The sequence below is a fragment of the Melospiza melodia genome, unplaced genomic scaffold (assembly GCF_035770615.1).
Source record: "Melospiza melodia melodia isolate bMelMel2 unplaced genomic scaffold, bMelMel2.pri scaffold_28, whole genome shotgun sequence".
Classification (NCBI taxonomy): domain Eukaryota; kingdom Metazoa; phylum Chordata; class Aves; order Passeriformes; family Passerellidae; genus Melospiza; species Melospiza melodia.
The window spans coordinates 8,725,391-8,976,370 of record NW_026948600.1 but is presented as its reverse complement, the minus strand read 5'-3'; the positions used below and the strand labels follow the sequence as shown (position 1 = coordinate 8,976,370).

Genomic DNA, 250,980 nt, shown 5'->3' with positions numbered 1-250,980 from the left:
AAGTGAGAAGCTTGACTAGGCCAATATTCAAGCAGCAATCAATTTATTATTTAATATGGTAAAGTATGAGCAATACAGCACTGGGTGCAGTGGGGTAAATTTTCCCTCCAAGTGCACACTGATAATTGAGGCTTACAGGTATTTATAGGGGTACTCATCAGCTTTATCGCAGTTTCTATTCCAATTTTTACTCATCAGCAGTTTCTATTCCCAATTTTTCTGTTGCAATTCTATACACTATTGTGATTTAGTTTTTCCCAGGATGTATCCCTAAAAGGAGTATCCCCAGATGGTGGTGGTCCAGTATCCGAAAGAAGAAAGACGGATCCCATCTGGTGGAGTCCAGCTCCCCAGATGTGGGTCCACCTTTTGATTACAGAGACTATAAATCTAACAGTGATGTCCAGCTTCCCTTGGTCGAAAATATAAATCCTCGAGTTGATGTTCATCTTCCTTTCTCAAGCTGCTTTTCTCTTTTTTAACGTGTGAGATAAGCATGTTTCCTTTATCTATATTGCAAAGCTATAGTTTCAAGGATACGAGCAATATTTTAAAATTACACTTCAAAAGGTTATTATTGCAGAGCTCTTTAAGCCTTAAGTACAAGCTAAGAGCAACATCCTTAATGCTTTAATTCAAATGCTCCTCAATCAACCAAGGTTAATTGCAAACAAAAGATAGGTTCAAAGGCCTTCTTCCATGCTTTACTTTCCTCAGTTATTATTAGAATTTGCAGCTGTCCCATTGTCGGTCTCCACACATACCGCAGTCACAAATACACACATTGCCTGTTTCTACCTGACACGAAACACAGCTTTGTATTTCATACGTGTCACAGCTGGCACTTGAAACACTGCATGTCCTCTGGGCAATACAGCATGAGTGATATTCCGTCTTCCAGAGGCTGCAAGATCAGCTTCGCAGGGCATGGAGGACTCGGCCTCATCTGTCAGGGCTCGGCTGGCTGTGCTGCTGGAGCTCTAAGGAGAACTGATCCTGGAGGCTCTGTCTGCTGGGGCCACCCGAACAAGTGGGAATTTTCCTTTTCTTTAAGATTTTTCTTTTCTTCTTTTCAATTCTTTATCTCTATTGTAAATAAATAAATTATAGTGTTTATGTAAGTCTACCTATTATTATATATTATAGATTACTGTAAATAAAAAAATTCTAGAATGTGTTATGGTACACAGACTGCCAGAAGCATTCCTTTGCTGCCCAGGGTCTGCAAGGCAAGAGGCAGGAAAGGGTGAAAAGGGAACTTGTGCATAGCAACAGAGCAAGCTGAAGGGTTCCAAGGCCCTGAAGGAGGAGAAGGGTGCCATGGCTCAGCAAGATACCCAGACATGCAGTGTTGCAGGGAAAATGGCCAGAAGTCCCTTGGCCTGTGGTGGTTCTGCTGAAGCCTTTGTGCTGCCCACAGAGTGGCTGGGCAGGGGCCAGAGCTGCGGGGATCCCTGCCAGAGCGGTGCCTGGAGATGGTCACAAGCCCTGTGCCAGGCGGGAAGGGCCATCGTGTCCTCCTGCCCGTGTGCTGCTGGCTGCCTTGCTGAGGGCTCCCCGGTGCCTCTGGATGGGGCTGCTCTGGAGCTGCTGTGGGGCTGCGGCGCTGCTGCCGGGCAGCTTGGCGGGGCTGGGGCAGCCCATGAGGGTCTGGGGCGCTGGCAAGCCCTGGGCAATGGGCTGTCAGAGGCCACAAGCAGCCCCCCGGCAGCCGCCTTGTTCCTGCCAGAGCTGACTTGCAAGAGGGATCCCGGGCACTGTGGAACTAACAGCATCAGTGGTGTTGGAAACCCAAATGCAGGGAAATCTCAGACCTTTGGTCTTGTCAGCAAAGCTTAGAATTAAACACAGGATTTGATCAGAGACCTTGGAAAGGGCTTCCAAACTTAGGTGCTAGAAGCGAGAATGTGCATTTCTAGTTTATTATAGCAGAGACATGGGGAGGAAGGTTGAAGTGGAGGAAAGTTTAGAATTTTAGGGCTGAAGATCTAGAAAAATTAAAAGTAGTTACAATGGTAAACAAGAAGTTTAGGATGCAGTGCTTTAGGTTTGTGTGTCATGCCATGATTGGCTAAGGAAGCTTACACTGTAGCATGAGTCCCTAAGACAAAATATTGAAGGATTGGCTGCAAAACATAAATATCCTTGTTGGCCATGTCTTCTTGGCCAAGAAATCCTTCAAAGCTCTTGTAACTACAAGTCTTGCAGGCCTTGTGAGCCATGCAGTGCAGATGTGAGCCAAACTCACCCTTCCTGTCTGTAGAAGAGAAGAAAAAGCAATGGCACCATGTAAAAAACTCAGGGGTCCACTCTCTAGCTCGTTCCAAACTCCCTCAAATTCCCCAAAGTCGGATTTAGCCACAAAGAGATGACAAGGACTCTTAGTGCTGGCTCTTTGACTCCAGAGCAGCTGCTTTAGAATCTTTCCCATAACCCTGTGTAGTTATGTGCCAGAAATGGATCATTTGAAGAAACTTTCCCAAGTGACTCACATGGAGGTTTGTTTGAAGGGTATTTGAGGAGAAAGGCTCCCAGGAGAGGTCTGGGCTTTGGCTGAGCTGTGTCCCCTGCTGATAGTGAAGTGTGCCATCAGCTGCAGGGCTTTCTGGGCTAAAAATACCATCAAGTCACTTGGACTTGCTCTTTTAGGCCTCTAAGAGCACAATTTCGGGGCACATTTGGAGACCTCGTCTATGGGTGGATGTTCCACCTAGGATTTTCCCAGTTGCTGGGAATGGTTCTCCAGGTCCCTCGTGTAAAACGGGGCTCCCCAGCAACTGCGCATCTGCAAGATGATAAACAATCATCTTGGATTGAAGAGAGGGGTGTTGGCTAATGAAGGCAGAAGGCTTCTCTGAAATGGAAAATGTAAATCCCCTCCCTTCAAATGATTCTAGTTTAGAAATTCAAATGCTCTCAGGGAAAGATATGGGGATAGGACTGAGCCCGCAGAGCCAGGCAGTGTTTGCTGGTGATCTGAGCCCTTCCTAAAAATCCTTTGCGGGCTGTCTTAGACACCTGGGGCCAGGGATTCCTTCCAAGCTGGGTCACTTTGGCTGGGCTGAGGGCGGCCCCAGGGCAGAAGGCAGTGTGTGCAAGGGCCCTGGGTGGCACGCTGCAGCACGGTCTCGGTGCCATGGAACGGAACCCGGTGTCCAAGGGCCCTTTGTGACACATGGGAAATAGAAGCTTGCCTGGCTGCTGGGAACACACAATGGGGCAGAACAGGACAGAGCAGTGCCGTGAGGAGCCCCCGCACAGCACACTCATTCCTGTCTGACCCGGAGCTTTTCCGAGGCGTTATTCCTGCAGCTGAGCTCGAGGCCAGATCACAGGACTTGGTGATCCGTGGCCTTCCCAAGGCTTCTCTTCTGCAGCTGCCCTCGAGGGCAGAGCGTGGGACTTGGTGACCCAGAGGCATCTTCCATCTCTGCCACCAGTGACCTCGAGGCTCAAACACAATCCTTGACAGGAGTCTCCTGTCCTTGTGGCAGGAGCCCTCGAGACCACAGTTCAGGACTTTCGGTCCTGCAGCCTTCCGGAGGCTTTTGTCTTGAAGGTGCCTTCCAGGCAGGACTGCAGGACTTTGTGGAGAGCTTTGTGGACAGTTGGCTAGCTGAGAAAGGTCACGTCAACATAATGCAGCTGGTTAAGCTTGAAGGGGACAAGTATAGGAGTCAGTAGTCAGTGTCCAATGACAGGCAAGGACATTGTGACTTTGGTGCAATTGCAGGATAGGGGATAACATCTTTGGCAGAAATATGAAGAATAGTTTCAATAAAATATCCACAAGAATGCAGAAGTAGGCGTAGTTGGCTGATAAGTTACTAACCAATAGTGAGCTCGCCTTTGCAATATGTATGAGCCTCATTAACACCAACATAAAGATGTGTGCCTATCAATAAAGTTTGAGATTTGCTGATCACTCATATTGCGTGCCGCATTTCTCCCACTGATCCCAACAACATGGTGACCCCAATGACGTGATATCGGTAACGGCGACCAGGGTGGATCTGTGAAGGAGTTCGGGTCCTGTCGCAGCAAGGACGGCGAACAAGCACCGCTGAAAATGGGGGAGGTGCCGCACCCTGGCTGACTCAAAGGAGAGCCTGGCCGATATGTGCTGCCGAGACCTTGTGGGGCTGCAACAGCAATGACGTTATTAAAATGGAAAGGCAAGCAGCATATGATTTATTTACTTGCTTTTTAAAAAAGCAACAGGTTAAGGGCATAGATTTGCAGAAAGAACTTCCTGGGTTATTAGCTTACAGGTATGCATAGGGATTCTTCCAAAATCCTCATACAGTTAATGAATTAAGTGAGTGGTGTAAGTTTGGGCATAAGCTGTGGGAGGCCGTTCTAGATGATGATAAAATTGCAAATAAGTTAGGCAAGTTATGGTGAGTGGTGCATAATGAGTTAGTACAATATCAGGTAGAAAAGAAGGCTGCGCAGCAAGCTAATGTGGCTCATGACAAGAATAAAAGTTATGGGGATTGGTCGGATTGCCCGTTACCTCCTGCCACATTGACAGTCATCTTGCCACCAACATCGGCTCCTGCTTCAAGCAGCAACTCACCCCCCATGTGTGCTGTAACAGCATCATCCGCACCTCCTGTGCCCTGGCCAGACCCTCCATCTCCCCCTCCTAGCAATGAGCCCATCCCTGGGGCAGAGTGACCTTGCAGGGGCCATTGCACAAGAGCGGAGGAAGGCATGGGCAGCGGTAGCAAAAGAGATCATGGATTCGGGGGATTGTGAGGCTATGGCAGCAGCTATGGAAGTGGCTTGCCCCGTGGTGTATACTCCTCTGGATGGGGGTGTATTACAGGCAGCAATTACTGCACTAGATTGGAAACTGTTGTCGCAGTTACGGTCCACAGTTAATCAGTTTGGGGTGACCGGTGAGCCCACAAAGCAAGACGTATGGGTAAAATACAGAGATCCCAAAACAGGACAATGGCAAGGTCCTGTTATATTGGGGCCGAGGATATCTTTGTGTTTCTACCCCTACAGGATCCTTATGGGTACCTGCTAAATGGACCCGAGCAGCTGTGTTAGATGGAACCACCAGAACTCCATCAACTGAGCACAGAAGACCGTCAGCGAGTAGAGACGAAGCTGTTGATCATCCTTCGACCAATACTTCTTAAGCTGAAAGGACAGTGTATTTTGGCTATCTACCGAGCGATTGATCGGTGCAAATCCTTAGATTATATACTAAGCCTGCTTCCAGCGCTTTCTACATTTCAATTTAGAGGGCCTAGGAACCTAGCTTGTATTGATTGTCAAAATAGACAGTGTGCTGCATGGGTATTGTTTTTCTGTGGGAGCTGTCAGCAAACTAAGTGGATACATCAGACTCAATTACCTGACTTGTGGTGCAGGAACTGTGAATTTTATTGGCAGTTGGGCTCCTGGCAAGCAGAACTTCAGGCCTTTACAGGATTGCCTGGCTACCAAGGGTTACAGTTGTATGAATCACCAGAAAAGAAAATTATTGCATGGTTTAGGTGGGAAACCCAGCATTTAGTTAAACATGCTTTGAGACAGTCCAAGTCGCATATTTTACAGACTAAGTGTGGTAGGGGTATTCCCCTTTCACAAACAAGTATAATAGGTCCAATTTCTGCAGATCAAGATCCCAACCAAGCGTGGGACAATTGTCTGAGAGACCTAAAGAGGTTAAATCTGGGCAGATCAAGGAGAAAGAAGGGGAAAGGAAAGAAGAGACATTCTTAACGACTTGTGAGAAACATTTTTATCTCCCAAATGTCTGGGTGGTTCAAAGCAGCGCCTGGGGAGACCAGGGTGATGTGGCACTTTTATGCTGTTACCTTGCTAATCCTCACCCTCTTAGCAGACAGTGCAGGTGCTGCCGGAAAAGTTAAAGCTCATCATGCATGGGCCCCACCTTAACCTAAGACTAATATTTGGGTCACCCTGGCAAACTTAACTAACCAGGAGGCTATTTGCCTGTCATTATCTTCTCCTGGTAATCCATTTACAACTTGCTTGATTGGGCTACCAGCAGATCCCTGGCCATGTCCCTCAGGTGTACCCACCTGCAAAACTGACAATCCCAGGACAAGTGTAGATAATTGGGACCAATGGGTTTCTCACTTCCCCATAGCACAACAGGAACCCCAAGAATTGGAGCTGTTAGGTTCAGCGATGGCAGACGCATGCATTAATTTTAACCATAGAAGCCAGCTTTCAGCCAAGAACCATTCCATTATTGTAACATGGCTGTGTATCGTAATGCAACAGCTTGGTGCAATTATACCACAGGGAAAGTGTCAATCTCATCAAATGACCCTATTCAAGTCATTTCAAGTGCCAGCAGGTTACTTCTTAATATGTGGGGACCATGCTTGGCCTGGTGTCCCATCAATGCTGTACGGGGGGACATGTACAATAGGATGGCTGTCTCTGCTTACACCCAATATGTCCATGATATTAAACATGAGCCGCCACCGTTATCGACATAAGAGAATGATGCATGCATTTACTGCTGACTGTAAGGAGATGTAAAATTTTGGTCCCCAGGGGCCATAATTGCAGCATCCTTTCTGACTCTAGGGGTGGCAGCTGCAGGTGCCCGTGGTGCCCTAAATAAGTTGGGATGCTGGCTTGCAAAGCAAACCAATGCCACCTCTTTGGCACTTTCTAGCCTTTTGCTTGATGTTGATTCTATTTGTCATGCAATGCTTCAAAATAGAGCTGCGATTGACTTTCTTTTACTTGCACAAGGCCATGGCTGTGAAGAATTTGAGGGCACGTGTTGCACGAATCTTTCTGACCATTCGCAGTCCATCCATGCCCAGCTCGCTGAATTGCGAAGGTTAACTGGAAACTTACAGGTAGAATCAGGTTTCGGTATTGATGGATGGCTCTCATCGTTAGGCCTGGGGTCATAGTTACGTTTTGTTGTAAAGTTAGCATTATAGTGGGCATTATAGCTCTGTTAGTAGTGTTAATTTTGCCGTGTTTTTGCATGTGCTTACAGAACATGGTGCAAAGGATGATATCTGCTGCATTTAATCAGACTATGCTTGTCCAACAGAAAAATGGGGGAAGTGTGGAGAGCTTTGTGGACAGTTGGTTAGCTGAAAAATGTCACATCGACATAATGCTGCTGGTTAAGCTAGAGGGGACAAGTATAGGAGTCAGCAGTCAGTGTCCAATAACAGGCAAGGACATTGTGCCCTTGGTGCAACAACAGGATAGGGAAGAAGATCTTAGGCAGAAATATGAAGAATAGTTTCAACAAAATATCCACCAGAATGCAGAAGTAGGCGTAGTTGGCTGATAAGTAACTAACCAATAGTGAGCTCGCCTTTGCAATATGTATGAGCCTCATTAACACCGACATAAAGATGTGTACCTATCAAGAAAGTTTGAGATTTGCTGATCACTCATATTGCGTGCTGCATTTCTCCCACCGATCCCAACAAGGAACTGCCAAGATCAGAAATGTTTTGAGGCAGAGCATGTTATGTTGGGTTTGGGTGTCTCTGCAATAAAGAAAGCAGGGAATAAACCCTTGGAACAATGAAGCAGAGCAAAAGTGGAACATTTGGATTATCAATTTGTTCCCTACAGCTATCAGCCATCTGAATTAGGGGGTCATCTTCTGGGTAATGCAAAGCTTCTTTTACTTCCACCGCCTGGTGCCATTGTTTGTGTCCCAGTACTTGGTTTGATGTGAAGAGAATTAAATAAAATCCCACACAACAAGCTGCAACTCAGAACTCAGTGGGAATTACAGAAATAAAGGCCTTGAAAAGTAGCTTTGGAAAGGGTCTCCTTCCTAGACAGTGTGAAACGCTCAGGCCTGGCCCAGCTGGGCTTAGGGCCAGCTGCCCTTGGGAAGGGAATGGAAGGGGATGGAGTTGGGCTGGGGTTTTGCAGCCATGGAAACGAGAGAACCATGGTGAGTGTGTCACAAAGGGGCAGCCCCACGCTGGGTTGGTGCAGGTTGTGCTGGACAGGGCCCCAGTGGCAGCAGACGTGTTTCGCTCTGCTTCTCTGTGCCGAGCGCCGGCGATTGAAGTAACCTGGCCTTGTTCAAAGGCTGGGACCGAGCTCCCGGCGCTGACTGCTCTGAGAGTGTTCCCAAACTCAAACCCAGACACTTCTGCCAGCAGAAGCACGGGTTCACACATGGATTTTACTGGAAAAGGAAAGACCCCTGAAGGAAAAGGTGAGGATAGGAAGGAGCTGAAAGGCTGGAGCCAAATGGAAAAAAAAATCCCCCCAGATTTCAGAGAAAACTGGTGCATGGTGGTCAGTGCTGGCTCTGTGTCAGAGTAGGTGGCTAACAGCTACAGGTGATCCTGCAAGGACACCCATGTCGTCACAACATTCTGTCATTAGTTTACTCAGTTTTCTCCATTTTGACAGTAGCCAAATCCCTCATACGGTCAGCCAAAACAGGGACTGTGGCCACAGCTGACCACAGATTGGACATGGTCATGAGATGGAAGTCCTCTTGCTTTCTTTGCCATCTTAGTGAGCATTGGGCCTCACTACAGATAAATTTCCCATTCTTCCTCTGTTCGCTGATCGAGTCCAACCCTGAAGGTGGGATTACGGTGCTATAGAAGCACCAATAAGGCCTGCCTGCTTGCTGAGAGGTCTTTGTGGTTTTCAGAAATAACAGTCACAGCTGTGTGGGTTTTTTTCTGTGGATTAACAGCCCAGCCTTAAGAAAGAATCTTTTTTCCCCTCTTATCATTGGAGCCTTCTATCTTTCCCTTCAGACTTGCTAACTCAATACTGCTCAGAGGAATTAAATGCAGGCTAATTCCATAAGAAATAAAACCAAATAAAATTTCTCAAGAATTAAAAATTATTCCCCTTGTGTGCCACACCCATTAGATGTGTTGATGATAAAGGTGGGAGTTCACTTAACTCACTTCTTCCCTTTAAGCATGGCTCAGCCTCGCATAGAGGTGAGATTGGATGTGAGCTATTCTCTGTTGGCAGGAAGGGTCTTGTGGCAGCCCAGAGAGGCTGTGCACATTGCCAGGGAACAGCTGTGCCCTGCACGTGCCCCTGCAATGAGCTGTGCTGCTGCCAGTGCCCCTGGAGCTGTGGGGCTGCTGAGCTGTGGGGCAGGCAGAGGAGCAGGAGGGTGCATGTGCAGCTGAGCCATTCCTGGAGAGCACAGGGCTCTGGGCTCCCTGATGTCCCAGGGCAGCCCAGAGGCCAGGCTGTGCCTGTGCCAGCTCTGGGCAAGTGGCTCAGGGTTGTGCCCTGGCCTGCCTCAAGTGCCTGCCAGCAGGAGCATGTTTAGCTGTGCAACTGTTTAGAAGTTTGCGGAAAATATGTCCCATGAAATATGGAGCTTCAGCTGCTTTAGGTTTGCATTGTGGCCTCTGTTAAACTTTATGTCTCAGTTTTGCAGATCTGACTGGTTACCGTCTTACCAAGAAGTTTTCTCCGGACACTTCCGATGTTCCCTCACCCACAAAGTCCTTGTCTTCCATCCAGAAGAGCTCTCTTTCCTCCAAGCTCAGGAAGAAGCTGCTGCCTGTATGGAGAGTGTTTGAAGAATAGGATTGACGTGTTAGGCTTGATAGTTACAGATGTACATATGTTCTGATCTTTAAATGTAGTTTTGAATTAATGTCTTTTGATTCTGTCTTTAAGTTTTGATGACATATTTTTAATTGTATATTTTTTATTTTGATGATGAAAAAAAAGTAAAAAATTAATAACATTTAAATAAACCAGGAGGAGAATGTGAGACCAGGACCTGCTAGCCTAGAGATTATGGGACTGCAGCTCACTCAATGTGCCAGTGTCTCACTACATCCTTTCCTCATTGGGCCTCTCCTCTTCCTCTTTGGCCATGTTTTCTTTGTGTCATTTGTGCTGCTCTTTGTTACTTAGCATTACAACAGAGTCACCTGTTGACCTGTTTGGGGGACAATGGATCCAAAAGATCCTGTCTAGTCAATAGTTTTCTACCTAGGTGTGTTCTGTGCTCACCAAAGGCCTGAGCAAAGAAACCAAGAGAAGTGTGCCCAAATCCCAAAGCTTTGCTCCTTTGCAATCTCCCACAGATCTGGCTCACAGGTGTCTTCAATCACAATTCCATAGGTAAGAAGAGGTTGTGTATTTCACTGGGAAATGATGCACTGCTTTGGCAAAGCCACCTGTATGTATATTTACCCAGGACAGCAGCCCAGCCGTGTTGTTTGCCCCTTGTTTGCAGAAGGATGAGTGCACTGGGAGGCCAATAACAAGTGACAAGGGTTCCTCCAATCTGCACTGCAGCCTGGGTGCCATTCAGCCCAGAGCTAGGGGATCATTTGTTCCCATGGACCAGTGCTTGCCAGTGGAATGAATTGCTGCACAGCTGGAAGAAGCAATTCTGGATTCAGCTCCAGCTCTTGGTGGGCTGCATGATCATTGACAATGCTGCCCTTCCAGAAATTATTCTGCAGTTTCCTTTCATAGTCATTTGAAGCTTTGAAACTTCACATTTCAATTTGCTTTGCCTTAGGGAAAAACTTCTGGGCCCAGAGCAAACTGTAACCTTCTGACAGCAAAGTCCTCATGGTTGCCAGCCTCTGATGTCACACAATGTCACCTGGCTGCATGTGTTTGTCCCTGCCTAGCTCTGGGTCTAGTCCTGGCCTAGTAAAGCCCAGGCAGGGTGGCACATTGCAGGGAAAACTGGTCCATGAGCTTATGGGGTTGGCATCAGCAGCAGCGTGAATGTGCCCTTTGGGGACTTCTCTGGAGACAAAATTAGGGACCTACTCCATGCCACAGTATTCTCTTACATCTTTCTGAAATATCCTAGAAAAGGCTGTGAAACTTCACATCTCCTTGCACTCCCACTGTTTGAAGAGGGGCATTTTTGTCCCTTCTCAAAGTCATTGCTTTTGTACACCAGAAACATGAACATCCACCAACAGGAATGATGCATGGTCCTGCTGCTGCTGCAGAGGACTGGGCAGTGCAGACCTGGGTGTTACCAATATGAGCACTTAATTAGCATTTCATGCTCCTTCAAGCTGTCCAGATCCCAGGGCTTTTTGTTTCAAAGCAGCCACTGCACCATCTCTAGGGAAGAACAGGAACTGGGAAACAGCGACTGCCAGCCTTGCAGGGGTGTGGGGGAAAACCTGAAGTGTCAGCATCAAAAGATGAATGGGAAGAGTGTAATTGCCAAAGCAAACACTTCATTAGGATAGCAGGAGCAGTTCTTTACTGCATACTTGCATGAAGATCATTTGGGATCTCCTTTTATTGTCTCATGCAGAAAAGGAGCTCTTAATAATACCACGCTACTTAAACCAGATTGGGATGTAGCTCTGTAGTGGTTCACAATGAAGCAGACGGCCTGCTTTGTCACTGCCAGCCCTGCTGAGCCTGCGAGGGACTGTAGTGTATCCCATGCCTGTTTTGCCTCCAAGCAGAGCTTGGTTTTCCTTATTAGTGTGGAGTAAATACAAGAGTAATAAAATGGAAAATTGAACTGGCCACTTTGGAGGATATGCTCATGCTTTCGCATGTCAGTCCTGTACCTCATGCTCCCAAGACTTGTTACTCATCATGAAATATTTTAACAAAAAAATCTCAGCTCTCATGTTACACCTGAATAAAATTGCACAAGATCATCAAGAATTCTGCTGTCAGGAACAAGACAAGAGCCTTCCGACACTCACTTGCAGCTGTCCTGGATTGTTGCAGCCCTTTGTGCAAAGCTGCTGCAGACAGAGTGTTTGGAGTTGGTTTGGGCCTGTATGAAAGGTCTGTGGAGCAGTGTGCAGGGCTCTCCTGGCAGGAAACTGTTTGTCCAAGCCCAGGGACATGGTGCCGGCAGGAGCGGAGCGGCCCCGCTCCCAGCCCGAGAGTCTGTGAGCTGAGCCACGCCGGGGAGATAAGGCAGCGAGGGGCTCCAGCCCTGCTGCTTCACTGCCCTGCCCGCTCCATGGAGCTCTGCCATGGGAGAAAGCCGACGCCGGACGAGCCCCCGAGCTTCCATCAGCTGCTGGAACTGCTCCATGACAGCTCCTGTTCTTCCGAGAGAGACCCCGGCGCCTTCTTGTAACGCGAGTCATGGGGGGATTCTGTTTGTTAATAAACTGTTGGGGGTTTTCCACTTTCATCTATTAGTAATAATTTCCTATTGCTGGAAAGGGATTGTTGGAACACTTTAGAGGAGACAATTTATTGCACAATATCCTGTTTGAAGTTGTCTGAAACTGTGTGAGACAGATGGCTTCACACAGGAGCATCCCCAAGGCTGCTGAGGGGAAGGCACAGAGGAAGACAAACCCAGTATTTCTGAGGGAACTCCTTGACACCAAACCAACCTGAGCTGTCAAACAGCATACCTGATGTTTCGAGACATGGGCCAAAGGGGAAACCTTTCACTGTGTTTGGTCCAGGCTGGGCTATGCTCGAGGCAATGGTGTGTCAGTGGGTTGGATAATACTCTTTTCTTGACCTAGAGATGGGGCAACTGAGAGGTGTTTTAAAAACTTTTATTCCATTTTCAGTCTCATGAGAAGGGTGAGAATACATATGTTATAATTCACGCCATCACAATTAGAAGCCAACTATTTCCTAATTACAGTATTTCTTGGTCTATCAGCTTTTTGCCATGCCATGTTGTAGATGCCTTAAAGCCAATTATTTAAAACTACCCCTTGTGGGTCCCAATGCATCTTTCATAGCTCTGTTTTTCTAAAATCTTATTTGCAAAGCCATCTTTTGAAACTTTTTTCCAGCTCCATTTCTCTCTCAACAATATCTGTCCTATTCCATGGCCCTTTTAAGTTAGCATTTCTTGTCTCAAGATTTATATACAGATTCATACTTTGTAGGCCTTCTATTATGCCCTAAAAGCTTTCTAGATATCCATTTCCACATCAGTGCACTTGGCTCCTTCTCTCCTCATTGTGCCTGGCAAGCACAGGAGCCCAGAGCTCCTGCAGAACCCATCACAGCACTCAGTGGGAGCAAACTTGTGTCCAGTCCTCGCCTGGAGCTGTGGTGCCCAGCATTCCACCACACTGGATGAGGAACTGTTCCTGCTCTTTCAGAAGGAGCTAAGGAGGTTTGGCCTTCAGATCAATTGTCTGCAGGCTCCTGCAGTGCCTGGTGCTGCTCCCTTGCCAGAGGCACCCCAGGCCAGGGGGGCACATCTGGGCTGCTGTGTCTGCCTCTGGGGCTCCCTGTTCTGGGCAGTGAGGAGGAGCTGCAGAGGCTCTGCAGGACTGACAGGATGGGCTTTGGGGCTGGCAGGAGAAGCTGAGGGACCTGGGCTGCTGGAGCTGCTGAAGAGGAGGCCCAGGGCTCCTCCTGCAACTGCTTCAAGGGTGGCTTCAGAGAATCCCAGAATCAGCAAGGGTGGAAGAGGCCATGGAGATCATCAAGTCCAACCTGTGCCCTGACATCACCTTGTCTCCCCTGAGCCTCCTCCAGGATAAACAACTGCAGGTCCCTCAGCCACTCCTCACAGGACTTGTGTTGTTCCAGACCCCTCACCAGCCTTGTTGCCCTTCTCTGGACACGCTCCAGCCCTTCCATGTGCTTCCTAAATAAGGGGGCCCAGAACTGGAAACAGCACTCAAGGTGCTGCCCAAGCAGTGCTGAGCACAGGGGAAGAATCCCTGCCCTGCTCCTGCTGGCCACACCATTCCTGATCCAGGCCAGGAGCCATTGGCCTTCTTAGCCACCTGGGCACACTGCTGGCTCATGTCCAGCCTGTTGTCCCTCAGTCCCTGCTGGTTCCTTTCTGCCTGGCCGCTGTCCAGCCCCTCTGGCACCTTGTTGAGGGAGGGATGCAGGGAGGGAACGTGTCCAGATCCAGTCCTTCCTGAAATGTGGTTTTTGCTGGCACTGCCAGTTCCCAGATCTTGATATTTCCTTATTCTGGCACAGCCCAAGTGCAGCAACTTGCTGGCAAAGAAAGCCAAAACCAAGAAAAGACCTGGTACCTACAGCAACCCGATCTCATGTTTGCTGACACCCCCAGTACCCAGATCTGGAGTTTTTAAGATGCCTGCACAGCATAATTCCAGCAATTTGCTGGCACAGAAAATAAGCATCTGGCAATTTCCCAATGCTGGCACATTCCACACCAAGATCTGGTGTGTGCTGGCACTGCCAGTGCCCACATCTGGCAATTTCCCTCTTCTGGCACCACCCATATCCAGAATTTGCAGGCAAAGAAAGCTAAAACTTGGCAAATTCCCCTTGCCAGCACCGCCTAATCTGGAATTTGTTGGCAGCAGGATCACACGAAAGATGGAAGGAAAGAAGGAAAGAAAAGAGGAAGGCATCCAGATCCAGTCCTTCCTGGAGCCTGGAGCCTGGAGTGGGCTGTTTGCTGGCACTGTCAGTGCCCAGATCTGGAAATTTCCCTAATTTGGCACAGCCCAAGTGCAGCAATTTGCTGGCACAGAAATCCAAAACCTGTGGCAGCTTCCTGCTACTGGGTCTGGCACCACCCACATCTTGTATTTCCTGCACCAGAACCCAGATATGGAAATTTCTCAGTGCCAGCAGAATCTGGCAGATTTCTGTCTCTGCCAATGACACCACCCAGATCTGGTGTTTGCTGGCAGCGCCAGCGCCCAGATCTGTAAACTTCCTGGTGCTGGCACAGCCCAAGTCCAGTGATTTGCTGGCACAGAAAGCCAAAATTTGGAAATCTGCAGGTTCTGGCTCCAGCACCATCCAGCTCTGGTGTTTGCTGGGACCGCCAGTGCCCAGATTTGGAAATTTCCTGATGCCTTCACAGCCCAGGTCTAGCAATTTGGTTTTAGCTAGCTTAGGAAAAGAAGTTCCTTGGACTGTGACTTTCCTTTTTCTTGGAACTGTTTAAACCTGCTCTGGACTGAAAACCCAGACAAACACCGGCAGCTCACACCTGTGGCCCACCGAGCTCTGGGACGCTGCATTCCAGCGCCAGAGGGACTTAGAAGAGACGGAGTGAGCCAACTACAACCCACAAAAAGGACTTTCTGAATTTTCCATCTCTTCAGCACTGTCAGAGGTTTTATTTAATATTATTCATTTTTCATGCTTGTGAATACTTTACTTGTTATATAAACTGTTTTTTTTTTTTTTCACTTTTCTTGAGGGAAGTCTTTTCCTGAACTAGTAGGGGTAGGGGACACTTGAACTTGCTCTCTAGATGGACCCCTTTTGGAGATTTCCTCCCAAAATTTGCCCTATACCAGCACAAACAGTCATCATGAAAATTTCACCAGTGGCATAATTTCCTGGTGGCAAATCTTGTGACAGAAGCTTGACCTTGTTCTCCATGAGAGATTCTTGGGAAGAGCAGACAGGAGAAGATTCCTGGAAATCTGAAACAGCTTTCCAGAAGTGAAATGAAAATGAAAGAAACAATCCAAGATGTTTTCCTCTATTTATTTCTATGTTCCCCTTTTCCATGTTGCACTACTTCTCCATCCCAGTAATTCCAGATGCACAGCACCTCTAAGATCGGTGACTTAGTGATTTTTAGACACTCTAAAATACCATGAGCCACACACAGTTTTCCTTCTCCTGTTTTTACAGGAAAGCAACACTGGAGATGTAAGTGCAGTGCTTGGGTCATGTAGGAATCCTACCCCAAGGGAAGGTGGCCAGACAGTGTTTGACCCTCAGCAAGGACAATGCACAGCAGCAAGCGAGGGGATTGCTGTTCACAATCCCCTCACACTGGTGCAGGAGTCAGGGCTCTGCATCCGGGCTCAAGGCTGCAAAGTTCCCGTGTTTGGACAGACGGAGGGGCTGTCCCCGGGGCGCGCGGGGCTCGAACGTGGGGCTCGTGGGGCGAGCGGGGAACGGACACGGGGACGAACGGCCCCGGTGCCTCAGTTGCAGCGGCGACAGCAGCAGCGGCGGCAGCAGCGGCGACAGCAGCAGCAAAAAGAGATATTCTACAGCACTCTTTCTCTTTCACTCTTTCTTTCTCTCTCTCTCCCTTTCCCACTGTCGGGCACCCTTCTCTCGGGGTCCCTTGCCCGGCACCCCTCTCCTCTCCCCGCCTCCCTCTCCCCTTGCCGGGCGGGGCCATGTCCCCGGCCCGCCCCCGGCCCCGGCCCCGGCTCCTCCCGGAGCCAGCGGAGGACACACGCGGCGCGGCCGCTCCCGCCGCCTCCGCTGCGGCTTCCCCGGCCCGAGCTCCGCCGCTCGGCAGCGCGGCCGCCGGCCCCGAGCCTCCCGTGCCGCGTTCCGAGGAGCGAACGCCGGGGCATGGCCGGCCCGGGGTGGGTGAGGGGCGCTCGGGGGCCGTTGCTGGCCCCGGGCCGAGCTCTGACAGCCGCGTCCCGCCCGCAGGGAAGGCGCAGGAGGCCCTGCAGGAGCGGCACCGGCTGGGATCGCTGCTGGGGCGCGCTCCAGGCACAGCCATGGAGCAGAGAGCCCCGAGAGCGCCCAAGCTGGTCTGCGTGGAGGACGAGGAGGAAGAAGGCCCTGGAGCTGCCCCAGCACAGGACACGGAAGAGGCGGTGCCATTCAGTCCACCACAGGAGGGTGAGTGGTAGAGCTGGGCTGCAGGGCTGGAGCCTGCAGCCAACTTGGCGCCATGCCATGCCATGCCATGCCATGCCATGCCATGCCATGCCATGCCATGCCATGCCATGCCATGCCATGCCATGCCATGCCATCCTCTGGGGAAATGCCCACGGACAGGACAGGGGCAGGGCAGACACCCCGCAGTGGCCGTGCTCCATCCCCCTGGAGCATCCCGGGGCTCTCCCTGCCTGGGGAGCGCAGGGCTGGGCTGTGTTCTCCGGCCTCTCCCGCAGCCCCTTAGCTCTGGCTGCGCTCGCTCTTTGCCAGATGCAGCCAAGGACCGGACTCAAGAGCAGGAATCCAGCCGTGGCCTCTTCCGCAGAGCAGTGCAGGTACCTGTGGCCATCCCCCCTGGGCTAGGCCTGTTGGCACTGCTCAGCCGAGTCCCATGCTTGGAGCAGGCCATGGAACGTCCCTCTCTTCCCACCCTTCCTTCTACTGCAGACACTGCGGAGGCTCCTGCGCCTTGGCCGCACAAAGACCAGCAGCGCCGGCACCAAGGGCACGGCCCAGCCCGACTCCAGGCCTGGCCAGTTGCAGGCAGAGCCTGCTGCCAGCTCAGCATCCTTGGAGCTCGCAGCAGCCTCTGAGCAGGACACGGCCCAGGGCAGGGCGGAGGCTGGCATGGCCCTGACTGAGGGCACGGCCACCACCCACACCCAGGCTCAGGGCATGCCAGACACTCAGGCCATACCCACACTGACCGGGACTCCAGCGCCCACTATGGAGGTTTTCCAGAAGGTTGCTGCTTCCCCAAAGCAGGTAAGCAGCCTGGGGCCGGGGCTGAAGGCCTCCCAGGATCATGTGACTCCTCAATCTAAGTCTGCTGGACCCCCTTAGCCTTTGAGGTCATCATAGTGGGGTGGGAAGGCAATCACTTCTTGGGGGAAGCTGGGCAAGTTGCTCCCTTGGACAGCACACCAAGTCTTCCCCATGCCGCCTCCTCCAGGTGCAAGCCACAGTCAGGGACATTCTCTGGAGACTGGCGTCCTGTGTCACCATGGACGGCGGGCTGCACATGGAGATTCTGAGCCTGACAGAGGAACACCCTGCTCAAGTGGTGATGAGCCTCCTGCGCTGTGCCCCAACGTGTGACAGGTACAGAGCACAACTGCCTCGAGAGCTCGGTGTTCACCAGCCCCTAGGGCCCCTCGCCCTATACAGCCTGTCCAGCGGGCTCTGCCAGACAGGCAGAGAGCTGCGGGAGCCTCAGGCCCCTCTGTTTCTTGAGGCTCTGCCATGGCCTCCCCCTGCCCCTCAGGGCACCGGGGCTCTGTCCCCCAGCCCCACACAGCTGCACGGGGCACGGTGCTTATTGGAAAAAAGAGGCTCCCAATATTACCAGTTAGATTGTGCCTGGGCCAGTCTGACCCTCGCTGCTGGGCCAAAGGCAGCAACTGCGGTGTATCACCGCAGAGATACCTTGGCTTGCTGGTGGTTGCAGCTGGGCACTGAACAAGTCCAGGCTTGTAAGGGACCCCGTTACCTCAGGAGGGATAGCTTCAGGCGATGGTGAAGAGAAAAAGGAGATGGATTCTGCTGGAGGGTTTAATGTCCAGAGGTTTATTCCATGGTTACAGAGGTCTGAACGTGAGGAACTGCTCCAACAGAACAATGACCGCATGGTCTGATCACCTTTTTAAGCTCAGGGACAGGGGGAGGGGAGGTACAGGTGAGCCACCAACCAGGTGAGAGGGGCAGGGTCTCAGGGGAAGATGACACCCAGACAGGCCAATGACCTCTAGGCATAGGGGCATCCTTTAAACTTGACCAACCACACGACGCCGTGCTGGAACGTTTAGCCTGATTGACAGGACTCACTCAGCATGGGGGCAAGGGGGAAGGGATAGACGTATAGGCACACCTGGGAAAGTGACCTGGAAGGCCAAAATGGGACATCACAGCACACCACAACATCTCCCCCTAGTTTTGTTTAAAAAGAAGAGGACTATGTTTGTGGTGCAGAATGATTGCCAAACCATGGTTGGTAAATCAGTTCTTCCTCTACAGGAGGGTCAGTGTTTTCTACTGAGGCTTCCAGGTCATCCATTGGAGCACTGAGGGCTTCCAAATGGTAGACTTCAGGAGGGGGAGATGAGCTTGAAATTAACTTGAGCACCATGCGTTTGATTAATCCAAAAACAATGCTATAAACTACAATAACTATAACTAAAATAAACAGAACTAAAAACACAGTTTTTAGAATAGATCCCAACCAGCCCGAGAGTCCCCAGCCTTTGAACAGTTCATTCAGCCAGTTGTCAGTTTCTCTGTTGATGTCTGAGAGCCGTTGTCAAGGTAGTCCATATGTGGTTTGGGCTGAGGAACTATGCAGGAGGTCACAGGTGGGATGATCACGAGTAGGACGAGAAGCAGGCTCGGTCTCGTGGCATCTCGAGGCTACACACGAACAGTGGGATCTAAACTGGTACAAAAACTTGAAACAAACATATATTATAAACTATTCCAGATAGGAGGCTTAAATGGAATTTCCTCCAGAGAACACGGGCGGCGTTTTCTTCTCCAGGCAGCATGAGCAACCTGGGATGCTTCTGTAGATTTCTCTGAGACCTTGGGAACATAGGGCTTTATCCATTTGGAAGGAACCCACCTTAAACCAGAGGGGGTGGATACACAGGCATATCCACGTCCCCAAGTAACCAATTTGTAGGGTCCCACCATTTTCCAAGTCTCAGGGTCCTTTACTAAAACTGGAGGTTTTTCTTTCATTAACCTATGATTGCTCCCCCCAAAGTGGCGTAGGATGGGTGGGTTCAGGCTGTCAAAAGAACAATTCAGAAAATTTATTGTGAATAGCGCCCTGGATAACCGGATGTGGGGAGGTTCTACCTTCAGAATCTGTTGTTGCTGGTCCAGGACCCTTTTAATATCACGGTGAGTTCTTTCTACAATGGCTTGACCTGTAGGGGAGTAGGGGATGCCAGTTTTGTGCTCTACTCCCCATTTCTGCAGGAAGCTCCCGAATTCCTTGGATTTGTAAGCAGGCCCATTATCAGTTTTCAGCTCCTTGGGGATGCCCATGAAAGAAAAAGCCTGTAAGAGGTGCTTAATAGCATCAATAGATGATTCTCCTGTGTGGGCAGAAGCATAGACCGCTCCAGAAAAGGTATCTACACTAACATGAACATATTTCTGTCGTCCAAAAGACTGTATGTGTGTTACATCTGTTTGCCACAGTTCACAACTGTTCAGTCCCCTTGGGTTTGCTCCCGTACTCACTGTAGGGAGTGCATGTTGTTGGCAATTTGGGCATGTGGCCACAATCGCTTTGGCCTGTTCTCGAGTGATGTTAAACTGACGAACCAGGCCAGGTGCATTTTGGTGGAAAAGCTGGTGGCTGATTTTTGCCTGTTCAAAAACATTTGGGAGAGTGGCCATCACTGCAGGTGCAGCAAGAGCATCTGCCCTTCTGTTGCCTTCAGCGATAAACCCTGGCAAGTCAGTGTGTGACCTGACATGCATCACATAAAATGGTTGCTCTCGGTGAGTGACTAACTTTACCAGTTTTGAGAGCAATTCGAAAAGAGCGATGTTAGACACATCTTGCAGTATTGCTTGATCTGCCCTGGATACTACTCCTGCCACATATGCAGAGTCTGTAATCAGATTAAATGGTTCTGAGAACCTTTCAAAGGCCCTAACAACTGCAGCCAATTCAGCAACCTGAGGTGAACCTTCCACCTCAGCAATGTCTGTCTCCCACTGCTGGGTTTGAGGATCCTTCCAAGTCATAACAGACTTGTGGGATCTCCCGGATGCATCTGTGAAGACAGTTAGAGCCCTTTTTAAAGGTCTCCTACTTAGAGCACTTCTCAGTTTTAAGGTAAATTGAACATCTTGTTCAAACAATTTGTGAGCGGGCCGCGCTACCGAAATTTGTCCTGAGTAGGAATCCAGAGCAAACTGCAACACTTCATTTTCTTGAAACAATTGTTCCAGTATTTTCATAGTATTTTGACCTGATTTTAACTCAACTGGAATGTGAATGCACTTAAAATCACATCCTGCTAACTCCCTGATCCGGGTCCTTGCTTTCCGGATCAGTTCTGCTACCAGCTCCTGAGGCTTTGTCAGTCTCTTGGACCTTTTGTGACTGAGGAAAACCCATTCTATGATCAAGAGAGGGTCCCTCTGGTCCCGGTCCTTTTTTGGTGTGTTCTTTGCCTTAAGTGTTTGTTTTTCCTCCCACTGGAAAATAATTCCATGGAGGTGTGGCAACTTACCTAGGATGATAAATTTGAATGGCAGGTCAGGCCGGCATCGGTTGGCCTGTCTTGTGGACATTGCAATCTGAACCTTTTCTAGAGCTTTCCGTGCCTCTGGGGTAACAGACCTAGGAGCACCTGGGTCCTCTCCCCCTTTCAATAAATTGAAAAGAGGGGCAAGGTCTTCATTAGTCAGACCGAGCCATGGTCTTACCCAGTTCAAAGACCCACACAACTTGTGGACATCCGCAAGGGTCTTGATCTTTGGATTGATTTCTAGTTTTTGAGGAACAGTGGTCCTATTTCCAATTTCTAAGCCCAAATACTTCCAAGGTGGCATCTTTTGAATTTTCTTCTCCTGGAGCTCGAACCCTGCAACAATCAATGCATCGATCGTTAGGTCAAGCGCATGCGTGAGTAAATCATCATTGGGGGCACACACAAGGATATCATCCATATAATGATAGATGATGGCCTTCTCTGTGGCTGCACGTACTGGGGAAAGCAGGGAAGACACATACCACTGGCAGATAGCTGGAGATACCTTTAATCCCTGAGGAAGAACGGTCCAATGGTACCTTTTCATAGGGGATTCCATATTAATAGAAGGAACTGAGAATGCAAAACGCGGTGCATCGTCAGGGTGCAAGGGGATTTGGAAAAAACAATCCTTAATATCAATAACAGCTAATTTCCAGTCTTGGGGAAGCATTGTTGGGGATGGCATACCAGGTTGAGGAGAACCCATATCTTCAATTACATTATTAATTTGTCGGAGATCACAGAGGAGCCGCCATCTCTTTTTGTCAGCTTTTTGGATGACAAACACTGGAGAGTTCCATGGGGACATGGTCTCCACAATGTGGCCCTTTTTTAATTGCTCTTCCACTAGTTCTTCAAGCACCTTTATTTTTTGTTTACTTAGCGGCCACTGTTTCACCTGAACTGGTTTGTCTGTTATCCACTTCAGTTTTTGGGTGGGGCGCTGTTGTTCAGTTACTGCTGTACAAATATGCTGTGGAGAGTCTGGAATATCAATTGTGACACCCCACTGGGCCATTAAATCTCTCCCTAACAAAGGTTCTGAATAATCCAACACAAATGGACGGATATTAGCCAATTGTCCGTTTGGTCCCTCAAATTGAATAATGCTTTTGGATTGTCTTGCCAATTGCAGACCTCCTACACCTTGAAGGTGACCGGCAACATTCTGCAAAGGCCAATGTGCTGGCCAGTCTTGTACTGGAATTACTGTGCAGTCTGCACCTGTGTCTACAAGCATCTCAATGCGTTTAGACTCCCCACCCCCACTGACATTACACCATAATTTGGGTTTGTCTTTTCCAATAACTTGGACCCGGGCGACTGTGGGCCCTTGTTTTTTGATATTTTCAGGTAAAGATGGCACAGGGATAGCTTGTGCAACAATTTGTCCCTTGGGAAGAAACAGAGGTGGGTGGAAACAGTGCAGGCCGAGAACGAATTGCTCAGGATCTGATGTTGTCATTCCCGGAGCAATTTCGATCTCTTGTGGTGTGTGTTTGGTGTCCCCAATGACGATGTACTTACAACGAATCCGGTTCCAAGTACCTTTCTGTTCAGGATTTACAGACACAAAATGCCAATCAGTGTCCTCCAGATGGAGTGACTCAGTCAGCTGCAACCTGTAAGGCTCATTGACAGAAGATGTGGTTAACACAGGATCACTTAAATCATACACAGTCTTTGAAGCACCTGCTTCACTTACACAATCATTAATATTATCGCGCGCTTGATTTGTTTTGCTACCCTTATTCCCTTGGCCTGCTCTTTTTGTGTATACGCGCCTGGCAGGCCGGCGCTGGCTCTTCAGTTTTTTTGTTGTTGTTGACCCCCAGGGAGGGCTTGGAATTCTCCTCCCCTGCCATTTCTAAATTCATGAAATTCCCTTTTCAGGGGGCACTGGTTACTCCAGTGCCCTAGGTTGTTACAAAGCAGGCATGGTTTTGTGGGCTCAGCCATTGCTGGTCTCCGCTGCTGCCCAGGGTACTGCTGTGCTGAGGGGAAAGGCGCAGGGCTGGCAACGGCGACACGCTGAGGTGGTCTTGGCAGCAGCCTTGGTCTGGTGTCTTCAGCCACACTCATCAGAGGCACTTTCCTGTTACACACTAGAAGCATGTCCTTTAACGTAGGGGTAGGTTCGAGAGGAAGGCTGAGGATTGCTGCTTGACACTGTTTATTTGCATTTGTAAATGCCATTTCTTCTAAAATTGCTTCCCTAGCATTCTCTTTTTTAACTTGTATTTCAATAGCTCTAGTTAACCTTTCTACAAATTTCAAAAAAGGCTCTGATGATAGCTGTTTAATTTTACTATAGGGCTCAAAAGGCCCCTCAGGTTGTAGGGAAAAGAATGCTTTTTCAGCTGCTTCCTTTGCTTTTTCGAGTGTTTCTACAGGAATTGCAGTAGCTTGGATTGGGGGAGAAGACCATTGGCCCTCACCACAGAGGTGCTCAATGGTGATAGGGTTACCACTGTTGTCTTTGGCTGTGTTTGGATCAGCATGCAAGCCTGGGAGAGCATCTTTTAGCATTTGTTTCCATGCTATTTCCCATAATTTAAATTCCGTGGAGGTCATTAGACAGGAAAAAAGCTGTTTTAAATCATGTGGAATCACTACAGTCCTACTCAATTCAGAATTTAAAAGGCCACGGAAATATGGACTGTGTGGACCATATTCTTTATGAGACTTACAGATCTCTTTAATCAATTGCCGTCCAAAAGAACTCCAATTAGCAGTTGGAGCTGCTCCCCCCTGAGCAGCAGGCTGAAAGGTAACAGGAGCCAGTGACAACATGGGACTATGCATTGGGTCTGCTGTTCCCTGCTCTGTATCCCTTGAAACAGAAGCATTGGGATCACAGATACAGGTTTGGGGGATGGCAGTGGGTGTGTCCCCACCGTGGGAACCCGGGGAGGGGACGGGGACGCAACGGGGACAGGGGGCGGGGGAACCGTGGGAACAAGGGGCGGGGTCAAGGGGCAGGCAGGGGGCGGGGACGCCTGGTGACATCACGTCAGCAGACGCCCCCTGGGAGGGGTAGAGGGGTGGAGCTGAGGGTATTGCAGGAAAGGGGGGGGGGAGGGGGGAAGGTGTCACGAGGAACAGGAGGAGAGGGGGATGGGGCTGGAGTTTTGGGATGCTTAAGGGGATTTTGGGAAGAAGAAGACCAGGTTTGGGAAGATGCCACGTGGCATCCACCATCTTGTGGACCCCCTAGGGGCTGGGGGCCATTTTGGGTATCACTGCTCTCAGGAAAGCTAACACGTGCTGTGGGTTTCAGAGGAGGGGACACAGGGGATTGGGAAAGGTTCCACGCAGCCTGGCCAGGGCCTTGTGGACAGGGCAACTCAGGCATTTCAACAGACTTTGGGCGTCGACTTCCCAATGAGTTTGATCTGTTTAAAATACTAAGTTTTGGGGAAAGAGGTTTAGGGGTTTGAGAATTAGGAGAGGGAGAAACAGGGAGAGCAGAGGTACATGGCTTTACATTTGGCTTTTTCTCCATTTCCTTTTGTTTGAGCAATGCTGTACGAATTTGTAAACTCCAAAACACAAATTTAGCTGAGGGGGTATTGCCAGATTGTCCTAAGGTTATCAATTCATTTCCAACTTTATCCCAGAATTGAATATTGTGGATTTCTTCAGGGGAGATTTGTGGGAAGTGGAGGAAAAGCCATCTTACAAACTGTTTCAATTTTCCTTTAGAGAACTTAACATTACCACTGTCCAAAATGCTTACAATATTATAAAACACTCCTTTTTGTACAATGCTGAGTTTCAAACCCATGTTAGATGTAAAAAGCAAAGTACTAAATCCTGCCTGACCAAAAACAAAGCCAAAATCAGCTACCGATTTCAAAAAAAACCACAGATGGAAAGGGATAACGAGCCGACAAAAGCTTCACAATGCAGCTGTATATACTGCTTTTAAAATTCCAGGGCAGCAGCAGCAGGGCACGCCCTGCCGAGCTGAGGCAGAAACAAAGCCTCCCCCGCCGTGGAATGCACCCCCCCTCAGAGCAGAGAGATCAGCCACGCCACGTGGCAAGCCGAAACCGGGGCCCCCCCGCGCCACGTGTGCAGAGAGCCCCCCTTCCTCCACAGAGAGAGAAAAAGAGAGTCCCCCGCGGCAAGAGAGACGAGAACCCCCCCTCCCCCGCACAGAGAGAGAGAGAGAGATCTCCCGACCACGTGGAGAGAGCCGAGCACGCTGCGCTGCAGAGCCGGGGGGAAGGGCAGAGAGCACCCGCGCGAATTCCAAAAGACAGCAAAACACGCGGTAGAAAGCTAATAGCTAGAAATCAATGAATTCCCGTCTGTGGGGCTGCGCAGCCAAAAATGCAAATGCAAAAAGGAACAGAACTCACGGCAGAGTCTGTTTTTGAGCTCCTGCCCTACCGAGAGCAGAGATACTCACCCAAAATGGAAGCTGTAGCTGGCTGGGTACAGGCAGGTCTCTTCACCGGAACAGGACCTCTCTTGGGCGAGAGAGGCTACCCTGTCCTCCGTCTGGAAAATCTGCTCATCAGAAAGGAGCTGGGCTTTCCAGAGGCGCCGAACAGTCCATGAAACTTCTTCTGGGAATATTCCCAAAGTCTGTAGCCGAGGGTCTTGCAACCAAAGCCCCTTTCAGCTGGATGCACAGCTGCCAGAAGCTTCTCCAAGGTGCTGCGGGTCCGTCTTGGGCTGCAGAGTCGCTTTGCCCACCCAGGGACGCCAAATATTGGAAAAAAGAGGCTCCCAATATTACCAGTTAGATTGTGCCTGGGCCAGTCTGACCCTCGCTGCTGGGCCAAAGGCAGCAACTGCGGTGTATCACCGCAGAGATACCTTGGCTTGCTGGTGGTTGCAGCTGGGCACTGAACAAGTCCAGGCTTGTAAGGGACCCCGTTACCTCAGGAGGGATAGCTTCAGGCGATGGTGAAGAGAAAAAGGAGATGGATTCTGCTGGAGGGTTTAATGTCCAGAGGTTTATTCCATGGTTACAGAGGTCTGAACGTGAGGAACTGCTCCAACAGAACAATGACCGCATGGTCTGATCACCTTTTTAAGCTCAGGGACAGGGGGAGGGGAGGTACAGGTGAGCCACCAACCAGGTGAGAGGGGCAGGGTCTCAGGGGAAGATGACACCCAGACAGGCCAATGACCTCTGGGCATAGGGGCATCCTTTAAACTTGACCAACCACACGACGCCTTGCTGGAACGTTTAGCCTGATTGACAGGACTCACTCAGCATGGGGGCAAGGGGGAAGGGATAGACGTATAGGCACACCTGGGAAAGTGACCTGGAAGGCCAAAATGGGACATCACAGCACACCACAACAGTGCTGATGCACAGCTCTGGTCCCACAGAGCCACCACGGTGATGTGGAGAGCCATGGGCACGTCCAGAGTGGCCGCCCAGGAGGTGCTTCCAGCGCTGCTCTCTGCCATGGAGGAGCAGCCGCCCTACGGCAGCTTCTCCTGCGGGGACAACAAGGCCGTCTTTGCCCTGGCTGTGAGTTTCTAGAGCTGGCGTTTGCTCGTCCTCTCGGTCACCTCTCCAGCAGCTCTCCCTGCTCTCCCCAGCCTGGGCTGAAAGCTGGCCTAGGGGCAGGCTTAGGGGCAGCAGGTCGCGTGATCCCCCTGCATCTCCCCTCGGGCCCTGCCTCATGGACACCCTGGCACTGAGCACTGCCTTGGGCTGCTTTGTCTCTTGCAGGCAACTCTGGTGCTGTGGAGGATTGCCCACATGTGCGAGTGGCACTGTGCCATTCTGCTTCACTCTCCCCAACTGTTTGTGGCTCTGTTCTTGCAAATTGTCACCGCCACAGAGCAGATGCCAGGGGATGTTGAGACCCGGAGCTTCTGGAGAGCATGCCGGGAGGAGCATGGCCTTCCCAGTGAGCCTTACAAGTGCAAGTCGCCCTGTCCTTCCCATGCCCTCATGGCCAGGGCCAGCGCTCCCAGAGTGACCTGGCGTTTGCTCGGCACACAGGTTTGCAGCGCAGACCATGAAGGCTCTGCTCTCTCGACTGGGCTTTGGCAAGAATCTGCTGGCTTCGGAGCACAAGCAGCTCTGGGACAGCCTGCTCTGTGCTGACACCCAGCACTATGCAGCGGGTCTGCTGGCCAGGTGAGATCCCCTACTCCTGCCACCACTCCCAGCATTTGTGCCCCCTGCCCAGAGTACCCCACACAGTCCCTGGGGCTGTAAGCGAGAGGGCCTTGTCACCGAGGGAGGGCCGAGCAGACTGGGAAAGGCTGGGAGAGGAGGATGCCCAGCAGCAGCCACCTCCCAAGGGGCCCATGTGCCCTTGCAGAGTGCTGGGGAAAGATCAGACCTCTGTGAGTCATTGCTGGGAGAGGTTTGCCCACCTGGGAGGCTCGGGGTCTTGGTGCCTTTTTCCCCTGGCAGGGAGATGTGCTGTGGCTTGAGCCCCTTGTGTCCCTTCATGGCCTCACACTTGCTCAGCTTTCTCGTCGGGAAGCAGCGCCGCTGGCATCTGCCTGCCCTGGCGTTCCTTGTGGAGGTGAGCCTGATGGCCAGCGCTGCCTGGCTGAGCTCCCTCCCAGCTCTCGGGCCTCTCGTAGCTGCAGCCGCCTGGGCCGCCGCCCACGCCCTGTGCTGCTGCCTGGGCCTGGCCCTGTGCGGCTCTGGGCTCCTGCCGGCCGGTGCCCCTGGCACTGCCCTCCTGTGCATTTCAGCTCCTGGAGTGCCTGGACCTGAGCAAACACGGTCCCAGTGCCCTGCTGGTGGTATCCTGGCACCTGCCGAGCCAGTGCAGGGACAGGCTGCGCCTGGCGCTCAGAGGCCTCGTGGTGCTCAGCCAGGAGCCCTCGCTGGTGAGAAGGGGGCAGTGGCTGAAGGCACGCTGGCAGCATGTGGCTGGGCAATGCAGACTTCTGGGCTTGGCTGGGCTTTGGCAGCAGAGGCAGCTGCTTCCAGCTCTCCTGCCTCCTGCTTCAGCTGCCCCAGTGCCCCAAGCAGCTGTTGGTGCTGCAGCCAGTCACATTTTCACAGCACAGCCTGGTCTTGCACACAGGCCGGAGGAATACGCGGCCTGTATCAACACCTGGTGGAGCAGCTGGCCGATCCAGACACCGAGGTGCTCCAGATGAGCCTCTGTGTGCTCACGCATATGCTCCAGGACAAAGACCTCCTGCTACCCTTCACCACCCTGAAGCTGGCTGAGCCCCTCCTGCCACACTTTGAGAACGTAAGGCTCTGTGCCCCCAGGCAAGGGAACTAAATGCTACCTGGAAACTTTGTGCTCTGTGCAGTTCTGGGTCTTTGCTCCAATGGGCCCAGAGTAGTTGGTGCTTAGGATTTTTTCTTTCCTTCCAGGACAACAGCCATGTGCAGCTGCTTTCCATTCAGCTCTTCTGCAAGGTGATGGAGCTGGTAGTGGAAGAGGGGGAAGAGCTTCTCATGACAATCGTGAACCAGAGCCTGCTCCCTCTATTCTTGCGCTGCCACGATGAGAACCTGCAGGTGGCCAAGGTGAGGTTTTATGGACGCTGCCCCATCCCTGGCAGGGGGCTCGGCCACTTCCTGCCCTGGCACCTCACGGGCTCCAGCCTCCCCTGGCCATGGCACAGGGACACAGGTCCCGTGCCCTGGGCTCTGGTGCCACCTGCGGCTCTCTGCTGCTCTCCAGGCCTCTTTCCAAGCCCTGCTTTGTGCAGCACGCTTCCTGAGGAGGAGGGACCTCGAGGAACTGCTGACGGAGAAGCGACGGATGAAGTTCGCTGAGAGCCTGGTAAGGACAGCCCGGGAGCCCGAGCCCTGCCCCTGGAGCTCGGTGTGGGGGCCTGGCAGCTGTGCCCCTGCCCAGCGCCGCAGCCAGGCCTGCCAGCCTGCACCCCCCCCCGCTGCTCCCTGCCCTGGCCCGTGCGGGCCGGCTCAGCCAGTGCTGCGTGCAGGGAGCGCCCGGCCGAGGGGCAGAGCCCGCGCCGAGCCTTGCCTGTTGGTGCTCCCCACAGCTGCTGCAGGACGAGAGCCGAGTGGCCGAGCACCTGCGCTGGGCCCTGCCGCACCTGCAGAGCCCACAGAGGCCCCTGCGAGAGGCGGCCGTCAGGTTCATCGGTGAGCCAGCAGCCCTGCACCCCTCCCTGCCCCCAGCCCGGCTGCTGCCCCGGCTACAGTGAGAGCCGCGCCCAGGCCGCTGCAGCCCCGCCCGCCCTGGGCGCTGCCACCACCCTCCCGGAGCCATGCCCTGGGGCGGCAGTGTGCGGCAGAGGCCCGGCAGGAGCCCTGCCTGCCAGGAGGGCGTGTGGCCGCAGGGCTGGCAGCGCCCGTGTCGGGCAGCTGTGCTGCCTGGTGCCGCCACAAGCTCTGTCTTGGCAGGGGTGGCCGGAATGCTCATGATGGGGCAGAAGGAGGAGCTCCAGGTCCTCACTGAGGGGGAGTCAGGGCGGCCGCGTGACAGCGAGCACCGCCGGGGGCAGCTGCACATCCCGGCCCCGCAGCTACAATCCATGCCCTGGCTGCAGAGGGCTCTGCTCCCTGTGCGGACCAGGGGCAGCCAGGGCACAGCCCGGAGAGCTGCCAGGGACATGTGGGCGATCCATGGCCAGCACCTTCCGGCCAAGGCCCTTGTCTCCCACTCCCTCCTGGCCATGGCAAGAGCCAGCTGGGATGGTCCTGGCAGGAGGCTTTCCTTGGATTCCCTCAATCTGGCCTCTGACCATGGCTCTGTTCCTCTCTGTTCCAGCTCTTCAAGCACTGAAGGAAGATGAGAGCCCATCATGCATGAGCAAAGTGCTTCAGATGACCTTTGAAAGAAGATGTGCAGGACTTTGTTCGTCTGCTGGATCAGATGTACCAGCATCCATCGGCAATTTCCAGTGCCCATTGAAGATGGGAGCACCTGCAGAGCAGGATGGACCAGCTGGAGCTCCAGGCACAGTTCTGGCTGCTCACAGCTGAGCCTGTGGGAAGCTCCAGCAGCTCCTGCCATCCCCCTGTTGGCAGCTCCCTCCCTGAAGCCCTCAGGTCCTGCCTATCCCCTTTTCTGCCTCCCAGCTCACCCCTTACCTTCGCTTTCCCTTTATAAACAGTTTGGGTTTTTCACTTGACCCGCATCTCCGTGGAGCTGGAGCGGCGCAAAACCTGAGCCCGGGGACATGCAGGGCCCTTCTGCCATTCCGGGCAGGGGCATAGAGGAACAAGGGCAGCTCAGGCTGCAGAGGTTCCTGTCCCGCTGCTCCAGGGGCCATTTCCAGCCAATCAGAGTGTTTGCTGCTGCTGACTCATCAGTTGCCAGGAGCGGAATTTGGGGCGGGAGGTGACCCCGGGGATGGGGATGGGGCGTGCGGGGGCAGCCGGGGCCGCACTGGTGGCACTGGCGGTGCTGGGAGCCCCCCCGGCCGCAGGGGGAGCGGGGGGCTGGGGGAGAAGGGTACAGGGCCCCAAATTAAACCAAAGGGGGGTTGGGACCCTCAAAGGGAGCAGGAGGGGCCTGGAACCCCCAAAACCAAGCACAGGGGAGGGGATTTGGGGGAACGATGGGAAAGGGACGAGAGAGCGGGGAAAAGAGGGGGATGGGACCCCCAAAAAGGATCAGGCCAACCTAATGTGGCCACCTTCAGACTTTGATGGCAGCCAAAGGTATCCAAAGCTTTTTCCCAGTCTGTGTGATCCCAGTCTGTGCAATCCTAGTCTGTGCAATCCCATTCCATATAATCTCAACCCAGTTTATCCCAGTCTGTATTGTCCTGATCTGTATGGTCCCATTCCATATGGTCCCAGTCCACATTTGATCCCAGTCCAGTTGATCCCAGTCTGTGTGGTCCTGATCCATATGGTCCCAGTCTCTGCAGCTCCAATGCAAAGGATCCCAATCCATATTTGATCCCAGTCCATATTTGATCCGTGACTGTGGACCTGCACACATGACCAAGGTCTGGAATTCCAGTTCCCAGCCAGGAAAAAATGTTCCTGCCCTTGAACTTCCTTCCTATCCTCTCAAAAAATGCAATAAAATTATAAACAAAATGCGACGAGGTGTCCGGCCTTAAGGGTCAGATGTCTGGCTAGCAGAGGGCGGCCAACACCCAGCTGCAATCCAATGCGAGCACCCCTTGGCGTCTGCTGGCCTCGGGCTGTGCTCGCCGCGGACTGGTGTCGCTGCCACCACGACAGGAATAAGGAGCTGGACACTTGATGGGGACGAAGTCAGGTTTATTGGAGAAACCCAAGATGTCAAGCAGGGAGCGACCAAGAATTGGGGGGTGAAACAAGGTTATAAAGGGAGGAGGTGTATAAGGGAGGGGTTTACAATGAACCAATAAGGGAGAACTAGGGAGTGAACACGACATAACGGGCATTAGGGAAAACCCAATCAATATAAAGTAAGGGAGGGGCCCCAGGACCACAGCCAATCATAACCCCCACAGAGGAGAAGATTCTGGTAACGTGGGAGGAGTGGGGGGTGATTGACTGGGCCCAGGGAAGAGAGCAAATATACATATAAGGGAATGAGGGGGAGGGGGGAATTACATAACTTAGGGGATTGACAAAACCAATGGTGGGAGTAACTATAGTAACAAAATGAGTGGCAGGGCTAAGGCGGGAAAGCTGGTGAGGGCAGAACCATTATATAAAATAGGGGGATAATACAGAAAATGGGGGAGCAATCAAACAAACTAACAAAATGCACTACAACATCAAAAAAATTAAAATTGAAATGAAATAAATTATAATAAAAATGCAATATAAAAATCTCAAGTCTTCTTTACAATATTCCAACAATGATTCAACCCAAACCAACAACTATTACTATAATATTACCAATAAATACAAATAAACAAATTATATACCAAGAAATACCTTTTGAAAGTTTTAACTCCATAACTAATATACTTTAGATAAAAAATATCTAAAACACTAACATATAATCTAACACACCTTAGTAAAAAAAATTCATATTAAAAATATACTAAACACAAAACCAAACAACACTATAATTTCTCACACATTTGAACCAAACAATTAAACTTTATTAACATCCTTAAGTACTCTAAAAAATTAAATTTTTATTTCAAAATTCTAATTTTGGATGCGTGGTTTTATTTGGATATTGGTTTTTGGATTGTTTTGGTTAGATTATTTAAAAAATAAGATTTTTATAGGAATTGAATCAGCTGAGAAGGCAGCACTCTGCAAACAGAACTGCCTGAAAATTAATGGAACAGAAATCAGTAACTATGAAAGTTTTATTTGCTGTCAAATACATCCCACCCAGCCACCTCACACAATCCCCATCCCACTGCTCCACATTGGGATCCCACTTCTACCAACCACCTCCCAACCCAAACTCACCCTGGTGGCTGTGGAAGGGAGCAAGTTTGGCATGGGACTGAGTTTTTGTGAGGCAGGAACAAGCAATTTGAGGTGGGATTGAGCCCTATTGGGTTAAAATTCAGTTATTTTCAGTGGGATTTGAGTGGTTTGGAGGTGACAGATTGATCCCTCTTGGATTTTGTAGTGCAAAGACATGGAGAAGAGAAAAAAAAATTTAAGCCAAACCAGAAGGAGAATGATCCAGGTGTGTTCCCAACATGGATCACAGGGAATGTGAGTGACCAGGGCTGTGCCCAAAGTGCCTTCTCCAGTGGGGAATGGAGCTGGAGCAGCGCATGAAGCTCTTCCCACACTCGGGGCACTTGCTGGCCTTCCCTTACCGGTGCCTCCGTTGGTGTTGAGTCAAGTTAGAGCTGCTGGAGAAGCTCTTCCCACACTGGGGACACTCGTAGGACCTCTCCCCTGTGTGGATGCACTGGTGGGTAACGAGGGCAGAGTTGTACTTGAATCCCTTCCCGCAGTTGGGACATTGGAAGGGCCTCTCCTCTCTGTGAATCCGATAGTGCTGGAGGAGATCTGACTTGATCCGAAACCCCTTCTCACACTTGGAACACTCGTAGGGCCTCTCCCCAGTGTGGAGCTTTTGGTGGTGGATCAGGTGAGAGCTCAGGCTGAAGCTCTTCCCACACTCCCCACACTCGTAGGGCCTCTCCCCAGTTTGGGTCCTTTGGTGCCTGATCAGGTTGGACCTCAGGCTGAAGCTCTTTCCACACTCCATGCACATGTGGGGCTTCTCCCCATCATGGAGCTGCTCATGGAGCACCAGCTCCGAGCTCTGGCTCCATCTCCAGCTGCCTTCCTGGCCCAGGCTGGCTCTTTCCCCCTCAGATCCCCACCAGCTGCGTTTGCAGCTCCTCCTCGTGCGGCATCTCCGGGCCTTTTCCTCGCCGTTGTCTTCCTGCGCTGTGGAGCCGCTCAAAACGGCCTCTTCCACCAGGTTCTGCCGTGGGCATTTGTCCTCCCTGCTCTCCATGCTCAGCTCCTGCTCTGGGGGAGGAAGGACAAGGACAAGATGGGATTTGCCTCCGTGCCACAGGTAAGGGCAAGGAGATCCCCCCAGGGCTGTGCTGCAGCCGGGGCATTGCTGGGCTGGGAGAGGGGAAAGGGGCACTGACTTCCTCCTCACATGCCTCAGTGTCCTGGGGCATCTTCCTCTTCCTCACAGCCTTCCTTACAATGGGAAATTGTGGATTGGGGAAAACAAGGGATGAGCACGTTTGTAGGAGTGTCGGGGGGTAGGACAGTCAGGACGGACAGAGATGAAAGATCTCTGAAGCCAGGTCGTGGAACTAGAACTTGAGGTTTATTGCAAAGGGCCTGGGTTCAGGGCTCTGCTTGGAGCTGCCAGCCACAGCTCAGAGCAGGACCAAGAGAAGAGAGGGGTAGAGAGGACGAGAGGGTAAGAGAGTAAGAGGGGAAGAGCGTAAGAGAGTGAGGTTCCTGTTGCAATACAATAAATCTTCTTCTGAGTTGAATATTCTATTTCTCACTAACCAATCTAGTACAAGATACAAATCCTAGAGCATTTACATACAGCCTATAAAAATCATGACATCACCATACTGTGTTACAATTTAAACCCTTAAAACTACTCTTTGGACACCTTCTGCTGAGCTACTAGGGTCTACTCTGACCCCTGGACCTGTCTGCAAGCAGAGGGAATTGTATCATCAAAAGGGGATTACCTTCAGTTAGGCCACACCATTGTTTTCCAGTTGTTTAGTAACTAAGGTATCTAAAAGCTTGCTTTCATCTCAATCTTGCTTATAGTTTCTATATTCTCAAAATCTTTTGCCAGACAATCATATTTATAAGGCTTTCCTGTTTCTTCTTCCCCAAGACACAATGAGTTTGAAGGTCCCTCTGCCCGAGTCCATCTCTACAAGTCACCGGAGAGGTGGGCTGCATAAAACCTCCCAAACACCAGGATTCTGCCCTGAAAAAGCCTCCCAGGAGTTCCCCGTCCCTGGTCCCTACCCTTTGGTGTTCAGAGGTACCCCCCTGTCTCAGCTGCTGGGGTCACACTGGGATTGGGGGTCCCCCTTCTCCTTGGTGCCCGCCCAGCCCAGGCTGCTGGCAGTCCCAGCAATCCCAAAAGCTCCCCCCTCTTGGCTCTCCCCATTTGGGGATGCTGGGGCTGTTTGGGCTCCCGGGCTCCCTTCTCCCCTCGTTCTCTGCTCTGGGCTGCAGCGGCTCCAAGGAGTCCCCCCTGCCCCTCTCCAGGCTCTTGAGGCTCCCGCCCATGGTGGCGCTCCCCCTCTCTGGGCTCCCCACTTTGGGCTCCTGGGGCACACAGGGCTCTGCTCCTCCAGGCTGCCTCTGCCAGCACCGCCACCGGCACCCCCCGATGTCCCCCCGAGGGGCCTTTTCCACTCAGCCTTGGACTGCTCCATTCTCCAAACATCCCCCCAAAAACCCAACCCAGGGACCCCCCGGGATATCTGGGCCGAGCTCCCCCCACCTGCGCGAATGGGGGGCGATGATCCCACAGGTGGGGGCTGTGAATTCAGGCCGGGTTCTGAGCGACCCCGTGGTTCCCTCAGCTCAGCCTTCACCCACCTTTGTCCCTCCTCTTCCTCCCGCTCCTCCTCTTCCATCCCCCCTCCCGCTCCTCTGTGTTTTCTCCACCTCCTTCTCCTCTTCCATCCCTCCCCTTCCATCCCTTCTCCTCCTCCTCCCTCCTAACCCCACCTCCTCCTCCTCCTTCATCCCTGCCCTTCCCTCCCTCCTCCTTCTCCCCCAGCAGCAGCCACACCCTCGGTGCCCGTTCCCGCAGCCCTCGCAGCCCACGGCAGGAGCGGGGATGGAGCCAGGACAGGTCGGGATGGGCAGCGCGGGGCTCTCAGCTGCTCCCAGCCACTGCAGGTGGGGAGAACCTGGCCCGGGCCAAAGGAGAGGCAAACTGGGCAAACTGGGGGCTGCACATCCCAACTGGGCCTTGCTGGGGACCCTGCCTGGCCGCTGCCAGCCCTTGGGGCTCCTCTCGGGAGATCCGGGAGGGGGAAATGCAGAGAGGGCTGGGGGATCCCAGGAGTGGCATCCCTGGGAGGGACTGGGCTGTACTGGGGTAACTGGAACCTTACTGGGACCACTGGGAGTGATTGGGAAGGGCTGAGGATTGGGACATGCTGAGGGCAAGTGGGATATACTGGGAATGCCTTTGACCTTACTGGGGTGACTGGAAACAACTGGGAGCATGCTGGAGGCTAATGGGAGTGAGTAGGAGTGACTGGGACGATACTGGAGGCAACTGGAATCACACTGGGTGGAAGAGGGATTACTGGAATCATGCTGGAGGCAACTGGAAATCACCGGGAAAGACTAGGACCATTCTGAGGGAACCAGAACCTTTCTGGGCACACTGGGACATACTGGGAGTGTCCGTGACCATACTGGGGGGACTGGGACCACACAGGCAGCAACTGGGAGTGAGTGGGACCATGCTGAGAGGGACTGGGGCTATTCTAGGGACAACTGGGATCATGCTGGCAGGAACTGGGAACAACTGGAACAATTCTGGCAGCAACTGGGATCATACTGGGATCACAGTGGGAGCAGCTGAGTCCATGCTGGCATTGACTGGGATCACACTGAGGGTGACTGGAATCATACTGGGATTCACTGGGAGTGGCTGTGAGCAACTGGAATCATGCTGAAAGCAACTGGGAGGAAGTGGGAGTGACTGGGAGCATGCTGGAGGTAACAGGAAGGGGCTGGGAGTCACAGGGATCATACTGGAGGCTACTGGGGTCCTGCTGGCATTGACAGGGAGCAACTGGGATCACACTGGGGGTCACTGGGATCATACTGGGAGTGACTGGGATCATACTGGGATTATAGTGAGTGTCAGTAGACCCTGACTGGGTGTTACTGGGAGCTACCAGGCCCGTGCTGGGAGACAACTGCGCACATACTGGGAGCAACTAGGAATGACAGGATGCATGCTAGTGACAACTGGGATGTCCTGGCAGTGACTGGCATAAAACTGGGGGCAGCTGAACCCCACTGAGGTAACTGGGAGTGCCTGGCAATGACTACGAGAATGTTCAGGGCAACTGAATGAGACAGAGTAGAGATCCATTCTGAATTAGGTGAAGTGTCTAGGAGAGGTGAAAAGTCTGTGAAGCCAAAGCTGAAGGAAAAGCCGCATTCCAGAGACAACAAGGAGACAGAGAAAGAAAAACAGAAATAACCACAAGGCCAATTTGCCCCCGACCTAAGAATTCCTTTGATAAAAAAGAACTAGCGATAAATGTCACACGGAATGAATATGTATGAACTTATTGTGAAACTGTATGCATATGCATTTGGAAGGGGGATAAAAGGAGACCTGAGGTCTTCAGGGGTACGCATGCCTTTTGGGGAGGCTTGCATCCGGCGCGCGTCGTAATAAAAGCATACCGGGCTTTACAACTTTTATAAAGTTGTGAGGTTTCTTCTTTTCTCCGCAAAACATTCTTGGTGAGCCAGCCAGGAGAGAGAGATACCTTCCGTCTCCCTCTCTGTCCCCGCAGGGGCAGGGGGGGAACCAACGGACTCCTAGGCGCGCCCCAGGATTTTCCTGGAGGAGGCTCCGCTCATCTCGACTTGCCTCCTGCTGGGACAGACAAGGACCTGCTGGCCTGTGGAGGAAGATACGGTATGTACTGAGGGGCCCCCGGGGTGGGGGAAAGGAGAGCAAGGGAGTAAAACACCCAGAGACATCTGGGTTCAGCTGATAGAGCAGCTGTATTAGAGACGGGGTTCATCATTCTGATAGAGCGGAACCGCTAGTGGCTCTGGGGGTGAGCTGGGTGAACCCGTGTATGCGTATATTTGGGTTCATTGTTCTGATAGGGCAGAGCTGAACCCGCGTGTGTTTTCTTTGTTTGTGTGTGTGAGCAGTTTCCGGACACTGTGTTGCTGTATGTTGCATTGTGTGATCAGCGTGCTCTATTTGTAATCGTGCAAGTGTATATAGTGTATGGTATATAAAAGCGAGTAGATCCATAGTGCTCTATTGTGCAGGGGGGGGAGTTCCTACCCGCCGCTGGAGAGGCTGAGTAAGCACCGGCCGGGGTAGGCTGTGGGGGCGGGGAGCGCCCAACAGATAAAATAAACAGTGGAAAAGCGTGGGTGAGGACGTTTATTGAGTAAAGGTGGTAAATTGTGGTGTAGGTTGTGCATGCTTTCACCGTGGCTAGACGAACCCGAGGGGTTCCTCTGCCTCAGTGGTTTGGACTCGACCCTTGGGAGTTTGTGAATCCGGTGGATTATTGGATAGATAGGGGAGACAAACGAGTTCATTTAGAGGGGCTCTACCAGACTTCAGCTGGCACTCTTGCAAGTCTGGACTGGGAACAGCTTGCCGTAGAGGATTTAGAGCTCCCTGTAATAAATGGAATAGCTTGTCTTTGCGGGAAATTTTGAGTAGCCTTTGGTGCATCAAGAGGCTGGCATGCTGCATGGGTATTATTACAGTGCACGGTTTGTGGGAAACGCTGGTATTGCTGTTCTAACAAGCGACAGGGCGCGTGCCCCAAGTGTAGATTAGAGGTTTCTGATCAAGCTGATTCAGAGTCTAAGATCTTAAAACTTGTGTGTGGGAAATCACATCTGATACCTGCCACTTGGAGTGTGTGGGAGGAGGACTGGGAAGCTACTGTGAAGTCCTGTGAAAAGAGGTTTGGGTGGAAGCGAGATAGGGCAAGAAGGAAATAATGGGAACTAACCAGAGCAAGGAAGTTCCACGGGCTAGCCCCTTAGGGTGCATCTTGGCCCACTGGAAGGAAGTCACTAGCCGGGGGGGCTCTGAGAATAAAAAGGATCTAATCCAGTATTGCACACGCTGGTGGCCCTTATACAGGTTAGAGGACGGAGCAAGGTGGCCACCCACTGGAACCTTAGACTATAATACTTTACTGCAGTTAATGTTGTTTTTAAGACGGGAAGGTAAATGGGATGAGCTCTTGTATGCTGATATGTTTTTTGTTTTAAGAAATCACCAAGAGTGGCAAAAGGACTGTGGGATTAAATCACCCTCAGACCCACTAGTCTTGGCCCTTGAAAAAGATAACAAGGCAAAGAGAGGGCAAATCAAATGCTGTTGTTCAGCATGCAGTATAGGACAACGGTGTATGAGATCAGATAAGGTCTATCGTTCTGAGGAGCAAGAACGGGACACATTTGAGTGGGTGAAAGCTCCTCCAGCTCCTCCCCGAGGGGGGAGGTTAGGGAGGTTGAGGCTGAAACTGAGGATGTGGAGGAAGGGAACTTCCCCAAAAAGGAGGAGGACTCAGGTGGGGAAGGCACATCTACTAGAACCCACTCCACCCGTGGGAGTCCAGTTGCATCTAGAACTAGGAGGCAAGTAGTGCTACAGGCCCCTCTGCGACAGGCAGTGGAACCAGAAGGGGCCAAATTAATGATTAAAGTGCCATTTACCACCCTTGATTTAGAAGCATGGGAAAGGATCGCGAAGAATTATCGTGTTGACCCGATACTCACTGCCAAACGCCTACAATATGTTATCAAACAACACAATCCAGACTGGGCTGACATCCAGCTACTACTAGATGCTTTCACTGAAACAGAGAAACAGCTGATCTTAAAGACAGCAGGGAATTTGGCAGAGGATTACTGTAAGACCACACAGCTGGATGTAAAAGAACATTTTCCCCTCCAAGACCCAGAATGGTATCCTAATGTGTTGGCAGAGGTAAAGAAATTAGCAGAGTATCAAGAGTGGATAGCAACAGGGGTAGAAAGAGCTATTCCAAAAACCATAAACTGGTCTGCCTTATATTCCCTTAAGCAGGGGCCTTCTGAGACTCCATCTGAATTTCTAGAGTGTTTAAGGGATACTATGTGTCATCATACATCATTAGATCTGGAGTCTGAGATAGGGACAAATCAACTAGTTAAATCATTTTTGGGGCAGTCTGCTGGAGATATCAGGCATAAACTTCAGAAAATTCGGGGACCAGATGGGAGAAATCTCGAAGCCTTGTTAGAGGAAGCCTGGAGAGTATTTAGTAACCGGGAGGAAGGATATAAACAAGGAATGAAAACGTTGGTGGCAGTGGTACAGGAGGAAAGGTAGAGGAAATACAACCAGGGACCGCCGAGACAAGGACCACCTCAGCTGGGCAGGAACCAATGTGCAATCTGCAAAAGAATTGGTCACTGGAAAGGCCAATGCCCAGAACAAAGAAGGAGTGACCAACAGATGGCTGCACACGTACAAAACAACTGAGGAGGACTGGGGGATTCTGCCCCAGCGGATCCACTGGTTATAACAATGAGGCTGGGGGAAGAAGGGAAAAGGGTGGAATTCTTGGTTGACACAGGAGCTACATATTCAGTCTTAAATAAAGCTTTAGTACCTGTGGAAAATGATTATGTAGTAGTGCAGGGGGCAACTGGCCAGTCTGAAAGGGCATATTTTTGTAAACCTTTGAGGTATAAATTGGGAAAACAATGGGGTATTCATAAATTCTTGTACATGCCTAATTCACCAAGGGCACTTCTAGGGAGAGATTTATTGGAACAATTACAAGCAACCATTACATTCAAAAATGGGGAAATTACTCTGGAGGTGAATGATCAAAAGTACATAGAGGTATTAAGTTTAACTCTGACAGCTATTGGCATTAAGGAAGAAATTGATGAAGAAATACTAGGTCAGGTATTTGCTGGGGTGTGGGCCTCTGGTGTGCCAGGGAGGGCGAAAAATGTCTCCCCCCATAGTAATCAAACTCAGGGAGGGAATGCAACCAGTAAGAATCAAGCAGTACCCCCTAAAGAAAGAGGATAGGGAAGGAATCAGCCCAATAATAGAAAATTTTCTGCGGTTAGGATTACTGAAAGAATGCCAATCTGATTTCAATACTCCCATTTTACCTGTTCAGAAATCTGATGGGTCATACTGGATAGTACAGGATTTGAGGGCTGTCAATAAAATAACAGAAGATCTGTATCCAGTGGTAGCCAATCCATACACTTTATTAACTTGCCTAACACCTGAGCTAACCTGGTTTACTGTTTTAGATTTAAAGGATGCCTTCTTTTGCCTCCCCATCCATGAAGCCAGCCAAAAAATCTTTGCATTCGAATGGGAAAGCCCTAAAAGTGGGCGCAAAACTCAGCTCACATGGGCCAGACTACCCCAAGGCTGGAAAAATTCCCCTACTTTGTTCAGGGAGCAACTTGCAAAGGATCTGGAGTCCTGGGAAGCTCCACAGGAAGGAGAGAGGCTTTTGCAGTATGTGGATGACCTTCTAGTGGCCACTCGGATGAGGGAAGCATGTGTTACCTGGACGGTAAGCATTTGAATTTCCTAGGAGTCCAAGGATACAGAGTATCAAAGAAAAAGGCACAGGTAGTGAAACAGAAAGTTATCTACCTGGGGTACGGGGTGAGTGCTGGGCAATGGACTTTAGGGCAGGCTCGCAAGGAAGCCATATGCCAAACCCCAAAACCCCAGACAATAAACGAGCTCCGAACCTTCTTAGGCATGGCAGGATGGTGCCGGCTGTGGGTTTATAATTATGGACTACTTGTCAGACACCTCTATGCTATTATTGCCGATGGAAGCAGAGATCTCCAGTGGACAAAAGAAGCAACACGGGCCTTTCCCCAGCTAAAGGATGCTCTCATGTCAACTCCAGCTTTGGGACTTCCAGATGTGAGTAAACCATTCTTCCTATTTTCCCATGAGAAACAGGGAATTGCCCTGGGAATACTGACTCGGGACTTGGGTCCATACTGGAGGGCAGTTGCTTACCTCTCTAAGCCGCTAGATGCAACAGCCAAAGGATGGCCAAGTTGCCTCAGAGCTGTAGCAGCAGTTGTGCTGAACATTCAAGAAGCACGCAAGTTTACCCTGGGACAAAAATTGACTGTGCTGGTGTCCCATACAGTATCTGCAGTACTGGAAGTAAAGGGTGGCCACTGGTTTTCACCACAGAGGTTTCTGAAATACCAGGACATCATAGTAGAGCAAGATGATGTAGAGATCGTGGTGACTAATATTGTCAACCCAGCTTCCTTTCTCAGTGGAAATCAAGGAGAAGCAGTACACCATGATTGCCTGTAGACCATTGAAGCTACCTACTCCAGCCGCCCAGAAAAAAAGGACACTCCTCTGGACGATGCAGAGATCTGGTTCACTGACGGGAGCAGCTATGTTGCCAATGAGAAGCGATATGCTGGGTATGCAGTGACCACCTGCAGAGAGGTAATAGAGTCTGGACCCTTACCAACAGGGACCTCCGCGCAGAAGGCTGAGATAATTGCCCTGACCCGTGCCCTGGAAAGGGCAAAAGGGAGGAGAATAAACATCTACACAGACTCGAGGTATGCATTTGGAGATGTACATGCACATGGGGCCATCTGAAAGGAGAGGGGACTGCTGACCTCACAGGGAAAGAACATCAAACATGCACAAGAGATAATCCAGCTGTTGGAAGCAGTACACCTGCCTGAAAAGGTAGCAATTATGCACATTAAGACGCACCAAAGAGTTGGCTCAGAATTGGAAGAAGGAAATGAGCTGGCGGATAGAGAGGCAAAAGAAGCAGCAAAAGGTGAGGTAGCTACTGAAGGAGTCCTTATTCCAGATGGACAAATTTCCCTTGAAGGTAAGCCAGAATATAACAAGAGAGATAGGAAATTAATTGAAGATCAAAAAGGGGCGTATAACCAAGAAGGGTGGGCTACCATTGAAAAGAAACTGGTAATCCCTTCCCATTTATTGTGGTCACTAGTAAGGGAAGAACACCAGAAAACGCACAGGGGAATAAATGCCCTATACACATACCTGATTGAAAGAATTGTTGCTAAGAATTTATATGCCACTATTACTCAGGTGACCCGACAGTGTGATCTTTGCCTCCAGACTAACCCCAAAAATACCCCCAGACCGAAACTCGGTCAGACTGGGAGAGGTCATGGGCCTGGACAACAGTGGCAAATTGACTTTTCAAAACTCCCAAGGAAAAGGGGGTATCGGTATTTGCTGGTATTGACAGATACACTTTCAGGGTGGCCAAAAGCATTCCCCACCAGAACTGTCAAAGCTAGAGAAGTGACCAGAGTATTATTACAAGAAATAATACCGCGCTTTGGAGTTTCAGCCACAATATCCTCAGATAGAGGATCACTTTTCATTTCCAAGATAGTGCAACAGATTAGTAGCCACCTGGGCATAGACTGGGAACTGCACACCCCATACTGCCCCCAATCAAGCGGCCAGGTGGAGAAAATGAATCATTTGATTAAACAGCAAATCATAAGACTGTGGCAAGAAGCTTATCTACCCTGGCCCGAAGCTCTTCCACTAGCGCTATTGCGAATTCGAACGAAACCTCGAGCTAAAGAAAAGTTGAGCCCTTTTGAAATACTCTATAGAAGACCATATGGAATACAAAAGGGAGTGTCCACCCACATTGGAGAGGTAACACTAGCCACCTACATGGTGGCCTTAAACAAACAGCTCAGAGAAATTGAGAAACATGTGGCTAGAACTCGGAGCCGGGAATTAGATGGGCCAGTACATAACATACAACCTGGAGATTATGTATATGTTAAGTCTCTCACAGAAAAGACCTTGGAACCACAGTGGGAGGGACCATTCCAAGTGCTTCTCACCACCTTCACTGCAATTAAAATCAAGGAGCAGAATGCCTAGATTCATCACTCTCGGGTGAAGAAGGCCCAGAAACCCCTTGAGGAGTGACACCAAGAAACAATGAACTAAGATTAAAACTTACTCGGGCAAAATGAATATATTGCGGTCAGGAGTAGTTCATACTTTAATTTGTAGAACGGTTTTGTGTGTAATCATAACTGAAGTTTTACAACTTGAAAGTACCTCTATTCAGAGCAATGCTGAATGGCCTTGGTCCCAGGCGTTTAATCAGTATACTGGATCCATGGGAAAACCTTCTGAGATAAAGGATTTAAACCTATCCACTGTAGGAATTCATGGAGATCAAGTATATGAAGAGCAGGAATGGCAAGAACAGAAACTGTGGACACTTCAAGGGATCAGCGGAGAAGAAATCAAGGTAGGGTGCCGGATGATAAATGGGACGGCTTATGAGAGACCAAATGAAATTAGTGTCTCAACCTCTCCTGGCGTATATGAACACCAAGAAATCTGTGATAGCCTAAATGAATCAGACTGCTGGTGTAATTTCACCTTAATACAGCCTGTAGAAATAACTTGCCTTTGGGCACAAGATGATATCAGGCTTTCATTTAAATTCGAAGTAGACACTACACCTTTTACCACAGCAGGACCCCTTACAGCCCACACCAAGACTCAAATGGTTCAGACTCAACCCAAACTTAAACCTGAGGTGTATGGAATAGGCCCCTACGTAGTAAGGAATGTGGGTGAGCAACAACTATTATTCAATCCAGAATGGTCTCTCAAACGTGTGGAATTGATAATGCAAATGAACATCTCAAAAATCCAACCAGCCTGCTCCTCCTTCCTAAAAACTTCCTTTGAGGGCTGGACAACATGGTTACAAAAACAGGCATACCTCAAGAGCAGAACAAGAAAAGATCTAACTGGCATATTAGGGAGAAGATTAGGAGTTTCAAATGGAATTGATTCAGAAATACTGATGAATAAACTGGCTGCTGCAGCAGGTAGCCTAACAAAATTGAAGCAACCCTTACAGTCATCTCTATTGGCATTAGGAACTAGCCAGTGGCAGATTTCAAAAGTACTTTCAAAGTGAGAAACAGCCGGAGACCAAGACCACAAGCTAATTGTAGAAGCACTTAGTACAGTTCAAGATATTGTGTCTTGAGCTTTCAGTTGTATACAAGCGCAGTTATAGGTGCAGACAACAGCAGCTCTGATCATACGAGAAGGGAGTGAAAGTAATTTTCCAGCTGAAATTCGGAAGAATGTGTGGGATAATGCAATTGATTTTGAAAGGAATTTTCAATCCTGGTGGACTATGGTGAATTTCACCTATGATCCTGTTTCTAATGTGGCAACTGCCTTTGTGCTTACCATACGTAATGCCACTGTTTATGTTATCCATCCCATCATTGCCCTAGGATGAAACCATGAAAAAACAATACTCTATCCTTCAGAACATAGAGTGTGGGCACGAAAGATGAATGGAAAGTGGCAGACAGTAAACTTAGAATCCTGCATTACTAGAGAACAGAAGGGATTCATTTGTGAAAGCAATACTATTAATGCTCAAGATGTGTGTTTGGACACTGAACAAAGTACTTGTCACTTTGAAATTCATCCAGTCACTTACCAGAAAACTGCGCTTGTATATACTGGAAAAGGGTGCGTGTGTCTGAAGACTGCCTGTGCTGCTGTAAAAATTGATAGAAATTATGTTATTCTGTCTAGTAGAAATCATTCTAATTTCTGTATTTGTAATTTTATTAAGATTATGGGGTGTGATTTTTCGTACTTAGCCCCAGTGACATCCCACCAGCTGATTTAAGCTAACTGCATGATGTATCACAGACTACCACCTACCCCTATTGAGATGAACCTTACATTAGTAAAACAATTAATTAAGCACCAAGACCTATTGGAGATCTTGAGGGAAATCCAAGAAAGTGGAAAGAAAACCTTAATTACTGTCCAACACGTTACAAAGGAGATAAACAGGGTTCTACAAAGAATAAAACAAAATATGGATCATCACTGGTGAGATGTGATCTTTGAGTGGTCACCAACTGCAAATGGAATCTTTAATAAGTTGTGCCACCCCATTGTAGTTTTACTAATATTAGTTGAGATAAGCTTAAGATTATCTATTATATTGTTAATTTGGAACTGTAGAATGCTACAATGAATAGCTGTACTAACCTCTTTGTCAAACGTACATGGTGAAGCATTAAAAGACACTTATTGTCGTGAAGGTTTTTATTAAGTAAAAGAATTTACTTATTTCATAGGAAAGGGGGGAATGAGACAGAGATCCATTCTGAATTAGGTGAAGTGTCTAAGAGAGGTGAAAAGTCTGTGAAGCCAAAGCTGAAGGAAAAGCCACATTCCAGAGACAACAAGGAGACAGAGAAAGAAAAACAGAAATAACCACAAGGCCAATTTGCCCCCGACCTAAGAATTCCTTTAATAAAGAATAACTGGTGTTAAATGTCACGCGGAATGAATATGTATGAACCTATTGTGAAACTGTATGCATATGCATTTGAAAGGGGGATAAAAGGAGACCTGAGGTCTTCAGGGGTACGCATGCTTTTTTGGGAAGGCTTGCGTCCGGCGCGCATCGTAATAAAAGCATACCGGGCTTTACAACTTTTATAAAGTTGTGAGGTTTCTTCTTTTCTCTGAAAGCACTGTTAAATAAGCAAACGAATGCTACCTCTCTCTCATTGAGGGAGGGCCTGCTCTGAGACATAAAGACCATCAGACATGCCACCTTGCAGAAATGCAATAGAGTTTTTACTCTGGGTACATGGGTATGGGTGTGTAGACTCTGAGGGCATGTGTTGCATGAACCTCTCCAGCCGCAGTGAGTAAATCCACAAGAGCACTCAGGTCCTGAGGGAAGAAAGCTTCAAGAAGCTTCACATGGAAAGCAAAGACTGGTTCAATAAACACTTCCAGTCCTAGAGACTAAAGGGTTGGATGATGTCTAGCTAAAACAGGACTATTAATTCTCTTTGTGATTGTTGTTGTATTGTTAATTGTCCCATGTTTGTTTCAATGATCCTAGAAAGTCTTACAAAATTCTTTCAGTTCTATCTTTTTTGTAAAATAGAAAGGGGGAAGATACCCAACACAGGATCCTCATGGACTCCTTGGAGGAGAGAACTGGAGGCCAGGATGGCACAAAAACCTCTCAGAGACTCAGTGTGGGAAGGAAACACATTAAAGGTACCTAAAAGTATTCTTAAATCCATAAAGTACCTTAAAAACCTTGATCATCTAAAGGCAATAATGAGCCCCACTGAGTGTCATACAAAGCTCTCCAGGGGCTCATTAAAGCAGATAATTGGGGCCATGATTGCACAAACCTCTCACAGAGTATGTATCAAAAGGGAAACCCCAAGTACCCTAAAATAACTGAAGTACCTTGAAGTAGCTATGAGCCCCACTGAGTGTTGTTACTGACAAAGCCTCTCCAGGGACTAATAACAGCAGATAATTTGAGGCCGTGATTGCACAAAGTGACTCCAAGGCAAAAGCAAAACCCAAAGTCCTTTGAAAAATCTGCAATCCCTGCAGGAAGCATTCAGGAGCCCCCAGGGCCATTCCTGACCAAGGCTCCCCAGGGACTCTTTCCGGCAGATCCTTGAGGTCACTGGAATGTGGGCTACGGGGTGATGCTTAGGGCAGGACAAGGGGCTGACAGTGCCCAGCCTGGCTAGGGCTGTGCCAGGAGGCCCCAGGGCCCCAGGACAAGGTGTCTCCTCCCAGCCCTTGGTGGCACAGACCCTGCTGCTGTGCCCCAGGGCACCAAGACTTGGCTTCTCTTTGTCCTCACCTGTCATCACTGCCTCCAGTTCTCTGCTCTGCCTGGGGCCTGGGGACACTCTCTCAGTGGTGTCCCTCAGTGGGACCCATTAAAAATCCAAGAAACTTTGGAGTTGGATTCTGACTTGAAGTTCTGGAGAGGTTTCTTCAGCTCCCTCTCAGGGACTGATGTTCAGGGCCTGAGCAGAAAGCCCCGAGAGGCTCATTAAAGTCCTGGTGCTGTGTCTGTGCTGCTGAGCTGGGCTGCGCTCCTGGCCCAGAGGCAGCTCCTGGTAACCAAGCAGAGCTTCAAAAGCACATTTCTCTTGATGAGCAGCTCTTCTGCCAGCCCAGCAGGGCTGGGGCACTGCCTGCAGCCACCCCGGGCACAGCAGAGAGGCACAGAGAGCTTCAATCAGTCAGGGCTGGGAAGGTGCTGAGAAGTGCCTGGGGAAGAATCACTGCCAGCCCTTGGCACAGGAACCTCTGGCTGCAGGACAATGCAGCTGCAGCTCCTGGAGCCATCTCCTAAAGCTGGAACATCCCAATGCCTACAGACCCTGTGAGTACATTCTGTGATTGTCTCTTGTGCAGAGCAGCAAGGGGAGCCCAGGGCTATCGTGCAGAGCAGGATTCTGCAGCTCAGGGCGCTGTGCTGGGGCAGGGAATCTGCTGCCTGCCAGGGATAGCTCTCAGCCAGCTCTGGCTGCTGCTCCCAGCACTGGGGGTTGAGATCTGGGTGAGAGGAGACAGCTGGTAAGGCTTGGAAGTGTTCTGCTTGTGTGGAGAGGATTCTGCATTGTTCAGGACTGCTCCCAGCATGGCATTTAACTGCAGAACATTTCCAAGTAGATTTTACAGGGAGCACAGGCAGGCAGGGGCTGCACAGAAGGGAAAATCCTGCTTTTTAATCTACTCTTCTGGGTTGCCTGGATGGAAAATTGCATGTAGATTTTCATCTCTCAGTTAAGGTCAAGAAAAATTTAAAAATTTTCTCTCTGATCTGAACAAACAGGGCAGTGATAGAAATCAGCACAGGGCCCCTTAGAGGCAGTATCAGTGTCGCTTTTCCAGCCTCCTCAGCGTTTCTCTTGTTTTCCATCAGAGCCTACAGAAGCAGACCTGAAAGGTGTCTGCAAGGCAGAGCTGAGCCCCCAGGGCTGGGCTGGGCTCTGGAAGCACTGGCAGGGCCCAGCCCTGGGCACAGGGAAGCAGCTGCTGGCAGGGACAGCTCCAGGCAGCAGAGCCCTGGGGAGGCAGTGGGGGGAAAGTGCCCCCAGGCTGTGCTGGGATATTAAAAGTCCTCTTCAAACCCAACTATTCCATTATTACTTTCTTACAGTTCTCCATGTGCAGCCCCAGCAAATGTCCAACAGCAGCTCCATCAGCCACTTCCTCCTGCTGGCATTGGCAGACACGCGGCAGCTGCAGATGCTGCACTTCTGCCTCTTGCTGGGCATCACCCTGGCTGCACTCCTGGGCAACGGCCTCATCATCAGCGCCGTAACCTGTGGCCACCACCTGCACACACCCATGTTCTTCTTCCTGCTCAACCTGGCCCTCACTGACCTGGGGACCATCTTCACCACTGTCCCCAAAGCCATGCACAATTCCCTCTGGGACACCAGGAGCATCTCCTACACTGGATGTGCTGCACAGTTATTTATTCTCATCTTCTTCCTTGCATCAGAGTTTTATCTGCTGACCATCATGTGCTATGACCGCTACGTGTCCATCTGTAAACCCCTGCACTACGGGACCCTCCTGGGCAGCAGAGCTTGTGCCCACATGGCAGCAGCTGCCTGGGCCAGTGGCTTTCTCACTGCTCTCATGCACACAGCCAATACATTTTCTCTGCCCCTCTGCCATGGCAATGCCCTGGGCCACTTCTTCTGTGAAATCCCACAGATCCTCAAGCTCTCCTGCTCAAATTCTAACCTCAGGGAATTTGGGCTTCTTGTAGTTACTGGTAGTTTAGGTTTTGGTTGTTTTGTGTTCATGGTTTTCTCCTATGTGCAGATCATCAGGGCTGTGCTGAGGATGCCCTCTGAGCAGGGACAGCACAAAGCCTTTTCCACCTGCCTCCCTCACCTGGCCGTGCTCTCCCTGTTCATCAGCACTGCAGTATGTGCTTACCTGAAGCCTCCCTCCATGTCCTCCCCATCCCTGGATCTGGCCCTGTCAGTTCTGTACTCAGTGGTTCCTTCAGCCCTGAACCCCCTCATCTACAGCCTGAGGAACCAGGAGCTCAAGGCTGCAGTGTGGAGACTGATGACTGGGTGGTTTCACAAACATTAAACTGCTGGCCAATTTGTGCAACTCACTTGTAATAAAAGCCATCTTTGATACTCCTTGTTGGAGTCATTTTGGTGGTATTTTACTGTTGTTTTATTTTTTTCATATTGTCCACAGAGAAATGTCATCGTTTGTGCTATTTCTCATTTTGTTTCTCTCCACCTTCCCTGTGGCTACAGACTGTGTCAATGAGGAGCTATTCCCTTGGTGGGTTTAAAGGAACTAAAGGTACTCCCAGCAAAGTTTTCTGCAAAAATACCCTTTTGTTGCCTTCTCTGGAGCTGCAGCAGCAATGTCTGTGTGCAGAGCTGGGGGCAGATCAGTGCTGGCACAGCAGCAGCAGCAGCACTTCGTGTTGTCAGTGCTGCTGCCGTGGCCCTGCCCCTCTGCCCTGGTGGCCCTGGTGTTGCTGCAGGGCCTGAGTGCTCTCGGGGCTGGGCACAGCCCTGGGGGTGGCAGTGCCGGGGCTGCAGCAGGGACAGGCCATGGGCACTGCTGGGGCAGTGCTGACGCCTCAGGCCAGAGCCTAGGGGCTCCAGGCTCCTTGCACAGGCTCTCTCAGGAACATGCCCAGGCTGATGCTCAGCAAAGAAAACCCCTGTGAGCAGCCCAGGCTGGCCGTGGGCATGCTGGTGGCAAACAGCATGGCTGGGGCTCTGCAAGGGCCCTGGGGCAGACGGGAAGGAGCAGCAGAGCAGGGGCTGATCCATCCCCAGTGCACTGGACAGTCCAGGGCAGCATCCCAGAGCATCCTCATGGAGCTGCCAACAACATCACCCCTCTGCAGCCCTGGCCTCTCCCCCAGCTCACACAGGTGCTCCATCCTTGAAGGCACAGACACAGCAGCCCTGGTCAGCAGCCCCTGTTTGCATTGCACACAGCAGGCAGGAGCACCCCCATGCTGTTGCTGTGGGGACATGAACCTGAGGGAGCACAAATGCCATCAGCCCCTGGGGCCAGAAAGGGCTGGGGGACACCAGGGAAACCACTCAGATTTGTCCTGGCCTCTGCACTCAGCCTGAAAGTTTGTTCCCATCAGCTGGGAGTTTCCTGACCCACTGCAGACGCTGTTGCTCAGAGCCAGGGCTTCCTGGCAGCCATCCCCAAATTGCCCTCAGCATTTTCTGGGCTTCGCCTTTGCTTTCTTTACACTTCCTGCTGCAAATTTCTTCCCATTGCCCACCTCTGTTCACTGCCCTGCAAACAGGCCATCTCTGTTTGCTCTTTCCTCTCTGGCCCCACTCCCCATTGCAGTTCCTGACTTGGCACCATGGGAATGTCCACTGGGGAGCAGGATCATCCTACACGTGCTGCAGGAATTGCCTGCAGGCTCCTGCAGTGCCTGGTGCTGCTCCCTTGCCAGAGGCACCCCAGGCCAGGAGGGCACATCTGGGCTGCCTCTGGGGCTCCCTGTTCTGGGCAGTGAGGAGGAGCTGCAGAGGCTCTGCAGGACTGACAGGATGGGCTTTGGGGCTGGCAGGAGAAGCTGAGGGACCTGGGCTGCTGGAGCTTCTGAAGAGGAGGCCCAGGGCTCATCCTGCAACTGCTGCAAGGGTGGTTCCAGAGAATCCCAGAATCAGCAAGGTTGGAAAAGACACTGGAGATCATGAAGCCCAACCTGTGCCCTTACACTGCCTTGTCTCTCTGAGCCTCCTCTTCTCCAGGATAAACAACCCCAGCTCCCTCAGCCACTCCTCACAGCTTCTTTGTTCCAGACCTCTCCCCAGCCTTGTTGCCCTTCTCTGGACACACTCCAGCCCCTCCATGGTCCTTCCTAAATGGGGGGGCCCAGAACTGGACACAGAACTCGAAGTGTGGCCTCACCAGTGTCGAGAGCAGGGCAAGAATCACTGCCCTGCTCCTGCTGGCCACACCATTCCTGAGCCAGGCCAGGAGCCATTGGCCTTCTTGGCCACCTGGGCACACTGCTGGCTCATGTCCAGCCTTCTGTCCATCAGTCCCTGCAGGTCCCTTTCTGCCTGGCCACTGTCCAGCCAGTCTGTCCCCAGCCTGTAGCACTGCAGGGGTTGTTGTGGGCAAAGTACAGGACCCGGCACTTGGTGTTGTTAAACTTCACCTTGTTGGGTTTGGGCCCTGGATCCAGCCTGTCCAGGTCCCTCTACAGAGCCCTCCTTCCCTCCAGCACATCCACACTCACACCCACCTTGGTGTCATCTGAAAATTTGCTGATGATGGACTCAGTCCCCTCATGCAGATCATCAGTGCAGACATTGAAATCCACGCTGGCTGGCTCTGACCTCTTGGCCATCCTGTGGGTGCCCTGGGATGGCACTCAGGGTTATCTGTTCCATAACCTTGCCGGGAACCCAGGTCAGGCTGACAGGCCTGGAGTTGCCCACCTCCTCCTTCCAGCCCTGCTTGGCGATGGGCTCACACTGGCACCTCCAGTGCTCTGGGACCTCCCTGCTGAGCCAGCACTGATGGTAAATGATGGAGAGCGGCTTGGGGAGCTCATCCACAGCTCCCTCATCCCCCTGGGATGGATCCCATCTGCTCCTAGAGACACCTGTGAGCATCTGAGTGGCTTAGCAGGTCTCTAACTGCTTCCTCCTGGATTACAGGGGGCTGTTCTGATCCCTGTGCCCATCCACCAGCTCAGGAGAACACTTGTCCTGAGGAAAACTTCACTTATTATTGAAAATTGAGATACACAAGGTGTTAAGCAGCTCAGCCTTTTCCTTCTCTTTAGTTACTGTATTCCCCTTTGCATCCAGTATTGAGTAGGGGTTATCCTTATTCCTTCTTTTGCTACTAGTTTGTTTATAAAAGCTTTCCTTTACTACTTTTTGCAGAAGTGGCCAGGTGAAGCTCTAATTGAGCTTTCATTTTCTACTTTACTTTCTGCATGACCCAACAACCTCCTTAAACACTTCCTGAGTTGCCTGACCTGTTTTTTCTGAGTTCCCACAAAATGCTCATGATCAGCCAGGACAGTCATTTTCCTCTCTGGTTCAACTTTGGCACAGAGGGACAGGTTGCTCCTTCCCCCTTAAGATTACTTTCTTGAGATGTGTCCACCCTTCCAGGACACCTTTGTTTTTAAGGACTGTTTCCCTTAAAAAATCAGTACCTGATTCAGTACTCTCCAAATCTGCATTCCAAACAGGCCAAGGTCTGCCCTGAGTAATTCCAGTGATGAAGTTTTGTTGCTGCCCCTCCTTCTTTCACAGAATATTGGAAACTCCAGTATTTTATGGTCACTGTGCCCCAGGCACCCTCCGACCACCACATCTGCCCCATGCCCTTCTCTGTTTGTGAACAGCAGCAGACAGAGCTTTCCTTGGCAGTGGGATTGTTACCAAAAATTTGGCAAAATAAATAAACTCCATAAACCAAATGTAGCATTAAGAAGCAGCATTCTTTTTTTGGCTGGATGCACGGGGGACAGCTCCTCCCAAACCTGTGCATGCTGAGTGCTGGAAGGTTTCTGTTTATATTCTGTATTTTGCATACACATTCATTGATTGTCCTTGACTAAACACATATAGGATAATCATTTCCCCAGAATCATTAACATATATCCCTTCCCCTTTACCCATGCATTCTCCTGTCCTGGGGGTCTCTCTGATGGCCCCTGGTGCTCGTGCACCCCAATGTTCCAGTGGGTCTGGCTGAGCTGGCAGGACAGTGAGGCTGGTGAATTTCAGTTCCCCTTCTCACACAATGGGCATTGTGTGGTTTCCATAGGCCTGGGGTTTTGGAGAACAAGCTCCAAGTGTCAGCTCACCTGGTGGAGACAATTGATCAGCTGGTAACATGAGGTCACAGAGTGGGCTATGACATCACAGAGTGGGTGATGTGAGGTCACTGAGCAACTCTGGCATCATAGACTGTCTCTGTGACATCACAGAACCAGCTGTGATATTACAGGGCAGAGGTCTGACATCACAGAGCAGACTATGACATCAGAGAGTTTTTTGTGACATCAGAGACCAGCTGTGTGACAGTAGAGAACAGGCTGTGACATCACAGAGAAGGCTGTGATGTCAGAGGGAGGCTGTCTGACATCACAGGGGGGCTGTATGAGGTCACTGGGTTGGTCACTCTGCCCCAGTTCCCCCTCACAGTTTCTCCCAACAAGTCCAATGCTGTTCATGCCCAGCAGGGTCCCTGTCCCCTGGGATCCCCCTGGCCCACCTGGAGCCAGAGCCTCCCCCAAGGATGTTCCACAAGATCAACCCCAAAACCTGACACAGGGACAAGGGGCCAGGGCTGTGTGACCAGGACATCAAGGACATGGATTATCCAGGTCACTGGGGCCTGGTTTGGGTCCTCAGGGCAGGAAAGATGTCTGGCAGTTGGAGCAGGGTCTGGGAAGGGCCTCCAAGGTGGGGCTGGAGCCCTTGGGCTGTGAGCAGAGGCTGAGGGAGCTGGGCTTGTCCAGCCTGGAGCAGGGAAGGCTGAGGGGCTCCTCATCCCAGCCTGGCAGTGCCAGCAAGGAGGGGATGGAGAACACAGAGCCAGGCTCTTCACTGGAGGGCTGGTGGAAGAGAAAAGCCAATTGGTGGAAGGGGAAAGAGGAGAGATCAGCCAAGACAGGAGGAGATGAAATGAGTCAGGCTGGTTTCAGCATTTCCTCAACACCAAAAGCAGACTGACCCCATTCTCCATCCACCACTGAAAGCTTTGCAAATCAGGAATTGTTCAGGCTGTTTGGCCCCCAATCCTTGATGGGCATCCTGAGACAAGAACTTCACTGTGTTTATATCTATCACAGAACCATATTTTTCTAAAATTAATTTTATTATGGAAATCATTGTGGATGGTGGACATGTCAGACACTGCTGGGACATTGCACATAGCTCAGGGAAGAGCATGATTGTTATTGAATTGTATTCTGTTCAACCATGGACTGTTGGCCATGAAGAGAAACTTCCTGTGCCTCTGAGTCTCACCAGTTCCGGACCTCCAAAGGACACAAACCTGCTGAGTTCTGGTTCCCACTCCAGTGGTGGCACCTGTGCCTCCCTCCATAGCCAGAGCACAGCTCTCATGTCCCAGAAAGTCCCTGGCAATGCAGGGATGAAGGATCCACGACAGGCTGTGGGGATCAGGGGCAGGGCACAGCCAGGGATTTGGGGTGGTTGTGAGCCTAGGGCAGGACGTGGCCCTTGGCCTTGGTGAAACTCATCCCATTGTCCTGGGCCCATGGCTCTAGCCTGGCCAGATCCCTCTGCATAGCTGAGGCTTTTCATCTCCTAAATGTATCTCATGGCTGTTCTTTTTAATGTCAGCTGTCTTCATGGGCTCCTCTCTCAGCTTTCTACCATTGTGAGCTTCCCTTTGCCCCTCATCCTCCCATCACAGGTGGCACAGTGTCCCTAACACTTGTGCCTAATTCCAAGTCCTTGGCAGAAGTGCCAGGGCTGAAGCTCCAGGTGCTGCTCCTGCCTGGTGTGTGGGGCAGTGCCAGGCAGATGGGGCTCACCAAGCACACCCTCCATGCCCTGGTCCTGGTCTGGGTAAGAGGGACAGTGGTGTTTCCCTCCAGCTGTTGGTGAAAGGACAGGATTGGGGCTCAGGAGATGCTGGGACAGTGAGCAGACAGGGGTTCCCAGCCCCCTGCTCCAGCAGGAGGATGTGTTTGAAGGATGACAGCTCTGGTCAGGGAGACAGCACAAGTGTGTCCTGTCCTGTAGCTTGGTTTCAGCATTTCTGTACAGAATTGGGACCCCAAATTCCATGAATTGGGAGCCATCTTTTGCTCCCCAAATGCAGGTAAAACTTCTCTTCTGTCATTTCCAGAAGTGGCAGTGTCCTGGCAGCACTGATGTGGTGAGAAAGAGCCCTATAATGCTTGCTCAGGTTTAGGAGCAGAGTGGGCTTGGGGTGGGTTTTTGGTGTGTCAGGTCAGTCCTGTCCCTTACTGGCCATGATGTTCCTGGTTTCAAACTGGCTACAAAAGACTTTGGCAGTGATGCTCCTTCTGCCAAAAACTAACTGTGCTTCTGAGCAGCCAGAATAAAATCTGAGCTTCTGTAACACAGAGCCATGGGCTAGGCTGTGGGCACTGCCAAAACAAGGGTGCAGTGCTGTGTTGTCATGAGCCAAGCCATGACTCCTGCTAGTGGTTTGTGGAGTTCTGAGCCCTGCAGGGTATTCCAGGTGGCCATAAACCAGGGGATGAGGTGCTGAGAGTCAAACAGTGGTTTTAGTGCAACAGGAGGAGGTTAAGCTGCAGCTTTCAGAATAATTTCAAACTTCACTTTAATGGTGCTCAGGCTGCTGGTGGTGTAATAGCAGCAGACATCAGCAGTGGGAGCCATTCCCGTGGTTTAATGTACATTGTTTGGTGGAAGAAAAGTGCTTTGAAAGAAGAGAGACTGTTTCCCAGGGAAGACATCTCTCATTCCTTGCTTTTATCTCCTCCCTGCCAAGCTGGGGATGCTGTGAGCCTGTGAGCTGCTGAGAGGTGCCTAAATGTGTGCTGGGTGATGAGGAATATCTTGCTCTGGTTTTTATGTGCAAGTAGGCTGGATTTTCTGCAATAGCTCCAATAACCTTCACGTGGCTGTTTAGAAGGATGAACCTCATTAATAAAGAAGAGGTATTTAATAACAGGCCTATTTTTATCTCTGTCTTTAACAGTCTGCACATTTATTTCAAGCTTGTAACAGTGCTTTGGAAGAAAAATGTTTTCCCTCCTCTGAAATGTGTTGGCAGTGCCTCCAGCCTTGGTTATCTTGAATTTCCAGTTTGACTAGCATCCCTCCTCCTTCCAAAGCCAGTAAGCCACAGCAGGCCCATAGTTCCAACCTTTTCCTTGGGAAATGGGAAATTTCTGGGGGAATATGCTTTCAAAACATGGGACTTGTGTCCCAGGGTCACTGAAACAGTTCTGAAGGTTTGATCAAACATAATCACAGCAACTGCCTCAGGCTTCAAATATGTGATATTGTGTGGGACAGGCACTGCAGGCACTGCAATGTTTGCTGTAGGATGTGACTGACCACACACTCTGGGAGAGGCTGGCAGCTCTGGGGGTCAGGCATTTCTGAAGAGATTTTTTTTTCCTAAATTTGTCAGTTTTATTCTGTAATTTCATAAATTAAACCCTGACCTATAGATATCTTGCAGACATTGTGTTTTCTGCCCATTCTCCTGTGTTTGCTGTCATTTGCTGGTGGTGAAGGAGGCAGCCCCAGCCCTGAGGGGATGCACCATCTTTCCAACTCCTTCCACATCTGTCCCTTTGGCATTGTTGTCTCTGTACCCAGACCCTGCCAAACAATATTAAAAGTAGTAACAATTTTAATTGAATAGTCAAAATGAAAAATATAAAATTGGATACAATATAATTAGATTAAAATAAGGGACAATTTGGTTCAAATAACAGCGCATAAGCAAGAGATACCGCGGGGTACGGAGTGCAGGGTTCAATGACCCTTGCCACTTCACGTACAAGCTTGCCAAGTGGAAGTCACCCCTTTTATGCCATGTGTCAATGCCATCTCCTCCTATTTTCGGTTCGTCACTTTTCTGTCTCCGCCTTTATTTCTACCTTTACCGAGCATGCGCCACCACTCGGTTTGGTGGTCGCACAAGTCTTTGGGGATCGTCACTGATGAAGGCCCTGTAGTCTTCTTCATTGTCCTTTAATTCACCTTTGGGTTACACATGTGCACCAAACCAGTACAATGTAAGCCAAGACTAACGTATCACTGCATCTACATATCAAGGCAATAAATCCCTTATAATTAGCATTTTCTGGGACCAAACCAGGTTCTTTGGTCATTTTTAGCAACTGTATCTTCAGCTTCTTTCCTGTGGTCCTTGAAAACATATGCTGAGAAGGGGGGGTGGGTGGAGCCCCTCCTTTCCCTCTCTTCTTTGGCATTACAACTTTTAACTATTAACTATTTTATTATTCTCAAATATTAATTACTGTATCAATATTGTTTGCTGTTTCAATTTTTATCAGCACGAATCATACCTATTTATCACACCAGGATACTTGTGGCCATATGCTCCTGGAGATGCTGGATTTGGGCCTTGGTATGTGTGTGGCAGTTATTACAAAAGAACTTGGCTCTAGGGGCTAATCCCTGGTTTGTCCTTGTCGTTCAGTCTGGATCATGTATATCCCTTAACTATAGTTTTGCAGCATTATCTTTTTCCATAATTAGGGAGTGCTTTCCATGGTCTTGCTCAGGCCCTTCCTCCCTGCAGTTTCCCCCGTGGGTTAAGGCCTGACTTACTGAAACTTCCACAAAACTGATTCTGGGTGGGCAAGGACAAGGTCAGAGGGTTTTCAGGCAGTCAGCACAGTCAGATGGGTCCTGTGAGGAATATTTCACTTGCTCCTTCACAGCTCTTGCCTGCAAATTGTCCTCTTGCTCAGATGGGGCTCCGGTTTCTTTTTTTTTTTCTCCTTTTTCTTTCCCAAGTTATTCAGTTTTCCATACATTTATTTATAGGGTCACACAAGCAACAGGTCTGCTTTTTCCACAGATCCTTCCAGAGCCACGTGCTGTGCCTGCTGCATTCTGGTGCAAAAGCACTTTCTCCTCTGAGGAAAACTCAGAATATCCATCCAGCTGTCTTGACTGAGCGAGGCATTTTCTCAGAACCCTGCCCTCTGCTCATTTCAGAATCTGCAGGGAATTTGGGACATAAATTAAAAAGCTATTTGATGCTCCTTGAGGTCTAGAAGCTGGTTTTGCATTTGTTCTTACTTGAATGCACACTGAGACAAATGGCTCTGCTTTAATGAAGCTGCTTCCTTTGGCATCCCGAGGAAGCTTCCTAGCTAAAAAATAAATATGGCTCTGTTTTTCCAGCCCTGCTTTACCAGCAAAAGCTGGGGAAGGAAATGTAAGGTCCTCGGGTCTGTTCTGATGTTTTCTAGAACTAATTCCTATTTATTGGAAGAACTCTTCCACACCAGAATAATGTTTAATTTTTTATTATGTGTTTACATTTTGGAAGGAGTAAGGGTGGTGGTGTTGAAAATTCCAATGAGGGACAGCATTTCTGATTCAAAGGACTCAGTCTCCTCTCTCCTGATTTTTCTGCCTGATCCTTCATACTGCAGAAAGTTTTGCTTGGGTCATTCACTTGCAACAGGGTGTTATGTGAATACAGAATTAATGTGTGCAGCCTGTCACTTGGAATTGGTGCTGTTCTGCTGCTGGGGATCTCCCGGGGTTGCAGAGTCCTTGCAAGCAGCAATAACAGGAATGTGCCTGTGATCCTTCAAAGCCAGAGGAGGAGCAGGGAGCTGCAAGTCTCCTCCATCACTGCGGGGTGTGAATAAATAGATCTAATCAACAATTTACATGTTAGCCGTGGACCAGGGTTTATTTTTAGGATGTGTAATTCAGCCCAAGCGAAATCTCTGCATCTCAGACTGGTGGTGTTTCTAAAAGCACCTCTAAGTGATCACCGACGCTGGATTTTAAGCTGCTGTTTCCTTATCTGAAACAAAGCCCACCTGATCTTCATTAATTACACTATCATTTCACCTAACCAGGGTGCTACTAATTACAGTTATCTGTCTGTTCTTCACCAGATAATACACAAAAATTTGTTACCCCTGGCTGTATCTGGATTAGCTGGAGCTGTAAGGGGGTTGCACACGGTGATGAGTTTTACAGGTGGAGTGCAGGTATTTATAGGCTGTCTGAGGAAATGGTGGAGGAGTGGCTGCTGTCCCACTGGCTGTGCTGCCATTCCAAGACACCTCCACGGCAGAACATACAGAAAACACTGCTTAAACACAGAAAAATCTGGTTACTGGAGGGTGACTGGAGCAGGCCAGCTCCACAAGAGAGGTGATGGAGTCCTGGGACATCCCAGACCCACCTGAGCACAGCCCTGGGGCTGGAGGGGACACTGCTGGAGCAGGGGTTGATCCCAGAGGTGTTTCCAGGCTCAGCTATCAGGGACTCTCTGGCAGTGCCATTTTTAAGACAGAAAATGTCACAGTGGCTTCACAGAGGGCTGCAAGCCCTGGTGGTGGTGCTGACTGCTGCCTCACTAACATCAGCTGCAGTCTGAGCGGAGCAAGCACAGAAAGGGCTCCTCTGAAAAGAGGCAGCAGGAAATGTCTGAGCTGCTGGGGAGCTGTGGGTCCAGAGGGCTGGAGGGAGCCAGAGGCTGCAGGGAAGGGGGTCCATGAGGGCAGAGCCTTTGCTGGAAGAGAAGCCAAGGGGCTTTCACTTGACTCCTGTTTCACCATCCTTCCACACACTGATCTTTTCAGATGCTCTCCAAACCTTTGGTTTGCTTTCTGAAGGGGAAAGGACTTGTCCTGGAAGAGGAGCAGAGCCAGGCTGCTGAGGAGAGTGGTCGCTGGCAGCTGGCAAGAGAGGAGGGACACGGAGGCCAGAGGGGGGACACTGGGTGAAGAGATGTTCACACTCAGCTCCATCCACTGTGAGTGCCAAACACACCTGCACTCCTGTTTGTACGGCTTGCTGTCCTTGATAAACTGATAGATGTGAGTTTGGGCATTTTTGTTACCTTTTTGTATTCTGAAGAGAACTAAAGATGGTTCACATGATTTTTTTTGTGCCTTCAGCAGTGCAGGCGATGCAGGCAGGGATGGAACAGCAGCATCTTTATACTTGTCAAGTCTCCATCCACACCCAAGGCTCTGCCTGAAGCTCAAAGTGATTTTCTTGCAGGCTTGAACACTACACCAGCAGGGAGAACAAGAAGCTCAGTGGAGATTATGCTCCAGAAAAACTGTATGCGTGGCCCAAAAGCTAAATATGGAACCATGGAAGTGCACACTGCAGTGATAGTGGAGCTGGGAATGCTGAATGGTGAGGTCTCCTGTCCTTTTGGCACCAAGAACCAGGGGTCCTCTGGTTCTCCATGGTTCTCCTTGAGGATCTCTGGTTCTCCCTGGTCCTCCATGAGGATCTCTGGTTCTCCATGTTCTTCCATGGGGATCTCTGGTTCTCCATGAGGATCCCTGGTTCCCCATGGCTCCCCCCAGGGCTGTGCTGGTGCCTTGCCCGGAGCTTGCTGTGACAGCAGGCAGCAGTATCAGGTGGGGCTGCTCTGCTGGCAGGGCCTTGGTGTTCCCAGCAGGGCAGGGCAGGGATGCTCCTGTCCCAGCAGGACACTGGGCATGCAGGTACCACCCCACAGCAGCTGCTCCTCCTCATCATCACTTCCAGGGACAGAACTCCTGTCCTGCTGCGTGGCAGGGAGCCCTGCAGAGCCAGCACGGAGGGGACAGGCTGAGCAGCAGCTGGGCAGCACTGGTTTAATCCTTTTTGCCTGTTCCTGCCATGGAAGCTGTGTACTGGGTGAGATGTGTGTGTTTGGGGAGGGCTGGCCCAACCATTAGCCTGTCAGGGTTTGCAACACTGGCAGCTGGGGAGAAAACTGTTATTAAGTGTAGCGTGGCACCTTGGAGACGGAAGCATGGGGAGACAATAAATACAGCCTTCCATAATGCCATTTTATGGTGCCACTCTTCAGAATTTATTAAGACTTAGTTGCAGCCATGCCTGCAGCCTCCTGTGCTGGAATCCATAAATTGTGTTCATTATCTCCAGCACTTGCTCTGACCTGCTGTGTTTTACAAGGGGGGAGACACTGGAGGCATGGGGACACCCCAGCTGCTTTCTGCAGCCATTCCCCTGGTGCCAATCCAGCTTTTCTGGAATTGCTGGGACCCCCCAGGCAGTGCTTGGCTGTGTGGATGGACCCCAGGTGTGATGTGATGGTTGAAGAGAACACTGAGGGACTGAGGAGCTGCCAAAATCACCACAGCTCCACGGGGAGCAGGGAAGCAGCTGGGCGAGGAGGGAGCCATGGGCACCTTGGAGCACACTGGCACATTGTCACTCCATTGTGGGACCACTCCAGCAGTCTTGGATGTGCTGAGGATGCTGGAGGTGGAAAAGGGTTCACAGGAGCTCCCTGAACTGCACACAGGGAGATGCTACACCCCTGCTTGGTGTCCTCTTGCACCAGCGTTCTCAAATGAAAACACAAATGAAATTATGCTCCTTTCACCCACTTTTTGTCATGACATATCCCTGCAGCAGCATGTTTGTGTACCTTCATCCTTATCCTCAGCATTTAGGTCCAGGATGGAGGAAAACAAGCTCAAGCCCAACCTCCTGTTAATTTATTATGTTCCTTGTGCTTAAGGGCAAAATTTAAGTTGCCAAAAGCAGATGTTTACATGCTCTTTTTTTAGCTCACAAAGTACTTTCTGTGTGCTTGATTGATGGATGTCCCTGTTACATTAATAGCTGGGCTTTGCAGAAAGCTGTTATTACCAGGAGAATCTGATGTGGGTTTCAGATTTTCTTCTTGCATTGAAAATCCATTATTAATGTCTTTCTGAGGGAAAAGAAAAAAAGGTTTCAATTCAGGCATTTTGCTTTGCTTTCTCAGGCTTCTTCTCAACTGTCTTTAAAGTGGTGCTTTTAAAATCAATATTACAATTGTTCTTTATATTTTACTGAGTGGTTGAGGGTTTCTGCATCTTGCTATTGATTTCTGATTGTACTGCAGGACATGTAGGTGCACACAGGTTGCTCTGTGATGGATAACTTTATATGTGTCTTCCTAATCATCACTGAGTTGCCTTCTGCATGTTCCCTGTTGCTGGATGTGGCTGCTGAGCGTGGAAGGCACCAGGAGAGCTCTGAGTACAATCCTGGGACACCAAACTTGTGACCCCTCATTTAATTTGGGTTTGGTTTTCAATCAGACACAGGGGTCACATGAGGCTTGTGGGGTCTCCTCTTTTGTGTTGTCTTTGCAGAGTTCTTCTGCCCTTGCTTTTCAGGCAGCTTCATGTTCTGTGTTGTCGGAGCAAAACAAGTCATTGTCCTGGATTTGTGTGGGGTGGTCATAATGCACCTTTAGCTTCCAGCACTGACCTTGGCCCTTGGGGCAGCTCTGCAGGCAGATCTCATCATTTCAGAGGTGCAGAGTCATTGGATCCCAGAACGGTTTGGGTTGGAAGGGAACCTTGAAGCTCATCCAACTCCAATCCCCTGCCATGGCAGAGACACCTCCCACTGTCCCAGGCTGCTCCCAGCCCCAATGTCCAGCCTGGCCATGGGCACTGCCAGGGATCCAGGGGCAGTCCCAGCTGCTCTGGGCACCCTGTGCCAGGGCCTGCCCACCTCACAGGGAACAATTCCTGATTCCCAATATCCCATCCATCCCTGCCCTCTGGCACTGGAAGCCATTCCCTGTGTCCTGGCACTCCAGGCCCCTGTAAAGGTTCAAGTCTCAATGAAGCAATGCAGAAGCCCAGTGTGCATTGGTTACTGCTGTAAAGCTGGATTTGCAGACTGAGGCTCTTGGAGGACATCAGCACTGATGGCACAATCTGTGTGAGAGCTTGTTGGCACCAGAGGAACCTGTGAGGAGTGACAGGACTGTGGCCAGCACGGGTGCTCCAAAATGCTTCCGTGGCTCCAGGTGGGTGTACAGGGAAGAGCTCTGTGTGTGTGTGGGCACAGTCCTTCCCACCTCTGCATGCCCTGGCACAGGCTCCACATCTGCCAGGGGCTGTGGCTGTGCCAACAGGCACTCTGGAGAAGGCTGGGTGTGCACAAACCTCTGCTGGCTGGACTGGGCTGTTTGCTCCTCAGGCTTATCCTGGACAGGCTCCTGCACCTTCACACATGGAGGCTACACCTGGCTTCTGAGGAATTGGTTGTTGCAGTTTGTCTGTCCGTGCTGGGGACCAGGACAGGCACTGGCACAGGAGCTGGTCCTGTGTCCCTGGGGTGGCAGGGCTCGGTGGTGGCAGCGCTGGCAGGGACACAGCAGAGCTTGGGAGGGGACAGGGCTGGCATGCATAACAATGGGCAGGCTCTGACACTGCTGCTGCAACTCACTTAGCAATTCTGTTGATGTTCTGGAAATGAAAATATAATTCAGGCCACCTTCTCCTCCAAGCTGACCCTGAGAATCTGGGAGAAGAGCTACTGAATAATTAGGGGCTTTTTCTTCTCCCCGCTTTTTGCTGGAGTTACTGCTCAGTGTTGAACTGTGCTCTACAGTGTCATCAGTTCCCTAGAACTTACTGCTCCGAGTGTACTTAGCATTAATATAATTACGTAAATTGCAGTCTCATTAATCACCGGGGGCTGCGGCACATCCTTGTTGTGCTGTTTCGTGGGTGGCTTGGCTGGTGGGAACCCCTGGCCAGGGATGGGGGCTGTGGCTGGAGCACTCCCCCTCTGCTCCTGAGCCTGGTTTAGCTGAGCTTTGTGTGTCTCACCCTGCAGGATCTGGAGTGTTTGCCAGCACTGCCATGATTGCAGCCTTGCTGCTGCAGAGGAGAAAAGGGAAAGGTGGGTTTGTCCCAAGGGAGTTTGGCTGGACCACATCCCTGCTGCTGTCCCTGTGATTTGGGTCTGTGGGGTCCCAAAATGCAGAGCCCAGCCTTGTGGCTTGGCAGTGAGCACCCAGAGCCCGAGCTCTGTGCAGGGTCTGCTGCAGGGCTGTTTGATGATGATGTGCCTCTGTCTCTGTGGCAGAGCTCTCAGCCTTCCTGGCAATGTAAATTCTCCTGGCTGCATGCTAAAATTACACTGAGTTATTGATTTATCTTTGAGAGGATTTCCTTCCCGAGGGACATTTCAGGCTGCTGTAGTGATTTAGTTCTCCTGCAAGTGCAGAATCCGTGGCAGAGCAGAGCCACCCTCCTGCCCTCGAGCCTGCAGCTCAGGGTCGTGCTCCCTCAGGCTTCCTCTGCAAGCTGATTTCTTTTCCAAGGCTGGGACAAGGTTACATGGCTGTTATTTCAGTGTAACACCTGCAAATAAAAAGGCATTTTCAACTTTCCACTGCAGAAGCTGCAAGTCTGGGACAAGCCTTTGAGCCATGGCACCAGCATTATCTTGGGCATGTCTCAAACCCAGCTCCAAGGCTGGCACGTGGGACTTGTGGAGCCATGCCAGCCTTAATACACTTGGACTCCTGGGAATGTTTTAGTTCCTCAGAGTGGGGTATGATGGGAGCAGGAGCTTGCAACACTTTTCTCCTAAAGCTTCAGGGTACAACCTCTCTTTCCTTTGCTTTCTATTGACTCACAATAGAGCATCTCTAAAAACCAGGCCAGGTGAGTTCCTGCTGCTGGTCCTGAGGAAGCCAAGACAGTTCTTTTCTTCTATCCCCAGTTTTCTCCCCTTGGCCCTGAAAGCCCCCCCACCAACTATGGCTCAGCTGGTGAGCACCATCAGTAGAAGGACCTGACCCTTCAGGACATTGCCCAATGTTTCAGATACTCTGTGGTTGGAAAATGCCCAGCTCTGTGTCCTTGGGTGCCCATTTGAAGCATGTCCCTGTGGGTTCCTGTATCTAACCCCACTTTCTAGTGGATTTGGCACCAATCTCAGCTGCACAATGATAAAATGGGAGGCTGCTCATGCATGTGGTGTTATAAAACAGCATCCACCAATTAGGCCCAGGGAGAACGTCAATTTATTTTCCTGTGAACCAAGTGTGGCACAGCTCCTTCCTTTCCCAGTGATCTGTGAGATAAAACACATCTTTAGTGTCTATCTTAAATACTGCAGTGTTGGCAAGTTCTCTTGACAGAAATTAGGCTAACGTCCCTTACAGCTGCGTTAGCTTGTAGAAACAAGTTTAAATTGAAGCTTCACAAAGCGTTACTCCAGCGCGCTCTCCAAGCCATCTCCTTATTCCAGCTTTTATTGTCCAAATTTGTTCTCACTCTGCCTTGGCAGCAGGGCTGGCAGGCAGCTCTGCCCATCCATCCTGCTGGTCTGGCAGCCAGGGGTGGGAGCAGCACCTCCAGGCTGGCCCGGGCAGTGCTGGCCAAGCCCTGCGGAGCCCTCGGCCCCGGGGATGCTCCGGCTTGGGGGGCACCACTGCTGGATTGTAGCATTGGCTTGGGGATAAATATTGTAGGGAGTTGGAAAGGGATTAAAACTGGCATTTGTAAGTAAGCTTCTCATGGATGTTGACTTGGGGACATGGTGAGACAAAGGTCACTGCAGTGTCTCTGCAGCCTGGTGTGCTATTTGAGAGATGAAATATCAGAGTGGCTGGATACCTTTGGTCTCTCTGTTTCTTCTGCTTGGACCTTTGTGGGATTAAACTCTCTAAACTGCTGCAGTTCACAGACTTTAAGCCCAGTATCAGAAGAAAAAATAAATCAAGTGCCTTGTATTAAATCCTCAGCACATGGCTCCTGCTGCACCCAGGGCTGTGGTAACTCACTGCAGTGCCTGCCGTGAAGCTGGGGAGAAGGCTTTGCTGGCAAAGTGAAAACAGGTTGTGCCCACTCTACAAAAGGACACCCCTTCTTCTTCCTGCCCTGTGGTTATTTTTTCCTGGTATGTTTGCTGCTGTTGCACTGAAGGCAGAGCAGCCCTCCCAGGAGGGAGGTGGAGAATGGAGCACTTGTTGGATGAGCTCTTTGCCACGGGAAGGAGCAGCAGGAGCAGCAGCAGCAGCAGGAGCAGCAGCAGCAGCAGCAGCAGCAGCAGCAGCAGCAGCAGCAGCAGCAGCAGCAGCAGCAGCAGCAGCAGCAGCAGCAGCAGCAGCAGCAGCAGCAGCAGCAGAGGCCCTGTATTTCCTCCTGGAGCCCTCCTGTCACCCCTCCTTCCCTGAGATCCCTCCTCCCGAGGCTCCTCGCTGGCTTCCACCTTCAATTCCATCACTTCCAGACTTCCCAGGGGGCCCAGGCACCTCATGGGAGGGCCACGCTGTGCCCTGTGTGTGACAGACACCCCTCCTGTCCTTGTGGCTCCCCTGCACGGGAGGGATGAGATTTGGTGTGTGTTCAGCAGGCTCAGCTATGGGCATGAGGCTGGGCCCCCTGGTGTGCCACCACCATCATCATCGTCACCTTGGCTGCCATCGAGGGTGGGTGGCAGTCACAGGGACCTGCTCTGGCACTGCCAGGCCCTGCCTGTCCCCACGGCCCTGCCTGTCCCAGGGGCTCGCCTGCCCCTCCTTCCCCCTTGCTGCAGGAGCTGCAGGAGAAGCCAAGTGGATTGGGCAGGCGGTGTGAGGAGAGAGCCCAGCCCAGCCTCCCCCACAGGGTGCCTCTGTTTGAACAGCAGCGTTCAGAGCACTCAGCACCCACTGATCAGCTGGGAGAACATAAATCCCATCATTTTAAAAACGTTTTCATTCTATTTGCTGAGGGGAACAAATTACAGAGAAGACCTCTCAGCACTGTGACAAAAGAGTGGCTCTAAAACCCTTTTCAGCCAAACAAGTGTTTGAGCTGAAGGCCTGATGGATGGTGCTTAAAGATGTGGTTACTGCAGCAAGGTTGGCGTTAAAAATCCCTGGGTGCAAGAAAGTTCTCCCAAGGTTACTGTGGGGGTGTGTCTCCCTGTAATCCTGGTGTGAGGAGCCCTTAACCCCCTGAGTCCACCAGTGAGCTCTGTGGCATCAGCCGCGGGAGAGCAGCAGCACAGCAAGCACCAGTGGGGCACTTGTCTCTTGCTAAATGAGAAACTGCAACGGGATCAGCCCTTTTGGGGTGGCATCACTGTGGCAGGAGGGCTGGAACTGGATGATCTTTAAGGTCCCTTCCAACCAAACCGTTCCACAATTCTTCCCTGTCCCTGTCCAAGTGGGGTTCAAGCAGAAAGCAGAGCTGCTGCTTTGGGACCTGTGAGGAGCCTGGGCAGGAACACACCTGCTGTTGGGATGTACCGGAACAGGGTGGCTTTGGGGCTTTCCCAGGAATGCCTTTGCTGCTAGCAGCTGTGCTGGATGTTGGACAGGGTACAGATTCACCCTTGGCAAGCTTGAAAGCATTTCAGATGGCTTCTGTCCCTGCTCCAGTGCAGCACAGAACAAAATCAGATGCTGGAGAAGATGTCATACTTAGACATCATCATTCTGACAGGTTGATTTCCAGGATGTTTATTAACATAGCTTGGAATGTCACAGAAAGGTTTGTCAGATAAACTAGCCAACTGAAGTTCTTACATGAGACTTCCTTGGTTTTGTTGAGGTGCTTTGAACTCTTCATTCAATCTCTCAACAATTCATCCCATTCAGGCCTTTCTGGAGGAGCCTCTGCAAGGTCTGTGGCTGGGGGATCAGGCCCTGCCTGCTCCCTGTGTGTCTGGGTGTGGAATCCTTTGAATCCCTCAGGGCAATCCCCAGGGCCTTGCCCTGGAAGAATATGCTATAGAGTCTCCATCTAGGCTGAAAGGGAAAACTTCCCCATGGAGCCTTGCACAACACTATGAACCACCCCAGTTCCTTTCCCCATATGCCCCAAACTCTGGTAGTTTCTCCTTTCCCTGTTCCCTCATTGGCTGTGGTATCCCTGGTGGCTGGCTCTGCGTCTCCCCTGCAGGGCAGTGCCCTGTGCCCTGCCCTTTATGCCACCCCAGTGCCTTTGGACCATTGGCCACTGACCCCTAATTAACCCTGTGCACACCACATGGCCAGCTCTTTTGTCTCTGATTCCCCTTTGGCGTGCTGGAATAAACCTTTGCTGGAATTTGTCATACAAAAGGCCCTTCTGCCTCTCGTGGCTGAACTGGCCATGGTGAGGTCTGGTGTGTGGACTTGGCTGCTCTCCCTGAATGTTCACCCAAGCAGCTTTTCCAAGGAGATGCTTATTGGGAAATAGGCAGCAGCATCCACCATCCAAACCCCTGTGTTGCTCCATCTGGGTGCCCTGTGAGGCAGGAGGAAGCAGCAGTGCCAATTGTTTGCTCATGCTGTAAGGACAAAACTCCTCTCTGAGGGTTTCCTCTGCAATCCCAGGAAGAGAAGGACATCTCTGTCCTTGTCAGCCCTCTGGGCAATGATCAGACAGAACAGCGATGAAACCAGGCTGGCAGCACCAGGGCTGGTCACTCACAGGCAGAGGCAGCCAAGCTCCTCCAGCCTGAGCTGGGCAGCGCCTGGGAGAGGTGGCACCGTGGCACTGGGCATGGTGCATCACCCCAGGGGTTCCTGCTGCATCCCATCCCCTGCAGAGCCCCTGCTGTCCCTGGTTACCTGAGCAGTGGAGAGGCACTGCCCAGGCTGGTGCTGCTCTGAGGAGATGCTGCACTCAGCAGGCAGCTCTGGCTCCCCGGCAGTACCGTGGGAGGAGGAGCTGCCCAGGGAGTGCATTTGTAAAGCATTTCTTCCCCAGGAAGAGGAGTTTGTCACAGGAGTTTGTACTTGGGATGTGCACACAGGTGTCTGAGCTTCCTCCCTGCCTGAGGTGGGGAATGCTGGGGGTGCGGGGGCAGCTGCTGGGGGAGCTTCCAGGCCTGGTGCTGTGAAACCTCCCCACCAGCTATCAGGAGGAGGTGACACAGAGCATATTAATGACATTTTCCAGTGGCACTTAATTGGGAGGAGCAGTAAAAGCCAGACAGTGAACTAATGCAAAAGGCTGAGTGAAGAAGGGACAGAAAGAAATGAGATTCAAGTTCTGGGCCTCTTCTTCCCATCAGTAATCCATCTCATTCTTACCTGTGTCTGTTACATGTCTTCCTTTTGCATGTGTAAAAATGTTCTGTTTTGAAGTAACAAACAATCTGGAGAGTGGTAGACTTGCCTTTATAGGAAAGAAGGGAAAGAAAAGCAGAGGCAGGCTTTGCTGCTTCCTTGCTCAGCAGCTCTAACCAGAGTCTGGGGTCAGGGTGTGAGCTGAGCCCCCAGACTGAGTCTGGCTTCTCTGTTTTCCTCTGAGCACGCTGGTGTGGGACATCCCATCCACCCAGGCACAGCTGGAGTCAGGCACAGTGTCCCCATGTGCCACCAGCATGGGATGCCCCAGCCTCAGCCGGGTCCCCAGCCCTGGCACTGGTGGCTCCTGGAGCTGGGGACGCAGCTGTGGGGAGCTCTGCTGCTCACTGGGATTTGTCTCCTGGTAGTTTTTAATCATTATTTTATTAAGGGGGAAGGTGTGGTGCCATCAGATAACTTATTATGGATGCTCTGGCAGTGTGATTATTTCAGTACTCCAGCACTGCTGGTGTGTTTTGCTGGAACATTCACATATTGATTCCAAATTCCTTTGTTGCCTGTACTAGAAAGAAAGTCCCTTTTCCCTCACTCCCTGCGTGGAGAGAAACAAAGAGTAAAGGAAGGTAGATGTTATCTGAGGCTTGCTCACACACAGAGGTAATTTTTGAGAGTTTCAGAGCCACTTACTGACTCACAACTGGGGTTTGTTTTCAAACCCTTGATAGATTTTGAATTCTCTTACAATGGCAAACAAGGATGCTCACTTGGGGACAAGCCAGGAATCTGCCTCAGTGAGCTGGATCATCTTTGTTCTGCTTGCTCCAGCCTTCCCAGGGGACATTCCTGTGCCAGGGGGGACAGGGTGGTGCTGCAGGGGGAGAGTCTCCTGTCCCGCTTGGGCTCCTCTTGATGGGCAGTCAGTGGCTGTCAGCTTTGTCCAAGGGGTGGGGATGGGATGGGATGGGATGGGATGGGATGGGATGGGATGGGATGGGATGGGATGGGATGGGATGGGATGGGATGGGATGGGATGGGATGGGATGGGATGGGATGGGGAAGCCACTGCCAGGAGTGCAGTCAGTTACTGCACAACCTTGGTGAGAGGTTTGCAGGTCAGTGTGTGATGTACAACTTGCCAGCCTGTAGCTGTGCAGTGAGTTGGGGCTCAGCCCTGTCCCCATGCTGGAACACAAACCCACTTGTGGAATGTGGAATGATGTGCTGGAAAGGAGTCCAGGATGAGACCTTTCTCCTTTAGTGAGGAAACACAGCTGATCATTTGGTTGCTCTAGAAGAAGAGAGATGGGGTTCTTTGGTTATCACTGTGTGCTGCATATTCCACACAGCAGCCCTCTGCTTTTACTAATGTGGTGCACAATGTGCCTGATCCTCCCTCAGTTGTGAGCCTGGTGGAAGCATGTCCTGTTTTCCATTTGTTTATTAATTTATCATCTTGTTTTTAGCCTCTGCAAAGCTTGATATTGGTATAGAGCCTGGGAAATGTGCACAGAGCAGAGTAACAGATAGTTGTGATTTGGTTACAAGGCAATAATTTAAGTGGACAGGTTTAGCTGATAACATAAAGCACATGAGAGAAATCACTTTGGTTTATAAATGTCAGCAGAGCCCCTGTGAGGGAGCTGCTGCCTGGTGCTGCTGCTCCAGCCAATATATTATAAGGAGATATAATCAGATGTCTGAAAAAATCTGGCTGACCAAGATTAAAAGAATGGGGCTATAAATTAAAGTCTTCCTTGGCGTCTCTTTAAGCATCTTTATGGACAGAGTGCATCCAAATGGAGGAGTGTCAGTGCTCAGAGGGACCTCCAGGTGCTTTGGGCTGCAGAGGCAGCACCCAGGGGTGGGGACAGCTTGTGGGGACAGCAGTGTCAGTCAGAGCTGGCATGGGAGACCAAAGCCTGTCCTGGTGCTTCTGCAGCTGATAAAGGGATTAAATCAGGAGCAGGAATAACACCATCCCTGCAGCGTTGCCAAAGGATCAGTGTCTCCTGTTTGGAAAGTAAATGCTGTTGCTCTGCTTTGACATTTATTCCCAATAAAGGCCTTGTCATTTGTGCAGTGACAAGGGTTTTATCCTTTGGGAGTACTTTTCCCGTTGGACACTGTCTTTTTGGCTGTGAGGCAGCTGAGTGACTGAGGAGCAGGTGGGTGACACGTCCCCAGCAGCGGCATTGGGAGCTCTGCTCACACCCTGGGGCTTTCTCCTGATCCATCATCCCAAGGCAATGCAATAACACCTATTCCAACTGAGAGCAGGTTCAGGTTGGATATTAGGGAGGAATTGTTCCCTGTGAGGGTGGGCAGGCCCTGGCACAGGGTGCCCAGAGCAGCTGTGGCTGCCCCTGGATCCCTGGCAGTGCCCAAGGCCAGGCTGGACATTGGGACAGTGGGAGGTGTCCCTGCCATGGCAGGGGATGGCACTGGATGAGCTTTAAGGTTCCTTTCCACCCAAGCCATTCTGTGATTCTGTGATCTTATTTTTAATTGATTTTAATTTATTTTAGTTGTGGTTAAAAAAATCCCAAGAGTGGGATTTTTTTTAATTGGTAAGGGTTCCAAACCAATTGTGGGAGCAGGAATTTGCTGCTTCCCCCTCCACAGCTGGAACCCTTCTGGCAGGTTTGTGGAGGGGATTTCACAGCTATTTCTACTCACTGGGTAGTTGATTTAGAGCTGGGAAATTAACTAGAATGGAAACTCTTCTTTCCCTTTATGAGGAGCAAGGGGTGAGGTCTGGCAGCTGTAGGATTTGCAGCTCTCAGGGAAAAGGGACTATTCAGTAACACATCTATGCAGTGCCTACCTGTGGATACACATATTTTATTTGTCTGAGGTGTCAAGGAGAAAAAATGTTACGAAATGGCTTAAATGAAAGCATGGTTTTGTATTTTTTAAATTGAGTTTCATTTCCCAAATGCAACTTAATGCAAACAATAAGTAAAAAATTAATTTCTCTCGGGAAAAAGGTATTAACAGAATGGTTCTGTTTTAGCAGCATGTGAAGCTGTGTAATTGCTTACACATGTATTGCTCCAGTGTGTGCTCCCAGTTGTTGAATAGTATCAAATTATAGGAATCAAAGAGAATCAACTATTTTTAAGAGAAATGTCTAGAAGCTACATACTGAAACATGATTAAAATTCAGTATTTCCAGCTTACTTGTCTAAATCAGCAATTTTAATCACATTATTCAAGCCAACCCACCCTCAAACACACTTTTGACTTCAAAATACCCCAAACTAAATAAGACAGAAGACCTTCCTTGAGCAGCTGTAACATTTTTATGTGTCAGTGTCAATCTTTTTGTTGAAAACAGAGATATTTTTCATGGTTTATTTATTAAAGCAGCACATTTGTCCTGCTGTGCCATGAACCTGGGCTGCTGTGCTGGGTGGGGAGGGGAAATCTCTGGAGCACCAAGAGCTGCTTAAACACATCAGGGCTGTGAGTTTTGCTCTGGGGTTTGGATGCTCCTGGTTAAATCTCATTTAGTGCAAAGGAGGAGCAGGAAGGGTTTGTGCCTTGGCTGATGCAGCCTCGGGGATTTGGCTGTGCTGGGGGTGCAGCTCATGAGCACCAGGCCTGGGTTTGGTTTTGTTTTCTGCTTGCTGATTAGACAGATGAGAAATGCCATGGTTGACTCTCACAATTAAAAAGAAAATGTTCAGAGAAGTTTTATAGTTATGTTTTACCCCCTTGTGTTGTTATCAGGGATGCCCTGGGTTTGGGACATTTGGGAGGGTCACTCATTCCTGTGGCAGCACCTGAGCCCCACTCAAGGTGTCAGGAAGGGATTTCCACCCCTGGGCAGGGAAGGAGGAGTCGATGGACAGAACTTTGGGGGGACTAAAGGGTTAAAAGGTGAAACCTCCCTGGTGTGGGTGAGCACATGGTGGGGAAATCCTCTGCTCCCAGCGCTGTAATCTTTTCTCTATTCCATCTGCTGTTGTATTTCTGATAAGGTTTTAATAAACCTTTTAAATTTTTTGGAAGTGAGTAGCATTTCTCACACTGAGAACAGAAACAGGAGGGCTGGGCCCCCCAGCCCCCCACCCTTCTGGAGCCTGCTCCTGTGCTTTCCCTTTGGGTGATTCCCTCGATGGGATTCCATCCACCTCCTTCCCCTCCCTGGCAGGCTGCTGTGGCTGGATGCAGCTGGAGCTGTGCTGTGCTCCCTGTCAGGGGCCATTCCCGGCTGTGTGACAGCCCAGAGCTGCCACAGCCACTGCTGGGGCTGTGACCTGGCCTGCCCAGCGCTGGTGGCACGGTCAGGAACGCTTTGGGCTTTGGGGGGAGGCAGCAAGCCGGGCCCTGGCTGTGTCTGCGGAGGAGGGGACTGTCCTCCCGCCTCCCGTTCAGCCCGTGATGGCATTTCATCCTTCAGACCTGGCCTGGAAGGGACCTCACAGCTGACCTTGTTCCACCTCCCTGCCGTGGGCAGGGACGTCTCCCACTAGAGCAGGTCAGCATTGGCTGTGTTTTCCTTGCTGGCAGAGCCCTGTCCTGGTGTTGCCCGAGCCAGGGACAGGAGATGTGATGTTGGCCTTTTCATGGAGATCCTACAAACTCCTTTCTGACCAGCACTCCACCGCCAGCAAGGGGCACACATTGGTGAGGGCACCAAATTCCTGCAGAGCCCGATTTCTCAGCGTGGGAGGATGCTCCCATAGATAGACAGAGATTAAAGGTCCTGTGTATCACAAATTTAAGGAGCAGGAGAAGGTTGGGATCTGTCCATGGAAAGCATTTCAAGTGTGGAGGAGGAACATGTAGCCTATCCTCCCCTAAAACGGGGAGATAATCACACCTGTCCTCTCACATATGCAACCAATGCAGCTTCCAGTGGACAGGACTGATGGAGAGAAAGAGAGTCTACCAGAAATACAAACCTTGTTTTAATAGGAAATCCTCCAAGATGGATTTTCCTGCATTTTCTAAAAGCATTTATACCTATTGGATGACTACAGGCTTTGAAATGTTTCTGTCTGAATTGTGACAAACATCCCAGTCTTACACAGGAGGGACCAGGTCCTTTGATCAGGGAAATGTCTCTTTGGTCTTGAACAGGGAGGGGTCAATCCAGTTGTTCCCAAGACCAGAGCTTTTTGTCTGTGAGTACATGCATTTATTCTACAAAATAATTACCCTTGCCTTCACTTCCCTTTGGTAGGAGATGCTCCCTGTCTCCTGCAAGCTGTTACTCTATCCCAGGTATCTTTTTAGGTAAAAGGAAGAGAAAAAGGAAAGGTTGAATAAGAAATCCTCCTCAGAAGGGGGAAGATGAGCCGCTTTGGTCTGTCTGTCCATCTGTGAGCAGCTCTGTGGCTGTTCACCTGCGTCCTTGCTGTCCTGGGCAGGCAGAATTCCTGCATTAGGAGAAGAAGAAATGCCATCAAGAGGTAGCAACAAAATATTGCCTCCTCTTGACCCCAGTGCTGGGCTGGCCATTGAGATGTGTTTGGTGAAAACCACTCTGAATTTCCTATCTTTTCTGCATTTAAAACTGAAGCTTAAGGTATTCTGTGTATTTTTGTTGGCAGATAGTAGTGATCATAAATTCCTTTTAATACAGTATTTCTACACCAGCACACCCTTGATATGCAGCGTACCTGGCTGTACTCTGTGGGATGCTTTGATTTCCCTTTGGCAGCTTGTAGAAGTCCATCCGAAAATCCTTCATTTTTGCCTCACAATTGTCATGAGAAAAAGACTTCCGAAGGGTTAAAGCTGCTGAGACGGTTGGGAAAGAAAGTCCCCTGCTTATCTACTGTGTTCACAAGTGATGTTTGCAGAACACGCCATGCTGTACTCGAAGGGGGCATGCCGCCCTTTTCTGGACAATTGAACTGGACTTTCTTCCAAACTCCTGACCTGGCTCGACTGAGCTCTGGGGTGGTTCCCCTCCGCTCCATAAGAAGACCCCTCTTGCCTGTCTCCAACCACCGTGACGGACCAACTGAGATGCGAATCCCCTTGTCAAGGAACCAAGAACCCCTCTGGCACCCTATTGACACCCCCATGGCACCCCCATGGCACCCCCATGGCAACCTCCTTCCAGAGACTGGGACTGTACTCCCTCCCAACTCAGGGAGGGGGAAAACTTAACGTACCTGTGAGCATTCGGCCATGAAAACAATGGACTTCTCCCCTCCATGGAAACCTAATTTCAGTTACCTTCCCCCAACCAAGAACAGTATATATATTGGGGTTCGGCCCGACTGCCCTTTGAGTACTCCCCAAGACGTGCACCAGCGAGTTTCGGCGGCGGGACCCCGAAGACATCACGTTTTGGTAGCTATACCCCATTCTTTCCTCCCTTTTTCCTTGTCTTACCTTTCTCTTCCCCAGATCCCTTAACCAAACGCATATTTAGCTGTGGTTATAATCAATAAAACTGCACCTTGTTGATTTGTTACTGCAAAACCCCTGTGCCTTGTGTTGGTTATTTTTGCACCCAAAAATCATTTGTCACCCGTTTATTTCGGGTGGACCTTCACATAATTGGCGTCACAGACAAGGATTCCAGCAGCCAGTGAGATTTTGCAGGTTTTGTGTAGTTTGTAACCTCTCGCAGACTACACATGCCAAAGCCAAATCTCATGCTCGATTGAGCACACAGGCTCCGGAATTGACACAAAAGATTTTTCGGTGCAAAAGCAGGGAAAATTGTTACTGTCATTTCTGATACTGATTTTACCGGCACGGACACTGACACTGATACTTCTTCTGATCCTGATATTGATGCTGTTACTGATATTGATACTGATGTTGATACTGTTGTTGTTGTTGTTGTTGTATTTGAATTGAATCTGAACCTGTTACTGTTGTTTTTGAGCTGAATCTGAACCTGTTACTGTTGTTTTTGAGCTGAATTTGAACCTGTTACTGTTTTTTACTGCTGTATTTTGTGTACCTGGACTGTCTAAAAGGGAAGGGGCAGACTTGAAGTAATTAAGCAGTGCCTTTTAGACAGATATTGTCCCTTCACCTACACAGGGAGCGAGGGGCGGTGCAGCGAAGGCTGAGTGGCTTTTTCCCTGTTCTAGGTTTCTGGTCCCCTCACAGAGAAAACATTTGTGTGTGTGTGTGTGAGTGTGTGCGTCTGGACTGTCTGGAAAGGAAGGGACAATCTTAAGCAATTAAAACAGTGCCTTCCAGACAGATTTGGTTTCTTCAGCTATCTAGGGAGACAGAGTAGAACAAAAGTCTGTATGATTGTGTAACTTGAGTTTGCAAATCAGCTCCCTGGTATAGTCCTAGTCCCTTCACACAAAAATGAGTGAAAATCTCAATCCTAAAGCAAAAGCTGACTTTTACACCTTGCTTGCTAAATACCATGCCAAACCGTCATCTGGCGGAGAAACTTGGGCAGAGAACAATTGGTTTAATTTGGAAAATGTCATTGATAGAATATGTTCTCTGCAACATGAATCAAAATTCAAAATGGGTAAAAATAAAAACATTCTTTGCTCAGTTCTTGGAGCATGTCTTACTGCAGCCATAGAAAACCGCTGTAAACGGAGAACTGAGGAAACGTAATTATAGATTCCCTTCAAAATTTGGTTGAAATTTTGCAAAAACAGTTAAATGAGGACAGAAATGAAATTTACACACTGCGAGCTGCTCTTGGGGAAGAACACACCAAAGCCATACACAAAATCAACTCCTCTACAGAGGAGGAAGAAAAAGTAACACCTTGCATTAAAAAGATTTATCCTTACAAAGAACTTGAGGCAGCAAAACAAAAAGAATCTGAAATAGCAAAAAATTGTGGGGAAAATTGTTGTCCTCATTTGAGACCTTTTATTAAAACTGAATATAATTACATTAATGATGAAGACACGGATCCCCACATAACAACCAAACAAACACCATTCAGCGCTACCAAATTAGCTAAATTGAAAAAGGAATTCGGTCGCCTCCCCCATGAATCAGAAACAGAATATGTGTTCCGTGTTTCTCTCACTGGTGGAGACCAGATTAAGTTAACTGAACAAGAAGCCAGTGGTTACTGGGGACACGGTGTTTTCCTAACAACGGGAGATAAGCGTGATGCCTGGTCTCTAACACAACGTGCAGCCTATTGGGCTGGGGGAATAAATCCCCTGGAAAGGGGTGATCCCTTAGCAATTGCCACTACCCCTGACCAAATCCTAGAAAGTGTACAAAAAGCTGCATGTTTGCAAATGATTCATGAGAAGAAATTAATTCCTGGTTTTGAATCCCCAATGCAATTGCCTGTGAAGCCTGAAATTATGACCCCTTTAATTCGCGGGCTTCCAGAAACATTGAAATCAACCGCAATCACTATTCAGAAAACAGTTATGGCTCTAAGCCCAATAGATAGATTAGAAAGACTTCTTAACAACTCCACTGATCAGTCTGAATCCACTGACACTGCACCTTCTCCCTACACACCAACACAGGCTCCCACAACACCATCTGACACATCTAACAGTAACCGCAAGATTTGGACATGGGGTGAGGTAGCAATTGATTTAATAAACTATCGTAGGCAGTATGGGCCTGTAAAAACCCTGGAAGAAAAATCTGAAAAAACAAAAGGTGTCCGGTTTATGGGAACCCCTAACACTGAAAACATAGAACCAAGAAAACAGATTTCCAGCAGACAACGCTGGTGGATGCTGGGAATAAAGAAAGGGGTTCCCCGGGACATAATGGATGGTTTACCACTTGAAAAATTGCAGAAAATCATAACTAACTGGAATTTTAGAAGAACAAATACCCAGCCCAGTGCCCCGATCCCCCTCCCTCACCAGAAACTAACAAACACTCCTACCAGTACACAGTTCAGTACACACAATACATCACAGTCTTTCACACAGAACACAAGCAATGAGCCAAAGTTAACCCTTTCACAGTCTCTTCCTCGGAACCTGGGCAGTGAAGCTGCATCTCAGCCTCTCCCACAGAACACAGCCAGTGAGCCAAAATTAACTCTTTCTCAGCTTCTTTCACAGAACTTGGACAGTGAAACCCTGGCTGCGTGTCTCCTGAAAAGCACCAGCAGTAAGCCGGAAGTAACTCTTTCGCAACTTCTTTCACAGAATCTAAGCAACGTAACTGCCCACCCGCCCGTGCCCCAAATCACAAACAGCGAATCTTCACCAACAGAGCTTTCGGGAAACTAATATCTCCACCGCTTACAGGTGAGCGAAGGGGTGGAGATTGGGTTTACTTACGAAGGCTCACAAAAAATAAATCAGGAGACATGTTAATTACAGCAATCACGGGTCCTAAAAAGGTTCTGGTAACCTACATTGTTGATACGGGAGCCCAGATCTCTGCACTAACACATAGAGATGCCCAGAAGTGTGGAGTTGTTCCAACAAAAAAACAATGCTGCGTTCTTAATGCTTTAGGAACCATAGAACCCATGAATGTTGCTTTAGTCAAAATAACACTCCCTGGAGAAGAAAATCAATTGATTATCAAAATGGTAATTGGGGACATACCGAATAATCTGCTAGGGATGGATGTCCTCTCAGGAAGACAGTGGGAAGACACCGAGGGTTTCCTCTGGTCTTTTGGCACTCCACAACTTAACATTAGACTGCTTCAAACTGCACCCGCACTGCCTTACAGTAAAACAATCAATGTGAAACAGTATCCCTTGCCTTCTGGAGCTAGAGAAGGCATCAAACCAGTTATTCAGGAATTGCGTGATCAAGGAATAATTGTTAACACACACTCCCCATACAATTCACCCGTGTGGCCAGTCCGAAAGCCTAACGGGAAGTGGAGGCTTACGGTTGATTACCGTAGGCTGAATGCCAACACTGACCCTCTGACTGCAGCAGTGCCAAATTTAGCTGAACTGATAACATCAATACAAGAAAAGGCTCACACAATCATGGCAACCATAGATGTCAAAGACATGTTCTTCATGATACCTATACAGCCAGAGGACATGGATCGCTTTGCATTCACATGGGAGGGACAACAGTACACATTCACCAGACTCCCTCAGGGATACAAACACTCTCCAACACTAGCACATCATGCTTTAGCAAAAGAATTAGAAAAGATACCTAAACCTGACACTGTAGCTGTGTACCAATACATTGATGACATTTTGGTAGGAGGAGAGGAAATTAAAGAGGTGGAGGATCTCCAGCAGAATATAATCTCTCATCTGGAGAGCCTTGATTTAAAGATCCCTTCAGAGAAAATCCAAAAGCCTTCTCAGGAAGTGAAATTCCTGGGAATTTGGTGGCGATCTGGCAGCACATGCATCCCACCTGACACTCTAACTTCTCTAGAGCAGATGAAAATGCCTGAAAACAAAAAAGACCTCCAGCAAGCCTTAGGACTGTTAGTATTCTGGAGGAAACACATCCCAGATTTCTCAATCATTGCTAGGCCCCTTTACAATTTACTGAGGAAAGGAATAAAATGGGATTGGACTGCTTCTCAGGAGGAAGCACTGCAGTTATTGATTTTTGAAGCCACTGCACATCAGGCATTGGGGCCCATCCATCCTAAAGACCCTTTCCAAGTGGAATGGGGATTTGCCTCCTCAGGGCTATCAATACACATCTGGCAGCGAGGTCCCGAAGGCCCAACAAGGCCTGTCAGCTTCTTTTCCCGTGGTTTTAAAGATGCTGAAAAAAGATACACTATCTGGAAAAAAAGGATTGTTTGTTGTTAGCTTAGCTCTCATTGAAGTAGAAAAAATCACACGGCAGCAAGCTATCATCTTGAGAGGTCCCTTCAAGGTAATTAAAGCTCTCACAAATGGGACCCCTCCACCTGACGGCATAGCCCAAAAGTCGTCAGTCAGGAAATGGTATGCTCAAATAGAGTATTAGTGCAATAGTTTTTCTGTCACAGAAGGTGCTGCAAAATTCTTAGCCATACAAGACACTGAGAGCCTAGATAGTAGCCAAGACAAACCTGCTTCTGTAATAAAAATAGCACCACCATTCTCACCTGAAATAGCAGCAAACTGTTGGTTTACAGATGCTTCCTCAAAGCGGGAAGGAAAAATTTGGAAATATAAGGCGGCTGCCTTACGTATTTCATCTGGTGAAAAAATTATCACAGAAGGGGAGGGCAGCGCTCAGGTAGGAGAACTCATAGCCCTCTGGAGTGTTTTCCAGCGTGAGGCACAAAACACTTCTCCTGTTTACATCTATACTGATTCATATGCGGTATACAAAGGCTGCACTGAGTGGCTCCCTTTCTGGCAACAGAATGGCTGGGAAGTTAACAGAATCCCAGTGTGGCAGAAAGATAAGTGGAAAGAAATCCTAGAAATCGCCAGTAAAGGAAACTTTCTGGTTGGTTGGGTAGCTTCTCATCAAACAGATGGAAATCAAGCAGGTGAATGGAACAACAAAGTTGATGAACTAGCAAGGCTTAGCCCCCTGAAAAAAGAAACTATTTCAGAGGATTGGAATCAACTGTTAGAATGGTTACATGTAAAAAGGCAGCACACAGGTGCCAAAGATCTGTACCAGGAAGCACACGCCCGCGGCTGGCCAGTCACCAGGGAAATGTGTAAAACATGCATATCGGCCTGCGAACAGTGCCGCAAGCGACTGGAAAGGCATCCTTTAGAGGATGACCCTCTGCATTTGAGGAAAGGTAAAGGCTTGTGGGATGCGTGGCAGATAGATTATATTGGTCCTTTTAAGCAATCAGGAGGTAAACATTTTGTGTTAGTAGGAGTGGAAATTGTATCTGGGTTAGTACAAGCTGATGCTTTTAAAAGGGCCACAGGTGAAAATACAGTTAAAGCTTTGCAGGGGTGGTTTGGAACTTTTCCAAAGCCACAAGAAATTCAGTCTGACAACGGGTCTCACTTTACTGCCAAGGTGATTCAGGATTGGGCCAAAGCCAAAGGCATAAAGTGGACCTTTCACACTCCTTACTACCCTCAGGCTAACGGGATCGTAGAAAGGACAAATGGCCTTTTAAAGCGGTTCCTTAAGCCCCACAAAGCAAGCTGGGACTGTCGACTGTGGGAGGCTGTTAAAGGGGTAAATAGCAGGTGGGGAGTGAATGGCTGCCCCAAAGTCACTGCCTTTTACCCCACACCTCCAAGCATCATCCCTTCGCTGGAAGGTCCTGACGATGCAAACAATCCATCGCATTACCCTGGACAACCTGTCTTAGTGGACCTCCCCTCGGTGGGCGAGGTACCACTTGTGCTGAAAACCCCTCTGAATAAATATGCATGGGTAGCCTCTGATGCTCTTGGAAAAGAGCACCGTATACACACACGCTGGATAATCCCCTCATTTTAAACTCCTTTCTGCCTCTCAGTGGCAGGATTTTTTGTTGTTCTTGCTTTTACAGGTGAACCCCGAGGGACATGAGAGTCGTCTGAAAACATGATAACCTTGCTAATACTTTTCTGCATTTTACCGCAATTTCATGGACAATCCCCTGGTGAGCAGCTGTGGCTTGAAGCCATTGTTCAGCACACCAGTGCCCTTGGAACCTATCCCAAGGGCCGTTACCCGAGCCTGGCAACCCTAGTGCAGCATGACTCCAACGTGTACCGCCCGAATGAGTGGAGGTGGGACCAGAATGAGTTGATGAGAACCCTGACGGGAACGGTTGGTGAGTCAATTGTGGTAACATGCAGAAAAGTGGAAGGAACCCTCCATGAAAAGGCCACCTGCATCATAATTGCTGGAAATTTTATGGAAGCAGGTGGAAAGAATTACCTGAACATCCCCTCAGCAAGATTGTGTCCCACAAAGAAATGGGGTTGTTCCAAAATAGAAAGTCCCCTTACTCTGTGTTGTCGCCAGGAACATGTTGGTAGTTATGTTTCTAGTGTCAAAACCACCAATGTTGCAATTACAAAAGATTGTAATGATGAATCACTTGATTGCTGGTACAGTTTTACTTTGGCCAAACCCACTTACGTGACATGTCGCTGGGATGGGAGATGTCACGGGTCTGAACTTGCTAACAGTAGTTACACATGAGGATATGCTGTACACCAGACAAGAATGGGAAAGACGCAGAACCTGGCAAGTTCATGGAGTAGTGGGTGAAAAAATTAGTGTTGGGTGCTGAATGGTTAATGGGTCTAATTACAGCAAAGCAAGATCAATCAGTGTTTCCACAGATCGGGAAAACGAACAGCAGCAAATCTGCACACACCCAAGCATACGGGATTGCTGGTACAGTTTCACATTAACCGGCACTACAGAGGTAATTTGTCTCTGGGCCAAAGACACTCAAGGCCTTTCTTTTAAATTTATAATTAATGTTGAAACTACTGCTCCCACTGTCACCACTGTTACCACTACACCCATACCACCGGTCATACTCATCCCAATAATTTTCGAGATTGGACCTTATGTGATCAGGAAAACTGGCCAACAACAAATATTGTTCAATCCGGCATGGTCTCTCAAACAGGTAAAATTGCTAATGCAGAACAATGTTTCAGATATTGAACCAGCCTGTTCTCCATTCCTGCAAACCTCTTTTGAAGGCTGGACCACTTGGCTTCGGAAACGAAGCTCCTTTAAGAGGACACCAAGGGATGTGACCGGTGTTGTGGGTACAGGATTGGGAATTCTGAATAGCATTGACTCTGAAGTACTAATGAACAAATTGGCTGCTACAACTAGAGATCTGGCCAGACTGCAGCAACCACTGAGGTCATCTCTGTCAGCCTTAGGGACACACCAGTGGCTGCTGTCAAACATTTTGCCAAATTGGGAAAGAGTGAATGTGGATGATCGCAAATTGGTAATTGATGCACTTAGTGCTACACAGAACAATGTTTCCTTAGCCCTCAGCTGTATCCAGGCACAATTGTGGATGTAATCTGTCTCTGCTGCAATCATAAGAGAGGGCGAGGAAGGCACCTTCCCCACAGAAATTCGGAAGATAATCTGGGACAGTGCCACTGAATTTGAAAGAGAATTCCAATCCTGGTGGAACCTGGTGAACTTTACCTATGATCCCATTTCAAACACAGCCACTGCTTTTGTCCTAACCATACGCAATGCCTCTGTACATTTGGTCTTCCCTGTTATTGCATTAGGATTAAACCATGACGGAGCTGTTCTCTATCCTACTGAACATAGGGGATGGGCCCGTCAGGTTGATGACAAATGGCAAACTGTTAACCTGGAAACTTGTGTTGTCCGAGAACAGCAAGGGTTTATCTGTGAAAGCAATGCAATTGTAGCTCAGGATATCTGTTTGGACACAGAGCAGAACATCTGTCATTTCGAGATTCGTCCACATGAGAATACCCAGACAGTTCTTATATACATAGGCAATGGCTGTGCATGCTTTAGAACGACATGTGATTCTGTCTTTGTAGAGGATGTTGTAGTAGATACGAAGAATCATTCAAATTTTTGTGCTTGTAACTTTACTAAGATAGTAGGATGCAATTTCTCTTATGAAGCTCCAGTTATTTCTCACCATCTACTACAATCCAACTACACGCTGATCCAGAAGCTGATGCCCACTCCTATTGGGATGAACCTCACCCTCGTGAGACAACTATTGCTCCATCAAGACCTGATTGACATCCTCGAGAAAATCAAGGAGAGCGGACAGAAGACCCTGGTGACTGTTCATCACAACGTGAACCAAATACACCGGGTTATGGAGAGGGTAAAACAGGATGCTGAGCATAGGTGGTGGGATACTCTCTTTGGGTGATCACCTACTGCCACAGGTGTTCTGAACAGTGTGTGCCATCCAATTGTTGTTCTTTTGATCCTAGTTACGCTTGGCTTTATCTTGTCAGTAGCCCTATTCATTTTGAATTGGAGAATGATGAAAAAGCTTAAGAAACTGTCAGCTGTAGTCAATGCACACCGCTTAGGTGATGTACTCCATACAATAGATGTCCCCAAAACACTTGATACGAAAAGGTTATGAATCAGGCATATGTGCTTCAGAACAACTTCTTAAATATCAAGTATGACTTACAGAAAGTTACTTTAATTTTTAGTAAATAATTTTAAAAGACGATGATTATATTATGATTTGTTTGTTGTTTTGATTATTTATGATTTGTTTTAATCATTTTGAAACTGTTAAACAAATGATATTGCTTTTAATTGATTAATATTTTTGAAATTATTAAAATTAATCTTAATTTTTTTTTTTTGAAATTGTTGTAACAAATAACCACGTGTGAAGTTGTTATGATGATCGATATTAATTATGTTTATGTTTGTTGGTTCCCCTTTTCCCTTTTTCTTTTCCTTCTCTTCCCCTTTTATCCCCTCTCTCCTGTCATCCCTACTTTTCCGGGGTTATGCTACCAACGTGCAACGAGTTTTGAAGACACTCTAGAGCTCTGCTGATGAAGATTCCTCAAGACAATCGTGAGTCACGGGGTCGTGTAGAAGTCCATCCGAAAATCCTTCATTTTTGCCTCACAATTGTCATGAGAAAAAGACTTCCGAAGGGTTAAAGCTGCTGAGACGGTTGGGAAAGAAAGTCCCCTGCTTATCTACTGTGTTCACAAGTGATGTTTGCAGAACACGCCATGCTGTACTTGAAGGGGGCATGCCGCCCTTTTCTGGACGATTGAACTGGACTTTCTTCCAAACTCCTGACCTGGCTCGACTGAGCTCTGGGGTGGTTCCCCTCCGCTCCATAAGAAGACCCCTCTTGCCTGTCTCCAACCACCGTGACAGACCAACAGAGATGCGAATCCCCTTGTCAAGGAACCAAGAACCCCTCTGGCACCCTATTGACACCCCCATGGCACCCCCATGGCACCCCCATGGCAACCTCCTTCCAGAGACTGGGACTGTACTCCCTCCCAACTCAGGGAGGGGGAAAACTTAACGTACCTGTGAGCATTCGGCCATGAAAACAATGGACTTCTCCCCTCCATGGAAACCTAATTTCAGTTACCTTCCCCCAACCAAGAACAGTATATATATTGGGGTTCGGCCCGACTGCCCTTTGAGTACTCCCCGAGACGTGTACCAGCGAGTTTCGGCGGCGGGACGCCGAAGACATCATGTTTTGGTAGCTATACCCCATTCTTTCCTCCCTTTTTCCTTGTCTTACCTTTCTCTTCCCCAGATCCCTTAACCAAATGCATATTTAGCTGTGGTTATAATCAATAAAACTGCACCTTGTTGATTTGTTACTGCAAAACCCCTGTGCCTTGTGTTGGTTATTTTTGCACCCAAAAATCATTCGTCACCCGTTTATTTCGGGCGGACCTTCACACAGCTGCATTTTATTCTGTCTGCCCCAATCAGACACAATTCCCTTTTCTCCATGTAGCCTCCAAATCCGCTCCTGGTGTGGAGTATTAGTGCTCTGCTAGGACCTGGGCTAGGAGGGAAGGAATCAGTGTCTGCTGGGCGCAGGGTTCCACCTCCACTGTGGATCAGAGCCAGCCTGGTAGCAGAGGGACACCTTGGGTGGTTCAGGGTGGCAATTCTGGGAGGGAAAAGCAGCACTTCAGGGGTGCTGCTGCATGGGAGGAGGTCAGTGGTAGATATCCCACTCCTCACTGTATGGGATGGGGAGGAGCTGCTCCCAAGGAAAAGCACGTGTCTCCAGTTCCCAGTTCCTCCCCAAGCTGGAGCAGTGCAGTGCTCTGAAATAACGTGACCTTTGCTTGCAGGTCAGGCTGTTCCTGCAGGGTCACATGTGCGGCTGAACCTGCAGACAGGAGAGAGAGAAGCCAAACTCCCGGACAGAAAATATGGGGAAGGAGACACGAGAGAAGAGTGAAGAAGAAAAAGGTACAGATATACAAGGCTTTGGGTTGGGTGGGCTGTGGGATTCATGCCTTTTATTAGAGGCCAGGTTCCCTGGTACAATCAATTCCTGCATCTTCCATAGACTTCATTGCTGGGTGAGGAGCTCAGCAGTGCTGAAAGCAGAGGCCTGTCCTTTGTGTTCCATTTGGGATGGCAGTGGAAGCGCCCTGAGTACACTTTCAGAGCACTTCATGGCTTCTCATGCCATGACATCAAAACAGCTTCCACACAGCCTGTGGAGTTCTGGCAAAGTCTTTGGGTTGTCCTTGATTGGCAGTGTTTGGAGTGTGATGGTTCTCTCTGTGCTTTTTAGGCCGGGCTACTTCCAGCAGACTGTCTTTTGGAATTTATCTGCTGCAATCTAAAAACCTTTCTCCCGTACTGTGGTGATGACATCATGTACTGCAACATGCAATATTATTTGAGCTTCTGCTCAAACTAATGTTGCCTTAGCTAGGCTGGCATAATGGTGTAAGGATATCCTAATGGTTGGTGCCTCGGCCATTTGTGCAATGGAAGGTTTTGGGGAAAGTGACATGAGGGATGAGACAAGGAGGAAAAAGAGACATGCAGGTCATTGGGTTAGATAGCCTGTGGAATTTATGCCATTTATTGGAGTCCAGAATCTCTGGAGCACATAATTCCTGCCTGTTCCTGAGATTTAATTGCTGGGAGAGGAGCTCAGCAGTGCTGAAAGCTAAGGCCTGTCCTTTGTGTTCCCTTTGGGATGGCAGTGGAAGTGCCCCGAGTGCACATTCAGAGGCAACTTCATGGCTTCTCATGCCACGACACCAAAACTAAATATGCAAGGTGGCTTCTTTTAATTACATTCAGTCTTTTGAAATATCTACAGGCAGTGGTCTGGAAATGCTTTGTGAGCCTGTTCCTTGGGATCAGCTGTGAGGGGCTGAGGGCTGGCCTGATCCCGGTGCTGTGTCCCACTGGGAGCAGCCGCACAGGCTCACGTGCAGAGCAGGCACTGCCAGAGGCCCTGGAGATCTCACCTGCCCTGCATCCACCATTGTCAAGGTGCTGTAAACATCAGCTGGTGCTGACTTTCCCCTTGGACCCCATGGTGTAGTCACTATGGGGAATTTCTTTCCTGAAGCCGGTGGTATTTCCCCCTGGCAGGTGTGATGGGGATGCTCGGGGCGTGTGGGGCTTTGGGGGCAGCTGCCCGGGCAGGGGCTGAGCTCGGGGCCCTGTTGGGCCCATGGCCCCCAGCAGCAGCAGCAGCAGCAGCCGCCGCCCCAGGGCCCAAAGCCCCGTGCCCCCTGCCCAGCACAGGCTGCCCTGTCCCTGCAGCTGTCACCCGAGCGGGGCCCAGGGGCCAGTGGCTGCTGGCAGCAGCAGGAATGCGGGCAGGGTGAGGATGCCCTGGCCTGGCTTTTGTCTCTGGAACAATGCGGGCTCAGGGCAGTGCAGAGCAGGCTGGGAAGCAGAGCCCAGGGCCTTTGGAGGCTGCAAGGCTTAAAGATCAGCCCCTGCAACAGCCGAGATGCAGGTGGCCCAGTTGCCAAGCCTGTGGTGACCTTGAGAGCATGCAGGTAGATTTTGCAGGGCTGTGGCCTGCTGGCGGCTCTGGGCCCAGGAGTGCCTGTGGCTGCAGCAGGAAGGGTGGCTGAAGGTTTGCTGGCTGCTTTGGTGGCATGGCTGCAGGGGCCAGTGCTGTGAGAGCCCCCTGTGTGAGAGCTGGTGAGAGCTGAGCTTTTGGGGACAGCGCTGTGCCCCAGGCCAGGAAGTGCAGCAGTGCCCAGTGGCAGGAGTGGTGTCAGTGGGAGCCCCTGTGCACAGGGACCCCACGCCCCGGGGTGGCCATGCCAGCACCCTTAGGGACCTCCATCCCTGGGAACGCGGAAGAAGTGGAACCCACAAGTGTGCAAAGGCTGCCCGTGCCCAAAGGAATGGCCAAGAGAAGTCAGGTTTTAAAAAGAAACAGGATTTATTTGCCAAAGATTGGCAAATCTCAGATTTACAGAAGAAGTTTCGTTGTGACAATCGTTATTACAACAACATGAATAATGTACAGAACATATTTACATGGGATCCGATGGGCTAACAATCTTCAAAACATATTTACAGAAGTCTTCTAATGTGGTAAACATATTTACAGGAACTTCTAAACTTTCAAACGTATTTACAAAGGTATCGGATCTGTGCCATCTTGAGCATGAGTCCTGGAAGACAGGAAGCAGCAGAGCTGGACTCAGCCACCAGCACTGGGCCCAGCAGGGCTGGAGGCTGGGCCCCAGGGGCTGGGCCGGGGCTGGCAGGGCTGTCGTGGCCCCAGGCAAGCGCAGGGCAGGCCGGGGCTGGTGCTTGTGGCAGCACAATCCAGGCCCCCTCTGGGCACCGTGTCCCTGAGCGGGGCCATCCAGCCCAGCCCCAGCCTGGCATCAGGGGACCCAGTGTGTGTGTGGGCAGGGTGTGGGAAGCATCAGCCTGTCTTACCTGTGGGGCTCCATCTTCATGCAAGGACCATGGGCTCCTCCTCATTCTCATCGACTTCCATCTCTTCGGTGTCATCCTCCGCATCCACCTCCATCTCTTCGGTGTTGTCTTCCACTTCTACTTCCATGTCCTCAACAGTGGAGGACATGGAAGTAGAGGAGGACTCCACCTCCATCATCTCTTCCTCTTCCAGGCCCAGGTCCACTTCCATCTCCTCCACAGGGTGTCTGTCAATCTGCAAGGGGCAGCACAATCTCCCAGTGGGCTTCCTGTCCCACACCATCCATTCCCACATGGCTGCAGCCTGCCCAAGCCGGGTGCCCCCTGCCTGGAATGGCACTGTACCTCCATTGGCACAGAAGAGCACATCCTGCTGGGATTGGCGTTCCAGAGCTGGCGTCAGGAAAAGCCCAGGCAGCAGCAGCACCTCCGCGCTGAGGGTCAGAGCGCAGAGTGAGTGGCAACTGACCCTTGGCAGCCGGTGAAGTGTCTGCTGTGCTCGTTTCTGGGTCCTGGACGTTCCACCTGGAACCCTCTGTGAGCTCTGATGTCACTGAAGTTTCATGGGCGCTGTGCAGTGGGAGATGGGGATGGCGGAATAATCAAATCCTTGAATGGTTTTGCTTGGATGGGACCCTAAAGATGATGTGGCTCCAAGCTGAGCAAGTTCCCAGCAGAGCAGGTTGCTGCGGCCCCTGTCCCACCTGGCCTGGGATGTTGCTGCGGATGGGGCATCCACAGCCTCTCTGCACTGGTCCCTGTGTCAGGGACAAGCACCCTGAGAGTAAAGAACTTCTTCCCATCATCAAATCTCCTCTATCTCTTGCAGTTTGATCCCATTCCCCCTTGTCCTGTCACTACAGTTCCTGACCAAGAGTCCTCTCCTAATTCCCTGGGTCAGGCTGTTCCTGCAGGGTCACACGTGTGGCTGGACCTGCAGACAGGACAGGGAATCCAAGTTCCCAGAAAGAGAAAATGGGGTAAATGACACGTGAGATGAGAGAAGACAGAAAATATTGAAAAATGCAAGGCATTGGTTGGGGTGGGCAACGGGATTCATGCCTTGTATTAGAGGCCACGTTCCCTCGTGCACTCAGTTTCTGTGTTCCCGCCTGCCCACAGCCAGCCTCTGTGAGGGACCTGCACTCCCAGAGCTGGGAGCACACTTGCTTAAACTGCTGGTGAACGAGGCGAGTGAGGGATCTTTGTGTGGAACTCCAAACCCTGTGGATTGCCCTGAATAGGGTCTAGGAAGGTGACAAACTGGGGCTGGGCACACAGATGGAAAATGGGAGAAAAATCAGGGTAGCATTGCAGTGAGCCAAGACCAAAACTGTAGAAGAGAGGGGAGAACCTTCCAGGGGGTGTACATATAAGGAAAACTCAGCAGTTCAACTCGGTGATACGAAACAAACGAGCTGTATCATCCGGAGCCTGCAAAAGCCCATGTATGGCACCATTGCATTCAGAGCGGTGTCTCTCTTTTTCCTTGGTCACTTTGCCCTGAGGTATTACAGTTCCAGTGGTAGGCCCCTGGGCCCTCACAACTCCCCCCTTTTTGTTGTCTATAAAGAAGGTTTCTGCCCTAGAATTTTGGAGGCATTTAGCAAAATAGGACGAAACAACCAACACAATGAATACAATAAACAAAGTCCACACAAGAGTCTTAACTAAAGATGAAAGCCAGCCTTTCATCCCCCCTTTGTTTGGAAAGTCCAGTGAATCAGTCGTAGTTGCCTTCCATCTGGATCTTTTTTCCTTGATCTTTTAGCAGCTGGATGCCCTGGTATACTGACTCCCTATGTGACAGCAGGTTGAAAAAACACATGCCTGCAAATGCCTGAGAGGCATGGCCATGGACAAGAAATTGTGGCTTGTCTGTGGAAGTGCCCAGCTGAAGGCATGTGGCTCAGTGAGGAGCATCCAGATTCCTGCTGCAGCAGCAACCAATGGCAGCATCCTCTGACTTTGGTAATTTAGTATCTGGAGGCGTTGGTGGCCAAAAATTAAACAGATAAAGTGATTAGAAGATGAAATTTAAGTTCTGGTGTCACTAAACTTTCTCTCCTGTAAGCCAGGGGTGTGAACACAGCTTATTAGAAGAATCATGTATCAATGCTAAAATATAATTTTTACAAATGTTAAGACATAGATCCTGGTTAGTGGTGTCTGAGCTATCTTGGTCTTGGTGTGTGTGGTCAGCGCTGCTTAGGAGATCTTCTTCTGTCCTTCTCCTTCTTCTTTTCCAGGCTGCTGCTCTCTCTCTTAGGCTTCCATTCTGTTCTTCTGGTGGTGGCTCTGGTGTTTGCCTCACTGTTCCCAGAAAGAGATTTTATGTATTTTGCTGGGATCGATCCTAGGAGTGTTGCTGTAAAGACAAGGGCATCTTCTCTTCCCCAAGTATTTAATGGGAAAGGGCCCCTAAATTTGTTTAGATTCAGGGTCTTTGATCAACACAGGTGGCTGTTCTTTTAATTGGGCTGCAGCTGAATTAGTAAACTGGTTGATGACTGGGGGAGTTGGCTCCATAAAGGAGTTGGTCAAAAAGTTGAATACATAGAAGGCCTTGGCCAGTCTCTCAATGGAAGATAATATCTGGACTCCCCAGCTTAGTTGATCAAGGATCCTTTTGATGGCTCAGTGGGCCCTTTCGGCAATGGACTGTCGTGTGCTGGAGTGTGGAATGCCTGTGACATGTTTTATACCCCAGTGGACCGAAACTTGTTGGAATCAGTGTGAGGTCTATGCAGGAGCACTATCAGTTTTAATTTCCTGTGGAATTGCTAAGGTGGAAAAAACTAAAAAGTAATATTTTATAGCATCTTTGATTTTTCACCAGCATGGGCAGAGGCAAAAATCCCAGTGGAAAAGCTGTCGGTTGAGACGTGGATGTATTTTAGTCTGCCGAAAGGGGCTTAGTGTGTAATGTCTGATTGCCAGATGTGGAAACTCTCTAGTGCTCTGGATTGACTGCAGCTCTGACAGAAGCAAGGGCATGTTCCTGACAATTTGGGCAGGTGGCTACAATGGATCTTGCTGGGTCTCCGGTAATTTTGAACATCCTGTGCAGCACAGAAATGGTTTGATGGTAGAATTGGTGGCTGATCATAATATGTGTAAAAATGATCTAAGCTGTATTGCAGTGCTTGAGATGTTTGAAGTAGTCAATTGAGGTGCTCTGGAGTGAGAAGTAAGTATATATTCACCAGGTCTCTTCCTGCAAGGGAGCACTGATGTTTTCTAGCTTTCCTGAATAATTGTGTAATACTTTTCTGTTGTATTGTTATCATTTTAGTAGGTTGGTGTGGTCTGAAGACACTTTCAATTTGTATTTGGGGATCTGAGATATTTGAGTCCCCCTGAAACAATACTGAATGGAATTTTGGACTTACACCAAGGATTGCCAGGGAGAAAGGAAAATCAGGGTGGTGTCTGTGTGCCTGTTTAGTTTGAATCACCCAGGATACCTTTTGTACAGCTGCTTTTGCCTCCAGTGTCAGTGATCACGGGAATCGAGTCCTTCACTGCCTTTAAGGAGCAGCAGGAACAGTGGCACGAGATCTTCTGTGGTGATTCCCAGCAGTGAGCGTACCCAACTGATGCTTCCACAGAGCTGGTGGAATTCATGCAGAGTCTTTGGGTTGTCCTTGATGTGCAGTGTTTAGCCTGTGATGGTTCTCTCTGTGCATTTTAGGCCGAGATACTTCCAGGGGGCTGTCTTTTGGACTTTATGTGTTGCAATCTCAAAACCTTTCTGCTGTACTGCAGTGATGACATCCTGTACTGCAAAGTGCAAAATGATCAGAACTTCTGCACAAACTAATATATGGTCCATGTAATGAAAAATGAGAGCATTGGGACATCTTTTCCGGCTTTGCAAAAGAAGTTGGGCTGCAAGTCATTGACATGTAGTTGGGTTCTTCTTCATTCCCTTGAGGCAATACAGTCCACTGGTACCTCTGTTAAGGTGCTTGTCGATTTGGGGACGGAAAAAGCAAACAAGGGGCTTTCATTGGGGTGCAAGGAGAAGTCAAAAAAGCAGTCATTTAGAAGTATAACAAGTATCTACCAGTCTCGGGGTATCATGGAGGCTGAGGGCAGGCTGGGCAGGAGGGCACCCATGTCCTCAATGACCTCAGTGATTTTCCTGAGGTCCTGCAGCAGCCGCCTCTTGTCTTTGCCAGGCTTTCATATGGTAAGGACAGGGGCGTTGCTGGGGCTAGTAGATGGTAGAATGTGGCCCATAGACAGCTGCTCCTGCACGTGGGACTGCAGGGCCTTTAACTTTCTGCCTGGGAGGGGCCACTGATCCACCCATATGGGGTCGTTGGTCTTCCAGGTTGACTGAAGGGTGGCACACTACTCAGTGGCCCCGTCTAGAAATGCTGAGGTATTGATAGGATCTCTAGCCCTGTTCCCCATTGGGACAAGAGGTCTTCTTCTCAAATTGTTATTGGTGCCTGGGTGATGAATGATCTTACTGTAGCAACTGTGCCCTCAGGACCTTCTATGCAGATGGTACCTTGACTCCAGAAGCTGGTAGTGGCTCTCCCAATGGCTAAAATAACCCCAGCAGCTGGAAGCAGGGGCCATTCTTTTAGCCAATCAGAGCAGGAAGTTATCGTGATGTCAACACCTGTATCTAATAATCCTGAAAGACATCTCTTTCTCGCTTTAAATGACCAAACACACTTTAGAATGGGACTGTTTCTGCCTGTTGTCTGTGCCCACACCACCATTGGATCAGTTGGTGTGGTGATCATGTCCCGTAGGAGGTAGGCACTGGCTATAACTGTTCCTTTTGCAATGAAAAGTGGACAGTATAAGCATAGAGCCTGGACAGTTATCTCCTGCAAAGACGTCAAGGCGAGTACCTTAGGTAGTGTAGTTAATGTCTCCATCCCTTCCCTGGTGTTGGTTAAAATCAAAATGTTTTTGGGCCATCCTTCAGGCCTGTATTTGCCTTTTGGAATATGGTAAGCATAAATATCGTGGATGCGAATTGAAAAGGTGCTTACTAGATGCCTTTGGGTTCTAGGGCAGAGCTGTCTTCTGTCGAGTTTTCTGCAGTGATTGAGCTGTCCCGCTGGATCTGAGAAGGTCGCTGTGCTGGTTCTCCACGATATTGGGGAGAGTGGGGCGGAACGGCCTCGCGTTTGGTGTCATCCCGCGGGGCCTTTCTGTGTCTGTGTGGGGTTTCCCGCAGGCCACCGGTTTTGCTGGTGTTGTAAAGCATGTGGACGAGGGGGGCAGTGGCTGTGACACCTAGAAGGTCCCTCGTCATAGCCTGTATTTTTACAATTCTATTGAGAATGCCTCATCTCTCCACATTTAAAGCATAATCCTTTTTCATGTGTGTGCCAGGGAATAAGCTGGGAGGCTACTAGCACCTCTACTACACTGTGACAGGAAGCATTATCTCGGCTAGCATCACAGTATACGGATGCCCTAATGGTGCATGCCTCGACCATTTGTGCAATGGTAGGCTTTCTGTTGAGGGGTAGAGAAGGTAAAATGTCTTTAAAGGTGTTGTTAGCATTTGTTTCAGCAAGTTTAGTAAGCAGTACCTTCCTGGCTTTTGGATGTTCAAGTTTCTTCTCTATTGCTTGTGTAAGGGGATCAATAAATTTTAGAAGGGATTTCCAAGGTCCCTGCTTGTCTCTTCCAACAGAGCTCAGGGAAGGTCTATTGAATTAGGTTTAGTGAAATCTTCCTCCCTGGCTAGATGGTCTAGTGTTAGGTATGCCCGCCTGTCTTCTCTAGCATAGTCTTTCAATAGTTGTTGTAGTAGTTTTTTCCCCATTCCTTCCCACAGAATAATATCAGTTGGAGAAAGTAGGATGTGCATAAAATGGCGCAAATTGTGGGGCAACAACACATGTATTGGATAGATGTTATTTAACAAATGATTAATATAGGGCAAGCCCCTCCCATGGTATGGCGCTGCTTTATAAAGGTTTTTCATCTGCTATGTATGAGAGCTTCTAATTGGGGCTTAGTCCCCCTCTGCTACTGCAGCAGTGCTGCTTGTATTTTAGCTACCAATTCCCAGTCCGCCTCTTCAGCCGCCAGCTTCAACATTCTTGTCCAAGAATCCTCAGGCTCATGCTGAAGGTGGGATGAACCTTCCCTCTCCTCTCCAGAAGAGGGAACTTGGTCTCTGGCAGAGGAGCGGGGCCTTGGGGTGACTGGCCAGGCCCGGTGTTGTGGGCCTTTGGTAGCCAAGATGGCGGCCTTCCGGTTACCGCCCCTCACACTTCCGGCTCCGACAGTGTGGGATTTGCAAGGGGCTGAATTGGAGGGGGTAGGGCAGCGGGAGTAGGCAAGGAAGCGCTGGATATCCCAATGCAGGGGTGGTACCTGACGCAGAGGTGGGATCCAACACGGGGAGGATTTGATGAGAGAGCTGGGGGTGGGAGGGAGTTTGACATTGACGACCCCCTCCCGAAGAGGGACTCCATTTTGTGAGCTATCTGAGGGGGATCCAGTGAGGAGAGGTACTGGAGAATGGGTTAGGGTAGAATCCAAGCCTGTGTGATCCCTACAGATGTGGGCAGGGGGTAGAGAAAGAGGGGAGATGTCAGACAGCAGGTGGCTTGTCTGTGCTTTACAGCAGTTTCTGTCTCTCATCCTGATGGTGTCAGTGGGTTCAGGAATGCTGTGGGCAGAACGCAAAGACTGGATTGAATATAAGAACTTTGAATTCTTGAGAAAACTCCATAAAACATGTGAAAAATTGTGGAAAATGTTGCGACTCTTATCACTCCCTGAGTTTTCTAAAAATAGAGTCTTTCCCTACCTCAGTCCCAAAATGCTACATGACGAACTGAATCAACAGAAATATCTGGGAGCTCCGTAAACAGCCAATGAACAAATGACTTCAAACTGCCCTTAGTAAAAGTCTTCCACTCTGAAAGGAGAACCTCCCTAATTCGAACATATATGTTCCTCTCGTCTTTGGATAATTTGTTACCCAGAGCTGCCCCTGATGTAAAGGGTGGCCCACCCACAGGACTAAAATATCACCCAAAGATCCTGCACTGCTGGTGGCTGTCCCCCAGCTCACTGCTCTGGTGGCTCTGGATGCAGGTGTTTCAAAATATCCCGTGGGCTTTGTCCATCGAGTCGGCCCTCTTGCTGCTGCAGGGTGCCAACGCTTCCTTCAGCAAGCCCTGATAAAACTCAGCTCTCACTCCAGGGCGAAGGTTGACCCAAGGCGTCTTCTGTCCCGTGACGGTGGAACAGTCGAATCGTCACTGGAATCGCTCTCAGGAATTCTCAAAGAAGGTCCCTGTTTGGGCACCCCTTGTTGTGGCATGTCCACAGCCAGCCTCTGTGAGAGATGTGCACTCCCAGAGCTGGGAGCAGGCTTGCTTGAATGGATGATGGATGAGGCAAGAGAGGAGCGTTTGTGTGGAACTCCAAACAGTGTGGTTTGTGCTGAAGAGGGTCCAGGGAGGGAGAGAAAAAGGGGCTGGGCACACAAGGCTTTATATGCAGGAAAAAAGGACCTTGTATGCAGTAACTTAGGACCAATAGAGGATAAGAAAGGGGAGAACACCTAGGGGAGTACATATAAGGAAAGAAAAAACTTCATGATATCATGAAAATTACCTGAATCCCCATGACCCTACAAAAGCCAATGGGAAAGATCATTGCTTTAGAGGGGTGTCGCAACTTACTTAAGTTCATCACAGTACTAATGAGGTATTAGAGTTGCAGTGGTAGGCCCCTGGACCTCCAAAACACTACTGCTTCCTGAGACTTCATTGCTGACTTCATTGAGGAGCTCAGCAGTGCTGAAAGGAGAGGCCTGTCCTTTGTGTTCCCTTTGGGATGGCAGTAAAAGTGCCATGAGTGCACATTCAGAGGCACCTTCATGGCTTCTCATGCCACGACACCAAAACCAAATGTGCAAGGGGACTTCCTTGAATGACATGTAGTCCTTTGAAATATCTACAGGAAGTGGTCTGGAAATGCTTTGTGAGCCTGTTCCTTGGGATCAGCTGTAAGGGGCTGAGGGCTGGCCTGATCCCGGTGCTGTGTCCCACTGGGAGCAGCCCCACAGGCTCACGTGCAGAGCAGGCCCTGGAGATCTCACCTGTCCTGCAGGCACCATTGTCAAGGTGCTGTAAACATCAGCTGGTGGTGACTTTCCTCTTGGACCCCGTGGTGTAGTCACTATAGGGAATTTCTTTCCTCAAGCCCGTGGGATTTCCCCTTGGCAGGTGTGATGGGGATGCTCGGGGAGTGTGGGGCTTTGGGGGCAGCTGCCCGGGCAGGGGCTGAGCTCGGGGCTCTGTTGGGCCCATGGCCCCCAGCAGCAGCAGCAGCAGCAGCAGCAGCAGCCCCAGGGCCCAAAGCCCCGTGCCCCCTGCCCAGCACAGGCTGCCCTGTCCCTGCAGCTGTCACCCGAGTGGGGCCCAGGGGCCAGTGGCCGCTGGCAGCAGCCTGAATGTGGGCAGGGTGAGGATGCCCTGGCCTGGCTTTTGTCTCTGGAACAATGCGGGCTCAGGGCAGTGCAGAGCAGGCTGGGAAGCAGAGCCCAGGGCCTTTGGAGGCTGCAAGGCTTAAAGATCAGCCCCTGCAGCAGCCCAGATGCAGGTGGCCCAGTTGCCAAGCCTGTGGTGACCTTGAGAGCGTGCAGGTGGATTTTGCAGGGCTGTGGCCTGCTGGCGGCTCTGGGCCCAGGAGTGCCTGTGGCTGCAGCAGGAAGGGTGGCTGAAGGTTTGCTGGCTGCTTTGGTGGCATGGCTGCAGGGGCCAGTGCTGTGAGAGCCCCCTGTGTGAGAGCTGGTGAGAGCTGAGCTCTTGGGGACAGTGCTGTGCCCCAGGCCAGGAAGAGCAGCAGTGCCCAGTGGCAGGAGTGGTGTCAGTGGGAGCCCCTGTGCACAGGGACCCCCAGCCCCGGGTTGGCCATGCCATCAACCCCCAGGGACCTCCAGCCCCAGGAACGCGGAGCAAGTGGAACCCACAAGTGTGCAAAGGCTGCCTTTGCCCAAAGGAATGGCCAAGAGAAGTCAGGCTTTAAAAAGAAACAGGATTTATTTGCCGACGATCTGCAAATCTAGGATTTACAGAACATTTTTTGCTATGACAATCGTTATAACTGTAGCAACAACAATGTAGAGAACATATTTACATGAGATCCGAGGGGCTAACAATCTTCGAAACATATTTACAGAAAACTTGCAACGTAGAAAACATATTTACAGAAATCTTCAAAACTTGCAAACGTATTTACAAACGCGTGGCATCTGTGCCATGATGTGCATGAGCCCTGGAAGAAAGGAAGCAGCAGAGCTGGACTCAGCCACCAGCACTGGGCCCAGCACGGCTGGCAGCTGGGCCCCAGGGGCTGGGCCGGGGCTGGCAGGGCTGGCGTGGCCCCAGGCAAGCGCAGGGCAGGCCGGGGCTGGTGCTTGTGGCAGCACAATCCAGGCCCCCTCTGGGCACCGTGTCCCTGAGCGAGGCCATCCAGCCCAGCCCCAGCCTGGCATCAGGGGACCCAGTGTGTGTGTGGGCAGGGTGTGGGAAGCATCTGCCTGTCTTACCTGTGGGGCTGCATCTTCATCCAAGGACCATGGGCTCCTCCTCATTGTTGTCATCAACTTCCATGTCCTCGGTGTCATCCTCCTCATCTACGTCCATCTGCTCGGTGGTCTCCTCCTCGTCTACTTCCATGTCCTCCACAGTGGAGGACATGGAAGTAGAGGAGGAGTCCACCTCCATCATTTCTTCTTCATCCAGCCCCTGGTCCACTTCCATAGCCTCCACAGTGTCTCTGTCAATCTGCAAGGGGCAGCACAATCTCCCAGTGGGCTTCCTGTCCCACACCATCCATTCCCACATGGCTGCAGCCTGCCCAAGCCAGGTGCCCCCTGCCTGGAATGGCACTGTACCTCCATTGGCACAGAAGAGCACATCCTGCTGGGATTGGCACTCCAGAGCCGGCGGCAGGGAAAGCCCAGGCAGCAGCAGCACCTCCGCGCTGAGGGTCAGAGCGCAGGGTGAGCAGCAACTGACCCTTGGCAGCCGGTGAAGTGTCTGCTGTGCTCATTTCTGGGTCCTGGACGTTCCACCTGGAGCCCTCTGGGAGCTGTGATGTCACTGAAGTTTCAGGGCCGCTGCGCAGTGGGAGATGGGGATGGCAGAATGATCAAATCCTTGAATGGTTTTGCTTGGATGGGACCCTAAAGATGATGTGGCTCCAAGCTGAGCAAGTTCCCAGCAGAGCAGGTTGCTGCGGCCCCTGTCCCACCTGGCCTTGGATGTTGCTGCGGATGGGGCATCCACAGCCTCTGTGCACTGGTCCCTGTGTCAGGGACAAGCACCCTGAGAGTAAAGAACTTCTTCCCATCATCAAATCTCCTCTACCTCTTGCAGTTTGATCCCATTCCCCCTTGTCCTGTCACTACAGTTCCTGACCAAGAGTCCTCTCCCACTTCCCTGGGTCAGGCTGTTCCTGCAGGGTCACACATGTGGCTGGACCTGCAGACAGGACAGGGAAGCAAAATTCCCAGTAAGTGAAAATGGGGAAAATGACAGGTGAGATGAGAGAAGACGGAAAATGTAGAAAAATGCAAGGCATTGGTTGGGTTGGGCAACGGGATTCATGCCTTGTGTTAGAGGCCAGGTTCCCTCGTGCACTCAGTTTCTGTGTTCCAGCCTGCCCACAGCCAGCCTCTGTGAGGGACCTGCACTCCCAGAGCTGGGAGCACACTTGCTTAAACTGCTGGTGAACGAGGCGAGTGAGGGATCTTTGTGTGGAACTCCAAACCCTGTAGATTGCCCTGAATAGGGTCTAGGAAGGTGACAAACTGGGGCTGGGCACACAGATGGAAAATGGGAGAAAAATCAGGGCAGCATTGCAGTGAGCCAAGACCAAAACTGTAGAAGAGAGGGGAGAACCTTCCAGGGGGTGTACATATAAGGAAAACACAGCAGTTCAACTCGGTGATACGAAACAAACGAGCTGTATCATCCGAAGCCTGCAAATGCCCATGGATGGCACCATTGCATTCAGAGCGGTGTCTCTCTTTTTCCTTGGTCACTTTGCCCTGAGGTATTACAGTTCCAGTGGTAGGCCCCGGGGCCCTCACAACTCCCCCCTTTTTGTTTTCTATGAAGAAGATTTCTGTCCTAGAGTTTTGGAGGCATTTAGCAAAATAGGACAAAATAACCAACACAATGAATAAAATAAACAAAGTCCACACAAGAGTCTTAACTAAAGATGAAAGCCAGCCTTTCATCCCCCCTTTGTTTGGAAAGCCTAGTGAACCAGTCGTTGTTGCCTTCCATCTGGATCTTTTTTCCTTGATCTTTTAGGAGCTGGATGCCCTGGTATACTGACTCCCTATAGGACAGCAGGTTGAAAAAACACGTGCCTTCAAATGCCTGACAGGCATGGCCATGGACAAGAAATTGTGGCTTGTCTGTGGAAGCACCCAGCTGAAGGCATGTGGCTCAGTGAGGAGCATCCAGATTCCTGCTGCAGCAGCAACCAACGGCAGCATCCTCTGACTTTGGTCATTTAGTATCTGGAGGCTTGGGTGTCCTTAAAGTAAAAAGATGAAGAGATTAGAAGGTGGAACTTAAATTGTGGTCCCACTAAACTTTCTCTCCCGTAAGCCAAGGGTGTGAACACAGCTTATTAGAAGAATCATGTATCAATGCTAAAATATAATTTTTACAAATGTTAAGACATAGATCCTGGTTAGTGGTGTCTGAGCTATCTTGGTCGTGGTGTGTGTGGTCAACGCTGCTTAGGAGATCTTCTTCTGTCCTTCTCCTTGTTCTTTTCCAGGCTGCTGCTGTCCCTCTTAGGCTTCCGTTCTGTTCTTCTGGTGGTGGCTCTGGTGTTTGCCTCACTGTTCCCAGAAAGAGTTTTTATGTATTTTGCTGGGATCGATCCTAGGAGTGTTGCTGTAAAGACAAGGGCATCTTCTCTTCCCCAAGTATTTAATGGGAAAGGGCCCATAAATTTGTTTAGATTCAGGGTCTTTGATCAACACAGGTGGCTGTTCTTTTAATTGGGCTGCAGTTGAATTAGTAAACTGGCTGATGACTGGGGGAGTTGGCTCCATAAAGGAGTTGGTCAAAAAGTTGAATACATAAAAGGCCTTGGCCAGTCTCTCAATGGAAGATAATATCTGGAGTACCCCTCTCAGTTGATCAAGGATCCTTTTGATGGAACATTGGGCCCTCTCGGCTATGGACTTTCCTGTGGCAGAGTGTGGCATGCCTGTGACATGTTTTATACCCCAGTGGACCGAAACTTGTTGGAATCAGTGTGAGGTATATGCAGGAGGGAGCACTATCAGTTTTAATTTCCTGTGGAATTGCTAAGGTGGAAAAAACTAAAAAGTAATATTTTATAGCCTCTTCTGATTTTTCACCAGCGTGGGCAGAGGCAAAAATCCCAGTGGAAGAGGTGTCGATTGAGACGTGGATGTATTTTAGTCTGCCGAAAGGGGCTTAGTGTGTGGTGTCTGATTGCCAGATGTGGAGACTCTCTAGTGCTCTTGGATTGACTGCAGCTCTGAGAGAAGCAAGGCCATGTTCCTGACAATTTGGGCCGGTGGCTACAATGGATCTTGCCGGGTCTCGGGTAATTTTGAACATCCTGTGCAGCACAGAAATGGTTTGATGGTAGAATTGGTGGCTGATCTTTGCCTGTTTAAAGACTGTCTAAGGCGTATTGCAGTGGTTCAGATGTTTCAAGTAGGCAATTGAGGTGCTCTTGAGTGAGAAGTAAGTATATATTCACAAGGTCTCTTCCTGCAAGGGAGCACTGATGTTTTCTAGCTTTCCTGATTAATTGTGTAATACCTTTCTGTTGGATTGTTATCATTTTAGTAGGTTGGTGTGCTCTGAAGACACATTCAATTTGTATTTGGGGATCTGAGATAGTTGAGTCCCCCTGAAACAATACTGAATGGAATTTTGGACTTACACCAAGGATTGCCAGGGAGAAAGGAAAATCAGGGTGGTGTCTGTGTGCCTGTTTAGTTTGAATCACCCAGGATACCTTTTGTACAGCTGCTTTTGCCTCCAGTGTCAGTGATCACGGGAATCGAGTCCTTCACTGCCTTTAAGGAGCAGCAGGAACAGTGGCACGAGATCTTCTGTGGTGATTCCCAGCAGTGAGCGTACCCAACTGATGCTTTCACAGAGCTGGTGGAATTCATGCAGAGTCTTTGGGTTGTCCTTGATGTGCAGTGTTTAGCCTGTGATGGTTCTCTCTGTGCATTTTAGGCCGAGATACTTCCAGGGGGCTGTCTTTTGGACTTTATGTGTTGCAATCTCAAAACCTTTCTGCTGTACTGCAGTGATGACATCCTGTACTGCAAAGTGCAAAATGATTTGAGCTTCTGCACAAACTAATATATGGTCCATGTAATGAAAAATGAGAGCATTAGGACATCTTTTCCGGCTTTGCGAAAGAAATTGGGCTGCAAGGCATTGACATGTAGTTGGGTTCTTTTTCATTCCCTTGAGGCAATACAGTCCACTGGTACCTCTGCTAAGGTGCTTGTCGATTTGGGGACGGAAAAAGCAAACAAGGGGCTTTCATTGGGGTGCAAGGAGAAGTCAAAAAAGCAGTCATTTAGAAGTATAACAAGTATCTACCAGTCTCGGGGTATCATGGAGGCTGAGGGCAGGCTGGACTGGAGGGCACCCGTGTCCTCGATGGCCTCGTTGATTTTCCTGAGGTCCTGCAGTAGCTGCCTCTTGTCTTTGCCAGGCTTTCATATGGTAATGACAGGTGCATTGCAGGGGCTAGTAGATGGTAGAATGTGGCCCATAGACAGCTGCTCCTGCACGTGGGACTGCAGGGCCTTTAACTTTCTGCCTGGGAGGGGCCACTGATCCACCCATATGGGGTCGTTGAACTTGCAGGTTGACTGAAGGGTGGCATGCTACTCAGTGGCCCCCTCTAGAAATCCTGAGGTATTGATAGGATCGCCGGCCCTGTCCCGCTTTGGGACAAGAGGTCTTCTTCTCAAATTGTTATTGGTGCCTGGGTGATGAATGATCTTACTGTAGCAACTGTGCCCTCAGGACCTTCTATGCAGATGGTACCTTGACTCCAGAAGCTGGTAGTGGCTCTCCCAATGGCTAAAATTACCCCAGCAGCTGGAAGCAGGGGCCATTCTTTTAGCCAATCAGAGCAGAAAATTAACGTGATGTCAGCTCCTGTATCTAATACTCGTGAAAGACATCTCTTTCTCCCTTTACATGACAAAGCACACGTTAGAATGGGACTGTTTCTGCCTGCTGTCTGTGCCCACAGCACCATTGGATCAGCTGGTGGGGTGATCATGTCCAGTAGGAGGTAGGCACTGGCTATAACTGTTCCTTTTGGAATGAAAAGGGGAGAGTCTAAGCATAGAGCCTGGACAGTTATCTCCTGCAAGGACGTCAAGGCGAGTACCTCAGGTAGTAGAGTGAGTGTGTCCATCCCTTCCCTGGTGTTGGTTAAAATCAAAATGTCTCTGGGCCGTTCTTCAGGCCCGTATTTGCCTGTGGGAATATGGAGAACATAAATATCGTGGATTGGAATTGAAAAGGCGCTTACTAGATGCCTTTGGGTTCTAGGGCAGAGCTGTCTTCTGTCGAGTTTTCTGCAGCGATCGAGCTGTCCCGCTGGATCTGAGAAGGTCGCTGTGCTGGTTCTCCACGATGTTGGGGAGAGTGGGGCGGAACGGCCTCGCGTTTGGTGTCATCATGCGGGGCCTTTCTGTGTCTGTGTGGGGTTTCCCGCAGGCCACCAGTTTTGCTGATGTTGTAAAGCATGTGGACGAGGGGGGCAGTGGGGATAGTGGCTGTGACACCTAGAAGGTCCCTCGTCATAGCCTGTATTTTTACAATTCTATTGAGAATGCCTCATCTCTCCACATTTAAAGCAAGATCCTTTTTCATGTGTGTGCCAGGGAATAAGCTGGGAGGCTACTAGCACCTCTACTACACCGTGACAGGAAGCATTATCTCGGCTAGCATCACAGTATAAGGATGCCCTAATGGTGCATGCCTCGACCATTTGTGCAATGGTAGGCTTTCTGTTGAGGGGTAGAGAAGGTAAAATGTCTTTAAAGGTGTTGTTAGCATTTGTTTCAGCAAGTTTAGTAAGCAGTACCTTCCTGGCTTTTGGATGTTCAAGTTTCTTCTCTATTGCTTGTGTAAGGGGATCAATAAATTTTAGAAGGGATTTCCCAGGTCCCTGCAGGTCTCTTCTAACAGAGCTCAGGGAAGGTCTATTGAATTAGGTTTAGTGAAATCTTCCTCACTGGCTAGATGGTCTAGTGTTAGGTATGCCCACCTGTCTTCTCTAGCATAGTCTTGTAATAGTTGTTGTAGTAGTTTTTTCCCCATTCCTTCCCACAGAATAATATCAGTTGGAGAAAGTAGGATGTGCATAAAATGACGCAAATTGTGGGGCAACAACACATGTATTGGATAGATGTTATTTAACAAATGATTAATATAGGGCAAGCCCCTCCCATGGTATTGCACTGCTTTATAAAGGTTTTTCATCTGCTATGTATGAGAGCTTCTAATTGGGGCTTAGTCCCCCTCTGCTACTGCACCGTTGCTGCTTGTATTTTAGCTACCAATTCCCAGTCCCCCTCTTCAGCTGCCAGCTTTTCCATCCTCTGCTAAGAAGCCTCAGACTCATGCTGAAGGTGGGATGAACCTTCCCTCTCCTCTCCAGAAGAGGGAACTTGGTCTCTGGCAGAGGAGCGGGGCCTTGGGGTGCCTGGCCAGGCCTGGTGTTGTGGGCCTTTGGTAGCCAAGATGGCGGCCTTCCGGTTACCGCCCCTCACACTTCCAGCTCTGACAGTGTGGGATCCGCAAGGGGCTGAATTGGAGGGGGTAGGGCAGCGGGATTAGGCAAGGAAGCGCTGGATCCCAATGCAGGGGTGGTACCTGACGCAGGGGTCGGACCCAGCACAGGGGGAGGATTTGATGAGAGAGCTGGGGGTGGGAGGGAGTTTGACATTGACGACCCCTTCCAGAGGAGGGACTCCATTTTGTGAGCTATCTGAGGGGGATCCAGTGAGGAGAGGTACTGGAGAATGGGTTAGGGTAGAATCCAGGCCTGTGTGATCTGTATAGATGTGGGCAGGGGGTAGAGAAAGAGGGGAGATGTCAGACAGCAGCTGGCTCGTCTGTGCTTTACAGCAGTTTCTGTCTCTCATCCTAATGGTGTCAGTGGGTTCAGGAATGCTGTGGGCAGAATGCAAAGACTGGATTGAATATTATAACTTTGAACCCTTGAGAAAACTCCAAAAAACATGTGAAAAAATGTGGAAAATGTTGCGACTCTTATCACTCTCTGAGTTTTCTAAAAATAGAGTCTTTCCCTAACTCAGTCCCAAAATGCTACGTGACGAACTGAATCAACAGAAATGTCTGGGAGCTCCGTAAACAGCCAATGAACAAATGACTTCTAACTGTCCTTTGTAAAAGTGTTCCATTCTGAAAGGAGAACCTCACTAACTCGAACATATATGTTCCTCTCGTCTCTGGATAATTTGTTACCCAGAGCTGTCCCTGATGTAAAGGGTGGCCCACCCACAGGACTAAAAGATGACCCAAAGATCCTGCCCTGCTGGTGGCTGTCCCCAGCTCACTGCTCTGGTGGCTCTGGATGCAGGTGTTTCGTGGGCTTTTCGTGGCCCTCTTGCTGCTGGAGGGTGCCAACGCTGCCTTCAGCGAGCCCTGATAAACCTCAGCTCTCACTCCAGGGCAGAGCTGACCCAAGGCGTCTTCTGTCCCGTGGCTGTGGAACAGTCGAATCGTCACTGGAATCACTCTCAGGAATTCTCAAAGAAGGTCCCTGTTTGGGCACCCCTTGTTGTGGCATGTCCACAGCTAGCCTCTGTGAGAGACGTGCACTCCCAGAGCTGGGAGCAGGCTTGCTTGAATGGATGATGGATGAGGCAAGAGAGGAGTGTTTGTGTGGAACTCCAAACAGTGTGGTTTGTGCTGGAGAGGGTCCAGGGAGGGAGAGAAAAAGGGGCTGGGCACACAAGGTTTTATATGCAGGAAAAAAGGACCTTGTATGCAGTAACTTAGGACCAATAGAGGATAAGACAGGGGAGAACACCTAGGGGAATACATATAAGGAAAGAAAAAACTTCATGATATCATGAAAATTACCTGAATCCCCATGACCCTACAAAAGCCAATGGGCAAGATCATTGCTTTAGAGGGGTGCCGCAACTTACTTAAGTTCATCATAGTACTAATGAGGTATTAGAGTTGCAGTGGTAGGCCCCTGGACCTCCAAAACACTACTGCTTCCTGAGACTTCATTGCTGACTTCATTGAGGAGCTCAGCAGTGCTGAAAGGAGAGGCCTGTCCTTTGTGTTCCCTTTGGGATGGCAGTGGAAGTGCCCTGAGTGTACATTCAGAGGCACCTTCATGGCTTCTCATGCCACGACACCAAAACTAAATGTGCAAGGTGACTTCCTTGAATGACATGTAGTCCTTTGAAATATCTAGAGGAAGTGGTCTGCTTTCTGACCCTGCTCCTTGTGATTAGCTGTGAGGGGCTGAGGGCTGGCCTGATCCCGGTGCTGTGTCCCACTGGGAGCAGCCGCACAGGCTCACGTGCAGAGCAGGCCCTGCCAGAGGCCCCGGAGATCTCACCTGCCCTGCAGGCACCATTGTGAAGGTGCTGTAAACATCAGCTGGTGCTGACTTTCCCCTTGGACCCTTTGGTTTAGTCGCTATGGGGAATTTCTTTCCAGAAGCCTGTGGTATTTCCCCCTGGCAGGTTTGATGGGGATGCTCGGGGCGTGTGGGTCTTTGGGGGCAGCTGCCCGGGCAGTGGCTGAGCTCGGAGCCCTGTTGGGCCCATGGCCCCCAGCAGCAGCAGCAGCAGCAGCAGCAGCAGCAGCAGCAGCAACAGCCCCAGGGCCCAAAGCCCCGTGTTAAGACATAGATCCTGGTTAGTGGTGTCTGAGCTATCTTGGTCTTGGTGTGTGTGGTCAGCGCTGCTTAGGAGATCTTCTTCTGTCCTTCTCCTTCTTCTTTTCCAGGCTGCTGCTCTCTCTCTTAGGCTTCCATTCTGTTCTTCTGGTGGTGGCTCTGGTGTTTGCCTCACCGTTCCCAGAAAGAGTTTTTATGTATTTTCCTGGGATCGATCTTAGGAGTACTGCTGTAAAGACAAGGGCATCTTCGCTTCCCCAAGTATTTAATGGGAAAGGACACATAATTTGTTTAGATTCAGGGTCTTTGATCAACACAGGTGGCTGTTCTTTTAATTGGGCTGCAGTTGAATTAGTAAACTGGCTGATGACTGGGGGAGTTGGCTCCATAAAGGAGTTGGTCAAAAAGTTGAATACATAAAAGGCCTTGGCCAGTCTCTCAATGGAAGATAACACCTGGAGTACCCCTCTCAGTTGATCAAGGATCCTTTTGATGGAACATTGGGCCCTCTCAGCTATGGACTTTCCTGTGGCAGAGTGTGGCATGCCTGTGACATGTTTTATACCCCAGTGGACCGAAACTTGTTGGAATCAGTGTGAGGTATATGCAGGAGGGAGCACTATCAGTTTTAATTTCCTGTGGAATTGCTAAGGTGGAAAAAACTAAAAAGTAATATTTTATAGCCTCTTCTGATTTTTCACCAGCGTGGGCAGAGGCAAAAATCCCAGTGGAAGAGGTGTCGATTGAGACGTGGATGTATTTTAGTCTGCCGAAAGGGGCTTAGTGTGTGGTGTCTGATTGCCAGATGTGGAGACTCTCTAGTGCTCTTGGATTGACTGCAGCTCTGAGAGAAGCAAGGCCATGTTCCTGACAATTTGGGCCGGTGGCTACAATGGATCTTGCCGGGTCTCGGGTAATTTTGAACATCCTGTGCAGCACAGAAATGGTTTGATGGTAGAATTGGTGGCTGATCTTTGCCTGTTTAAAGACTGTCTAAGGCGTATTGCAGTGGTTCAGATGTTTCAAGTAGGCAATTGAGGTGCTCTTGAGTGAGAAGTAAGTATATATTCACAAGGTCTCTTCCTGCAAGGGAGCACTGATGTTTTCTAGCTTTCCTGATTAATTGTGTAATACCTTTCTGTTGGATTGTTATCATTTTAGTAGGTTGGTGTGCTCTGAAGATACATTCAATTTGTATTTGGGGATCTGAGATAGTTGAGTCCCCCTGAAACAATACTGAATGGAATTTTGGACTTACACCAAGGATTGCCAGGGAGAAAGGAAAATCAGGGTGGTGTCTGTGTGCCTGTTTAGTTTGAATCACCCAGGATACCTTTTGTACAGCTGCTTTTGCCTCCAGTGTCAGTGATCACGGGAATCGAGTCCTTCACTGCCTTTAAGGAGCAGCAGGAACAGTGGCACGAGATCTTCTGTGGTGATTCCCAGCAGTGAGCGTACCCAACTGATGCTTCCACAGAGCTGGTGGAATTCATGCAGAGTCTTTGGGTTGTCCTTGATGTGCAGTGTTTAGCCTGTGATGGTTCTCTCTGTGCATTTTAGGCCGAGATACTTCCAGGGGGCTGTCTTTTGGACTTTATGTGTTGCAATCTCAAAACCTTTCTGCTGTACTGCAGTGATGACATCCTGTACTGCAAAGTGCAAAATGATTTGAGCTTCTGCACAAACTAATATATGGTCCATGTAATGAAAAATGAGAGCATTAGGACATCTTTTCCGGCTTTGCGAAAGAAATTGGGCTGCAAGGCATTGACATGTAGTTGGGTTCTTTTTCATTCCCTTGAGGCAATACAGTCCACTGGTACCTCTGCTAAGGTGCTTGTCGATTTGGGGACGGAAAAAGCAAACAAGGGGCTTTCATTGGGGTGCAAGGAGAAGTCAAAAAAGCAGTCATTTAGAAGTATAACAAGTATCTACCAGTCTCGGGGTATCATGGAGGCTGAGGGCAGGCTGGACTGGAGGGCACCCGTGTCCTCGATGGCCTCGTTGATTTTCCTGAGGTCCTGCAGTAGCTGCCTCTTGTCTTTGCCAGGCTTTCATATGGTAATGACAGGTGCATTGCAGGGGCTAGTAGATGGTAGAATGTGGCCCATAGACAGCTGCTCCTGCACGTGGGACTGCAGGGCCTTTAACTTTCTGCCTGGGAGGGGCCACTGATCCACCCATATGGGGTCGTTGAACTTGCAGGTTGACTGAAGGGTGGCATGCTACTCAGTGGCCCCCTCTAGAAATCCTGAGGTATTGATAGGATCGCCGGCCCTGTCCCGCTTTGGGACAAGAGGTCTTCTTCTCAAATTGTTATTGGTGCCTGGGTGATGAATGATCTTACTGTAGCAACTGTGCCCTCAGGACCTTCTATGCAGATGGTACCTTGACTCCAGAAGCTGGTAGTGGCTCTCCCAATGGCTAAAATTACCCCAGCAGCTGGAAGCAGGGGCCATTCTTTTAGCCAATCAGAGCAGAAAATTAACGTGATGTCAGCTCCTGTATCTAATACTCGTGAAAGACATCTCTTTCTCCCTTTACATGACAAAGCACACGTTAGAATGGGACTGTTTCTGCCTGCTGTCTGTGCCCACAGCACCATTGGATCAGCTGGTGGGGTGATCATGTCCAGTAGGAGGTAGGCACTGGCTATAACTGTTCCTTTTGGAATGAAAAGGGGAGAGTCTAAGCATAGAGCCTGGACAGTTATCTCCTGCAAGGACGTCAAGGCGAGTACCTCAGGTAGTAGAGTGAGTGTGTCCATCCCTTCCCTGGTGTTGGTTAAAATCAAAATGTCTCTGGGCCGTTCTTCAGGCCCGTATTTGCCTGTGGGAATATGGAGAACATAAATATCGTGGATTGGAATTGAAAAGGCGCTTACTAGATGCCTTTGGGTTCTAGGGCAGAGCTGTCTTCTGTCGAGTTTTCTGCAGCGATCGAGCTGTCCCGCTGGATCTGAGAAGGTCGCTGTGCTGGTTCTCCACGATGTTGGGGAGAGTGGGGCGGAACGGCCTCGCGTTTGGTGTCATCATGCGGGGCCTTTCTGTGTCTGTGTGGGGTTTCCCGCAGGCCACCAGTTTTGCTGATGTTGTAAAGCATGTGGACGAGGGGGGCAGTGGGGATAGTGGCTGTGACACCTAGAAGGTCCCTCGTCATAGCCTGTATTTTTACAATTCTATTGAGAATGCCTCATCTCTCCACATTTAAAGCAAGATCCTTTTTCATGTGTGTGCCAGGGAATAAGCTGGGAGGCTACTAGCACCTCTACTACACCGTGACAGGAAGCATTATCTCGGCTAGCATCACAGTATAAGGATGCCCTAATGGTGCATGCCTCGACCATTTGTGCAATGGTAGGCTTTCTGTTGAGGGGTAGAGAAGGTAAAATGTCTTTAAAGGTGTTGTTAGCATTTGTTTCAGCAAGTTTAGTAAGCAGTACCTTCCTGGCTTTTGGATGTTCAAGTTTCTTCTCTATTGCTTGTGTAAGGGGATCAATAAATTTTAGAAGGGATTTCCCAGGTCCCTGCAGGTCTCTTCTAACAGAGCTCAGGGAAGGTCTATTGAATTAGGTTTAGTGAAATCTTCCTCACTGGCTAGATGGTCTAGTGTTAGGTATGCCCACCTGTCTTCTCTAGCATAGTCTTGTAATAGTTGTTGTAGTAGTTTTTTCCCCATTCCTTCCCACAGAATAATATCAGTTGGAGAAAGTAGGATGTGCATAAAATGACGCAAATTGTGGGGCAACAACACATGTATTGGATAGATGTTATTTAACAAATGATTAATATAGGGCAAGCCCCTCCCATGGTATTGCACTGCTTTATAAAGGTTTTTCATCTGCTATGTATGAGAGCTTCTAATTGGGGCTTAGTCCCCCTCTGCTACTGCACCGTTGCTGCTTGTATTTTAGCTACCAATTCCCAGTCCCCCTCTTCAGCTGCCAGCTTTTCCATCCTCTGCTAAGAAGCCTCAGACTCATGCTGAAGGTGGGATGAACCTTCCCTCTCCTCTCCAGAAGAGGGAACTTGGTCTCTGGCAGAGGAGCGGGGCCTTGGGGTGCCTGGCCAGGCCTGGTGTTGTGGGCCTTTGGTAGCCAAGATGGCGGCCTTCCGGTTACCGCCCCTCACACTTCCAGCTCTGACAGTGTGGGATCCGCAAGGGGCTGAATTGGAGGGGGTAGGGCAGCGGGATTAGGCAAGGAAGCGCTGGATCCCAATGCAGGGGTGGTACCTGACGCAGGGGTCGGACCCAGCACAGGGGGAGGATTTGATGAGAGAGCTGGGGGTGGGAGGGAGTTTGACATTGACGACCCCTTCCAGAGGAGGGACTCCATTTTGTGAGCTATCTGAGGGGGATCCAGTGAGGAGAGGTACTGGAGAATGGGTTAGGGTAGAATCCAGGCCTGTGTGATCTGTATAGATGTGGGCAGGGGGTAGAGAAAGAGGGGAGATGTCAGACAGCAGCTGGCTCGTCTGTGCTTTACAGCAGTTTCTGTCTCTCATCCTAATGGTGTCAGTGGGTTCAGGAATGCTGTGGGCAGAATGCAAAGACTGGATTGAATATTATAACTTTGAACCCTTGAGAAAACTCCAAAAAACATGTGAAAAAATGTGGAAAATGTTGCGACTCTTATCACTCTCTGAGTTTTCTAAAAATAGAGTCTTTCCCTAACTCAGTCCCAAAATGCTACGTGACGAACTGAATCAACAGAAATGTCTGGGAGCTCCGTAAACAGCCAATGAACAAATGACTTCTAACTGTCCTTTGTAAAAGTGTTCCATTCTGAAAGGAGAACCTCACTAACTCGAACATATATGTTCCTCTCGTCTCTGGATAATTTGTTACCCAGAGCTGTCCCTGATGTAAAGGGTGGCCCACCCACAGGACTAAAAGATGACCCAAAGATCCTGCCCTGCTGGTGGCTGTCCCCAGCTCACTGCTCTGGTGGCTCTGGATGCAGGTGTTTCGTGGGCTTTTCGTGGCCCTCTTGCTGCTGGAGGGTGCCAACGCTGCCTTCAGCGAGCCCTGATAAACCTCAGCTCTCACTCCAGGGCAGAGCTGACCCAAGGCGTCTTCTGTCCCGTGGCTGTGGAACAGTCGAATCGTCACTGGAATCACTCTCAGGAATTCTCAAAGAAGGTCCCTGTTTGGGCACCCCTTGTTGTGGCATGTCCACAGCTAGCCTCTGTGAGAGACGTGCACTCCCAGAGCTGGGAGCAGGCTTGCTTGAATGGATGATGGATGAGGCAAGAGAGGAGTGTTTGTGTGGAACTCCAAACAGTGTGGTTTGTGCTGGAGAGGGTCCAGGGAGGGAGAGAAAAAGGGGCTGGGCACACAAGGTTTTATATGCAGGAAAAAAGGACCTTGTATGCAGTAACTTAGGACCAATAGAGGATAAGACAGGGGAGAACACCTAGGGGAATACATATAAGGAAAGAAAAAACTTCATGATATCATGAAAATTACCTGAATCCCCATGACCCTACAAAAGCCAATGGGCAAGATCATTGCTTTAGAGGGGTGCCGCAACTTACTTAAGTTCATCATAGTACTAATGAGGTATTAGAGTTGCAGTGGTAGGCCCCTGGACCTCCAAAACACTACTGCTTCCTGAGACTTCATTGCTGACTTCATTGAGGAGCTCAGCAGTGCTGAAAGGAGAGGCCTGTCCTTTGTGTTCCCTTTGGGATGGCAGTGGAAGTGCCCTGAGTGTACATTCAGAGGCACCTTCATGGCTTCTCATGCCACGACACCAAAACTAAATGTGCAAGGTGACTTCCTTGAATGACATGTAGTCCTTTGAAATATCTAGAGGAAGTGGTCTGCTTTCTGACCCTGCTCCTTGTGATTAGCTGTGAGGGGCTGAGGGCTGGCCTGATCCCGGTGCTGTGTCCCACTGGGAGCAGCCGCACAGGCTCACGTGCAGAGCAGGCCCTGCCAGAGGCCCCGGAGATCTCACCTGCCCTGCAGGCACCATTGTGAAGGTGCTGTAAACATCAGCTGGTGCTGACTTTCCCCTTGGACCCTTTGGTTTAGTCGCTATGGGGAATTTCTTTCCAGAAGCCTGTGGTATTTCCCCCTGGCAGGTTTGATGGGGATGCTCGGGGCGTGTGGGTCTTTGGGGGCAGCTGCCCGGGCAGTGGCTGAGCTCGGAGCCCTGTTGGGCCCATGGCCCCCAGCAGCAGCAGCAGCAGCAGCAGCAGCAGCAGCAGCAGCAACAGCCCCAGGGCCCAAAGCCCCGTGTTAAGACATAGATCCTGGTTAGTGGTGTCTGAGCTATCTTGGTCTTGGTGTGTGTGGTCAGCGCTGCTTAGGAGATCTTCTTCTGTCCTTCTCCTTCTTCTTTTCCAGGCTGCTGCTCTCTCTCTTAGGCTTCCATTCTGTTCTTCTGGTGGTGGCTCTGGTGTTTGCCTCACCGTTCCCAGAAAGAGTTTTTATGTATTTTCCTGGGATCGATCTTAGGAGTACTGCTGTAAAGACAAGGGCATCTTCGCTTCCCCAAGTATTTAATGGGAAAGGACACATAATTTGTTTAGATTCAGGGTCTTTGATCAACACAGGTGGCTGTTCTTTTAATTGGGCTGCAGTTGAATTAGTAAACTGGCTGATGACTGGGGGAGTTGGCTCCATAAAGGAGTTGGTCAAAAAGTTGAATACATAAAAGGCCTTGGCCAGTCTCTCAATGGAAGATAACACCTGGAGTACCCCTCTCAGTTGATCAAGGATCCTTTTGATGGAACATTGGGCCCTCTCAGCTATGGACTTTCCTGTGGCAGAGTGTGGCATGCCTGTGACATGTTTTATACCCCAGTGGACCGAAACTTGTTGGAATCAGTGTGAGGTATATGCAGGAGGGAGCACTATCAGTTTTAATTTCCTGTGGAATTGCTAAGGTGGAAAAAACTAAAAAGTAATATTTTATAGCCTCTTCTGATTTTTCACCAGCGTGGGCAGAGGCAAAAATCCCAGTGGAAGAGGTGTCGATTGAGACGTGGATGTATTTTAGTCTGCCGAAAGGGGCTTAGTGTGTGGTGTCTGATTGCCAGATGTGGAGACTCTCTAGTGCTCTTGGATTGACTGCAGCTCTGAGAGAAGCAAGGCCATGTTCCTGACAATTTGGGCCGGTGGCTACAATGGATCTTGCCGGGTCTCGGGTAATTTTGAACATCCTGTGCAGCACAGAAATGGTTTGATGGTAGAATTGGTGGCTGATCTTTGCCTGTTTAAAGACTGTCTAAGGCGTATTGCAGTGGTTCAGATGTTTCAAGTAGGCAATTGAGGTGCTCTTGAGTGAGAAGTAAGTATATATTCACAAGGTCTCTTCCTGCAAGGGAGCACTGATGTTTTCTAGCTTTCCTGATTAATTGTGTAATACCTTTCTGTTGGATTGTTATCATTTTAGTAGGTTGGTGTGCTCTGAAGATACATTCAATTTGTATTTGGGGATCTGAGATAGTTGAGTCCCCCTGAAACAATACTGAATGGAATTTTGGACTTACACCAAGGATTGCCAGGGAGAAAGGAAAATCAGGGTGGTGTCTGTGTGCCTGTTTAGTTTGAATCACCCAGGATACCTTTTGTACAGCTGCTTTTGCCTCCAGTGTCAGTGATCACGGGAATCGAGTCCTTCACTGCCTTTAAGGAGCAGCAGGAACAGTGGCACGAGATCTTCTGTGGTGATTCCCAGCAGTGAGCGTACCCAACTGATGCTTCCACAGAGCTGGTGGAATTCATGCAGAGTCTTTGGGTTGTCCTTGATGTGCAGTGTTTAGCCTGTGATGGTTCTCTCTGTGCATTTTAGGCCGAGATACTTCCAGGGGGCTGTCTTTTGGACTTTATGTGTTGCAATCTCAAAACCTTTCTGCTGTACTGCAGTGATGACATCCTGTACTGCAAAGTGCAAAATGATTTGAGCTTCTGCACAAACTAATATATGGTCCATGTAATGAAAAATGAGAGCATTAGGACATCTTTTCCGGCTTTGCGAAAGAAATTGGGCTGCAAGGCATTGACATGTAGTTGGGTTCTTTTTCATTCCCTTGAGGCAATACAGTCCACTGGTACCTCTGCTAAGGTGCTTGTCGATTTGGGGACGGAAAAAGCAAACAAGGGGCTTTCATTGGGGTGCAAGGAGAAGTCAAAAAAGCAGTCATTTAGAAGTATAACAAGTATCTACCAGTCTCGGGGTATCATGGAGGCTGAGGGCAGGCTGGACTGGAGGGCACCCGTGTCCTCGATGGCCTCGTTGATTTTCCTGAGGTCCTGCAGTAGCTGCCTCTTGTCTTTGCCAGGCTTTCATATGGTAATGACAGGTGCATTGCAGGGGCTAGTAGATGGTAGAATGTGGCCCATAGACAGCTGCTCCTGCACGTGGGACTGCAGGGCCTTTAACTTTCTGCCTGGGAGGGGCCACTGATCCACCCATATGGGGTCGTTGAACTTGCAGGTTGACTGAAGGGTGGCACGCTACTCAGTGGCCCCATCTAGAAATCCTGAGGTATTGATAGGATCGCCGGCCCTGTCCCCCTTTGGGACAAGAGGTCTTCTTCTCAAATTGTTATTGGTGCCTGGGTGATGAATGATCTTACTGTAGCAACTGTGCCCTCAGGACCTTCTATGCAGATGGTACCTTGACTCCAGAAGCTGGTAGTGGCTCTCCCAATGGCTAAAATTACCCCAGCAGCTGGAAGCAGGGGCCATTCTTTTAGCCAATCAGAGCAGGAAAATAATGTGATGTCAGCTCCTGTATCTAATACTCATGAAAGACATCTCTTTCTCCCTTTACATGACAAAGCACACGTTAGAATGGGACTGTTTCTGCCTGCTGTCTGTGCCCACAGCACCATTGGATCAGCTGGTGGGGTGATCATGTCCAGTAGGAGGTAGGCACTGGCTATAACTGTTCCTTTTGGAATGAAAAGGGGAGAGTCTAAGCATAGAGCCTGGACAGTTATCTCCTGCAAGGACGTCAAGGCGAGTACCTCAGGTAGTAGAGTGAGTGTGTCCATCCCTTCCCTGGTGTTGGTTAAAATCAAAATGTCTCTGGGCCGTTCTTCAGGCCCGTATTTGCCTGTGGGAATATGGAGAACATAAATATCGTGGATTGGAATTGAAAAGGCGCTTACTAGATGCCTTTGGGTTCTAGGGCAGAGCTGTCTTCTGTCGAGTTTTCTGCAGCGATCGAGCTGTCCCGCTGGATCTGAGAAGGTCGCTGTGCTGGTTCTCCACGATGTTGGGGAGAGTGGGGCGGAACGGCCTCGCGTTTGGTGTCATCATGCGGGGCCTTTCTGTGTCTGTGTGGGGTTTCCCGCAGGCCACCGGTTTTGCTGATGTTGTAAAGCATGTGGACGAGGGGGGCAGTGGGGATAGTGGCTGTGACACCTAGAAGGTCCCTCGTCATAGCCTGTATTTTTACAATTCTATTGAGAATGCCTCATCTCTCCACATTTAAAGCAAGTTCCTTTTTCATGTGTGTGCCAGGGAATAAGCTGGGAGGCTACTAGCACGTCTACTACACCATGACAGGAAGCATTATCTCAGCTAGCATCACAGTATAAGGATGCCCTAATGGTGCATGCCTCGACCATTTGTGCAATGGTAGGCTTTCTGTTGAGGGGTAGAGAAGGTAAAATGTCTTTAAAGGTGTTGTTAGCATTTGTTTCAGCAAGTTTAGTAAGCAGTACCTTCCTGGCTTTTGGATGTTCAAGTTTCTTCTCTATTGCTTGTGTAAGGGGATCAATAAATTTTAGAAGGGATTTCCCAGGTCCCTGCAGGTCTCTTCTAACAGAGCTCAGGGAAGGTCTATTGAATTAGGTTTAGTGAAATCTTCCTCACTGGCTAGATGGTCTAGTGTTAGGTATGCCCACCTGTCTTCTCTAGCATAGTCTTGTAATAGTTGTTGTAGTAGTTTTTTCCCCATTCCTTCCCACAGAATAATATCAGTTGGAGAAAGTAGGATGTGCATAAAATGACGCAAATTGTGGGGCAACAACACATGTATTGGATAGATGTTATTTAACAAATGATTAATATAGGGCAAGCCCCTCCCATGGTATTGCACTGCTTTATAAAGGTTTTTCATCTGCTATGTATGAGAGCTTCCAATTGGGGCTTAGTCCCCCTCTGCTACTGCACTGGTGCTGCTTGTATTTTAGCTACCAATTCCCAGTCCCCCTCTTCAGCTGCCAGCTTTTCCATCCTCTGCTAAGAAGCCTCAGACTCATGCTGAAGGTGGGATGAACCTTCCCTCTCCTCTCCAGAAGAGGGAACTTGGTCTCTGGCAGAGGAGCGGCGCCTTGGGGTGCCTGGCCAGGCCTGGTGTTGTGGGCCTTTGGTAGCCAAGATGGCGGCCTTCCGGTTACCGCCCCTCACACTTCCAGCTCTGACAGTGTGGGATCCGCAAGGGGCTGAATTGGAGGGGGTAGGGCAGCGGGATTAGGCAAGGAAGCGCTGGATCCCAATGCAGGGGTGGTACCTGACGCAGGGGTCGGACCCAGCACAGGGGGAGGATTTGATGAGAGAGCTGGGGGTGGGAGGGAGTTTGACATTGACGACCCCTTCCAGAGGAGGGACTCCATTTTGTGAGCTATCTGAGGGGGATCCAGTGAGGAGAGGTACTGGAGAATGGGTTAGGGTAGAATCCAGGCCTGTGTGATCCATACAGATGTGTGCAGGGGGTAGAGAAAGAGGGGAGATGTCAGACAGCAGCTGGCTTGTCAGTGCTTTACAGCAGTTTCTGTCTCTCATCCTAATGGTGTCAGTGGGTTCAGGAATGCTGTGGGCAGAACGCAATGACTGGATTGAATATAAGAACTTTGAACCCTTGAGAAAACTCCATAAAACATGTGAAAAATTGTGGAAAATGTTGTGACTCTTATCACTCTCTGAGTTTTCTAAAAATAGAGTCTTTCCCTAACTCAGTCCCAAAATGCTACATGACGAACTGAATCAACAGAAATGTCTGGGAGCTCCGTAAACAGCCAATGAACAAATGACTTCTAACTGTCCTTTGTAAAAGTGTTCCATTCTGAAAGGAGAACCTCACTAACTCGAACATATATGTTCCTCTCGTCTCTGGATAATTTGTTACCCAGAGCTGTCCCTGATGTAAAGGGTGGCCCACCCACAGGACTAAAAGATGACCCAAAGATCCTGCCCTGCTGGTGGCTGTCCCCAGCTCACTGCTCTGGTGGCTCTGGATGCAGGTGTTTCGTGGGCTTTGTCCATCGAGTTGGCCCTCTTGCTGCTGGAGGGTGCCAACGCTGCCTTCAGCGAGCCCTGATAAAACTCAGCTCTCACTCCAGGGCGCAGGCTGACCCAAGGCATCTTCTGTCCCGTGACGGTGGAACAGTCGAATCGTCACTGGAATCGCTCTCAGGAATTCTCAAAGAAGGTCCCTGTTTGGGCACCCCTTGTTGTGGCATGTCCACAGCCAGCCTCTGTGAGAGATGTGCACTCCCAGAGCTGGGAGCAGGCTTGCTTGAATGGATGATGGATGAGGCAAGAGAGGAGCATTCGTGTGGAACTCCAAACAGTGTGGTTTGTGCTGGAGAGGGTCCAGGGAGGGAGAGAAAAAGGGGCTGGGCACACAAGGTTTTATATGCAGGAAAAAAGGACCTTGTATGCAGTAACTTAGGACCAATAGAGGATAAGACAGGGGAGAACACCTAGGGGAATACATATAAGGAAAGAAAAAACTTCATGATATCATGAAAATTACCTGAATCCCCATGACCCTACAAAAGCCAATGGGCAAGATCATTGCTTTAGAGGGGTGCCGCAACTTACTGAAGTTCGTCATAGTACTAATGAGGTATTAGAGTTGCAGTGGTAGGCCCCTGGACCTCAAAAAAACTACTGCTTCCTGAGACTTCATTGCTGACTTCATTGAGGAGCTCAGCAGTGCTGAAAGGAGAGGCCTGTCCTTTGTGTTCCCTTTGGGATGGCAGTGGAAGTGCCCTGAGTGTACATTCAGAGGCACCTTCATGGCTTCTCATGCCACGACACCAAAACTAAATGTGCAAGAGGACTTCCTTGAATGACATGTAGTCCTTTGAAATATCTACAAGAAGTGGTCTAGAAATGCTTTCTGAGCCTGCTCCTTGGGATCAGCTGTAAGGGGCTGAGGGCTGGCCTGATCCCGGTGCTGTGTCCCACTGGGAGCAGCCGCACAGCATCACATGCAGAGCAGGCCCTGCCAGAGGCGCTGGAGATCTCACCTGCCCTGCAGGCACCATTGTGAAGGAGCTGTAAACATCAGCTGGTGCTGACTTTCCCCTTGGACACCTTGGTTTAGTCACTATGGGGAATTTCTTTCCTGAAGCCTGTGGGGTTTCCCGCTGGCAGCTGTGATGGGAATGCTCGAGGAGTGTGGGGTTTTGGGGGCAGCTGCCCGGGCAGGGGCTGAGCTCAGAGCCCTGTTGGGCCCATGGCCCCCAGCAGCAGCAGCAGCAGCAGCAGCAGCAGCCCCAGGGCCCAAAGCCCCGTGCCCCCTGCCCAGCACAGGCTGCCCTGTGTCTGCAGCTTTCACCCGAGCAGGGCCCAGGGGCCAGTGGCCGCTGGCAGCAGCAGGAATGTGGGCAGGGTGAGGATGCCCTGGCCTGGCTTTTGTCTCTGGAACAATGTGGGCTCAGGGCAGTGCAGAGCAGGCTGGGAAGCAGAGCCCAGGGCCTTTGGAGGCTGCAAGGCTTAAAGATCAGCCCCTGCAGCAGCCCAGATGCAGGTGGCCCAGTTGCCAAGGCTGTGGTGGCCTTGAGAGCGTGCAGGTGGATTTTGCATGGCTGTAGCCTGCTGGCAGCTCTGGGCCCAGGAGTGCCTGTGGCTGCAGCAGGAAGGGTGGCTGAAGGTTTGCTGGCTGCTTTGGTTGCATGGCTGCAGGGGCCAGTGCTGTGAGAGCTCCCTGTGTTAGAGCTGGTGAGAGCTGAGCTCTTGGGGACAGCGCTGTGCCCCAGGCCAGGAAGAGCAGCAGTGCCCAGTGGCAGGAGTGGTGTCAGTGGGAGCCCCTGTGCACAGGGACCCCCAGCCCCGGGGTGGCTGTGCCAGCGCCCGCAGGGACGCCTGCCCGTGGGAACGCAGAACAAGTGGAACCCACAAGTGTCCAAAGGCTGCCTGTGCCAAAAGGAATGGCCAAGAGAAGTCAGGTTTGAAAAAGAAACAGGATTTATTTGCCGAAGATCGGCAAATCTAGGATTTACAGAACATTTTTTGCTATGACAATCGTTATAACTGTAGCAACAACAATGTAGAGAACATATTTACATGAGATCCGAGGGGCTAAAAATCTTCAAAACATATTTACAGAAAACTTCTAATGTAGTCAACATATTTACAGAAATCTTCAAAACTTTGAAACGTATTTACAAACGCGTGGCATCTGTGCCATCATGTGCATGAGCCCTGGAAGAAAGGAAACAGCAGAGCTGGACTCAGCTGCCAGCAGTGGGCCCAGCTGGGCTGGCAGCTGGGCCCCAGGGGCTGGGCCGGGGCTGGCAGGGCTGGCGTGGCCCCAGGCAAGCGCAGGGCAGGCCGGGGCTGGTGCTTGTGGCAGCACAATCCAGGCCCCCTCTGGGCACCGTGTCCCTGAGCGGGGCCATCCAGCCCAGCCCCAGCCTGGCATCAGGGGACCCAGTGTGTGTGCGGGCAGGGCGTGGGAAGCATCTGCCTGTCTTACCTGTGGGGCTCCATCTTCATCCAAGGACCATGGGCTCCTCCTCATCCTTCTCGTCAACGTCCATGTCCTCGGTGTCATCCTCCTCATCTAGGTCCATCTGCTCAGTGGTCTCCTCCTCGTCTACTTCCATGTCCTCCACAGTGGAGGACATGGAAGTAGAGGAGGAGTTCACCTCCATCATTTCTTCTTCATTCCGTCCCTGGTCCACTTCCATACCCTCCACAGTGTCTCTGTCAATCTGCAAGGGGCAGCACAATCTCCCAGTGGGCTTCCTGTCCCACACCATCCATTCCCACATGGCTGCAGCCTGCCCATGCCGGGTGCCCCCTGCCTGGAATGGCACTGTACCTCCATTGGCACAGAAGAGCACATCCTGCTGGGATTGGCGTTCCAGAGCCGGCAGCAGGGAAAGCCCAGGCAGCAGCAGCACCTCCGCGCTGAGGGTCAGAGCGCAGGGTGAGCGGCAACTGACCCTTGGCAGCCGGTGAAGTGTCTGCTGTGCTCATTTCCAGGTCCTGGACGTTCCACCTGGAGCCCTCTGGGAGCTGTGATGTCACTGAAGTTTCAGGGCCGCTGCGCAGTGGGAGATGGGGATAGCAGAATGATCAAATCCTTGAATGGTTTTGCTTGGATGGGGCCCTAAAGATGATGTGGCTCCAAGCTGAGCAAGCTCCCAGCAGAGCAGGTTGCTGCGGCCCCTGTCCCACCTGGCCTTGGATGTTGCTGGGGATGGGGCATCCACAGCCTCTGTGCACTGGTCCCTGTTTCAGGGACAAGCACCCTGAGAGTAAAGAACTTCTTCCCATTATCAAATCTCCTCTACCTCTTGCAGTTTGATCCCATTCCCCCTTGTTCTGTCACTACAGTTCCTGACCAAGAGTCCTCTCCCACTTCCCTGGGTCAGGCTGTTCCTGCAGGGTCACACGTGTGGCTGGACCTGCAGACAGGACAGGGAAGCCAAATTCCCAGTCAGAAAAAATGGGGAAAATGACACGTGAGATGAGAGACGACGGAAAATGTAGAAAAATGCAAGGCATTGGTTGGGTTGGGCAACGGGATTCATGCCTTGTATTAGAGGCCACGTTCCCTCGTGCACTCAGTTTCTGTGTTCCAGCCTGCCCACAGCCAGCCTCTGTGAGGGACCTGCACTCCCAGAGCTGGGAGCACACTTGCTTAAACTGCTGGTGAACGAGGCGAGTGAGGGATCTTTGTGTGTAAGTCCAAACCCTGTGGATTGCCCTGAAGAGGGTGTAGGAAGGTGACAAATTGGGGCTGGGCACACAGATGGAAAATGGGAGAAAAATCAGGGTAGCATTGCAGTGAGCCAGGACCAAAACTGTAGAAGAGAGGGGAGAACCTTCCAGGGGGTGTACATATAAGGAAAACTCAGCAGTTCAACTCGGTGATACAAAACAAACGAGCTGTATCATCTGGAGCCTGCAAATGCCCATGGATGGCACCATTGCATTCAGAGCGGTGTCTCTCTTTTACCTTGGTCACTTTGCCCTGAGGTACTACAGTTCCAGTGGTAGGCCCCGGGGCCCTCACAACTCCCCCCTTTTTATTGTCTATAAAGAAGGCTTCTGTCCTAGAGTTTTGGAGGCATTTAGCAAAATAGGATGAAATAACCAACACAATTAATGCAATAAACAAAGTTCACACAAGAGTCTTAACTAAAGATGAAAGCCAGCCTTTCATCCCCCCTTTGTTTGGAAAGTCCAGTGAATCAGTCGTAGTTGCCTTCCATCTGGATCTTTTTTCCTTGATCTTTTAGCAGCTGGATGCCCTGGTATACTGACTCCCTATGTGACAGCAGGTTGAAAAAACACATGCCTTCAAATGCCTGACAGGCATGGCCATGGACAAGAAATTGTGGCTTGTCTGTGGAAGCACCCAGCTGAAGGCATGTGGCTCAGTGAGGAGCATCCAGATTCCTGCTGCAGCGGCAACCAACGGCAGCATCCTCTGACTTTAGCTAATTTAGTATCTGGAGGCTTTGGTGGCTGAAAATTAAAAAGATAAAGAGATTAGAAGATGAAATTTAAGTTCTGGTGCCACTAAACTTTCTCTCCCGTAAGGCAAGGGTGTGAGCACAGCTTATTAGAAGAATCATGGATCAATGCTAAAATATAGTTTTTACAAATGTTAAGACATAGATCCTGGTTAGTGGTGTCTGAGCTATCTTGGTCGTGGTGTGTGTGGTCAACGCTGCTTAGGAGATCTTCTTCTGTCCTTCTCCTTGTTCTTTTCCAGGCTGCTGCTCTCTCTCTTAGGCTTCCGTTCTGTTCTTCTGGTGGTGGCTCTGGTGTTTGCCTCACTGTTCCCAGAAAGAGTTTTTATGTATTTTGCTGGGATCAATCTTAGGAGTACTGCTGTAAAGACAAGGGCATCTTCGCTTCCCCAAGTATTTAATGGGAAAGGACACATAATTTGTTTAGATTCAGGGTCTTTGATCAACACAGGTGGCTGTTCTTTTAATTGGGCTGCAGTTGAATTAGTAAACTGGCTGATGACTGGGGGAGTTGGCTCCATAAAGGAGTTGGTCAAAAAGTTGAATACATAAAAGGCCTTGGCCAGTCTCTCAATGGAAGATAATATCTGGAGTACCCCTCTCAGTTGATCAAGGATCCTTTTGATGGAACATTGGGCCCTCTCGGCTATGGACTTTCCTGTGGCAGAGTGTGGCATGCCTGTGACATGTTTTATACCCCAGTGGACCGAAACTTGTTGGAATCAGTGTGAGGTATATGCAGGAGGGAGCACTATCAGTTTTAATTTCCTGTGGAATTGCTAAGGTGGAAAAAACTAAAAAGTAATATTTTATAGCCTCTTCTGATTTTTCACCAGCGTGGGCAGAGGCAAAAATCCCAGTGGAAGAGGTGTCGATTGCGACGTGGATGTATTTTAGTCTGCCGAAAGGGGCTTAGTGTGTGGTGTCTGATTGCCAGATGTGGAGACTCTCTAGTGCTCTTGGATTGACTGCAGCTCTGAGAGAAGCAAGGCCATGTTCCTGACAATTTGGGCCGGTGGCTACAATGGATCTTGCCGGGTCTCGGGTAATTTTGAACATCCTGTGCAGCACAGAAATGGTTTGATGGTAGAATTGGTGGCTGATCTTTGCCTGTTTAAAGACTGTCTAAGGCGTATTGCAGTGGTTCAGATGTTTCAAGTAGGCAATTGAGGTGCTCTGGAGTGAGAAGTAAGTATATATTCACAAGGTCTCTTCCTGCAAGGGAGCACTGATGTTTTCTAGCTTTCCTGATTAATTGTGTAATACCTTTCTGTTGGATTGTTATCATTTTAGTAGGTTGGTGTGCTCTGAAGACACATTCAATTTGTATTTGGGGATCTGAGATAGTTGAGTCCCCCTGAAACAATACTGAATGGAATTTTGGACTTACACCAAGGATTGCCAGGGAGAAAGGAAAATCAGGGTGGTGTCTGTGTGCCTGTTTAGTTTGAATCACCCAGGATACCTTTTGTACAGCTGCTTTTGCCTCCAGTGTCAGTGATCACGGGAATCGAGTCCTTCACTGCCTTTAAGGAGCAGCAGGAACAGTGGCACGAGATCTTCTGTGGTGATTCCCAGCAGTGAGCGTACCCAACTGATGCTTCCACAGAGCTGGTGGAATTCATGCAGAGTCTTTGGGTTGTCCTTGATGTGCAGTGTTTAGCCTGTGATGGTTCTCTCTGTGCTTTTTTGGCCGAGATACTTCCAGGGGGCTGTCTTTTGGACTTTATGTGTTGCAATCTCAAAACCTTTCTGCTGTACTGCAGTGATGACATCCTGTACTGCAAAGTGCAAAATGATTTGAGCTTCTGCACAAACTAATATATGGTCCATGTAATGAAAAATGCTAGCATTAGGACATCCTTTCTGGCTTTGCGAAAGAAATTGGGCTGCAAGGCATTGACATGTAGTTGGGTTCTTCTTCATTCCCTTGAGGCAATACAGTCCACTGGTACCTCTGCTAAGGTGCTTGTCGATTTGGGGATGGAAAAAGCAAACAAGGGGCTTTCATTGGGGTGCAAGGAGAAGTCAAAAAAGCAGTCATTTAGAAGTATAACAAGTATCTACCAGTCTCGGGGTATCATGGAGGCTGAGGGCAGGCTGGACTGGAGGGCACCCGTGTCCTCAATGGCCTCGTTGATTTTCCTGAGGTCCTGCAGTAGCTGCCTCTTGTCTTTGCCAGGCTTTCATATGGTAATGACAGGTGCATTGCAGGGGCTAGTAGATGGTAGAATGTGGCCCATAGACAGCTGCTCCTGCACGTGGGACTGCAGGGCCTTTAACTTTCTGCCTGGGAGGGGCCACTGATCCACCCATATGGGGTCGTTGAACTTGCAGGTTGACTGAAGGGTGGCATGCTACTCAGTGGCCCCCTCTAGAAATCCTGAGGTATTGATAGGATCGCCGGCCCTGTCCCGCTTTGGGACAAGAGGTCTTCTTCTCAAATTGTTATTGGTGCCTGGGTGATGAATGATCTTACTGTAGCAACTGTGCCCTCAGGACCTTCTATGCAGATGGTACCTTGACTCCAGAAGCTGGTACCTTGACTCCAGAAGCTCTCCCAATGGCTAAAATTACCCCAGCAGCTGGAAGCAGGGGCCATTCTTTTAGCCAATCAGAGCAGAAAATTAACGTGATGTCAGCTCCTGTATCTAATACTCGTGAAAGACATCTCTTTCTCCCTTTACATGACAAAGCACACGTTAGAATGGGACTGTTTCTGCCTGCTGTCTGTGCCCACAGCACCATTGGATCAGCTGGTGGGGTGATCATGTCCAGTAGGAGGTAGGCACTGGCTATAACTGTTCCTTTTGGAATGAAAAGGGGAGAGTCTAAGCATAGAGCCTGGACAGTTATCTCCTGCAAGGACGTCAAGGCGAGTACCTCAGGTAGTAGAGTGAGTGTGTCCATCCCTTCCCTGGTGTTGGTTAAAATCAAAATGTCTCTGGGCCGTTCTTCAGGCCCGTATTTGCCTGTGGGAATATGGAGAACATAAATATCGTGGATTGGAATTGAAAAGGCGCTTACTAGATGCCTTTGGGTTCTAGGGCAGAGCTGTCTTCTGTCGAGTTTTCTGCAGCGATCGAGCTGTCCCGCTGGATCTGAGAAGGTCGCTGTGCTGGTTCTCCACGATGTTGGGGAGAGTGGGGCGGAACGGCCTCGCGTTTGGTGTCATCATGCGGGGCCTTTCTGTGTCTGTGTGGGGTTTCCCGCAGGCCACCGGTTTTGCTGATGTTGTAAAGCATGTGGACGAGGGGGGCAGTGGGGATAGTGGCTGTGACACCTAGAAGGTCCCTCGTAATAGCCTGTATTTTTACAATTCTATTGAGAATGCCTCATCTCTCCACATTTAAGGCAAGATCCTTTTTCATGTGTGTGCCAGGGAATAAGCTGGGAGGCTACTAGCACGTCTACTACACCGTGACAGGAAGCATTATCTCGGCTAGCATCACAGTATAAGGATGCCCTAATGGTGCATGCCTCGACCATTTGTGCAATGGTCGGCTTTCTGTTGAGGGGTAGAGAAGGTAAAATGTCTTTAAAGGTGTTGTTAGCATTTGTTTCAGCAAGTTTAGTAAGCAGTACCTTCCTGGCTTTTGGATGTTCAAGTTTCTTCTCTATTGCTTGTGTAAGGGGATCAATAAATTTTAGAAGGGATTTCCCAGGTCCCTGCAGGTCTCTTCTAACAGAGCTCAGGGAAGGTCTATTGAATTAGGTTTAGTGAAATCTTCCTCACTGGCTAGATGGTCTAGTGTTAGGTATGCCCACCTGTCTTCTCTAGCATAGTCTTGTAATAGTTGTTGTAGTAGTTTTTTCCCCATTCCTTCCCACAGAATAATATCAGTTGGAGAAAGTAGGATGTGCATAAAATGACGCAAATTGTGGGGCAACAACACATGTATTGGATAGATGTTATTTAACAAATGATTAATATAGGGCAAGCCCCTCCCATGGTATTGCACTGCTTTATAAAGGTTTTTCATCTGCTATGTATGAGAGCTTCCAATTGGGGCTTAGTCCCCCTCTGCTACTGCACTGGTGCTGCTTTTATTTTAGCTACCAATTCCCAGTCCCCCTCTTCAGCTGCCAGCTTTTCCATCCTCTGCTAAGAAGCCTCAGACTCATGCTGAAGGTGGGATGAACCTTCCCTCTCCTCTCCAGAAGAGGGAACTTGGTCTCTGGCAGAGGAGCGGGGCCTTGGGGTGCCTGGCCAGGCCTGGTGTTGTGGGCCTTTGGTAGCCAAGATGGCGGCCTTCCGGTTACCGCCCCTCACACTTCCAGCTCTGACAGTGTGGGATCCGCAAGGGGCTGAATTGGAGGGGGTAGGGCAGCGGGATTAGGCAAGGAAGCGCTGGATCCCAATGCAGGGGTGGTACCTGACGCAGGGGTCGGACCCAGCACAGGGGGAGGATTTGATGAGAGAGCTGGGGGTGGGAGGGAGTTTGACATTGACGACCCCTTCCAGAGGAGGGACTCCATTTTGTGAGCTATTTGAGGGCGATCCAGTGAGGAGAGGTACTGGAGAATGGGTTAGGGTAGAATCCAGGCCTGTGTGATCCGTATAGATGTGGGCAGGGGGTAGAGAAAGAGGGGAGATGTCAGACAGCAGCTGGCTCGTCTGTGCTTTACAGCAGTTTCTGTCTCTCATCCTAATGGTGTCAGTGGGTTCAGGAATGCTGTGGGCAGAATGCAAAGACTGGATTGAATATTATAACTTTGAACCCTTGAGAAAACTCCAAAAAACATGTGAAAAAATGTGGAAAATGTTGCGACTCTTATCACTCTCTGAGTTTTCTAAAAATAGAGTCTTTCCCTAACTCAGTCCCAAAATGCTACGTGACGAACTGAATCAACAGAAATGTCTGGGAGCTCCGTAAACAGCCAATGAACAAATGACTTCTAACTGTCCTTTGTAAAAGTGTTTCATTCTGAAAGGAGAACCTCACTAACTCGAACATATATGTTCCTCTCGTCTTTGGATAATTTGTTACCCAGAGCTGTCCCTGATGTAAAGGGTGGCCCACCCACAGGACTAAAATATCACCCAAAGATCCTGCCCTGCTGGTGGCTGTCCCCAGCTCACTGCTCTGGTGGCTCTGGATGCAGGTGTTTCGTGGGCTTTGTCCATCGAGTTGGCCCTCTTGCTGCTGGAGGGTGCCAACGCTGCCTTCAGCGAGCCCTGATAAACCTCAGCTCTCACTCCAGGGCAGAGCTGACCCAAGGCATCTTCTGTCCCGTGGCTGTGGAACAGTCGAATCGTCACTGGAATCGCTCTCAGGAATTCTCAAAGAAGGTCCCTGTTTGGGCACCCCTTGTTGTGGCATGTCCACAGCCAGCCTCTGTGAGAGACGTGCACTCCCAGAGCTGGGAGCAGGCTTGCTTGAATGGATGATGGATGAGGCAAGAGAGGAGCGTTTGTGTGGAACTCCAAACAGTGTGGTTTGTGCTGGAGAGGGTCCAGGGAGGGAGAGAAAAAGGGGCTGGGCACACAAGGTTTTATATGCAGGAAAAAAGGACCTTGTATGCAGTAACTTAGGACCAATAGAGGATAAGAAAGGGGAGAACACCTAGGGGAATACATATAAGGAAAGAAAAAACTTCATGATATCATGAAAATTACCTGAATCCCCATGACCCTACAAAAGCCAATGGGCAAGATCATTGCTTTAGAGGGGTGCCGCAACTTACTTAAGTTCATCATAGTACTAATGAGGTATTAGAGTTGCAGTGGTAGGCCCCTGGACCTCCAAAACACTACTGCTTCCTGAGACTTCATTGCTGACTTCATTGAGGAGCTCAGCAGTGCTGAAAGGAGGGGCCTGTCCTTTGTCTTCCCTTTGGGATGGCAGTGGAAGTGCCCTGAGTGTACATTCAGAGGCACCTTCATGGCTTCTCATGCCACGACACCAAAACTAAATGTGCAAGGTGACTTCCTTGAATGACATGTAGTCCTTTGAAATATCTACAGGAAGTGGTCTGCTTTCTGAGCCTGCTCCTTGTGATTAGCTGTGAGGGGCTGAGGGCTGGCCTGATCCCGGTGCTGTGTCCCACTGGGAGCAGCCGCACAGCATCACATGCAGAGCAGGCCCTGCCAGAGGCCCTGGAGATCTCACCTGCCCTGCAGGCACCATTGTCAAGGTGCTGTAAACATCAGCTGGTGCTGACTTTCCCCTTGGACCCTTTGGTTTAGTCGCTATGGGGAATTTCTTTCCAGAAGCCTGTGGTATTTCCCCCTGGCAGGTGTGATGGGGATGCTCGGGGCGTGTGGGTCTTTGGGGGCAGCTGCCCGGGCAGGGGCTGAGCTCGGAGCCCTGTTGGGCCCATGGCCCCCAGCAGCAGCAGCAGCAGCAGCAGCAGCAGCAGCAGCAGCCCCAGGGCCCAAAGCCCCGTGTTAAGACATAGATCCTGGTTAGTGGTGTCTGAGCTATCTTGGTCTTGGTGTGTGTGGTCAGCGCTGCTTAGGAGATCTTCTTCTGTCCTTCTCCTTCTTCTTTTCCAGGCTGCTGCTCTCTCTCTTAGGCTTCCATTCTGTTCTTCTGGTGGTGGCTCTGGTGTTTGCCTCACCGTTCCCAGAAAGAGTTTTTATGTATTTTGCTGGGATCAATCTTAGGAGTACTGCTGTAAAGACAAGGGCATCTTCGCTTCCCCAAGTATTTAATGGGAAAGGACACATAATTTGTTTAGATTCAGGGTCTTTGATCAACACAGGTGGCTGTTCTTTTAATTGGGCTGCAGTTGAATTAGTAAACTGGCTGATGACTGGGGGAGTTGGCTCCATAAAGGAGTTGGTCAAAAAGTTGAATACATAAAAGGCCTTGGCCAGTCTCTCAATGGAAGATAATATCTGGACTCCCCAGCTTAGCTGATCAAGGATCCTTTTGATGGCTCAGTGGGCTCTTTTGGCTAAGGACTGTCGTGTGCTGGAGTGTGGAATGCCTGTGACATGTTTTATACCCCAGGGGTGAGAAACTTGTTGGGATCAGTGCGAGGTATAAGCAAGAGCATTATCAGTTTTAATTTCCTGTAGAACTGCTAAGGTGGAAAAAACTAAAATGTAATGTTTTATAGCATCTTTGATTTTTCAACCGCATGGGCAGAGGCAAAAATCCCACTGTAAAAGGTGTCGATTGAGACGTGGATGTACTTTAGTCATCCAGAAGGGGTTTAGTGTATGATGTCTGATTGCCAGATGTGGAGACTCTCTAGTCCTCTTGGACTGACTCCTGCTCTGACAGAAGCAAGGCCATGTTCCTGACAATTTGGGCCGGTGGCTACAATGGATCTTGCTGGGTCTCTGGTAATTTTGAACATCCTGAGCAGCGCAGGAATGTTTTGATGGTAGAATTGATGGCTGATTGTAATATGTGTAAAAATGATCTAAGGCGTATTGCAGTGGTTCAGATGTTTGAAGTAGGCAATTGAGGTGCTCTTGAGAAGTAAGTAAATATTCACAAGGTCTGTTCCTGCAAGGGAGCACAGATGCTCTCCACGTTTCCTGCAATAGTTCTGCAATACTCTCTGTTAGGTTGTTATCGTTTTAGTAGGTTGGTGTGCTCTGAAAACGCATTCAATTTCTATGTGGGGATCTGAGAAAGTTGAATCCCACTGAAACAGTAATGCATGGAATTTTGGACTTACACCAAGGATTGCCAGGGAGAAAGGAAAATTAGGGTGGTATCTGTGTGCCTGTTTAGTTTGAATCATCCAGGATACCTTTTGTACAGCTGCTTCTGCCTCTGGTGTCAGTGGTCGCAGTTGAGTCCTTCACTGCCTTTAAGAATCAGTGGCGTGAGATCTTTTGGGGTGGATCCCAGCAGTGAACGTACCCAACTGATGCTTCCACAGAGCATTTGGAGTTCTGGCAGAGTCTCTGGGTTGTCCTTGATGTGCAGTGTTTGTGGTGTGATGGTTCTCTCTGCAGGTTTTAGGCCGAGACACTTCCAAGGGACTGTCCTTTGAACTTAACCTGCTGCAATCTCAAAACCTTTCTCCTGTATTGCAGTGATGACATCTTGTACTGCAACATCCAGAATTATTTGAGTTTCTGCACAAACTAATATATGGTCCATGTAATGAAAAATTATAGCATTAGGCTGTCTTTTCCAGCTGGGCAATAAAATTCGGTCTCCCAGGCATTGACAAGTAGTTGGGTTCTTCTTCATTCTTTGAGGCAATACGGTTCACTGGTACCTCTGTAAAAGCTGCTTGTCAATTTACTGGATGGAGAAGGCGAACAAGAGGCTTCCATTGGGTGCAAGCGGATGTCAAAAAAGCAGTCATTTAGATGTATAACAACCATCTGCCCAACTTGCGGTAACATGGATGCTGAGGGCAGGCTGGTCAGATGGGCACCCATGTCCTCAATGACCTCGTTGATTTTCCTGAGGTCCTGCAGTAGCTGCCTCTTGTCTTTGCCAGGCTTTCATATGGTAATGACAGGTGCATTGCAGGGGCTAGAGATGGTACAATGTGGCCCACAGACAGCTGCTCCTGAACGAGGGACTGCAGGGCCTTTAACTTTCTGCCTGGAAGGGGCCACTGATCCACCCATATGGGGTCGTTGGTCTTCCAGGTTGACTGAAGGGTGGTGCGCTGCTCAGTGGCCCCGTCTAGAAATCCTGAGGAGTTGATAGGATCTCTAGCCTTGTCCCTCATTGGGACAAGAGGTCTCTTGCCCAAAGTGTTATTGGTGCCTGGCTGACGAATGATCTTACTGTAGCAACTGTGCCCTCAGGACCTTCCATGCAGAGTGTACCTTGACTCCAGAAGCTGGTAGTGGCTCCCCTGCTAGCTAATATTTACCCCAGCAGCGAGGACCAGGGGCCATTCTTTTAGGGAATCAGAGCAGGAAATTATGGTGATGTCAACTCCTGTATCTAATAATCCTGAAAGACATCTCTTTCTCGCTTTAAATGACCAAGCACACTATCGAACGGGTCTATTTCTGCATGTTTTATGTGCCCACATCACCATTGGATCAACTGGTGTGCTGATCATGTCCCGTAGGAGGTTGGCTCTGGCTATAACTGTTCCTTTTGGAATAAAAAGTGGAAAGTCTAAGCATAGAACCTGGAGAGTTATCTCCTGCAAAGACATCAAGGCGATTACCTCAGGTAGTATAGTGAGTGTCTCCATCCCTTCCCTGGTGTTGGTTAAAATCAAAATGTCTCTGGCCTGTTCTTCAGGCCTGTATTTTCCTATTGGAATATGGAGAACATAAATATCGTGGATTGTAATTGAAAAGGCCCCTACCAGCTGCCTTTGTGTTCCAGGGCAGAGCTGTCTCCTGTCAAGTTTTCTGCAGCGATCGAGCTGTCCTGATAGATCTGAGAAGGTCACTGTGCTGGTTCTCCACGGTGTTGGGGAGAGTGGGGCAGAACAGCCTCGCGTTTGGTGTCATTGTGCGGTGCCTTTCTGTGTCTGTGTGGGGTTTCCAGCAGGCCAGCGGTTTTGCTGGTGTTGGAAAGTGTGTGGACGAGGGGGGCAGTGAGGACAGTGGCAGTGACAGCTAGAAGGTCCCCGGTAATAGGCTTTATTTTTACAATTGTGTTGAAAATGCTCCATCTCCCTACACTTAAAGCAAGGTCCTTTTTCATGTGTATATCAGGGAATAACTTGGGAGGCAACTAGCACCTCTACTACACCCTGACTGGTAGCCTTAGCTTGGCTGGCGTGACAGCTTAGGGATGCCCTAAGTGTGCATGCCTCAACCATTTGTGCAATGGTAGGCTTTGGGTTGAGTGGTAGAGAGGGTAAAATGTCTTTACAGGTTTTATTAGCATTTGTTTCAGCAAGTTTAGTAAGACGTACCTTCCTGGCTTTTGGATTTTCAACTTGTTTCTCTATTGCTTGTGTAAGGTGGTCAATAAATTTTAGAAAGTATTGCCCAGGTCCCTGCAGAATGTCTGTGAAATCTAGAGTAGGTGTTTCTCCATTGGGTGTCTGCATGAGAGCTGTCTTTGCAGCACTTTTATCTCTTCTAACAGAGCTCAGGGAAGGTCTATTGAATGAATCTAAGTGAAATCGTCCTTACTGGCTAGATGGACTAATGTTATGTGTGCCCACCTGTCTTCCCTAGTATAGTCTTTTAATAATTGTTTTACTAGTTTTTTCCCCATTTCTTCCCACAGAATAATTTCAGTGGGAGAAAGTAGGATGTGCATAAAATGGAGCAGATCATGAGGCACCATAACACGTGCAGTGAAGATGGCATTTAACAAATTATTAAAGTACGGTGAGCCCCTCCCATGGTCTTTCGCTGCTTTACAAAGATCTTTCATCTCCCCGTGTGTTACAGCTTCCCATCAGGTGTTAGCCCCCCTCTGGTACTGCACCGGTGCTGCTTGTATTTTAGCTACCAATTCCCAGTCCCCCTCTTCAGCTGCCAGCTTTTCCATCCTCTGCTAAGAAGCCTCAGGCCCATGCTGAAGGTGGGATGAACCTTCCCTCTCCTCTCCAGAAGAGGGAACTTGGTCTCTGGCAGAGGAGCGGGGCCTTGGGGTGACTGGCCAGGCCTGGTGTTGTGGGCCTTTGGTAGCCAAGATGGCGGCCTTCCGGTTACCGCCCCTCACACTTCCAGCTCTGACAGTGTGGGATCCGCAAGGGGCTGAATTGGAGGGGGTAGGGCAGCGGGAGTAGGCAAGGAAGCGCTGGATCCCAATGCAGAGGTTGTTCCTGATGCAGGGGTAGGACCCAACACAGGGGGAGGATTTGATGAGAGAGCTGGGGGTGGGAGGGAGTTTGACATTGACGACCCCTTCCAGAGGAGGGACTCCATTTTGTGAGCTATCTGAGGGGGATCCAGTGAGGAGAGGTACTGGAGAATGGGTTAGGGTAGAATCCAGGCCGGTGTGACCTGGGCAGGGGGTAGAGAAGGAGGGGAGATGTCAGACAGCAGGTGTCTTGTCTGTGCTTTACAGCAGTTTCCGTCTCTCATCCTAATGGTGTCAGACAGTTCAGGAATGAGGAGGGGTGGAACGCAAAGACTGGTTTGAATATAAGAACTTTGAACCCTTGAGAAAACTCCATAAATCATATGAAAAATTGGGTAAAATGTTGCGACTCTTATCACTCCCTGAGTTTTCTAAAAATAGAGACTTTTCTTATCTCAGTCCCAGAATGTTATAAAACGAACAGAATACACAGAAATGTCTGGGAACTCCGTAAACAGCCAATGAACAAATGACTTCCAACTTTTCTTTGTAAAAGTCTTCCACTCTGAAAGGAGAGACTACCTAACTGGAACATATATGTCCCTCTCAGCTTTGGATAATTTGTTACTCAAAGCTGCCCCTGATGTAAAGGGTGGCCCACCCACAAGACTAAAAAATTACCCAAGGATCCTGCACTGCAGGTGGCTGTCCCCCCATTCACTGCTCTGGTGGTGCTGGATGCAGATGTTACAAAATGTCCCCTGAGCTTCAGCAGCTGAGCCGGCCCTGTTGCTGCTGGAGGGTGCCAACGCTGCATTCAGTAAGCCCTGATAAAACTAATAAAACATTGCATTGAAAGGGCTGCCTCATTTTACTTTAATTTGTCATTTTTGTCATGAGGTATTATAGTTCCAGTAATTGGCCCCTGGGCGTCCACAACCTTGCATTCTCCAGAGATATCATTGTAGTGAGGAGCTCAGCAGTGCTGAAAACTGAGGCCTGTCCTTTGTGATCCCTTTGGGATGGCAGTGGAAGTGCCCTGCGTGCACATTCAGAGGCACCTTCATGGCTTCTCATGCCACGACACCAAAACTAAATGTGCAAGGTGGCTTCTTTTAATTACATTCAGTCTTTTGAAATATCTACAGGAAGTGGTCTGGAAATGCTTTCTGAGCCTGCTCCTTAGGATCTTCTGTGAGGAGCTGAGGGCTGGCCTGAGCCCGGTGCTGTGTCCCACTGGGAGCAGCCCCACAGGCTCACGTGCAGAGCAGGCCCTGCCAGAGGCCCTGGAGATCTCACCTGCCCTGCAGCCACCATTGTCAAGGTGCTGTAAACATCAGCTGGTGCTGACTTTCCCCTTGGACCCTTTGGTTTAGTCACTATGGGGAATTTCTTTCCTGAAGCCTGTGGTATTTCCCCCTGGCAGGTGTGATGGGGATGCTCGGGGAATGTGGGTCTTTGGGGGCAGCTGCCCGGGCAGGGGCTGAGCTCGGAGCCCTGTTGGGCCCATGGCCCCCAGCAGCAGCAGCAGCAGCAGCAGCAGCAGACCCAGGGCCCAAAGCCCCCGGCTCCCTGCCCAGCACAGGCTGCCCTGTCCCTGCAGCTGTCACCCGAGTGGGGCCCAGGGGCCAGTGGCCGAAGGCAGCAGCAGGAATGTGGGCAGGGTGAGGATGCCCTGGCCTGGCTTTTGTCTCTGGAACAATGCGGGCTCAGGGCAGTGCAGAGCAGGCTGGGAAGCAGAGCCCAGGGCCTTTGGAGGCTGCAAGGCTTAAAGATCAGCCCCTGCAGCAGCCCAGATGCAGGTGGCCCAGTTGCAAAGGCTGTGGTGGTCTTCTGTACGTGCAGGTGGATTTTGCATGGCTGTGGCCTGCTTGTGGCTCTGGGCCCAGGAGTGCCTGTGGCTGCAGCAGGAAGGGTGGCTGAAGGTTTGCTGGCTGCTTTGGTGGCATGGCTGCAGGGGCCAGTGCTGTGAGAGCCCCCTGTGTGAGAGCTGGTGACAGCTGAGCTCTTGGGGACAGCGCTGTGCCCCAGGCCAGGAAGAGCAGCAGTGCCCAGTGCCAGGAGTGGTGTCAGTGGGAGCCCCTGTGCACAGGGACCCCACGCCCCGGGGTGGCCATGCCAGCACCCCCAGGGACCTCCATCCCTGGGAACGTGGAACAAGTGGAACCCACAAGAGTGCAAAGACTGCCTTTGCCCAAAGGAATGGCCAAGAGAAGTCAGGTTTTAAAAAGAAACAGGATTTATTTGCCGAAGATCGGCAAATCTCAGATTTTCAGAACATGTGTCATTATAACAATTGTTATAACAACAACAACAACAATGTACAGTACATATTTACATGGGATCCGATGGGCTAACAATCTTCAAAATGTATTTACAGAAATCTTCTAACGTGGTCAACATATTTACAGGAACTTCTAAACTTTCAAACGTATTTACAAAGGTATTGGATCTGTGCCATCTTGAGCATGAGTCCTGGAAGAATGGAAGCAGCAGAGCTGGACTCAGCTGCCAGCACTGGGCCCAGCAGGGCTGGCAGCTGGGCCCCAGGGGCTGGGCCGGGGCTGGCAGGGCTGGCGTGGCCCCAGGCAAGCGCAGGGCAGGCCGGGGCTGGTGCTTGTGGCAGCACAATCCAGGCCCCCTGCGGGCACCGTGTCCCTGAGCGGGGCCATCCAGCCCAGCCCCAGCCTGGCATCAGGGGACCCAGTGTGTGTGCGGGCAGGGCGTGGGAAGCATCTGCCTGTCTTACCTGTGGGGCTCCATCTACATCCAAGGACCATGGACTCCTCCTCGTTCTCATCGACTTCCATCTCTTCGGTGTCATCCTCCGCATCCACTTCCATCTCTTCGGTGTTGTCTTCCACTTCTACTTCCATGTCCTCCACAGTGGAGGACATGGAAGTAGAGGAGGAGTCCACCTCCATCATCTCTTCCTCATCCAGGCCCAGGTCCACTTCCATCTCCTCCACAGTGTCTCTGTCAATCTGCAAGGGGCAGCACAATCTCCCAGTGGGCTTCCTGTCCCACACCATCCATTCCCACATGGCTGCAGCCTGCCCAAGCCAGGTGCCCCCTGCCTGACATGGCACTGTACCTCCATTGGCACAGAAGAGCACATCCTGCTAGGATTGGTGTTCCAGAGCAGGCAGCAGGAAAAGCCCAGGCAGCAGCAGCACCTCCGCGCTGAGGGTCAGAGCGCAGAGCGAGCGGCAACTGACCCTTGGCAGCCGGTGAAGTGTCTGCTGTGCTCGTTTCTGGGTCCTGGACGTTCCACCTGGAACCCTCTGTGAGCTGTGATGTCACTGAAGTTTCAGGGCCGCTGCGCAGTGGGAGATGGGGATGGCAGAATGATAAAATCCTTGAATGGTTTTGCTTGGATGGGACCCTAAAGATGATGTGGCTCCAAGCTGAGCAAGTTCCCAGCAGAGCAGGTTGCTGCGGCCCCTGTCCCACCTGGCCTTGGATGTTGCTGCGGATGGGGCATCCACAGCCTCTCTGCACTGGTCCCTGTGTCAGGGACAAGACGCCTGAGAGTAAAGAACTTCTTCCCATCATCAAATCTGATCCACTTCCTTCAGTTTCATCCCATTCCTCCGTGTCCTCTCACTGCATATCCTGACAAAGAGTCCTTTGCCACTTCCCTGTGGGTCAGGCTGTTCCTGTGGGTTTATGCATGTAGCTTAACTTGCAGATAGGAGAGAGAGAAGCCATGTACCCAGTCAGAGAAAATGGGGAAAGTGGCTTGAGAACTGAGCGAAGACAGAAAAAGTAGAGACATGCAAGAATTGGTTTGGGTTGCGTGGGCTGTGGGACTCATGCCTTTCATTAGAGGCCACATTCCCTCGTGCACTCAGTTCTTGTGCTGCAGCCTGTCCACAGCCAGCCTCTGTGAGGGACCTGCACTAACAGAGCTGGGAGCACGCTTGCTTATACTGATTGTTAACGAGGTGAGTGTGGGATTTTTTGTGGAACTCTAACCACTGTGGATTGCCATTAAGAGGGTCCAGGGAGGGAGACCAAAATGGGGCTGCGCACACAATATGGGGGTGAACAGTGCAGGATCATTACAGTAAGCCAGGACCAAGTGGATACAAGAGAGTTGGAACATTCCGAGGGAGTACATATAAGGAATATGCAGCAGTTGAACTGGGTGATACGGACAAAACGTGCTGCATCAACATGAGCCTGCAAATGCCCATGGGCGACACAATTGCATTCAGAGCGGTGTCTCTCTTTTACCTTGGTCACTTTGCCCTGAGGTATTACAGTTCCAATGGTAGGCCCCTGGGCCCTCACATCCCCCCCTTTTTGTTATCTAGAAAGAAGGCTTCTGCCATAGAGTTTTGCAAGCATTTAGCAAAAAAGGATAATATAACCAACACAATGAACACAAAAAACAAAGCCCACACAACAGTCTGAACTAAAGATGAAAGCCAGCCTTGCAAAACCCTGTGTTTGGAAAGTCTAGTGAACCAGTCGTTGTTGCCTTCCATCTGGATCTTGTTTCCTTGATCTTTTAGGAGCTGGATGCCCTGGTATACTGACTCCCTCTGTAAGAACAGGTAGAAAAAGCACATGCCTTCAAATGCCTGACAGGCATGGCCATGGAAAAGAAATTGTGGCTTGTCTGTGGAAGCACCCAACTGAAGGCATGCGGCTCAGTGAGGAGCATCCAGATTCCTGCTGCAGCGGCAACCAACGGCAGCATCCTCTGACTTTAGCTAATTTAGTATCTGGAGGCTTGGGTGTCCTAAAAGTAAACCGATAAAGTGAGTAGAAGAGGAAATTTAAGTTGTGGTCCCACTAAACTTTCTCTCCCGTAAGGCAAGGGTGTGAGCACAGCTTATTAGAAGAATCATGTATCAATGCTAAAATATAATTTTTACAAATGTTAAGACATAGATCCCTGGTTAGTGGTGTCTGAGCTATCTTGGTCTTGGTGTGTGTGGTCAGCGCTGCTTAGGAGTTCTTCTTCTGTCCTTCTCCTTCTTCTTTTCCAAGCTGCTGCTCTCTCTCTTAGGCCTCCATTCTGTTCTTCTGGTGGTGGCTCTGGTGTTTGCCTCACCGTTCCCAGAAAGAGTTTTTATGTATTTTGCTGGGATCGATCTTAGGAGTACTGCTGTAAAGACAAGGGCGTCTTCGCTTCCCCAAGTAATTAATGGAAAAGGGCGCATAATTTGTTTAGATTCAGGGTCTTTGATCAACACAGGTGGCTGGTGTTTTAATTGAGCTGCAGTTGAATTAGTAAAATTCCTGATGACTGGGGGAGTTGGCTCCATAAAGGAGTTGGTCAAAAAGTTGAATACGTAAAAGGCCTTGGCCAGTCTCTCAATGGAAGATAATATCTGGACTCCCCTGCTTAGCTGATCAAGGATCCTTTTGATGGCTCAGTGGGTTCTTTTGGCTAAGGACTGTCGTGTGCTGGAGTGTGGTATGCCTGTGACATGTTTTATACCCCAGTGGTCAGAAGCTTGTTGGAATCAGTGCGAGGTATAAGCAAGAGCATTATCAGTTTTAATTTCCTGAAGAACTGTTAAGGTGGAAAAAACTAAAAAGTAATATTTTATAGCATCTTCTGATTTTTCAACAGCATGAGCAGAGGCAAAAACTGCACTGTAAAAGGTGTCGATTGAGACATGGATGTTCTTTAGTCTGCCAGAAGGGCTTAGTGTGTGATGTCTGATTGCCAGATGTGGAGACTCTCTAGTGCTCTTGGATTGACTCCTGCTCTGACAGAAGCAAGGGCATGTTCCTGACAATTTGGGCCGGTGGCTACAATGGATCTTGCTGGGTCTCTGGTAATTTTGAATATCCTGAGCAGTGCAGGAATGTTTTGATGGTAGAATTTGTGGCTGATCGTAATATGTGTAAAAATGATCTAAGGCGTATTGCAGTGGTTCAGATGTTTGAAGCAGGTAATTGAGGTGCTCTTGAGTGAGAAGTAAGTAAATATTCACAAGGTCTGTTCCTGCAAGGGAGCACAGATGCTCTCTACGTTTCCTGCAATAGTTCTGCAATAACTCTCTGTTGGGTTTTTATCGTTTTAGTAGGTTGGTGTGTTCTGAAAACACACTCAATTTCTATGTGGGGATCTGAGAAAGTTGAATCCCACTGAAACAGTAATGCAAGGAATTTGTGACTTACACCAAGGATTGCCAGGGAGAAAGGAAAATTAGGGTGGTATCTGTGTGCCTGTTTAGTTTGAATCACCCAGGATACCTTTTGTACAGCTGCTTCTTCCTCTGGTGTCAGTGATCACGGGAATCGAGTCCTTCACTGCCTTTAAGGAGCAGGAACAGTGTCACAAGATCTTCTGTGGAGATTCCCAGCAGTGAACGTACCCAACTGATGCTTCCACAGAGCTGGTGGAGTTCTGGCAGAGTCTTTGGGTTGCCCTTGATTTGCAGTGTTTGTGGTGTGATGGTTCTCTCTGTGCTTTTTAGGCCGAGGAACTTCCAGGGGTCTGTCTTTTGGACTTTATCTGCTGCAATCTCAAAACCTTTCTCCTGTACCACAGTGATGACATCTTGTACTGCAACATCCAAAATGATTTGAGCTTCTGCACAAACTAATGTATCACCCATGTAATAAAAATAATAACGTTAGTATATTTTTTCCACAAGGGCGAGGGAATTTGGGCTCCAAGCCATTGACAAATAGTTGGGCTCTGCTTCATTCTTTGAGGCATTATGGTCCACTGGTACTTCTGTAAAGGTGCTGTCGATTTGGGGACGGAAAAAGCAAACAAGGGGCTTTCATTGGGTGCAAGGAGAAGTCAAAAAAGCAGTCATTTAGATCTGTAACAACCATCTGCCAAACTCATGGTAACATGGAGGCTGAGGGCAGGCTGGTCTGGAGGGCACCCATGTCCTCAATGACCTCATTGATTTTCCTGAGGTCCTGCAGGAGCCGCCTCTTGTCTTTGCCAGACTTTTGTATGTCAAGGACAGACGCATTGCAGGGGCTAGTAGATGGTACAATGTGGCCCACAGACAGCTGCTGCTGCACGAGGGACTGCAGGGCCTTTAACTTTCTGCCTTGGAGGGGCCACTGATCCACCCATATGGGGTCATTGATCTTCCAGGTTGACCAAAGTGTGGCGTGCTGCTCAGTTGCTCCATCTAGAGATCCTAAGGAGTTGATAGGATCTTTCCGTGATTTGAGAGGAAGTAAGTTTTCTGGGATGCTATCGTCACACCAATAGGTTTTCAGATTTTAATATTGGCACCTGGTTTGGCCACTGGGGACATTGCCACGCTTTTGAGAACACAGGGGTTCAAAAGCAGAGCACGCCCCGGGGGAAGCTCTTTTGGGTTTCTGGTGGGAAAGAGTTCGGATCTCTCCCCTGTCCCAGCTGCTGGCTGGGTCGGGGGAGGGTAAAAGCCATGCGGCCGGGAGAGGTAGGCCTGGCCCCGAGTGTGGAGGGGTTAAAGAGAGAGAAGCACCAGGAGGCATCAGGCAGCCCCCCCCAGGAGACAGAGAGAGCGAGAGCCTGGACTGCCTTGAAATTTAATATCATGTCCTGGCAGAACAGCCCAGCTTGCGGACAAAGGGGGGGTGCAGCGAGAAGGTGTCCGGCCGCTTGTGGGAGTCTCCGGGCAGGCAGAGCCTGAGTTTTTAACCCCTTTTTGTACAATCAAAACTTTACAGAACATTAACCTTCCCTAGAAGAGGGATGGAGTGGAAGATTAAGAAGGAAATGGGCAAGTGTGATGAAGGTCTGGGCAAGTGAAAGACGTTGGGAGAGAAGAATCTTAGGTGGGAAGAGATGATGTAGTGGCCTTAGCTGGACTCTTCTTGTTATAGCCATGGACAGAACCATGTTTCCTGTGACACAGAGACTGCATCCAGGGGGAGACAATGTCTAAGAGCCAAGAGGGTTCAGTGTTGGTACCCCTCGGCCCCAGGTGGTGAAATTTGGGGGAGAAAGGTGTTCCATAATTGAGACTGTGCTCTTCTAGGAACGGGACAAAGCATCCTTAAAAGATGACCCTAGAAGCAGCTCTGGTCCATGTGCAGTGGTGAGAGCACTGGAGATGGAAGGAAGAGGTCACGATGGCAGATGTTCTCTGGGCGGTGCCACGAGTGACATGGGAACAGACGAGGTTTCAATGGTGTTTGCTGGGGAAGCCTATGGCACAATAAGGACTCCACTCTTCTTGATGAACTGAGTATTGATTATCTCAAGGGGGCTGCTGGACTAAGAGTTGGTGATTTGGGGATAGATGTACTGGAGATTTGGTGGGGGGAGGAGGAAAAGTTTTTGGCAGGTCTTCATTTTCCCTGTTTCTTTTTACTTATAGTTGTAGTTTAGTTAATAAAGTTTTCTTTATTTCTAAGTGGGACCCTCCTTTACTTATTACTGGTCACATCTAACAGCAGAAACAAGGGAGAGTGTATTTTCATGGGGGCACTGGCATTGTGCCAGCATCAAACCATGACAGATCTCTAGCCTTCTCCTCCACTGGGACAAGAGGTCCCTTCCCCAAAGTGTTATTGGTGCCCAGGAGACGAATGATTTTACTGTAGCAACTGTGCCCTCAGGACCTTCCATGCAGATGGTACCTCGACTCTAGAAGCTGGTAGTGGCTCCCCTGGTAGCTAATAATTACCCCAGCAGCTGGAACCAGGAGCCATTCTTTAGCGAATCAGAGCGGGAAATTATGATGATGCCAGCTCCTGTATCTAATAGTCCCAAGAGACATCTATTTCTCCCCTTACATAACAAAGCACACTTTAGAATGGGTCTATTTGGGCCCATACTCTGTGGCCACAACACCATTGGATCAGTTGGTGTGGGGATCATGTCCCGTAGGAGGTAGGCACTGGCTATAACTGTTCCTTTTGGAATGAAAAGGGGAGGGAATAAGCATAGAGCCTGGAGAGTTATCTCCTGCAAAGACATCAAGGCGAGTACCTCAGGTAGTAGAGTGAGTGTGTCCATCCCTTCCCTGGTGTTGGTTAAAATCAAAATGTCTCTGGGCCGTTCTTCAGGCCCGTATTTGCCTGTGGGAATATGGAGAACATAAATATCGTGGATTGGAATTGAAAAGGCCCCTACCAGCTGACTTTAGGTTCCAGGGCCAAGCTGTCTCCTGTCGAGTTTTCTGCAGCGATCGAGCTGTCCCGCTGGATCTGAGAAGGTCACTGTGCTGGTTCTCCACGGTGTTGGGGAGAGTGGGGCAGAACGGCCTCGCGTTTGGTGTCGTCCCGCGGGGCCTTTCTGTGTCTGTGTGGGGTTTCCCGCAGGCCAGCGGTTTTGCTGGTGTTGGAAAGCGTGTGGACGAGGGGGCAGTGAGGACAGTGCCTGTGAGAGTTAGAAGGTCCCTGGTGATAGCCTTTATTTTTACAAATCTATTGAAAATGCCCCATCTCTCCACATATAGTGCACGGTTCTTTTTCATGTTTGTTGTTGAAAAACTTGGGAGGCTACTAGCACCTCTACTACACCCTGACTGTTAGCCTTATATAGGCTGGCATCACGGTGTAAGGATGCCCTAATGGTGCATGCCTTGACCATTTGTCCAATGGTAGGTTTTGGGAAAAGTGACATGAAGGATGCGAGAAGGACAAAAAATGTACAGACATGCAAGGCACTGGTTTGAGTGGCCTGAGGGATTTATGCCTTTTATTAGAGGCCAGGTCCCCTGGTGCACTCAGTTGCTGCATTTACCTCAGACTTCCTTGCTGGGTCAGGAGCTCAGCAGTGCTGAAAGCAGAGGCCTATCCTTTGTGTTCCCTATGGGATGGCAGTGGAAGTGCCATGAGTGCACATTCAGAGGCACCTTCATGGCTTCTCATGCCACGACACCAAAACTAAATGTGCAAGGTGGCTTCATAGAATGACATTTACTCCTTTGAAATATCTGCAGGCAGTGGTCTGAAATTGCTTTCTGAGCCTGCTCCTTGGGATCAGCTGTAAGGGGCTGAGGGCTGGCCTGAGCCCGGTGCTGTGTCCCACTGGGAGCAGCCCCACAGCATCACGTGCAGAGCAGGCCCTGCCAGAGGCCCTGGAGATCTCACCTGTCCTGCAGCCACCATTGTCAAGGGGCTGTAAACATCAGCTGGTGCTGACTTTCCCCTTGGACCCTTTGGTTTAGTCACTATGGGGAATTTCTTTCCTGAAGCCCGTGGTATTTCCCCCTGGCAGCTGTGACGGGGATGCTCGGGGAGTGTGGGGCTTTGGGGGCAGCTGCCCGGGCAGGGGCTGAGCTCGGGGCCCTGTTGGGCCCATGGCCCCCAGCAGCAGCAGCAGCAGCAGCAGCAGCAGCCCCAGGGCCCAAATCCCCGTGCCCTCTGCCCAGCACAGGCTGCCCTGTCCCTGCAGCTGTCACCCGAGTGGGGCCCAGGGGCCAGTGGCCGCTGGCAGCAGCAGGAATGTGGGCAGGGTGAGGATGCCCTGGCTTGGCTTTTGTCTCTGGAACAATGCGGGCTCAGGGCAGTGCAAAGCAAGCTGGGAAGCAGAGCCCAGGGCCTTTGGAGGCTGCAAGGCTTAAAGATCAGCCCTTGCAGCAGCCAAGATGCAGGCAGCCCAGTTCCAAGGCTGTGGTTGTCCTCTGTACGTGCAGGTAGATTTTGCATGGCTGTGGCCTGCTTGTGGTTCTGGGTCCAGGAGTCCCTGTGGCTGCAGCAGGAAGGGTGGCTGAAGGTTTGCTGCCTGCTTTGGTGGCATGGCTGCAGGGGCCAGTGCTGTGAGAGCCCCCTGTGTGAGAGCTGGTGAGAGCTGAGCTCTTGGGGACAGCGCTGTGCCCAAGGCTAGGTGGAGCAGCAGTGCCCAGTGCCAGGAGTGGTGTCAGTGGGAGCCCCTGTGCACAGGGACCCCACGCCCCGGGGTGGCCATGCCAGCACCCCCAGGGATCTCCATCCCTGGGAACGTGGAACAAGTGGAACCCACAAGTGTGCAAAGACTGCCTTTGCCCAAAGGAATGGCCAAGAGAAGTCAGGCTTTAAAAAGAAACAGGATTTATTTGCCGAAGATCGGCAAATCTCAGATTTTCAGAACGTGTCATTATAACAATTGTTATAACAACAACAACAACAATGTAGAGAACATATTTACATGGGATCCGATGGGCTAACAATCTTCAAAACGTATTTACAGAAATCTTCTAACGTGGTCAACATATTTACAGGAACTTCTAAACTTTCAAACGTATTTACAAAGGTATTGGATCTGTGCCATGATGTGCATGAGTCCTGGAAGAAAGGAAGCAGCAGAGCTGGACTCAGCTGCCAGCACTGGGCCCAGCAGGGCTGGCAGCTGGGCCCCAGGGGCTGGGCCGGGGCTGGCAGGGCTGGCGTGGCCCCAGGCAAGCGCAGGGCAGGCCGGGGCTGGTGCTTGTGGCAGCACAATCCAGGCCCCCTGCGGGCACTGTGTCCCTGTGCGGGGCTATCCAGCCCAGCCCCAGCCTGGCATCAGGGGACCCAGTGTGTGTGCGGGCAGGGCGTGGGAAGCATCTGCCTGTCTTACCTGTGGGGCTCCATCTTCATCCAAGGACCATGGGCTCCTCCTCGTTCTCATCGACTTCCATCTCTTCGGTGTCATCCTCCGCATCCACTTCCATCTCCTCGATGGTGTTCTCATCGTCTACTTCCATGTCCTCCACAGTGGAGGACATGGAAGTAGAGGAGGAGTCCACCTCCATCATCTCTTCCTCATCCAGGCCCAGGTCCACTTCCATCTCCTCCACAGTGTCTCTGGCAATCTGCAAGGGGCAGCACAATCTCCCAGTGGGCTTCCTGTCCCACACCATCCATTCCCACATGGCTGCAGCCTGCCCAAGCCAGGTGCCCCCTGCCTGGCATGGCACTATACCTCCACTGGCACAGAAGAGCACATCCTGCTGGGATTGGCGCGCCAGATCAGGCGGCAGGGATAGCCCAGGCAGCAGCAGCACCTCCGCGCTGAGGGTCAGAGCGCTGGGTGAGCGGCAACTGACCCTCGGCAGCCGGTGAAGTGTCTGCTGTGCTCGTTTCTGGGTCCTGGACGTTCCACCTGGAACCCTCTGTGAGCTCTGATGTCACTGAAGTTTCAGGGCCGCTGCGCAGGGGGAGGTGGGGATGGCAGAATGATAAAATCCTTGAATGGTTTTGCTTGGATGGGACCCTAAAGATGATGTGGCTCCAAGCTGAGCAAGCTCCCAGCAGAGCAGTTTGCTGCGGCCCCTGTCCCACCTGGCCTTGGATGTTGCTGGGGATGGGGCCTCTCCACAGCCTCTCTGCACTGGTCCCTGTGTCAGGGACAAGCACCCTGAGAGTAAAGAACTTCTTCCCATCATCAAATCTCCTCTACCTCTTGCAGTTTGATCCCATTCCCCCTTGTCCTGTCACTACAGTTCCTGACCAAGAGTCCTCTCCCACTTCCCTGGGTCAAGGTGTTCCTGCAGGGTCACACATGTGGCTGGACCTGCAGACAGGACAGGGAAGCCAAATTCCCAGTAAGAGAAAATGGGGAAAATGACACGTGAGATGAGAGAAGACGGAAAATGTAGAAAAATGCAAGGCATTGGTTGGGGTGGGCAATGGGATTCATGCCTTGTATTAGAGGCCAGGTTCCCTCTTGCACTCAGTTTCTGTGTTCCCGCCTGCCCACAGCCAGCCTCTGTGAGGGACCTGCACTCCCAGAGCTGGGAGAACAATTGCTTAAACTGCTGGTGAACGAGGCAAGTGAGGGATCTTTGTGTGGAACTGCAAACCCTGTGGATTGCAGTGAAGAGGGTCTAGGAAGGTGACAAATTGGGCACACAGATGGAAAATGGGAGAAAAATCTGGGTAGCATTGCAGTGAGCCAGGACCAAAACTGTAGAAGAGAGGGGAGAACCTTCCAGGGGGTGTACATATAAGAAAACACAGCAGTTCAACTCGGTGATACGAAACAAACGAGCTGTATCATCCGGAGCCTGCAAATGCCCATGGGCGGCACCATTACATTCAGAGCGGTGTCTCTCTTTTTCCTTGGTCACTTTGCCCTGAGGTATTACAGTTCCAGTGGTAGGCCCCTGGGCCCTCACAACTCCCCCCTTTTTGTTGTCTATAAAGACGGTTTCTGCCCTAGAATTTTGGAGGCATTTAGCAAAATAGGACGAAATAACCAACACAATGAATACAATAAACAAAGTCCACACAACAATCTGAACTAAAGATGAAAGCCAGCCTCGCAAAACCCTGTGTTTGGAAAGTCTAGTGAACCAGTCGTAGTTGCCTTCCATCTGGATCTTGTTTCCTTGATCTTTTAGGAGCTGGATGCCCTGGTATACTGACTCCCTATGTGACAGCAGGTTGAAAAAACACATGCCTTCAAATGCCTGACAGGCATGGCCATGGACAAGAAATTGTGGCTTGTCTGTGGAAGTGCCCAGCTGAAGGCATGTGGCTCAGTGAGGAGCATCCAGATTCCTGCTGCAGCGGCAACCAATGGCAGCATCCTCTGACTTTGGTAATTTAGTATCTGGAGGCGTTGGTGGCCAAAAATTAAACAGATAAAGTGATTAGAAGATGAAATTTAAGTTCTGGTGTCACTAAACTTTCTCTCCCGTAATCCAAGGGTGTGAACACAGCTTATTAGAAGAATCATGGATCAATGCTAAAATATAATTTTTACAAATGTTAAGACATATATCCTGGTTAGTGGTGTCTGAGCTATCTTGGTCTTGGTGTGTGTGGTCAGCGCTTCTTCTGTCCTTCTCCTTCTTCTTTTGCAGGCTGCTGCTGTCCCTCTTAGGCTTCCATTCTGTTCTTCTGGTGGTGGCTCTGGTGTTTGCCTCACCGTTCCCAGAAAGAGTTTTTATGTATTTTGCTGGGATCGATCCTAGGAGTACTGCTGTAAAGACAAGGGTATCTTCTCTTCCCCAAGTATTTAATGGGAAAGGGCCCATAAATTTGTTTAGATTCAGGTTCTTTGATCAACACAGGTGGCTGTTCTTTTAATTGGGCTGCAGTTGAATTAGTAAACTGCCTGATGACTGGGGGAGTTGGCTCCATAAATGGGTTGTTCAAAAAGTTGAATACATAAAAGGCCTTGGCCAGTCTCTCAATGGAAGATAATATCTGGACTCCCCCTCTCAGTTGATCAAGGATCCTTTTGATGGCTCAGTGGGCCCTCTCAGCTTTGGACTGTCCTGTGGTGGAGTGTGGTATGCCTGTGACATGTTTTATACCCCAGGGGTGAGAAACTTGTTGGGATCAGTGCAAGGTATAAGCAAGAGCATTATCAGTTTTAAGTTCCCGTGGATATGCTTAGGAAGAAAAACTTAAAAATTAATGTTTATAGTGTCTTTGATTTTTCACCAGCATGGGCAGAGGCAAAAATCCCAGTGGAAAAGATTTTGATTGAGACGTGGATGTACTTTAGTCATCCAGAAGGGGCTTAGTGTGTGATGTCTGATTGCCAGATGTGGAGAATCTCTAGTGCTCTTAGATTGACTGCGGCTCTGACAGAAGCAAGGCCATGTTCCTGACAATTTGGGCAGGTGGCTACAATGGATCCTGCCGGGTCTCGGGTAATTTTGAACATCCTGTGAAGCTCAGAAATGGTTTGATGGTAGAATTGGTGGCTGATCTTTGCCTGTTTAAAGACTGTCTAAGGCGTATTGCAGTGGTTCAGACGTTTGAAGTAGGCAATTGAGGTGCTCTGGATTGAGAAGTAAGTATATATTCACAAGGTCTCTTCCTGCAAGGGAGCACTGATGTTTTCTAGCTTTCCTGAAAAATTGTGTAATACCTTTCTGTTGTATCGTTATCATTTTAGTAGGTTGGTGTGCTCTGAAGACACATTCAATTTGTATTTGGGGATCTGAGATATTTGAGTCCCCCTGAAACATTACTGAATGGAATTTTGGACTCAAACCAAGGATTGCCAGGGAGAAAGGAAAAGTAGTGTGGTATCTGTGTGCCTGTTTAGTTTGAATCACCCAGGATACCTTTTGTACAACTGCTTTTGCCTCCTGTGTCAGTGATCACAGGAATCGAGTCCTTCACTGCCTTTAAGGAGCAGCAGGAACAGTGGCACGAGATCTTCTGTGGTGATTCCCAGCAGTGAGCGTACCCAACTGATGCTTCCACAGAGCTGGTGAAATTCATGCAGAGTCTTTGGGTTGTCCTTGATGTGCAGTGTTTAGCCTGTGATGGTTCTCTCTGTGCTTTTTTGGCCGAGATACTTCCAGGGGGCTGTCTTTTGGACTTTATGTGTTGCAATCTCAAAACCTTTCTGCTGTACCGCAGTGATGACATCCTGTACTGCAAAGTGCAAAATGATTTGAGCTTCTGCACAAACTAATATATGATCCATGTAATGAAAAATGATAGCATTAGGACATCTTTTCCGGCTTTGCGAATGAAGTTGGGCTGCAAGGCATTGACATGTAGTTGGGTTCTTCTTCATTCCCTTGAGGCAATACAGTCCACTGGTACCTCTGCTAAGGTGCTTGTCGATTTGGGGACGGAAAAAGCAAACAAGGGGCTTTCATTGGGGTGCAAGGGGATGTAATAAAAAAGCAGTCATTTACAAGTATAACGTGTTTCTACCTTTCTCGGGGTATCATGGAGGCTGAGGGCAGGCTGGTCAGAAGGGCACCCATATCCTCAATGACCTCACTGATTTTCCTGAGGTCCTGCAGTAGCTGCCTCTTGTCTTTGCCAGGCTTTTGTATGTCAGGGACAGGCGGACTGCAGGGGCTAGTAGATGGTATATGTGGCCCATAGACAGCTGCTCATGAACGAGGGACTGCAGGGCCTTTAACTTTCTGCCTGGGAGGGGCCACTGATCCACCCATATGGGGTCGTTGAACTTGCAGGTTGACTGAAGGGTGGCACACTACTCAGTGGCCCCGTCTAGAAATGCTGAGGTATTGATAGGATCTCTAGCCCTGTCCCCCTTTGGGACAAGAGGTCTTCTTCTCAAATTGTTATTGGTGCCTGGGTGATGAATGATCTTACTGTAGCAACTGTGCCCTCAGGACCTTCTATGCAGATGGTACCTTGACTCCAGAAGCTGGTAGTGGCTCTCCCGATGGCTAAAATTACCCCAGCAGCTGGAAGCAGGGGCCATTCTTTTAGCCAATCAGAGCAGAAAGTTATCGTGAAGTCAGCTCCTGTATCTAGTAAGTTGTGAAAGACATCTCCTTCTCGCTTTTAATGACCAAGCACACTTTAGAATGGGACTGTTTCTGCCTGCTGTCTGTGCCCACAGCACCATTGGATCAGCTGGTGGGGTGATCATGTCCCATAGGATGTAGGCACTGGCTATAACTGTTCGTTTTGCAATGAGAAGTGGACAGTATAAGCATAGAGCCTGGACAGTTATCTTCTGCAAAGACGTCAAGGCGAGTACCTTAGGTAGTATAGATAATGTCTCCATCCCTTCCCTGGTGTTGGTTTAAATCAAAATGTTTTTGGGCCATCCTTCAGGCCTGTATTTGCCTTTTGGAATATGGTGAACATAAATATCGTGGATTGGCATTGAAAAGGCTCTTACCAGCTGCCTGTGGGTTCCAGGGAAGAGCTGTCTTCTGTAGAGTTTTCTGCAGTGATTGAGCTGTCCTGCTGGATCTGAGAAGGTCACTGTGCTGGTTCTCCACGGTGTTGGGGAGAGTGGGGCGGAATGGCCTCGCGTTTGGTGTCATCATGCGGGGCCTTTCTGTGTCTGTGTGGGGTTTCCCGCAGGCCACCGATTTTACTGGTGTTGTAAAGCATGTGGACGAGGGGGATAGTGGCTTTGACACCTAGAAGGTCCCTCGTCATAGCCTGTATTTTTACAATTCTATTGAGAATGCCTCATCTCTCCACATTTAAAGCAAGATCCTTTTTCATGTGTGTGCCAGGGAATAAGCTGGGAGGCTACTAGCACGTCTACTACACCATGACAGGAAGCATTATCTCAGCTAGCATCACAGTATAAGGATGCCCTAATGGTGCATGCCTCGACCATTTGTGCAATGGTAGGCTTTCTGTTGAGGGGTAGAGAAGGTAAAATGTCTTTAAAGGTGTTGTTAGCATTTGTTTCAGCAAGTTTAGTAAGCAGTACCTTCCTGGCTTTTGGATGTTCAAGTTTCTTCTCTATTGCTTGTGTAAGGGGATCAATAAATTTTAGAAGGGATTTCCCAGGTCCCTGCAGGTCTCTTCTAACAGAGCTCAGGGAAGGTCTATTGAATTAGGTTTAGTGAAATCTTCCTCACTGGCTAGATGGTCTAGTGTTAGGTATGCCCACCTGTCTTCTCTAGCATAGTCTTGTAATAGTTGTTGTAGTAGTTTTTTCCCCATTCCTTCCCACAGAATAATATCAGTTGGAGAAAGTAGGATGTGCATAAAATGACGCAAATTGTGGGGCAACAACACATGTATTGGATAGATGTTATTTAACAAATGATTAATATAGGGCAAGCCCCTCCCATGGTCTTGCACTGCTTTATAAAGGTTTTTCATCTGCTATGTATGAGAGCTTCTAATTGGGGCTTAGTCCCCCTCTGCTACTGCACCGTTGCTGCTTGTATTTTAGCTACCAATTCCCAGTCCCCCTCTTCAGCTGCCAGCTTTTCCATCCTCTGCTAAGAAGCCTCAGACTCATGCTGAAGGTGGGATGAACCTTCCCTCTCCTCTCCAGAAGAGGGAACTTGGTCTCTGGCAGAGGAGCGGGGCCTTGGGGTGACTGGCCAGGCCTGGTGTTGTGGGCCTTTGGTAGCCAAGATGGCGGCCTTCCGGTTACCGCCCCTCACACTTCCAGCTCTGACAGTGTGGGATCCGCAAGGGGCTGAATTGGAGGGGGTAGGGCAGCGGGATTAGGCAAGGAAGCGCTGGATCCCAATGCAGGGGTGGTACCTGACGCAGGGGTCGGACCCAGCACAGGGGGAGGATTTGATGAGAGAGCTGGGGGTGGGAGGGAGTTTGACATTGACGACCCCTTCCAGAGGAGGGACTCCATTTTGTGAGCTATCTGAGGGGGATCCAGTGAGGAGAGGTACTGGAGAATGGGTTAGGGTAGAATCCAGGCCTGTGTGATCCGTATAGATGTGGGCAGGGGGTAGAGAAAGAGGGGAGATGTCAGACAGCAGCTGGCTCGTCTGTGCTTTACAGCAGTTTCTGTCTCTCATCCTAATGGTGTCAGTGGGTTCAGGAATGCTGTGGGCAGAATGCAAAGACTGGATTGAATATTATAACTTTGAACCCTTGAGAAAACTCCAAAAAACATGTGAAAAAATGTGGAAAATGTTGCGACTCTTATCACTCCCTGAGTTTTCTAAAAATAGAGTCTTTCCCTAACTCAGTCCCAAAATGCTACGTGACGAACTGAATCAACAGAAATGTCTGGGAGCTCCGTAAACAGCCAATGAACAAATGACTTCTAACTGTCCTTTGTAAAAGTGTTCCATTCTGAAAGGAGAACCTCACTAACTCGAACATATATGTTCCTCTCGTCTTTGGATAATTTGTTACCCAGAGCTGTCCCTGATGTAAAGGGTGGCCCACCCACAGGACTAAAAGATGACCCAAAGATCCTGCCCTGCTGGTGGCTGTCCCCAGCTCACTGCTCTGGTGGCTCTGGATGCAGGTGTTTCGTGGGCTTTGTTCATCGAGTTGGCCCTCTTGCTGCTGGAGGGTGCCAACGCTGCCTTCAGCGAGCCCTGATAAACCTCAGCTCTCACTCCAGGGCAGAGCTGACCCAAGGCGTCTTCTGTCCCGTGACGGTGGAACAGTCGAATCGTCACTGGAATCGCTCTCAGGAATTCTCAAAGAAGGTCCCTATTTGGGCACCCCTTGTTGTGGCATGTCCACAGCCAGCCTCTGTGAGAGACGTGCACTCCCAGAGCTGGGAGCAGACTTGCTTGAATGGATGATGGATGAGGCAAGAGAGGAGCGTTTGTGTGGAACTCCAAACAGTGTGGTTTGTGCTGGAGAGGGTCCAGGGAGGGAGAGAAAAAGGGGCTGGGCACACAAGGTTTTATATGCAGGAAAAAAGGACCTTGTATGCAGTAACTTAGGACCAATAGAGGATAAGAAAGGGGAGAACACCTAGGGGAATACATATAAGGAAAGAAAAAACTTCATGATATCATGAAAATTACCTGAATCCCCATGACCCTACAAAAGCCAATGGGCAAGATCATTGCTTTAGAGGGGTGCCGCAACTTACTTAAGTTCATCATAGTACTAATGAGGTATTAGAGTTGCAGTGGTAGGCCCCTGGACCTCCAAAACACTACTGCTTCCTGAGACTTCATTGCTGACTTCATTGAGGAGCTCAGCAGTGCTGAAAGGAGAGGCCTGTCCTTTGTCTTCCCTTTGGGATGGCAGTGGAAGTGCCCTGAGTGTACATTCAGAGGCACCTTCATGGCTTCTCATGCCACGACACCAAAACTAAATGTGCAAGGTGACTTCCTTGAATGACATGTAGTCCTTTGAAATATCTACAGGAAGTGGTCTGCTTTCTGAGCCTGCTCCTTGTGATTAGCTGTGAGGGGCTGAGGGCTGGCCTGATCCCGGTGCTGTGTCCCACTGGGAGCAGCCGCACAGCATCACATGCAGAGCAGGCCCTGCCAGAGGCCCTGGAGATCTCACCTGCCCTGCAGGCACCATTGTCAAGGTGCTGTAAACATCAGCTGGTGCTGACTTTCCCCTTGGACCCTTTGGTTTAGTCGCTATGGGGAATTTCTTTCCAGAAGCCTGTGGTATTTCCCCCTGGCAGGTGTGATGGGGATGCTCGGGGAATGTGGGTCTTTGGGGGCAGCTGCCCGGGCAGGGGCTGAGCTCGGAGCCCTGTTGGGCCCATGGCCCCCAGCAGCAGCAGCAGCAGCAGCAGCAGCAGCAGCAGCAGCAGCCCCAGGGCCCAAAGCCCCGTGTTAAGACATAGATCCTGGTTAGTGGTGTCTGAGCTATCTTGGTCTTGGTGTGTGTGGTCAGCGCTGCTTAGGAGATCTTCTTCTGTCCTTCTCCTTCTTCTTTTCCAGGCTGCTGCTCTCTCTCTTAGGCTTCCATTCTGTTCTTCTGGTGGTGGCTCTGGTGTTTGCCTCACCGTTCCCAGAAAGAGTTTTTATGTATTTTGCTGGGATCAATCTTAGGAGTACTGCTGTAAAGACAAGGGCATCTTCGCTTCCCCAAGTATTTAATGGGAAAGGACACATAATTTGTTTAGATTCAGGGTCTTTGATCAACACAGGTGGCTGTTCTTTTAATTGGGCTGCAGTTGAATTAGTAAACTGGCTGATGACTGGGGGAGTTGGCTCCATAAAGGAGTTGGTCAAAAAGTTGAATACATAAAAGGCCTTGGCCAGTCTCTCAATGGAAGATAATATCTGGAGTACCCCTCTCAGTTGATCAAGGATCCTTTTGATGGAACATTGGGCCCTCTCGGCTATGGACTTTCCTGTGGCAGAGTGTGGCATGCCTGTGACATGTTTTATACCCCAGTGGACCGAAACTTGTTGGAATCAGTGTGAGGTATATGCAGGAGGGAGCACTATCAGTTTTAATTTCCTGTGGAATTGCTAAGGTGGAAAAAACTAAAAAGTAATATTTTATAGCCTCTTCTGATTTTTCACCAGCGTGGGCAGAGGCAAAAATCCCAGTGGAAGAGGTGTCGATTGAGACGTGGATGTATTTTAGTCTGCCGAAAGGGGCTTAGTGTGTGGTGTCTGATTGCCAGATGTGGAGACTCTCTAGTGCTCTTGGATTGACTGCAGCTCTGAGAGAAGCAAGGCCATGTTCCTGACAATTTGGGCCGGTGGCTACAATGGATCTTGCCGGGTCTCGGGTAATTTTGAACATCCTGTGCAGCACAGAAATGGTTTGATGGTAGAATTGGTGGCTGATCTTTGCCTGTTTAAAGACTGTCTAAGGCGTATTGCAGTGGTTCAGATGTTTGAAGTAGGCAATTGAGGTGCTCTTGAGTGAGAAGTAAGTATATATTCACAAGGTCTCTTCCTGCAAGGGAGCACTGATGTTTTCTAGCTTTCCTGATTAATTGTGTAATACCTTTCTGTTGGATTGTTATCATTTTAGTAGGTTGGTGTGCTCTGAAGACACATTCAATTTGTATTTGGGGATCTGAGATAGTTGAGTCCCCCTGAAACAATACTGAATGGAATTTTGGACTTACACCAAGGATTGCCAGGGAGAAAGGAAAATCAGGGTGGTGTCTGTGTGCCTGTTTAGTTTGAATCACCCAGGATACCTTTTGTACAGCTGCTTTTGCCTCCAGTGTCAGTGATCACGGGAATCGAGTCCTTCACTGCCTTTAAGGAGCAGCAGGAACAGTGGCACGAGATCTTCTGTGGTGATTCCCAGCAGTGAGCGTACCCAACTGATGCTTCCACAGAGCTGGTGAAATTCATGCAGAGTCTTTGGGTTGTCCTTGATGTGCAGTGTTTAGCCTGTGATGGTTCTCTCTGTGCATTTTAGGCCGAGATACTTCCAGGGGGCTGTCTTTTGGACTTTATGTGTTGCAATCTCAAAACCTTTCTGCTGTACTGCAGTGATGACATCCTGTACTGCAAAGTGCAAAATGATTTGAGCTTCTGCACAAACTAATATATGGTCCATGTAATGAAAAATGCTAGCATTAGGACATCCTTTCTGGCTTTGCGAAAGAAATTGGGCTGCAAGGCATTGACATGTAGTTGGGTTCTTCTTCATTCCCTTGAGGCAATACAGTCCACTGGTACCTCTGCTAAGGTGCTTGTCGATTTGGGGACGGAAAAAGCAAACAAGGGGCTTTCATTGGGGTGCAAGGAGAAGTCAAAAAAGCAGTCATTTAGAAGTATAACAAGTATCTACCAGTCTCGGGGTATCATGGAGGCTGAGGGCAGGCTGGACTGGAGGGCACCCGTGTCCTCGATGGCCTCGTTGATTTTCCTGAGGTCCTGCAGTAGCTGCCTCTTGTCTTTGCCAGGCTTTCATATGGTAATGACAGGTGCATTGCAGGGGCTAGTAGATGGTAGAATGTGGCCCATAGACAGCTGCTCCTGCACGTGGGACTGCAGGGCCTTTAACTTTCTGCCTGGGAGGGGCCACTGATCCACCCATATGGGGTCGTTGAACTTGCAGGTTGACTGAAGGGTGGCATGCTACTCAGTGGCCCCCTCTAGAAATCCTGAGGTATTGATAGGATCGCCGGCCCTGTCCCGCTTTGGGACAAGAGGTCTTCTTCTCAAATTGTTATTGGTGCCTGGGTGATGAATGATCTTACTGTAGCAACTGTGCCCTCAGGACCTTCTATGCAGATGGTACCTTGACTCCAGAAGCTGGTAGTGGCTCTCCCAATGGCTAAAATTACCCCAGCAGCTGGAAGCAGGGGCCATTCTTTTAGCCAATCAGAGCAGGAAATTAACGTGATGTCAGCTCCTGTATCTAATACTCGTGAAAGACATCTCTTTCTCCCTTTACATGACAAAGCACACGTTAGAATGGGACTGTTTCTGCCTGCTGTCTGTGCCCACAGCACCATTGGATCAGCTGGTGGGGTGATCATGTCCAGTAGGAGGTAGGCACTGGCTATAACTGTTCCTTTTGGAATGAAAAGGGGAGAGTCTAAGCATAGAGCCTGGACAGTTATCTCCTGCAAGGACGTCAAGGCGAGTACCTCAGGTAGTAGAGTGAGTGTGTCCATCCCTTCCCTGGTGTTGGTTTAAATCAAAATGTCTCTGGGCCGTTCTTCAGGCCTGTATTTGCCTGTGGGAATATGGAGAACATAAATATCGTGGATTGGAATTGAAAAGGCGCTTACTAGATGCCTTTGGGTTCTAGGGCAGAGCTGTCTTCTGTCGAGTTTTCTGCAGTGATCGAGCTGTCCCGCTGGATCTGAGAAGGTCGATGTGCTGGTTCTCCACGATGTTGGGGAGAGTGGGGCGGAACGGCCTCGCGTTTGGTGTCATCATGCGGGGCCTTTCTGTGTCTGTGTGGGGTTTCCCGCAGGCCACCGGTTTTGCTGATGTTGTAAAGCATGTGGACGAGGGGGGCAGTGGGGATAGTGGCTGTGACACCTAGAAGGTCCCTCGTAATAGCCTGTATTTTTACAATTCTATTGAGAATGCCTCATCTCTCCACATTTAAAGCAAGATCCTTTTTCATGTGTGTGCCAGGGAATAAGCTGGGAGGCTACTAGCACGTCTACTACACCATGACAGGAAGCATTATCTCGGCTAGCATCACAGTATAAGGATGCCCTAATGGTGCATGCCTCGACCATTTGTGCAATGGTCGGCTTTCTGTTGAGGGGTAGAGAAGGTAAAATGTCTTTAAAGGTGTTGTTAGCATTTGTTTCAGCAAGTTTAGTAAGCAGTACCTTCCTGGCTTTTGGATGTTCAAGTTTCTTCTCTATTGCTTGTGTAAGGGGATCAATAAATTTTAGAAGGGATTTCCCAGGTCCCTGCAGGTCTCTTCTAACAGAGCTCAGGGAAGGTCTATTGAATTAGGTTTAGTGAAATCTTCCTCACTGGCTAGATGGTCTAGTGTTAGGTATGCCCACCTGTCTTCTCTAGCATAGTCTTGTAATAGTTGTTGTAGTAGTTTTTTCCCCATTCCTTCCCACAGAATAATATCAGTTGGAGAAAGTAGGATGTGCATAAAATGACGCAAATTGTGGGGCAACAACACATGTATTGGATAGATGTTATTTAACAAATGATTAATATAGGGCAAGCCCCTCCCATGGTATTGCACTGCTTTATAAAGGTTTTTCATCTGCTATGTATGAGAGCTTCCAATTGGGGCTTAGTCCCCCTCTGCTACTGCACCGTTGCTGCTTGTATTTTAGCTACCAATTCCCAGTCCCCCTCTTCAGCTGCCAGCTTTTCCATCCTCTGCTAAGAAGCCTCAGACTCATGCTGAAGGTGGGATGAACCTTCCCTCTCCTCTCCAGAAGAGGGAACTTGGTCTCTGGCAGAGGAGCGGGGCCTTGGGGTGACTGGCCAGGCCTGGTGTTGTGGGCCTTTGGTAGCCAAGATGGCGGCCTTCCGGTTACCGCCCCTCACACTTCCAGCTCTGACAGTGTGGGATCCGCAAGGGGCTGAATTGGAGGGGGTAGGGCAGCGGGATTAGGCAAGGAAGCGCTGGATCCCAATGCAGGGGTGGTACCTGACGCAGGGGTCGGACCCAGCACAGGGGGAGGATTTGATGAGAGAGCTGGGGGTGGGAGGGAGTTTGACATTGACGACCCCTTCCAGAGGAGGGACTCCATTTTGTGAGCTATCTGAGGGGGATCCAGTGAGGAGAGGTACTGGAGAATGGGTTAGGGTAGAATCCAGGCCTGTGTGATCCGTATAGATGTGGGCAGGGGGTAGAGAAAGAGGGGAGATGTCAGACAGCAGCTGGCTCGTCTGTGCTTTACAGCAGTTTCTGTCTCTCATCCTAATGGTGTCAGTGGGTTCAGGAATGCTGTGGGCAGAATGCAAAGACTGGATTGAATATTATAACTTTGAACCCTTAAGAAAACTCCAAAAAACATGTGAAAAAATGTGGAAAATGTTGCGACTCTTATCACTCTCTGAGTTTTCTAAAAATAGAGTCTTTCCCTAACTCAGTCCCAAAATGCTACGTGACGAACTGAATCAACAGAAATGTCTGGGAGCTCCGTAAACAGCCAATGAACAAATGACTTCTAACTGTCCTTTGTAAAAGTGTTCCATTCTGAAAGGAGAACCTCACTAACTCGAACATATATGTTCCTCTCGTCTTTGGATAATTTGTTACCCAGAGCTGTCCCTGATGTAAAGGGTGGCCCACCCACAGGACTAAAAGATGACCCAAAGATCCTGCCCTGCTGGTGGCTGTCCCCAGCTCACTGCTCTGGTGGCTCTGGATGCAGGTGTTTCGTGGGCTTTGTCCATCGAGTTGGCCCTCTTGCTGCTGGAGGGTGCCAACGCTGCCTTCAGCGAGCCCTGATAAACCTCAGCTCTCACTCCAGGGCAGAGCTGACCCAAGGCGTCTTCTGTCCCGTGACGGTGGAACAGTCGAATCGTCACTGGAATCGCTCTCAGGAATTCTCAAAGAAGGTCCCTGTTTGGGCACCCCTTGTTGTGGCATGTCCACAGCCAGCCTCTGTGAGAGACGTGCACTCCCAGAGCTGGGAGCCGGCTTGCTTGAATGGATGATGGATGAGGCAAGAGAGGAGCGTTTGTGTGGAACTCCAAACAGTGTGGTTTGTGCTGGAGAGGGTCCAGGGAGGGAGAGAAAAAGGGGCTGGGCACACAAGGTTTTATATGCAGGAAAAAAGGACCTTGTATGCAGTAACTTAGGACCAATAGAGGATAAGAAAGGGGAGAACACCTAGGGGAATACATATAAGGAAAGAAAAAACTTCATGATATCATGAAAATTACCTGAATCCCCATGACCCTACAAAAGCCAATGGGCAAGATCATTGCTTTAGAGGGGTGCCGCAACTTACTTAAGTTCATCATAGTACTAATGAGGTATTAGAGTTGCAGTGGTAGGCCCCTGGACCTCCAAAACACTACTGCTTCCTGAGACTTCATTGCTGACTTCATTGAGGAGCTCAGCAGTGCTGAAAGGAGAGGCCTGTCCTTTGTCTTCCCTTTGGGATGGCAGTGGAAGTGCCCTGAGTGTACATTCAGAGGCACCTTCATGGCTTCTCATGCCACGACACCAAAACTAAATGTGCAAGGTGACTTCCTTGAATGACATGTAGTCCTTTGAAATATCTACAGGAAGTGGTCTGCTTTCTGAGCCTGCTCCTTGTGATTAGCTGTGAGGGGCTGAGGGCTGGCCTGATCCCGGTGCTGTGTCCCACTGGGAGCAGCCGCACAGCATCACATGCAGAGCAGGCCCTGCCAGAGGCCCTGGAGATCTCACCTGCCCTGCAGGCACCATTGTCAAGGTGCTGTAAACATCAGCTGGTGCTGACTTTCCCCTTGGACCCTTTGGTTTAGTCGCTATGGGGAATTTCTTTCCAGAAGCCTGTGGTATTTCCCCCTGGCAGGTGTGATGGGGATGCTCGGGGAATGTGGGTCTTTGGGGGCAGCTGCCCGGGCAGGGGCTGAGCTCGGAGCCCTGTTGGGCCCATGGCCCCCAGCAGCAGCAGCAGCAGCAGCAGCAGCAGCAGCAGCAGCAGCAGCAGCAGCAGCAGCAGCCCCAGGGCCCAAAGCCCCGTGTTAAGACATAGATCCTGGTTAGTGGTGTCTGAGCTATCTTGGTCTTGGTGTGTGTGGTCAGCGCTGCTTAGGAGATCTTCTTCTGTCCTTCTCCTTCTTCTTTTCCAGGCTGCTGCTCTCTCTCTTAGGCTTCCATTCTGTTCTTCTGGTGGTGGCTCTGGTGTTTGCCTCACCGTTCCCAGAAAGAGTTTTTATGTATTTTGCTGGGATCAATCTTAGGAGTACTGCTGTAAAGACAAGGGCATCTTCGCTTCCCCAAGTATTTAATGGGAAAGGACACATAATTTGTTTAGATTCAGGGTCTTTGATCAACACAGGTGGCTGTTCTTTTAATTGGGCTGCAGTTGAATTAGTAAACTGGCTGATGACTGGGGGAGTTGGCTCCATAAAGGAGTTGGTCAAAAAGTTGAATACATAAAAGGCCTTGGCCAGTCTCTCAATGGAAGATAATATCTGGACTCCCCAGCTTAGCTGATCAAGGATCCTTTTGATGGCTCAGTGGGCTCTTTTGGCTAAGGACTGTCGTGTGCTGGAGTGTGGAATGCCTGTGACATGTTTTATACCCCAGGGGTGAGAAACTTGTTGGGATCAGTGCGAGGTATAAGCAAGAGCATTATCAGTTTTAATTTCCTGTAGAACTGCTAAGGTGGAAAAAACTAAAAAGTAATGTTTTATAGCATCTTTGATTTTTCAACAGCATGGGCAGAGGCAAAAACTGCACTGTAAAAGGTGTCGATTGAGACGTGGATGTACTTTAGTCATCCAGAAGGGATTTAGTGTATGATGTCTGATTGCCAGATGTGGAGACTCTCTTGTCCTCTTGGACTGACTCCTGCTCTGACAGAAGCAAGGCCATGTTCCTGACAATTTGGGCCGGTGGCTACAATGGATCTTGCTGGGTCTCTGGTAATTTTGAACATCCTGAGCAGCGCAGGAATGTTTTGATGGTAGAATTGGTGGCTGATCGTAATATGTGTAAAAATGATCTAAGGCGTATTGCAGTGGTTCAGATGTTTGAAGTAGGCAATTGAGGTGCTCTTGAGAAGTAAGTAAATATTCACAAGGTCTGTTCCTGCAAGGGACCACAGATGCTCTCCACGTTTCCTGCAATAGTTCTGCAATACTCTCTGTTAGGTTGTTATCGTTTTAGTAGGTTGGTGTGCTCTGAAACGCACTCAATTTCTATGTGGGGATCTGAGAAAGTTGAATCCCACTGAAACAGTAATGCATGGAATTTTGGACTTACACCAAGGATTGCCAGGGAGAAAGGAAAATTAGGGTGGTATCTGTGTGCCTGTTTAGTTTGAATCATCCAGGATACCTTTTGTACAGCTGCTTCTGCCTCTGGTGTCAGTGGTCGCAGTTGAGTCCTTCACTGCCTTTAAGAATCAGTGGCGTGAGATCTTTTGGGGTGGATCCCAGCAGTGAACGTACCCAACTGATGCTTCCACAGAGCATTTGGAGTTCTGGCAGAGTCTTTGGGTTGTCCTTGATGTGCAGTGTTTGTGGTGTGATGGTTCTCTCTGCAGGTTTTAGGCCGAGACACTTCCAAGGGACTGTCCTTTGAACTTAACCTGCTGCAATCTCAAAACCTTTCTCCTGTATTGCAGTGATGACATCTTGTACTGCAACATCCAGAATTATTTGAGTTTCTGCACAAACTAATGTATGGTCCATGTAATGAAAAATTATAGCATTAGGCTGTCTTTTCCAGCTGGGCAATAAAATTTGGTCTCCCTGGCATTGACAAGTAGTTGGGTTCTTCTTCATTCTTTGAGGCAATACGGTTCACTGGTACCTCTGTAAAAGCTGCTTGTCAATTTACTGGATGGAAAAGGCGAACAAGAGGCTTCCATTGGGTGCAAGCGGATGTCAAAAAAGCAGTCATTTAGATGTATAACAACCATCTGCCCAACTTGCGGTAACATGGAGGCTGAGGGCAGGCTGGTCAGATGGGCACCCATGTCCTCAATGACCTCGTTGATTTTCCTGAGGTCCTGCAGTAGCTGCCTCTTGTCTTTGCCAGGCTTTCATATGGTAATGACAGGTGCATTGCAGGGGCTAGTAGATGGTACAATGTGGCCCACAGACAGCTGCTCCTGAACGAGGGACTGCAGGGCCTTTAACTTTCTGCCTGGAAGGGGCCACTGATCCACCCATATGGGGTCGTTGGTCTTCCAGGTTGACTGAAGGGTGGTGCGCTGCTCAGTGGCCCCGTCTAGAAATCCTGAGGAGTTGATAGGATCTCTAGCCTTGTCCCTCATTGGGACAAGAGGTCTCTTGCCCAAAGTGTTATTGGTGCCTGGCTGACGAATGATCTTACTGTAGCAACTGTGCCCTCAGGACCTTCCATGCAGAGTGTACCTTGACTCCAGAAGCTGGTAGTGGCTCCCCTGCTAGCTAATATTTACCCCAGCAGCGAGGACCAGGGGCCATTCTTTTAGGGAATCAGAGCAGGAAATTATGGTAATGTCAACTCCTGTATCTAATAATCCTGAAAGACATCTCTTTCTCGCTTTAAATGACCAAGCACACTATCGAACGGGTCTATTTCTGCATGTTTTATGTGCCCACATCACCATTGGATCAACTGGTGTGCTGATCATGTCCCGTAGGAGGTTGGCTCTGGCTATAACTGTTCCTTTTGGAATAAAAAGTGGAAAGTCTAAGCATAGAACCTGGAGAGTTATCTCCTGCAAAGACATCAAGGCGATTACCTCAAGTAGTATAGTGAGTGTCTCCATCCCTTCCCTGGTGTTGGTTTAAATCAAAATGTCTCTGGCCTGTTCTTCAGGCCTGTATTTTCCTGTTGGAATATGGAGAACATAAATATCGTGGATTGTAATTGAAAAGGCCCCTACCAGCTGCCTTTGCGTTCCAGGGCAGAGCTGTCTCCTGTCGAGTTTTCTGCAGCGATCGAGCTGTCCTGATAGATCTGAGAAGGTCACTGTGCTGGTTCTCCACGGTGTTGGGGAGAGTGGGGCAGAACAGCCTCGCGTTTGGTGTCATTGTGCGGTGCCTTTCTGTGTCTGTGTGGGGTTTCCAGCAGGCCAGCGGTTTTGCTGGTGTTGGAAAGTGTGTGGACGAGGGGGGCAGTGAGGACAGTGGCAGTGACAGCTAGAAGGTCCCCGGTAATAGGCTTTATTTTTACAATTGTGTTGAAAATGCTCCATCTCCCTACACTTAAAGCAAGGTCCTTTTTCATGTGTATGTCAGGGAATAACTTGGGAGGCTACTAGCACCTCTACTACACCCTGACTGGTAGCCTTAGCTTGGCTGGCGTGACAGCTTAGGGATGCCCTAAGTGTGCATGCCTCGACCATTTGTGCAATGGTAGGCTTTGGGTTGAGTGGTAGAGAAGGTAAAATGTCTTTACAGGTTTTATTAGCATTTGTTTCAGCAAGTTTAGTAAGACGTACCTTCCTGGCTTTTGGATTTTCAACTTGTTTCTCTATTGCTTGTGTAAGGTGGTCAATAAATTTTAGAAAGTATTGCCCAGGTCCCTGCAGAATGTCTGTGAAATCTAGAGTAGGTGTTTCTCCATTGGGTGTCTGCATGAGAGCTGTCTTTGCAGCACTTTTATCTCTTCTAACAGAGCTCAGGGAAGGTCTATTGAATGAATCTAAGTGAAATCTTCCTTACTGGCTAGATAGACTAATGTTATGTGTGCCCACCTGTCTTCCCTAGTATAGTCTTTTAATAATTGTTTTACTAGTTTTTTCCCCATTTCTTCCCACAGAATAATTTCAGTGGGAGAAAGTAGGATGTGCATAAAATGGAGCAGATCATGAGGCACCATAACACGTGCAGTGAAGATGGCATTTAACAAATTATTAAAGTACGGTGAGCCCCTCCCATGGTCTTTCGCTGCTTTACAAAGATCTTTCATCTCCCCGTGCGTTACAGCTTCCCATCAGGTGTTAGCCCCCCTCTGGTACTGCACCGGTGCTGCTTGTATTTTAGCTACCAATTCCCAGTCCCCCTCTTCAGCTGCCAGCTTTTCCATCCTCTGCTAAGAAGCCTCAGGCCCATGCTGAAGGTGGGATGAACCTTCCCTCTCCTCTCCAGAAGAGGGAACTTGGTCTCTGGCAGAGGAGCGGCGCCTTGGGGTGTCTGGCCAGGCCTGGTGTTGTGGGCCTTTGGTAGCCAAGATGGCGGCCTTCCGGTTACCGCCCCTCACACTTCCAGCTCTGACAGTGTGGGATCCGCAAGGGGCTGAGTTGGAGGGGGTAGGGCAGCGGGAGTAGGCAAGGAAGCGCTGGATCCCAATGCAGGGGTTGTTCCTGATGCAGGGGTAGGACCCAACACAGGGGGAAGACCCGATGAGAGAGCTGGGGGTAGGAGGGAGTTTGACATTGACGACCCCTTCCAGAGGAGGGACTCCATTTTGTGAGCTATCTGAGGGGGATCCAGTGAGGAGAGGTACTGGAGAATGGGTTAGGGTAGAATCCAGGCCGGTGTGACCTGGGCAGGGGTTAGAGAAGGAGGGGAGATGTCAGACAGCAGGTGTCTTGTCTGTGCTTTACAGCAGTTTCCGTCTCTCATCCTAATGGTGTCAGACAGTTCAGGAATGAGGAGGGGTGGAACGCAAAGACTGGTTTGAATATAAGAACTTTGAACCCTTGAGAAAACTCCATAAATCATATGAAAAATTGGGTAAAATGTTGCGACTCTTATCACTCCCTGAGTTTTCTAAAAATAGAGACTTTTCTTATCTCAGTCCCAGAATGTTATAAAACGAACAGAATACACAGAAATGTCTGGGAACTCCGTAAACAGCCAATGAACAAATGACTTCCAACTTTTCTTTGTAAAAGTCTTCCACTCTGAAAGGAGAGACTACCTAACTGGAACATATATGTCCCTCTCAGCTTTGGATAATTTGTTACTCAAAGCTGCCCCTGATGTAAAGGGTGGCCCACCCACAAGACTAAAAAATTACCCAAGGATCCTGCACTGCAGGTGGCTGTCCCCCCATTCACTGCTCTGGTGGTGCTGGATGCAGATGTTACAAAATGTCCCCTGAGCTTCAGCAGCTGAGCCGGCCCTGTTGCTGCTGGAGGGTGCCAACGCTGCATTCAGTAAGCCCTGATAAAACTAATAAAACATTGCATTGAAAGGGCTGCCTCATTTTACTTTAATTTGTCATTTTTGTCATGAGGTATTATAGTTCCAGTAATTGGCCCCTGGGCGTCCACAACCTTGCATTCTCCAGAGATATCATTGTAGTGAGGAGCTCAGCAGTGCTGAAAACTGAGGCCTGTCCTTTGTGATCCCTTTGGGATGGCAGTGGAAGTGCCCTGCGTGCACATTCAGAGGCACCTTCATGGCTTCTCATGCCACGACACCAAAACTAAATGTGCAAGGTGGCTTCTTTTAATTACATTCAGTCTTTTGAAATATCTACAGGAAGTGGTCTGGAAATGCTTTCTGAGCCTGCTCCTTAGGATCTTCTGTGAGGAGCTGAGGGCTGGCCTGAGCCCGGTGCTGTGTCCCACTGGGAGCAGCCCCACAGGCTCACGTGCAGAGCAGGCCCTGCCAGAGGCCCTGGAGATCTCACCTGCCCTGCAGCCACCATTGTCAAGGTGCTGTAAACATCAGCTGGTGCTGACTTTCCCCTTGGACCCTTTGGTTTAGTCACTATGGGGAATTTCTTTCCTGAAGCCGGTGGTATTTCCCCCTGGCAGGTGTGATGGGGATGCTCGGGGAATGTGGGTCTTTGGGGGCAGCTGCCCGGGCAGGGGCTGAGCTCGGAGCCCTGTTGGGCCCATGGCCCCCAGCAGCAGCAGCAGCAGCAGCAGCAGCAGCCCCAGGGCCCAAAGCCCCGTGTTAAGACATAGATCCTGGTTAGTGGTGTCTGAGCTATCTTGGTCTTGGTGTGTGTGGTCAGCGCTGCTTAGGAGATCTTCTTCTGTCCTTCTCCTTCTTCTTTTCCAGGCTGCTGCTCTCTCTCTTAGGCTTCCATTCTGTTCTTCTGGTGGTGGCTCTGGTGTTTGCCTCACCGTTCCCAGAAAGAGTTTTTATGTATTTTGCTGGGATCAATCTTAGGAGTACTGCTGTAAAGACAAGGGCATCTTCGCTTCCCCAAGTATTTAATGGGAAAGGACACATAATTTGTTTAGATTCAGGGTCTTTGATCAACACAGGTGGCTGTTCTTTTAATTGGGCTGCAGTTGAATTAGTAAACTGGCTGATGACTGGGGGAGTTGGCTCCATAAAGGAGTTGGTCAAAAAGTTGAATACATAAAAGGCCTTGGCCAGTCTCTCAATGGAAGATAATATCTGGACTCCCCAGCTTAGCTGATCAAGGATCCTTTTGATGGCTCAGTGGGCTCTTTTGGCTAAGGACTGTCGTGTGCTGGAGTGTGGAATGCCTGTGACATGTTTTATACCCCAGGGGTGAGAAACTTGTTGGGATCAGTGCGAGGTATAAGCAAGAGCATTATCAGTTTTAATTTCCTGTAGAACTGCTAAGGTGGAAAAAACTAAAAAGTAATGTTTTATAGCATCTTTGATTTTTCAACAGCATGGGCAGAGGCAAAAACTGCACTGTAAAAGGTGTCGATTGAGACGTGGATGTACTTTAGTCATCCAGAAGGGATTTAGTGTATGATGTCTGATTGCCAGATGTGGAGACTCTCTTGTCCTCTTGGACTGACTCCTGCTCTGACAGAAGCAAGGCCATGTTCCTGACAATTTGGGCCGGTGGCTACAATGGATCTTGCTGGGTCTCTGGTAATTTTGAACATCCTGAGCAGCGCAGGAATGTTTTGATGGTAGAATTGGTGGCTGATCGTAATATGTGTAAAAATGATCTAAGGCGTATTGCAGTGGTTCAGATGTTTGAAGTAGGCAATTGAGGTGCTCTTGAGAAGTAAGTAAATATTCACAAGGTCTGTTCCTGCAAGGGAGCACAGATGCTCTCCACGTTTCCTGCAATAGTTCTGCAATACTCTCTGTTAGGTTGTTATCGTTTTAGTAGGTTGGTGTGCTCTGAAAACGCATTCAATTTCTATGTGGGGATCTGAGAAAGTTGAATCCCACTGAAACAGTAATGCATGGAATTTTGGACTTACACCAAGGATTGCCAGGGAGAAAGGAAAATTAGGGTGGTATCTGTGTGCCTGTTTAGTTTGAATCATCCAGGATACCTTTTGTACAGCTGCTTCTGCCTCTGGTGTCAGTGGTCGCAGTTGAGTCCTTCACTGCCTTTAAGAATCAGCAGGAACAGTGGCGTTAGATCTTTTGGGGTGGATCCCAGCTGTGAATGTACCCAACTGATGCTTCCACAGAGCATTTGGAGTTCTGGCAGAGTCTTTGGGTTGTCCTTGATGTGCAGTGTTTGTGGTGTGATGGTTCTCTCTGCAGGTTTTAGGCCGAGACACTTCCAAGGGACTGTCCTTTGAACTTAACCTGCTGCAATCTCAAAACCTTTCTCCTGTATTGCAGTGATGACATCTTGTACTGCAACATCCAGAATTATTTGAGCTTCTGCACAAACTAATGTATGGTCCATGTAATGAAAAATTATAGCATTAGGCTGTCTTTTCCAGCTGGGCAATAAAATTTGGTCTCCCTGGCATTGACAAGTAGTTGGGTTCTTCTTCATTCTTTGAGGCAATACGGTTCACTGGTACCTCTGTAAAAGCTGCTTGTCAATTTACTGGATGGAAAAGGCGAACAAGAGGCTTCCATTGGGTGCAAGGGGATGTCAAAAAAGCAGTCATTTAGATCTGTAACAACCATCTGCCCCACTTGCGGTAACATGGAGGCTGAGGGCAGGCTGGTCAGATGGGCACCCATGTCCTCAATGATCTCGTTGATTTTCCTGAGGTCCTGCAGTAGCTGCCTCTTGTCTTTGCCAGGCTTTCATATGGTAATGACAGGTGCATTGCAGGGGCTAGTAGATGGTACAATGTGGCCCACAGACAGCTGCTCCTGAACGAGGGACTGCAGGGCCTTTAACTTTCTGCCTGGAAGGGGCCACTGATCCACCCATATGGGGTCATTGGTCTTCCAGGTTGACTGAAGGGTGGTGCGCTGCTCAGTGGCCCCGTCTAGAAATCCTGAGGAGTTGATAGGATCTCTAGCCTTGTCCCTCATTGGGACAAGAGGTCTCTTGCCCAAAGTGTTATTGGTGCCTGGCTGACGAATGATCTTACTGTAGCAACTGTGCCCTCAGGACCTTCCATGCAGAGTGTACCTTGACTCCAGAAGCTGGTAGTGGCTCCCCTGCTAGCTAATATTTACCCCAGCAGCGAGGACCAGGGGCCATTCTTTTAGGGAATCAGAGCAGGAAATTATGGTGATGTCAACTCCTGTATCTAATAATCCTGAAAGACATCTCTTTCTCGCTTTAAATGACCAAGCACACTATCGAACGGGTCTATTTCTGCATGTTTCATGTGCCCACATCACCATTGTATCAACTGGTGTGCTGATCATGTCCCGTAGGAGGTTGGCTCTGGCTATAACTGTTCCTTTTGGAATAAAAAGTGGAAAGTCTAAGCATAGAACCTGGAGAGTTATCTCCTGCAAAGACATCAAGGCGAGTACCACAGGTAGTATAGTGAGTGTCTCCATCCCTTCCCTGGTGTTGGTTTAAATCAAAATATCTCTGGGCCGTTCTTCAGGCCTGTATTTTCCTGTTGGAATATGGAGAACATAAATATCGTGGATTGTAATTGAAAAGGCCCCTACCAGCTGCATTTGCATTCCAGGGCAGAGCTGTCTCCTGTCGAGTTTTCTGCAGCGATCGAGCTGTCCTGATAGATCTGAGAAGGTCACTGTGCTGGTTCTCCACGGTGTTGGGGAGAGTGGGGCAGAACAGCCTCGCGTTTGGTGTCATTGTGCGGTGCCTTTCTGTGTCTGTGTGGGGTTTCCAGCAGGCCAGCGGTTTTGCTGGTGTTGGAAAGTGTGTGGACGAGGGGGGCAGTGAGGACAGTGGCAGTGACAGCTAGAAGGTCCCCGGTAATAGGCTTTATTTTTACAATTGTGTTGAAAATGCTCCATCTCCCTACACTTAAAGCAAGATCCTTTTTCATGTGTATGTCAGGGAATAACTTGGGAGGCTACTAGCACCTCTACTACACCCTGACTGGTAGCCTTAGCTTGGCTGGCGTGACAGTGTAGGGATGCCCTAAGTGTGCATGCCTCAACCATTTGTGCAATGGTAGGCTTTGGGTTGAGTGGTAGAGAAGGTAAAATGTCTTTACAGGTTTTATTAGCATTTGTTTCAGCAAGTTTAGTAAGACGTACCTTCCTGGCTTTTGGATTTTCAACTTGTTTCTCTATTGCTTGTGTAAGGTGGTCAATAAATTTTAGAAAGTATTGCCCAGGTCCCTGCAGAATGTCTGTGAAATCTAGAGTAGGTGTTTCTCCATTGGGTGTCTGCATGAGAGCTGTCTTTGCAGCACTTTTATCTCTTCTAACAGAGCTCAGGGAAGGTCTATTGAATGAGTGTCGTGGGTTGACAGCCTTTATCCCAATATCGTGTGTTGTGTCTGGCAGCTGTGCCTTTTCTCTCTTCCCCCCCTCCCCGGCCGTCTTGCTGCGGCGGGGCGGGGAAGAGAGGGGGGGAGTGTTTGACCAGGCCTTTTTGCTTTTGGCTTTTTGCTGCTTGGCTTGGCTAGCCGCTTTGCTTGCTTGCTTTCTGCTTTTTGCGCTGTTTTTTTTTCCTTTTCTTTTGTTCCCTCTTTCTTACCCTCCCCTGAAGATACTGGACCGGTTCCGGACCTGACCTGAGACGTCCAGGACACCTGGAGCTTGCAAGAGAAGCTTGAAGCCCTCACCATACACAGTCTGTTTTCTTTCCTTTTCTTGTGTTGGGGAGTGTTCTTTTGTTACTTGTAAATAAATAGGTTTTGTTTTCCACTTTGCTCCTCCGAGAAATTCCTTCCCGAACCCGGTGTTGGGGGAGGGGTGGTTGGAGGTTTGTTTTGTTTTGGGGGGCTCCCTTTTGGAGATTTCCCCTAATTTGTCCTAAACCAGGACAATATACTTTTGGTGCGTTGGCCGGGAAACGGAGGCCAAAAAAAAAAACGGTGGAAAAAAACCCTATAACAATAATATTTTGGTTTTGGCTATTTTGGTGGGCATATTGGTGATTCATAATGTCATTTGGAGTGGAAGCTTGTCGGTATTTCTGGTCCCTAGGGGTTTTTGAAGTTTTAATACTTTTGTGGTCCCTGGGGTTATTTCCTTACCCAAAAATAGCTCTGATGTTGTCCCTAATAAGTAGCTTTTGTAAGCGGGGGGCACTAACCCGAATAGTCATTGTGCTGGTCTTATGTGTGATGATGTGTCGGATAAAAATGCTGGACTTTATTTCAGGAATGTATGGGTTGCTGTTATGGTTGTTTACTCAGTTTGTTTGGGGAGAAGAAGGGGAAGGGGCTTTTCAGCCTTTGTCCTCCTTCTTGTCGTCCAAATTGTTGACATCTCTATTAGAAAATACTGAATTTCCCCTGAGTTTGAAAGAAACCATCTTTCTGGCATTTAATTTCTTAAGCCTTTTCTATACTGTCTGGAGTGTGTATAAAATGAAGACTGAGATTTCTAGAGGGGTTAGAGACACTCCTGACTTAGGAGTAAAACAAAGCAGGAAAAATCTTGACTGGAGTGGGAAATGGGAGGACATGGGCCAGACTTTAAAGGAATTTTCCGATCCTATAGACTGGGACTTTCCATCTGATCAAATTCAGGACCCAGTCGAGGTGGCAAAGTATTTGAGGGAGAAGTGCCATGGTAATACTAAGGAGGAAAGGGTTACTGCAGTGAGCTGGGCCTTGGCGTTTGTTTACCGTACTCTGCTAGATACTGTGGAGCAGCAGATAGCAGAAAGGGAACAGGGAGATAAGTTAGTTACTATCCCAGTGACCCAGGCTGCAGCTAACATCCCAGGCTCCAGGCTAGCAGCTGAATCAGACAATAGGCCCCAACCCATGGCTGTTGCAGCTAATACAAGAGGTGGAAAGTGTAAAGGCAAGACTGATCGAAAGGTGGAGGATGATGATGATGATGCAGGAGACGGACCCTCACCAAAATCAGAGGCCACATCAAGGGGCACAGAATCTGGAGCTAATATTGACTCCTTTTCTCTGAAGGACCTCAGAGGCCTAAGAAAGGATTACAGACGACAACCTGACGAATCTATAATTAGTTGGTTAGTCCGCCTTTGGGATGCTGCAGGGGAGGTTACAATTTTGGATGGTACTGAAGCGAGGCATTTGGGATCCCTGTCACATGATCCTGTCATTGATCAAGGTATGATGAGGGGGGCTAACCCTCACAGCCTCTGGGAACGGGTCCTAAGAAGCGTAGCAGAACGATACCTGTGTACGGATGATCTCTATATGCAGCAGACACGGTGGAAGACCATAGAACAGGGGATCCAACGCCTGAGAGAGATTGTGGTGGCAGAGCTCATTTTCTCAGATGATACAACAACTAGGAATCCAGACCTGGTACCATGCACACCTATAATGTGGAGGAAACTTGTGCGACTTGGGCCACCTGAATACGCTTCTGCCCTAGCAATAATGAAGCGGGATGATACATATGAGACTGTGCTCGATATGGCAAAGAAGCTTCGAGCGTATGCAGATGCTGTGCATGGCCCAACTCATGCCAGAATTGCAGCAGTGGAAACCCGACTGCAGAAACTAGAGGACAAAATAGAGGAGAATCATAAGAAACTCCGGGAAGAGATTAAGGAGGACCTTATTCAAATCTCAGCTGTACAAATTAGAGGCCCTGGTGTCCAATGCTGGCGCTCCTTTGATGGGGAGAGAAGGTACATCCCACGGGCTGAGTTATGGGCTTTTCTGCGTGAGTCTGGAGAAGACATGAGGAGATGGGACAGAAAACCCACCGCTGCTTTGGCACAACGGGTGCATGATTTGAAGAAAAGAGAAAGTATCACAAAAAGGATAGCAGCTCCGGTCGCTCGTAGCCGAGATGTTAAGTATGCTGATGACGATGACATGTCCGATCCCCTTGAAGGAACTTCTAAGGCATATGCCCAAGGAAAGAAGGACAATCTGGCTTAGAGGGGCCCTGCCTCCAGCCAGGAAGAGGCACGGGAGAACCGGGTTTTCTGGAAGGTGTGGATCAGATGGCCTGGCACATCAGAGCCACAAGACTATGAAGCATTGGTTGACACTGGATCACAGTGTACCTTAATGCCATCGGAACACGTGGGGACAGAACCTGTTTCCATTGCTGGAGTGACAGGGGGATCACAACAGTTGACTTTGTTGGAAGCTGAGGTGAGCTTGACTGGGAAGGAGTGGCAGGAACATCCGATTGTGACTGGTCCAGAGGCTCCGTGTATTTTGGGCATAGACTTCCTCCGGAATGGCTATTACAAAGATCCTAAGGGATTCAGGTGGGCTTTTGGAATAGCTGCAGTGGAGATAGAGGGTATTAAACAATTGAATACCTTGTCTGGACTATCAGAGAACCCATCTGCAGTAGGACTCTTGAAGGTAGAGGAACAACGAGTGCCAATTGCCACCTCAACAGTGCACCTCAGGCAGTACCGGACGAATCGAGATGCCGTGATCCCCATCCACAAAATGATCCGAGAGCTGGAGAGCCAAGGGGTGGTCAGTAAAACCCACTCACCCTTCAACAGCCCTATCTGGCCCGTGCGAAAATCTGACGGAGAATGGAGATTGACTGTGGACTATCGTGCCTTGAATGAAGTGACTCCACCACTGAGTGCGGCTGTGCCGGACATACTGGAACTGCAGTACGAGCTGGAGTCCAAGGCAGCAAAGTGGTATGCGACCATCGATATTGCTAACGCGTTTTTCTCCATCCCTCTGGCAGCAGAATGCAGGCCCCAGTTTGCTTTTACATGGAGGGGAGTGCAGTATACCTGGAACCGACTGCCCCAGGGGTGGAAACACAGTCCTACCATCTGTCATGGACTGATCCAGGCTGCACTAGAAGAGGGTGAGGCTCCAGAACATTTACAATATATTGATGATATCATTGTTTGGGGGAACACGGCAATAGAAGTGTTCGAGAAAGGAGAGAAGATAATTCATATTCTCTTGGAAGCCGGATTTGCCATTAAGAAGAGCAAAGTCAAGGGACCTGCCCGAGAAATTCAGTTTTTGGGAGTGAAGTGGCAAGATGGACGGCGTCAGATTCCTGCAGATGTTATTAACAAAATCACTGCTATGTCCCCACCAACTGATAAGAAGGAAACACAAGCTTTCTTAGGTGCTATAGGTTTCTGGAGGATGCACATCCCTGAGTATAGTCAGGTTGTGAGACCCCTTTATCTGGTTACCCGCAAGAAGAACAACTTCCATTGGGGCCCTGAGCAGCAGCAAGCTTTCATCCAGATCAAGCAGGAGATCGCTCATGCTGTAGCCCTTGGTCCAGTCAGGACGGGACCAGATGTGAAGAACGTGCTCTACTCTGCAGCCGGGAGCCATGGTCTGTCCTGGAGCCTTTGGCAGAAGGTGCCTGGCGAGACCCGAGGCCGACCATTGGGATTTTGGAGTCGGAGCTACAGGGGGTCTGAAGATAACTATACTCCAACAGAAAAGGAAATCTTGGCTGCCTATGAAGGAGTCCAAGCCGCCTCAGAGGTGATTGGTACAGAGGCACAACTCCTTCTGGCACCCCGACTACCGGTGTTGGGATGGATGTTCAGAGGAAAGGTTCCCTCTACCCACCATGCCACCAATGCTACTTGGAGTAAGTGGATTGCCCTCATTACGCAGCGCGCTCGAATTGGGAAGTTAAGTCGCCCTGGGATCCTGGAAATAATTACAAATTGGCCCGAAGGTGAAAGCTTTAGTGTCGCGGATGAGGAACGAGAGCCAGTGACCCGGGTTGAGGAAGCTCCGCCATACAATCAGTTACCAGCAGAAGAAACGCGTTACGCTCTATTCACCGATGGTTCTTGTCGCGTCATAGGGATGAAACGGAGGTGGAAAGCAGCTGTATGGAGTCCCACTCGACGGGTTGCAGAGGCTACTGAAGGAGAAGGCGAATCCAGTCAATTTGCTGAAATCAAAGCTATTCAACTGGCCCTAGGTATTGCAGAGAGAGAGAAGTGGCCAAGGCTCTATTTGTATACCGATTCTTGGATGGTAGCCAACGCTCTATGGGGATGGCTGAAGAGATGGAAAGAGGCGAACTGGCAGCGCAGAGGAAAACCAATTTGGGCTGCGGAAGAGTGGAAAGATATCGCTACTCGGTTAGAGAAGTTACCTGTGAAGGTTCGCCATGTAGATGCCCATGTCCCCAGAAGTAGAGCTAATGAAGAGCAGCAAAACAACCAGCAAGTACATCAGGCTGCAAAGATAGGGGAGTTGAAGATAGATCTCGACTGGGAGCATAAGGGAGAGTTATTCTTAGCACGATGGGCCCATGATGCCTCAGGCCACCAGGGTAGAGATGCCACCTATAAGTGGGCACGAGACCGAGGGGTGGATCTAACCATGGACAGTATCTCTCAGGTTATTCGTGACTGTGAGACGTGTGCTGCCATTAAGCAGGCCAAGCGGGTGAAGCCCCTCTGGTACGGGGGGCGGTGGTCTAAGTACAAATACGGGGAGGCCTGGCAGATTGATTACATCACACTGCCTCAAACCCGCCAGGGCAAGCGCTATGTACTGACCATGGTAGAAGCCACCACGGGATGGTTGGAAACCTACCCTGTGTCTCATGCCACAGCCCGTAACACTATCTTGGGCCTTGAAAAGCAGGTCCTTTGGAGGCATGGTACTCCCGAGAGAATTGAGTCGGATAATGGGACTCATTTTAAAAACAATCTTATTAATACTTGGGCTAGGGAACATGGCATCGAGTGGATATACCATATCCCCTATCATGCACCAGCTGCAGGGAAGGTGGAAAGGTATAATGGATTGTTAAAAACCACCTTAAAAGCATTGGGTGGGGGGTCTTTAAAAAACTGGGAGCAGCATTTGGCAAAGGCTACCTGGTTAGTTAACACTCGAGGTTCCACCAACCGAGCAGGTCCTGCTCAGTCTGAGCTCCTTAATATAGTAGATGGGGATAAAGCCCCAGTGGCCCATGTCAGAGGTTTGTTGGGAAAGACAGTATGGATCAACCCTGCCTCGAGTACAGACAAACCCATCCGTGGGGTTGTCTTTGCTCAAGGACCAGGTTATACATGGTGGATAATGCAGAAAGATGGAACAACACGGTGTGTACCTCAGGGAGACCTGATTGTGGGATGAGACTCATATATGAATGTCATTGTTTGTTGAATGTGAGACAGAAGGAAACTGTAAGTGTCAAAGGTCTGAGCAAGTAAGATGAGAGGAATGCGTAAGTGTCAAAGGTGTGAGTACGTGAAATGAAAGTTTTATTGTATATTCACGATATGGGATAAGGGGTGGAGTGTCGTGGGTTGACAGCCTTTATCCCAATATCGTGTGTTGTGTCTGGCAGCTGTGCCTTTTCTCTCTTCCCCGCCCCCCCCGGCCGTCTTGCTGCGGCGGGGCGGGGAAGAGAGGGGGGGAGTGTTTGACCAGGCCTTTTTGCTTTTGGCTTTTTGCTGCTTGGCTTGGCTAGCCGCTTTGCTTGCTTGCTTTCTGCCTTTTGCGCTGTTTTTTTTTCCTTTTCTTTTGTTCCCTCTTTCTTACCCTCCCCTGAAGATACTGGACCGGTTCCGGACCTGACCTGAGACGTCCAGGACACCTGGAGCTTGCAAGAGAAGCTTGAAGCCCTCACCATACACAGTCTGTTTTCTTTCCTTTTCTTGTGTTGGGGAGTGTTCTTTTGTTACTTGTAAATAAATAGGTTTTGTTTTCCACTTTGCTCCTCCGAGAAATTCCTTCCCGAACCCGGTGTTGGGGGAGGGGTGGTTGGAGGTTTGTTTTGTTTTGGGGGGCTCCCTTTTGGAGATTTCCCCTAATTTGTCCTAAACCAGGACAATGAGTCTAAGTGAAATCTTCCTTACTGGCTAGATGGACTAATGTTATGTGTGCCCACCTGTCTTCCCTAGCATAGTATTTTAATAATTGTTTTACTAGTTTTTTCCCCATTTCTTCCCACAGAATAATTTCAGTGGGAGAAAGTAGGATGTGCATAAAATGGAGCAGATCATGAGGCACCATAACACGTGCAGTGAAGATGGCATTTAACAAATTATTAAAGTACGGTGAGCCCCTCCCATGGTCTTTCGCTGCTTTACAAAGATCTTTCATCTCCCCATGTGTTACAGCTTCCCATCAGGTGTTAGCCCCCCTCTGGTACTGCACCGGTGCTGCTTGTATTTTAGCTACCAATTCCCAGTCCCCCTCTTCAGCTGCCAGCTTTTCCATCCTCTGCTAAGAAGCCTCAGGCCCATGCTGAAGGTGGGATGAACCTTCCCTCTCCTCTCCAGAAGAGGGAACTTGGTCTCTTGCAGAGGAGCGGGGCCTTGGGGTGACTGGCCAGGCCTGGTGTTGTGGGCCTTTGGTAGCCAAGATGGCGGCCTTCCGGTTACCGCCCCTCACACTTCCAGCTCTGACAGTGTGGGATCCGCAAGGGGCTGAGTTGGAGGGGATAGGGCAGCGGGAGTAGGCAAGGAAGCGCTGGATCCCAATGCAGGGGTTGTTCCTGATGCAGGGGTAGGACCCAACACAGGGGGAAGACCCGATGAGAGAGCTGGGGGTGGGAGGGAGTTTGACATTGACGACCCCTTCCAGAGGAGGGACTCCTTTTTCTGAGCTATCTGAGGGGGATCCAGTGAGGAGAGGTACTAGAGAATGGGTTAGGGTAGAATCCAGGCCGGTGTGACCTGGGCAGGGGGTAGAGAAGGAGGGGAGATATCAGACAGCAGGTGTCTTGTCTGTGCTTTACAGCAGTTTCTGTCTCTCATCCTAATGGTGTCAGACGGTTCAGGAATGAGGAGGGGTGGAACGCAAAGACTGGTTTGAATATAAGAACTTTGAACCCTTGAGAAAACTCCATAAATCATATGAAAAATTGGGTAAAATGTTGCGACTCTTATCACTCCCTGAGTTTTCTAAAAATAGAGACTTTTCTTATCTCAGTCCCAGAATGTTATAAAACGAACAGAATACACAGAAATGTCTGGGAACTCCGTAAACAGCCAATGAACAAATGACTTCCAACTTTTCTTTGTAAAAGTCTTCCACTCTGAAAGGAGAGACTACCTAACTGGAACATATATGTCCCTCTCAGCTTTGGATAATTTGTTACTCAAAGCTGCCCCTGATGTAAAGGGTGGCCCACCCACAAGACTAAAAAATTACCCAAGGATCCTGCACTGCAGGTGGCTGTCCCCCCATTCACTGCTCTGGTGGTGCTGGATGCAGATGTTACAAAATGTCCCCTGAGCTTCAGCAGCTGAGCCGGCCCTGTTGCTGCTGGAGGGTGCCAACGCTGCATTCAGTAAGCCCTGATAAATCTAATAAAACATTGCATTGAAAGGGCTGCCTCATTTTACTTTAATTTGTCATTTTTGTCATGAGGTATTATAGTTCCAGTAATTGGCCCCTGGGCGTCCACAACCTTGCATTCTCCAGAGATATCATTGTAGTGAGGAGCTCAGCAGTGCTGAAAACTGAGGCCTGTCCTTTGTGATCCCTTTGGGATGGCAGTGGAAGTGCCCTGCGTGCACATTCAGAGGCACCTTCATGGCTTCTCATGCCACGACACCAAAACTAAATGTGCAAGGTGGCTTCTTTTAATTACATTCAGTCTTTTGAAATATCTACAGGAAGTGGTCTGGAAATGCTTTCTGAGCCTGCTCCTTAGGATCTTCTGTGAGGAGCTGAGGGCTGGCCTGAGCCCGGTGCTGTGTCCCACTGGGAACAGCCCCACAGCATCACGTGCAGAGCAGGCCCTGCCAGAGGCCCTGGAGATCTCACCTGCCCTGCATCCACCATTGTCAAGGTGCTGTAAACATCAGCTGGTGCTGACTTTCCCCATGGACACCTTTGGTTTAGTCACTATGGGGAATTTCTTTCCTGAAGCCGGTGGTATTTCCCCCTGGCAGGTGTGATGGGGATGCTCGGGGAATGTGGGTCTTTGGGGGCAGCTGCCCGGGCAGGGGCTGAGCTCGGAGCCCTGTTGGGCCCATGGCCCCCAGCAGCAGTAGCAGCAGCAGCAGCAGCAGCAGCAGCAGCAGCAGCAGCAGCAGCAGCAGCCCCAGGGCCCAAAGCCCCCGACTCCCTGCCCAGCACAGGCTGCTCTGTCCCTGCAGCTGTCACCCGAGTGGGGCCCAGGGGCCAGTGGCCGAAGGCAGCAGCAGGAATGTGGGCAGGGTGAGGATGCCCTGGCCTGGCTTTTGTCTCTGGAACAATGCGGGCTCAGGGCAGTGCAGAGCAGGCTGGGAAGCAGAGCCCAGGGCCTTTGGAGGCTGCAAGGCTTAAAGATCAGCCCCTGCAGCAGCCCAGATGCAGGTGGCCCAGTTGCCAAGGCTGTGGTGGTCTTCTGTACGTGCAGGTGGATTTTGCATGGCTGTGGCCTGCTTGTGGCTCTGGGCCCAGGAGTGCCTGTGGCTGCAGCAGGAAGGGTGGCTGAAGGTTTGCTGCGGGCTTTGGTGGCATGGCTGCAGGGGCCAGTGCTGTGAGAGCCCCCTGTGTGAGAGCTGGTGACAGCTGAGCCCTTGGGGACAGCGCTGTGCCCCAGGCCAGGAAGAGCAGCAGTGCCCAGTGCCAGGAGTGGTGTCAGTGGGAGCCCCTGTGCACATTGACCCCATGCCCCGGGGTGGCCGTGCCAGCACCCCCAGGGATCTCCATCCCTGGGAACGTGGAACAAGTCGAACCCACAAGTGTGCAAAGGCTGCCCGTGCTCAAAGGAATGACCAAGAGAAGTCAGGTTTGAAAAAGAAACAGGATTTATTTGCCGAAGCTCGGCAAATCTCAGATTTTCAGAACATGTGTCATTATAACAATTGTTATAACAACAACAACAACAATGTACAGTACATATTTACATGGGATCCGATGGGCTAACAATCTTCAAAACGTATTTACAGAAATCTTCTAACGTGGTCAACATATTTACAGGAACTTCTAAACTTTCAAACGTATTTACAAAGGTATTGGATCTGTGCCATCTTGAGCATGAGTCCTGGAAGAAAGGAAGCAGCAGAGCTGGACTCAGCTGCCAGCACTGGGCCCAGCAGGGCTGGCAGCTGGGCCCCAGGGGCTGGGCCGGGGCTGGCAGGGCTGGCGTGGCCCCAGGCAAGCGCAGGGCAGGCCAGGGCTGGTGCTTGCAAATCCAGGCCCCCTGCGGGCACCGTGTCCCTGAGCGGGGCCATCCAGCCCAGCCCCAGCCTGGCATCAGGGGACCCAGTGTGTGTGTGGGCAGGGCGTGGGAAGCATCTGCTTGTCTTACCTGTGGGGCTCCATCTTCATCCAAGGACCATGGGCTCCTCCTCGTTCTCATCGACTTCCATCTCTTCGGTGTCATCCTCCGCATCCACTTCCATCTCCTCGATGGTGTTCTCCTCGTCTACTTCCATGTCCTCCACACTGGAGGACATGGAAGTAGAGGAGGAGTCCACCTCCATCATCTCTTCCTCATCCAGGCCCAGGTCCACTTCCATCTCCTCCACAGTGTCTCTGTCAGTCTGCAAGGGGCAGCACAATCTCCCAGTGGTCTTCCTGTCCCACACCATCCATTCCCACATGGCTGCAGCCTGCCCAAGCCAGGTGCCCCCTGCCTGGCATGGCACTGTACCTCCATTGGCACAGAAGAGCACATCCTGCTGGGATTGGTGTTCCAGAGCAGGCGGCAGGGAAAAGCCCAGGCAGCAGCAGCACCTCCGCGCTGAGGGTCAGAGTGCAGAGCGAGTGGCAACTGACCCTTGGCAACCGGTGAAGTGTCTGCTGTGCTCGTTTCTGGGTCCTGGACGTTCCACCTGGAACCCTCTGGGAGCTGTGATGTCACTGAAATTTCAGGGGCGCTGCGCCGGGGGAGGTGGGGATGGCAGAATGATCAAATCCTTGAATGGTTTTGCTTGGATGGGACCCTAAAGATGATGTGGCTCCAAGCTGAGCAAGCTCCCAGCATAGCAGGTTGCTGCGGCCCCTGTCCCACCTGGCCTTGGATGTTGCTGGGGATGGGGCATCCACAGCCTCTGTGCACTGGTCCCTGTGTCAGGGACAAGCACCCTGAGAGTAAAGAACTTCTTCCCATTATCTAATCCTTTCCTCCTCTTGCAGTTTGATCCCATTTTTCTTTGTCCTGTCTCTTAATTTCTTGACAAAATGTGCTCCTCCCCTTCCCTGTGTTTCAGGCTGTTCCTCTGGGGTCACACGTGTGGCTGGACCTGCAGACAGGAGAGAGAGAAGCCAAATTCCCAGTCAGAAAAAATGGGAAAAATGGCATGAGGACAGAGAGGATAAGAAAAAAGTAGAGACATGCATGTCTTTTCTTTGGTGAGTTGCGGGATTCGTGCCTTTTATTAGAGGCCAGGTTCTCTGTTGCACTCAGTCCCTGCATTGCAGCCTGCCCACAGAAACGTCTGTGTGTGACCTGCACACGCAGAGCTGGGAGCACGCTTGCTTAAACTGCTGGTGAACGAGGCGAGTGAGGGATCTTTGTGTGGAACAGCAAAGACATCCGTGGATTGCCCTAAAGAGGGTCCAGAATGGAGACAAAATGGGGCTTGGCACTCAGAGGGAAAATTGGGGGGAAAAGCCGGGGAGCCGTGGAAAGAGCCAGGACTGAAAGGGTACAGGAGAGGCGAGGACATTCTAGGGGAAATACATATAAGGAAAATACAGCAGTTGTACCGGGTGATACCAATAAAATGCCATGAGCCTGCAAATGCCCATGGGTGACACCATTGCATTCAGAGCAGTGTCTCTCTTTTACTTTGGTCACTTTGCCCTGAGGTATTACAGTTCCAGTGGTTGGCCCCTGGGCCCTCACATCTCCCCCTTTTTGTTATATATAAAAAAGGCTTCTGCTATCGAGTTTTGCAGGCATTTAGCAAAAAAGGACAAAACAACCAACACAATGAATACAAAAACAAAGCCCACACAACAGTCTTATCTAAAGATGAAAGCCAGCCTCTCAAAACCCTGTGTTTGGAAAGTCTAGTGAACCAGTCGTTGTTGCCTTCTATCTGGATCTTGTTTCCTTGATCTTTTAGGAGCTGGATGCCCTGGTATACTGACTCCCTATGTGACAGCAGGTTGAAAAAACACATGCCTTCAAATGCCTGACGGGCATGGCCATGGACAAGAAATTGTGGCTTGTCTGTGGAAGTGCCCAGCTGAAGGCATGTGGCTCAGTGAGGAGCATCCAGATTCCTGCTGCAGCAGCAACCAATGGCAGCATCCTCTGACTTTGGTAATTTAGTATCTGGAGGCTTGGGTGTCCTTAAAGTAAAAAGATGAAGAGATTAGAAGGTGGAACTTAAATTGTGGTCCCACTAAAGTTTCTCTACTGTAAGGCAAGGGTGTGAACACAGCTTATTAGAAGAACCATATATCAATGCTAAAATATAATTTTTACAAATGTTAAGTCATATGTCCTGGTTAATGATGTCTGAGCCATCTTGGTCTTGGTGTGTGTGGTCAGCGCTGCTTAGGAGATCTTCTTCTGTCCTTCTCCTTGTTCTTTCCCAGGCTGCTGCAGGCTCTCTTAGGCTTCTATTCTGTTCTTCTGGTGGTGGCTCTGGTGTTTGCCTCACCGTTCCCAGAAAGAGTTTTTATGTATCTTGCTGGGATCCATCTTACCAGTGTTTCTGTAGAGACAAGAGCATCTTCTCTTCCCCAAGTAATCAATGGGAAGGTGCCGATAATATGTTTAGATTCAGGTTCTTTGATCAACACAGGTGGCTGTTCTTTTAATTGGGCTGCAGCTGAATTAGTAAACTGCCTGATGACTGGGGGAGTTGTCTCCATAAATGAGTTGGTAAAAAAGTTGAATACGTAAAAGGCCTTGGCCAGTGTCTCAATGGGAGATAATATCTGGACTCCCCCTCTCAGTTGATCAAGGATCCTTTTGATGGCTCAGTGGGCCCTCTCAGCTTTGGACTGTCCTGTGGTGGAGTGTGGTATGCCTGTGACATGTTTTATACCCCAGGGGTGAGAAACTTGTTGGGATCAGTGCAAGGTATAAGCAAGAGCTTTATCCGTTTTAAGTTCCCGTGGATATGCTTAGGTGGAAAAACTTAAAAATTAATGTTTATAGTGTCTTTGATTTTTCACCAGCATGGGCAGAGGCAAAAATCCCAGTGGAAAAGGTGTCGATTGAGACGTGGATGTATTTTAGTCTGGCGAAAGGGGATTATTGTGTGATGTCTGATTGCCAGATGTGGAGACTCTCTAGTGCTCTTGGATTGACTGCGGCTCTGACAGAAGCAAGGCCATGTTCCTGACAATTTGGGCAGGTGGCTACAATGGATCTTGCCGGGTCTCGGGTAATTTTGAACATCCTGAGCAGCGCAGGAATGTTTTGATGGTAGAATTGGTGGCTGATCCTTGCCTGTCCAAAATCTATCTAAGGCATATTGCAGTGGTTCAGATGTTTGAAGTAGGCAATTGAGGTGCTCTTGAGTGAGAAGTAAGTAAATATTCACAAGGTCTGTTTCTGCAAGGGAGCACAGACATTTCTAGCTTTCCTATTAGTTGTGCAATAACTTTCTGTTGGGTTGTTATCATTTTAGTAGGTTGGTGTCATCTGAAAACCCTATCAATTATTATCAGGGCATCTGAGATAGGTGAGTCCCACTGAAACAATAATGTATGGAATTTTGGACTTACACCAAGGATTGCAAGGGGGGAAAGGAAATTAGGGTGGTATCTGTGTGCCTGTTTAGTTTGAATCACCCAGGATACCTTTTGTACAGCTGCTCTTCCTCTGGTGTCAGTGATCACGGGAATCGAGTCCTTCACTGCCTTTAAGGAGCAGGAACAGTGTCACAAGATCTTCTGTGGAGATTCCCAGCAGTGAACGTACCCAACTGATGCTTCCACAGAGCTGGTGGAGTTCTGGCAGAGTCTTTGGGTTGCCCTTGATTTGCAGTGTTTGTGGTGTGATGGTTCTCTCTGTGCTTTTTAGGCCGAGGAACTTCCAGGGGTCTGTCTTTTGGACTTTATCTGCTGCAATCTCAAAACCTTTCTCCTGTACCACAGTGATGACATCTTGTACTGCAACATCCAAAATGATTTGAGCTTCTGCACAAACTAATGTATCACCCATGTAATAAAAATAATAATGTTAGTATGTTTTTTCCACAAGAGCGAGGGAATTTGGGCTCCAAGCCATTGACAAATAGTTGGGCTCTGCTTCATTCTTTGAGGCATTATGGTCCACTGGTACTTCTGTAAAGGTGCTGTCGATTTGGGGACGGAAAAAGCAAACAAGGGGCTTTCATTGGGTGCAAGGAGAAGTCAAAAAAGCAGTCATTAGATCTGTAACAACCATCTGCCAAACTCGTGGTAACATGGAGGCTGAGGGCAGGCTGGTCTGGAGGGCACCCATGTCCTCAATGACCTCATTGATTTTCCTGAGGTCCTGCAGGAGCCGCCTCTTGTCTTTGCCAGGCTTTTGTATGTCAAGGACAGACGCATTGCAGGGGCTAGTAGATGGTACAATGTGGCCCACAGACAGCTGTTTCTGCACGAGGGACTGCAGGGCCTTTAACTTTCTGCCTTGGAGGGGCCACTGATCCACCCATATGGGGTCATTGATCTTCCAGGTTGACCAAAGTGTGGCGTGCTGCTCAGTTGCTCCGTCTAGAGATCCTGAGGAGTTGATAGGATCTTTCCGTGGTTTGAGAGGAAGTAAGTTTTCTGGGATGCTGTCGTCACACCAATAGGTTTTCAGATTTTAATATTGGCACCTGGTTTGGCCACTGGGGACTTTGCCACGCTTTTTTGAACACAGGGGTTCAAAACCAGAGCACGCCCCGGGGGAAGCTCTTTTGGGTTTCTGGTGGGAAAGAGTTCGGATCTCTCCCCTGTCCCAGCTGCTGGCTGGGCCGGGGGAGGGTAAAAGCCATGCGGCCGGGAGAGGTAGGCCTGGCCCCGAGTGTGGAGGGGTTAAAGAGAGAGAAGCACCAGGAGGCATCAGGCAGCCCCCCCCCAGGAGACAGAGAGAGCGAGAGCCTGGACTGCCTTGAAATTTAATATCATGTCCTGGCAGAACAGCCCAGCTTGCGGACAAAGGGGGGGTGCAGCGAGAAGGTGTCCGGCCGCTTGTGGGAGTCTCCGGGCAGGCAGAGCCTGAGTTTTTAACCCCTTTTTGTACAATCAAAACTTTACAGAACATTAACCTTCCCTAGAAGAGGGATGGAGTGGAAGATTAAGAAGGAAATGGGCAAGTGTGATGAAGGTCTGGGCAAGTGAAAGACGTTGGGAGAGAAGAATCTTAGGTGGGAAGAGATGATGTAGTGGCCTTAGCTGGACTCTTCTTGTTATAGCCATGGACAGAACCATGTTTCCTGTGACACAGAGACTGCATCCAGGGGGAGACAATGTCTAAGAGCCAAGAGGGTTCAGTGTTGGTACCCCTCGGCCCCAGGTGGTGAAATTTGGGGGAGAAAGGTGTTCCAAAATTGAGACTGTGCTCTTTTAGGAACGGGACAAAGCATCCTTAAAAGATGACCCTAGAAGCAGCTCTGGTCCATGTGCAGTGGTGAGAGCACTGGAGATGGAAGGAAGAGGTCACGATGGCAGATGTTCTCTGGGCGGTGCCACGAGTGACATGGGAACAGACGAGGTTTCAATGGTGTTTGCTGGGGAAGCCTATGGCACAATTAGGACTCCACTCCTCCTGATGAACTGAGTATTGATTATCTCAAGGGGGCTGCTGGACTAAGAGTTGGTGATTTGGGGATAGATGTACTGGAGATTTGGTGGGGGGAGGAGGAAAAGTTTTTGGCAGGTCTTCATTTTCCCTGTGTGTTTCTTTTTACTTATAGTTGTAGTTTAGTTAATAAAGTTTTCTTTATTTCTAAGTGGGACCCTCCTTTACTTATTACTGGTCACATCTAACAGCAGAAACAAGGGAGAGTGTATTTTCATGGGGGCACTGGCATTGTGCCAGCATCAAACCATGACAGATCTCTAGCCTTCTCCTCCACTGGGACAAGAGGTCCCTTCCCCAAAGTGTTATTGGTGCCCAGGAGACGAATGATTTTACTGTAGCAACTGTGCCCTCAGGACCTTCCATGCAGATGGTACCTCGACTCTAGAAGCTGGTAGTGGCTCCCCTGGTAGCTAATAATTACCCCAGCAGCTGGAACCAGGAGCCATTCTTTAGCTAATCAGAGTGGGAAATTATGATGATGCCAGCTCCTGTATCTAATAGTCCCAAGAGACATCTATTTCTCCCCTTACATAACAAAGCACACTTTAGAATGGGTCTATTTGGGCCCATACTCTGTGGCCACAACACCATTGGATCAGTTGGTGTGGGGATCATGTCCCGTAGGAGGTAGGCACTGGCTATAACTGTTCCTTTTGGAATGAAAAGGGGAGGGAATAAGCATAGAGCCTGGAGAGTTATCTCCTGCAAAGACATCAAGGCGAGTACCTCAGGAAGTATAGTGAGTGTCTCCATCCCTTCCCTGGTGTTGGTTAAAATCAAAATGTCTCTGGGATGTTCCTCAGGCCTGTATTTGCCTGTTGGAATATGGTGAACATAAATATCGTGGATTGGAATTGAAAAGGCCCCTACCAGCTGACTTTAGGTTCCAGGGCCGAGTTGTCTCCTGTCGAGTTTTCTGCAGCGATCGAGCTGTCCCGCTGGATCTGAGAAGGTCACTGTGCTGGTTCTCCACGGTGTTGGGGAGAGTAGGGCAGAACGGCCTCGCGTTTGGTGTCGTCCCGCGGGGCCTTTCTGTGTCTGTGTGGGGTTTCCCGCAGGCCAGCAGTTTTGCTGGTGTTGGAAAGCGTGTGGACGAGGGGGCAGTGAGGACAGTGCCTGTGAGAGTTAGAAGGTCCCTGGTGATAGCCTTTATTTTTACAAATCTATTGAAAATGCCCCATCTCTCCACATATAATGCACGGTTCTTTTTCATGTTTGTTGTTGAAAAACTTGGGAGGCTACTAGCACCTCTACTACACCCTGACTGTTAGCCTTATATAGGCTGGCATCACGGTGTAAGGATGCCCTAATGGTGCATGCCTTGACCATTTGTCCAATGGTAGGTTTTGGGGGAAAGTGACGTGAAGGATGCGAGAAGGACAAAAAATGTACAGACATGCAAGGCACTGGTTTGAGTGGCCTGAGGGATTTATGCCTTTTATTAGAGGCCAGGTCCCCTGGTGCACTCAGTTCCTGCATTTACCTCAGACTTCCTTGCTGGGTCAGGAGCTCAGCAGTGCTGAAAGCAGAGGCCTGTCCTTTGTGTTCCCTATGGGATGGCAGTGGAAGTGCCCTGCGTGCACATTCAGAGGCACCTTCATGGCTTCTCATGCCACGACACCAAAACTAAATGTGCAAGGTGGCTTCATAGAATGACATTTACTCCTTTGAAATATCTGCAGGCAGTGGTCTGGAATTGCTTTCTGAGCATGTTCCTTGGGATCAGCTGTAAGGGGCTGAGGGCTGGCCTGAGCCCGGTGCTGTGTCCCACTGGGAGCAGCCGCACAGCATCACGTGCAGAGCAGGCCCTGCCAGAGGCCCTGGAGATCTCACCTGCCCTGCATCCACCATTGTCAAGGTGCTGTAAACATCAGCTGGTGATGACTTTCCCCTTGGTACCTTTGGTTTAGTCACTATGGGGAATTTCTTTCCTGAAGCCCGTGGTATTTCCCCCTGGCAGCTGTGATGGGGATGCTCGGGGAGTGTGGGGCTTTGGGGGCAGCTGCCCGGGCAGGGGCTGAGCTCGAGGCCCTGTTGGGCCCATGGCCCCCAGCAGCAGCAGCAGCAGCAGCAGCAGCAGCCCCAGGGCCCAAAGCCCCGTGCCCTCTGCCCAGCACAGGCTGCCCTGTCCCTGCAGCTGTCACCCGAGTGGGGCCCAGGGGCCAGTGGCCGCTGGCAGCAGCAGGAATGCGGGCAGGGTGAGGATGCCCTGGCCTGGCTTTTGTCTCTGGAACAATGCGGGCTCAGGGCAGTGCAGAGCAGGCTGGGAAGCAGAGCCCAGGGCCTTTGGAGGCTGCACGGCTTAAAGATCAGCCCCTGCAACAGCCGAGATGCAGGTGGCCCAGTTGCCAAGCCTGTGGTGACCTTGAGAGCATGCAGGTAGATTTTGCATGGCTGTGGCCTGCTGGCGGCTCTGAGCCCAGGAGTGCCTGTGGCTGCAGCAGGAAGGGTGGCTGAAGGTTTGCTGCGGGCTTTGGTGGCATGGCTGCAGGGGCCAGTGCTGTGAGAGCCCCCTGTGTGAGAGCTGGTGAGAGCTGAGCTCTTGGGGACAGCGCTGTGCCCAAGGCCAGGAGGAGCAGCAGTGCCCAGTGGCAGGAGTGGTGTCAGTGGGAGCCCCTGTGCACAGGGACCCCACGCCCCGGGGTGGCCATGCCAGCACCCCCAGGGACCTCCATCCCTGGGAACGTGGAACAAGTGGAACCCACAAGAGTGCAAAGACTGCCTTTGCCCAAAGGAATGGCCAAGAGAAGTCAGGTTTGGAAAAGAAACAGGATTTATTTGCCGAAGCTCGGCAAATCTCAGATTTTCAGAACATGTGTCATTATAACAATTGTTATAACAACAACAACAATGTACAGTACATCCTTACATGGGATCCGACAGGCTAACAATCTTCAAAACGTATTTACAGAAATCTTCTAACGTGGTCAACATATTTGCAGGAACTTCTAAACTTTCAAATGTATTTACAAAGGTATTGGATCTGGGCCATCTTGAGCATGAGTCCTGGAAGACAGGAAGCAGCAGAGCTGGACTCAGCCACCAGCACTGGGCCCAGCAGGGCTGGCAGCTGGGCCCCAGGGGCTGGGCCGGGGCTGGCAGGGCTGGCGTGGCCCCAGGCAAGCACAGGGCAGGCCGGGGCTGCTGCTTGTGGCAGCACAATCCAGGCCCCCTGCCGGCACCGTGTCCCTGAGCGGGGCCATCCAGCCCAGCCCCAGCCTGGCATCAGGGGACCCAGTGTGTGTGCGGGCAGGGCGTGGGAAGCATCTGCCTGTCTTACCTGTGGGGCTCCATCTTCATCCAAGGACCATGGACTCCTCCTCGTTCTCATTGACTTCCATCTCTTTGGTGTCATCCTCCGCATCCACTTCCATCTCTTCGGTGTTGTCTTCCACTTCTACTTCCATGTCCTCCACAGTGGAGGACATGGAAGTAGAGGAGGAGTCCACCTCCATCATCTCTTCCTCATCCAGGCCCAGGTCCACTTCCATCTCCTCCACAGTGTCTCTGTCAATCTGCAAGGGGCAGCACAATCTCCCAGTGGGCTTCCTGTCCCACACCATCCATTCCCACATGGCTGCAGCCTGCCCAAGCCGGGTGCCCCCTGCCTGGCATGGCACTGTACCTCCATTGGCACAGAAGAGCACATCCTGCTGGGATTGGTGTTCCAGAGCAGGCGGCAGGGAAAAGCCCAGGCAGCAGCAGCACCTCCGCGCTGAGGGTCAGAGCGCAGAGCGAGCGGCAACTGACCCTTGGCAGCCGGTGAAGTGTCTGCTGTGCTCGTTTCTGGGTCCTGGACGTTCCACCTGGAACCCTCTGTGAGCTGTGATGTCACTGAAGTTTCAGGGCCGCTGCTCAGTGGGAGATGAGGATGGCAGAATGATCAAATCCTTGAATGGTTTTGCTTGGATGGGACCCTAAAGATGATGTGGCTCCAAGCTGAGCAAGCTCCCAGCAGAGCAGGTTGCTGCGGCCCCTGTCCCACCTGGCCTTGGATGTTGCTGCGGATGGGGCATCAACAGCCTCTCTGCACTGGTCCCTGTGTCAGGGACAAGACGCCTGAGAGTAAAGAACTTCTTCCCATCATCAAATCTGATCCACTTCCTTCAGTTTCATCCCATTCCTCCGTATCCTCTCACTGCATATCCTGACAAAGAGTCCTTTGCCACTTCCCTGTGGGTCAGGCTGTTCCTGTGGGTCAGGCTGTTCCTGTGGGTTTATGCATGTAGCTTAACTTGCAGATAGGAGAGAGAGAAGCCATGTACCCAGTCAGAGAAAATGGGGAAAGTGGCTTGAGAACTGAGCGAAGACAGAAAAAGTAGAGGCATGCAAGCATTTGTTTGGGTTGCGTGGGCTGTGGGACTCATGCCTTTCATTAGAGGCCACATTCCCTCGTGCACTCAGTTCTTGTGCTGCAGCCTGTCCACAGCCAGCCTCTGTGAGGGACCTGCACTAACTGAGCTGGGAGCACGCTTGCTTAAACTGCTTGTTAACGAGGTGAGTGTGGGATATTTTTGTGGAACTCTAACCACTGTGGATTGCCATTAAGAGGGTCCAGGGAGGGAGACCAAAATGGGGCTGCGCACACAATATGGGGGTGAACAGTGCAGGATCATTACAGTAAGCCAGGACCAAGTGGATACAAGAGAGTTGGAACATTCCGAGGGAGTACATATAAGGAATACGCAGCAGTTGAACTGGGTGATGCGGACAATACGTGCTGCATCAACATGAGCCTGCAAATGCCCATGGGCGACACAATTGCATTCAGAGCAGTGTCTCTCTTTTTCCTTGGTCACTTTGCCCTGAGGTATTACAGTTCCAGTGGTACGCCCCTGGGCCCTCACAACTCCCCCCTTTTTGTTGTCTATAAAGAAGGTTTCTGCCCTAGAATTTTGTAGGCATTTAGCAAAATAGGACGAAATAACCAACACAATGAATACAATAAACAAAGTCCACACAACAGTCTGAACTAAAGATGAAAGCCAGCCTGGCAAAACCCTGTGTTTGGAAAGTCTAGTGAACCAGTCGTTGTTGCCTTCCATCTGGATCTTGTTTCCTTGATCTTTTAGGAGCTGGATGCCCTGGTATACTGACTCCCTATGTGACAGCAGGTTGAAAAAACACATGCCTTCAAATGCCTGACAGGCATGGCCATGGACAAGAAATTGTGGCTTGTCTGTGGAAGTGCCCAGCTGAAGGCATGTGGCTCAGTGAGGAGCATCCAGATTCCTGCTGCAGCAGCAACCAATGGCAGCATCCTCTGACTTTGGTAATTTAGTATCTGGAGGCGTTGGTGGCCAAAAATTAAACAGATAAAGTGATTAGAAGATGAAATTTAAGTTCTGGTGTCACTAAACTTTCTCTCCCGTAATCCAAGGGTGTGAACACAGCTTATTAGAAGAATCATGGATCAATGCTAAAATATAATTTTTACAAATGTTAAGACATATATCCTGGTTAGTGGTGTCTGAGCTATCTTGGTCTTCGTGTGTGTGGTCAGCGCTGCTTAGGAGATCTTCTTCTGTCCTTCTCCTTGTTCTTTTCCAGGCTGCTGCTGTCCCTCTTAGGCTTCCATTCTGTTCTTCTGGTGGTGGCTCTGGTGTTTGCCTCACCATTCCCAGAAAGAGTTTTTATGTATTTTGCTGGGATCGATCCTAGGAGTGTTGCTGTAAAGACAAGGGTATCTTCTCTTCCCCAAGTATTTAATGGGAAAGGGCCCATAAATTTGTTTAGATTCAGGTTCTTTGATCAACACAGGTGGCTGTTCTTTTAATTGGGCTGCAGCTGAATTAGTAAACTGGCTGATGACTGGGGGAGTTGGCTCCATAAATGGGTTGTTCAAAAAGTTGAATACATAAAAGGCCTTGGCCAGTCTCTCAATGGAAGATAATATCTGGACTCCCCCTCTCAGTTGATCAAGGATCCTTTTGATGGCTCAGTGGGCCCTCTCAGCTTTGGACTGTCCTGTGGTGGAGTGTGGTATGCCTGTGACATGTTTTATACCCCAGGGGTGAGAAACTTGTTGGGATCAGTGCAAGGTATAAGCAAGAGCTTTATCCGTTTTAAGTTCCCGTGGATATGCTTAGGTGAAAAAACTTAAAAATTAATGTTTGTAGTGTCTTTGATTTTTCACCAGCATGGGCAGAGGCAAAAATCCCAGTGGAAAAGATTTTGATTGAGACGTGGATGACTTTAGTCATCCAGAAGGGGCTTAGTGTGTGATGTCTGATTGCCAGATGTGGAGAATCTCTAGTGCTCTTGGATTGACTGCAGCTCTGACAGAAGCAAGGCCATGTTCCTGACAATTTGGGCAGGTGGCTACAATGGATCTTGCCGGGTCTCGGGTAATTTTGAACATCCTGTGCAGCACAGAAATGGTTTGATGGTAGAATTAGTGGCAGATCTTTGCCTGCTTAAAGACTGTCTAAAGCGTATTGCAGTGGTTCAGATGTTTGAAGTAGGCAATTGAGGTGCTCTGGATTGAGAAGTAAGTATATATTCACAAGGTCTCTTCCTGCAAGGGAGCACTGATGTTTTCTAGCTTTCCTGAAAAATTGTGTAATACCTTTCTGTTGTATCGTTATCATTTTAGTAGGTTGGTGTGCTCTGAAGACACATTCAATTTGTATTTGGGGATCTGAGATAGTTGAGTCCCCCTGAAACATTACTGAATGGAATTTTGGACTCACACCAAGGATTGCCAGGGAGAAAGGAAAAGTAGTGTGGTATCTGTGTGCCTGTTTAGTTTGAATCACCCAGGATACCTTTTGTACAACTGCTTTTGCCTCCAGTGTCAGTGATCACGGGAATCGAGTCCTTCACTGTCTTTAAGGAGCAGCAGGAACAGTGGCACTAGATCTTCTGTGGTGATTCCCAGCAGTGAGCATACCCAACTGATGCTTCCACAGAGCTGGTGGAATTCATGCAGAGTCTTTTGGTTGCCCTTGATGTGCAGTTTTTAGCCTGTGATGGTTCTCTCTGTGCATTTTGGCCGAGATACTTCCAGGGGGCTGTCTTTTGGACTTTATCTGCTGCAATCTCAAAACCTTTCTGCTGTACCGCACTGATGACATCCTGTACTGCAAAGTGCAAAATGATTTGAGCTTCTGCACAAACTAATATATGATCCATGTAATGAAAAATGATAGCATTAGGACATCTTTTCCGGCTTTGCGAAAGAAGTTGGGCTGCAAGGCATTGACATGTAGTTGGGTTCTTCTTCATTCCCTTGAGGCAATACAGTCCACTGGTACCTCTGCTAAGGTGCTTGTCGATTTGGGGACGGAAAAAGCAAACAAGGGGCTTTCATTGGGGTGCAAGGGGATGTAATAAAAAAGCAGTCATTTAGAAGTATAACGTGTTTCTACCAGTCTCGGGGTATCATGGAGGCTGAGGGCAGGCTGGTCAGAAGGGCACCCATGTCCTCAATGACCTCACTGATTTTCCTGAGGTCCTGCAGTAGCTGCCTCTTGTCTTTGCCAGGCTTTTGTATGTCAGGGACAGGCAGATTGCCGGGGCTAGTAGATGGTAGATGTGGCTCATAGACAGCTGCTCATGAACGAGGGACTGCAGGGCCTTTAACTTTCTGCCTGGGAGGGGCCACTGATCCTCCCATATGGGGTGGATGGTCTTCCAGGTTGACTGAAGGGTGGCACAGTACTCAGTGGACCCGTCTAGAAATGCTGAGGTATTGATAGGATCTCTAGCCCTGTCCCCCTTTGGGACAAGAGGTCTTCTTCTCAAATTGTTATTGGTGCCTGGGTGATGAATAATCTTAGTGTAGCAACTGTGCCCTCAGGACCTTCTATGCAGATGGTACCTTGACTCCAGAAGCTGGTAGTGGCTCTCCCGATGGCTAAAATAACCCCAGCAGCTGGAACCAGGGGCCATTCTTTTAGCCAATCAGAGCAGAAAGTTATCGTGAAGTCAGCTCCTGTATCTAATAAGTTGTGAAAGACATCTCTTTCTCGCTTTAAATGACCAAGCACACTTTAGAATGGGACTGTTTCTGCCTGCTGTCTGTGCCCACAGCACCATTGGAGGAGATGGTGTGGTGATCATGTCCCATAGGAGGTAGGCACTGGCTATAACTGTTCCTTTTGCAATGAAAAGTGGACAGTATAAGCACAGAGCCTGGAGAGTTATCTCCTGCAAAGACGTCAAGGCGAGTACCTTAGGTAGTATAGTTAATGTCTCCATCCCTTCCCTGGTGTTGGTTTAAATCAAAATGTTTTTGGGCCATCCTTCAGGCCTGTATTTGCCTTTTGGAATATGGTGAACATAAATATCGTGGATTGGCATTGAAAAGGCTCTTACCAGCTGCCTTTGGGTTCCAGGGCAGAGCTGTCTTCTGTAGAGTTTTCTGCAGTGATTGAGCTGTCCTGCTGGATCTGAGAAGGTCACTGTGCTGGTTCTCCACGGTGTTGGGGAGAGTGGGGCGGAATGGCCTCGCGTTTGGTGTCATCATGCGGGGCCTTTCTGTGTTTGTGTGGGGTTTCCCGCAGGCCACTGATTTTGCTGGTGTTGTAAAGCATGTGGACGAGGGGGGCAGTGGCTTTGACACATAGAAGGTCCCTCGTAATAGCCTGTATTTTTACAATTCTATTGAGAATGCCTCATCTCTCCACATTTAAAGCAAGATCCTTTTTCATGTGTGTGCCAGGGAATAAGCTGGGAGGCTACTAGCACGTCTACTACACCGTGACAGGAAGCATTATCTCGGCTAGCATCACAGTATAAGGATGCCCTAATGGTGCATGCCTCGACCATTTGTGCAATGGTAGGCTTTCTGTTGAGGGGTAGAGAAGGTAAAATGTCTTTAAAGGTGTTGTTAGCATTTGTTTCAGCAAGTTTAGTAAGCAGTACCTTCCTGGCTTTTGGATGTTCAAGTTTCTTCTCTATTGCTTGTGTAAGGGGATCAATAAATTTTAGAAGGGATTTCCCAGGTCCCTGCAGGTCTCTTCTAACAGAGCTCAGGGAAGGTCTATTGAATTAGGTTTAGTGAAATCTTCCTCACTGGCTAGATGGTCTAGTGTTAGGTATGCCCACCTGTCTTCTCTAGCATGGTCTTTTAATAGTTTTTGTAGTAGTTTTTTCCCCATTCCTTCCCACAGAATAATATCAGTTGGAGAAAGTAGGATGTGCATAAAATGATGCAAATTGTGCGGCAACAACACATGTATTGGATAGATGTTATTTAAAAAATGATTAATATAGGGCAAGCCCCTCCCATGGTATTGCACTGCTTTATAAAGGTTTTTCATCTGCTATGTATGAGAGCTTCCAATTGGGGCTTAGTCCCCCTCTGCTACTGCACCGTTGCTGCTTGTATTTTAGCTACCAATTCCCAGTCCCCCTCTTCAGCTGCCAGCTTTTCCATCCTCTGCTAAGAAGCCTCAGACTCATGCTGAAGGTGGGATGAACCTTCCCTCTCCTCTCCAGAAGAGGGAACTTGGTCTCTGGCAGAAGAGCGGGGCCTTGGGGTGCCTGGCCAGGCCCTGTGTTGTGGGCCTTTGGTAGCCAAGATGGCGGCCTTTTGGTTACCGCCCCTCACACTTCCGGCTCCGACAGTGTGGGATCCGCAAGGGGCTGAGTTGGAGGGGATAGGGCAGCAGTATTAGGCAAGGAAGCGCTGGATCCCAATGCAGGGGTGGTACCTGACGCAGGGGTGGGATCCAACACAGGGGGAGGATTTGATGAGAGAGCTGGGGGTGGGAGGGAGTTTGACATTGACGACCCCCTCCAGAGGAGGGACTCCATTTTGTGAGCTATCTGAGGGGGATCCAGTGAGGAGAGGTACTGGAGAATGGGTTAGGTAGAATCCAAACCTGTGTGATCCGTATAGATGTGGGGACAGGGTAGAGAAAGAGGGGAGATGTCAGACAGCAGCTGGCTCGTCTGTGCTTTACAGCAGTTTCTGTCTCTCATCCTAATGGTGTCAGTGGGTTCAGGAATGCTGTGGGCAGAACGCAAAGACTGGATTGAATATAAGAACTTTGAACTCTTGGGAAAACTCCAAAAAACATGTGAAAAAATGTGGAAAATGTTGCGACTCTTATCACTCCCTGAGTTTTCTAAAAATAGAGTCTTTCCCTAACTCAGTCCCAAAATGCTACATGATGAACTGAATCAACAGAAATGTCTGGGAGCTCCGTAAACAGCCAATGAACAAATGACTTCAAACTGCCCTTAGTAAAAGTCTTCCACTCTGAAAGGAGAACCTCCCTAACTCAAATATATATGTTCCTCTCGTCTTTGGATAATTTGTTACCCAGAGCTGTCCCTGATGTAAAGGGTGGCCCACCCACAGGACTAAAATATCACCCAAAGATCCTGCCCTGCTGGTGGCTGTCCCCAGCTCACTGCTCTGGTGGCTCTGGATGCAGGTGTTTCATGGGCTTTGTCCATCGAGTTGGCCCTCTTGCTGCTGGAGGGTGCCAACGCTGCCTTCAGCAAGCCCTGATAAAACTCAGCTCTCATTCCAGGGCAGAGCTGACCCAAGTCGTCTTCTGTCCCGTGGCTGTGGAACAGTCGAATCGTCACTGGAATCGCTCTCAGGAATTCTCAAAGAAGGTCCCTGTTTGGGCACCCCTTGTTGTGGCATGTCCACAGCCAGCCTCTGTGAGAGACATGCACTCCCAGAGCTGGGAGCAGGCTTGCTTGAATGGATGATGGATGAGGCAAGAGAGGAGCGTTTGTGTGGAACTCCAAACAGTGTGGTTTGTGCTGGAGAGGGTCCAGGGAGGGAGAGAAAAAGGGGCTGGGCACACAAGGTTTTATATGCAGGAAAAAAGGACCTTGTATGCAGTAACTTAGGACCAATAGAGGATAAGAAAGGGGAGAACACCTAGGGGAGTACATATAAGGAAAGAAAAAACTTCATGATATCATGAAAATTACCTGAATCCCCATGACCCTACAAAAGCCAATGGGCAAGATCATTGCTTTAGAGGGGTGCCGCAACTTACTTAAGTTCGTCATAGTACTAATGAGGTATTAGAGTTGCAGTGGTAGGCCCCTGGACCTCCAAAAAACTACTGCTTCCTGAGACTTCATTGCTGACTTCATTGAGGAGCTCAGCAGTGCTGAAAGGAGAGGCCTGTCCTTTGTGTTCCCTATGGGATGGCAGTGAAAGTGCCATGAGTGCACATTCAGAGGCACCTTCATGGCTTCTCATGCCACGACACCAAAACTAAATGTGCAAGGTGACTTCCTTGAATGACATGTAGTCCTTTGAAATATCTACAGGAAGTGGTCTGAAATTGCTTTCTGAGCCTGCTCCTTGGGATCAGCTGTGAGGGGCTGAGGGCTGGCCTGAGCCCGGTGCTGTGTCCCACTGGGAGCAGCCGCACAGGCTCATGTGCAGAGCAGGCCCTGCCAGAGGCCCTGGAGATCTCACCTGCCCTGCAGGCACCATTGTGAAGGTGCTGTAAACATCAGCTGGTGCTGACTTTCCCCATGGACACCTTGGTTTAGTCACTATGGGGAATTTCTTTCCTGAAGCCCGTGGTATTTCCCCCTGGCAGGTGTGATGGGGATGCTCGGGGAGTGTGGAGCTTTGGGGGAGCTTGCCCGGGCAGGGGCTGAGCTCGAGGCCCTGTTGGGCCCATGGCCCCCAGCAGCAGCAGCAGCAGCAGCAGCAGCAGCCCCAGGGCCCAAAGCCCCCAGCTCCCTGCCCAGCACAGGCTGCCCTGTCCCTGCAGCTTTCACCCGAGTGGGGCCCAGGGGCCAGTGGCCGCTGGCAGCAGCAGGAATGTGGGCAGGGTGAGGATGCCCTGGCCTGGCTTTTGTCTCTGGAACAATGCGGGCTCAGGGCAGTGCAGAGCAGGCTGGGAAGCAGAGCCCAGGGCCTTTGGAGGCTGCACGGCTTAAAGATCAGCCCCTGCAGCAACCCAGATGCAGGTGGCCCAGTTGCCAAGCCTGTGGTGACCTTGAGAGCATGCAGGTAGATTTTGCATGGCTGTGGCCTGCTTGTGGCTCTGGGCCCAGGAGTCCCTGTGGCTGCAGCAGGAAGGGTGGCTGAAGGTTTGCTGGCTGCTTTGGTGGCATGGCTGCAGGGGCCAGTGCTGTGAGAGCTCCCTGTGTTAGAGCTGGTGAGAGCTGAGCTCTTGGGGACAGCGCTGTGCCCAAGGCCAGGAAGAGCAGCAGTGCCCAGTGCCAGGAGTGGTGTCAGTGGGAGCCCCTGTGCACAGGGACCCCCAGCCCCAGGGTGGCCGTGCCAGCACCTGCAGGGACCTCCATCCCCAGGAACGTGGAACAAGTGGAACCCACAAGTGTGCAAAGGCTGCCTTTGCCCAAAGGAATGGCCAAGAGAAGTCAGGTTTGAAAAAGAAACAGGATTTATTTGCCGAAGATCGGCAAATCTAGGATTTACAGAAAATTTTTCGCTACGACAATCGTTATAACTCTAACAACAACAATGTAGAGAAAATATTTACATGAGATCCGAGGGGCTAAGAATCTTCGAAACATATTTACAGAAAACTTGCAAAGTAGAAAACATATTTACAGAAATCTTCAAAACTTGCAAACGTATTTACAAACGCGTGGCAACTGTGCCATCTTGAGCATGAGTCCTGGAAGAAAGGAAACAGCAGAGCTGGACTCAGCTGCCAGCACTGGGCCCAGCAGGGCTGGCAGCTGGGCCCCAGGGGCTGGGCCAGGGCTGGCAGGGCTGGTGCTGGTGGCAGCACAATCCAGGCCCTCTGTGGGCACCGTGTCCCTGAGCAGGGCCATCCAGCCCAGCCCCAGCCTGGCATCAGGGGACCCAGTGTGTGTGTGGGCAGGGTGTGGGAAGCATCTGCCTGTCTTACCTGTGGGGCTGCGTCTTCATCCAAGGACCATGGGCTCCTCCTCATCCTTCTCATAATCTTCCATGTCCTCGGTGTCATCCTCCTCATCTACGTCCATCTGCTCGGTGGTCTCCTCCTCGTCTACTTCCATGTCCTCAACAGTGGAGGACATGGAAGTAGAGGAGGAGTCCACCTCCATCATTTCTTCATCATCCAGCCCCTGGTCCACATCCATCTCCTCCACAGTGTCTCTGTCAATCTGCAAGGGGCAGCACAATCTCCCAGTGGGCTTCCTGTCCCACACCATCCATTCCCACATGGCTGCAGCCTGCCCAAGCCAGGTGCCCCCTGCCTGGCATGGCACTGTACCTCCATTGGCACAGAAGAGCACATCCTGCTGGGATTGGTGTTCCAGAGCAGGCGGCAGGGATAGCCCAGGCAGCAGCAGCACCTCCGCGCTGAGGGTCAGAGCGCAGAGTGAGTGGCAACTGACCCTTGGCAGCCGGTGAAGTGTCTGCTGTGCTCGTTTCCAGGTCCTGGACGTTCCACCTGGAACCCTCTGTGAGCTGTGATGTCACTGAAGTTTCATGGGCGCTGTGCAGTGGGAGGTGGGGATGGCAGAATGATCAATTCCTTGAATGATTTAGCTTGGATGGGACACTAAAGATGATCTGGTTCCAAACTGAGCAAGCTGCCAGCACAGCAGGTTGCTGCGGCCCCTGTCCCACCTGGCCTTGGATGTTGCTGGGGATGGGGCATCCACAGCCTCTGTGCACTGGTCCCTGTGTCAGGGACAAGCACCCTGAGAGTAAAGAACTTCTTCCCATTATCTAATCCTTTCCTCCTCTTGCAGTTTGATCCCATTTTTCTTTGTCCTGTCTCTTAATTTCTTGACAAAATGTGCTCCTCCCCTTCCCTGTGTTTCAGGCTGTTCCTCTGGGGTCACACGTGCGGCTGGACCTGCAGACAGGAGAGAGAGAAGCCAAATTCCCAGTCAGAAAAAATGGGAAAAATGGCATGAGGACAGAGAGGATAAGGAAAAAGTAGAGACATGCATGTCTTTTCTTTGGTGAGTTGCGGGATTCGTGCCTTTTATTAGAGGCCAGGTTCTCTGTTGCACTCAGTCCCTGCATTGCAGCCTGCCCACAGCAACGTCTGTGTGTAACCTGCACACGCAGAGCTGGGAGCACGCTTGCTTAAACTGCTGGTGAACGAGGCGAGTGAGGGATCTTTGTGTGGAACTGCAAAGAAATCCGTGGATTGCCCTGAAGAGGGTCCAGAACGGAGACAAAATGGGGCTTGGCACTCAGAGGGAAAATTGGGGGGAAAAGCCGGGGAGCCGTGGAAAGAGCCAGGACTGAAAGGGTACAGGAGAGGCGAGGACATTCTAGGGGAAATACATATAAGGAAAATACAGCAGTTGTACCGGGTGATACCAATAAAATGCCATGAGCCTGCAAATGCCCATGGGCGACACCATTGCACTCAGAGCAGTGTCTCTCTTTTACTTTGGTCACTTTGCCCTGAGGTATTACAGTTCCAGTGGTTGGCCCCTGGGCCCTCACATCTCCCCCTTTTTTTTATATATAAAAAAGGCTTCTGCTATCGAGTTTTGCAGGCTTTTAGCAAAAAAAGGACAAAAAAACCAACACAATGAATACAAAAACAAAGCCCACACAACAGTCTTATCTAAAGATGAAAGCCAGCCTCTCAAAACCCTGTGTTTGGAAAGTCTAATGAACCAGTCGTTGTTGCCTTCTATCTGGATCTTGTTTCCTTGATCTTTTAGCAGCTGGATGCCCTGGTATACTGACTCCCTATGTGACAGCAGGTTGAAAAAACACATGCCTTCAAATGCCTGACGGGCATGGCCATGGACAAGAAATTGTGGCTTGTCTGTGGAAGCACCCATCTGAAGGCATATGGCTCAGTGAGGAGCATCCAGATTCCTGCTGCAGCAGCAACCAATGGCAGCATCCTCTGACTTTGGTAATTTAGTATCTGGAGGCTTGGGTGTCCTTAAAGTAAAAAGATGAAGAGATTAGAAGGTGGAACTTAAGTTGTGGTCCCACTAAACTTCCTCTACTGTAAGGCAAGGGTGTGAAGACAGCTTATTAGAAGAATCATATATCAATGCTAAAATATAATTTTTAAAAATGTTAAGTCATATGTCCTGGTTAGTGATGTCTGAGGCATCTTGGTCTTGGTGTGTGTGGTCAGCGCTGCTTAGATCTTCTTCTGTCCTTCTCGTTGTTCTTTCCCAGGCTGCTGCAGGCTCTCTTAGGCTTCCATTCTGTTCTTCTGGTGGTGGCTCTGGTGTTTGCTTCACGGTTCCCAGAAACAGTTTTATGTATTTTGCTGGGATCCATCTTACCAGTGTTTCTGTAGAGACAAGGGCATCTTCTCTTCCCCAAGTAATCAATGGGAAGGTGCCAATAATTTGTGTAGATTCAGGTTCTTTGATCAACTGTTCTTTTAATTGGGCTGCAGCTGAATTAGTAAACTGCCTGATGACTGGGGGAGTTGTCTCCATAAATGAGTTGGTAAAAAAGTTGAATACGTAAAAGGCCTTGGCCAGTGTCTCAATGGGAGATAATATCTGGACTACCCAGCTTAGTTGATCAAGGATGTTTTGATGGCTCAGTGGGCCCTCTCAGCTTTGGACTGTCCTGTGGTGGAGTGTGGTATGCCTGTGACATGTTTTATACCCCAGGGGTGAGAAACTTGTTGGAATCAGTGCAAGGTATAAGCAAGAGCTTTATCAGTTTTAAGTTCCCGTGGACATGCTTGGGTGGAAAAACTTAAAAATTAATGTTTATAGTGTCTTTGATTTTTCACCAACATGGGCAGAGGCAAAAATCCCAGTGGAAAAGGTGTCGATTGAGACGTGGATGTATTTTAGTCTGGCGAAAGGGGATTAGTGTGTGATGTCTGATTGCCAGATGTGGAGACTCTCTAGTGCTCTTGGATTGACTGCGGCTCTGACAGAAGCAAGGCCATGTTCCTGACAATTTGGGCAGGTGGCTACAATGGATCTTGCCGGGTCTCGGGTAATTTTGAACATCCTGAGCAGCACAGGAATGTTTTGATGGTAGAATTGGTGGCTGATCCTTGCCTGTCCAAAATCTATCTAAGGCATATTGCAGTTGTTCAGATGTTTGAAGTAGGCAATTGAGGTGCTCTTGAGTGAGAAGTAAGTAAATATTCACAAGGTCTGTTCCTGCAAGGGAGCACAGACACTTTCTAGCTTTCCTATTAGTTGTGCAATAACTTTCTGTTGGGTTGTTATCATTTTAGTAGGTTGGTGTCATCTGAAAACCCTATCAATTATTATCAGGGCATCTGAGATAGTTGAGTCCCCCTGAAACAATACTGAATGGAATTTTGGACTTACACCAAGGATTGCCAGGGAGAAAGGAAATTAGGGTGGTATCTGTGTGCCTGTTTAGTTTGAATCACCCAGGATACCTTTTGTACAGCTGCTTCTTCCTCTGGTGTCAGTGATCACGGGAATCGAGTTCTTCACTGCCTTTAAGGAGCAGGAACAGTGTCACAAGATCTTCTGTGGAGATTCCCAGCAGTGAATGTACCCAACTGATGCTTCCACAGAGCTGGTGGAGTTCTGGCAGAGTCTTTGGGTTGTCCTTGATGTGCAGTGTTTAGCCTGTGATGGTTCTCTCTGTGCTTTTTAGGCCGAGGAACTTCCAGGGGTCTGTCTTTTGGACTTTATCTGCTGCAATCTCAAAACCTTTCTGCTGTACCACAGTGATGACATCCTGTACTGCAACATCCAAAATGATTTGAGCTTCTGCACAAACTAATGTATCACCCATGTAATAAAAATAATAACGTTAGTATGTTTTTTCCACAAGGGCGAGGGAATTTGGGCTCCAAGCCATTGACAAATAGTTGGGCTCTGCTTCATTCTTTGAGGAATTATGGTCCACTGGTACTTCTGTAAAGGTGCTGTCAATTTGGGGACGGAAAAAGCAAACAAGGGGCTTTCATTGGGTGCAAGGAGAAGTCAAAAAAGCAGTCATTTAGATCTGTGTCCTGGTTTAGGACAAATTAGGGGAAATCTCCAAAACGGAGCCCCCCAAACAAAACAAACCTCCAACCACCCCTCCCCCAACACCGGGTTTGGGAAGGAATTTCTCAGGCAGCAAAGTGGGAAACAAAACCTATTTATTTACAAGTAACAAAAGAACACTCCCCAACACAAGAAAAGAAAAGAAAACAGAGTGTACTGTGAGGGCGTCAAGCTTCTCTCGCAAGCTCCAGGTGTCCTGGACGTCTCAGGTCAGGTCCGGAGCCGGTCCAGTATCTTCAGGGGAGGGTAAGAAAGAGGGAACAAAAGAAAAGGAAAAAAAACAGCGCAATAGGCAGAAAGCAAGAAAGCAAAGCGGGTAGCCAAGCCGAGCAGCCAAAAGTCAAAAGCAAAAAGGCCCTGGTCAAACACTCCCCCCTCTCTTCCCCGCCCCGCCGCAGCAAGACGGCTGGGGGGGGGAAGAGAGAAAATGCACAGCTGCCAGACACAACACACAATATTGGGATAAAGGCTGTCAACCCACGACACTCCACCCCTTATCCCATATCATGAATATACAATAAAAACTTTCATTTCACTTACTCACACCTTTGACACTTAAGCATTCCTCTCATCTTACTTGCTCAGACCTTTGACACTTACAGTTTCCTTCTGTCTCACATTCAACAAACAATGACATTCATATTTGAGTCTCATCCCACAATCAGGTCTCCCTGAGGCACACACCGTGTTGTTCCATCTTTCTGCATTATCCACCATGTATAACCTGGTCCTTGAGCAAAGACAATCCCACGGATGGGTTTGTCTGTACTCGAGGCAGAGTTGATCCATACTGTCTTTCCCAACAAACCTCTGACATGGGCCACTGGGGCTTTATCCCCGTCTACTATATTAAGGAGCTCAGACTGAGCAGGACTCGCTCGGTTGGTGGAACCTCGAGTGTTAACTAACCAGGTAGCCTTTGCCAAATGCTGCTCCCAGTTTTTTAAAGACCCCCCACCCAATGCTTTTAAGGTGGTTTTTAACAATCCATTATACCTTTCCACTTTCCCTGCAGCAGGTGCATGATAGGGGATATGGTATATCCACTCGATGCCATGTTCCCTAGCCCAAGTATTAATAAGATTGTTTTTAAAATGAGTACCCATTATCCGACTCAATTCTCTCGGGAGTACCGTGCCTCCAAAGGACCTGCTTTTCAAGGCCCACAATAGTGTTACGGGCTGTAGCATGAGACACAGGATAGGTTTCCAACCATCCAGTGGTGGCTTCCACCATGGTTAGTACATAGCGCTTGCCCTGGCAGGTTTGAGGCAGTGTGATGTAATCAATCTGCCAGGCCTCCCCGTATTTGTACTTAGACCACCGCCCCCCATAACAGAGGGGCTTCACCTGCTTGGCCTGCTTGATGGCAGCGCGCGTCTCACAGTCACGAATAACCTGAGAGATACTGTCCATGGTTAGATCCACCCCTCGGTCTCGTGCCCACTTATAGGTGGCATCTCTACCCTGGTGGCCTGAGGCATCATGGGCCCATCGTGCTAAGAATAACTCTCCCTTATGCTCCCAGTCGAGACCTATCTTCAACTCCCCTATCTTTGCAGCCTGATGTACTTGCTGGTTGTTTTGCTGCTCTTCTTTAGCCCTACTTCTGGGGACATGGGCATCGACATGGCGAACCTTCACAGGTAACTTCTCTAACCGAGTAGCGATATCTTTCCACTCTTCCGCAGCCCAAATTGGTTTTCCTCTTCGCTGCCAGTTCGCCTCTTTCCATCTTCAGCCATCCCCATAGAGCGTTGGCTACCATCCAAGAATCGGTATACAAATAGAGCCTTGGCCACTTCTCTCTCTCTGCAATACCTAGGGCCAGTTGAATAGCTTTGATTTCAGCAAATTGACTGGATTCACCTTCTCCTTCAATAGCCTCTGCAACTCGTCGAGTGGGACTCCATACAGCTGCTTTCCACCTCCATTTCATCCCTATGATGCGACAAGAACCATCGGTGAATAAAGCGTAACATGTTTCTTCTGCTGATAACTGATTGTGTTGGAAAAGAAATGAAATTTAGCAAAATATTTAATTATAGTGAGTTGTGTGTGAACTGGTTTGTTAAAAAGCAGTTTTGTAGCCGTTGAAAAGTGTGTTGAGTTTTGTGTGTAACCTAGCAGGTAGTCTTAGGGATTTAATAAATAATTAAACTAGTGCAAGAAAGTAAGAATGCTAACCTGTCTAGAGGCAGCATATAATGCTCTTAGAATAAGATAAGCAGAGGATTAATGATCTTGTTTGTGAACCAAGGAATGTATCACAAGAGGTCTGTGACCAGGCAAGGGGAACGGGGAACTGTTTCTTGGAGGCTAGGCAAGGGGAACGGGGAAACTGTTCCTTGGAGACTTTGTTGTGAATCGCATGTGTAAGAGGGAAGCACCCATACGTGAATTTGGGGGCTCGGACTTTAGGGACGTGAGTTCCCCAGTTCCCCGGGCCCTTAATAAAGCACCCACAAAACTTATCCGAGTTTTGTGTCATTTATCAATCGGGCAACAGTTTTCTGGCGACCGCGGCAGGACTCCGAGGGCTGCTGGGGCGGTTCGCGTCCCGATCCACTCCAAGCCGGCACCGAGCACTTCTCGGGGAGTCATCGGTCGTGCCCGACCCCCCGCGCCTGTCGGACAAACTGCATTAAGGTAAGCCCGAAGGTGCTTTATATTGGAAAAAAAAGGTGATAATTGGATTTGGATTTGGTGGTTGGTAAAAAAAGCCTAGGCTCCGGCCATAAGACGTCTAAGGACGCAGGACCGGAACTCGCCTCCTGTTTGTTTTAGGGAAGGACGGCGAGAAGGTATATTGGTTTAAGGTATATTGGTTTATTGGGATTAATAGTGGAATTAAAGATTGTAATATGATGTCTTTTAAAACTTTTAAAACCTTAGTGCAAGCCAATGGTAAAATACCTGGAAATACACCATTAGGTTGTATATTGAAACAGTGGAAAAGTGAAGGGTATTATCAAGAATTGGATAAAAGTAAAATGATAGATTATTGTAATCATTGGTGGCCTGAATATGAGATTGGGGAAGCGGGATGGCCGGTGAACGGTACACTGGAATTGGGGATAATGGAATCTTTGATGCAATTTTTAAGGAGGAATGAGAAATGGGATGAAATACCATATTTGGATTTGTTTTTCGTTTTATATCGGAAAGAGGAATGGCAAAAGGAATGTGGTATTTTGGTTTTAGAAGTGAATGATGAAAGGGAGTGTGTGGGATGTAAAGAAAGAAAGGAGCGTAATTTGTATCCTTCAGTCGAGGAAGATTTGTCTTATTGTATAGCACCTCCGAGGGTTCCGGTTGCTCCTAATGTGCCCCCTGCTCCCCCTGCGGATATAGCTATAAAAACGGGATCTAGTGAGAGTGATAGTGATGGTGGTGATGGTGAAAAGAATGAGAGTGTTAAAAGAACTCCGTTAGCAGGGCGGACTCGCAAGGGAAGGAAGGGGCAGAAGGGGCCACATTTAATTGCGCCGTTGAGGGAAGCTGTGGGACCACAGGGAGAAAGAATACTTATAAGGGTGCCTTTCTCCCCCGGGGATTTAGTAATATGGAAGCAATCAGCGGGGAGTTATCGGAGGATCCTGAAAGGGTGGCAAGGGTGGTTAAAATGGTGATAAAGACTCAGAATCAGGACTGGAATGATTTACAGGTATTATTAGATACTATAATGGATTCCACGAAAAAGGAAATGGTTATTAGAGCCACTAGAGAAAAGGCTCGTGAGGAAATTCGGTTGAGACAACTAAATGAGACAGTTGATGAATTGGTACCAAGTGAGGAACCTAAGTGGGACCCAAACTCTACAGGAGGAATAAGGGCTGTAAAACGATATCAGGAATTGTTGGTGGAAGGAATTAGGACAGGAATACCTAAGACTATGAACTGGTCTAAGTTTTATTCGGTCAAGCAGGACAAGAATGAGTCTCCGTCTGCCTTTTTAGAGCGATTAAAAGACATGGCTCGGAAGTTTACTAATTTAGATGTAGAAGATCAATCAGGAAAACTTCAATTGGCATTGTTGTTTATGGGGCAATCACAAGAGGATATTAGGAAAAAGTTACAAAAGCTGGAAGGAGAGGATACTAGAAGTTTGGATAAAATGCTGGAGGTAGCATGGAAGGTATACAACAACAGGGAAAAAGAAACTGCAAAAAGACAACAAGCTAGTATTCTGGCTGTAATGCAACAGGCAGGGGCAGGAGGAAGACCCATTAGGGGTCGAGGTCGGGGAGGAGCTAATCACGGACAGAGGGGGTTGCCAAGAGGTCGGGGAGGATTTGGGTTTGCACCTAACATGGGGAGGTTGGATCCAAACCAGTGTGCGTTTTGCCGACAATTGGGACACTGGAAAAATGAATGCCCGGTTAGAGGAGGTATGGGCATGGGAAACATGGGATTAAGGACAGCCCCAATGGGAAATGCCCCTGTGGGAGGATTCACGGGAGGACCAGCAGAAGTCGCTCAAGCACTAGTTTTGGGAAACTATCAGAATCAAAGCTGACTAGAAAAGGATTTAAGGGTAGTTTTAGAAATAGATGGAAAGGATCAAGAATTTATGGTAGACACTGGAGCTACTTATTCTGTACTCAATAGACGATTGGGACCTTTGAGTGACACAACGGTACAGGTGGTGGGGGCAACAGGGAAGCTAGAGGAACAACCATTTTTACAACCTTTAAATCTTAGGTTTGGGGGGAAGGAATTAGATCACCAATTTTTGTATATGCCAAACTGCCCCACACCCCTTCTTGGCAGAGATCTGTTGTCCCGACTTAATGTGAAAATAATATTTGAAGGGGGAAGGGTGAAATTGGAAATACCTGAGGAACAAATAGCAGGCATTTTTGTAATCAAGGAAGTGGATGCCTCTCCTATTCCAGAAGAAATTGAGCAGGCTGTAGTACCCTGGGTATGGGAGTCAGGGGTCCCCGGAAAATCTAAAGCTGCGCAGCCAGTAAAGGTGGAACTAAAGGAAGGGGCCCGACCAGTGAGGATAAAGCAATACCCCTTGAAGCTTGAGGCAAGGAGGGGAGTAGCCCCGTTAATTAAACAATTTTTGGCTCAAGGAATATTACAGGAATGTGAATCGGAGTATAATACTCCAATTTTTCCAGTAAAGAAACCTAATGGTAAGTACCATTTGGTACAGGACTTAAGGGCTATTAATGAAATAGTGAAAGACATACATCCAGTTGTTGCTAATCCTTATACTTTGTTAACATCTGTATCAGAGGAGTTTAAATGGTTCTCAGTGATTGACCTTAAAGATGCCTTCTTCTGCATCCCACTGGCAGTAGAGAGTAGGAAATATTTTGCCTTCGAGTGGGAGAGTCCTGATTTTGGGAGAAAGAAGCAGCTTATGTGGACGAGACTCCCACAGGGATTTAAATGCTCCCCTACTATTTTTGGAAACCAACTGGCCAAGGAGCTGGAGGAATGGAAGATAACCCAGGTAACAATATCCCCATCCTTGTATGTAGTCCTGCAGTACGTGGACGACATTTTTCTGGCTACTAAGGAAAGGGAAATGTGCGTGGAATTAACAATTAAATTACTCAACATGCTTGGCCAAGCAGGGTATCGGGTTTCTAAGGAAAAAGCTCAATTGGTCAAAAATAGCGTTATTTACCTCAGTTGTGAGATCACACAAGGGCAGAGATGTTTGGGAGTAAACCGAATAGAGGCAATATGTGCTATTCCTTTGCCTCGTAACCATCAGGAATTGAGATCTTTTCTAGGAATGGTGGGATGGTGTCAACTGTGGATCATGAATTTCGGTCTCCTAGCCAAGCCACTATATGAGGCCTTGAAGCAGCATCGGTTGGAGTGGACGACACAGCAAAAGAAGGCCTTCCAGGAATTGAAGCAGGCACTAAAGGAGGCTCCAGCCCTAGGACTCCCTGACGTGACCAAGGAATTCCAGTTGTACGTGAATGAGAGGCAAAAACTGGCATTGGGGGTCCTCACCCAGAAGGTGGGATCCTGGAAGAGGCCAGTGGGATACTTCTCTAAACAACTGGATTCCGTAAGTTCCGGGTGGCCCTCATGTTTACGAGCTGTGGCGACAACAATAATTCTTATTCAAGAGGCCTGGAAATTGACTTTGGGGGCAAAAATGAAAGTGTTTGTTCCCCATATGGTCATGGCCGTTTTGGAGCAAAAGGGGGGTCACTGGCTATCATCCAGTCGAATGTTGCAATACCAGGCCATCCTGAGAGAACAGGATGATATTGAAATCAGGACTACTAATCATGTTAATCCAGCAGAGTTTTTATGCAGTGACCAGGAGGCTGGGGGACTGGTGCATGATTGCGTAGAAGTAATTGAACAAGTATATGCCAGCAGACCTAAAGGATGAACCATTGGAAGAACCTGAATGGGAACTATACACTGATGGATCCAGTTTTGGCGAGAATGGGACTCGCTATGCCGAGTATGCAGTGGTAACATTGGATCAGGTAATAGAGGCAAAGGCTTTGTTACCTGGAACTTCGGCCCAGAAGGCAGAGGTGATTGGACTCACCAGAGCCCTGTATTTGAGCAAGGACAAAAGGGTTAATATCTGGACAGATTCTAAATATGCCTTTGGTGTGGTTCATGTACATGGGGCGTTATGGAAGGAAAGGGGGCTTTTGAATTCACAGGGAACCAACATCAAGCACCGGGAAGAAGTGCTACAGCTACTGGATGCGGTACACAGTCCCAAAGCAGTTGCAGTAAGGCATGTTAGAGGACATCAGACTGCGGAAGGAGACGTTTACAGAGGAAATCGATTTGCTGATGTTACAGCACGGCAAGTGGCACGGGACGTATGGACTCAAATGGCATTGGTACCAGTAAGAACAAATCCGGCTACCCCATACCTGAATCAGGAGCCCAAATATTCAATAGAAGATGGAAAACTAATAAACTTGCTAGGGGCACAGAAGAATCAACTTGGGTGGTACGTTACACCAATGGGACAAATAGTGGTACCTACCTGCATAATGAAATTTATTTTAGAATCAGAACATAATAAATGTCATTGGAGGGCAGAAGTATTGGTAAAATTTTTGAAGAATGAGATAATCTCTAATCAGATGTTAACAATGGCAAAAAGAGTTAATGCAATGTGCCCGGTATGTTTGAAAAATAATCCAGTAGTTAGGAGACAAATACAAATGGGAAAGTTGCAAGTCGGGCCACAACCAGGAGATTACTGGCAAGTTGATTTTTCTGAATTGCCTAGGGCACAGGGATACAGATACTTGTTAGTGTACATATGTACATTCTCAGTGTGGCCGGAAGCTTTTCCATGTAGAACTAATCAGGCTAAGGAGGTGGTAAAAACCTTGTTAAAAGAAATAATACCAAGATTTGGAGTACCTTTAGGATTGTCATCAGATAGGGGTCCGCATTTTATAGCCGAGGTAGTGCAGGAATTAGCACGAATGTTAGATATAACCTGGAATTTGCAATTTGCATACCCTCTGGAGACCTCAGTCTAGTGGGCAGGTGGAAAGGATGAATCAAACCCTGAGAAGACAAATCAAAAAGATTTGCCAGGAAGCTAAACTGCACTGGCCTCAAGCTTTGCCTTTGACCCTACTCAGGATTCAAATTAAACCAAGGGAAAAGGTAGGCGTAAGTCCATATGAGATATTATATGGCAAACCATATCATGCAACTGTATTAAAAGGGGAGGTACATGTGAGTGGGGACCAGGCGATTGCAGAGTATGTTATGTCACTTAATAAGATCTTGAATTCTTTAAGAAATACGTTACAGTGGAATAGACCGCTCACGCTGGAGAATTCTGTCCACGACATCCAGCCTGGGGTCCAGGTATATGTCAAGAAGTGGATCACGGATCCGCTACGGGAATCATGGAGCGGGTCCCACCAGGTGATGATGACGACCTACGTGGCGGTGAAGGTCCAGGGGATGGATGCTTGGATCCATTACACCAGGGTAAAGAAGGCACCGTTCCAGTGGGAAACCCAGATAGTGTCTCCAACCCAGATGATCTTCCACGCAAAGCCGCCTTCTTAATTATATTACTTCTAGTGATCATGAGACTATTACCCGTTCAAGGGTCTACTCTAGTACAGGTTGAAGAAACAAAGGTTACAGTCATGGAAGGGATGGATGTTCAATTAACTTGTGTTATCTTTGACAGCCAGAAAGTTGAGGCCAGTGAAGTTATTGCAATATGGCAATGGGGGGCTGAAAGAAGCCGAGGCAAGATAGGAGTCGGTTGGGATCAGGATAAACAACAAGGAAACACGGTACTGAATCTTACCAAGGTAACCACAAACAATACGGGAGAATATACATGTTTGGTCAAAATACGGGATAGTTTTGATTACAAAAGAGTGAGTATGAGGGTTTTGCCATGGACAGGGGATCGTGCTGAAAACATAAAGGTTAATCCAGTATCAATGGCAGTGGACATGTGGGATGGGCCACCTCTCAGAATAAATTGTTCCTTCCTAGTAAGATCAAGATATCAAAGGAACCTTTGGGTCAAATGGTGGAAGCAAAATAGGGAACTGACCTGGGACAGAATAGAGGGCGGGACCAATTGGTGGGGAAAGGAAGGCAAAGGTTGTGGGTGGTCGAGTGTCACTAATCCTAGAATAGGAAATGCATGGTGGAGGCATGACAGAATGATGTTATCCTTACAGAGACACGGTAGGAGTAGACGGGAGGTTAATGATACAATAGAACGAAATACTGAGCAGGAAAACTTAGGGGTAGGATTAATCAGAGATTTTGGGATCATGCAGAATGTGACTAAAATAACAGCTTGCCTGCCATTACCACAGGCTGCAGGTGAACCAATTCCCTGGGGAATAATACCAGTAACCAAAATGCCTGAAACATTCAAGAATGCGTCATGGTCCTGCCAGTCAGTTCCCAAACCAGTAGATGTATGGAGGGATTTGTGTATGACCACTCGGGCTATGACTAGAGAGGAATGTGAAAAGAAATCCAATCATTATGGTTGGATTCAAAATACCATGAGGTGTTTAATTGCAACCCCAATAGATGAGCCATGCAATACAGTACGAATAAGAACGAAATCCCAACAAAATGAGATGAGTTGTCAGAATGTCACACAGAATTTTGACACCTGGAATAGTTGGAAGACATTATGGGGACCTAGTGTTTTGGAACACTATAATTACCTTGGGGAAGTACAATGGTGCATCCAATGGTCAGGAGTAAAGAATCAGTCACATTGTAGGGCCCTTATCACGTCTACATCTTCCCGAGAGTTCAGACCGCAGAAAGAGGATTGGAATTGTACTGAGGTTTTTACATGTGATACACCGGAAGACCGAATCGGATTGGTACCAGTGAAAATGGCATTAAAGTGGGGATGCGAGTGTAGGGGGTATGATCACACGGTTAGCAGAGAGTCCATGGATGGGCCTATAGATTGCAGATATACTACTGTGCACAGTCCTGGAAATCTAGTCTGGGTGTTGGGACACGGACAGTGGACCACACATTTACCTCTAGATGGATCAGTAACACAAATCACCCTAGGGGTTCCCACATTGTGTCCATACTGGAAACAGAATAGATTGATCCAAAGGAAAGGACTCAGAAAGAGGGAAGAATCCCTAGAGGAGCAGTGGCATGAACCTGGCTCAGGAGTGCAATTTGGATGGGTATTGGAGTCATTATTCCCTCTGGTAGTGACATATCGAAACAGGGAAATGCTCAACAATTTGTTAGGACAGACAGAAAGGTTGGCAGCAGCTACTAAGAAGGGATTTAAAGATCTAAATTTGCAATTGCAAGCTACATCAAGAATGACCCTACAAAACAGAATGGCATTGGATTTGCTACTGTTAAAGGAACATGGAGTTTGTGGTTACCTGAGTAGGAGAATAGATCATTGCTGTGTACACATTCCAAATGTTACACTTGAAGTTGAGAAAGATATTTCTCAACTGGCAGAAGTGGAAACAAAAACCAAGGAAATTGAAAGGGAAGCACAGCATAATTGGATAGGAGCAGTATTTGATTCTTTGGGGCTTCATCTGTCTGGCTGGATTACATCTGCTATACAGTATGTACTAATGTTTTTAATATTTTTAGTGACTATATGGATTGTATATAGATGCCTCTTAGGTGTGATTGAAAAGGAAAAGAGGCGATCTCTCCGGTTGCTGAAGGCGATGACCCGCGGGTGGCAGAATGAGGAACACTCCCCACCTCGTTATGAAGATGTTACTGTCAATACTGTTGATTGAGCATCCTTGCAGCAGGACTGAAGGATGCTCAAAAGGGGGGAAATGTTAGAAAAGAAATGAAATTTAGCAAAATATTTAATTATAGTGAGTTGTGTGTGAACTGGTTTGTTAAAAAGTAGTTTTGTAGCCGTTGAAAGTGTGTGTTGGGTTTTGTGTGTAACCTAGCAGGTAGTCTTAGGGATTTAATAATTAAACTAGTGCAGGAAAGTAAGAATGCTAACCTGTCTGGAGGCAGCATACAATGTTCTTAGAATAAGATAAGCAGAGGATTAATGATCTTGTTTGTGAACCAAGGAATGTATCATAAGGGGTCTGTGACCAGGCAAGGGGAACGGGGAACTGTTCCTTGGAGACTTTGTTGTGAATTGCATGTATACGAGGGAAGCATCCATACGTGAATTTGGGGGCTCGGACTTTGGGACGTGAGTCCCCCAGTTCCTCGGGCCCTTAATAAAGCACCCACAAAACTTATCCGAGTTTTGTGTCATCTATCAATCGGGCAACAACCTGACACCCTTTTGGTCAGGGTGGTGGCAGCAGTCACATGAAATGGTGGCTGCAGTCCTGTTGAAGTGATGAACGTGGTTCTGTCAAAGCAGTGATCTTGTCGAAGGGTCTGGTCTTCTCTGGAGGTGCAGTGGTGGTTATGGAGCTCTTGTCCTCTGGGAATCCAGTAGGCAAGCTGCTCCTGGTGTTGCCAGCCTCAGCCTATATCCAGGCAGGAATGCTTGGATCCTCCCCCTGGGCAGAGCATCCCACAAAGGGATGATGGAATTTTATCAGTCCTGCAGTGACACGCAATGGCCCATTAGCAGAAGGTATCTCCCCTGGAGGGCGTTATCAGGGCTGAGTCATGGAAGAGATAAAGAACACTGCCCTGCCTGTTTATAGCAGTTTATGAGGATGGGGATTGGAAAAGTGCATTTGGTTACATCTTGCATGGCAACCTGAAACAGTGGGGTAATACCTGCTCACGGGGTGAACACCACCCCCTTACCCAAACTGGCTCAGGTGTAAAACCCCCACCCTGGGAAGGCCACACACACAGGCGACAATGTCACACTTGCCCTGCCCCAGGGGAGGTCCCTGTCACTCCCTTGATGTCCACCCTTTTTTCTTTCTTTCCATCTCTCTCTACCTCACATTTACTGTTCAATAAAATCCACCTTGGATTTGGTCTCATTATTACCTTAATTGGGGCATCTCTCTAACAATTATCTTAACTAGATTGCGACATTACTTTGGCACAATGAGTTCAGGGCACTGTTGTCTGACCCCAAGTGCCTTTGACAACAGCATGGTTCCCTCCACTGAGGAGGTTGTGGGTCTCTCTGGAGGAACTCTTGGAAACTTGGACACAGCTTCCTCTGACAACTTATGGGAGAACTGATGAGGAAAATGGCTGTTTTGGGTGGCCAGTGTAAAGAAAATATTTTGTTGTTCTTCCTTGAAAAATTTGTTAAAATCACTGGAGGAAAGGGAGCAAATGATACCAGCAAGACTGACAAGGTTATTCACCCAACGGTGAGGAACAGAAGGATGCTAAAAGTCCCACAAGAAGCCCACTAGTAGCTAAATTCCTGAATAACTCCTGAATTCCCAGGCTTGGGTTCTGTGCCTCAGATTCCCACACATTTAATGTAAAATCCTTTAACCCTTAACATGTGAAGTTACCCAAAAATGTTCTAGGTAAGTAGGATTAGAGGGAGAAGGAATAGAGAACAACAGAAAGACAGAAGATCCATAGAAAGAGACGCACATAGGTACCAACTGTTGGGTTCCAGCATCACCAACAGAGGAACCCCAGGAGAAGGCAGGATCCAGACTATGGGCTTGGTTCTTGCTCCAGCTTTTAACCCCCTGGGCCTTCATTGGCACGGCCCTGTTGTGGGACTGCCAGCTGCTTGTCCAGTATGAGCCAGGGTAGCACCAGCTGCCTAAGTGTGATTGATTGATTGATTGATTAATTGATTGATTGATTGATTAACAGCTCAGCCAATCAGAGCTGGGTTAACACCATCCTCTGCTGTGTGATTGACAGCTCTTCTAGGCCAGAGCTGGGGGCGGGGTTCTGTCCCACCACAAACCAAGGCCTGACCTGGCCCTGGCCCCACACAGGCATTCCGAGCATCCCAAGGTTTCTCAGGACATCGATCTCATCCAGTCTCTGACAGCAACCACGGTGACACTACAGAACCGCATGGAACAATGTGTCAGTTGTGACAATGGAGATCCAAGGAAACAATAGTGAGACAATGGAATCCAGGAATCCAGGAATCAAGGAGACCATTGTGCAACTCAGGGGCCCTGTGGATTCAAGGGTCAGTGATAGAACTCTGGTGTCCATATAAACAATGAGCACTTGTGACACAATGGGGCAGCATAGAGCCAAGCAAGGGACTCCTATGACTCTGTTGGGGCTCATGAAACCAAGGAGCCATTGTGACATTGCCAGACCTCATGGAATTAAGGAGACCATTGTGACAATGTGGGGTTCCATGAAATCAAGGGAACATGGAACAGGTCTGCCTGGTTTGGCCTCCTGGGAACTGTCTGACAGGTCCCACTGAATTTGACATGCCAAGGGACATTTCCCATCTGACCGTGATGCACTGGGGCTCTGTGCTTTCTTTCCTATAGGAAAGAACTGTCTTTCTTGTCTAGGCACCCATGGCCAAAATTGGGATTCTGCATCTAAAATTCTCTGTATCCAAGGGTTACTCCCAGACAAAATCTGTCCATACAGTCAAGTCTGGCAAGACTTGGCCTCTGGTGACTGCCTCTAATCTGGTCCTGAACCACTGGGGCTCACTTGTTTCCTTCTTACTGAGATTATTGTGACACTGCAGGGCATTGTGGAACCAATGGGCCCATGGTAACACTACAGGCTGTTGTGGAGCCTGTTACACTGTAGGAACTTGTGGAACCAAGGGGAACATTGTGACCCTGCAGGGTACCATGGATCCAAGGCACCATTGTGACACTGTGGGGCCTCATGGAACCAAGGACATCATTGTGGCTCTGATGGACCGCATAGTCCCAAGGGGCCAGTGCAAATCACCGGCGTAGGAGATAGCCTGGCTGTAACTCGGAGTCAGACAGATTTTATCCTGGAAGAAGTGGGCATGAGTTTCAACTCCTAGGAATCATTTGTTTAACGTAGGGTGAGCTTGAGAGTTCCCCCATAAGCCTTAAGTGTTGTTATTCTAAGTTGTCAAAGTTCTAATCCCCTCTTGGTTTATTGGTTACTTACTTCTTCTATATGGTAATTGTTCTAGTTTTCTAGCCCTGAGTGTCTATATTGTTGCTTCCCCTTTGTCTCAGGTCTTAGGATACTGCCCCTCGTACTGTTCTCAACTTCTCTGTGTTTATTGTTTTTCACCCTGTTATTAAACTTCCTTTTAAACAACTCCATTGATCCTGCTCCTTTTCATTTTCGCCACCCTCCCCCTGAAGTCAAGGAACCAGAGAGGTTTGTCGCAGCCACCCTCATTGTGACATTTGGCGCTTGAACAGGGACCATGATATTCAGGGCTCCCTATATCAGTCACATCAGCTGGGGTTAGCTGATAGTACATCATGCCCTGGAGATTCAAGATGGAAGGAGCCCGAATGTGGCTCAGGATCCTCACCATCCTCCCTCCATCTTGACTTCTCCACTTCCTTCTACCACAAACTTCTCTTCTGCCCTGAATGAACCTCCTCACTCCACCCCTGCAACTGTGGGTCATGCCCTCACTGTCAATCATGCCACCTTCACCCTGGGCCATGCCTCCAGTTAAGGAAGGAGACTAGCAAATAGCCTTGAAACTCCTCGTTGCCCTCGTATGAAGTTAGGGGGAAGAATCCCAGGTATCAGCCATTGGTTTATAAGGAAATCAAGAATCTGTGGTAGGACAGCTAAAGACCATAGGAAGGACTTACCTTGTTTTAATGTCCTAATGAGGACCATGTTTACAGATCATGTCTTAACCCCCTATGATCTAAAATATATTATGACCATGATGTTGCCACCTAAAGGATACACCCTGTGGAAAGGGGATGGAACTGTTTAATAAATCAATTAATAGCAGACTATGCTAATAATGAGGTAAAGGCAGAGTTGACACTCTGCCATCTAGCTGGAGAAGGAAAAACCCAGCCTACCAGATGATCAAGCAGCAGATATCTCCAGAAAAGTATTGGATCATATCAAAGAGATGGCTTTGAAAGCTTTAATCCAGGTATCAGATGGTAGCACCCCCAATTTGGACTACCTTGGGTGGCTGCAGATAAAGCTTTAGGACAATTAGACCATCTTGGGTGCCTGTTAAGTAAGCAAACCAATGCTATCTCCCTTGCATTGAGTGGCCTGCTCTCAGACATAGAAAGCATCAGACATGCCACCTTGCAGAACAGCGATAGAGGTTTTACTCTGGGCACATGGGCATGGCAGTGTAGACTCTGAGGGCATGTGTTGCATGAACCTCTCCAGCCACAGGGAGTCAATCCACAAGAGCATTCAGGTACTGAATAATGGTTCAAGAAGCTTCAAGTGGAAAACAAAGACTGGTTCAATGAACTCTTCCAATCCAAGGGACTAAAGGGTTGGATGACATCTAGATAAAACAGGACTATTCATTCTCTCAGTGGTTGCAGTTGTATTGCTAATTGTCCCATGCTTGTTTGGATGCTTTTAGAAAGTCTTACAAAATTCTTTCATTTCCATCTTAGTTGTAAAACAAAAAGTTGGAAGATAAACAGCACAGGATCCATGTGATTTCCTTGGAAGAGAGAATTGGAGGTGAGGATGGCACAAAAATCTCTAAGAGACTCAGTGTGGGAAGGAAAGCTCCTAAAAGTACCTAAAAGTATTCCTAAATCCATAAAATACCTTAAAACCTTGAGTATCTCAAGGCATTACTGAGCTCCACTGAGTATCCATACAAAGCTCTCAAGGGACACATTAAAGTAGATAATTGGGGCCAGGATTACACAAAACACTCACAGAGTCTGTATCAAAAGGAAAACACCAAGTACCTTAAAATAACTGAAGTACCTTGAAGCATTAATGACCCCCAATGAGTGCTGTTACTGTCAAAGCCTCTCCAGGGACTAATTATGGCAGATAATTGGAGGCAATGATTGCACAAACCTCTCAGAGACTCCAAGGCAAAAGCCAAACCCAAAGTCCTTTGAAAAACTCTGTGAGCTTTAAGGAGCCCCCAGGGCCATTCCTGAGCAAGGCTCCCCAGGGACTCCTTCCAGCAGATCCTTGAGGCCACTGGAATGTGGGCTAGTGGGGGATGATGAGGGCAGGACAAGGGGCTGAGAGTGCCCAGCCTGGCTGGGGCTGTGCCAGGAGGCCCCAGTGCCTCAGGACAAGGTGTCTCCTCACAGCCCCTGGTGGCACAGACACTGCTGTGCCCCAGGGCACCAAGACTTGGCTTCTCTTTGTCCTCACTTGTCATCACTGCCTCCAGTTCTCTGCTTGGGGCCTGGGGACACTTCCTCAGTTGTGTGCCTCAGTGGGACCCATTAAAAGTCCAAGAAATTTTGGAGTTGGATTCTGCCTTGGAGTTCTGGAGAGGTTTCTTCAGCTCCCTCTCAGGGACTGATGTTCAGGGCCTGAGCACAAAGCCCCAGAGGCTCATTAATGTCCTGGTGCTGTGTCTGTGCTACTGAGCTGGGCTAGGACCCTGGCCCAGAGGCAGCTCCTGGTAACCAAGTAAACCTTCAAAAGCACATTTCTCTTGATGAGCAGCTCTTCTGCCAGCCCAGCAGGGCTGGGGCACTGCCTGCAGCCACCCCAGGCACAGCACAGAGGCACAGAGAGCTACAATCAGGCAGCGGCTGGGAAGGTGCTGAGAAGTGGCTGGGCCAGAGTCACTGTCAGCCCTTGGCACAGGAACCTCTGGCTGCAGGACAATGCAGCTGCAGCTCTTGGAGCCATCTCCTAAAGCTGGAACATCCCAATGCCTGCAGACCCTGTGAGTACATTATTTGATTGTCTCTTGTGCAGAGCAGCCAGGGGTGCCCAGGGCTGTCCTGCAGAGCAGGGTCCTGCAGCCCAGGGCGCTGTGCTGGGGCAGGGACTCTGCTGCCTGCCAGGGACAGCTCTCAGCCAGCCCTGGCAGCTGCTCCCAGCACTGGGGGACAAGAACTGGGTGGGAGGAGACAGCTGGTCAGGCTTGGAAGTGTTCTCCTTGTGTGGTGAGGATGCTGCATTGTTCAGGACTGCTTCCCAGCATGACATTTAACTGCAGAAAATTTCAAAGTAGATTATAGAGGGAGCACAGCAAGACAAGAGCTGCATTAAAAGGAAAATTCTGCTTTTTTAATCTACTGGTCTGGGCTGCCTTGATGGGAAATTGCACATAGATATTGATCTCTCAGTTCAAGTTGGGAATTTAAAAAAAAATCTCAAAGATCTGAAAAAATGAGGCTGTTAAAGCAATCAGCAGAGGGCCCCTTAGAGGTAGCATCACTGTCACTTTTCCAGGCTCCTCAAGGTTGTTCTGACATTGCCATCAGAGCCTGCAGAGCCAGAACAGGCCCTGGGCAGTGCCAGAGCTGGCAGGGGTCTGCAGGGCAGAGCTGAGCCACCAGGGCTGGGCTGGGCTCTGGCAGCACTGGCAGGGCCCAGCCCTGGGCACAGGGAAGCAGCTGCTGGCAGGGACAGCTCCAGGCAGCAGAGCCCCTGGCAGGCAGTGGGGGCAAAGTGCCCCCAGGCTGTGCTGGGATATTTAAAGTCCCATCCAAACCAAACTATTCCATGATTACTTTCCTTACAGATCCCCATGCCCAGGCATTGCAAATGTCCAACAGCAGCTCGATCAGCCACTTCCTCCTGCTGGCATTGGCAGACACGCGGCAGCTGCAGCTCCTGCACTTCTGCCTCTTGCTGGGCATCTCCCTGGCTGCCCTCCTGGGCAACGGCCTCATCATCAGCGCCGTAGCCTGCGGCCACCAGCTGCACACGCCCATGTTCTTCTTCCTGCTCAACCTGGCCCTCACTGACCTGGGCTCCATCTGCACCACTGTCCCCAAAGCCATGCACAATTCCCTCTGGGACACCAGGGACATCTCCTACACAGGATGTGCTGTCCAGCTCTTTTTTATTGTTTTCTGCGCTACTACAGAGTATTTCCTCCTGACCATCATGTGCTATGACCGCTACGTGTCCATCTGCAAACCTTTGCACTACGGGACCCTCCTGGGCAGCAGAGCTTGTGCCCACATGGCAGCAGCTGCCTGGGCCAGTGCCTTTCTCTATTCGCTGCTGCACACAGCCAATACATTTTCCCTGCCCCTCTGCCATGGCAATGTCCTGGACCAGTTCTTCTGTGAAATTCCTCAGATCCTCAAGCTCTCCTGTGCCAAATCCCACCTCAGGGAACTGGGGCTTCTTGCTGTAAGTGCCTGTTTGGTATTTGTTTGTTTTACATTCATTGTTTTCTCCTATTTGCAGATCTTCAGGGCAGTGCTGAGGATCCCCACTGAGCAGGGACGGCACAAAGCCTTTTCCACCTGCCTCCCTCACCTGGCTGTGCTCTCCCTGTTCGTCAGCAGTGTATCAGTTGCGTACTTGAAGCCCCCCTCCCTGTCCTCCCCATCCCTGAATCTGGCCCTGTCAGTTCTGTACTCAGTGGTGCCTCCAGCTCTTAACCCCCTCATCTACAGCCTGAGGAACCAGGAGCTCAAGGCTGCAGTGTGGAGACTGATGACTGGATGGTTTCAGAAACATTAAACTGATGACCAATTTCTGGAAATCACTTCTAATAAAATCATCTTTGATACTTCTTATTGGCTTCAGTGTGGAAGTTTGTTTTGTTTGCTTTAGTTTTTTTCTATAATCCACAAAGACATGTCATCCTTTGTGCCATTTCCCGTTTGTTTCTTTCCACCTTTATTTGTGGCCACAGACTGTGTCAATGAGGGGCTGCACTCTTGGTGGCTTTAAATAAACTAAAGGATCTCCCAGCAGAGTTTTCTGCAGAGATGCCCTTTTGTTGACTTCTCTGGGGCTGCAGCAGCAATGTCTGTGTGCAGAGCTGGGGGCAGATCAGTGCTGGCACAGCAGCTGTGCCCAGCAGCAGCCACACTTGTTGTTGCCAGTGCTGCTGCTGTGGCCCTGCCCCACTGCCCTGGTGGCCCTGGTGTTGCTGTAGGGCCTGAGTGCTCTCGGGGCCGGGCACAGCCCTGGGGGTGGCAGTGCTGGGGCTGCAGCAGGGACAGGCCATGGGCACTGCTGGGGCAGCGCTGACGCCTCAGGCCAGGCCCTGGGGGCTCCAGGCTCCTTGCCCAGGCTCTCTCAAGAACACGGCCAGGCTGATGCACAGCACAGAAAACCCCTGTGAGCAGTCCCAGGCTTGGTGTGGGCAGGCTGGGGGTAAACAGCATGGCTGGGGCTCTGCAAGGGCCCTGGGGAAGATGGGAAGGAGCAGCAGAGCAGGGGCTGATCCATCCCCAGTGTGCTGCACAGCCCAGGGCAGCGTCCCAGAGTGTCCTGATGGAGCTGCCAACAACATCCCCCCTCTGCAGCCCTGGCCTCTCCCCCAGCTCACACAGGTGCCCCATCCTTGCAGGCACAGACACGGCAGCACTGGCTCAGCAGCCCCTGTTTGCATTGCACACAGCAGGGGGAGCACCCCCATGCTGTTGCTGTGGGGACATGAACCTGAGGGAACACAAATGCCATCAGCCTGAGACAGAGTAAAGATCCATTCTGAATTAGGTGTCTAAGAAAGGTGACAAGTCTGTGAGGCCAAAGCTGAAGGAAGAACTCGCATGCCGAGACAGCAAGGAGACAGAGAAAGAAAAACAGAAAAGACCACAAGGTCGATTTGCCCCCGACTTAGAAATTCCTTTGATAAAGAAGAACTGGTGCTAAATGTCACATGGAATGAATATGTATGAACTTATCGTGAAACTGTATGCATATGCATTTGGAAGGGGGATAAAAGAACACCCGAGGTCTTCAGAGGTACGCATGCCTTTTTGGGGACTTGCGTCTGGCTCACATCGTAATAAAAGCATACCGGGCTTTACAACTTTTACAAAGTTGTGAGGTTTCTTCTTTTCTCCGCAAAACGTTATGGCGAGCCAGGCTGGAGTTCTCTGTCCTCGCAGGGGCAGGGGGGATAGACGCATCTCCTCGGCACGCCCTAGGATTTTTTCCTGGTGGGGCTCCGCTTGTCTCAACTTGCCACCTGCGAGGACAGACAAGGATCTGCTGGCCTGTGGAGGAAGATACGGTATGTACTGAGGGGCCCCCCGGGGGAAGGAAAGGAGAGCAAGGGAGTAAACCACCCAGAGACATCTGATTCAGCTGATAGAGCAGCTGTATTAGAGACGGGGTTCATCGTTCTGATAGAGTGGAACTGCTAGTGGCTCTGGGGGTGAGCCGGGTGAACCCGTGTATGTGTGTTGGGGGTTCATAGTTCTGATAGAGCAGAACTGTTGAGCCCGTGTGTGCTTTGTTTGTGTGTGTGTGATGTCCGGACACTGTGTTGCTGTATGGTTAATGTGTGCATTGTGTGGTCGGTGCACTGTGTTTCTAATCGTGCAAGTATATAAGTGTATGGTGTATAAAAGGAATAAATCTACAGTGGGGGGGGGGTCAGTACTACCCGTGTTTGAAGCAGCCGAGTGAGGCCTGAGGCGCCGGCTGCAGCAGGCTGCGGGGGCAGGGACAGAAGTGCCCCACAGAGAAGCGAGTGGAAGAATGTCAGTGATGGTATTTATCGTGTTTAAATGTAGTGATTTGTGTAGATCTGGTACATTTTAACCGTGAGTATGAGCTCAGAGAGTTCCTTTGCCTTAGATGTTTGATTTTGATTGTGTCCAAGAAAATTGATGTGAGTAAATGCTAAATTATAGTATCCTATGTTGTGTTGAGAAAAGCGAGCACTTTGAGAGATATGCCCTTTCCCAGTGGTTTTGTGTGGTGATTTTCTTCCTCTGCATTGTGGTAAGTTGATTCTCAGATTGTATAGTAGTGTTTGTGGAGATTTTAAGATTTTGTTGCAACAAGATGGTGATTTATGCTTAATTACGATAGAGTTAAAGGAATTCCAAGAATTCCCCCCCCTCACAGCAATTCAAGCCTTGGCTCTAGCGAATTCGAGATAAAGGGGGGTGCGGGTGTGAGTGTTTGTGTCTGAGGGCATATGAGTTTCGGCTGTGACTAGCACAGCCTTTTTGCAAAGCAGTAAAACAAGTGTAAGTAGACACAGGGCTTAATTAGATTGTGCAAGAAGAGAACTAAAAAAGATTGATATTTTGTTTGATCAGAATATAGTGTCTATGTCACGTTTTTGATTAGCATGCTGTGTGAGGTGACAGTGGCTGTCCCCTGGGCACAGGGACAGCTCTGGCTGCCCCGTCTCCCCAGGGAACACGGGAATGGCCTGTGAGCAAAAGCTGGATGTGCAGTTATTATTGCAGTGTGGTGTTTATGAGAAACACTGGTTTTGCTGTTCTAATAAGTGTCAGGGCACATGTAAATTAGAGGTTTCTGGTCAAGCGGATTCAGAACCTAAGGTCTTAGAACTTGTGTGTGGGAACCACATTTGATACCTGCCACCTGGAGCTGTGTGTATAGGAGGAAAGTTGAGAAACTACTGTGAAGGTCTGTAAAAAGGTTTGAGTGGAAGCGAGATAGGGCAAGGAGAAATAAATAATGAGAACTGACCAGAGCAAAGAGGTTCCTAAATTAGCCTCTTTTGGGAGGGGCTCACTGGGAGAAGGCTGCCAGTAGGAGCAGCTCAGAAAATAAAAAGATTTATAATACTTCATTGCTGTTAGTACTGTTTTAAAAGAGGAGGATAAATGGGATAGAGTTTTGTATGCTGAAATGTCTTTGTGTTTTAAGAAATCACCCAGATTTCTTGAAAAGGGAAAACAAGGCAAAGAGAAAGCAAATCAAACATGTTGTTCAGCATGCAGCATAAGATAGCGATGTATGAAATCAGGCAAGGATTATCGTGCTGAAATGCAAAGCAATCACAGTTCACAAAATGAGTACATATGATTTGCTAAAGGCTCATCCCAAAGTAAGGGAGGAAGGGTAAAGATGACCTCCCCAAAAGGGAAGAATTTTTGTTGACACAAGAGCCATATATTCAGTTTTAAATAAAACTTTAGTACCTGTGGAGAATGTTTATGTTGCAGTGTGGGGAACAACTGAACAACTGGCCAGTCTGAGAAGGCATCCTTGTGCAAACCTTTAAAGTAATATGTGTACTATGTGTACCTAAAAGCTTTTGTACAATTCGCTCAATTTGCTAAACATTCTCAAATGAGAAAGGTTACTCTGGAGGCAAATGATATAAAGATGTTAGGCTTAACATTAACAGACACTGAAATTAAGAAAGACATTAGTAAGGAGATATTAGAATAAGTAAACAAGTGTTTTCAAGGGTATGGGCCTCTGCTGTACCAGGGAGAGTGAAAGATGCTCCCCCATGAGCATCAAGTTTAAAGAAAGAACACAACTAGTGAGAACTGAGTAGTACCCTCAAAAGGAAAATAAGGAAGGAATCAGCCCAATAACTGATAGTACTGGATTAAGGGCTGTCAATAAGATAACACAGAATTTATACCCTGTGGTAGCAAATCCATAAGCCTTACTGACTTGTTTAACACCTGAGCTAACCTGGTTCACTGTTTTAGGCCTAAGAGATGTCTTCTTTTGCCTCCCTATCCACGAAGCCAGCCAGGAAATTTTTGCATTCTAACTCAAGCTCACATAGTCCATGTGCCTGAAGGCTTCAAGATTCCCCACTCCGATTGGAGAACAGCTTGCAAAGACCCAGAGTCTCGGGAAGCTCCACAAGAGGAAAGGAGGCTGTTGCAGTACGTGGATGATCTTCTAGTAGCCACTCGGATGAGGGAAGCGAGAGAAGCCTGGACGGTAAGCCTTTTGAATTTCCTAGAACTCCAAGGATGAAGAGTCTCAAAGAAAAAGGTACAGGTAGTGAAACAGAAAGTAATCTGCCTGGGGTAAGAAGTGAGTGCTGAGCAGCAGACTTTAAGGCAGGGAAGCCGTATGCCAAACCCTGAAACCCCAGACAACGAAAGAACTCCGAACCCTCTTAGGCATGGCAGGGTAGTGCCAGCTGTGGGTTTATAATTATGGACTGCTCGCCAGACCCCTCTATGCTCTTATTGCCAGTGGAAACAGAGATCTCCAGTGGACACAAGACACCACATGGGCCTTTCGCCAGCTAGAGAGAGTGCCCTCATGTCAGCTCCAGCTTTGAAACTTCCAGATGTAAGTAAACCATTCTTTCTATTTTTCCCACGCAAGGAATTGCCCAGGGAATACTGGCTCAGGACTTGGACCCTTACTGAAGGGCAGTTGCTTACTTCTCTAAGCAACTAGTTGCAACAGCCAAAGGATGGCCAGGTTGCCTCAGAGCTGTAGCAGCAGTCGTGCTGAATATTCAAGAGGCATGCAAGTTTACCCTGAGACAAAAATGACTGTGCTAGTGTCCCACACAGTGTCCGCAGCACTGGAAGTAAAGGGTGGCCACTGGTTCTCACCACGGAGGTTTCTGAAATGCCAGGTCATCATGGTAGAGCAAGACGATGTAGAGATAGTGGTGACTAATATTGTCAACTCAGCTTCTTTTCTCAGTGGACATCATAGTTGCCTAGAGACCACCGAAGCTACCTACTCCCGCCGCCCAGACTTAAGGGACACTCCTCTGGACGATGCAGAGACCTGGTTCACTGACAGGAAAGTGACATTGCAAAGTTCACGGTGACTACCTGCAGAGAGGTAATCGAGTCTGGACCCTTACCAACAGGTACCTCTGCGCAGAAGGCTGAGATAATTGCCCTGACCCGTGCCCTGGAAAGGGCAAAAGGGAGGAGAATAACCATCTACACAGACCCAAGGAATGCATTTGGAGTCATACATGCACATGGAGCCATCTGGAAAGAGAGGGGACTGCTGACCTCACAGGGAAAGAAGAGACAATCCAGCTGCTGGAAGCAGTTCAGCTACCTGAAAAGGCATATTAAGGCACACCAGAGAGTGAGCTTAAAATTGGAGGAAAGAAATGAGATGGTGGATGGAGAGGCAAAGAAAGCAGCAAAGGGTGAGGTACAGATTTTCCTCGAAGGTAAGCCATAATACAATAATACTAACCAAAAGAGACGTACAACTGCAAGGGGTGGGCTACCATTGAAAGAGAGCTAGGAATCCCTTCCCATTTACGTGGTTACTAGTGAAGGAAGGGCACTAGAAAACACACTAGGGCCTAAATACTTAGAAGCCTTTTATAGAGTGTAGCTCCTTTTTCAAAATGACCAAGGCTGCGAGTGATACAGAGTGCATTACACACATCTGATTGAAACAATCGTTGTATCATTGTCAGGAATTTATATGCCACTATCACTCAGGTAAGCCGACAATGTGATCCTTGCCTCCAGACTAACCCCAAAATATGCCCCCGGCCAAAACTCGGTCAGACTGGGAGAGGCCATGGGCCTGTACAGCAGTGGCAAATTAACTTTTCAGAACTCCCAAGGAAAGGGGGGTATCAGTATTTACTGGTATTGATAGATACATTTTCAGGGTGGCCAGAAACATTCCCCACCAGAACTGTCAAAGCTCAAGAGGTGACCAGATTATTTTTATAAGGAATAATACCACGCTTCAGAGTTCCAGCCACGATATCCTCAGATAAAGAATCACATTTCATTTCCAAAATAGTGCAACAGATTAGTAGCCATCTGGGCATAGATCAGGAACTTCACACCCCATACCACTCCCAATCAAGCGGCCAGGTGGAGAGAATGAATCATTTGATTAAGCAGCAAATCATAAGACTGGGGCAAGAAGTTAATCTACCCTGGCCCCAAGCTCTTCCACTAGCACTATTGCAAATTCAAACTAAACCTTGAGCTAATGGAATGCTGAGTCCTTTTGGAATGCCTTATAGAAGACCATATAGAATACAAAGGGAATGTCCAGAATGTCCACCTACATGGCGGCATTAAGCAAACAGCTCAGAGTAATTGAGAAACATGTGGCTGGAACTCGGAGCAGGGAGTTAAATAGCCTGGAGATGATGTATATGTTAAGTCTCTTACAGAGAAGACTTCGGAACCACAGTGGGACAGACCACTGCGAGTACTTCTCACCACCTTCACTGCAATCAAAATCAAGGAGCAGAATGCCTGGATCCATCACTCTCGGGTGAAGAAGGCCCAGAAACCCCTTAAGGGGTGACGCCAGGAGACAATGAACTGAGATTAAAACTTACTCAGGAAAAATGAGTATATTGCAGTTGGGAGTAGCTCATATTTTAGTTTGTAAAATTGTATTGTGTGTAATCATAACTGAAGTTTCAGAACTTGAGAGTACCTCTGTTCAAAGTAATGCTAAATGGCCTTGGTCCCTGGCATTTAATCAGTATACTAGATCCATAAAAAACCTTCTGAGATAAAAGATTTAAACATATCTACTGTAGTAATCCACGAGAATCAAGTATGTGAGGAGCAAGAGTGGCAAGAACAGGAACTGTGGACTTTTCAAGGAATCAGAGGAGAAGAAATCAAAGTAGGGTACCTAAACCTCTGTCAGATACACTTGTGAAGTGTGTCTGAATTTGCAGTGTGAGCCCAGCACATCCCTCTGGCAGGGAGGGATGGTCATAAACAGAAAGCAGTTCCTGTTCCCCATAACAAACATCTAACTGGCATATTAGGGACAAGATTAGGAGTTTTAAATGGAATTGATTCAGAAATACTGATGAATAGACTGGCCACTGCAGCAGGTAGCCTAACAAAATTGAAGCAGCCTTTGTAGTCATCTCTATTAGCATTAAGAACTAGCCAGTGACAGATTTCAAAAGTACTGCCAAAGTAAGGAAGTATGAAAAGGCCAGGGACCAAGACCACAAGTTGATAGTAGAAGCACTTAGTATAGTTCAAGATAATGTGTCTTTAGCTTTCAGTTGTATACAAGCACAGTTATAGATACAAGCAACAGCAGCTCTAATCATATGAGAAAGGGGTGAAGGTAATTTTCCAGCTGAAATTCAAGAAATTGTGTTGGATAATGCAATTGATTTTGAAACGAACTTTCGATCCTGGCAGACTATGGTGAATTTCACCTATGATCCTGTTTCTAATGTGGCCACTTCCTTTGTGCTTACTATACATAATGCCACTGTTTATGTTATCCAACCCATCATTGCCCTAGGATCAAACCATGAAAAAACAATACTCTATCCTTCAGAACAAAGAGTGTGGGCACGAAAGATGAATGGAAAGTGGCAGACAGTAAACTTGGAATCCTGCATTACTAGAGAACAGATGAGATTCATGTGTGAAAGCATTACTATTAATGCTCAGGATGTGTGTTTGGACACTGAACAGAGTATTTGTCACTTTGAAATTCATCCAGTCACTGACCAGAAAACTGTGCTCGTATATACTAGAAAAGGGTGTATGCTTGAGAACTGCTTGTGCTGCTGTACAAATTGATAGCAATCAATTTAGAACTGTAGAATGCTACAACGAATAGCTGTACTAACATCTTTGTCAAACGTACATGGTGAAGCACTAAATGACACATACTGTCATGAAAGTTTTCATTAAGTAAAAGAATTTACTTATTTCCTAGGAAAGGGGGGAATGAGACAGAGTAAAGATCCATTCTGAATTAGGTGAAGTGTCTAAGAAAGGTGAAAAGTCTGTGAGGCCAAAGCTGAAGGAAAAACTCGCATGCCGAGACAGCAAGGAGACAGAGAAAGAAAAACAGAAAAGACCACAAGGTTGATTTGCCCCCGACTTAGAAATTCCTTTGATAAAGAAGAACTAATGCTAAATGTCACACGGAATGAATATGTATGAACTTATTGTGAAACTGTATGCATATGCATTTAGAAGGGAGATAAAAGAAGACCCGAGGTCTTCAGAGGCACGCATGTCTTGTTGGGGGACTTGCGTTCGGCATGTGTCGTAAATAAACATACGGGGCTTTACAACTTTTACAAAGTTGTGAGGTTTCTTCTTTTCTCCGCAAAATAATCACAATGGCCCCTAGGTTCCAGAAGGCCCCACAGTGTCACAATAGTGACACAGATTCCAGCAGGCCTTGCAGTGTCACAATGGTCTCCGTGGTTCCCCAGGTCCCACAGTGTCATGTGACTCTTCTTTTCCATGAGCCTTGCAATGTCACAATGGACCTTCGGACCCTGGGGGTTTGCAGTATCACAATGGTCTCTTTGGTTCCACCCTGTCACAATGGACCATTGATGAATGGAGGCCACTCTGTGTCACCCTGGAGCTTTGGTTCCATGCAGGCCTGCAGTGTCACAATGAACCCTTGGTTCAATGGAGTTCCACAATGTCACCATGGCCTCGACGTTCCGTGAAGCCCTGCAGTGTCACAATGGTCTCCTTTGGTGATCCAGTGTCACAATGGACCACTGATGACACGAGGCCCCTGGAATGTCACAGTGGACCTTTGGTTCCATGCAGCCCTGCAGTGTCACAAAGGACGTTTGGTTTCACAAGGCCCCACAGTATCACAATGGTGCTCTTGGTTTATGGGGACCCCCAGGGTCACAATGGTCTCACTGGTTCCATGAGGCTTCAGAGTGTCACAATGCTTTGCTTATTCCATGGGGCCTCAGAGTGTCACAATGATCTCCATGATTTCATGAGTCCCCTCAGTGTCACAATGGCCCCTTGGTTCCATGTGGCTGTCAAGTGTCTAAGTGAAGTTAAATGCTGCTAAGAGTTGTTTTTTTGCTAAGTTTTTAAGTTTAATATAAGTTATAAGCTAAGTTAAATATTGTTAAGTGTTAGTCCTCTTTTAAATTGCTAAGTCATAGGTTGTAATTTAAGTTAAATACTGTTTAGCAGCATTTAACTTCACTTAGACCTTGTGACTTAACCTTACCTACATGCCTGACTGACTCAGCTATCCAAGGCTCTCAAACCCCTCAGAGAGCAGCATTTCTGCCACATTTCCCCAGCACAGGCACTCCTGTGTGCACACAGACACCAAGAGTCAGTGCAAGGCACCTGTGAGCAATTCCCCTGAGGGCAGGGAATGCTCCCTGTGGATCCTTTGCCATCTCCCCAGCGGGCAAAGGTTTGAGCCTGGAGGAGTAGGGGAATTGGCCCAGACTCCGTCGTTGTTCAGGATCCCCGAGTGCAGCAAACGAGAGAGTTCCCAGCTGGGACAGGCCCCACTCAGAGGGAGTCGCTGGCCCAGGAGTGTCATTATAGGACACAAAAGAACACAAGCTCACATCGTTGTTCTCAAGGTGAAGAAGAAAGGGCAAGTTTATTTTCTGACTCCAACATTTATAGTTTTCCAAAAGTGACAGTGGATTGGAGGGTGACTGTCGGGAGTTTAGTTCAAGCATGGCTTAAAGAAAAAGGCCATGAAGGCATACAATTGAGAGAAAAGTAAAAGGTAGTTGCAAAGCAGTTCCAAAGCAGTTCCCAGCCTGACTTCTATAAACAATTAAAACAATTAGACTCTTTCAGGCATCATTGTATAAACAATAAAGTTCTCAGGAAGTCTTCTCATAACAAGTGTAACACTCTCTCTGGGAAAAGATGGCACCCTGAGAACAGATGTGGAAGTTTTGGGAACCGTTCGTATCACAGTGAGAACACTGGTTTTGTTTTGTGTAAACAATCAACGGTGTAGTAAAACAAAAGGTGTGGTTAGAGTTTTCTCTGTTAGCCTATCATAAACCTGTATTTCGGAATATGCATGAAGTTCGTTAACACTATTATTTAAGCTGACTGATCGATCAATAAATCGAGTTCGATGCATCACAGGATGGTCGTTCTCCCCTCACTTCAACAAATGGTGACCACCCGGACGTGATAGTGGACACGACGATCGCGACCACCACGGGGATTGCGAACACCATGAGAAGTGAGGACTGGTTCAGGCCCCGAAGCAGCGGGAGCGGCAAATAAGCGCGAAACCAAAGCGGAGGAAAAAAGCCGCCGATACGCGCCGTGCCCTGGCGACCATATTAGATGGGTCCAGCTGATACGTGTGGCTGATGCCTGGAAAACGCTGCTAGGTAAAAGTGCGCACTTAAAAGAGGTATGGAAAGGCAAGCCACATATGAACTTTTTATTATGTTTTTGCAAAAAAGGCAAATTAAGGGAATAGACTTACGGAAGGAATTGCAAGGTCTTTTGGCTTATGGTCTGGAATGGGGAGTCTTCGTGAATCCCCACACAGTTTACGAGTTAACGGAATTGCGTGAATTTGGTGATTTATTGTCAAAGGCTGCTTTAGAGAGTGGTAAAACTGCCAAGAAGCTAAGCAGGCCATGGCGAGTGATATATGGTGGACTGTTTTACTATCTCTCTGAGTGCAAGACAGCGGCCGCAGCTCGTGGAGCTTGCGGGGCTGTGCTACTCCGAACTCGGCACGGGCGCTCCGCCATGGCGAGCGGCCGCGGCGAGCGACCGCCTGAAATGCTGCGCTGGAGCGATGCGGGAGCGGAGGCAGCAGCGGGGAGAGCCGAGCCGCCGCCGCGGGAGAGAGTGAAGCCGCCGCGGGGGAAGCCGTGGGTACAGCAGTGCCTGCAGCGGAGTCAGCCTGCCGGCGAGTAAACAAAGAGCCCAGCGCAGCGGGGGGGTTTCGCCCGCTCCGACACACGCGCCGCGGGACTGGAGCGCTTTTTGCAGCGGGAGCGTTTCTCCCTCCCCCCACAGCCGACAAAAGCTTCAGTTTAAGACCTAACAGCCTAATGGATGCCTCGGTCTAGGACCTAACAGCCTAATGGATGTAACTTTTGTCAACAAAAGGAAAAGATCCCTGTTGAAATTAAGAAACAAGTGATGGTAAACAAGGAAAGTTAAAGGCACTTTTGTTCTTCCTGGCAGAGACTATGAAACAGGAATCAGCGTACTGTATGCATGGGTCAAATTTCGGCCGATTTGGCTCGGCATTGGTTATGCTGTCTTGAAATCACCTGCATTAACATAGACTTTAACATCAGAAGCCCGGATGGTTCAGTCAGTGGAACATCAGACTCTAAAATTATATTTTGAAAAGTTTAAAAATGTTAAGATGTGTTGGATTGATTGTATGAGTGAGATTGTATGAATGTGCTTTTTGGTATGAATGCTGCAGCAGAAACGTGAGAAAGGTTGTTTTGATTTAGTGTTTTGGAGTCAGGCCTGTGGGTGAGTGATAGTGAATGCTATATTTTATGTTTATAGTAAGTTATCTGTTATTAAGTAGTTTAAGTTATTTATTAAGTGCCGTTCTATTAAGGTTAAGTTTGATAAGTTTATTTTCTGTTAAGTTTGATCTTACATTATTTACAAATAAATCTGTTAAAGTCAGTTAAGTTTTGTTATAGTTAAGTTTTATTAGAATTAAGAGATTTTACATGTAAGTTCTGTTGATTTAAAAATCTATTAAGTTTAAGTAAAGATAAGTTTAAGTAATGTTAAGATCTATTAAGTTTAAATATTTTAAGTTTAAGTATTTTAAGTATAAGTGCTATTAAGTTTAAGTGATGTTAGATAGATTTATGCTTTTACGATAGACGTTTATTTTATGGCTTGTGTGCAAAGTGTTGTTGTGAACTTCAGAGAAACCTTGCTAGCTGAAAATACTATTTAATTATTAGAATTGCCTACTCTTATGTTGCAAAGAGTGTAACACAGCTAGCCCATAGAATTTTGAAGCCAGTTAAGTTCTGTTAATTTACAAATAAGTCTGCTAAGTTAAATATTTTAAGTGCTTTAAGTGTATACTATTTTCTCACCACTCCAAGTCAACAAAGGACTGAGAATCGCCCAGCTGATGCCATTTCAGCCAAATGACTAAAGGATTACAGACTGTAAAACTGATTTTGAACTTTTCTGAGAGGCCCGGGGAAGGGGTGGATGTGAAAATCTCAAGGACAAAAAGGATTGTTTTCAGACTTGCCGTTCACCTCCTCTCCAGGTTCGCATGAATGAAAACAGCTAACAGCTTTCTTTTCTTAGTCCAATTACCATCTACCTTGCAATGCCTGATAAGGCTGGACATTGTGGCTCAGCTGGGGGTGCGTTTAACCCTTTGGGATAAAACGCCGTTGCCGGAGGACCAGAGAACTGATTGACATTATTGAATCATTATCATCTTTCCATATAAAAGGACCGGCAAAAGAGAACTGCCTTGAATGTCACAGCCCACATTGTGCTGCTTGGGTTGCACTGTGTTGTGGGGGTTGTGACAGGACTTTTTGGGTGGACCAGTGGTCACTTTTTCATTTATGGTGTAATACCTGTAATTATAGACATAACTGGGAACATAATTGGGAGTGGGCACTACGGAATGAAACAGGACTAAACACTGCCTCAGCTTTAGCTCTTTATGAGTCACATGAGCAGAAAATCTTGGCTTATTATCGGTGGGAGGTACAGTGTATTTTGAAAAGGGTTAAAGCTCAAAGTGCATCATATATTACCTCTGTAAGGTGTAGAAAACTGGTGCCTTTAACACAACATTCCGTTGTAGGGCCTATAAAAGGAGATCCCAATCAGGCATTAGACAACTGCATTAGAAGGTTACAAAGGTGTGGTCTTCGGGTCTCGGGAACAGTAAGGTTAAAAACTGATAAGAAGAAAGTCAAAGTAAAACCAGAAAAATGAGGTTTCCTTTTATTATATTACTTGGTGTAGTGGTAGCTGAAGAATTAAAGGTAAAACATTTTAGTCAATCTAGAGATAATGTATGATTAACACTTGCTAGGCAGATTAATCAGACATCGCTTTGTCTCAGCATTGGAGGAGTTACTAACCCCTTTCGAACATGTTTGGTAGGACTTCCAGTATGGTCTCCTCAAGAATTCTGCAGTTTTATTAATAACCGTGCCTTATGTATGCGCAGTATGGTAAATATTAAATTGCCTAAAGGGTATACTGCCAGTCAGAGTGACGGCTACCGCCAATGCCTGTTAATGCAATCACTTAATACTCCTTTGCATTCTCCACCTGAGGAGTTAGTTCTTTTTGGAAGTGCAAATGCTAGCATGACCAGCACTTCCAACGGTGGGTGGTTCAGCTTTGATTACTCTAATCCTCAAAAGATGAATCAACATAAACAAACATGGGCTACTCTGGATTCAGCTCTAAAGCCAAACATAGTGTCTAAACAACACTACAACCATTGTAAAGGCTCTAGCATCATAACACCTAAGAAATTACCTACGGGTATATTTCTAATTTGCGGAGATAGAGCCTGGAATGGTATACCTGCTCAGCCTCAGGGTGGACCTTGTTATTTAGGCAAGTTATCACTATTCCACCCTAATATATCTGTGCTAATGCAATTAAGCCATAAGATAAGCAGGCAAAAGCGTAGCTTACATAATTTAGACTGTAGTCAAATAGGAGATCTGTGGTTCTGGAGTAAATTTAAGCAAGTGATGGTTTCAGCTTTCCTACCATGGGGTGCTGCCAGCAAAGCATTGACTCTAGCAAAACAAATAGGGTGTTGGGCTAAGGGTGAACTGAATAAAACTTCACAGATATTAGATATGTTAACTTCAGATGTACAAAGTGTTAATCACACTGTTCTACAAAATAGAGCTGCTATAGATTTCTTATTATTAGCACAAGGCCATGGGTGTGAAGAGTTTGAAGGAATGTGTTGCATGAACTTATCTAATCATTCTGTATCTATTCATGCTAAGTTAAAAGAGCTATGGCTAGGTTTTAACAAACTTAAGGAAGAAGAAGGATTGGGTATTGATGAATGGCTGAAAAGTTTCAGATTGGGACCCTGGCTAAGAAACCTTATAACATATGCTATAGGGATATTAGGAGTACTCTCATTGCTTTTACTTATATTACCTTGTTTCTGTAGCTGTATTCAAAAGATGGTTAATAGGATGATAGAGAAAACCTGGCAAACTAAACTCCTTTCTCTCAAAGAAAAAAGCGGGGGAAATGTCGGGAGTTTAGTTCAAGCATGGCTTAAAGAAAAAGGCCATGAAGGCATACAATTGAGAGAAAAGTAAAAGGTAGTTGCAAAGCAGTTCCAAAGCAGTTCCCAGCCTGACTTCTATAAACAATTAAAACAATTAGACTCTTTCAGGCATCATTGTATAAACAATAAAGTTCTCAGGAAGTCTTCTCATAACAAGTGTAACACTCTCTCTGGGAAAAGATGGCACCCTGAGAACAGATGTGGAAGTTTTGGGAACCGTTCGTATCACAGTGAGAACACTGGTTTTGTTTTGTGTAAACAATCAACGGTGTAGTAAAACAAAAGGTGTGGTTAGAGTTTTCTCTGTTAGCCTATCATAAACCTGTATTTCGGAATATGCATGAAGTTCGTTAACACTATTATTTAAGCTGACTGATCGATCAATAAATCGAGTTCGATGCATCACAGGATGGTCGTTCTCCCCTCACTTCAACAGGTGACAGTGACACCTCTCCAATGACACTGGAAAAACCAACAGTCCATCAACTGTCTCCTCCTCCATAAAGGAATGCAAACCAATGAGTTATTTATAGAAAGTGTGTGAGAAAGTTCGCTATAAGAATGTCAAGATCAGAAGGCTTAGAAAATCTTAAAAACCAGGGCAACATCTCCCTGTTTTCCTTTAAAAAAGAAAAAAAAGAAAATGAACAATATGATAAAGAAAACATGAACACTGTTCAGTGTCCACTTGCAGAGGAATCATCAGAGTGATCACTCTCATCATCTGCATCCGAATCATCACTCAATGATTCCCCTGCTTGATGCGTTTCAGGTTGTTCACGATTTCCATCTTGCTCATCAGCTGGATTCTGTCCCTGCGGTTGCAGGTCAGGGTGAACACACTTCAAAGGTACCCAGCGTACCCCAGTATGTGTGGATACACAAGCATACCCGCGCCCTGAAGCGATAAGGTCATAGGGACCTTCCCCCTGTTTGGTGACTAAATTCTGCACCTGTACCTTCACTGAAGGCTGATGTGCCTCGTCCGCAGCCTGCAATGAGAGATGGTGATTCAAAATGACAGGATTATTTGAGTTCTGCGGCGCAGTGAGATGATTGTGCACAAAGCTTTTGCCAACCGACTGTGCGTGGTTTCACCCTGCATTCCCCGTTTTTGTTTTTGAAGAACCTGCTCCAGAGTACCATGAGCGCGTTCTACAATAGCTTGACCAGTTGGAGAATGAGGGATACCAAACTTGTGCGAGACATCCCACAACTGCAGGAACTGCCGCACCTTTTGCAATGCGTAAGCAGGACCATTGTTGGTTTTCACAGCAGAAGGTATGCCCAGAACGGCAAAGGCCTGCCTCCAGTGGGCAAGGATGTCACGGGCCTTCTCCCCAGTGTGAGCCGAAGCCCACATCGCAGAGGAGAACGTGTCCACCGTGACATGCACATACTTGAGCCAGCCAAACTCAGCAATCTGGGTGACATCGGTCTGCCAAAGCTCCAAGGCCCTAAGGTCTCTGGGATTTACCCCTGCCGGCAAAGACGGAGCAAGTGCATGGCAGTCATCACACGACCCAGCAATGTCACGAGCCTTAGTTGGCATCAGCTGAAACTGCTTCTGCAGGGTATGTGCGTTTTGGTGGAAAAACCCATGCAATGCCTCGGCCTGCGCGAGTGTATCAGGCTGAGGCGCTACCCACGCTGGGTTAGCCAACTTGTCAGCCCTTGCGTTACCTTCCACTATAAAGCCTGGCAAATTGGTGTGACTCCTCACATGCAGAACATAGAATGGATGAACCCGGGCCTGAATGGCACACCACAAGGTCTTCAGCAAATGAAACAAGGCAGGATTACTGAACTCCTTCAAAACGGATTGACCCAAACTCTGTGCGGTATTGGCCACATAGGCGGAATCCATGACCAAGTTGAAAGATTCCTGGGAAAATTTCCCAAATGCCATGACAGCAGCCCTCAGTTACAACCAATTGGGCTGACCCATCCTCATGAGCTTCCAGAACCTGCCACTCAGATCCATCCCTCCAGGTAATAATGGCCTTTCCTGTTTTCCCTGAACCGTCAGTGAAGACGGTGGGTCCTTGCACAGGTTCCTGGGTACTTTTGGGTTGCAAAGGGATTTGTGTGAATTTTGCCATATGCAGTAACCTATGACTTGGCAGATGATAAATGATCTGCCCTGAAAAATTTTCCAGAGCACTCTGCAGGGACACACTGTTTGCAAAGCGCCAGTCAAAATCCCCCGTTGCACCGGGAGTATGATCTTTGCGGGATCCACACCCATCAATTGCAAACACCATTGCCGGCATTTGATTATCCAGCGAGCAATCAGCTCAAACAATGCAGTTGCCGTCTTCTGCGGCTGATGGGGCAGGAAAACCCATTCCAACACATGCAAGGAATCGAACAATTTGTCACTCCATTGGCCAATGATGCCTGTGGGATACAAATCTGGAGTGCTGATGAACACAGTGACATCAACAGAGGGATCAATGCGATAAACTTGGCAAGACGAAACAGCTTGCTGAACCACCTGCAACGCCTTACATGCCTCAGGGGTCAGTGCGTGAGGTGACTTTAGATCAGAGTCTCGTTTCAACAGATCATACAGAAGAGATGGCTGTGCATCGGTTAGCCCCAAGTACGGACGTAACCAAGTGATGACGCCTATCAATTTCTGAGCATTATTCAGTGTCTTCACAGAATGCACAAATTGCACCTCCTTGTGATGGATCATCCCTTCCAGAATTTTAATCCCCAAGTACTTCCAAAGTGGTTGTTGTTGAACCTATTCTGGAGCCACCTGCAGTCCATGAGCATGCAAAGCATTGAGGCTGAATCCTCAGCAGCTCATCCTGGGTGGGCATAGCCACCAGAATGTTGTCCATATAATGATACAGACATGCATCAGGAAACTGCTTGCCAACTCCAGACAAGGCAGGAGAATTCTGCATGCCTCAGGCAACGTCCTCCATTGATATCTCTGTGCAGGCTCAGCCTCGATAATCGCTGGCACTGAGAAGGCAAACTTCAGTCTGTCATCGAGATGCAAAGGAATCGTAAAGAAACAATCCTTCAGATCCACAATGAGGACCGGCCAGTCTGCGGGAAGCATGGTAAGCAATGGCATGCCCACCTGCAATGTCCCCATGCTTCGATCACGGCATTAACCTTTCGAAGGTCTTGCAACAGCCTCCACTTCCCAGATTTCTTTTTGATGCAGAAGACAGGAGTGTTCCAGAGACTAGTAGAAGGCTCCAGATGACCCTGTGTAGGAATCCACAAAATCAGAGGATTTTGGGAAAGCTTCAAGATGAAGGCCTCAGACACAGCAGAACTGTGAGCAGAGCTATGCAGCAGCCATGAGATAGGTCAGCAGAAAAATTATTTAAACCGTAGAAAAGCAAGGGCAAATAGAACAATGGTCTGTGTATTAACACTTGTCTAGAATAGCTCTGTAAGCTACAGAAAGTTTATCTAGCAAGATATTAGGAAAATTAAAGCTTAATAATGGAGCTCTGTGCATTGTGTTTTAAGGCTTACAAGCAGGTATTGTATTCAAAATAAGAAAGCATTGTTTTAACCAAAGGTACGTGTACTTATGGTAATTGGCTAGAACTACTGTAAATGTGCTTTTGCTTTGTATGATTGGTCAAGAAAATTATAAAGTATGTTGTAACATTAAGTTCCTGGTCTGCTGCCTGGAATGTGAGCTGCTGGCATCTTCCCATTGTCATAACCATGTAATGAGACTGATGCTGAAAATTAAAGCAGCTCGAGGCACGTTCTACAGCAGCCCTGTCTGGTTCGTGGTTTGTACAAAGTCCCCCTGCTGGCTTCACCCTGGTCCAACTGCTCCTACACCAGGTTCTGAAGGGCGACCAATTTATCTTGAGGGAGGGGCCACTGCTTCTCCCAGACAGATTTGTCCACCAGACACAAATAGGAGGCGTAGGACACTCTGCGCCCTTCATCACAGCAGCCCCCATCAAAAATCCGTCCCGATGCACACCCCCCAGACAGAAGAAGGTCCCTCCCCCAGAGGTTGGGAGGAGTTGAAGTAACATGAGGCCTAACCCAGGCTGTCTGTGCCTCTGGGTTCGCAACCAGCATGGGCCGCAGGCCCAAGTAGCATTGCGCTGTCCCTCTCAGGCCCGTGACAGATGTCCCCACCGGATCCAGGGGCCACTCTGGGGGCCAGGATGAAAGGGAGAGAACCACTATGTCAGCACCGCTGTCGAGAAACCCGCGGAGGTGGATTTCCGATGGCGTCGCACCAGGAACAGACAGGGTACACAGCATCTCAGGATGGTCCTTGGTCAGGACAGCAGTCCAGCAAACTTGAGGCGGCCCAGTGGATCCAAAGCCACCAGCTACTCGCAACCAGTCAGCTGTCCTGCGAACAGAAGACTTAAAAGGCACAAGTTGAGCAAGTTGCGTCCCTTTCGGGATCGTGACGGGAGGGGGTGGGTGGGGAGACCATGGCACAAATCTGCCCTGTGAAATCTGCATCAATGAGCCCCAGGTGCACAATGATGCCCTGAAGGGTGGCACTAGATCTCCCCATCAGGAGAGCACTCATGCCCCCACCCAAGGGATCAAAGGAATCCAGGGGAACCTTGTGTATTTTACAAGATTCTAAGACAACTGTTGCTGTGGTGCAGACATCCACATCTGCTGATCCGTGGGTGCTGGATGCAAGCCAGCAAAGGAGACCTCCATCGGTTCCTGGGTTAAGGAGAGCAGCTTGTGTCTGGGTGCGTCCCTTCTGCGCACTCCGCTTCACATTTCCCGAGCCCAGTAAAGCCTGGCCATTAACATGAACAGTCGCCTTGCAGATATTGGACATGTGATTCAGCCTACCACACTGACCACATAAGAACATGGGAAATCTGAACTTCTGTGCTTTCTTCCTCTGCTTCTTTCCAGCCTGCGCAGTCCCCTGCTGTGGCCGCTCGCCCTGCGGTGCTGCCCAGACTGGCTGCACAGCGGCAGCCACGGCAACCAACTTCCAACCGAGGGGATGAATTCCGCACAGGCCTCCACCATCTGAGAGACAGTAGAAAAATCAGGCATAGCCACTATGACCCTCCTACAAGCATCATTCCAATTACACCTCACATGGTTAGCAATCACAATCCTCCTTGCCACAGGATCAGGCACCTGCCTCTCCACAGATGCAGTCAGCCTTGCTGCAAATACCATGAAAGACTCATGAAATCAACCCCCTGGACAATAGTCACAAGCGGTTGCCTCAGAGCAGCCATTTTCAGGGTCTGAATAATCGCTGCCATGCCCAATGTGTGGCACTGGTCAAGCACAAGGGGATCGAAGCCCTGAGCAACGTGCCCCTGAGCATTTTCATAAAGCCCAGTGCCCAGCAGCATGTAAGTGACATCCACATGCCTGGGGTCCTGCAGCGCCAGCGCAGCATTCTGCACCACCGCTTGGGCCGCCAAACGAGCCCACTTGGTCTCAAAAACATCAAACTGCACTAAGTCAAAAAGCGAATGTGCTACACGACAGAGGTCATGAGGTGTCAGCACATCCATAACGACCCTCCAGAGAGTCTGCATAACCTCAGCAGTCCCCAAACCATGCTGAGCAACCACATCATGGACTTCCCTCTCCAGCTTATGCAAAAGCGGTTCATGGGTGTTATGAGTAACACCCCTGAGCATAGGGAAAGCCTGGGGACCTTCCGACAAAGCCACAGCACCTGCTCTGTCCCAGTCCTTGAGCCCCACAGGGACAGGAGGAGATGATTGACTGGAAGCCAACTCAACACCACTCGCCCCTGCACCCCTTACAGCCAGAGAAGCCCCCTCCATGACCCTGCAGATGCCATGAGGAGGCAGGCTCAGACATCTCATCGAACTTGGTTTTGGCTGCTTGCCAGAAACGTTCGGGGTTCCTCGGACGCACGGTCGCCTGGCACGAGGAAAGTGTTCACAAATTTGGTAAGGAAGCGCCACGGCCCCGGGCACCCACCGGTCTCCCGCCGGCTGTGTCGGCATTCAGACTAAAGGTAAATACCTCAGCGCCCTGTTGTGCCACAGCCCTGGCAGGGGGCGCCTTGGCGGGCACAGGTGCCAGCACGGCCTGCAAACCCAGTGTGGACTGGGACGATGTGATGGTGGTCACAAGGGTTTTCGGGATGAGAGAGAGACAAGAATGTTGACTCCATGATCAGAAGGTTTGATTTATTATTTTATTATATATATACTACATTATAACTGTACTAAAAAGTAATAGAAAGGAAAAGGTTTCTCAGAAGGCTAAGCTAAAAATAGAATCGAAAAGAATGAATAACAAAGATCTGTGTCTCGTCAGAGAGCAAGAGCAGCTCTGCCGTGAGTGGTCAGTAAATCCAAACATCCACATGAGACCAATCAGGGATCCACCTGTTGCATTGCACAGTGGCAGAAAACCATCCTTTACACTTTGTTGCTGAAAGGTCTCAGCTTCATCAGGAAAAATCCTAATGAAAGTATTTTAATGAAAAGATGTCTGCAACAGGATGAGACCGGCGCGGGGCCCTGTCCTCAACATGGAGGAGGGGAGGGGTGCTGAGAGAGGTGCAGCCCGTGGAGCCACATCAGTGCGGGGCAGCACAAGGGAGCCTGGCACAGCCAAAACCAGCCCGGAGGAACTATCGCCATCCCCCGTGTTGGACCCGTACCTCAGCACACCCTCCCAGGGTGGGGAGAGAGCTCCACATTGCACAGAAACTCAAACTTCCCCTCTTCCATGTCCAAGACAGAAGGGCTCCGCTGGGAACTCCGAGGGCTACAAGAACCAGAACCCTGCCAAAGATCCTCACCCTTTTTCCACTGCACCAGCAGCGATCCCGCATCTACGGTGCAATCATCAAAGAGGGCCTCCATGAGGCGGACCCACACAATGGACCACTCCTCCTTGGAGAACGGCTTTGCAGAGTCCGAAAAGAGCCCTTGCTCTCGGGCCCAAAGAAACAATCGCTCAAAATCATTCCAGGAAATAGAAACCTGTTTCCACTCCAGGACCCTCCCTCCAGAGATCCAAAATGAGAGAATCCTCCTTGAAACACACAGCGGTTGCCATTACCCCAAGAACAGCAGGCAAAGCACCAAAGAGGGGTGACAATAAAACCTCACCGGCAATCCGGACTCTGTCTCAGCCTAGGCTGCAGTACACTTTGGCAGTCACCTGATGTCACTAGAGGACAGAAAAGAACAGAAGCGCACATGGCTGTTATCAAGGTGAAGGAAAAATGTGAAGTTTATATTCTGACTCCAACATTTATAGTTTTCCAAAAGCGACAGCGGATTGGAGGGTGACAGTGCCACCTCTCCAATGATACTGGTCAAACCAACAGCCCTTCAACTCTCTCCTCCTCCATAAAAGGAATGCGAAAAAAATGAATTATTTAAAGAAATTGTGTGAGAAAGTTCACTACAAGAATGTCAACATCAGAAGGCTTAAAAAATGTTAAAAAAACAGGATGACACAAGTTGGGCTAAACTTGACCTCTGGTGACTGCTTCTCTGGTGACTGCACCTGCACCACTGGGGCTCACTTGTTTCCTTCCTATGGAGACCATTGTGACACTGCGGAGCATTGTGGAACCAATGGGCCATGGAGACACTTAGGGACTTGTGGAACCAAGAGGAACATTGTGACTCCGCAGGGTACCATGGATCCCAGGGGCAACTGTGACACTCTGGGGCCTTGTGGAACCAAGAACATCTTTCTATTCTCTTCGAACCAAGAACATGTGGCCCAGTTGGGCCTCATAGTCCCAAGGGGCCAGTGTGAAGCAGCGGGGCTTTGTAGAACCAAGAGGCCATTGCTGCATTTCAGAGCCTCGTGGAGCCAAAGGGCCATTGTGATCCTGCAGGGCACCATGGATCCATGGAGACCATTGTGGCATTGCAAGACCCCGTGGAATCATTGAGACCATTGTGACCCTGCAGGGTCTCATGGAAGGAAGGGGCCATTGTGACACTATGGGAAGTTGTGGAACCAAGGGAATCATTGTTGCACTACTGGACCCCAATGGAACCAAGGGGCCATTGGACACAGCGAGGCTTCATGGAAACCAAAGTCCATTATGGCACTGTGGGGCCTTGTGCTTGTGGAACCATGGAGACCATTAGGATCCTTAAGGACTTGTGTAACCAAGGAGCTATTATGACACCTCAGGGTATCATGGAAGCAAGAGAATCCTTGCGGCACTGCAAGGCCTCATGGAAGCAAGGAGCCATTGTGACACCGCAGGGCCCTGTGGAACCAAGTGAACATGAATCGGTGTGGCTGCCTTGGTCTCCCAGGGGTCACCTGATAGGTCTGGCTGACCTCAGAATGTGGAAGGCCACTCCCATCTGCCCCGGAAACACTGAGGCTCTGTACTTTCTTTCTTATGGAAAAGAACTGTCCATCTTTTCCAGGCATCCATGGCCAAAATTAGTATTCCACCTCCAAATTTCTGTGTATCCAAGGATTGCTGCAAGACAAAAGCTGCCAGGACAGACAGGTCTGGCTGGTCTTTGACTCCTGAGGGGCAGCACTCACCTGTTTTCCAAACACTGGAAAGGGCTCTGTGCTTTTCTTTTTATGAAAAACCCCCCATCCCTCTTCTCCAGGCACAAATGTTTTAAATTAGGACTCCACATTCATCATTTCAAATATCCAAGGATTGCTCCAAGAAAACCTGCCAGGACAGACAGGTCAGTCTTGCCTTGGCCTCTGGTGATTGCTGTTCATCAGCTCCTGAAACATGAGGGCTCCGCGATTTCCTTCCTATGGAGACCAATGTGACATTTGGGGGCCTTGTGAAATGAAGGGGCCATTGTGACACTGCAGAGCACCATGGATCCAAGGGACCATTGTTACACTGTGAAACCCGGGATATCTTTGTGGCTCTGTTAGGCCAAATGGTCCCAAGGGACCAGAGCAAAGCAGCAGTGTGGGAGTTAGCCCAGCTGTAACTCAGTCAGACAGATTTTACCTCGGAAATAGCGGGCTCGAGTTTCAAGCCCTGGGAATCATTTGTTTAACTTAAGGTGAGTTAGAGAGTTCTCCCATAAGCCTTTAGTGTATTATGCTAAGTTGTCCAAGTTCTCCTCCCCTACTGGTTACTTGTGTCCCCTATATGATTATTGTTCTAGAGTGTTCTACCCTCGAGTGTATATATTGTTGCTTCACCTTTATCTCATGTCTTTGAATGCCACCCCTTGCACTGCGCATGACTTCTCCATGTTAGTTGTTTTTCACCCTGTTACTAAAGTTGTTTTTGGGCAACTCTATTGATCCTGCTTGTAGGATCATCGGAGGCTAGGACGGTTGGGACGGATGGAGACCAGAGATTTCTGAAGCCAGGTCTTGGAAGTTGTGGTTTATTGCAAAGGGTGTGGGTGCAGGGACCTTGTTTGGAGCTGCCAGCCACAGCTCAGAGGAGGCCCAAAAGAGGAGATCGAAAGAGACACCCAAAATGGATGCCCAAAAGAGGAGGGGAGTTCCCATTATTATACCATAAATATTCCTCTGTGCTGTATATTCTAATTTTCACTAACCAATATAGTACAAGATAAAAATCTTATAGCATTTACATACAGCCTATAAAGATCATTACATTACCATACTGTGCTACATTTTAAACCCTAAAAACTACTCTTTGGACTCCTTCTGCTGAGCTAGTAGGGTCTGCTCTGACCCTTGGACCTGTCTGCAAGCAGAGGGTATTGTTTCATCAAAGGAAGATTACTTTCAGCTGGCCATACCATTGTTTTCCAGTTGTTCAGTAACTAAGGCTTGGTGTCTCAAAGCTTGCTTTCATTTCAATCTCACTTATAGTTTCCATATTCTCAAAATCTTTTGCCAGGCAATCATATTTATAAGGCTTTCCTGTTTCATCTTCCCCAGCATCTGCTTCTTTTCGTTTTCACCACCCTTGCCCTGAAGCTGGGGAATCAGAAAGGTTTGTCACACCCACCCTCATTACGACCTTTGCCGCCTGAAGAGGGACCATGACATTTAGTCACGTCAGAGTGGTTGGCTGATGGATAGACCAGTGCTCCCCGGGATTTTGGATTGTGTCAGGCTGGCAGATTCATCACTCTTTTGAGGGATCTCAGCCAGGATCCCCAGGGACAACGACAGTTTCACCTGTGTAGAATTGCAGGTGGGTTTAGGGAAACGCAGGACAATTATTGCCTATTTTGCCACTGTGTTTTTACAATATGCACCCATGTCCCATTATTGATTTGGGGTGTTCCAGTGGCTGTTCCACCTAAGGTGGAGAAAGAGAAAAATGGGCAGCCAAATCTCCAAAGTAGAAAGGTGCATATATGGATGCTCTAAGTTAATTCTCACTGATCATGACTATGTATCTTCAAAGAACAAATAAAAATCAATTGTGAAGTGGATCATTAAAAATTTTCCAGATGCCCCTGAGCCTGACTGTCCTCCCTCCATCTTGGCTCCTCCACTTCCTGCTACCACAACCTTCTCTTCCACCCTGAATGAACCTCCAGACTCCACCCCCAGAACTGCAGGTCATGCCCCCACTTTCAATCATTCAACCTTCAGCCTGGGCCATGCCTCCAGAATGCCAGCCCAGGGGTATGCCATCCTTAATCAAGACCATTCCTCCCCAACACCTGACAAAATGGCAGTGCCCTTTGCCTCACCCTCCGGCAACATTATAACCACATGGTCACAGATACTAAGCCCAACTGTCACACTATTACTAATCCAAATGTTTCTCCTCCAAGTTATTCTTCCTCCCGAGAAGACAGTTTGGATTCCCCAGAGCCACCTCACCCGTCAACCCCAGAAGATCCCTAGGAAACGATCTGGAAAGAATCAGTTGAGGAAGGAGACTGGCAAATAGTCTCGAAACTCCTCGTTGCCCCGGTATGTTATGAAAGAAGGGGGCAGAATCCCAGGTATCAGCCATTGGTTAATGTGGAAATCAAGGATCTGTGCAGGGCAGCTAAAGACCATAGGAAGGACTTACCTTGTTTTAATGGACTAATGAGGGCCATGTTTACAGCACATGTCTCAACCTCATATTATTTAAAATATATTATGACCATGTTGTTGTCAACTACAGAATACAACCTTTGGGAAAGGGGATGGAAGTGTTTACTGAATCAATTAATAGCAGACTATGTTAATAATGAGGCAAGGGTGGAATTGACAAACAATCATCCAGCTGGAGAAGGACAACACAGCCTACCAGATGATCAAGCAGCAGGTGTCCTGAGAGAAGTATTGGATGATATCAAAGAGATGGCTTTGAAAGCTTTAATCCAGGTATCAGATGGTAGCACCCCCAATTGGGACTACCCTGGGTGGCTGCAGCTAAAGCTTTAGGACAATTAGACCATCTTGGGTGCCTGTTAAGTAAGCAAACCAATGCTACCTCCCGCACATTGAGTGGCCTGCTCTCAGACATAGAGACCATCAGACATGCCACCGTGCAGAACAGCAATAGAGTTTTTACTCTGGGCATATGGGCATGGCTGTGTAGACTCTGAGGGCATGTGTTGCATGAACCTCTCCATCCACAGCGAGTCAATCCACAAGAGCATTCATGTACTGAAGGAAGGGTTGAAGAAACTTCAAGTGGAAAACAAAGATTAGTTCAATAAACTCTTCCAGTCCTGAGGACTAAAGGGTTGGATGATGTCTACCTAAAAGAAGATTGCTAATTCTCTTTGTGGTTGTTGTTGTGTTGTTAATTGTCCCATGTTTGTTTGGATGCTTTTAGAAAGTCTTAAAAAATTCTTTCAGTTCCATCTTTGTTGTACAAGAGAAAAGGGGAAAGATACCCAACACAGGATCGTCATGGACTCCTTGGATGAGAGAACTGGAGGCCAGGATGGCACAAAAACCTCTCAGAGACTCAGTATTGGAAGCAAAATCCATAAAAGTACCTAAAAGTATCCTTAAATCCATAAAGTACCATAAAAAACTTGAGTATCTCAAAGTGTTAATTAGCCCTACTGAGTGTCAGTGCAAAGCTCTCAAGGGACTCATTAAAGCACATAATTGGGGCCATGATTGCACAAACCTCTCACAGAGTCAGTATCAAAAGGGAAATACCAAGTACCTTAAAATAACTGAAGTACCTCTAAGTATTAATGCGTCCCACTGAGTGTTGTTACTGACAAAGCCTCTCCAGGGACTAAGTACAGCAGATAATTGGAGGCCAGGATGGCAGACACAACTCAGAGACTCCAACGCAAAAGCCAAACCCAAAGTCCTTTCAAAAACCTGCAGTCCCTACAGGGAGCGTTCAGGAGCCCCCAGGGCCATTGCTGAGCAAGGCTCCCCAGGGACTCCTTCCAGCAGATCCTTGAGGCCACCGGGATGTGGGCTAGGGGGGCCTGCTGAGGGGAAGAAAAGGGGCTGACAGTGCCCAGCCTGGCTGGGGCTGTTCCAGGAGGCCCCAGTGCCTCAGGACAAGGTGTCTCCTCACAGCCCTTGGTGGCACAGACCCTGCTGTGCCCCAGGGCACCAAGACTTGCCTTCTCTTTGTCCCCACCTGCCATCACTGCCTGCAGTTCTCTGCTCTGCTTGGGGCCTGGGGACACTTTCTCAGTTGTGTCCTTCAGTGGGACCCATTAAAAGTCCAAGAAATTTTGGAGTTGGATTCTGACTTGGAGTTCTGGAGAAGTTTCTTCAGCTCCCTCTCAGGGACTGATGTTCAGGACCTGAGCACAAAGCTCCAGAGGCTCATTAATGTCCTGGTGCTGTGTCTGTGCTGCTGAGCTGGGCTGGGCTCCTGGCACAGAGGCAGCTCCTGGTAACCAAGAAGAGCTTCAAAAGCACATTTCTCTTGATGAGCAGCTCTTCTGCCAGCCCAGCAGGGCTGGGGCACTGCCTGCAGCCATCCCGGGCAAAGCACAGAGGCACAGAGAGCTTCAATCAGTCAGGGCTGGGTAGGCGCTGAGAAGTGCCTGGGGCAGAATCTCTGCCAGCCCTTGGCACAGGAACCTCTGGCTGCAGGACAATGCAGCTGCAGCTCCTGGAGCCATCTCCTAAAGCTGGAACATCCTAATGCCTAAAGACCCTGTGAGTACATTATTTGATTGTCTCTTGTGCAGAGCAGCCAGGGGTGCCCAGGGCTGTCCTGCAGAGCAGGGTCCTGCAGCCCAGGGCGCTGTGCTGGGGCAGGGACTCTGCTGCCTGCCAGGGACAGCTCTCAGCCAGCCCTGGCAGCTGCTCCCAGCACTGGGTGACAAGATCTGGGTGGGAGGAGACAGCTGGTCAGGCTTGGAAGTGTTCTCCTTGTGTGTGGAGGTTGCTGCATTGTTCAGGACTGCTCCCATCCCGGCATTTAACTGCAGAACATTTCCAAGTAGATAATAAAGGGAGCACAGCAAGGCAGGGGCTGCATAAAAGGGAAAAATTTATTAATCTACTGCTTTGGATTGCTGGGATGGAAAAAAGCACGTAGATATTTATCTCTCAGTTCATGTTTAGAAAAAATAAATAATTTGATCTCAGCTCTGAATAAAGCAAGCAGTGACAGAAATCAGCACAGGACCCCTCACAGGCAGTGTCAATATCACTTCTCCAGCCTCCTCAGGGTTGCACTGATGTTACCATCAGAGCCTGCAGAGCCAGAGCTGCCCCTGGGCAGGGAGGGGTCTGCAGGGCAGAGCTGAGACACCAGGGCTGGGCTGGGCTTTGGCAGCACTGGCAGGGCCCAGCCCTTGGCACAGGGAAGAAGCTGCTGGCAGGGACAGCTCCAGGCAGAAGAGCCCTGAGCAGGCAGAGGGGGGAAAGTTCCCCCAGGCTGTGCTGGGATAGTTAAAGTCCTCTCCAAACCCAAATACTCCATGGTTACTTTTCTTACAGATCCCCATGCCAAGACACAGAAAATGTCTAACAGCAGCTCCATCAGCCACTTCCTCCTGCTGGCATTGGCAGACACACGGCAGCTGCAGCTCCTGCACTTCTGCCTCTTGCTGGGCATCTCCCTGGCTGCCCTCCTGGGTAACGGCCTCATCATCAGTGCCGTAGCCTGCGGCCACCACCTGCACACGCCCATGTTCTTCTTCCTGCTCAACCTGGCCCTCACTGACCTGGGCTCCATCTGCACCACTGTCCCCAAAGCCATGCACAATTCCCTCTGGGACACCAGGGACATCTCCTACACAGGATGTGCTGCTCAGATCTTTTTCTTTATGTTCTTCATTGGATCAGAGCTTTCCCTTCTGACCATCATGTGCTACAACTGCTACGTGTCCATCTGCAAACCCCTGCACTACGGGACCCTCCTGGGCAGCAGAGCTTGTGCCCACATGGCAGCAGCTGCCTGGGCCAGTGCCTTCCTCTATTCACTGATACACACAGCCAATACATTTTCCCTGCCCCTGTGCCATGGCAATGCCCTGAGCCAGTTCTTCTGTGAAATCCCGCAGATCCTCAAGCTCTCCTGCTCCAAATCCTACCTCAGGGAATTTTGGCTCATTGTTTTTTCCATTTCTTTACTATTTGGTTGTTTTGTGTTCATTGTTGCTACCTATGTGCAGATCTTCAGGGCTGTGCTGAGGATCCCCTCTGAGCAGGGACGGCACAAAGCCTTTTCCACCTGCCTCCCTCACCTGGCTGTGGTCTCCCTGTTTCTCAGCACTGGGTTTTTTGCCTACCTGAAGCCCCCCTCCATGTCCTCCCCATCCCTGGATCTGGCCCTGTCAGTTCTGTACTCGGTGGTGCCTCCACTCCTGAACCCCCTCATCTACAGCCTGAGGAACCAGGAGCTCAAGGCTGCTGTGAGGAGACTGCTGACTGGATGGTTTTGGAAATATTAAAGAGCTGGCCTATTTCTGCCAATCATTTGTAATAAAAGTAATTTTTTATACTTTTTGTTCATTTGGTTGTGGGTTTTTTCTTTTATTTACTTTTTTAATCTTGTCCACAAAGAAAGGTCACTTTTTATGCCATTTCCCATTTTGTTTCTCTCTACCATCCCTATGGTCACAGACTGTGTCAATGAGGGACTATGCCCTTGCTTCCTTTAAACGAACTAAAGGATGTCCCAGCAAATGTTTCTGCAGAGATGGCCTTTTGTTGCCTTCTCTGGAGCTGCAGCAGCAATGTCTGTGTGCAGAGCTGGGGGCTGATCAGAGCTTCCCCAGCAGCTGTATGCAGCAGCACCAGCACTTCGTGTTGCCAGTGCTGCTGCCGTGGCCCTGCCCCGCTGCCCTGCTGGCTCTGGTGTTGCTGCAGAGCCTGAGTGCTCTCGGTGCCGGGCACAGCTCTGGGGGTGGCAGTGCCGGGGCTGCAGCAGGGACAGGCCATGGGCACTGCTGGGGCAGCGCTGACGCCTCAGCCCAGGGCCTGGGGACTCCAGGCCCCTTGCCCAGGCTCTCTCAAGAACGTGGACAGGCCAATTCTCAGCACAGAAAATCCCCGCGAGCAGCCCCAGGCTGGCCATGGGCAGGCTGGTGGCAAACAGCATGGCTGGGGCTCTGCAAGGGCCCTAGGGCAGACGGGAAGGAGCAGCAGAGCAGGGGCTGATCCATCTCCAGTGTGCTGGACAGCCCAGGGCAGTGTCCCAGAGCGTCCTCATGGAGCTGCTAACAACATCCCCCCTCTGCAGCCCTGGCCTCTCCCCCAGCTCACACAGGTGCCCCATCCTTGCAGGCACAGACACGGCAGCACTGGCTCAGCAGCCCCTGTTTGCATTGCACAGAGCAGGGGGAGCACCCCCATGCTGTTGGTGTGAGGACATGAACCTGAGGGAGCACAAATGCCATCAGCCCCTGGGGCCAGCAAGGGCTGGAGGACACCAGGGAAACCACTCAGCTTTGTCGTGGCCTCTGCAGTCAGCCAGAAAGTTTGTTCCCATCAGCTGGGAGTTTCCTGTCCCACTGCAGACACTGTTGCTCAGAGCCAGGGCTGCCTGGCAGCCACCCCCAAACTGCCCTGAGCATTTCCTTGGCTTCACCTTTACTTTCTTTACTCTTCCTACTACAAATCTCTTCCTATAACACAGCCTTGTTCCCTGCCCTGCAAACAGACCATCTCTGTTTGCCTTTCCCTCTCTGGCCCCACTCCCCATTGCAGTTCCTTACTTGGCACCATGGGAACGTCCCTAGGCAGCAGGATCATCCTGCAAGTGCTGCAGCAATTGTCTGCAGGCTCCTGCAGTGCCTCCTGCTGCTCCCTTGCCAGAGGCACCCCAGGCCAGGGGGGCACATCTGGGCTGCTGTGTCTGGCTCTGGGGCTCCCTGTTCTGGGCAGTGAGAAGGAGCTGCAGAGGCTCTGCAGGACTGACAGGATGGGCTTTGGGGCTGGCAGGAGAAGCTGAGGGACCTGGGCTGCTGGAGCTTCTGAAGAGGAGGCCCAGGACTCAATCTGAGACTGCTCCAAGGGTGGTTCCAGTAAAATCCCAGAATCAGCAAGGCTGGAAAAGTCTTCGGAGATCATCAAGTCCAGCCTATGCCCTGACACCGCCTTGTCTGCCCTGGGCCTCCTCTTCTCCAGGATAAAAAACCCCAGCTGCTCCCTCAGCCACTCCTCACAGGACTTGTGTTCCAGACTCCTTCCCAGCCTTGTTGTCCTTCTATGGACATGCTCCAGCCCCTCCATAGCCTTCCTAAATTGGGGGAGCCAGAACTGGACACAGCACTCGAGGTGCTGTCCAACCAGTGCCCAGCACAGGTGAAGAATCACTGCCCTTCCCCTCCTGGCCACACCATTCCTGAGCCAGGCCAGGAGCCATTGGCCTTCTTTGCCACCTGGGCACACTGCTGGCTCATGTCCGGCCTGCTGTCCATCAGTCCCTTCAGGTCCCATTCTGCTTGGCTGGTGTCCAGTCACTCTGTCCACAGCCTGTAGCACTGCAGGGATTGTTGTGGTCAAAGTGCAGGACCTGACACTTGGATTTTTTAAACCTTACCTTGATGGATTTGGGCCCTGGATCCAGCCTTTCCAGGGCCCTTTACAGAGCCCTCCTACCCTCCAGCTGATCCACACTCCCAGACATCTTGGTTTCACCACGGTTCCATTGGGCCCCAGAGTGTCCCAATTTTCTCCACGATTCCATGAGGCCTCCTGGTGTCACAATGTCCCTTTGGTTCCATGGGACCCCTTGGTGTCACAAAGTCCCTTGGATCCTTGAGCTCCACAGTGTCACAATTGCCCTTGGTCCCCCAAGGCCCTGCAGTGTCACAGTGGATCCTTGGTTCCACGACCTCTGGCAGTGCAGCAATGCTCTCCTTGGTTCCATAGTGTCACAATGGCCTCTTGGTCCCAAGGGCCACCATGGTATCAAACATGTTTCTTTCATTCCAGGAGTCCCTGAGGAGCTGTACTGGCCCCTTGCTCCCATGGGGCCTGCAGTGTCACAACGGCCCCATCATGACACCAGGTCCAGCTCCGTCACAATGCTCTGCATGGTTCCACAAGGCCCTGCAGGGTCACAGTGGCCTCTTGGTTCCATGAGGCCTCAGATTGCCACAATGAATTCCTTGGTGCTGCAGTGTCACAATGGAGCCCTGACGACACAAGATCCTGCTGTGTCACCAGGGATCCTTGGTTCCACGGGGCACCACAGTGTCACAATTGTTCCCTCAGTTCCCAGAGTCCTTGCAATGCTGCAATGTCTACTTGATTCCATTGTCCCCACGCTCTCCCAAGGGTCTCCTTGGTTCCACAGTGGCACAATGGCCCCTTGGTTCCACAAGGCCCTACAGTGTCCCAGTGGCCTCTGTGGTTCCAGCAGGACCCAGACTGTCTGTCACCATGGACTCCTTGCTTCCATTCAGCCCCACAGTGTCACAGTGGCCCCTTGGCTCTGTGCTGCCATGTCACACGCAGTGTCACCATTGTCCCCTTAGTGCTACCAGGCCCCTTGCTGAGTGTCACAATGGCCCCTTGCTTCCCCAGGGCCTTGCTTAGTGTCACAATCATCAGAGAATTAACCAGGCTGCAAAGGACCTTGGAGTGCATCAAGTCCAACCTGGAACCCAACATCATCATGTCACCCAGACCATGGCACTGAGTGCCACATCCAGTCTTTCCTTATACACTTCCAGGGATGGTATCTTACCTGTTCCTGATCCATACGATTCTCAGGGCTTGGATGAGGGAAATTGTGGGTAAGTGGTGGGGACAAAGCGTTACTGATCGTCAACTTTAAAGCTCTTGATTTTAATATTTATTCAAACTGCATTAGAAGGTTATGGGGTCAATATGAATTGGACATTGCTGAAATCACTCTTTAAACAGGAAAAGAAAATTTAACAGGATAAATCAGTTCTCTCTTCATTGTTTTCAATAAAGTATATTCAGTTTGAATAGACTTCAGAAATGTGTCTAATTAACCACGAAAGAATTGAAAACCTGGAGTATTCCCTGTGGCTTTTCTTGTTCAGGTGTTTTGAACAAATGTTTATGAGCCTTTTCCCATGAATTCCTGAACTGAAGAGCTCAAGAAAGAAGAGGCCTCTGCAGGAGGAAAATTCATCAACAAACTCTGAGTGGCTGAGAAACAATCCCCATCAGAGCAGCAAGAAACAGAAATGGGCACAGCTTTGTAGCTGCCCCAGCTTTGGCATGGGCCCTGGGCCTGGAGCAGGAGCAGCTATTGAGGGCCCCAAGGCCGGGGCTCTTGTACTGCCCTGGGCAGATAGGATGGCAGCAGGGGCTGCAGAGCTCTCAGCACCTCAGCCTGAGGGGAGCAGGGCAGCCAGGGAGCCTCCTTTGTCCTTGGCCCAGCACCTTCCCCCAGGGCTGGGGCTGAGTCCTGTGGCAGCTGCAGCTGCTGCTGTGCCCTTGCCAGGGGCTGAGGCCGTGGGGCAGGGCCCAGAGCAGCCTGGCCTGAGCAGATCTGTGGGGTCAGAGCCGGCTGGGCTGGGCTGGGGAGAGGCCCTTGGTGCTGCCCAGAGCTCAGGGCAGCTGGCAGAGCTTGCAGGGAGCTGGGCTGGGCTCAGAGAGCCTGGCCCAGAAACCATCAGTGTCCATCTCAGCCTGGCTGAGCGTGCAGGGGCAGGACTCAGGCCAGGCCTTGTGGGGCAGGGCCAGCACCTGTGCAAGGCATTGCAAACAGGCAAGTGGCCGAGAGAGGAGGCTTCTCTGTGCCTTTGGTGGCATGGACAGAGTAGGGAGGGGCCCAGGACATTTTTGAGCACCAGCTTCTGTCCCCATTCATTGGCAGCCCTGGCTGCTGAGCCCAGCTTT

General features: G+C 49.3%; 3 protein-coding genes across 3 annotated transcripts; all 3 read left to right on the top strand.

Moving 5' to 3' along the window:
• Nucleotides 1-48,370: 48,370 nt before the first annotated feature.
• Nucleotides 48,371-148,558, top strand: LOC134433890 (olfactory receptor 14J1-like; the record flags this gene model as incomplete). The annotated part of the gene is made up of 2 exons (XM_063182588.1): nucleotides 48,371-48,832; nucleotides 148,496-148,558. Coding segments are annotated over 2 exons (525 nt in total), but the record flags the coding sequence as incomplete, so codon positions are not given.
• Nucleotides 148,559-217,038: 68,480 nt separating this feature from the next.
• LOC134433889 (olfactory receptor 14J1-like) lies at nucleotides 217,039-218,987 on the top strand (the record flags this gene model as incomplete). Its single annotated transcript, XM_063182587.1, has 2 exons — nucleotides 217,039-217,491; nucleotides 218,973-218,987. Coding segments are annotated over 2 exons (468 nt in total), but the record flags the coding sequence as incomplete, so codon positions are not given.
• Nucleotides 218,988-246,053: 27,066 nt separating this feature from the next.
• LOC134433955 (olfactory receptor 14J1-like) lies at nucleotides 246,054-246,515 on the top strand (the record flags this gene model as incomplete). The annotated part of the gene is made up of 1 exon (XM_063182638.1): nucleotides 246,054-246,515. A coding segment is annotated over one exon (462 nt), but the record flags the coding sequence as incomplete, so codon positions are not given.
• Nucleotides 246,516-250,980: the final 4,465 nt, after the last annotated feature.